General features: G+C 44.7%; 4 protein-coding genes, 1 long non-coding RNA gene, 2 other non-coding genes and 2 pseudogenes across 9 annotated transcripts; 3 read left to right on the top strand and 6 right to left on the bottom strand.

Moving 5' to 3' along the window:
- Positions 1-29,329: 29,329 nt before the first annotated feature.
- Positions 29,330-59,853, bottom strand: LOC129057685 (uncharacterized). Its single transcript, XM_054548133.1, has 3 exons — positions 59,751-59,853; positions 32,491-32,629; positions 29,330-32,120 (listed from the first exon to the last, which is right to left on the bottom strand). The coding sequence occupies exons 1-3, from the start codon at positions 59,769-59,771 to the stop codon at positions 31,942-31,944; spliced, it is 339 nt and encodes a 112-aa protein (XP_054404108.1). The 5' UTR covers positions 59,772-59,853; the 3' UTR covers positions 29,330-31,941.
- On the bottom strand, positions 36,074-36,173 carry LOC112132212 (small nucleolar RNA U13). Its single transcript, XR_002914018.1, has one exon. It is a non-coding gene; the product is annotated as a small nucleolar RNA U13 (small nucleolar RNA).
- Positions 59,854-87,194: 27,341 nt separating the features above from the next.
- On the bottom strand, positions 87,195-89,529 carry LOC112131997 (large ribosomal subunit protein uL5-like; annotated as a pseudogene).
- Positions 89,530-116,893: 27,364 nt separating this feature from the next.
- On the top strand, positions 116,894-151,520 carry SLC1A4 (solute carrier family 1 member 4). Its single transcript, XM_002811965.4, has 8 exons — positions 116,894-117,747; positions 129,032-129,074; positions 131,530-131,592; positions 138,164-138,330; positions 144,032-144,265; positions 145,662-145,856; positions 146,136-146,270; positions 148,557-151,520. Exons 1-8 carry the CDS (start codon positions 117,221-117,223, stop codon positions 148,789-148,791), a joined length of 1,599 nt encoding a protein of 532 aa, XP_002812011.1. The 5' UTR covers positions 116,894-117,220; the 3' UTR covers positions 148,792-151,520.
- LOC112132148 (U6 spliceosomal RNA) lies at positions 122,335-122,451 on the top strand (annotated as a pseudogene).
- Positions 151,521-165,149: 13,629 nt separating the features above from the next.
- LOC112132046 (uncharacterized) lies at positions 165,150-187,731 on the bottom strand. The gene is made up of 3 exons (XR_002913886.3): positions 187,437-187,731; positions 179,450-179,709; positions 165,150-165,838 (listed from the first exon to the last, which is right to left on the bottom strand). It is a non-coding gene; the product is annotated as an uncharacterized LOC112132046 (long non-coding RNA).
- A 167-nt stretch (positions 187,732-187,898) lies between these two features.
- On the top strand, positions 187,899-215,125 carry CEP68 (centrosomal protein 68). 2 transcript variants are annotated; one of them, XM_009237246.4, is made up of 7 exons: positions 187,899-188,050; positions 200,837-201,239; positions 202,892-204,400; positions 205,705-205,827; positions 209,260-209,356; positions 213,930-214,103; positions 215,044-215,125. In XM_009237246.4, the coding sequence occupies exons 2-6, from the start codon at positions 200,883-200,885 to the stop codon at positions 214,097-214,099; spliced, it is 2,256 nt and encodes a 751-aa protein (XP_009235521.2). In that variant the 5' UTR covers positions 187,899-188,050; positions 200,837-200,882; the 3' UTR covers positions 214,100-214,103; positions 215,044-215,125.
- Positions 215,126-218,257: 3,132 nt separating this feature from the next.
- RAB1A (RAB1A, member RAS oncogene family) lies at positions 218,258-261,593 on the bottom strand. Of its 2 annotated transcripts, XM_002811964.5 has the most exons (6): positions 261,086-261,593; positions 236,231-236,303; positions 229,381-229,476; positions 222,377-222,472; positions 220,328-220,459; positions 218,258-220,079 (listed from the first exon to the last, which is right to left on the bottom strand). In XM_002811964.5, exons 1-6 carry the CDS (start codon positions 261,106-261,108, stop codon positions 219,882-219,884), a joined length of 618 nt encoding a protein of 205 aa, XP_002812010.2. In that variant the 5' UTR covers positions 261,109-261,593; the 3' UTR covers positions 218,258-219,881. The 2 variants fall into 2 exon arrangements, with proteins under 2 accessions (XP_002812010.2, XP_003775962.1); XM_003775914.4 differs by lacking the exon at positions 222,377-222,472 and having other exon boundaries at positions 261,086-261,583.
- Positions 261,594-283,305: 21,712 nt separating this feature from the next.
- Positions 283,306-283,368, bottom strand: LOC112132162 (U7 small nuclear RNA). The gene has a single exon (XR_002913970.1). It is a non-coding gene; the product is annotated as a U7 small nuclear RNA (small nuclear RNA).
- Between the last annotated feature and the right edge of the window lie 4,990 nt (positions 283,369-288,358).

Below are 288,358 nucleotides of genomic sequence, written 5' to 3'. Positions count from 1 at the left end.
CAGCCGGCCATTGGTTTCTATTTTATTTTACACTTTTAAAACTTTTCTTTTTTTTTCTGAGACAGGGGTCTCTTCTGTGTTACCCAGGCTGACCTCAAACTCCTCGGCTCAAGCATCCTCCTGTCTCAGCCTCCAAAGTAGCTGAGATTGTAGGCATGGGCCACCATGACTGCTTCAGTTTTTTATTTTATTTTATTTATTTTTGAGACGGAGTCTTGCTCTGTTGCCCAGGCTGGAGTGCAGTGGCCCGATCTCGGCTCACTGCAACCTCCGCCTCCCAAGTTCAAGTGATTCTTCTGCCTCAGCCACCCAAGTAGCTGGGACTACAGGCATGCGACACTACGCCTGGCTAATTTTTACATTTTTAGTAGAGACGGGTTTTCACCATGTTGGCCAGGTTGGTCTCAAACTGATCTGTCCGCCTCGGCCTCCCAAAGTGCTGGGATTACAGGCTTGAGCCACTGCGCCTGGCCAGTTTTGTTTTGAGAGACAGAGAGTCTCGCTCTGTCACCCAGGCTGGAGTGCAGTGGCGCGATTTCGGCTCTGTGCAACCTCTGCCTCCCAGATTCAAGCCATTTTCCTGCCTCAGCCTCCCAAGTAGCTGGGACCACAGGGCGGCTAATTTTTAAAATTTTTAGTAGAGATGGGGTTTCCCCATGTTGGCCAGGCCGGTTCAGTTTTAATCTAAAAACTGGTAACTATTGAGAGGTACAACCCACATAAACAAACTGAAAGCTCTTCGAGGTCCTCAGTAACGTTTAAGAGTATAAAGGTGCCCCGAGACCAAGAAGTCTGAGCAGGGCTGCCTCACTTCCCCTCCTCCCAGAGTGAGAACGTATCCATTTGACTCTTCAAAGAGCAAACCTCAGAACGAGGCTCATGGGCAGTTGGGAAAGCAATGCGACTAAAACACAATAACTGCCCTTAAGGAACTGCTGGTTATGTAGGAGCTAGCGACAGGTCAGCAGCCACTCATAACATACCTGTCACTGCCAGGCCACCTCTGCTTCTCTCCCGCCGCAGCCCTAGGTTTCCGAAATTCCGGCCCCTGCGCACCCCCTGGTGGCCGCCCCTCGCCGGTGCAGTCTTCTTCCTCCGGAGCATCAGAATGCTCGCTAAGGACCTCAGGCCTGGACCCCATCACCGTGACGACCAGTCTAGGTCCCGGGTGGCTGAGGACCAGTCTAGGTCCCGGGTGGCCTTCTACCTGTCCCCTCTGCTCATGTTTATCCCTTGATGACTAATTCCAGCCTGCTTCTGCCTGTGTACCTGCCCTTTGAGAGTACTAGACATCCTTCCCCTGGCCAACCATATTTGTAGGTGATAGAGACAGTACATCAGTCTGGGCACATTGGCTCAGGCCTGTAATCCCAGCACTTTGGGAGGCCGAGGCGGGAGAACTGCTAGCCCAGAAGTTTGAGACCAGCCTGGGCAACATAGCAAGACCCCATCTCTTTAAAAACATTTTTTTTTTTAAAGAGAGTACATCACAGTAGAAATAGTATATGTTATAGATTGAACCTGAGTCCAGGCAGTGCCATGCCAAAGTTACACTTCTTACTGATCTGCCCTGTAGCAAATGATCTGTTATATAAAGTAACCCTGGACATTGGCAATTGATGGATATTCTACACTGGGATCAAGTTCCTTCAGAAGGGGTAAAGCGAGTCCCAACTCTCCAAATCTTGTTGGCTTAGCTAGATTCCCTGCTCTTCTGGATTGCATGTCACTGGCTGTACTTTCAGCATCCTCACATAAGGATCAATACCCCAAGACCTGCATGAGTCCTCCTAGGACTTTCTTCTGGGGATTTAGGGGCCCTACTGTTGTAAACAGGACTCTAATAGTCAACTATAAAAATCCCAGAAATCCCAGAACTCCTCAAAGTGAGTATGCAGATTAACCCTTTGTTTTGTTTGTTTTGGTTGTTCGTTTTGCTTGTTTGTTGTCTCTATTTTAATCAAACCCTAGAAATTCAGAATGAGAATATCCTCAAATTGATAATACTATTGGAAGCAGGTGAGGGAATTTCCGAGACAGTGAGGTTTATCCTATAGTTCTGACCCAGAGTCCATTAGCAGTAACCTGACTGCCCCATAAATGACCTCAACCATCTTAGCCTAGTGGTCTCCATGGTAACCATCAAAGAGTGGTCCCCCTTTCTTACCTACAGATGTTCCTCCCACCTTCACCTGCACCCAGCACTTCAGGCATAACCTAGAACTGGATTCTGTACAAATGCCATTTACAAAGGTATTGTTCCCTTCCTTCCTCCCTTCCTCTCTCCCTCCCTCTCTCCCTCCCTTCTTTCTTTCTTTTTCTTTCTTTCTTTTCTTCTTTTAAATAGAGATGGAGTCCTACTATGCTCAAGCAATCTTCCTGTTTCAACCTCCCAAGTAACTGGGATTACACGTGTGCTCAGCCTTTCTTCCCTTTGAATCCATGTTTTAAGCAAGTAGAACCATTTCTTTAATTTACACAGAAAAGCCCTTTAAATATAAATTAGGAGTATCAGGTACATGAGGGGTTATTTCATTAGTCTTTCTACCTTTGCATATGCTTAAAATATGCTTAAAAATTTTTGTTTGAAAATTATCTTGATTGTGACAAAAAATAAATAAAAATAAAAAATTCAAAGAACAAACAAAAAAGAGAAACATTAAAAATACATCCTTTCTTCAACATGTCTGAAGGAAATCTGGCCTTTGCAAAAAAAAAAAAAAAAAAAAAAAGAGAGAGAGAGAAGAGGTTATGCAGTAAATGTCATTTTCTACAAGTGGAAATTGTAGATTGTAAGCCTCAATCATTATCTGGGGTACAGGAAGGGTGGCATAGCCTAAGACTTTAATTTTGGAGTACTTGAAGAATCTAAATAAATCTTTAAAGTATAATAAAAATGTGTAGATTCGGAGGGAAATTTTAAAAATCAATCACATTGTCCTTCTTCCACAATCCCTTTCCCATCTTCTCCCCTAGCAGCCTCCTCTTCCTCGCAACCTTTCAAATGTCCACAGTGAGAAATACAGTGTTGACACCTGTTGCTTTTGTCTTGCAGCAGGGGTTGGGGTAAACTATGGTTCTTGGGAACTGTTTAATCAGACTTCCTCCACAGATTTAAAAGATGGCCCTTGAATAACATTAAAGATATGATTTTGCTGTTGTGCATTTACTTTGTAAGATAAACACATTAATCAAAAATGGAGGAATTAAAATTCAGATTTTGTATTGCTGTTTGCTAAATAATTAACATGAAGGCATATTGTCACTCTCTTTAAATTCTTAAAAAAACAAACAAATCAAAAACCCAAACCCTAAAACCCAAAACTATGGTCCTGACCTGTTTTGTTTGACCAGCAAGCTAAAAATGGTTCTATCATTATATATATTTTTTCAAATGTTTAATGTAATTTTATTTTTTTCTGCGGGGGAGTTAGCCACGGTCCTGCTGTCCATATCAACCAGCACCTTTTCTGGGATCTGATGAGTGTCATTAGGATTGTTCTTACCCAAAGGTTTTTACGTTTTTAAAGGGTTGTAAAACAAGCAAACACACAAAAAAGAATAGGTTGACAGACACCCTGTGGCTGGGTCTAACCTCGGCTGTAGGCTGGCTGGAGCCCTGGTGAAAGGTGGCTTTTCTTCCATCCAGGCAGCCACTAACAAGAGGTACAGCCTTGAAGTTGCCATGCCGACAGGGAATTCAGTTCTTAAAATAGTAGACTGTGCTCAGGCATTTTCAGGGTGGGTGGGTTTGGAGGGAGGGAGTTGGGAATAGGGGTGGGGAGAGATGATAAACTAATGAGTCACACCCAACTGGTGACAGCTGCTCCATCAACCCTCTGGCAACACGAAGTGGGGAGGAAAGGACATTTTCCATGAATGGGAACAGTTTGGTTTCCTCACAGTATTTTCCTGCCAGGCCAGAGGAAATTCCCGTCTCCACCTCCTCTCTCTCCCTCCTGCCACTCCCCAGCCTCCTCCTTGCAGAGAACAGAAGGAGGAAACGCCCATCTCACAAAGAGCCTGCCATGATTCAGAGGGACTGGGTGTTACTGAGGATTAGTCTGTGCAGGGACTGAGAGGAGCTCACTCTCACATACGCTGCCTTGGGGCTCCATGCATTGGGAGGCCTGGGAACGAGCATTACCATCATCGCAAGATCTAATGAAAGTATTTCACTAAAAATGTCTTTAATCCAGATCGGTGAATCAATCAATAATAGTTATTCTTTGAGACTCGCTTGTTGCCCCTCTACTGTTCATAAGTTGTTTTTTTTTTTTAAGAAATGGGGTCTCGATCTGTTCCCAGGCTACATGACCATAGCTCACTATAACCTCAAACTCCTGGGGTCAACCCATCCTCCTGCCTCAGCCTCGCAAGTAGCTGGGACTACACCACATCTGGCTGATCTATTTTTTTCTGTGTGATAAATATACATAACATAAAATCTACCATTTAACCATTTCCCAGTGATGCAATTCAGTGGCAGTAAGTTCATTCCCATTGTGCAACCATCATTATCTTCCGGCACTAGAATTTTTTTTTTTTTTTTTTTTTTTTTGAGGCAGAGTCTCACTCTATTGCCCAGGCTGGAGTGCAGTGGCACGATCTCGGCTCACTGCAGCTTCTGCCTCCGGGTTCAAGCGATTCTCCTGCCTCACCCTCTCGAGTAGCTGGGACTACAGGCACACGCCACCACACCTGACTAATTTTTGTATATTTAGTAGAGACAGGGCTTCACCATGTTAGCCAGGCTGGTCTCAATCTCCTGACCTCAAGCAATCTACCCACTTCAGCCTCCCAAAGTACTGGGATTACAGGCGTGAGCCATCGCACCGTGGCCAGGACTTTTTAACCATCCCACACTCTGAAACTGGGTGCATAACTCCTCGCTCTGCCTCCCATTGCCATCCCAACCCCTGGCAACCACCATTCTACTTTCTGTCTCTATGAATTTGGCTGCTTTAGGTAGCTCATGTAAGTGGAATCATCCAGTATTTGTCCTTTTGTGTCTGGCTTATTTCACTTATTATAACATGTTCAAGGTTTGTCCATGTTGTAACATATGTCAAAACACAAAATTACAACGAATCCAGTTTAAGGATCTTAACTGACTTTATTTGTGATTCTAGAATTAGGCAACACTTCATTCATAAAACAGAATACATGTTTTGGGCCGGGCGCGGTGGCTCACACCTGTAATCCCAGCACTTTGGGAGGCTGAGGCGGGTGGATCACTTCAGGTCAGAAGTTTGAGACCAGCGTGGCCAACATGATGAAACCCTGTCTCTACAAAAAATACAAAAATTAGCTGGGCCTGGTGGCATGGGCCTGTAATCCCAGCTACTCAGGAGGTGAGACACAAGAATCGCTTGAACCTGGGAGGTGGAGGTTGCAGTGAGTTGAGATAGAGCCACTGCACTCCAGCCTGGGCGACAGAGCAAGACTCTGCCTCAAAAAAAAAAAAAAAAAAAAGAATACATGTTCCGATGAGCTGAGTAGAGAGGTTGGCCTTACAGACAGAAAAGAACTAGCAGGAGTGGAAGCAAACAGCCAAGTGTATTAGTCACTTCAAAGCTACTTTCCTTGTAAGGCAGAGACAAAGAGATCGAAAAAATAGAAAAATCACTGATTAGTGAACCTCAGGTTATGCCAGGCTACCTTTTGTGTGCAAGGATTAAGGCAGAGGGAACTTCATTATCCTGTCTATTGAAGATTGAAGCTGGCCTGTTTGGGAAATTGGCTGTTATCTCTCTCTCCTGATTTCTCAGAACTACAGATAATAAGTTAATTTAGGTTTAGTGATGTGGAACTTTAGCATGGGTGACTCCATTTTGACTTTGAGTCTGGTCTTACTGGGACCTAGTGCAGGAGCTTAGCCCAAAAAAATGGCCTATCAATTTTATTTAACACATGTTTTAGAATTTCATTCCTTTCTTCCTTTTCAAGGCTGAATAATATTTCATCATATGTGTACAACACGGTTTGTTTATCCACTCCTCCGTAAATAGACGTTTGGGTTGTTTTCACCAAAAGGTGAATCAAAAGCCTTCACCAAAAGGCTACTGTAAATAGTGCTGCTGTGACTATCCATGTACAAATAGCGGTTCGAGTCCCTGCTTTCAAGTCTTGTGGTGGCTAAGTCCATTTTCAGAAAGAAAACAATTAGCAGGCTGAGAACCCAGCCCGGGTGCAGAAGATGCTATGGCAGCACGTTCTTGTTTTTTCCATCACATCCATTGAGTCTCCTCTGAAGCCAGCAAGCCCCTCACCTTTTGTCCTCCCTTGGTGCTCCAGCCCTTGGCTCTTGCTGCTCATCTCCATGGGGTCAAGGCCCTGGGGACCTGTGATCCTAGATCCGTCATTGAGAACAGTGGGGAGCTTTAAGGTTCATGGTTATCTCTTCCATATTCTTCAGAGTTGCACATCATTCAAGCAAAGCTTTCTGGTTTTAATACTAGTTGTATCTTTCAGCATGATTTCAATGTGTTTTTGTCCTGAAGAACCCATTTCCCACCAGAGGCAGAGCATGGAAGGACTCAGTGCACACATGTCACTAGGAATTTTTTTGGTTGGGAATGAGCACATGGCCTCAGCTGGCTCACTCAGGCTGACAGGAAGGAGTTTTATTTCATGGCTGGGCAGGACGTTCCCTTTTTTCCCTGAAAGTGTTTCACTTGATATTGATCAAAAGAATGCTAGCTGAACTGTGAACAAAGCTGGCACCCGGGGACGAAGGCAGGGCTGAGAGAATAGCAGGACGGGTTCCTAGAGCCTTAATCATACAATGCCTAAAGCCCACCCTATCCAGTTTACCTGTGAGGAAGCTAATAAACTGCCTATATTTTAAGTCTGCTTTGCTAGGGTTTCTGATCCTCAGGGTCAAAAATATTCTAAGAGACTCAGTCTGCATGGTGTTAGGGTTTTGATTTTCACCCCAAGAGGAGTGGAAAGTCATTAAGAGATTTCAGCAGGGCGAGTCCAGGGATGGGTGACAAGATCGGGTCTGCATTTCAAAGCATGACTCTGGCTGCAGGGTGGAAATGGGTAGTGGCTGGGATGGTTGTAGTTGGGGGGCTACTGGGCTAGCTCTGGGGAGAAGTTGTAGAGAAGGGCAGAGCGGAACAGATCTGGAAGTTTTTAAGGAAGTTAATAAGGTTGATGAGCCTTGATAATGGTTTGTGGGGATGGGGAGTAGGGTGACCGCTAGGCTTATGGCTGGCTCAACTGGATGAACAGGGGTGCTACCCACCATGACAGGAATATGGTTGAGAAGAACAGATGGAACACCAAAAATGTCAGGTTCCTGGAGGGACTGGCCTTAGATGGGAGTGGCGACAGCTAACATTAGTGCTAGCCATGAACCAACTGTGGCCCAAAGTGCTGTACATGTGTACATTTATTAAGACAATGACCTTACGCCCATTTTACTGATGAGAAAACTGAGGCACCGAGAGGTTAAGTAATTTGCCCAAGGCCACACAATTGATTAGGAAATGGGAGCTGAATCCAAGCAGTTTGTTCCCGTGAGGTTCCCAAGGAATATATGTGCTAAGAAGGCTCCCATGAGCAAATGGCATGTAATGTCTGTAACACTAGATAATAATCTGGGGCTTGGGCCCCCAACTCCAGGGCAGAGAAAACTCTGGGAAGCTAGATTTTGATTCCCAGAACAGCCTCCCTTTTCTAAGTCAGTTAGGCCTAAATGGCTTCTGACAAAGCAGCCTGGGAGGCGTGCTCGATTTCACAGCCGCCACCCCAACTTGAGTCTCCAATCTTGCCACCGTGATCTGGGCAGCCTGGCCTAATGGATCCCCAGCAGGGCCAGGGTGAGAGGCTGTGTGTTTCCTGTGTGCCGATGCTGCTGCTTCAGCCTGCTGCCAGGAGGGAGGAAGAAAGGATGTCCACACAGAAAGGGAGACAGGGATAGGCTGGCTCAGAGGGAAGTGTCTGCCTATGCCAGGGTCGCCTGGAAAGAAAAGAGAGAAGAGAGAGCCACCTGCATGGGCTTCACCTCCTTGGAAAACACCACCACTGGAAAGTGTGGCCTGGTCTCTTGCTGAAACCATCACAGGGTTAACAAAAATTACATGCCAGGTTCTGACAGAAATATAATTAAGCATTAATCAGGCTGCACTTGGCACACTTCCTTGTAGCTGCTTGCTAAATAAAAGTCACACATGACCATTTGCATTCCCATTGTTCTTATGGATAGGATCTCTGACGTTAGCATCATAAGGCTTTCGTTTAAGGATTGCTTAAGATGTTTTTCAGATCCTGAATTCCAGCGGAATGGCTGACGCCAACCAATCTGAAGGCCCCCACAGAGGAACCAAATTGGCATGAGAATGTAGTTTCATTTCCCCCATCCCGTGGCTTCACCCTGTACTCTTTGACCAACGAATGATCCCCACATCTCAGCCCCACACTCATCCAGACCCCTTAAAATCTCTAGCCCCAACTCCTCAGGGAGGCAGATTTGAAGTTCACTCTCATCTCCTCATTTGGTTGCTTTATGAGTAATCCTCTTTCTATGCTGCACCTCGGTGTCTTGGTGTCATCACTTTCCACACATCAGGCAACAAACCTGGTATGGTTACGTTGCCTGGAGCCAGATCAGCTCTCATCTGTACGTATAGAGATTTAAGTCTTCAGCATGGCTACTCTTGTCAACACAGAGTGCTAACCAACGTCCTCAACAACATCCTTCTGTTGGACACAAAGAAGAGCTTCCTAGCACACTATCCTAGAACATCCTTCTGAGTAGGTGACTCCAAGGGTCAACGCAGCACTAAGGCTACAGAAGCGAGGGGAGGGGCTGTGTCTACCACCCATCTTCCTCATCACTCTCATCAAAAGGCATTTCACACTTATACTGTAAAAAAAGTCATGTGAATGTGGTCACTTTCCCTCCCTTTCTCTCTCTCTCTCAAAATATCTTATTGTATGTAATGCTTTTGAACCTCACTTGACCACGGGTAACTGCATCCATGGAAAGTGAAACTGTGGATAAAGGGGTATCGACTCTTGCCTCGTCTCTCACTACTGGATTATCAATTCCTTGAAGGCAGGGACCATGCCATTTAGTTCAGTTATGGCCACTGCTCCCAGCACAGTGCTTGGCACTTGTGGGCACCTTGTGAAACTGACCAAAGTCCCTATTTGTTCAGAAGCTGCCTGGTCACAAGCCAGATAAATCCAAAGTGTCTTCAGGCAGAAGGAGAGGTTTAAGAGACACAGATGCATTAACAGCTCTATTGCATAGGAAAGAGTTGAAATGATTTCAAAGATTCGTTGAGCATTTCTTATACACAGCATGCAGGCTGTGGCGCTGGGGCACACAAAGATGAACTCATATCTCTCGCCCTCCAGGGCCCCACCCTTGAAGGGGAGACACATGTACTGCTGGCTACCATGCAGTGGACCAGGCGGGTATTGATGAGTATGGACAAAGGGATCCTAGAAGAAATGGGATCTGTTTTGGGGTGGGAAGATGGGTTGGGTGACAGAAGAGGCTAAGGAATGGCTTTTATAGAGGATGTGACACTTGAGTGGGCTTTAGAGTGCTATAAATATAATTATCATAACATAAAATTAGCACTTTAAAGTATATAACTGGGCCAGGCACAGTAGTTCATGCCTATAATCCCAGCACTTTGGGAGGCTGAGGTAGGAGGATGGCTTGAGCCCAGGAGCTCCAGACAAGCTTGGGAAACATGGCAAGACCCCCATCTCTTCAAATTTAAGAATAAAAAAAATTAGGCATGGTGGTGCATGCCTGTGGTCTTGGGAGGCTGAGGCAGGAGGATCACTTGAGCTTGGGAGGTTGAGGCTGCAGTGAGCCGTGATGATGCCACTGCACTCCAGCCTCGGCAACAGAGTGAGACACTGTCTTAAATTAATTAATTAATTAAAGTGTATAACTCAGTGGTTTTTAGTATATTCACAATGTTGTACAACCATTATCGCTATCTAATTCCAGAATATTTTTATTTGAGACACAAGTGGAGAGGTGTAAAAATGCCTGGCCCCTCTGAGGGTGGGAGTGAGTGGTCCACACAAGAAAGCATGCCTGGAACAGGGATGGGAGAGGCCAGGCCAGGTTGTGCAGGGCTTCTCCTGTCTTGGGAAAACAGGAATTAGGCTGTTTCCCTGTAGGTAATGGTTGGGCACCCAGGAGAATTTTAGCCTGGAGTGTGACATGAACTCTTGTGTCCATTTCTCCCTCCCTCCAAGCCTGGGCAGAGCAGTGGGCAGGCCGGGAGACGTCTTGAAGATGTTTGCTTCCCTTCTTCAGCTCTCCAGGCTGCTGACATCCTGGCTCCCTGAAGTCTAACAGGGGAGAAAAGAGTGGATTGAAAATACGAAAATGCTCATGTGAAGGAGTAAAAAGGCAGCTGGAAGTACAACATTCATTTGGAGATGGAATAAATAAATGAGATAAAATCCTAAATAAATATCTTACACGGTTCTAATTGCATTTTAAAAGCTGCCACCAGAGAACAGATAAAACGATGCTGTATTTCATTAGTGGCTCCTGTAATTCTATGGTATTTGCCAGCAAGCCCTATTAAAGTACTCTGTAATTAAAGACCAGTTCTAGGTCCTGTAATTTAGAGCATTATCAAAATATGGCAAGTGACAGGAGGTAAAGAAATGGAAACAAACCCTGCTTTCATGAGGTCCTGGTAGACCACATAGAATGTGAATTTTTAAAGCTCAGCCTTTGTATTGCCCTCACCACCAGGGCCAGTCCACATCAATGCTTTCCATTTGACAGGTGACCAGTTATGTTTTTGTTTTGTTTTGTTTTAAGATGGAGTCTCGCTCTGTTGCCAGGCTGGAGTGCAGTGGCGCGATCTCGGCTCACTGCAACCTCCGCCTCCTGGGTTCAAGTAATTATCCTGTCTCAGCCTCCCGAGTAGCTGGGACTACAGGCATGTGCCACCACGCCCAGCTAATTTTTGTATTTTTAGTAGAGATGGGGTTTCACCATGTTAGCCAGGATGGTCTCCATCTCTTGACTTCGTGATTCGCCCACCTTGGCCTCCCAAACTGTTGGGATTATAGGCGTGAGCCGCTGCACCCGGCCTCCAGTTATGTTTTTATTATCCCAAAGGAGTGTGGATGGAGAAGTACATCAGTTCTTTGATTTAAAAAAGTTGAGATATAATTATCACAACATAAAATTAGCACTTTAAAGTGTATAACTGGGCCAGGCACAGTAGTTCATGCCTGTAATCCCAGCACTTTGGGAGGCTGAGGCAGGAGGATTGCTTGAGCCCAGGAGTTCCAAACAAGCTTGGGCAACATGGCAAGACCCCCATCTCCTCAAAAATAAGGATAAAAAAAATTAGGAATGGTGGGGCATGCCTGTGGTCTTGGGAGGCTGAGGCAGGAGGATCACTTGAGCTTGGGGGGTTGAAGCTGCAGTGAGCCATGATGATGCTACTACACTCCAGCCTCGGCAACAGAGTGAGACACTGTCTTAAATTAATTAATTAATTAATTACAGTGTATAACTCAGTGGTTTTTAGTATATTCACAATGTTTTACAACCATTATCAGTATCTAATTCCAGAATATTTTTATCACCCCCAGAAGAAACTTTGTACCTATTGGCAGTGTCTTAGTCCATTCCTGCTGCTATAACAAAATACCCAACATTGGGTAATTTAGAAATAACAGATGTTTACTTCCATTTTTAATTTTTTTTTTTTTTTTTTTTTGATACAGAGTTTCGCTCTTGTTGCCCAGGCTGGAGTGCAATGGCGCGATTTTGGCTCACTGCAACCTCCGCCTCCCAGGTTCAAGCAATTCTCCTGCCTCAGCCTCCCCAGTAGCTAGGATATAGGCATAAGCCACCATGCCCGGCTAATTTTGTATTTTTAGTAGAGACGGGGGTTTCTCCATGTTGGTCAGGCTGGTCTCGAACTTCCAACCACAGGTCATCCATCCGCCTCAGCCTCCGAAAGTGCTGGGATTATAGGTGCAAGTCACTGCCACTGGCCCAGATATTTATTTTTCATAGCTCTGGAGGCTGAGAGCTCTAAGATCAAAGCCAGCAGATTTGGTGTTTGGTGAGGGCTCCATCTTTGCTTCCAAGATGGTGCTCTTGTGTGTCCTCACATGGCATAAAAGTGAAAGGGGAAAAGGGACTAAGGCCTTCCCTTTGATCTCTTTTTTATTGTTGTTGAGACAGGGTCTCACTCTGTTGCCCAGGTTGGAGTGCAGCAACACAATCACAACTCACTACAGCCTCAACCTCCTGGGTTCAGCTGATCCTCCCACCTCAACCTCCTGAGTAGCGGGGACTATAGGCATGTGCCACCACTCTCAGCTAACTTTTTTTGTTTGTTTGTTTTGTTTTGAGACAGAGCCTCCCTTTGTTGCCCAGCCTGGAGTACAATGGCATGATCTCTGCTCACTACAACCTCTGCCTCCCGGGTTCAAGCAATTCTCCTGTCTCAGCCTCCCGAGTAGCTAGGATTATAGGCATGTGCCACCACCCCTGGCTAATTTTTGTATTATTAGTGGAGACAGGGTTTCACCCTGTTGGCCAGGCTGGTCTCAAACTCCTGACCTCCAGTGATCTACCTGCCTTAGCCTCCCAAAGTGCCGGGATTACAGGCATGAGCCACCATGCCCGGCTGTCAGCTAACTTTTTGTAATTTTTGTAGAGACAGGGTTTCACCATGTTGCCCAGACTGACCTCAAACTCCTGGGCTCAAGCAATCTGCCTGCCTCGGCCTCCCAAAATGCTGGGATTACAGGTGTGAGCCACCAGGCCTGGCCTTGACCTCTTTTATAAGAACACTAGTCTCCCTTATTGGGGTGGAGTGCTTATAACTGAATCACTTCCGCAAAGGTACCACTTCTTAATACACCAGGTATTCACTTTCAACATATTCAGTTTCGACATATGAATTTTGGAGGGACACACACATTCAGATCATAGCAAGTATTCAGTCCTCATTCCCACCTACCCAGCCCTTGGCAACCACTAATCGTCTTCCTATCTCTATAGAATTGCCAATTCTGGACATCTCATATACATAGAACTATACAATACCTGGTCTTTTGTGTCTGGCTTCACTTAGAATGTTTTCAAGATTCATCCCTGGTATAGCATGCATCAGTACTTCCTTCGTTTTTATGGCTATTCTGCAGTGATTAGGTCTCTGCAAACCTGCCTCCAAAGGCCAAGGGAGTTGAGAGACCAGAGAGAGAAAGAGGCTGACAACCCAGCTTCTCAGAAGTAAACGTTTAATAGGGATATAGGAATGGAAGCCATTCCATGTTCCTGGTGGTACGAGACAGTGAATCCCCACACCATTACCCCCCAGGCCCAGGGCTTATATACCATAGGGAAAAGATATCCATGCCTCAAAAGGAATTTGCCTAAGGGCAGGATTTACAGTAAGTAGTGAAGTAGAAATCTTAGCGGCATTCCCCAAATGGGTTTATCAGAAGTCAAAATGGCAGATTAGCATCCAAGATGGAGTTAGTTGCTTTAGCCTCTACAATAGTGAAAAGATAGATTGTTGCCTGGAAACAGCACATTTGGTTTATTCATTCATCTGTTGATTCCACATTTTAGCTATCTATTACATGACTATAAACATTCATTACAAGAGTTTGCGTGAACGTAGGTTTTTTTATTCTCTCAGGTACCTAGGGGGAGAATTGCTGGGCTCATAACTCGATGTTTAACCATTTGAGGAGCTGCCAAGCTGTTTTCCACACAGCTGCACCATTTCCCATTCCCAAAAGCAATGTATGAGGGCTCCAATCTCTCTATATCCCTACCCGCAGTTGCCAATGTCCTTTTTCTTTCTTTCTTTCTTTTTAATTATAGCCATCCTAAGGGTATGAGTTACATTGTGGTGAGGTAGTAAGTAGTATCGCATTGTGGTGAAATCTGTCCTGTAACTATGAAAACGGCCATTCTTTTGCCTTTGCTGCTTGTGATAAACCATGGAGGTTCTCTGTGTTAGGCCAGCATAAGACAGTTTGTGGTTCTGCTTCTCCTTTTCTCACCACTGGGCCCTGGCCTGGAGACCTCCTCCTGACCAAGGACACTGTCAGAGGGACTCAGGTGGATTGGGTTCAATCCTGGTTCTGCCAATTGTTAGTGAGGGTGAACTTATTAAAGGGTGAGTTATTAAAGTTTCCTAAGCCTCATCTCTAAAATGGGAATAATTTAAGTGAGTGCTAATTTATTTCAAGGACTGTAAGATATACCCTTTTCACATCTTAACATCTCTGAGATAGAAATGTGTTTTAAGGTGTTTGTGGGGCTGGCAGGAGTTGCGAATGTAGTCATTCTCACCTGGACATACACATTAGAACTCACAGATGGGATGTCAGCTGCCAGAGAGAGAACCCCAGAGACAAGAGTGGAGCCTCTTTGAGGCAATGCCACCATACCAACACTCTTGCCACAAAGGACAGCACTGTGGGTAAAACTCGGATCTCAAGGACTGGGCCATGGTGATCCCAAGAGTGGGCCCTAGATCAGAGGAAGTTTGGGGAGTATCTTCACCTGTTCATTTCACTTGTATTTTCCCTATTATCTATGCACAAGAGTGGTATGCAGTAACCATCTCTGTTGAAGGAAATCTAAAAGAGCTCTTTCAGAACTGTAAAACAAAAATTCTAAGGGCTAAGAAATACTTTGTGTCAATTAATTGGCTTTATTTTCCTTTTTAACAGTATATAAAATAATGATGCATGTGACAATCAGTGATGAAATAAAGGTACCTACTTCCCACATTGGAAGGCTATTGAGAGACTTTGGCAGGGGGCGGACAGTGTGCATGGAACACTTAACATAGGGCCTGGCAGAGAGTAGTCCTGTTATAAATGTTGCTGGTTAAGAAGATTATTTACAATAACGTGCCTATTTGTAATATTGTAGCAGGACAAGCCACGACAAAACCCCTCAGACCCCGGGTTAAGGAAGGATTTGGCTTTATTTGGCCGGGAGCCTCGGCAGACTCGCGTCTCAACAGCCGGGAGCTTCAGCAGACTCATGTCTCAAGAACCAAGCTCCCCAAAGCCAGAGTTCCTGGCCCTTTTAAGGGCTTACAACTCTAAGGGGTTCCACATGAAACAGTCGTGATAGATTAAGAGCAGATGTGGTTAGAGTGGGGGGTTAACCTTTTAATCTCAGGCCTGGTCATCAGTGGCACCGGCTGGCCTTGCCACTGACTTCATTCCTGTTGTTTTTCAACTTTTTACTTCCTCCTTCTCTTCAGAGACAGGAGACAGTAAGAGAAATGGCCTCACTCCTCATTTCCCCGTTTGAGAACCTCACTCACTAGTGAGAGTTCTCACTCTCATCTTCACAACCCAGGTCTTCCTGCCAGTCGAGTTCCATCGATTCCTAGAGTTACACACTCTCCTGTTTTCCAACGGGGATCAAGTAGATCTAACGGGTTATAGCACACATCAGGTTGGTCACTTCTTGGGCTGCATACTTTGTACTGGGTGGTATTATACACACAAGTCCCTTTTAGAGTTCCAGTACATTCATAATAACTGTAAAACAGAAAGACTGTTTTAACTTTTGCCTTACTCAGTAACTTGAACAGTCCTAGGTCTGAGGAAGGTCAGTTGAAGTCCTTACTGCACAAGTCCAAAATTTAAGGAAAATGAGTCCCACGATGAATTTCCTCATGCTTCAGCCATGCGTGGACCAGTCAGCTTCCGGGTGTAATTGGGGCAGGGCTTGTAATCTTCTTCAAACTCACCTTCCATGGGTTGTCTGGGCTTGGTCTCGCCTCCCAGGTCTCAGGTGCTTTTACATGACTGTGGTGGATCCAGGCTGGGATTTCCTCAACTTTTATGGCTGTGGGAGTGGTCAAGACAATGGTCTGGAGTCCTTTCCACCATGGCCGCCACGGGGCTATGTTCCAATCCTTGATCCACACCCAATCACCTTTGCTGTCTTCTGTACCAAGTAAGCCACAAACGCCAGCCCGTTGTCCAAGCCGATTCATAAGGGCAGCCCAAACTTAGGGATGAGATCTCAGAGAAGCACATGGGTTACTTCACGAGCTTTCTCAGTCCGTGTTGGATAGGCCTCCACCCACCCAGATTATGTACACACTAGAACTAGCAAATACTTGTTACCTCCACATTTGGGCATCTCTGTGAAGTCTACTTGGAGATCTTCAAAGGGGGCTGCTCCAGAAGCTCGTATGCCGGGTTGGATGGTTGAACCTTGCCCAGCACTGCGCTGCCAGCAGGCGACACACTGCTGCACCACTGTTTCTGGCAAGGGCTGACAGATGCGAGATGTAGAAGCACTGGCCCAACAACTTTTCAAGTGATCTTGACCTAGGTGGGTGGTCTCCTGCACAGCCAGTATGACTGTGGCTCCTAGCAGTTGTGGCACGGCTATTCTTCCATCCAACAACTGGATCGATCCTTCTTCTATCACCTGCCCTCCCTCTGCCTGGAGAAAGTCCTTCTCTTCTTTAGAATAAGTAAGTACAAGGTCAGGTACCTGAGGGAGCAGGGGGACTGTGACTGATGCCCGGTAGGGGGTGGATGCTGCTTTTCGAGCCTCTGAGTTAGCTCAGGAGTTGCCCAAGGCAATCAAGGTGGAAGTTCACTGGTGTCCTTTGCAGTGCATAACTGCCACCTTTTGGAGCTTCCATACTGCCTCTAATAATTGCATGATCTCTTGCTGATATTTTATGTCTTTTCCCCCAGAGTTCAACAGGCCTTTTCCTTTATATAACGCCCCATGCACTTGGAGGGTTAAGAAGGCACACTGAGAGTCAGTATAAATATTTACAGTCTTACCTTCACTTAGCTCTAAAGCCCGAATTAAAGCAATGAGTTTGGCCTTCTGGGCTGAAGTACCCTGGGGCAATGATTTGGCTTCAATGACAGCGTCCAGGGTTACCACTGCATATCACGCACACCTCTCTCCTTGGGGGTTGACAAAGCTGCTCCTGTCCACATACAGCTCCCAGTCTACTGATGTCCAAGGATGGTCTTGGAGGTCTGGCCTGCTAGAATAAACTGTGTCCAATACCTCTACACGGCTATGTTCAACTGGGCTCTCTGGTACCGGGAGCAAGGTGGCAGTGTTGGAGGTGTTGCAAACTTCAATGGTTATGCAGGGCTTTTCACAGAGTAAGCTTTGGTACCTTGTTAGTCTAGCATTCGTGAGCCAATGATGTCCTTTGGTATTCATTATAGTCACCACAGCATGGGAGGCCTTTATGTTCAGGTTTTGCCCAAAAGTTAGTTTATCCACTTCTTGTGCTAGCAGGGCAGTTGCTGCCAAGGCCCTCAAACATGGGGGCCAACCTTTAAAAACTCCATCTAGTTGTTTGGAGAGGTAGGCTACCGGTCTTGGCCAGGGCCCCACTGTCTGGGTTAAAATTCCAACTGCCATCTTTTCTCTCTCTGACACATAGAGTATAAATGGCTTTGGTCAGGTCAGGCAGCCCCAGGGCTGGGGCTGACATGAGTTTCTCTTTTAACTCATGAAAAGCTCGTTGCTGTTGGGACTCCCATTCAAAAGGCTCTTTGTTATCCCCCTTTGTGACTTCGTACAGAGGCTTGGCCAGTACTGCAAAGTTTGGGATCCATAACCTGCAGAACCCCACAGCTCCTAAGAATTCTCTCACCTGCTTTCTGGTCTTAGGCTCTAGTAGATTGCAAATGACCTGCTTTCTTTCTGATCCCAGGCTGTACTCTCCCTGTCGGATAGTAAATCCCAAGTAACGTACCTGCTGTCAGCAGATCTGAGCTTTCTTCTTGGACACCTTATACCCACAGTCCTCCAGGTGCCGGAGCAGGGTATCCGTTCCCTCAGTGCACCCAACTGCTGTGGGGTGTCCCAGCAGGAGGTCATCGATATACTGGAGCAACACACAGCCTAGGTCTCTAGCAAGGAACTTTTGGAAGTCTCGAGCCAATGCCTCCCCGAAGATGGTGGGGGAGTTCTTGAACCCTTGGGGAAGCTGGGTCCGAGTGTACTGAGTGGTAACACCTGACCCCGGATCCTCCCACTGAAAGGCAAACAGTTTCTGGCTCTCAGGGGCTAGTCTCATGCTAAAGAAAGTGTCCTTCAGGTCCAGGCAGGTGAACCAGCTGTCCTCAGCTGGCAGTAACCCCAACAATGTGTATGGGTTAGGTACCATTGGGTGCAAAGTCACTGTAGCTTGACTGACCGAGCACAAATCCTGTACTGGCCTGTAGTCCTTGGTCCTTGGCTTGGTAACAGGCAGGAGGGGAGTGTTCCATGGAGACGGACAAGGACTATAATTCCAAAGGCCCTCAGGCACTTGAGATGGACCTGGATACCTTCAAGGGGGTATCCAGGTACTGTTTTTGCCTGACCAGCTGCGCCCCAGGCTTAAATTCTGTGAGTACGGGGGCCTGGTTGATTGCCGACCCTGAAGGGTTGTCTTCCACCCACACCCTTGGCCACCGCTTAGCCAGAGCTGGTCCTATCCCTTGGCCTGGCTCAGTTAATAAGAGTCTCCATGAGGTTCCAAGATGGCCCAATAGGAACAGCTCCAGTCTACAGCTCCCAGCATGAGCGACACAGAAGATGGGTGATTTCTGCATTTCCAACTGAGGTATCAGGTTCATCTCACTGGGGCTTGTCGGACAGTGGGTGCAGCCCACAGAGTGTGAGCCAAAGCAGGGCGAGGCATCACCTCACCCAGGAAGCACAAGAGGTCGGGGAATTCCCTTTCCTAGCCAAGGGAAGCCGTGACAGATGGCACCTGGAAAATCGGGTCACTCCCACCCTAATACTGTGCTTTTCCAATGGTCTTAGCAAACAGCACACCAGGAAATCATATCCTGTGCCTGGCTCGGAGGGTCCCACGCCCATGGACCCTCGCTCATTGCTAGCACAGCAGTCTGAGATCAAATTGCAAGGTGGCAGCGAGGCTGGGGGAGGGGCGCCCGCCATTGCTGAGGCTTGAGTAGGTAAACAAAGCGGCCAGGAAGCTCGAACTAGGTGGAGCCCACCACAGCTCAAGGAGGCCTGCCTGCCTCTGTAGACTCCACCTCTGGGGGCAGAGCATAGCTGAACAAAAGGCAGCAGAAACTTCTGCAGCCTTAAACGTCCCTGTCTGACAGCTTTGAAGAGAGTAGTCTTCAAAGACTCCCAGCACAGAGTTTGAGATCTGAGAATGGACAGACTGCTGCCTCAAGTGGGTCCCTGACCCCCAAGTAGCCTAACTGGGAGACACCTCCCAGTATGGGCCAACTGACACCTCATACGGCCAGGTGCCCCTCTGAGACGAAGTTTCCAGAGGAATAATCAGACAGCAACATTTGCCGTTCTGCAATATTTGCTGTTCTACAGCCTCCGCTGCTGATACCCAGGCAAATAAGGTCTGGAGTGGACCTCCAGCAAACTTCAACAGACCTGAAGCTGAGGGTCCTGACTGGTAGAAGGAAAACTAACAAACAGAAAGGACATCCACATGAAAACCCCATCTGTACATCACCATCAAAGACCAAAGGTAGATAAAACCACAAAGATGGGGAGAAACCAGAGCAGAAAAGCTGAAAATTCTAAAAATCAGAGCGCCTCTTCTCCTCCAAAGGAACGGAGCTCCTTGCCAGCAATGGAGCAAAGCTGGACAGAGAAGGACTTTGATGAGTTGACAGAAGGCTTCAGACTACTGGTAATAACAAACTCCTCTGAGCTAGAGAAGGATGTTGGAACCCATCACAAAGAAGCTAAAAACCTTGAAAAAAGATTAGATGAATGGCTAACTAGAATAAACAGCATAGAGAAGACCTTAAATAACATGATGGAGCTGAAAACCATGGCATGAGAACTACGTGATGCATGCACAAGTTTCAGTAGCTGATTCGATCAACTGGAAGAAAGGGTATCAGTGATTGAAGATCAAATGAATGAAATGAAGTGAGAAGTTTAGAGAAAAAAGAGTAAAAAGAAACAAACAAAGCCTCCAAGAAATATGGGACTATGTGAAAAGACCAAATCTACGTCTGATTGGTGTACCTGAAAGTGATGGGGAGAATGGAACTAAGTTGGAAAACACTCTGCAGGATATTATCCAGGAGAACTTCCCTAACCTAGCAAGGCATGCCAACATTCAAATTCAGGAAATACAGAGAATGCCACAAAGATACTCCTCAAGAAGAGCAACTCCAAGACACATAATTGTCAGATTCACCAAAGTTGAAATGAAGGAAAAAATGTTAGGGCAACCAGAGAGAAAGGTCAGGTTACCCACAAAGGGAAGCTCATCAGACTAACAGCAGATCTCTCAGCAGAAACTCTACAAGCCAGAAGAGAGTGGGGGCCAATATTCAACATTCTTAGAGAAAAGAATGTTCAACCCAGAATTTCATATCTAGCCAAACTAAGCTTCATAAGTGAAGGAAAAATAAAATCCTTTACAGACAAACAAATGCGGAGAGATTTTGTCACCACCAGGCCTGCCTTACAAGAGCTCTTGAAGGAAGCACTAAACGTGGAAAGGAACAACCAGTACCAGCCACTGCAAAAACATGCCAAATTGTAAAGACCATCGATGCTAGGAAGAAAGTGCATCAACTAACGAGCAAAATAACCAGCTAACATAATAATGACAGGAACAAATTCACACATAAAAATATTAACCTTAAGTGTAAATAAGCTAAATGCTCCAATTAAAAGACACAGACTGGCAAATTGGATAAAGAGTCAAGACTCATCAGTGTGCTGTATTCAGGAGACCCATCTCATGTGCAGAGACACACATAGGCTCAAAATAAAGGGATGCAGGAAGATCTACCAAGCAAATGGAAAACGAAAAAAAAAGCAGGGGTTGCAATCCTAGTCTCTGATAAAACAGACTTTAAACCAACAAAGATCGAAGAGACAAGGCCATTACATAATGGTAAAGGGATCAATTCAACAAGAAGAGCTAACTATCCTAAATATATGTGCACCCAATACAGGAGCACCCAGATTCATAAAGCAAGTCCTTAGAGACCTACAAAGAGACTTAGACTCCCACACAATAATGGGAGACTTTAACACCCCACTGTGAACATTAGACAGATCAATGAGACAGAAAGTTAACAAGGATATCCAGGAATTGAACTCAGCTCTGCACCAAGTGGACCTAATAGACATCTACAGAACTCTCCACCCCAAATCAACAGAATATACATTTTTCTCAGCACATTGCACTTATTCCAAAAGTGACCACATAGTTGGAAGTAAAGTACTCCTCAGCAAATGTAAAAGAACAGAAAATATAAAAAACTGTCTCTTAGACTATAGTGCAATCAAACTAGAACTCAGGATTAAGAAACGCACTCAAAACCGCCCAACTACATGGAAACTGAATAACCTGCTCCTGAATGACTACTGGGTACGTAACAAAATGAACCAGAATAAAGATGTTCTTTGAAACCAATGAGAACAAAGACACAACATACCAGAATCTCTGGGACACATTTAAAGCAGTGTGTAGAGGGAAATTTATAGCACTAAATGCCCACAAGAGAAAGCAGGAAAGATCTAAAATTGACAGCCTAACATCACAATGAAAAGAACTAGAGAAGCAAGAGCAAACACATTCAAAAGCTAGCAGAAGGCAAGAAATAACTAAGATCAGAGCAGAACTGAAGGAGATAGAGACACAAAAAACCCTTCAAAAAAAAAAAAAAAATCAATGAATCCAGGAGCTGGTTTTTTGAAAAGATCAACAAAACTGATAGACCACTAGCAAGACTAATAAGGAAGAAAAGAGAGAAGAATCAAATAGATGCAATAAAAAATGATAAAGGGGATATCACCACCAATCCCACAGAAATACAAACTACCATCAGAGAATACTATAAACACCTCTACACAAATAAACTAGAAAATCTAGAAGAAATGGAAAAATTCCTGGCACATACACCCTCCCAAGGCTAAACCAGAAAGAAGTTGAATAGACCAATAACAGGCTCTGAAATTGAGGCAATAATTAATAGCCTACCAACCAAAAAAAGTCCAGGACCAGATGGATTCACAGCTGAATTCTACCAGAGGTACAAAGAGGAGCTGGTACCATTCCTTCTGAAACTATTCCAATCAATAGAAAAAGAAGGAATCCTCCCTAACTCATTTTATGAGGCCAGCATCATCCTGATACCAATGCCTGTAAGAGACACAAAAAAAGAGAATTTTAGGCCAATATCCCTGATGAACATTGATGCAAAAATCCTCAATAAAATACTGGCAAACAGAATCCAGCAGCACATCAAAAAGCTTATCCACCATGATCAAGTGGGCTTCATCCCTGGGATGCAAGGCTGGTTCAACATATGCAAATCAATAAACGTAATCCATCATATAAACAGAACCAAAGACAAAAACCACATGATTATCTCAATAGATGCAGAAAAGGCCTTTGACAAAATTCAACAGCCCTTCATGCTAAAAACTCTCAATAAATTAGATATTGATGGGACGTATCTCAAAATAAGAGCTATTTATGACAAACTCACAGCCAACATCATACTGAATGGGCAAAAACTGGAAGCATTCCCTTTGAAAACTGGCACAAGACAGGGATGCCCTCTCTCACCACTCCTATTCAACATAGTGTTGGAAGTTCTGGCCAGGGCAATCAGGCAGGAGAAAGAAATACAGGGTATTCAATTAGGAAAAGAGGAAGTCAAATTGTCCCTGTTTGCAGATGACATGATTGTATATTTAGAAAACCCCATCATCTCAGCCCAAAATTTCCTTAAGCTGACAAGCAACTTCAGCAAAGTCTCAGGATACAAAATCAATGTGCAAAAATCACAAGCATTCCTAAACACCAATAACAGACAAACAGAGAGCCAAATCATGAGTGAACTCCCATTCACAATGGCTTCAAAGAGAATAAAATACCTAGGAATCCAACTTACAAGGGATGTGAAGAACCTCTTCAAGGAGAACTACAAACCACTGTTCAATGAAATAAAAGAGGACACAAACAAATGGAAGAACATTCCATGCTCATGGATAGGAAGAATCAATATCATGAAAATGGCCATACTGCCCAAGGTAATTTATAGATTCAATGCCATCCCCATCAAGCTACCAATGACTTTCTTCACAGATTGGAAAAAAACACTTTAAAGTTCATATGGAACCAAAAAAGAGCCCACATTGCCAAGACACTCCTACGCAAAAAGAAAAGGCTACAGTAACCAAAACAGCATGTTACTGGTACCAAAACAGAGATATAGACCAATGGAACATAACAGAGCCCTCAGAAGTAATACCACACATCTACAACCATCTGATCTTTGACAAACCTGACAAAAACAAGAAATGGGGAAAGGATTCCCTATTTAATAAATGGTGCTGGGAAAACTGGCTAGCCATATGTAGAAAGCTGAAACTGGATCCCTTCCTTACACCTTATACAAAAATTAATTCAAGATGGATTAAAGACCTAAATGTTAGACCTAAAACCATAAAAACCCTAGAAGAAAACCTAGGTAATACCATTCAGGACATAGGCATGGGCAAGGACTTCATGTCTAAAACACCAAAAGTAATGGCAACAAAAGCCAAAATTGACAAATGGGATCTAATTAAACTAAAGAGCTTCGGCACAGCAAAAGAAACTACTATCAGAGTGAACAGGAAACCTACAGAATGGGAGAAAAATTTTGCAATCTACCCATCTGACAAAGGGCTAATATCCAGAATCTACAAAGAACTCAAACAAATTTTCAAGAAAAAAATCAAACAACCCCATCAAAAAGTGGGCAAAGGATATGAACAGACACTTCTCAAAAGAAGACAAGTTCATCATCTCTGGCCATCAGAGAAATGCAAATCAAAACCACAATGAGATACCATCTCACACCAGTTGGAATGGCAATCATTAAAAAGTCAGGAAACAACAGGTGCTGGAGAGGATGTGGAGAAACAGGAATACTTTTACACTGTTGGTGGGACTGTAAACTAGTTCAACCATTGTGGTAGACAGTGTGGCGATTCCTCAAGGATCTAGAACTAGAAATACCATTTGATCCAGCCATCCCATTACTGGGTATATACCCAAAGGATTATAAATCATGCTGCTATAAAGACACATGCACATGTATGTTTATTGCAGCCCCATTCACAATAGCAAAGACTTGGAACCAACTCAAATGTCCATCAACAATAGACTGGATTAAGAAAATGTGGCACATATACACCATGGAATACTATGCAGCCATAAAAAAGGATGAGTTCATGTCCTTTGTAGGGACATGGATGAAGCTGGAAGCCATCATTCTGAGCAAACCATCAAAAGGACAGAAAACCAAACACTGCATGTTCTCACTCATAGGTGGGAATTGAACAATGAGAACACTTGGACACAGGATGGGGAACATCACACACCGGGGCCTGTTGTGGGGTGGGGGGAGGGGGGAGGGATAGCATTAGGAGATATACCTAATGTAAATGACGAGTTAATGGGTGCAGCACACCAACATGGCACATGTATACATATGTAACAAACCTGCATGTTGTACACATGTTCCCTAGAACTTAAAGTATAATAATAATAATAATAATAAAAAGAGTCTCCATTCCTCCTTCTAAGGAACCGTAAGGGCCATGATGACTCCGGTTCCAGGTAACTTTAGCTGTAAAGAGCTGTGCTTTGTAAAAGAGATGGTGGCTGTCAGTTTGCTAAGTATGTCCCTTCCTAGCAAAGGCAAGGGGCAGTCAGGCATGTACAGGAACTTGTGAATCACTTCATACCCCCACTCCGGTACAAGTCCGGGGCAAACAGAAAGCTTGCTTTGCCGAAACCCCTGTGGCTCCAATTATATCAATAGTCTTTTTGAATAAGGGTGTGACGGGGTGGCCACTACTGAATGTTCAGCACTAGTATTGACAAGGAGCTCAATGTCCTTGCCCCCGGACTGTCATCCTGACCATGGGCTCTTTGGGGGCACATGAGCCTGGTCCCCCTCCGTCCAGTAGCCCTTCTGCCAGATTGAACAAGGCTCCTTCATCCTTGTCTGAGGCCTCCTGCTCAGAGTCACCTTATTTCCCTTTCAACTGGGGGCACTTGTCCTTCCAATGTCCTTTACAGTAAGCACACTAGTTACTCTGCAAGCGTAGATGGCCAGACTGGGTATTTTTCTTGGGGCCCCCTTCTCTCGCCCTTTAGGGGGACCCCTCTAATAGCTGGGGCTGGCAGGTCGGCGTTTCACCGGGCTTGGTGTTCGCTCTCTGCGGTTCTCTCGGCAGCTTACTGCAGCTCTATTTACAAACACCTGGTTGGCTATCTCCAATAACTGTGACGTATTCATGCCTGCAAACCCAGCCTGTTTCTGCAATTTTCTTCTAATGTTTTCTGTACTTTGACTAAAGCCATGTTAATCATATGTTGATTTTCAGGGCTATTGGGATCAAAGGAAGTATACATACGATAGGCCTCACGTAGAATAGTCTCTTGTAGAATTGTGCCGGACTCTCATCTTTCCCTTGAATGACTTCAGAGACTTTGTTAACATTTGTGGCCTTCTGAGCTCCCTTCTTTAACCCTTCCAGAAGGGCTTCCCTGTACCGGTTTAGCCTTTGCATACCCTTTCATTTGGGTCCCACTGGGGGGTCTGCTCCTGGTAATTGGATCCTCACATACTCTTGGAGGTTTTGGCAATCAGCTGGAACATGTTCTTCCAGCCACTTAGTTGCTGCTTGGAGCACTCTCCTCCTTTCATCTGTGTTAAAGAGGTACATAAGCAACTGGTGGCAATCAGCTCAGGTGGGGTTGTGGGTCTGGATAATAGTTTGGAGCAAATCAATTATAGCTTGAGGCTTTTCGGTATAGGATATTGTTTTTCCAGTTGAGGAGATTGGTAGAGGTGAAGGGCTGGTACACAAAGGCACACCTTTCCACCATATGCCCGTCCTCATCTACCCTAGTATACCGTTGCTCTCTCAGAGGCATTTGTATCCCAGTTCTAGGCCTCAGACGGGCTGCCAAGGGAGGGGTTTCTCCCGAGGTCTCACATCTTTTCTTTTCTACTCTGGGTGGCCTAGGGGTATACAGGCCTTGTGGAAGCTCGAGCGCAGTGGGCTCAGGAGTGGGAGGCCCTCCTTCTTGATGAAAGGGTGGGGGGGCACTGGCACCGTTTCTTGCCATGAATCCTCTGATATTGGGTCGGACAGGACTTTAGGAGCCTACTCCCTTCAGTGGGTGGAGCGGGGTTCTTCCTTAGCTGTCTGTCCCCTTGCCACTAGTCCTCTTCACCACGGTGCGGGGGTCTAAAACCAGCTGTAACCAAGTGTCTATGTATGGAAACCGGTCTAGGTATCCTTTACCAGGTACCTTGTGCCACACCTTTGAAACAAGGGACCTGCCTAGACTTCCTTCTGATGGCCAACCCACTTCTAATGCCGGCCAGTCTATCTCACACAAAGTTTTCCTGGTGTCATAGTAACTCCATAGTCTCCACTAAATCCTTCCTTGAAATTTTTCAACATAGTTCCTAGCGGAGTGGGCTTACTTTGCGTTCCATCTATCTTCCTCCCGAGACAAAACAACACTCACACCACAAGAAAGAAAGGGTAAAGGGGTCACTCACTTGTCTTGCCCATCTTAAACTGAAGCACTCACTCACTTTCACTTTCCTTTTTGCAAACGAGTCAAGCCAAATCAAAATCAATACTGAGACCAAAATGCCGATAAGGGCACACCGTTATTATCAGGCCATGCTTCTATTCAAATGGAGTGGGCAAATTCCCAGGACCAGCCTGTTAAGCAATTCAAACCAAGTCAAGAATCAAAACCGAAACCAAAGTGCCGACAAAGGCGCGCAGTGGGTGATCATGCCACGCTTCCACTCAAATGGAGTGGGCAAGTTCCCAGGACCAGGCCTACCGTATTCCAGATGTCCAGACTCCAAGCGCCGGTTCCTTCCTGGTGTTCAGCTGCTGCATTGATCCTCTGCAGGGGCCTGCTGTGCACTGCTCTGATGAGGCCTTCCACCGGGGCAAATGCCTACCCGGGAGCGCTCTCAGGATCCGCGTCGCTCAAGCTGGCCGGACTCCCCCGTAGGAATACTTCCCAGGGCAGGCCTAAGATGTCTAAGGGGCTGCCTCGACCATCCATCAACCACCTCGCTTCCTGGTCAGGGAACCAAGAAATGTAGCAGGACGAGCCGCAGACAAAACCCCTCAGACACCCAGTTACGAAGGATTTGGCTTTACTGGGCTGTGAGCCTCGGCAGACTCGCGTCTCAACAGCGGGGAGCTTTGGCAGACTCAAGAACCGAGCTCCCGGAAGCCAGAGTTCCTGGCCCTTTTAAGGCCTTACAACTCTAAGGGGCTCCATGTGAAAGGGTCCTGATAGATTGCGAGCACATGCGGTTAGAGTGGGGGGTTAATCTTTTAACCTCAGGCCTGGTCATCAGTGGCACTGGCTGGTCTTGCCACTGACTTCATTCTTGTTGTTTTTCAACTTTTACTTCCTCCTTCTGTTCAGAGACAGGAGACAGTAAGAGAAATGACCTCTCTCCTCATTATGACGTGTAAATATTGCCCAACTTTCTACAAGGGACCCTTCTTCTGGCCCTTCACTGACTCATTAATCCTAAAGGAGGAAAACCCATAATAATTGCTTATTTATTTCATAGCACTCAGAAAAATCAAGGCCAGGCACAGAGGCTCATGCCTGTAATCCCAGCACTTTGAGAGGCCAAGGCAGGTGGATCGCTTGAGCCCAAAAGTTCAAGACCATCCTGGGCAACACAGTGAGACCCTGTCTTTATAAAAAATACAAAAATTAGCTGGGTGTGATGGTGCGTGCCTGTGTTCCCAGCTACTAAGGATGGTGAGGTGGGAGGATCGCTGGAGCACAGGAGGCGGGGATTGCAGTGAGCCAAGCTCATACCACTGTACTCCAGCCTAGGTGACAGAGTGAGACTCTATCTCAAGAAAAAAAAATTTTAATGAAAAGAAAAATAATAAATTAGTTGGCTCAATGAATACAAAATTTGTTTTGTTTTTTTCAGATGGAGTCTCACTCTGTCACCCAGGCTGGAGTGCAGTGGCACAATCTCGGCTCACTGCAACCTCTGCCTCCTGGGTTCAGGTGATTCTCCTGCCTCAGCCTCCCAAGTAGCTGGGACTATGGGCATGTGCCACCACGCCTGGCTAATTTTTGTATTTTTAGTGGAGACAAGGTTTCGCCATGTTTGCCAGGCTAGTCCTGAACCCCTGACCTCAAGTGATCTGCCCGCCTCGGCCTCCCAAAGTGCTGGGATTACAGGCATAAGTCACTGCGTCCAGCCCCCAGTGAATACAAAATTCAACAAATGTTAGTCAAAGGCGCTTATGGAAAAGGCTTATTGCAAGACTAGAGGATGACATGCTAATGTTAGTGTCCTCCTAGAAGATGCACACTTGGCACCATATAGGTCAGTTCCAACCAAAAGTTGATTTCTGGACCCCAGGGGCACTTGTGTTTAGTAGCTTTCTCTATGAAGCCCAGTAACTATGTCCACTGTTATGTAAATCTCTTCCCAACTTTGGGTTCAGTGACTTCACATTAGTAGCCTGAAACTGGCCATGCGATGAGTTATTTACACCACAGGAATTGGCAAACACTGTAAATCAGCTCATCACTGCATTGAATTCCTCGAGTTGAGGTGGTTATCTATAAGTTCAGTCTCACACCACAAGCTGAGGGGCACTCACTGGGTCAGCAGAGATATTTGAGCCTTTAAGGAGTTATAGCACCAGGGGCATTTGCCCCTGCTCTGCTGGACACACGTCCTTGCAACAGTGTCCATTTCCATGTGGCTGTCTTTGGGTATGTCTGACCTGCTAGGAGGTTCTTCTTGCTCCTGTTTCAGCAGTCAGTCCATCTTCCAGACACTGGACAATCCTCTCCATGGTTTCTCCATGGCTGGAGTTAGGCTTAGAGTTGAAGCTCACAGGGGCTGAGTCAAGGTGAGAACGAAACAGACACAAAAGCCCAACAAAAGAGGAAAACAATGCATATTTGATAACCGAAAAGGGGGCGGAGATGGGCTTTTTCTTAACTTTCGACTGAAATTATTGGCATGGTTGAATTCATAGACTTCCTCCCCACCTCCAGCTCTCCTGGCAGAATTCTATAGCCACTAGCACAGTGTCACTTCTTTTCTCTTCAACTGTCCTTATGAGGCTTAGCACACCTTGTAATAAAGACCAGGCAAGAGAAGACTGGGGAAGGGAGAACAGAAAACCAGCTTGCCTAGGAAGCGAAGAACACCATTTGAGGAGGGAGGTGGAGGTGCTAGAGCAGCTATGGGGTAGGAGAGAAGTCGATAGAGGAAGACAGGGTATTAAACGCATTATTTTATTATTCTCTGAATAGGTAATATATGCACATGGTACACAATTACAGAGGTCTCCCACCTCCCCTCATCTGTGCACCCAGCAGCCCCATTTCCTCCCTAGAAATAGCCTATGCCATCAGTTCTTCACATATCTCAGGGATTCCTGAGAATATTCCATCTCAAGGGCTCGCAGGCTTCCCTGGATGAGAATCACCTGGAGGGCCTGTGCAAGGACTGCTACCACCAGCCCCTGGGGGTTCTTTTCTGATTCAAAGGCTCTGGTGAATTTGCCTTTTCTTTTCATTTCTTTTTTCTTTTCTTTTCTTTCTTTCTGTTTCTTTCTGTTTTTCTTTTTCTTTCTTTCTCTCTTTCTTCTTTCTTTCTTTCTCTCTCTCTTTCTTTCTTCTTTCTTCGGTGGAGTTTCATTCTTGTTACCCAGGCTGGAGTACAATGGCGCGATCTCGGCTCACCGCAACCTCTGCCTCCCGGGTTCAAGTGATTCTCCAGCCTCAGCCTCCCAAGTAGCTGGGATTACAGGCATGCGCCACCACGCCTGGCTTTTTGTATTTTTAGTAGAGACAGGGTTTCTCCACGTTGGTCAGGCTGGTCGCAAACTCCCAACCTCAGGTGATCCACCCACCTCGGCCTCCCAAAGTGCTAGGGTTACAGGCGTGAGCCACTGCACCCAGCCTGGGAATCTGCATTTCTAACAAGTTCCCAGGTGACGCCAATGCTGCTGGCCCAGGGATTACGCTTTGAGAACCACAGTTGTGGAGGTACTCACAGAAACCCTTTCAATACTCTCTCTCTCTCTCTTTGAAGTAATTTGAGTATCTGTTTCTGGCAATGGAAATGCCTCTAAGACAGCATTAATACAGTGCAACTGCTGCCTGTGGGCCTTCCCTATGCTGGACTTTTCATCTGGAATACTCTCATCCCTGACCTCCACATGTCCAAGGCCCTGTTCAAAGGCCATTTCCTCCAGGAAGTCTTCCTTGGTTCTCTCCCTATACTGGAAGAAGTCTTATGCTCCTTTAAATTTCCACAGGAGTGTTTGTCCGCATTCTTCTAAGGGTACCTGTTATTTATTAGAACAATATATAAAAAATGGGGCTCTCTTTGCCTCAATTTTTATAATTTTTGTTAAAGAGATATCAGATCCCAAAATAAGTCTGAGGGAGACCATCAAATGTAGTACTTAGGTTTCAAGATTCTTGGTCCTCCCTCCCCTGGTCAGCTTGGGAACTATAGAATGGTTGAGGTAATTTTTGGATGATTTCTTGGGAGAGGGCTATGCTGTAAGCCTACAAGAGGAAAGGAGAAATTAAATGGAGGTGTCGCTTCCACACTCTGGAGCCTAGACAGCCTGGGTTTCAGTGGCCACTTGAGAGCTTGATGAGGGTTCTCTGTAGCTGGGGGAACCCGGGGACCAGTGCCCGAGAGAGCCGAAGCAGCCTGGGGCCAGGCAGAGAGAGAGGAGGAATTGCCCTCCACCAAAGGCAGAGCAAGGGGAGCGTTGTTGCTTCTTGAGGACCAGTGGAAAGTCTCCAAGACAGCCGTTGTGGGGGCATCTGAAATCCCACCCAATATAGCCGGGCTGGTAGGGGCTGTGCGGTGACCTCAGCTGAAAGGAAGTGTGAGGTGAACCTCACATTCCCGTGGCTCCACATGGCAGAGTCCTGGGAACGGTGGACAAGCCCCCAGTTTGGGAGATCTCTGAGGAACACCCAAAACACCCATGATCACAAGAGTCACCTTTTACTCACCTGCCATCCAGAGGACCTTGAGATTTAGAGACAAGGGCACCACCTTGTGATTTTACCGTTTCTCCTATGGGCAGGAAGCTCATTCGCCTGCTGGTGGGAAAAGGAGGGGTTGGGGGAGAGAGAGGGAGAGAGAAAAGCTACCCCATCTCCCTTCTCCGGTGGCTGGGGAGATGGAAGAACATGTAATGCCACATCAAGTTCAAAGCCTTGATTATGATATAACACTGGTCATTCTCCTGAAAGGAGACAGTGGTTGTAACTCAGAGGGGCAAAGAACTATAAGACTGCTGTTTCCTAAAGGTGGCAAGACAGGGCATAGCCCTGCTGAAGTTTCATCAGGGGCAGGCAAAGTCATTCCTTTTATTGTTATGCACCGTGTTTGCTTAAAGTTTCACACACACACTGCATAAGCTTTTTCTTTCCCTCGCTATGTCATGAATTCCCTGATATCCTGGTGTGTAACACCTCTGTGGCCCTTTTGGTGCCTAGCACCATACCTGGCACATACAAGTCTACAGCTGATAGTTGCCCATTTATTCATTGATCCTTGCCTTCAACATGTATTGAGAACCCATGTTGGGTGGTAGCAAGAGAGCAGGAAATGAAATACATGTGACTTGTGTTCCAGGAGCTTGCTGTCTGCAGGGGAGGTGTATGAGAAGTGTCTGCAGAGCCTCACCCCACTACAAGGGGAGCAAATTCAAGCCCATGGGCACCAGGCAGGAGCTTGCATAAGGGAGGCAGTCTCTAACTGTGACACCTTGGGCAAGTCTAAGACGATAGGCATGTTGGCAATTCTGGCAGAACAGGGCACCCACCATGCCCCTCGGAAGGTGGCAGCCGTTCTTTATTGCCTTCTGAGAATCCAAAACGACTGTTGCCAGATTGCCTGCTTCTCCAAAAAGAGTTCGAAATCTGGAGTTGCGTGTAAAATGTCGCCAAAAAAACCACATCTGTAGGTTCCTTCAGTCCAAGGGTCACGGTCCGGGGCCACTGTGCTGTTGTTGGCTCTCTCCCCTGGTGTTCCTGTTTATAAAGAGGGGACGCCAGTGATTGTGAGCCACGTGCTGCTTCTTTAGGAATTAATTAGTCAGGGATTTGGAGCAGCTTTATACAAAGAACTTAGCTGTGTGAAAACACTCCTTGGCCCAAAGAAGAAATATTTTTAAAATTCCAACCCTAAGTGCTTAATCTGCTAAAATGTACAACAAATAAAAATAACACTTGGAAAAGAGCTTGCTTCCTGTTTCAGAAGAGCCCCTGTGGCCTCTACAATCTGATTACAGGGAAGGGGCCTTTTCTGCCAGTGGTATGACAACAAGCCAGAGACTTACCAAACCAAGTCAGAATTTGAAAGGAACTAGTTGACAAGTTGCATTCACTGCAGCTTTATTACCTGGAAAATAGTTGCGTCCATTGGAGATGTAGTGACAGCTTCTAGGGCTGATCCCCCACGGTGGGGCTGTCCTTTGAGCCCCTGCTCGGACACTGCTGGGATCCAAAGGCCCAGGAGCCAGAATGGAGCTGGAGAAGTCCTAGGAGACAACACAGCAGGCAGCCCAGGACAGCTGGCTACCTGACACATGTCTCCATGTTCTGGGTCCTGTTCTGGGGACAGTCCCAGAGGTAGCAATCTATACAAATATAATGTATGACTGCCTTGAGGTACAAATAAGGCCATGTTTCTCATTTTTATCATTAACTCCCATCTACCTTTATAAGCAGGAAATCTGATCATCTAAACGTCCCTTTAAACCTCCTAAGAATCCTAAGCACTTGGTTCCAGGAAGTCAGTACTGCGTCTACAGGCCTGATGGAGAGAATGGGGAAGCTCCCCTGACGACTGTTTCAGTGGCTGCCACAAGGTGTTGTTGTTGGAGACTGTTTTTGTGCAGACCTGCACACAGCTGCCCTACACTTTGGGTGGAGGCCCTTGGGTGCAGGCAGGTCTTTGCCAGCCCACAGTAGTGCCACATGCCTGGCAGTGTGAAGAAAGTGCGGGGCTGTAAGCCAGCGCTTGTTGTAGCACAAATTGGAATGGGGAGGGGCCGAGGGTGTGTCTAACCTGATTTCTCAACTGGCCACCCTGAGATATCAGGCAGGCCACCAGAAATTCTGTTTCCATAAAGATCCCATAACTTTCTAGAAGGGCAGCAAAACTTTGAGACTGGCCTGCACAAAGAGAAGGCAGTGGGCATGGTTAAGAGCACAGATTTTGAAATCAGATCTACTTTGGTTCAAATTTTGACCCTTTAATAGCCGTGTGATTTGGGGCAAGTTGTTTAATGTTTCTGGGCATCAGCTTCGTAGTCTATAAAATAAGGATAAAAACACGTATTTTATAGGTTGGAGAGCTAAGCCATGTAAAAAGCTCAGCGTGGCGTCTGACCATGCCAGATTCACAATGAAAATGGCCACTGTTGGGGCGAAGGAAAAAACTCCACCGTTGCCCTCTGAAGGTCTGCTGAAAATGCGACTCACAAAAGACAGATTCAGTGGAGAAAGAACATACACATTTATTTTATTAGAGTTAACGTGATATGGGAGGCTTTAGGGTGAAGACCCAACCCCCCAGTGGGGTGTAGAGGCTTATATGTTCTAATTCTTTTTTTTTTTTCTAACTTGCTTCAGAGGAAGATACTCTTCTTCTCAGGGGAAAGGGAGATGGGGAAGTGTGGATGATTTTAGAGAAGTAGTAAATGATGTTTTGGGGAATTCAATGGGCTTGAAGAACATACAATGGCCTGGGGCAAAGCTTGTTGGGCCCAGAGAATGGACAATGGTTTGTGACAAAAGTCCATCAGCTGTGTGGGCAGACACTAGTCTTTTTTCCTATAATATGGATTCAGTTAATGAAAACTCAGGGAAGGGGCTAAAGGCAATTCTTTTCATCTTTGGTAGGTGCAGACTTTAGGCAGATAAGGGAGCTTCAGAGAACAGCGTCCTCCTATGCTTTGGGAGAGATGGGTGGGGAAGGGAAGGTCAGAGAGACCTTGAGGCTCCTTTTTCAGTTCAACATGTACAAATGGCCACATTTTGGGGTATTGGTTTCTGAGCCCCGATACCACTCATAGGTGTTTTATTTGGGCATTAATTGTGCCAGTTTTTTAAAAAAACAAAAGGACCTGTTATAATTTGAAAATTGCAGACAATGAATACATTTTAGCTAGAAATTTTGATAAATTGGATATATTGAATAAGGCTTTCAACCTGTTTTATATTCCTTTTTTTTTTAATTTTTTTTTTTTTTTTTTAAGAGACAGGGTCTTGTAATGTTGCCCAGGCTGGAGTACAGTAGCTATTCACAGGTGCAATCCCATTACTGATCAACACAGGAGTTTTGACCTGCTCAGTTTCTGACCTGGGCTGGTTCACTCCTCCTTAGGCAACCTGGTGGCACCCCCGCTCCCCTTAGTACAGACACCTAATGGTCACAGTGCACTACAGCCCAAAGCTTCTGGGCTCCGGCACTGTTCCCACCTCAGCCTCTCCAGTAGCTATGACTGCAGGTGTGTGCCCACTGCATCCAGCTATATTCTTACTTTTAAAGATCAAAACCATGGAACAAATGTTTACTCTGAAGTCCTATTCAGTGATGACCTTGTGTAGTACTTGACATAGAGTTAAGTTGTCACAGTGTCTGGTTTTTAGCTCTTGTGCTCTTAGACGACATAAACGCAGACAGTCATGGAAGGGCTGCCCAGCCCACGCTCCCACCTCTGAGCCCTTACATAAGCTCTGCCAGGTTTACCTTCCTGCTCCGGATTGATTTCTCCATAGAGGACCTTGCCTCCTGCTTTGCTGAAAAATCAGAAGCATGAGGCAGGAACTGCCTCAACTTCCTGCTGCCAAATCTCAAGTCTCCTGAATCCAGCTTCCCATTTTACCCTCCCCTTGTCCAGGTGGAGCAGTCCCTCAAGGCCAGCACCCCCACACCCTTTCACCTCTTTCCTCCTGCCTTCTCAGGACACTTGCATTAACCGTCACTCCAGATCACTCTGTATTTTCAACCTCACTTTTTCCTGGATTCTTCCAATTGACATCAGACTATGTTCAAAATTCATTAAAGATAAGAAAGTGAAGATCCTTTTATCCACCACTATTAATTAGGAAGCAGGTTTGACTGCTATAAAGGCCCCAAATAATCGAATCCACTTAAAAAGCTTAAACAAGATGAAAGTTTACTTATTTCTCACATAAGCTGGCAGGGCAGTACCTTAGTGGCATGGACCTCAGCTTCTTAAGGGTCCTCACTCCACCATTCCTAGTGGTGGCCTTGTCTCCACAGTTCATGATAACTCTCACTGCTGTAAGCAGCATCAGGAAAGAGGGATGGGGAGATGGAGAGCCCTTCCACATGAGGGTATGACTTCCACTCACCTCCCAACAGGCCAGAATCTAGCAACATGGCCATGCTTAGCTGCAAGAAAGGCTGGGGATCAGCCATTATTCTGGTACCCAGTTGATACCGTTTGGATATTTGTCCCTGCCCAAATCTCATGTTGAAATGTAATCCCCAATGCTGGAGGTGGGGCCTGGTGGGAGGTGTTTGCATCATGGGGGCGGATCCTTCGTGAGTGGCTTTGATCATCTCCTTGGTGATAAGTGAGCTCACACTTTAGTTCACACGAGATCTTTTCTTTATAAATTAATGAACCAATTAAACCTCTTTTCTTTATAAATTACCCAGTGTCAAATATTTCTTTATAGCAATACAAGAATGTCCTAATATACCAGTTAAACACAGAGGCTCTATTAATGTACCAGGAGGGAGAATGGGTATAGGGTACAGCAAGCAAGTCTACTCCTGCACACCTTATCCCCCCTAAGAACAGCCCAATCTCAATTTTCTCCTTCTCACCCCAAGTTTTCAAATGAGTTGTCCATACTCATCATCTCTACTTCCTCTCTGTGTTTGTTTTCCACATAGATGAGAATTTGCAAAAGTGTTTTGAAGCAAGGGAGAATTTTTTTTCTCATGTCAGATGCATAATATACTGACATATAACAATGTTTGAGGGAGGCACATCTCATTCATAAGCGTGAAAACCCAGTCATTATGCATAACTGCAAAAGGATCAGAGAGAATATTACACAAGTTCATTCCCTGAAGGTGGGACTAGGGGTGGGTTGAGCTGCTTAAGAAGACCTGGAAGGCGAGTTCCAGGGAGCTAAGTAAAGCCATGGAAGGAGCTGTTGTTGTCCAGGAATGGGCTGAGTCAAGGAGACACAACCAGGAGGCAACCCATGCTGGGGGCTGAGAGAATTGGATCTCGTGTGAAACTGAAGGAAGGAGAGGACACACGTGGTAGGAAGAGGGGATCAGACAAGGGTTGGGGAGGCAGATGGGAGGCAGTGAAGGTGCCTTTTAAATTCCTGATCTCATGCTTTGTAAATGTGGTAATGGGGGCACCTTTTCACATGGTACCAACTGTGCTTTCCCAGAATGGGGTAGCTCCTTAAAGGAGACATATACAGAGAAGGAAGAAATTCTTTTTTTTTTGAGTCAGAGTCTTGCTCTGTCACCCAGGTTGGAGTGCAATGGCACGATCTTGGCTCACTGCAGCCTCCGCCACCCGGGTTCAAGTGATTCTCCTGTCTCAGCCTCCCAATTAGCTGGGATTACAGGTGCCCGCCACTATACCCAGCTAATTTTTTTGTATTTTTAGTAGAGATGGGGTTTCACCATGTTGCCCAGGCTGGTCTTGAACTAATGACCTCAAGTGATCTGCCCGCCTCAGCCTTCCAAAGTGCTGGGATTACAGGTGTGAGCCACTGCACCTGGCCAACAAAATTCTTATGTGCATTGATTTTTCTCTACTTAGATCTGTTCATACTTACGGTGTTTATTAGGTAACCCATGCTTGGAGCATTGCAGATGAAACTTACGAAATCTTTGAAAACATAGCCTTTGATATCAATGCAAAGCACACGTTAAGATAAGTCTGGGGTCCAGGCATGGCAGCTCATGCCTATAATCCCAGTACTTTGGGAGGCCGAGGTGGGCGGATCACCTGAGGTCAGGAGATTGAGACCAGCCTGGCTAACATGGTGAAACCCCGTTTCTACTAAAAATACAAAAAAATTAGCCAGGCATGGTGGCACGTGCCTGTAATACCAACTACTCAGGAGGCTGAGGCAGGAGAATCACATGAATCCAGGAGGCGGAGATTGCAGTGAGCCAAGGTTGCACCATTACACTCCAGCTTGGGCAACAAGAGCAAAACTCCACCTCAAAAAAAAAAAAAAAAAAAAAAAGGGAGAGAGAGAGAAATCTGGATAATTTCTGAGTCACACTGCCAGGGATCAAATCCTGGCTTCTATACGATACACGAATTCGCTCTGCAGCTTTGGGCAAGTGACTTCACCCCTCTGTTCTTAATTTATAAAGTGGAGATAATAAGAATACATTTAGTTCCAGTAAGTTTGTTGAAACTAACATAAAACCCAATCCAAATGGGCTTTAACAGGAAAAGGGAAATTACAGGCTTATGTAATTCAAAAGATCTAATGGTAGCATTCAAGTGTGGTTTGATCAAGGCTCCAGTTCAGTTTCTCTGAGATTTCCTTTGACTTTGATCATAGTAGCAAATTGGGTAGGAACGCAGATTCCCCTTTGCACAGCCTGCCATCTAGGAAAGGATGTTCACACCCAGAATTCCTGTCCTTGGTTCCAAGACTCACTCTAGCTGGACTGGAATGGTGACCACCCACAGAACCTCACTGTGGGCAGGGTTAATGGGCTGAGCCTAGGGCCACACCCCACCTATGGAACCAGGCATGGAATTGGCTTCCCTGGAACCTATTGGACTCCTCTCAGAAGTCAGAGGCTGCTGGGAAGAAGGAAGGGAAAATACAAGCATGGGAAGCAAGCTAGAGGAATTGTTACCGACCACAGGCTCTTAGGCGCCCATGCAATAGCAATTGACAGGAGGCCAAACAAGTTTCCCAGACAAGACTTTATGGGGGCTTGTGCTCCAACACAAGGAAACTAGCCCAGGAGCAAGAGTTCTTGGCTGGCCCCACTGAGGGGAGTGCATTTCGGTGTCTTAAGGAGGGTGACATGCATAATTCATGAGGTAGGTGAGCCTCACTACATGTGTGGGGTGGAGTACAGGGTGTGCAGGCATGGTAAGGAATCATGCCAACACATACTATTGTGTGAGCAGAAAATAGCAGATAAGCCCTCCCCTGGGCAGTGATTTTAGTATTATAATGAGGCAAGGGGCAAAGATCATTCTTCGGATCTTATGTGCATGCAGGCTGTAGGATTAACTCCCTTGAGTAAGATTTAGGGTGGATGCTGCTTATCTTAGTTTCTTCAAGATCACAAAGTCAGTGGGGATGCGCTAGAGTGATGGTGGTGCAAAGTCTGCTAATTGACAGGTGTGGGAGTGGGGACCTCATCCTGGTGAGGGCTGAGTCCTGTCCCTATGCTGTCTCACAATCTGCTATATCCATGCACATTGTTTTGACCCAGGACTCCTCCCCCAGCAGTTATGGCCTTCTGATGTCCTAAGTTAACCTTAAAGAAGCAAACATAGAGCTAGTTTGTCATGGAAATTTTGACAGACTCATAAAGGCAAAGACATGATAGGTCACAGCAATGCCATGTCTACACTCATTTCCAAGAACCACATTGTAACCCACATGTGTACTGGTTGTGAAACTCTTAAACTCTTTCTCCAGGGCCAGAGTATGACTTTTGTGGGTCCCCATTTTTGCCTTCATGGTCCCTTTCTTCTATAAAAAGTACTAAAAACTATATTACTAAGTTGATACTGATAGAGTTCAAGACATAGTATCCACAAATATAGCATGTTGGCATTTGAGAAAACAGCAGAAGCAGGAAGGTCACTCTCACCTTCTCCACACTCTGCTCCCCTGAAGAGGGCCTTAATAGAATTATCTGACCTTCCTCCGAAGAAAACCTTCATTCCAAAGATGTCCTTCCTACACCCAAGGAAAGGAATGTCCTTTTCTCTGAAGACACAGGAACACAAAAAAGAATCTAAACAGGCCTTGCTAAGTACTTTCCAGTTTAATATCATTAGACCATACTTTTTTATCCTCCAATCATACTTCTGCATAGCTGTCTATAAAATACACAGTTTTTCCTGTTTCTTTGGGCCTTCATTTCTGAGTGTTCCCATGTTAAATAATTTTCTTTATCTTTTTTCTTTTTCTTTTTTTTTTTTTTTTTTTTTTTTGAGAGAGTCTCACTCTGTCACCCAGGCTGGAATGCAGTGACACAATTACAACTCACTGCAGCCTCAACCTCCTTGGCTCAAGTGATCCTCCAACCTCAGCCTGCAAAGTAGCTGGGACTACAGGTGTGCACCACTGCACCTGGCCAATTTTTAAAATTTTTAGTAGAGACGAGGTCTGGCTATGTTACCTGGCTGGCCTTGAACTCCTGGGCTCGAGTGATCCTCCCACCTTGGCCTCCCAAAGTGCTGGGATTGCAGGCGTGAGCCACCTTGCCCAGCCCACATAAAATTTGTATTAAATAAATTTGCGTGCTTTTGTTAATCTGTCTTTTATTATACGTGCCTCAGCCTTGACCCTTGTGATGAGTGAGAAATCTTTCTCCCCTATGGTATGTCTGTATTAACATTATATATTAAAACATTGTCTTCTAGTTTAAAAAAAAAAAAAATTGAAGCATTTTCATGAGCCACTAAAAGTATCACGAGCTCTGGGCTCTGCCCCAGCTGTGTCTGATGGATGGGTCCGCCCTGCCTTTATTCCCAATGCACCACAGGAGAAAAGTTTCAATGTGCACCTTGCCTAGAATTTCATCTTCTTTATGTTGCCCAGGGCATTTTCTGAGCAGCTTTCCTGGAGCTCTGTCTGCCGTCTTGCTTATGAAAACCCCAAGTTGTGTAACGGTTACCTGACAGAATGGGAATCCAGATCTCCTTCAGGATATAGGCAAGATGGAGGCCTGCAGAGATGGCCTGAAAATAAGTAGCTGGATCCTAAAAGAGTGGAAAGGAAAGTGTTCTGTGCAGTGTTCAGGCATTGAAGCTGTCCTGTTAGTGAATGAGGAAAGAGGAAGAACGCTAAAATGATCCCAATGGCCTGCACACCTTCCTTCCTTCTGTTAAGTTTCTATAATCATGACTAGGTTCATCCTTTCAATAAAAAGTTTCATAAGCCAGGCATGGTCGCTCACGCCTGTAATCCCAGAACTTTGGGAGGAGAAGGCGGTTGGATCCTTTGAGCCTAGGAGTTTGAGACCAGCCTGGGCAACAAAGTGAGACCCTGTCTCTTTTAAAAAAAGTTTAACCAATCTCGGCAGGTTAATGCTGTGGTAACAAACGACGCCAAAATCTCAGTGCTTAAAACCACAAAGATTTATTTTGTATCCGTTCTACATGACCTTCTTGGGGTGGCTAGGGACTGTCCTGCATGTCCTCCTTACTCAGGGAGCCTAGCGGATGGAGTGGCGCCATCTGGAACCGGGACAGCAGTAGTGGCAGGAAGAAGGAAAATGTGGCAAATTGCAAATTGGTTGGTGAGCCTGCCACTGGGAAGTGACCTGTGTCACTTTCACTCGCTTTTCTTTGGCCTCCAACACTGATTCAGAGGGCGGGGAAGTACGATTCCACCATGCTTCCAGGGAGGCAGAATAAGAATATGCAGTGGCCAGCCTCAGTGATTGCTGCAATAATTTTCATCTTTTTTTTTCTTTATCCTTTCATTCTTACAAAACTTGCACGTGGTCCAATAGCTCCATTCTAGGGTGAAGGAAAGAGCCTGAGTCTCTGCTGTGGCTGGGGACAGGAAATGCACCCAGCTGCCAAGCTGCTGGTGACACCTGGTGGCAGCCAGTAAGCCCCAGACTCCTGAGGGAGGAGCAGTGTCCCTATTCTCCAGCCTCCAGGTGAGAGTTCCCAGCACTGGCCGGCCTGCTGGGCTGAGCAGGTATCTGGGGATGAGGACTTAGGAGTATGAAGGCCAAGGGCTCCCTGGGAGGGAAGAGAAGGTTTCTCCAGAGATATTCACAGGGCGTGGGATCTCTAGGTAGTAAAAGGAATGCAACCTGGCTTCTTGCTCCCAGCAGGTGAAGCCAGACGTATTGTGATGTGGCAATCTAAATGACAAAATACTTTACGGACACGGTTGGGAAGTACAGATAATGACATTACATCATGTCCATTACATAAACGAAGTGAAAAAAGGTAGATACAAAAATTAGACTACAAATGACAGTTTGAAAAGAATGTTGTGTGTGTGTGTGTGTGTGTGTGTGTGTGTGTGTGTGTGTAACAGGTATGAATCAGTCCACAAACTATAGAGCAAGACGTATTTGATTCCTTTATTTCCTTTTAATCAACTTTGTCCTGCCTCTGAGCTCTCATTCATCCTGATAAAAATTTGTCCCCAGTTATTTTTAGGGGTCTCTCGTCCATAGCTGCAAAACACTGGCATTCTCCTGTGATTTTTGAGTCCATGGATACAGCCTTCTTCCACTCCACACAGTCCATGGAAGCCCCCCATCTGGCTGGGGTACACGAATCAATCTTGGTGGGCCCGGAGACTCGATTCCTCAGAGGCACCCTCTGCAGTGTCACCCCTGAAGTCTTGCCACCCCACCCACCCCCTATTCTCACCTCTCCTTTCTCCCTTCTTCCCTCTCTCCCACCTGCCCCTCAGAACACATACTCTTGAATGAGTTTAAGTTTTTCAAGAGGAAGAAGTACATCAGCCTTGCTGAAATAATCGAATAAGGGGATACCAGCAACATGGAAACCAGAAACCAGCCTGGACAACCTGGTGAAACCCCGTCTCTACTAAAAAAAAAAAAAATTTCAAAAATTGGCCGGGTGTGGTGATGCGTGCTCATAGTCCCAGCTACTCAGGAGGCCGAAGCACGAAAATTGCTTAAACCCGGGAGGCGGAGGTTGCAGTGAGCCGAGATCGCACCACTGCACTCCAGCCTGGGCGACAGAGCAAGTCTTTATCTCAAAGTAATAATAATAATAATAAACATTGAGTGTACCTCTTCCTCAGGGAAAAGAGGTTAAATAAAGCTGGATTTCCATCTGAAAAGGGAGACAGAGGGGAAATATGGACAATAACATATGAAGTAAGAGTCAGAAAAAAATCTGTACATATAAATAGGTGTATATGGAATCACCTCATAATGTTATGGTGATTATTTATGGAGAGTGAGGTTGCAGGTGAGTTTTATTTTCAACCCCACCTCTGGTACTCATGACCTTTGTGTGGCCGTCTCCCACACCGTAACAGGGTGAGTTTGGGTGACCTATAGAATACAGCAGAAGTGAAGGTTCGTCACTCCCCACTGAGGCTATAAAGGGCTGTAGTTTCCATCTTGGACACTGTCTCTTGCTCTTTCTCTCACATCATTTATTCTTAAGGGAAATTTTGTCCTGAGAAGCCCTATAGAGGGGCCAAGCCGTGGCCTCCTGCCAACAGCCACATGAGTGAGCTTAGAACCAGACCCTAGCAGGCCACTGATGCCATCCATGCGTAGTCCCAGCTAGTTGCGAGGCTGAGGCTAGAGGATTACTTGAGCCCAGGAGTTCAAGGCAGCAGTGAGCTATGATCACAATGCTGAAAAAGCAGCAGATCCTGCAACTTGCCAAGGCTTCACATGAGAATAGCCCTGACAACATCTGGACTGCAACCTCCTTAGAGTCCTTGAGTCAGAACTACCCAGCATATTTCAGATGAGACCATAAAAGAGGAAGAAAAGAACCACCTGGCTGAGCTGCTCTCAGTGATCATGAGATAACAGATGTTTGATATTTTAAGCTGCTGGGTTTTGGAGATAACCTGTTACACAACAACAAATAACTAACACAGTATTTTCCCTGCAATTTTCAAGTTCTATATAATGTACATATATTGCCTTACAACCAGAAAAAAATGTTTTAAAAGATCAAGTAAATCCTTCATTCCAGTGTGATACAGAACAACCTGTTCAGTTGTCTGATTACCATCACTGCTTTGCACACCTGTACCCACTGAAGTCCATGTGGTAAGACACCAGCTACACACCAGGGAGGCCTGAACAGGGGTTGGTCTTAATTTGGTTTTGCCAGAGACCTTGGTGTTGCAAAACATCCCATAAAAAGGGGTGATACTTTTCGTGTGATGCAGGTCTTGCAAATGTAGCTAAAAATCAATTAATTCCCTCAGGAAATTGGATAACATTTAAACCTGGTTAACAGCCTCAAATGTCGTATAAAGTAATAAATAGCATTTGACTATTACCAACAGCTACATTTTGTTTATAGAGGATTTTCTTTCTTTTCTTTTTCCTTTTTTTTTTTAGAGACAAGGTCTCTTCCTGTCGCCCAAGCTGGAGTGCAGTGGTGCAATCATGGCTCATTGCAGCCTCAACCTCCCAGGCTTAAATGATCCTCCCAGCTCAGCTTTTTGGGCACCTGGAACTACAGGCACATGTCACCACACCCAGCTTGGATTTCCCAAAATTGGAAATGTACCTTTTTCTTTTGAAGGTCAGTGGGCCTAGAAGAAAATGTGGCATGGTAGGCAGAATGCTGTCCTTGAACCTGAAGCCTTCCCTCTGCCAGGAACAGCTCTGTGGCTCTGCAACAAGTCACTTTGCCTCTGTGGCCAGTTTCCTCATATGTAAAACAGCAGTGTTGTACATACTATCTCTAATGACTCCAAAAATTTGTTACCCTATAGTCTTGCTTTAACCTACCATGGTATTTTGGCTCTTGAATGACAAGCCTGAGCCCCCACTCATGATGGATGTTGCACCATCCAGTATGGAGGCCGCTATGTGCATGTGGCTAAATTCAAATTAATTTCAATGAACTAAAATTAAAATGTATTTCTCTGTTGCAGTAGCCATGTTTCAGGTGCTCCATAGCACCTGCAGCCAGTGGCGATGTATGACACAGCGCAGAGTTAGAGCAATTCCACCAACACAGAAAGTTCTACTGGACAGCTGCTCTAGGGCCTCACCTCTCCAAGTGTGGTCCACGAACCAGCAGCACCACATTACCTAGGAGCCCTTAGAAATGTAGACTCTCAGGCCAGGCACAGTGGCTCACATCTGTAATTCCAGCACTTTGGGAGGCCAAGGCAGGCTGATCACCTGAGGTCAGGAGTTCAAGACCAGCTTGGTCAACATGGTGAAACCCCGTCTTTACTAAAAATACAAAAATTAGCCAGGCGTGGTGGCAGGTGCCTGTAGTCTCAGCTACTCGGAAGGCCGAGGCAAGAGAATCGCTTGAATTCAGGAGGCGGAGGTTGCAGTGAGCTGAGACTGTGCCGTTGCACTCCAGCCAGGGCAATAAGAGTGAAACTCCGTCGCAAAAAAAAAAAAAAAAAAAAAAGAAAGAAAGAAAGAAAAGAAAAGAAATGTAGACTCTTGGGCCCTACCCCAGATCAGCTGAATCAGAATCTGGATTTTAACAAGATTCTCCAGTGCTTCCTGCAGGTGTGAGTTTGAGAAGCCCTGCTATAGGGAATATTCTCCGCTGAGCAGGTGACTGGAAGGACAGAGTGGTGGTTAGATGTGTGTCCTCGGCCGGATGCAGTGGCTCATGCCTGCAATCTGAGCAGTTTGGGAGGCCAAGGCTGGAGAATCACTCGAGCCCAGGAGTTCGAGACCAACCTGGGCAACATAGGGAGACCTTGTCTTTACAAAAACATGAACAAAATTAGCCAGGCATGGTAGTGCATGCCTGTGGTCCCAGCTACTTGGAAGGCTGAGGCAGGAGGACCACTTGAGCCTGGGAGGTCAAGGATGCAGTGAGCCAAGATCATGCCACTGCACTCCAGCCCGGGCAACAGAGTGAGACCTTGTCTCAAAAAAAAAAAAAAAAAAAAATTGTCGCCTCTGTGACCACACTCAGTGGATGTGTAGCCTGGCTATTCCTTAGCTGTGTGACCTTAGGCAAATTTCTTAACCCTTCTGGGCTCCAGTTTCCTTATTCAGAAAATAGTATCCAATTCATGGGAAACTCTGAGGCCATAACAATATAAAACAATTATCACAGTGCCTCCCTAACACACAGCAAATGCTCTTTAAATGACAGTTTTGTTATTTTGGGGTTCTATGAGGTTTCAGGTTTCTGACAACCCCAGGCCTTGAGATCCAATGCAGACAACAGGCCAAGAGAGGCTCTTCTCCTTTCTGCCACAGGGTGGCGCTGTGTCACAACGTCCTTTCCTCTCCCGCAGACTTGGAGCTGGCTCCCGGGCAGGAAACCAGAATATGAGATTTCCGCGGTGTCTGTTTCCGATTACTAAGCACGACCGGGCAGCCTGGACACCGATCCAAGCATTCATCTGGCAGATAATAGGAAAACAGTCCTCAGCTTTGTATCCAGTTGGAATGCAAAAGTAAGGGTCGAAGCAAGAGTTCAATAAGGGCTGTGTGAAAGTGGTCGTGGAAGCCGGAGACTCCTGATGGAGGACTGGGGGCAGGGAAGTTTCGGATTTTCTGTATCAGCTGTGCAACGACTTGTGTTCCTTGAACCACATGTTCAAACTACAGCCCTTTGCTGGCCAAGTATATGGGTGTGTGTGTGGGCGGGGAGTCGGGGTGGGGAGCCTGTGGGAGGTGTGGGTGTGAGAAGGAGAGACGGAGAGAAGATTTTTAGTGTTTTGAAACAGGGTCTCGCTCTGTTCTCAGGCTCGAGTGCAGTGGTGCAATCACAGCTCACTGCAGCCTCGACCTCCCTGGCTCAAGCAATCCTCCCATCTCAGCCTCCTGAGTAACAGGAGCCACAGGCATGTGCCACTATGCCTGGCTAATTTTTTATTTTGGTAGAGATGGGAGTCTCCCTATGTTGCCCAGGCTGGTCTCAAACTCCTGGGCTCAAGGGATCCTCCCATCTCAGTCTCCCAAAGTGCTGGGATTACAGGTATGACCCACCGTGCCTGGCTGGGATTTTTTAAGGAGTCGATTTCTAAAGTTTCTCAAACTTGAGCCTACCTCACAGTCACCTGGCGGGGCTTGATTGCTTGGCCCTAGTCTCAGAATTTTCAATTCAGTGGGAGGTCTGGCCTGAATAATTTGCATTCCAAACAAGCTCCCAGGTGATGCTGAGGCTTCTGATCCAGGGACCGCCCTTCACTACCCTAAACTGAAAAGCTCACCTGGACCAAATTAGATACTCCTAGTTCAAGAGAAGGACATCACTCCAGAGGAAGTTCCTTTAACCCCCAACCCATGGTGACACCCTCAGCACTCTTAGGAACCTCTTAAGTCCCCCTTGGGCCATGTCAGGGGACTTGTCAGCCTGAAACCGCATGTGGACAGGAAAAGTGGCTACAGGGCCAGGAGCCAGGGTTATTCCCGAGTTATAGTCCCCTCTTCCCTCCAGGCTCTTAATTCATAACTCTTGCTCTGTCCTGAGAAGGGTGATTAAGACCTTCAAAACCCTGCTTAGTCCCACTTGTGGCACCAAACCTGCGGAGAGCACTCTTTTTGCCTGATGCAACCAGTCCAAAGCAGGGTCACTTCCCCCTAGAAATAGGAAAGAGCAGAGGTCTGGATGATTCTGATGGGGGTGTTGGACATTTCAGAGGGAGGGTGGACAACTCAGATGGGACCCCCAATGGTTGATACAGGCTGATTGGAATACTCATGACCAGAGAGAGAGTCCTAGGAACAAGCCTGGGTCCTCCTCTGAGTTCCTCAGGCACCAGGGCCTCTGCATGTATGGCACTGATCATATACCACCTGGCCATGAATCGTGAGTTTTGCCATTCTTTCAAAAAGACTATGTGGCCCACTCAGGATGTGCCAGGCTCAGCACCAGGCTTGAATGGGAGCCCACATCCTCACAATGGGAAAAACACGCAGATGTCAAAGCACATCTCACATATGTGTAGTGGGCCTATGTATGCAGCTGCCAGGCTCTGGGCCTTGAGTTCTCCTAAAGCCTAGTTTCCCAAGCAGTGTAGTGAGGCCCACTGGTGGGCCATGAGATGAGTAAGGGACGCCAGAAGCTAATGTTTTAAGTCTAAATAGTTTTAAGGAATAGCTATCTTTATAAGGTTGAGATGAAGATAAAATAAATTTGGTAAAAGTAAGGTGAGTTGATTTAGAGAACAGTAATAGGCTATAGGGTATGTGCTTATCTGAAGTTTGGGAAACACTGGCCAACAGAATTCACACATGCAAAAGTATGGGTAACGGAGACTTCACTGGAGACTTCATGGTAGCAATTGAGGAGGGGTCTTTAGGTAGCACAGCCCACATCCCACACGGCCATAGGACCCCACAGGAGTCATTTTCATTCTTCCCAAGTCCATTCATGGCCACACAGTCACTGGATCTTTTTGTGTCTTTGTTTTGTTTTGAGACAGGGTCTCACTCTGTCACCCAGGCTGGAGTGTAGTGATGCTATCTTGGCTCACTGCAACCTCGACCTCCCTGGTATCAGGTGATCCTCCCACCTCAGCCTCCCAAGTAGCTGAGAACGCAGGCATAACCATCATGCCTGGCTAATTTTTTGTATAAACGGGATTTTGCCATGTTGCCCAGGCTGGTCTCAAACTCTCAAGCTCAAGCCATCCGCCCCCGCTCAGCCTCCCAAAGTGCTGGGATTACAGATGTGAACCACTGTGCCCAGCCCACTGGGTCTTTTTTTTTTTTTTTTTTTTGAGACAGAGTCTTGCTCTGTTGCCCAGGTTGGAGTGTAGTCGCGTGATCTTGGCTCACTGCAACCTCTGCCTCCCAGGTTCAAGCAATTCTCCTGCCTCAGCCTCCCAAGCAGCTGAGACTACAGGCGCATGCCACTACAACCGCTAATTTTTTGTATTTTTAGTAGAGACGGGGTTTCACTGTGTTAGCCAGGATGGTCTTGATCTCCAGACCTCATGATCCGCCCACCTTGGCCTCCCAAAGTGCTGGGATTACAGGCGTGAGCCACCGCGCCCAGCCTGGGTCTTTTTATTGTCTGTGTTTCTGCCACTTGGGTCCAGATTCCTGGCTCCATACAGGGGCCACACCCTACATCACCAACTTCAGTTCTTTCCCTTTATTATGAAGAAGATTCAGCTGTCTCCCAAATTCCACCCCAAACTCTGGAACTGGGGAAAGCTTATGTGGTTTATATTGTAAAGGTCAATGAATACCAGTAAAGCCATTTTTTAAAAAATGCTTTATTAATGAAGATAGTAATGCAAAATGGTGCAACTACTTTGAAAACAGTTATGCAGTTTCTTAAAATGATAAACATACATGCACTGATAACCCAGCCATTCCACTCCTAGGTATTTACTGAATTCACTCAAGGTAATATATGCCCACAGAAAGACTTGTACAATAATGTTCATAACAGCTTTATAGTAATGGCTAAAAACTGAAAACAACCCAAATGTCCACCAACAAGTGAATGGATAAACAAATTGAGATGTTTCCATTCAATGAAATACTCTCAGAAATTAAAAAGGAATGAACTATTGATACATTCAACGATATGGATAAATTGCAGAACAACTACACTGAGTGAAAGAAGATAAAAGGAATACATACTATATTATTCCATTCAGATAACATTCTAGAAAATGGGCCAGATGTGGTGGCATGCATCTGTGGTCCCAGCTACTTGAGAGGCTGAAGTTGGAGAATCACTTGAGCCCAGGAGGTCAAGGCTGCAGTGAGCTATGATCATGCCACTGCACTCCAGCCTGGGTGACAGAGTGAGACTCTGTCTCTGAAAAAATACGAAATAAAAATAAAGGAAAAAGTGTAAGGGCCCTTTCCACAGACACAGCACAGCCTTGATCCTGCTCCCCAGAGCCAACTACTGTTAGCAATTTACTGAGCAACCTCTCAGGTTATTTCTTATGAATACACATGAATTTATAGAGATTTTATTTTTACAGAAACAGGATTATACCGTACATATGGTTCTGCAACTGCTTTTTTATGAAATGATGTGAGGGCCTTGGAGAAATAAAGTTTAACTCCAATGTACACTTTAACATGATTATGCTGTCCCCTTGCCACAGGGATTGGGAGAAATTAGACTAAGCCAAATCAGGTAGCCACTCTTGAGAAAAGTACACAACTAGGCTGGGCGTGGCGGCTCACACCTGTAATCCCAGCACCTTGGGAGGCCGAAGCAGGAGGATTACTTGAGCCCAGGAGTTCACGACCATCCTGGGCAACAGAGCGAGACTGCATCTCTCGCTAAAGAATTAAAATTACTAAAAATTAAAAAATTAGTTTTAATTTTTAAAATTAAAATTACTACTAAAAATTAATTTTAAAAATTTTTTTACTAAAATTAAAAATTTAAAAATTACTACTAAAAATTTGAAAATTAGCCAGGTGTGGTGGTGAGCACCTGTGGTCCCAGCTACTCAGGAGGCTGAGGTGGGAGGATCACTGAGTCCAGGAGTTCAAGCCATGTTCATGCCACTGCACTCCAACCCGGGCGACAAAGACCTTATCTCAAAAAAATAAATATAAAAAAAGAAAGAAAAATGCATAGCTAAATACTGAGTCCAGGATCACTGAGTCCAAGAGTTCAAGGCTGCACTGAGCCATATTCGTGCCACTGCACTCCAACCTGGGTGACAGAGAAAGATTGTGTCTCAAAAAATAAATTTAAAAAAAGAAAGAAAAATGCATAGCTAAGTACCCATCTCCTGTTTCATTAGATTCTCCCTAGGGATGCTAATAGATCTGCTGCAGAGAGGGAGACACAAACCTCCCCCTGGACTTGGGGGTGTGAGAATGTCTTTGAGAAAGCCATCAGCAGGGGCTGACTGTGGTCGGGGTGAGCAGAGCCGTTGCCAATTTTGCAAGGTGAGAAAGTAAGTTTTTATTAACACAGCAGAATGTTTCAAGTCTGTTCTCTGGAAACCTAAGCTGTACTTACTGTGCCTTCACATAGAGTCTAGGTCATGTTCTCGCTATCCTTGGGAGGTGGTGGTGTGGTGTGGACAGGGACCAGGCTCCGAAGTGCGGCAAAATGGGTTGGAATCCCAGCTCTCACCCTTGCCAGCTGGGTGACCTTGGGCAAGTCACATGTCCTTCCCCATTGGCTTCCACTGGCTTGTTGTGCAGGTTCATGCTGTAGCCGTATGTGCGGTGCCTGGTAATTCGTAGCCACTCAGCAGCCCCTAGGAAGCTAATTTTACTGGTCTCCTATTATTATCACTTCCTATTGAGGTCATTGACCTCAGGTTTTGCCAACAGCCTTCCCCTCCCGCAAAGGCAACTGGCGCCCCCTCTCAACTCTTTCCAGGTCAGCAGCAACAAATAGCTAAAATTTGCTGTGAAATCTTGGCTTGCAGGGCCCGTATTGATTTTGTTCTCGAAGCCTTTCAAGTAGCCGCTTCCCTGTGATCTCCCTGCAATGCCCCTTACAAAACCCAGCAGCTTCCCCAGACAGCTACTGGAGACACATATGCTTCTAGAAAGGAACCCAGACCCCTGGGCCACTAGAACCAGTCCTGTCTTTATCTCGAAGCCCCAAGGTCTCAGAGCTCAGTGTGTTTATCAGGTCATTTAGCAGCTACCCAGGTAATGGGTGAGGAGCATGGGCAGGAGGCTCCTGCCTCATCACCTTCCCCTCAACAGATATTGATCTCGTTCCGCTACGTGCAAGGGAACCACACACAATGCTCCCAGGACCCTTGACATCCCAGTGCTGCTTGTTGGCTAGGGTAGTGGTAAACAAAGGAAAGGCAACCTTAGCTGAGTCCCTGCCTCCATTCTTGCCAAAATTTAAACCAGGTCAATTTTTCCGGCCTAGTGCACCCTTTAACTTTGTTGAAGAACTGTTCGCTAGTCCTGGTGGCTCAGCGAGGACTAGGGAAGGCAGGTGGCCTGGCTGAGACCCTGCAGCTCAGTTCCTGCCACAGACTCAGCGCTAGCCAGGTGTGTGGCCTTCAGACAACTCACTCACCTCTCAGTGCTGTTTTCACACATCATTTTCTAAGTTTTGTGGAAATAAGACCACAGGCCAAAATCCCACACTAGACTAACAGAGAAACCTCTTCCAGAAGTTTCTGCAGTAGCCCACACACTAGTGGTGATGGTGAGTGGATGCTCCCTTGTAAACCAGGTACTTGTGAGGTAAGAGCTGTCTATGTCTAGAAGGGTTTTTTGTTTTTTGTATTTTTGTTTTTTTGAGACAGGGTCTCCCTCTGTTGCCCAGGCTGGAGTGCAGTGGCGCAATCTCAGCTCACTGCAACCTCTGCCTCCCAGGTTCAAACAATTCTCCCGCCTCAGCCTCCCGAGTAGCTGGGATGACAGGCATGTGCTACCACGCCCGGCCAATTTTTGTATTTTTAGTAGAGACGGAGTTTCACCATATTGGTCAGGCTGGTCTCGAACTCTCAACCTCAGGTGATCTCCCTGCCTTGGCCTCCCAAAGTGCTGGGATTACAGGTGTGAGCCACCGTGCCTGGCCTCTAGAAGGGTTGTAACACAGATAGTTGGAACAAAAAGATATTTCCGTCCTCCAAGGACCTGTCTAGACATGAAGGCCAACTGTGAGAGGAGAGATTCAGAGGAGATGGGTCACCATGGGGGTCAGACCCACAGGTGGGGATGGGGAAGAAGAGGTGATAATCCTTAGCAACCTACATACAACTGCAGAAGCCAGTGCTGGCTGAGTTAGGCAGAAAAGGAACTTAGTGAGAGGATACTGGGTGGCCACACAATGGTGGAAAGACAGAACTGTGTCTGCAAAATGGGGAAGAAGGAGGGAGGTCATGGGACCAGAGCCCACGTCACACCCCTGGAGGTAGCTTGTTCCGGTATCACTGGGTCTGGATGTGGTGACTGGATGTGGCCACTGTTAAAGTAGATCCCCACCAACCTGAAGTCTGAGGTGAGTGCCTCCAACCAGCCAAGCCCTAACCACAAGGGAAGCTTCGAGAGAGTGTGCCTTACCTCAGCAGGGGTCTTTGCCTACCACAAAGCTGACTTTGCCTCTCACGATGTTGAATGGGGTGGTCCCAAACTCAGGAAGTGGGGTCAAGGCTGGGTGGCCAAAAATTCAACAAATGTCCCAGAGTGGAAGGCCAGCTGATCAGTCTCTGAAACTGTGCTTACTGATGAGAGGTGGAAGCTATTCATGGGGCAACTGGGGGCTCCAACCGACAGTAACACGTCTCCAGGAGACAGCAACAGGGGCTCTCAGAGGAAGCCTCATCTCGTGACTCTCCACTGGGGACAGTGTTGGCAATGTCTGGGCAAGGTCTGGCTCCATCACCTATGATGGGGTGCAGTGGCACAATCTTGGCTCACAGCCTCTGCCTCCAGGGCTCAAGCCATCCTCCTACCTCAGCCTCCCAAGTGGCTTGGACCACAGGTACACACCACCACGCCCAGCTAATTTTTTTTTTTTTTTTTTTAAATAGAGACAGGGTTTTGCCATGCTGCCCAGGCTGGTCTCAAACTTGTGAGCTCAAGTGATCCACCACCTTGGACTCCCAAAGTGCTGGGATCACAGGTGTGAGCCACTGTGCCCAGCTGATTAAATCTTAAAGCTCCAAAATAATCTTCTTTGACTCCATGTCTCACATCCAGGCTGGGTTCTCACATCTTGGGGGAGGGGTGCTACTGGCATCCAGTGGGTAGAGGCCAAGAGTGCTGGTAAACATTCTGCAATGCCCAGGACAGCCACATGCCCCCAGTGAAGAATTATCCCATTAAAATGTCAACAGTGCTGAGGCTGAGAATCCCTGATTTATTCAGAGGTCCTCACAGGTCAGCTCATCAGGCATGTCTGCAGAGAGGACAACAGCCTGGATATGTGGCCTGAATTTTGGGGGAGACCCATTCTTGTAGCAGGGACAGGGGAAATGAACTGTGTTTGGAAAGGGCAAGGCAGGAACCCCATCCTAAGTGCCCCAAGCTTCTGGGCAGGTTATGATGACTGAGCCTTAGGAACAAGGACTGCATAGGTATTTGCTTACAACCTGAACTAGCATTCAAGATGCTGGAACAGGCAGATACTAGGGATGCAGCATGAAAGCCCGAGAGTCTGTGGTTGGCTGGGACCAGAGATGGAATGCTGTGGTGGTATGGTTTGGCTCTGTGTCCCCACCCAAATCTCATCTCAAATTGCAATCCCCACATGTTGCGGGTGGGGCCTGGTGGGAGTCCACCCCCATGATTCAATCACCAGTCTCAGGTAGTTCTTCATAGCAGTGTGAGAATGAACTAATACAGAAAATTGGTACTGGGAGTCAGGCACTGCTATAGAAATACCTAAAAATGAGGAAGTGACTTTGGACTTGGGTAACATGCAAAGGTTGGAACAGTTTGGAGGGTTCAGAAGAAGACAGGAAGATGTGGAAAGTTTGAAACTTCCTAGAGACTTGTTGAGTGGTTTTGACCAACATGCTGATAGTGATATGGACAACGAAGTCCAGGCTGAGGTGGTCTCAGATGGAGATGAGAAATTTACTGGGAACTGGAGTAAAGGTCACTCTTACTATGCTTTAGCAAAGAGACTGGTGGCGTTTTGCCCCTGCCCTAGAGATCTGTGGGACTTTCCGTTTGGAAGTGATGATATATGATATCTGGTGGAAGAAATTTCTAAGCAGCAAAGCATTCAAGATGTGACCTGGCTCTTTCTAAAAGTGGATGCTGTATGCATACAGAAAGAGATGGTTTGAAATTGGAACTTACATTTAAAAGTGAAGCAGAGCATAAAAGTTTGGAAAATTTGCAGCCTGACCATGCAGTAGAAAAGAAAAACCCATTTTCTGAGGAGAAATTCAAGCCAGCTACAGAAATTTGCATAAGTAAAGAGGAGCCAAATGTTAATTGCCAAGACAATGGGGAAAATATCTCCAGGGCATGTCAGAGACCTTCACAGCAGCCACTTGTATCACAAGCCCAGAGGCCTAGGAGGAAAAAATGGTTTCATGGGCCAGGCCCAGAGCCCAGCTGCTCTGTGCAGCCTTGGGACATGGCACATGGGAGCTCACCTCTTACATCAGCATGGCCTGGATGTGAGACACAGAGTCAAAGAAGATTATTTTGGAGTTTTCAGATTTAATCAGCTGGGCACAGTGGCTCACACCTGTGATCCCAGCACTTTGGGAGTCCAAAGTGGTGGATCACTTGAGCTCACAAGTTTGAGACCAGCCTGGGCAGCATGGCAAAACCCTGTCTCTATAAAAAAAAAAAAAAAAAAAATTAGCTGGGCGTGGTGGTGTGTACCTGTGGTCCAAGCTACTTGGGAGGCTGAGGTAGGAGGATGGCTTGAGCCCTGGAGGCAGAGGCTGTGAGCCAAGATTGTGCCACTGCACCCCATCATAGGTGATGGAGCCAGACCTTGCCACGGAAAAAAAAAAAAAAAGAAGATTTAATGACTGTTCTGATGGGTTTCAAAATTGCATGGGGCCTGTAGCCCCTTTGTTTTGGCCAACTTCTCCCATTTGGAATGAGTGCATTTACCCAATGCCTGTACCCCCATTTTATCTTGGAAGTAACTAACTTGCTTTTGATTTTACAGTCTCATAGGCGGATAGGACTGGCCTGGTCTCTGATGAGACTTTGGACTTGGACTTTTGAGTTAATGCTGTAATGAGTGAAGACTTTGGAAGACTCTTAGGAAGGCCTGATTGGTTTTGAAATGTGAGAAGGATATGAGACTTGGGAGGGGCCAGGGGCAGAATGATGTGGTTTAACTCTGTGTCCCCACCCAAATTTCATGTTGAATTGTAATCCCCAGTGTTGGGGGAAAGACCTGGTGGAAGGTGATTTGATCATAGGGGCAGTTTCCCCCTTGCTGTTCTTGTGATAGTAAGTGAGTTCTCACAAGATCTGATGGTTTAAAAGTGCATGGCACTACCCGCTTCATGCTCTCTCTCTCTCTCTCCTGCTCTGCCATGGTAAGATGTACCTGCTTCCCTTTCACCTTCTGCCATGATTGTAAGTCTCCTGAGGCCTCCCAGCCATGCTTCCTGTCAAACCTGTGGAACATGAGTTGATTAAACCTCTTTTCTTCATAAATTACCCAGCCTCAGGTAGTTATTTATGGCAGTGTGAGAAAGGACTAATACATGTGGCTTCAGCTCTGGGGAGGAGAGGCAAAAGGGGTGAGGAGCCAGGAACTGCTGGTTTCCAGTCAGACCTTAAGGCCAACCACAGTTTAGTCCTTGGGTCCAGCCTCCTCAGTTGGGTTGTCATCTCCTTAGACACATGATGGTGGGTGGGGCAAAGGGGACAGACAAATCAAGATCTCAAGGGAGGCAGAAATTTGTACAACTGGGAAGCAAGACAAATGTCTACTTGTTTTCATAATGCAATGGGCCAAAATTAAAGCTTTGCATAATATTCTTGGTTGGTGGTTTTTTGGTGTTGTTTTTTTTTAAATTTTCATAGAGATGAGGTCTCACTATGTTGCCCAGGCTGGTCTCGAATTCTTGGGCTCAAGCAATCCTCCTGCCTTGACCTCCCAAAATTGTGGAATTATAGGCATGAGCTACCCCAACCAGCCCAGGATATTGTTTAAAAAGTATCAAGAAACCTGGTATAAACAATATATCCAAGTTCTGTCTGATTTTCCATAGACCCCCAGATGGTGCTAATTTTCCATGTTGGTAAAATGCTTTGGCTTTTGCAAAACACTTTCAGGGCTCTTAGCATCTCAGCAACTCTGTGAGGTAGCCATTAACAATCCCATTTGACAGGCAAGGAAACTGAGGCTTGAAAAGGCCGGGCAGCTCACCCACAGCCACAGGGCTAGCTAGAGCCTCAACTCTTCCTTGCCTTTCTTCTTCTGTAGGAAACATTTATGTCAGTTCCAAGGGGCATTTGAAAACTCCACCAACTCAGAGGTTGATCCACCAACCTCAGCCTCCCAAAGTGCTGGGATTACAGGCGTGAGCCACCACGTCTGGCCTCTGTATACATTCCTTCCCCCCATTACCACCCAGAAACAGGGTCTTACTCTGTTGCCCAGGCTCTGGATACAGTGGCACAATTATAGCTCACTGCAGCCTCACACTCCTGAGCCACCACACCTGGCTATTTCTTATACTTAGTTATTTGTTATAGTTATTCCACTTGCCTGATCACCCTACTCCTTTTGGGTTTTAGGTTTTTAATTCTTTAGGGAAATCTGGTACTAATTCCTAGTAAAATGCTCCATATATCTTAGGGGATTCTGGCCCAAGATTAGGAAAGAAAATTGGTAGGTAGGGGATTGCTGCTGGAGAAAAGTCTTACTGACAGCAGCAAGAAACGACAGTTATTAGTTTGACAGTGAGAGAGGCACTGTGACCTGGGCACTTTTCTTTTTTTGCTGCTTTACATTGTGGTAAGCCTGCTCTCTTCTTCTTGGCTGCCTTCTCCCACTTGGGTTTGACACAATTTCCCCTTTGGGAAAAACAACGTCTTAGCAGCCATCTACTTATAATTTCTCTCACATGGCCAGGCACTCGTTGGAGGCTGCTGTTCTTTGGGAAATGCCCTCTTCAGCAGCCTTGATGAATGTGGGGAGAAAGCCTCAGGAATTGGCTTCCCTTTAAGGAATATGGACTGTCCTTCTCTTTTACTAAATTGGTGCTAATTGCCATTGTGAACATTTGCTTGTTTCATTTTATTATCTTTGAGATATATTTCTTTTTAGTCCTAGGCTTATATTTAAACTAATGTGTAATTATTGTTTGGAATTCTTAATAATCCACTCAACCCTGCTCAAGAGGCAAATATTTTAGCACTGGAAAATATTTATATGTGTCTTCATGGTTTCTTATTCTGGATACAACTATAAAATAATAAACTACAACAAATATCTTCCAAACAGTAATTATACATTTATTCATATCAGATCCCTTTAAGCTATTTCACTAGTTTGGTGGTATCTAAGCAATATGGTGACATGCATTTCCTATCCAAGTCAACTTGGTTCCCTTTTTGCAGCTGACATCTCTAAGAGCTGAGACTCTTAATCTGCAAAAGTCATTTTGTAATAGCTTTCTTGAAGTACAACTGGCATACAACAAACTACATATATTTGAAGTATGCAATTCAACATGTTTTGACATATTTATACACCAGTGAAACCATCACCACAATCAAGATAACGTATCTATCACCCCAGAAAGTTTTCTCAAGCCCATTTGTAATTTCTCACTCCTGCCCTTTTTCACCTTCCCCTCCTCGTTTCCCAGGCAATAACTGAACTGCCTACTGTCACCATAAATGAGTTTGCATTTTCTAGAATTTTATATAAATGAAATTAAGCCATATGTCCTATTTTTCCTGGCTTCATTCACTCAATATAATTTTGTGATTCATCCATGTTGTGTTGTATCAATACTTCATTCCTTTTTCTTATTGAGGACTATGTCCACTGTATGAGTACAATGCAATTTGTTTATCCATCCATGTCCCTGTTAAGGGACAGTTGGCTTGTTTCCAGTTTTGGGGCCATTAGAGATAATGCTGCTGTGAACATTTGTGTACAAATCTTTGTGTGGACCTATGCTTTCTTGTCTTTTGGGTAAATACCTAGGAGTGGAATAGTTGGATCTTATGGTAGATGTTTATCTAGCATATTAAGAAAGTGCCAAAAAATGAAAAAGAAACAGTAAACTGTTCTTTCAAATGTTTTCCATTCCCACTAGCAGGGTATGAGAGTTCTAGTTTCTTCACATTCTTGCCAAAATTTGGGATGATCAGTCTTTTTAACTTTAGACATTGTAACATACGCATAGTGGTACATTGTGGTTTTAATTTGCATTTCCCTTATGACTAATGATCATAAGGGATCATTAGTCAATGATGCCTTCATCATTGACTGATGACCAAAGCATCATCTTTGGTGAAATGTTGAATTAAATTTTGCAAAAGTAAAATTTTGCACAGTTCAGTGTCCTGTGTGATTTATTTGTGAAACATCACAATGCTATGACCTGCTACTTCCTGACACGCTGATTTAACCCCTCTAAGTGTGCATTCAAAATCCTAGCATCAGTAAAAGCCAACATTTATGAGGTGCTTATTACATGCCATTGCCTGTGCTTACCATTTTATGCATACTAACTCAGTTATTCCTTACAACATCTCACTTTTTGGGTGAGAAAACAGTGACCCAGAGAGATGAAGCAACTTGCCCCAAATCACACCGCTAGTTCAGTGGTAGAGCAGGGGCTCAAAGTTGTGTGGGAGAGAAGAATATAAAGAAGCATTGGTCTGAAGTTGAGAATTCATCTGCGGTTTTTCTACATCCTTTGTGCAGAAGGTGGATAGATCGTGGAATTGATCTGGAGTCCAGAATTTTGCCAAGTGCAGAGGACCACAGGGTATGATATCGACCAAGTTATTTGAAGTGACTGATTAGGTGATCTTGACTAGCTAGAGAAGGAAGACAGAAGAAAGAAAGAGCAACAATGGAGGAGTCAGAGAGCTCCAGGAGGTTGGAGGGCCATGACAGGCAAGAGAGTGCTGCAAACATGGATGATTTTGGCTAAAGTGAGATGTAGGAACTTGGGAATTCATAGGTGACAGGGCTCCTAGTACTGATGGGGTTCAGGCACAAGGAGGTTGGATACAGGAAATGGAGGGCAGTGTCACTAAATGGCTTGAGTCCCAAAGATATAGTCATTTATTTTAATTTTTTTCTAGAGAGAAACAGTTTAGATGCATTCAGACTATTTTCTGTTTTTTCATTTACATGTTATTTTTTATGGAATGAAATCCATCAATATCTTCCTTTATGCTTTGGGTGATGTTTCAGGGTGATCAATCATCCCCGTTTGCATGGAACTGTTCAGTTTTAGCACTGAAAGTCCCACATCCTGGGAAATTCCTCAGTCCTGGGCAAATCAGAACAGTTGGTCACCCTAGAAGCCATGGACTTTCATACTTCAAAAATTACCAATAGTCTCGCAACCAGTTCTCTCCTTTCATTCTCATCCCTCCTCTCTTGCTGAATTATTATCCAAAATACAAAAGAACAAACTCACAGACTGGTAGGAACCTACATCTTTAATCCTAACCCCCGTTACCTGCTTTGGATATCCAACACTCTAACCAAATGGGCTTGACTAAATATGATTCCCCAAACACCCCCCACCCCAGGTGTCTCAGTCACTCTGTGCTGTTATAAATAACTATATACTGGGTGGCTTAGAGAACAGAGATTTATTTCTCACTGTTCTAGAGGCCGGGAAGTCTGAGATCAGGGCGCCAGCATGGTCGGCTCCGGTAAGGGACCTCTTCCTGGTTTGCAGATGACCGTTTTCTCGTTGTGTCCTCACATGGCAGAGAGGATAGAAAGCAAGCTCTCTCCTGTCTTTTCATGAAGACACTAATCCCGTTCATGAGGGATTCACCCTTATGGCCTAATTACCTTCCAGAGGCCACACCACCTAATGCCATCACACTGGGGACTGGGCTTCAACAAGTCGATTAGGGGGAAGGGGGAGGCACAAGCATCCAGTCCATAGTACCAGGCTCTCATATCTCAGGCCTCTGTTCCTGGTCTTCTCCTTCCCTGAATTTTCTCTCCCTTTGCAGGGAGAGAAAATTCTTCCTTTCAGACCTTCCTTTGAAGCAACCTTGTCCAGGAAGGCTTTGCAACCTGAAGTCTTCCTCCTTAGATATTTATAGCTCTTTGAGCTCCTCTATTAATTAGAACAAGGTAGTAAGTGACAGAACATCTGACACCAGATGGCTCAAACAAACGAAAAGCACCCTACCTTTGGAAGGTAGATCCACATTCAGACATAGTCGGATTACAGGATCAGAGCAAAGCCATCCAGATTCTGTATCTCTTCCTCCATCTCTCAACTCTAGGTTACCTCTCTCCTCGGGCAGCCCCTCCCCTCACAGCTGTAAGAGCATCAGCAGCTTCTTGGGCTGCATTATTTCAGGGTATGGGAAAAGAGGAGGAGTTACTATATCAACATCCCCAGAGGCTGAAAATGCCCCTGACTGGACCACTTTATTCCATCGCTGTGGTCAGGAGGTTGTGCAGGGCCATGAGGCTGCACAGGTGGTTGTTATGCATTGCATGACACTAAGAGGTGCCATTCACATAGTCTGCAACACAGCTACCGGACCGAGCACACCCTTTCACCTCTCTGGGTCTCAGTTTCATGAGTCAGATAAGAGTGACAAATCTGAGGTCTCCTTTAGTCCTACAGATCTACCATTCCACCATTGTGTGACCTCCTCTGTTGAAATAGTATTTTAATGGTTTGGCTATCTTTCCATGAAGAGTTCTTAAACTCTCTTTTTATCTATGTTCATCCCCTTCCAGAAAAACAAGTGGGTGGTAAGCTTTTTTAAAAAGAGGAAGCAGAGAAGCCCAAAGAAATTAAGATGTAAAAATAGTACATTGTGAAAATTCTCAGTTCCGTGTTACCACTGGTCATATCTATTTGAGTGGACAAGTTATAATGTGGTCGCCATTTGCTAAGTGTTTGTTACATGCTTGCTTCTAAATGTTCCTTGTGTGTTACATCTTCTAGTTTCTTCTGGTGACCCCCCATGGACTAGATGGTACTGTACCTGTTATTCCCATTTTATAGACAAAGAAAATAAGCCCTGGAAAGTTGCTCAGGGTGCATGTTTACTGAATGGTGGCATCTGGATTTGAACATATGTTTGCTGGGCTTCACATTTCTCTCTGACCCAACACACTGTGTCACTCCTTCGTCAGAGTCTCTGCTGGAGTTCATCGAGTCTCAACTGGGGGCTCTAGCCCAAGGGAGTGATGTACTTGCTGGTTCACAGGAACATGAGTGTTTTTAAAAGGAAGATTCAATTTTAATATAATTAATAATTATAAATAATAACAATTTTATATTTGGAAATTTTTATTTTCTGACAAAAGTATAGAAAGTAAAATTCAATAAAATACTCTTGGCCGGTTGCAGTGGCTCACGCCTATAATCCCAGCCCTTTGGGAGGCCGAGGCGGGTGGATCACGAGGTTAAGAGAGGGAGATCATCCTGGCCAACATGGTGAAACCCCGTCTCTACTAAAAATACAAAAATTAGCTGGGCGTTGTGGCACATGCCTATAGTCCCAGCTACTTGAGAGGCTGAGGCAGGGGAATCACTTGAACCTGAGAGGCAGAGGTTGCAGTGAGCCGAGATCGCACCACTGCACTCCAGCCTGGCAACAGAGCAAGACTCCATCTCAAAAAAAAAAAAAAAAAAAAAAATACTCTTAGCAAGTGGGGACACACAGACAAGAGAGGTGCTTCTTCATGTATCAGAACCTTGGGTCAGGGATGACCTTTGAGATTTGTATGTCGATCTGAAGAAGAAATTGTTTTTAAAAAGCTGAAAAGCACAGATCGATACAATAATGGGCAGGTCTTATTTTAGTCAGTATCTGTTTCAATTCAGCCTCTACTTTGCTGCCCAGGGCTGTGTGTATGCCACTAACCTTTCCCAGGGAGTGCTGGTCAACCAGGAGAGCAGGCTGGATATTGTAGGGGAACCCTGCCTCTCCAGGCAGCAGCAGGTAGGTCAAGACTCAGGCAGCCTGTCTTCCAAGCCTGGCTTCCTGGATCTTTGTCCAACCCTAATGTGTGATGGGAGGTACACAATGCAAAAATAACGAGAGACCTAACTGGGTTGCTGCTGAAAACAAAGGCTTTTTCATATGAAAATGTCACATTAAGGAAAGAATACCACGCAAGCTGATAGACGACTGTTCCACAGGAAGGTGGAACCAAGGTGGTCCCTGCTTGTCCATGCATGGGGCACCATCTCTTGGTGTTGCTAGAGTAATGAATAAATGTTCTTGTATTCCAGTGAGTTTCCTAGTGGATAGTTCACTGACCTGTTTATTTGCAGGGCTAGATTCTTCTGTGTAAAAATGGAGACTTCATTTTGCCCTTGGCTTGAACTGGTGCTCAGTACCCACAAGTCCTACGTATTCTGTCTACAAACTCAGTGGCAGTTGTTGGTGTAGTCCACCAAGTGTTTTTAGTACTCCACGTGGAACATGGAAAGATTATACTTCCTCCCCCCTTGAAGTTGGGTGTGGCCACATCATTTGCATTGGTGAGTGAAGGTGAATGGAACTGCGGTGTGTTACTGCCAGACGGGAGCTAGTGCAAGATTCATTCATCTTGCTCATTCTGGCAAAGCAACCAGCAACAACGGAGGCCCGGAAGCTCCATCAGCTTGAGTGACTCTGAATGATATCTTGACATCACTCTGAGTGACTCTGACAAGCACAGCCCCCTTGTGGACTCCCAACGGACATGCAGCATGAGAAATAAATCTTTGTTCCTTTAAGCCACTATAATATTGGGATTATCTGTTACTGATACATAATCTAGTCAATGCCAACTGATACAAACTCCTGCTCCCTCCAAGAATGGTACCACCCCACACCTCAGTAATTAATAATCCACTGTTTTCCTCTAATTCATCACTATTTCATGCATTTTAGGTTTGTGGCTACAACTGAACTGTTTGAAACCAAGCCTCACATGTTATGCTTCCATATCCTTCACAATAGTAGAGTGTAATGGCTAAGTGCATTGGGTTTAGAGTCTAGCAGAACTGGGTCCAAATCCCAGACCTATTCAGTGTGACCTTGGCCAAGTGATTTAACCTAGATGAGCCTTGGTTTCCTTATTCCTAAAATGGGGATAACAAGGCAGGCATCCTAGGATTGCCAGGCGCTTGGGATTTATTAGATCCCTGGGACTTAGCAAGAAGCCTGATGCAAAGTACGAGCCTAATGGTTTAACCTCAGCAATGCTGAACGCACAGGAGGTGCTGACTTGCTGTGTGACTGCTGCCTCTTTTTGATGAGCAGAGTCTTCCAACTTTGGGCCCACAACCATAGCAACTTATAAGTCTCCCCTTAGAACTAATAAGCCCTCAGATATTTGGAGACAGCTCTCATGAGTACCATTCAGACATATTCTTGTAAAATAACATCATCAATCAAAACTGCAATGAGATACCACTTCATATCTACTAGGATGGCCACAATGAAAAAGACAGACAGTAACAGGTGTTGGCGAGGATATGGAGAAAGTTGAACCCTCATAGCCTGCTGGGAGAATGTAAAATCATGCAGAAGTTTTGACAGTCTGGCAGTTCCTTCAGCAGTTAAGCTTAGAGTTATCATATGATATAGTTTGGATGTTTGTTCCTTGCAAATCTCATGTTGAAATTTGATCCTGGTGTTGGAGGTGGGGCCTGGTGGGAAGCGTTTGGGTCACGGGGGCGGATCCCTCATGAATTGCTTGGTGCCCTCCCCATGGTAATGGGCAAGTTCTCACTCTATTAAGGCAAGATCTGATTGCTAAAAACAGCCTGGCACCTCCTCATCTCTCCTGTTCACTGTCTCGTCATGTGACATACCTGCTCCCCCTCCACCTTCTGCCATGAGTAAAAGCTTCCTAAGGCCTCACCAGAAGCTGAGCAGATGCCAGTGCTATGCTTGTATAGACTGCAGAACTGTAGGCCAAATAAACCTCTTTTCTTTATAAATTACCCAGCCTCAGGTATTTCTTTATAGCAATGCAAAACAGATTAACATACCATATAGTATAGCCCAGCACTTCCACTCCTAAGTATATACCCAAGAGAAATGAAAACATGTTTCCACACAAAAACTCACATATGAAAGTTCACGGAAGAATTATCCATAATAGCCAAACAGAAAAAAACACAATTCAAATGTCCATCAACTGATGAATGGTTAAACAAAATGTGATATATCCATGCAATGGAATATTATTTGGCCATAAAAAGAAGAATACATGCTAGAATATGGATGAATCTTGAAAACATTATGCTAAGTGAAAGAAGCCGGAAACAAATGTTCCCATGTTGCATGACTCCATTTATATGAAACGTCCAGAATAGGCAGGTCCACAGAGATAAAAGGTTGTTTGCTGGGGGCTAGTGCTGTGGGATCAGGAATTAGGGAGTAATGGCTAAAGGGTGTGGGGTTCCTTTATGGGGTAATGAAAATTTTCTGGAATTCATGGTGATAGTTACAGAACTCCATGGATATACTTTTAAAAACCCCTCTGATTCGTACATTTTTAAAAGATGGTTTTATGGTATGTGAATTATATCTCAATTAAAAAATATATATCCTCTTCAACAAAAGCACAGGTGGGTATCTGTCCGCATGGAAAATTTTTCTTAGGGCAGGACATTAAGACATTCATGCAGCATGTGTCTTTAGAAGCTTAAAACAAAAGGTGGCAATGAGTTCTGCCCTCACCTGTGACAGGTAAACATCCTTTCTCCAGAAGAGCCTGCCAGCCAGGAAGGGCAGCTTGGAGCCTCTCACAAAAAGTCTGCAAGAAGCAGCCCACTCCTGACTTCTCTGGGCACCTGGGAGTTGGATTCAGCAGTCTGTGCAAACACACACACTTGGCCACAAAGTCCTGAAGCCAGTTTCCTGTATGGGCAACAGAGGAAGGTGGGAAGAGTGCTGGAAGTGAGGGGGCTGAGGAAGGACACAGCCAAATAAGATGAGACTTAGCTACACTGAGGTTGTCCCTGTAAGTCAATGGTGACCACTCTAAGAATAAGCCAGTTAAGTCAGTGGCCAGCTTTCCAACTCTGCATATTTCTCTTACATTCCAGGTGACGTCACCTGGGGTAGCAGACAACACCAGTTGCCAGTAGTTCTCAAAGAATGGTCCCTGGTCACTGGCATCACTGGGAAACTGGTGAGGGAGGAAACTGAGAGGAGGAGCAAAATCTCAGTTTGAACAAGCCCTCCAGGTAACTCCAGTGCACGCAAAGTTTGAAAACCACTGGCCTGAGGTGGGCAGATCACTTGAGGTCAGGAGTTTGAGACCAGCCTGGCCAATACGGTGAAACCCCATCTCTACTAAAAATACCAGATAGCTGAGCATGATGGCTGTAATACCAGCTACTCATGGGCTGAGGCAGGAGAATCGCTTGAACACAGGAGGCGGAGGTTGCAGTGAGCTGAGATCGTGCCACTGCACCCCAGCCCAGGTGACAGAGCTAGGCTCCATCGCAAATAAAGAAAAAAAGAAAAACCACTGGCCTACACTCTGGCCGTGGTCACCTCTCTTCCTCATTATCAGAACCCTGGCTTTGCTTGGGAAAATGGGAATCAGGGCCACATGCTCAGGACAGAAGAGAGACCAACATAAGGACCCAGGGCCACTGAGAGCACAGAGCTGCTGCACCTGCCCTGACCCACACACCTCTAGTCTAGGCTTGTGCGGTTGGGAAAGTTAAACCCCTAATTTGCTGAAGCTGCTGTTTTCAGATTCCTGCTGTTTACAACTGAATCCATTCTGTACCAGTGAACCTGGGGACAGGGAGTTCTGAAAACACCAGGTTTGTCCTGGTTGGAGAAGTGTGGGATTTGTCTCTTGCAGGAACCAAGCACATGGGCTGTCATACAGGCGAGGGGCCAGGATTCAGAGCTAGATTTCTGGTTTCAGTTTCTCTGCAGGGCTGGGGCAGGCCAGCTGGGCCGGGCCAGGCCATGGGTGAAGTGGGCGGGCTCTGACCAGAGTGCCAGGGGTGCCATCCCAGGTGCCCATGCCCTGCCCCCTGCTTCAGCCTTGGCTGCTTTCTCCCAGGACCTGACAGTTGACAACTCTCCCATGACAAAAAGTCTGGGCCTGGGTGGCTCCAGGGTCAGTTTAGTGACTCAATAACATCATCAAGGACCCTGGCTGTTTATTTTTATTTTTGTATTTTTTTGAGACGGAGTTTCACTCTTGTTGCCCAGGCTGTAGTGCAATGGCGCAATCTCGGCTCACTGCAAACTCCACCTCCTGGATTCAAGCAATTCTCCTGCCTCAGCCTCTCGAGTAGCTAGGATTACGGGTGTGCACCACTATGCCCAGCTAATTTTGTATTTTTAGTAGAGACAGGGTTTCACCACGTTGGTCAGGCTGGTCTCAGACTCCTGACCTCAGGTGATGTGCTTGCCTTGGCCTCCGAAAGTGCTGGGATTACAGGCGTGAGCCACCACACCCAGCCCCTGGCTTTTTATTTTAATTCATTAATTAATTCAATAAAGATTTGTTGAATACCTATTAGATGCAGGTGCTGCTCTAGGTGTCGGGGAATGGACCAGGGTGCTGCTCTCTGGAAGTTCACATTTGTGCATGTGTGAGAGTGAGTGCGGGTGAGCATGTGAGTGAGAGAGTGTGAGTGTATGCATGTATCAGGGAGCGTGAGTGCATATAAGTGTGAGAGTTTGTGTGAGTGTGAGTGCATGTGAGTATGAGGAAGTGTAAGAGTGTGTGTGAGAATAAACAAGTCCTTAAAGTGTAAAGTGCTAATATGCACTCTGAAAAACAATAAGGCAGGAAAAGGGAATAGAATGATTAAGAAGGGGGTGCATTAGAAAGAGAGTGGTCAGAGAATGCCTCTCCAAGATGGTGACATTTACACAGGGAGCTGAAGCAAGTGGGTGAACAGGCCAGGTGTGGGCTGAGATCACTCCAGGCTGAGAGCATCCCAGGCGAAGCAGAACAGCCAGGGCAGAAGCCATGAGGCTGGAGTGTGCTGGAAACATTCAAGGATCAACAAGGAAGCCAGAGGTTGGCTTGGAGGGAGGGAGGGGGAGAGTAAAAGGATGAGATCAAAGAGGCAGTGGGGAGTCATATCACATGGGGCTTTATGGATTTGGAATTTTATTCATGGAGAGGGAGGGAGTCATCAGTGGGTTTTGAGGAGAGGAGCAATGAGTTCTGACTTCCGAACAGAGTCATCCTCACTACTGTGCACAGAACAGCCTGAGGGACGCCCGCCATCCTCTGCTCCGCCATCCTCAGTGTTTTGGCTTTACCTTTAGACTTCTGTCCTCCAGGTCACAGGATGGTTGCCATGTCTCCAAATGTGACATGTACACCTCACTCACGTCTAGGCTGCTGAGATCCGCAGAGAAAACCAGATCACACCATAGATTTACGTTACTGTGAATTCACTGACCCCAGCCTCACTCGGCTCCCAACATTGCCTGGAAAACTTCCTCTCTTTCCCCGGCAAGATTTTGCCCTTTCTCTGCAGCAGCTATTTCCAATTATCATCATTTTCTTCAAACCTACAATACCACTACTCTCCTCTCAGTAGATGGTCAAGCCCTTATTTCACAGAAAAAAACAGAAACCATTAGGTGGAAATCCCCTCAGCTGCCACCAAACCTATCATGAGGATCTTGTCGGCATCTGCCTCATCGCTCCTCCATTCCTCCATGAGAGGCAGCCCTCGCAGGTGTAAAGGCAGTCCGTCCTGGGCTTCCCCCATGCCGCCCCCTCCAGCACATTCTCAGGGATGCATCCTATTGCTCATCTCCTCTTTCCCTCCTGTGTTTTCAACATCTCCCTTCTCTACTGGCTTCTTCCCATCTTTTCCCCAGTCTTAAAAAGAAATAAACAAACAAATGATAAGTTAGAAACACCAAGCACAAAAGGTCACACACTGTAGGATTCCATTTATTTTTTATTTTCAATATTTATTTTTTTGAATTTTAGTAGAGATGAGGCCTCGCTTGAACGCCTGAGGTTAAGTGATCCTCCCGCCTCAACCTCCTACGTGCTGGGATTACAGGTGTGACCCACCACACCCGGCCAGGATGCCATTTATATGAAATATTCAGTACAGGTAAATCCATAAAGACAGCAGATTAGTGGTTGCCTGGGGCTGAGGGGAGGGGGATGGGAAGTGACTGCTTATTGTGTATGGAATCTTTTTTGCAGATGATGAAATGTTTTGGAACCAGAGAGAAGCAATGGCTGCACAACACTGTGAATGTACTCAATGCCACTGTATGCTTTAAAATGGCTAATTTTGACTGGGCGCAGTAGCTCGCGCCTGTAATCCCAGCACTTTGGGAGGCCGAGGTGGGCTGATCACTTGAGGTCAGGAGTCTGAGACCAGCCTGGCCAACATGGCAAAACCCCATCTTTACTATACATACAAAAATTACCCGAGTGTGGTGGCAGGCGCCTGTAATCCCAGCTACTCGGGAGGCTGAGGCAGAAGAATCGCTTAAACCTGGGAGGCAGAGATTGCAGTGAGCCGAGATCAAGAAGTGGCTGCACTCCAGCCTGGGTGACAGAGTAAGACTCTGTCAAATATAAAATAAAATAAAATAAAAGTTAATTTTATGTTATGTGAATTTCACCTCAATAATAATAAGAAACAGACTCACAATTTGATATTGTCTTCAAACACCTCAAACCTAATATGCTTAAAATTCAGCTCACCAATTGGCTCCTCACTCCCTATTTCAGTCAGTGGTGTCAGGTCCACAATGTGTGGCCATACAGGCTGTAGCCTGCACAGAGGCCTCTAGCCAGGAGGAGTGTGGGAGACAGAATCCAGCCCATGCCGCTCATAGGATGTCACTTTGGCAATAGCTACCCCTGCTCAGCAGGCCCTGTTTCTAACTCTCACAAAGGTACCTTACAGGCTGGAAGTGGACTGGAAATAGAATTGCATGGCCCACCATTGTCGTGTGAGGCAGACACCTGAGCCTCATTCTTGACTTTTCTTTGAGCACACAGAACCATCACCCACACCATCCAGTCAATTACTAAGTCTTGTCAATTCTTCTTTCTGTCCTCCTTCCTCCAATGCCCCCAACCTGACTAGGCCACCATTATCTCTCACCTGCAAAGGTGGAGAACATAGATTTCCCATCCCTGTGCTTCTAGGGCTAACACTTATGGCCAACTCACCTGGGGTGACAGGTGTCCATGCTCCTCCATTAGGTGGAGCTCAGCAATGGAAAGACCATGATAAGTGCCGGGGACTCAGCCTCTTCTTCCCCTCCTCACCCTGGCCAGAGGAAGGCAGTGATTCTCCAGAGGAGACCCAGATGGATGCCTGGGTGGCTGCCCAAGGCCTAGACTGGAGGGAACCATTGGACAAGGAGTGATTGGAAACCCATTTGGCCCTCATGACGAAGGCACATTTGCCAACTGCTTATTCAGGAATAAAGGTGAGGTTTGACTTCCACGAGGAGGCCCTGTGTCTATTTCTCAAACTGCTTTCACAGTGAGAATGAACACCAAAAATAATAATAATAATAATAAAGGGAGCCTGGATTACTAGTCTAGACTTTTTAGAAGGTTTTGGCTTCCATGTTCTACATAATAGCCAGTGATCCTTCTGACATGCAAATCCAATCATTCTGTTTCCCCTGAACAAAACCATATCCTGGCATCTCATTGCCCTCAAGATAAAATCCAACTCTTTAACAGGGCCTGAAGTACCCTTGGTGATCTGGTCCGTGTTTAGCTCTCCAGACTCAATTCTCACCACTTCCTTCTTTGCCCTCTCTGCTTGTTGGGCAGCCATGGAATTGCACCATTGAGGTCTCCGGCTGCAGGGAGCAGTCAAGTGACAGCCACAGTTCCCGCCCTTCAGGATCCCTTACGGCATCCCTCCAAAGCCACATGTCCCCTGAGCTAATTCCAGCCAAAGGCTGAGCATAGCATGGCACTAGCTTCTGCCTGATGGGGAATTCCTCTGAGGGCCAGCTTTTGACTCCCCATCTGCCTTGCCAAAACCTTCTTAGAACCACGCTGCAGTCTGAGACTTTCCTCTCCAATCATCCTTCCTGCCCTGGCTCCTTCCACGGGGTCAGACCCACATCATGATTCAGAAGCTCCAGCAGAAAGCTCTTCCTCTCGCTGCCTGCTCCTCCTGCTCTGTTAATGAACACACCTGTCATACAGAACTACCTCCCATCATGTTCTGCTCTCCTCCCCTGGCTTTGTACATGCTGCTCCCTCTGCGTGGAAGATTCTCTCTTCTCTCCCTGACCCTTTCCCTGGTCAATCTCTATGTATCCTACAGGATCTAGCTTAGTGGTCACTTCGTTCACCCGAGACAGGCATTGATGGCTCACCATGGCCCAGGCATTGTTCTGGGGGTGCACTGGGGATGCAATAAGGAATACAAAATAGGTAAAGTCCCTGCTTTCACCAAGCTTACTTTGTGGTGAGTAAATGACCAATAAACATATTTTTCAAAACAGATCCACAATCCGCTTGTAGAAAAGATCAGTACTATAAAGAGAATAAAGCAGCATGAGGGCATGGAATGGAATGATAAAGGCAGCAGGGTGGGTGGGGATTGTTTTAGACAGAAGGATTGGAGAAGGCTCCTTGTGGAGGCGACGCCTGAGCAGAGTCCTGAATAACATGAATGAGTGAGTCATGGAGCCATCTGGGGGAAGCTCTTTCCAGGCCAGGGGAAGGCATCCAGACAGCAGAGGGCAGCTGCAGGGGCCTGCCGCCCATGGCTCCGGGGTGGGTGCCCCTCCTGTGGGCTCCTGCAGCCCCTCTTGCTTCCCTAGCAGAGGGCACGTGTACTAGTTAAGGGAAACTGGTTGACTGGTCTGCCTCCCCTTCAGACAGCAACCCGGTGAGGACAGGATACTTGCTCGTCAGCCTAACTGGTTAGTACCCTATCCCCCGAGCCTTGCACAGCTCTCGACGTGCAGTAAGTTCTGATGGCTGAATGCATAATTACAATAATAGCTGTCCGTTCATGGAGCACTTACAGTGTGCCTGGCTCTGTGCTAAAAGTTTCATTCATACTTTCTCACTTAGTATTCCTAATAGCAAAGTGGGTAGCGTTATCATCCCCAGGTGTACGGCCACAATAGGCTATTCATACTTTCTCTGCCAGGCCCAAGGAAACAGGCACAGAGAATTTAAATCACACATCATGGCTCTACAGCTGAAAAGTGTATTTCAAAATGTATAAAGGCTGGGTGTGGTGGCTCACACCTGTAATCCCAGCACTTTGGGAGTCTGAGGTGGGAAGCTTACTAGAGGCCAGGAATTCAAGACCAGCCTGGGCAAGATAGTGAGACTCTGTCTTTACAAAAAAAAAAAAGAAAAAAAAATTAATTAGCTGGGCGTGGTGGTACATGCCTGTGGTCCCAGCCACTCAGGAGGCTGAGAGAGGAGGATCACTTGAGCCCAGGAGTTTGAGGCTGCAGTGAGCTTTGATCACGCTCAGAGGCAGGGGGTGCCCCCAGCATGGTATGATTTCAAAGGTGGAATTCTAACAGAAGGCTCCTAGCATTTTAGGGTCAGAAGGGACATTTGGAAGATCCCACCCCATCCGTTGCACACAGGGACACTGAGTCAGAAGGCTGAGGTGACTCTGAGGCTGCCTTACTGTTTGCTCAAGCTTAAACTTGACAACAAGGATTACAAAAGCCATTTGATCAGAGGCCTGGTACTGCTTAACTGAAATGAGAAAACATGTTGCTGTAAGGATGATTATGTAAAGAGGGGATGCAGTTCACAGACTGGCCTTGCTCGTGTCTGCTGGAGCCCTGCCACAGTGACTCCAGCATCCTGCCCACGCTGGCAAGCCCCAGCAGCCTTGGCCTGCTCTTTGCCTTAGCGTTGCCATGCGGCTTGCTGCAATGCCAATTGGCCCCATGTGCCGGCCACTCCCTGCCACTTTGGCAGTTCCTCTGGTGCTCCTGGCAGTGCCAGGCATTATGCCATGGCTCAGGCTTTCCCCACCCCTGGAGCAAAAGAAATGTGCAAAAGGCCCATGGTTCTTACCATGGGAGAGGATACATTCAGCCCCATCATCTTACAGCAGTGAAAACTGAGTCCCGGAGGGATGACGTGACTTGTCCAACGTTCCAAAGCTGGTTGGGGACAGAGCCTAAGCAAGACTCCTGTTCATGGTTTCTTCCTCCTTTGGGGCCTCTGCCTCCTCTCTGGATCTCCTCTCTAGTGATCCCCATGCTGCTTCCCTCTCCAGACCAGAAAGCCGTCTCCCTGTCCTCGCACAAGGCCCCAGCATTTGTCCCAGCCGCCATCCCTCACGCCCCATCACCTCCTCTCTCAGCCTCTGCTCTGCTCTGCTCTTGCCCCTTCAATCCATTCTCAAAAAAAAGAGGTCACATTGCTTCCCTACCAAAAGCCCCTGATCACTCCCCCTCACCCAGAGGAGGGATCCTTGGCATGGCATTCTGGTCCTCCCCAGCCCAGTCCCAACTGACCTCTGCAGGTTCATTCCTACGGCATCCCTACACACCCCTGACATTCCAGCCCCACTATTCAACTACCCCATAGGCTGCTGCAAGAATTAAATAACATCTGATAAGCCGACAGCACCTGAAGTGTAGTAAGAGCTGTCACCTGTGTGGGCTGGGCACTTCTCCACCAGACCAAATTCTAGAGCCCACCTGAGCTGGCTAGTGGGCGAGCACTGCTCTGCTCTCTGAGCCAGGACACATGTCCTTAGCTGTGACCCTGGCCAGACCCTCACCTCCCCAGGTCCAGGTTACATGCCCCAAGAAAAAAGGTACAATGAAGAACCCCTCTGCTGTCCACGATTTCTCAGGAACTTTTTCGTTTTTTGAGAAAAAAATTTGAAGTGGTTCCTATGAAATGGCCACATGGTTTATTATTAGTTCCTGGCCCTCAAGAGCAGCGGGGAGCTACTGTCCCCCTTGGGTCCCCACCATTATAGCTGCCCCCATCTCAACTCGGGGCTGGGGAAGGATACCTGGAATATTCCCCATGGGGCACAGGGGTGGAACGGGCCATAGGTGCTCTTTGTGTTCTAGCTACTCATTCACACAGGAGGCACTTGCAGCCTTACAGGCTAAGGCATAAGAGCCCAACTTCATGAATGCATCATATCACATCCAGAGGTGAGCTGTGGGCAGTGAGCGGTCCCAGTCGCAGCCTCCATGATGAAGGTAGATTCCTACCTGCTCTGAAAACCTGGCAGCTGTTGGCTCATGAGGTTACCCACCTGTCCATCTGTCCATCCATCCAATCATCCATCCATTTCTCCAGGGGACATTAACTTTGCCTCTTTCCCATGTTTATTTTCTGAACAAAACCCATTGAGAGAATAAAGAAGATCAGAAAAGCAAACCAGCTCTCCAAAACTCACTTTGATTTTTCTTTTCCCCCTCCCTCTTTCCTTTTTTCCTTTCTTATACCTGAGGTACATATGGGGTGTTGTGCAAGATAAGTTACAAATAAGGATGAATTCAATTATCTCTCCTCTGTTATAGTTAATTTAGTTTCTGAAATATTTCAAACAAATGGACAAGTATGGAGAATAACATAACAGTCATAAAAGACCCATCGTCCGCTCCAATGAACATTAACTTTTCACCATATTTGCTTTGAGGTTTTTGTTTTCTTAGGAAACAAAACGCTGTGGGTCCAGTTGAAGTTGCCTTCCTCAACATCACTCCACCTCCTTTCTCTATGAGCTCTTCCCATCCAGCGTGGCGTCTTCCAGTAGGCTTTAGGCTTTTTACTAGGCCCCTAGGTTTAGACCCAATAAACAATACATAGGATACCCCACAAACAATACAATATATTGTTTATGGGAGTTTTGGATTTTGGATTTTATGGATATGATATCATACTGTGTGTCTCCTTTTGCAACTTGCTTTCTAATTTTATTGGATTCTTTAAAGTTGCATGTGTAATACACGCTGGTTATAACAAGTTCAAGCAACACAGAGACAGAGTAAGGAAAAGTTAATCATCTCCATCTGCCTGACTCTAATCCCACTGCCCCAGGTAACCACTGCTAACAGTTTAACAAACATCTTTCTGCACCTTTTCTGCTGCTCACACAAACATACACGGAGGCTTCATCATAAAAGCTCATGAAATGCTGAAGAAAGAGCCAGAGAAATTTCAGGACAGGCCAGAGAGCATCTAGGACTGGCAACATGAAGAGACATGGCTCTCTGGTGCTACAGTAGTGAGAGGCAGCAGAGGAAGACGTGCAACTTCCCCTGCCGTTAACCCACATCCTGCTGGGTTTCCCCACTCACACCCCCCACGTGACAGGCCCAGTGGTCTCAGAGGTGTCCAGGGTCAGTGGTGAGCAGTGTCCTTTCTAATAAATGTCCTTGGACCTGGCAAATGGGGAGGGTCCAGGCCGTCACTCACCGGCTAAGTGACCGTGGCAAGCCTCTGTAGTAAAGGGGCCACAAGACCTCTGAAGTCCTTCCTGATTGATGATTGTCAATCAGATTGCTGTGGCAGAGAGATGAGCTGCTGGTGGGTCTGAGATGTGGAAGAGCCTTTGGGAAGCTAGACTGTCATAGCTCACACTCTGGCTTTAGTTGTGCCTGAGAAGGGATTCACAGATGATATGTGTTTTCTGACTGCTCCATGAACCAGGAATTAGTACACTGGATGCCAAGCAAGTTTCCAAGTGTTGGATTTTGTTTGTTTGTTTTCTTCTCTTTTTACTTTTTAAAAGTGTAATAGGACCAGACATGTTAAGCTCAGAGATGGACTGGAATTTTTTTTGCCCCTGCCAAAAGAAAAAAAAGAATCAATCATTAGAGCTTAAATTTTGTTTTGTTGTGTTTTGTTCTGTTTTTCTTAATTAGTTTCATGTCACTGCAAAGCAGTAAGAGAAACTGAATGCAAGACTTTGGTCAGCTCCATCTGGGAGGTCTGTTCACTTGTTGACCCTTGAGGCTGTAATAGCTTGGAGAGGAGCAAAAACCTTGCTGGGACTTATAAATTGAGATTTGACATGATTTCTAAAGATCTCTCCAGTTGTTAAATTCTATAATTCTTTGTGGTTTTTTTTTCACATGTATTCATTCAATAAACTTTTTTTGAGTGCCCAGTATGTGTCAATCATTGTTCTAATAGTTGGGGATATCAGTGAAAAAACAGACAAACCCCCACCCTCATGGAATGAAGAACTCCTTACACACAATCTCAAACACAAGGACTTCCACTCTTCATCAATATTCCAATAATTCAGTCACGCACCTTTCAGAGTGTATGGATCCCCATAACACCCTCATGACAATGGGTAGGACAGGTTCCTAGTCCCCTTTTCCAAATGGGCAGACCAAGAATGACTACATGTAAGAATGGAACCTCAGAATGAATGATATTGTAGTCTCGAAGGAGACACAGCAGAGGTGGAATGCCCCAGATCTCACTTCCTGGAGCCTCTGTCCAGCTCATCTCACAGAATGGGAAAATCTGTTGTGCACGTCTTCTGATTTCGTGCCAAGGAGAAGCTTAAGTTTCCAGACCTGACTCAAAAAGCCAGTGGTGAATTCTGAAAAATGATACTGGGGTAAGAGAGGCTAGGATTCCCGACTCCTTGAGCAAATAAAGCTCCCTACCCTGCTTCATTTGTCCATAATGTTTAAAACCCCATTTGGCATCCTTAAAGTTGAAAATAGCTCTCTCGTGCTTCATTTTTCCCTTTCTTTCCTTTTCCGTGGCCTGGTATTGGCCCCAACAGCAGCAGTCTACAGCCCCTGTGCAGGTCGGGGCACTGACCCCTCCTCAGGCCCCAGTAGAGGGGCAGGTGGCCATTCAATCTCGTCCATCAATGCCTTCCAATACCAGCCCAGGGATTCCCTAAATTGCCCAATGGGGCCTTTCCAGGGCACTTAATAACTTGCCCACAGCCCTGGATCCCCTAGCTCTGGGCTCCTGGCCAATATTCTCCAAACTCTTTTCATGAGCAATGAAAGGGTTCTTTAGTGTTGCAGTCAAATGCAGGGTCTTTTCTCCCTTTTTCTTGGAGGGCTGTGAACCCTTTTCAGGCTGCTGCTGTCTCCCCAGCATGGCCCATCTATCAGAGAGTTCAGATCCCGAGTGCGGGCCCGCTGGGTGAAAAGGTGGCTTCTGTGGTGACTGGGGAGTTTGGAGCTCCCAACAAACTCTCAGGCAGCCTCAAGTTGGCAGCACAGGCATAACAAATTATCTGAACCGAATCTGCTCCTAAAAATATGCTGCATGGAACATTTTAGTGTGTTCATGAAGATCATGGCAAAAAAAAAAAAAGAAAGAAAAAGAAAATTTTAGGATAACAAGTGTCTATATTTCATTAAAATAGAGAAAAGGGGTGGGGTGTGGTGGCTCACACCTAGCCCATTAAACCCAGCACTCTGGGAGGCCAAGGTGGAAGAACTGCTTGCGGACAGGAGTTTGAGACCAGCCTGGGCAACATATATTTGTATAAATTAAAATTGTAAAAAATAAAAAAAGAAAAATAAATAAAATGGAGAAAATGATAATACATTGCCAACCTATCCAAACACTCCAATCAATATCCTCTTAATCACTAAAACACTCAAAATATTTATGTAAACATCCACCAAGGAGCTCTGAACAATAGAAATCAGTGTTTCCCAGAGTATGAACCTGGACCAGCAGCATCAGCATCACTTGGGAACTTGTAAAAAAAACTCAGATTATCAAGGGTGGGTATGGTGGCTCACACTCGTAATCCCAGCACTTTGGGAGGCCAAGGCGGGGGGAATCATTTGAGCTCAGGAGTTCGAGATCAGCCTGGGCAACATGGTGAAATTTCATCTTTACAAAAGGTACAGAAAAATTAGCCAGGCATGGTGGCACATGCCTGCGGTCCCAGCTACTTGGGAGGCTGAGGTGGGAAGATGGGTGAAGCTGGAACCTGGGAGGCAGAGGTTGCAGTGAACCAAGATCTCAACACTGCACTCCAGCATGGGAAATGGAGCCAGACCTTTTCTCAAAAAAAAAAAAAAAGCAAATTCTCAGACCCCGTTCTAAAGCTACTAAAGCAGAGGTTTACTCTGAGATGGGGTCCAGCAATCTGAGTTTTAGCAAAACCTCCAAGAGATTCTGATGCTTGCTGAGGTCTAAGAACCACTGATATGAAACATTGAACAATTACCTAATTATTTAACATTGGGTGAAATCATCAGTGGGTACCTTTGTGTTCAAGACACTATCATATTGGATTGAGTTATGAGATATGAACTACATTTTACTTCTCCATCACAAAAATATAAAAATAGTGACATCACTTATTAAGAATCCACAGTGAATGCATAGAGTGCACAGAAAGAATTGCACATATACAGGACATGTGCATGCCTACATTCATATCACGTATGATTTTGCCTCTCACGATACACTTGATCACATTCAACTTTTTTCTTTTTCTTGCTTTTGTGTGTGTGTTTATGTGTGTGTGTGTGTGTGTGTGTGATGGAGTTTTGCTCTTGTTGCCCAGGCTGGAGTGCAATGGCGCAATCTCTGCTCACTACAAACTCCGCCTCCCGCTTTCAAGCGATTCTCCTGCCTCAGCCTCCTGCGTAGCTGGGATTACAGGTGCCCGCCACCATGCCCGGCTAATTTTTATATTTTTAGTAGAGACAGGGTTTTACCATGTTGGTGAGGCTGGTCTCGAACTGCTGACCTCAGGTGATCCACCCACCTTGGGTTCCCAAAGTGCTGGGATTACAGGAATGAGCCACCACGCCCAGCCTCAACTTTTCTTCTAATTTATGGGGGTTGTTTAGGCCTCTTAGGCTCAATTGCTTTATTCATAGGCTTTTCAACTTTCTTACAAGACATCTTCCCAATATGGCAGAACAACATAGACATGAGAGGCACTTCTACCATGAGGAGAGCTGAGATGTGCCTGTTGCACATCCTCCACCCTTCCACTGGGACCTGGAAGGTTGCTGGAGAGCAGATTATAATAGAGTGTTTTGATTCACATAGCACATTTTTTTCTTTTCTTTTTTAAGCTACCAATTCTTGAGCCTGCATCACATAGCAAATTTTAAGTAAAAATGTTGCTAAGTCTCTATAAAAAATGTTTGGAGAGTGAAAGTTCAGATGGTGGGTCTTACTCTTGGAGGAAGTGCTGATGAATCAACGGATGCTGGCCTCAGTTCCCAACCTGTCTAATCACAGCACGGTGATTCAGGAGTGAATTCCCAGTGCCTGAGGGCTAATAGACATTCCCAGCCTATTTGTTTACACAACTGTCCTGGGAGTTGTTTAACTTCAGCCTCATTTCAGATGCAAAATATCACAAGTGCTTTCTCTTTGCAGGTCCAGAAGGAAATGTCAGGCGAAGATTTTATCTGTTATCTTTGTGTGAGGGCTTAAATGAAGAACCAGGAACCAAAAGAGATTAATTCGCCAAATTACTATGGAGGTCTGTCATGCCAGGGTGTGAGGAGGACACAGATGATTAAGACAGGGGATGCTGACCTCTATGGGCTTACAATGTAGAGGAGTTGGAACTTGAGGTTGTAATGGAAACTGAAAATTCAAGTCTTTTATCTCCTGGGGAAGGCCGTACCCAGGGTAATACTTCTCATTTATTTATGTGTTAAATAATATATTTTATAAAATTGGCCGGCCGGGTGCGGTGGCTCACGCCTGTAATCCTAACACTTCGGGAGGCTGAGGCAGGTGGATCACATGAGGTCAAGAGTTTGAAACCAGCCTGGCCAACATGGTGAAACCCCATCTCTACTAAAAATATAAAAAAGTTAGCCGGGCGTGGTGGTATGTGCCTGTAATCCCAGCTACTTGGCAGGCTGAGGCAGGAGAATTGCTTGAACCTGGGAGGCAAAGTTTGCAGTGAGCCGAGGTTGCACCACTGCACTCCATCCTGGGTGACAGAGCGAGATTGTGTCTCAAAAAAAAAAAAGTGTTTAACAATAATGTATTGTACACTTAAAAATTTTGGGGGGTAGATCTTATGTTAAGTTTTCTTACCACAATAAATTTTTAAAAATAAAATAACTTAGTTAACATTGCATTTTTGGTCAAAAAATTCCTGTGCTCACCATTTCCCATAGGAAGCTGCATAGCAAGGGGTCTTCCCCCTGACACTGCTGCTGTTGGCATGACCTCTGGGGATGAGGCGCTGTAGTGGGGTCTTCCTGTTCCACGATGGGATCTGGGTGGATGCCTTCCTCTTCCTGTTCCATGATGGGATCTGGGTGGATGCCTTCCTCTTCTTGCTGAGGTGGGAAACTGGGAGGTGTTGCAAATCAGTGGTTGTGGCAGCTTCTGATGAAGAAGTCAGTGGTGTCTGGTTTTTCAAGGCCAACAAGGGGAATCAATAGTACCTACCTCTGTCCCCTCCCCCACTGTGCTATGTCATGTTAGTAGGAGCTTCACTTGCCTCATGGGACAATTAATAAATGTTTTTTAAAGCCCAGTCTCAAACATTGCAGAGGGATGAGGTAAGGCTAAAGATTAATGGGTGGGTATGATCTGTCCAAAGGGGAGACAGAGACTCTAGAGATAGGGGACGTAGGGGAGGAAGAGTGCCACAGAGGCAGAGACCTGCACACACCCCCTGCAGTGCCCCAAGGACCTTAAGGCCCATGGGGAGGTTCCGTGTGAGCCAGGGCAGCAGGGGCTGGGGAGGAACTGCACAGCTGGCTGTTTGCCTGCACCTAGGACTCTGGTTCCATGGAGATGGAGGCCTGCTCCAGGGATGGGGCTACACTGGGCTTCCCATCAGTTGGCAGGCAGGTGCTCACAGTTGGATGGTACAAATTTTTTTAAAAAGGAGAAATATGATGTTTCTCATACCTGAATGTTGTGAAGCGAATTTATACCTGTTAGACTTGACTCTGGATAAATGCATCCCTGCAATCTCCTGGCAAGTGAGAGGCATTGAAGGATGCATCGAGAGTAGGGGCCTCTGGAGGGTTAGAAAACAAAGCCCTGTGAGGGAGCCAAACAGATGATCTCATTGGCCAAAAACTGACAAACAGGGAGTCGCATACAACAAAGGCAAAATGGAAAGGGCTCCCTTTACTACAAGAAAGTCTTCCAGTACCTTGTGGGATCTGTGGGACCCAGAGAAAGTGGCGCAAGCAGTTGGGCTGTGGGCCGAGGCCTCATTGAGCACCTGTGGTCAAACACAGAGCATGTATTGTGCTCCCTTCAGAGCTGGAGCCCGACGGAGGACTGGGCTGGAGACAAAACACTATAGAAAGGATCCACATCTCCTGTCGCTGTGAAAATGGAGAATTTGGCCATACAGGAGGAGAGGAAGGGATCCTGACTTGTCTACTAACCATGCAATTCATATCACTGTGTATCTTTTTATGCTCATGAAATGGAAAGGAACTCTGTGCCAAGAGCTTCAGAGAAGAACATGATCTGGTTGAGTGTGATGAATATTCCCAAATATTAAGGCACTGTTTGATGTTCGTGCCCAGTCACTGCTCTCTCGGAATCCGCCATGTTTGTACCCCCAGGGAGGCCAGCTGACCCAGGACATGCCAATCAGCCTCGCTTTCCTGGGAATATACGCTTGGGAGTGAGAGGGCGTGCGTTCTTCTCAACATGGGAGTGTAACATGTTGAGTAAACCTGGAGCTATGGAGAGGAGAAGGCAGCAAGTATTTTCCACCCGGCGGGCCAGGAAGAGAGAAACTAGGCTGCAATGAGAATGAAGACGAAGTCGAATCACAGAGAAAAGCCAAGACCAGGAAGAGTCCAAGTGGCCTTCCAGTTCCTAATTCTAGTCCTTCCTGAGACCTCTTAGCTTTCCTGCCCTGGGGTTCGGTGAGATACAACCCAAGATCCTTACAATTTACCTTTTTTTGTTCAAACTAGTTCTCATTGGTTCTGTAACTTGCAACCAGTAAGTCTTAAGTAGCCCATCAGGAATAACACATCAGACAAACAAAGCAAGTGATTCACTATTTTGTGTTTGTTTATGTAGTATAATACACAGAACACTAACCATTTTTAAGTGTACGCTTCTGTGGCATTAAGTACATTCACATTAGTATGAATCATCACTAGCACGTATCTCCAGAACTTTTTTTTTTTTTTTTTTTTTTCAGAAACAGGGTCTCACTCGATTGCCCAGGCTGGAGTGCAGTGGTGCAATCATGGCTGACTGCAATCTTGACTTCCTGGGCTCAAGTAATCCTCCTGCCTCCGTCTCCCAAGTAGCTGGAACTACAGATGCATGACCAACCATGCCTGGCTAATTTTTTTTTTTTAAAGAGAATGGTCTCACTATGTTGCCCAGGCTTTCAGAACTTCTTTACCCATTTTTAAAATCAGGGTCCTTCATGATGCCAGGGTTGGCTCATTGCAGTTTATGAGCATGAGCTATGGCGGAGACATATGCCAGCACTGTGAGATGCCTTTGGGGTTTGTTGGTTTTAGTTACTGATCTTATTGTTGGGTGATTTGCTTCTTTCTGACAGTATTAGGGTTTAGGAAAAATTCATGGTTACTTCAAGGTTCCAGGCAAACCAGTGTTCATTATAAAAAATATGGCTGCTGTTTGATAAACTTTGTTGACAACCACTTTGACTTAACATTCTGTTGCTATACACCACAAAGAGCTTTACGCCTGGATCCACACATGTAAGGTTTCCATTATTACATTTGAGAAGAGGAGGAGCTGCTTTTCCAAGGCAAGTAGGGGCCTTCCCAAGGGTCGCATGGCCTCTGCATGCTAGGCAGCATGTCAGTGAAGAATATAATCAGTCAAGGGCATGCCACAGTCATTAACGTGCCCCCGCCAGCCTCATTGACTTACAATAAAGGTTCATTTTACACTCATGCTGTCTGTTCATCAAAGGTGAGCTTAGTTCTTCCCCATGTCATCTTCACTCCAGGATTCAAGATGATGGAGTAGCTTTCATTTGAATGTTGCCAACCAGATGGCAGGAGAAGCAGCACATCGTGTGTCATGTACCAGCTTTTAAAGACACAAATCACTTCCATTCACAATTCATTGACCAAAGCAAGTACATGGCCGCTCTGGACTGCAACAAAATGTATTGCAGGGGAGGGTGCCATAAGGAGATACTGCAGTATGTGGCAGATAGTAATAAAACCTTTCCATAGCTAGTTTCCACATTCAAATCAGATCATGCTACTAAAAAGGACATCATCTTCATTTCTTTAACAAGAAGTTATTGGGCATCTACTCTGTACCAGGCACTGTTCCAGCCACAGAAGATTCAGCAATGAACTAGACAAATAGCTCCCTTACCCCATGGAGCTTATATTATAGTGAGGGGCATGGGTACTAAATAAATAAACAAGTAAATACAAAGGATAATTATAAGTTGTAATTGATAAAGATTAAACTCATACGTTATGAAAGGGAGTATGAAGTTGTGATTAAGAGTACAGGCTCTGAAGTCACACTGCCTGGGTTCTTAACTAGGATTACCAGATGAAATACAAGACATCCAGTTAAATGCAAATTTCAGATAAACAACGAATAATGTTTTTGCATAAGTACGTTCCAAATATTGCATGGAACATATTTATACTAAAAAACTGTTTATCGGGCTGGGCACAGTGGTTCATGCCTGTAATCCCAGCACTTTGGGAGGCCCAGGCGGGCGGATCATGAGGTCAAGCGATGGAAACCATCCTGGCTAACATGGTGAAACCCTGTCTCAACTGAAAAAAAAATACAAAAATTAGCTGGGCGTGGTGGCACGTTCCTGTAGTCCCAGCTACTCAGAAAGCTGAGGCAGGAGAATTGCTTGAACCCAGGAGGCGGAGGTTGCAGTGAGCCGAGATCACCCCACTGCACTCCAGCCTGGCAACAGAGCGAGACTCCGTCTCAAAAAAAAAAACCTGTTTATCGAAAATATAAAATTAACTGAACATCTTGTAATTTCTATTTGCTAAGTCTGCCAACTCTATTCCTAACCCAGTTCTGCCACTTTCCAGCTGTGTGATCTGGAACAAGTTATAGTTACTTAATCTCTCTGTGCCTCAGTCTCCTTATCTATGATATAGGACAGTAATACTACTTACCTCCCAGGATTATGTTAAAGATTAAAGTTAGTATACATAAGGTACATAAATTAGTATCTGGTACTTAGTAAACATTCAATAAATGACAGTTGGTGTTTATTATCTAATAATAAACCTAATATTATCCAATAGAAGGGTGAGCAATTATATGGAAATTAGAAAAAAAAATTCAGTATTGCCATCTGATGAAAGAATCTTACAGGGAATGAGAGAAAAAAAATCAAGTTTTGCTTCTTTTTCTACCTTTTTAATTAATAAATATTTATTGAGTACCTTCTATTGATAGAAGTTGTATCCTAAGTCCTGAGCAGGCATCAAGAATAAAAGATATATAGGATTATAGCAGACATGATTTACCATCTATTCAAAATCTATCTCACTTGTCTCTTCCTTAATAGAATCTTAAGTTTGTTCGAAGCAGTAATATGGCCAAATAAATACTTGCTTACCCAGCCTCCCTTGCAGCTAGGGGTGGCCATGTGACATGGTTCTAGCCAATGAGATACAAGCATAATGTGGTGAGGTTTCTGGGAAAGTGTTTGCTTTCCCGATAGAATGGAACTGCAGCACTTTCTTCTTCTTTCCTTGAATGTGGATGCAGCCATCATCTTGGAACCATGGGGGAAAGGCAAAGAGAATCACAGTGGTGTCAGTCCCAACACCACTTAGCTTCTGAACCAATACAAGCAGCCACTTACCTCCAGCCTTCTCATAAGGTGAGAAAATTATGTCCTTATTTGTTCAGGCCACTGTTAGGTATACAGTTGTTTGCCGCCAATCTCATTCCTGTTATAAAGACATAACACCTTTCCTCAAGGAGTTTATAGGCAGTCCCTTAATTATCTGCTCCTTAAAACTACATTGAAGTATAAAAAAATTGTGTATTTCCAAGGATTTCAAAATAATATACAAAAGGGGTATATTCCCAGAGATTTTAAAAGTATAATATTGCTTGCCTTTGGAACATCATTTTGAAGCTCTATTTCCACCATATGTGGTGGTTAATTTGTGTGTCAACTTGGCTGGGCCATAGTGCCCAGATATGTATGTGATGGAAGACTTTCTGCATATTTCTGTGAGGGTGTTTTGGATAAGATTAACATTTAGTAGTTGGACTTTTTTTTTTTTTTTAAATGAACTCTCACTCTGTCACCCAGGCTGGAGTGCAGTGGTGCAATCTCGGCTCACTGCAACCTCCGCCTCCTGGGTTCAAGTGATTCTCATGCCCCAGCCTCCTGAGTAGCTGGGATTATAGGCATGCACCACCACACCTGGCTAATTTTTGTATTTTCACTAGAAACAGCATTTCACCATGTTGGCCAGGCTGCTCTCAAACTCCTGACCTCAAATGATCCACCTGCCTTGGCTTCCCAAAATGCTGGGATTACAGGCTTGAGCCATCATGCCCGGCCAAGTCGGTGGACTTTGAGGAAAACAGATTGCCCTGAGTGATGTGGGTGAGCCTCATCCAATCAGCTGAGGCCTGAGTAAAACAAATCACTGACCTCCTCTGAGTTAGAAGGAATTCTGTCAATAGGTGGCCTTTAGATTTGAACTGCGACACTGGTTCTTTCCTAGGTCTCCAGCCTTCAGACTGGACTGAAGATTTTGGACTTGCTGGCTCTCACAATCACATGAGCTAATTCCTTAAAATAAGTCTCTGCTGCTCTCTCAGGATACATATCTTGTTGGCTCTGATTCTCTGGAGAACCCTGACTATACATTATGTTCTATATATTTTGTTCACTTTATTCTTCCTTGTTATGGTTAAACACAAAAGTCACCCCTTATAAATAAAACAAACACCCAAATCGAGGTTCCATCCCTAACATTCAGCATGCCTAATGATCTCCATCTTTGCCTCAACTGCATCAAGTTTTATGAGGTCTTCATTTTTTTTTGTCACCAGGATGAAAATTTTCATTTTTCCACTTTACTTTTTTTAATAAAGCAATCACTGCAAATTTAATAAAGTATTTAAATAATTGTCCCCAAACTGCCATGCCAACAAAAGTGATGAAACCGTAGAACACAGCAGCTGGCTGGTAAGCAACTCTGCTGTGGGATAGCTGGGAATGTTCGTTTTTGCCAGCTGATGCATGACAGCCTGAATTTGACATGTAACACTCAGTTTAGAAGCGTCAGTGTAGACTGTGAAAAGGGTGCTTAGATCGTTTTAAAGCACAATCATTAAAGTTGAGGACTACCTATGCAATGCAGTAGTGACCTATGAGAAGTCCACAAATAACTTTACAGCCAGATTTGACAAGTGACTGAAAAGGAGATAATGAAAGGCAGAGAGAGGCTGGAGCAAAGACAAAGAATTTACATCCTTTTTTCCACCCCCCTGAGTTTTCAGCTATTCTGAGATAGACACAGGAGCTTGGCAGATGGAAATTACAGTATCACTTTTAGTATCTCTGAAGTTGTTAAAATAACAAGGCTAAGGTGTACAGCCAACTGGGCTTATACAGGCTTAACTTATGAATTAGGCAGTCCCCAGTCTCAGGCCCAGCTGGGTGAATGCTTTGTACCGTACAGCAGAGATGTCAACCAGAGCATAGGCCATCTCAAAAGAAGGGAGGAAGGGGTGGGGTCAGCATACCCAGATCGTTCTCTCAGACTCACCTACCAGATGTCACTTCTGAGAAGAAGATTGAGGGAGGTGGGGAGAAAGGCCAGTAGTAGGGTTCTAGGTAAAAGTTTCCACAGGAAACGTAAGAAGTGGGGAACAAGGGTCCCCATAACAGCCTCCAGCTGTTTGTTCTCCCAATGCATTGGAGTCCTCTATCAAGTGTGCCACCAGCCAAGGATGTGGCAGCCCCCCTCAGGAAAGAAGAAATGGCAAACGACCTAGGAGGTGTTGCTCCCACCTTCTGACACTGAATGGCCTTGGAGTATCCTCCTGGGACTGCTGGCAGGCAGCGTCCACTTTACCCCAAGAGGGCTCTTGGGGTCAGGTGACCATAAAAATGAATGTGTTAGATGAAAACATTAGTTAAATGGGGCTGGGCCTGGTGGCTCATGCCTGTCACTCCAGCACTTTGGGAAGCTGAGGCAGGTGGATCTCTTGAGCCCAGGAGTTTGAGACCAGCTTGGGTAACATAGCAAGACCTCATCTCTACAAAAGAAGTTTTTAAAATTAGCCAGGCATGGTGGCACGTGCCTGTAGTTCCAGCTTCTCAGGAGGCTGAGGTGGGAGAGTTGCTTGAGCCCAAGGGATCAAAGCTGCAGTGAAATGTGATTGCACCACTGCACTCTGGGTGACAGAGCGGGATCCTGTCTTAAAACAAAAATTAAATGGGCTGTGTTCCAGTTGTCTATTGCTGTATAATAAACTACACCAAATTTAGTGTCAGAAAAAAAATCTATGATTATTGTGTCTCACAGCTGTGGGGCTGACTGGGCTCGGCAGGCATTTCTCACTTAGGGTCTCTCTGTCAGCGGCCAGAGCTGCAGTCAGTGTGATGCCTTCCTCACTCGCATGCCTGGCACGTGAACCAGGAAGACTTGCACAGCGGGGCTCCTTGGGCAGCTCTCTCTATCGCTATGTAACCATCCCACATGGTCTCTCCTGCAGGGTGGCTTCAGCTTAGCTCACGGCTCCAAAGGTCCATGTTGAAATGAAGAGAGAACCAGGCAGGAGCCACGTCGTCTTTCATGACTGGGTCTCAGAATCCACACAGCATCACTGCTGCTGTCCTCTATTAGGAAGAGAGACTCTTACTCCTAATGGGAAAATGGCAAGGTTTTGGAAGAGCATGTGGGACTGGAAATATTGCTGTGGCTATTGTTTTCCTTTTTAAAATTGTGGTGAAATCTTCATGAAAGTTGCCATTTTAACTATTTTTAGATGCACACTGCAGTAGCATTTAGTACATTTGCATTGCTGTGTACCATCACCTCTCTCTCTCTCTCTCTCCAGAATTTCACCTTCCCAAGTTGAACTCTGTACCCATGCAGCAGTAATTCCCTATTCCCCCCAGCTGCAGCCCCTGGCAACCCCACTCTACTTTTTGTCTCTAGGAGTTTTGCTATTCTAGGTACCTCATAAAAGTGAAATCATACAGTGCTTGTCCTTTTGTGTCTGGCTTATTTCACCAAAGGCCAATTTCATAAAATACAATTTGCCACATGCTCTAAGGTCAAGTTGTACCAAAGCTTATTCTGTTTTTCATCTAAAATTACATCCAGCCGCACTATCTAATGCTGCCCATCATTGGTTCTGCAATGAATTAAATGACAACAAAAAGATGCTCCAATAATAAAATTCTAACAAATAGAGAGGGCCCAACTTTGAAATAAACATCCCTGCTGCTATCAAATGCCCAAGGAAAATTAAAGTCCTAAAAATTAACTTTTTAAATTCAGTCCAATGAACCCAAAGTCCAAAATTTTTAAGTTAATGTTTAATGGGAACTAGAGTCCAAAATAAAATTATCGGCCAGGCATGGTGGCTCATGCCTATAATCTCAGCACTTTGGGAGACCGAGGCGGGTGGATCACTTGAGCCCAGGAGTTCAAGAGCAGCCTGGGTAACATGGCAAAACCCCATCTCTACAAAAAATACAAAAAAAATTAGCCAGGCTTGGTGGTGTGCCCCTGTAGTCCCAGCTACTCAGGAGGCTGAGGTGGAAGTATCACTTGAGCCCAGGAGGCTGAGGTTGCAGTGAGCCAAAATTGCATCACTGCACTCCAGCCTGGGTGAGAGTGAGACCCTGCCTGAAAATTATATATATATATATACACACACACACACACACATATGTATATCTTGCCCTGTGAATTACAATTTATGTTTCTTTTCCTTTCCCCCCGCTTCTGCACTGAAAACTTTGTATTGGCCTTTTGGGTAGAAATGGGAACTTTTTTACCAGGAAGAATAATCCTGTCACACTTCCGCTGGAACCAGCACATGGCCTCCTCTTTGCTGACTCTGTTTGTCCCCAGTGCAGTCTGTCCCACACTTCTTGTCTGTGATGCTAAAACCTCACCTATCCAGCACCACATTGAAGTCCAGGTCATAGATACCAGTGCTTGAGTCATATTTGATACCTATATCAGTGTGTTTCTGGATCCCAAAACCAAAGTTTCTAGTATCTGAGGTGTTATTTTTTTCTTTTCTTAATTCATATTCCTGCACCTTTAGACCTTTCTCCAGGATTGTTTCTGCCTTGGCCCCTCAGAGTGTGCAGTGGATGGCAATCTCTTCATTTTTCCTGATGCTGAAGGATCTGATGCTGTACTTGGCTTTGGAAAACACGGGGGTCTGGCCTGTGAGCTGCTCAGGTCAGTCTGTCTCTACCCTCCCCACACAGATATTGAAGCGAGTTTGTGGATGTGAAGTTCCCGAGTGGGGATCTTCTTTTCACCTTGATCCTGCACCACCATGGAGAATAGGAAGAGCCAAATTTCTTAAATAAAATTAAAATTTAAAGAAATCACTCCTGAATGTTAAATTCTGCTCAGAGTCATTCAGAGAGGTCATCGATACCTGGATAAAGTTGGGGTTTCTTCAGTAACTTCAAGATCAGACGTCTCTCCTAAGAATAAGTGTGGTTCTTTCAGGACCTCGGAAATTAATAGGACACAGGAGATTATTACACCACCACCTATTAACACTTGGGGCTTTAAAAAATGTTCCCAGGCAAAACAATCTTCTCAGTACCCTGTATTTATAGAATTTACACTCAACTATTTTGTCAAAGCCTACAGGAGAAACAAGGTGTTCTGAGGGAAGGAGGATAAACAAGGTGAAGGCCATCTTGGATCAGCCTTGCCAGAGGACACTCAGTTTGTGCTGGGTGTCTGGAGCCTGCTCTCTGTGAATTTAAACTCAACTGGGAGAATTCTCTCACTGAAAGGTCAATTATGGCACTTAAAAAAAAAAAAAAATCCAGTACTCAGAGTAGTTCCAGAGGAGCAGAATCTTAGGATGATTTCTTTGAATTGGTTCTGGCTTATATAGAATTGATTTTCTGATCTGATTAGATTTACAGGCATTAATGAGCCTATTTCCAGAGGTAAAGAGGGCACTGATACTTTATGGCCTGCAATGACAAGACAGTAATGTAAAATTATTACCTTTAGATACCCGTAATCAAGTTTTTTAGAAAGCTAGGCTCTAGGTTACTAAGCATTTGATGCTGTAGTTCCTTTTAATGAAAATAAGGAGGACATGCTTCTCATTGGGCTGGAGAACACAAGGAAAGAAAATGATGAGCTCGGGACTTCAAATTTGCAGCTCAAGGCTCACATTAAGAATCTGGAAGCTCCAATGACTACTTAAAGAAACCCTAATCTCCTGTAGCCACAGGGAAACTAAATCCAAAGTCTAATTTTATGGGTGGCTGAATTACAAGGCAAATTGAATTTGCAGCCATGTAGTACCTCTTTTGTTAAAGTAAGGGTACTGATTGGGAAGGAGAGGGGCCCTGAGAACTGGAAGGGGATATATGGGGAGATTCCAGTGAAGCTGGGAACTTGAACCCCAAGTTCTGCTGAATCTTTTTTGCTAGCAGAAGCAACCCTTCCATCATCTGAGAAGACTGGTTCCCCCTTGTCTAAAGATCCTGTAATAATCCTCTGCAGAACCCATCCCCACCACCTTTCTCTTTCCTAGATTTGTAACTAGACTCAAGTCCCCGAAAGCCTCAGAAGGTAAGGTACAAATTATGGATCATGAGGAAGTGTGTTAGTCAGGGTTCTCTAGACGGACAGAACTAATGGGATATATCTAGATATAAAAAGGAGTTTGTTGGGCCAGGTGCAATGGCTCACACCTGTAATCCCAGCACTTCGGAAGGCTGAGGCGGGTGGATCACGAGGTCAGGAGTTCAAGAGCAGCCTGGCCAACATGGTGAAACCCCATCTCTACTAAAAATAGAAAAATTAGCCGGGTGTGGTGGCAGGCACCTGTAATCCCAGCTACTCAGGAGGCTGAGGCAGGAGAATTGCTTGAAACCAGAAGGCAGAGGTTGCAGTGAGCCAAGATCGTGCCACTGCACTCCAGCCTGGGCAACAAGAGTGAAACTCCATCTCAAAAAAAAAAAAAAAAAAAACAAAGAAAAGGAGTTTGTTAAGGAGAATTTACTCACATGATCACAAAGTGAAGTCCCACAATAGGCCATCTGTAAGCTGAGGAGCAAGGAAGCCAGCAGTGGCTCAGTCTGAGTCCCAAAACCTCAAAAGTTGGGAAGGTGACGGTGCAGACTTCAGTCTGTGGCCTAAGACCTGAGAGCCCCTGGCAAACCATTGGTTTAAGTCCAAGAGTCCAAAAGCCAAAAATCGTGGAGTCTGATGTTCGAGGGCAGGAAGCACCCAGCATGAGAAAAGATGAAGGCTGGAAGACTCAGCAGGTTAGCTCCTTCCACCTTCTGCTGCCTGCTTTTTCTTTTCTTTTTTTTTTTTTTGATATATTTGTAATATATTTACAAATATAAAATTTTGACATCACCAGACATAGTACTGAGTGTCATTTTCTTGAAAGCTTGCCAGTTTTTGTACATTTTTGCACAAATGTACACGATTGTACATTTAGGCATCATAAGTAGTATCAACACCATAAAAGCATATATGAAATTTAAGATTAATATGCTTTCTGCCTGCTTTTTCTAGCCATGCTGAAAGCCTATTGGATGATACCACCCACACTGAGCGTGAGTCTTCTTCTCCCTGTCCACTGACTCAAATGTTAATCTCCTCTGGCAACACTCAGAAACACTCAGCTACACCTAGAAACAATACTTTACATCCTTCAATCCAATCAAGTTGACACTTAATATTAACCATCATGAGTCCATCCTTTGTCAACTTGAACCCATAAACACTCCTGAAATCATACTTATCCTCCAAATAAAGACAATAATAAGGTCATAATTATGTCTAACATAATACAGCTATTCTTTTACAACTGGAAACACACTAATCCTTAAATGCTATTACATAAAGTTAACAACACTTAAATGCAGATGTAAAGTCAATAAATTTCATGTCACATAATAAAGGAAAAAGAAAGGAAATAAAATGAAAATATTTTCTTAGTACAAGTGTATACTTGCACAAACACGTTCTTAACAAAATAAGGAGGAAATACTCATGACAATTACAGTTCTCGTTTCTGCAACTGGTCACGTGGTCGTAGCTGGTATTGATAACTACCTCCTTCTACTACCCACTCTGTATTCCCTTTGCCTTCAGCAAGCACCTCAGTGGGTTGTGGATTTTTACCTTGTGGACTGACCCAAACTTTCATTCCTGAAGGGTCTGGGCCATTTGTAGTCCTGTTTGGATTGGATTGTTATAGTTTCCCATTGACCTTAATTACAGACATTCCTGGGAGGAAGAGCTGCTGACTCAAGGGGTAAGGGCCTGGCAGTAGAAAGGGCATGCGTGCAGCTACCCCATCCGTTTTACTCTGCCCTAGTGACACCCAGGTCCCCGCCTCTCAGAAAGCCTGGTCTTGTGACCTAGGGGACTTTGCTGGAGGTAAGGCGACTTGCTAAGTCACTAGCTCCTGGACTGACACACTACAGCTCAGTTCCCGGCAATTATTAACAGTTGAGTCCCCAAGATGCAGGTGGTGATCAGCAGGCCCTAGGCAGCAGCCACTAGCCAGGGAAGCAGACTCAGAGCAGAAGAGGGAACAGGAGCAGAGGGAGACACAATTCTGTCTGGCTCTAGGAGCCTCCACTAGATGGTGGTAGGAACGGATTTGCCCCATCCACTTTAGTTTGCAGGTGTTCATAAGCTCCCAGATAAGTTCTGCACATTAGCAGGAGTGGTTAAGAGTTTGTATCTGGAGTCAGAAGGGCTAGATTTAAATCCTGGCTCTGACATCTACTAGCTTTGTGATTTTCACAAGCTAATGATTCTCTCCAAGATTCGCTTTTCTTTTCACATATAGAGTGATCTTAAAGGTGTCTATCCCATAAAATTGCTGGGGAAATTAAGCCGTATAAAATGTGGTGCCTCGCACATGGTAGGCACCAGTGTAAGGCCCCAGTGTAAGGTAGTCATTATTATTACTAGCTTTGATATGTGGGACATATTTTAAAAGTGGCTAAGGGTTTGCTGTCAACATGCAGTAAGGAATGTGATAAGATAATTAAGTAACAAAAAATAGGTTAAGATGAACCTTTATCCAAATCATCTTATATTATTACTGATAATAAGTGGATAATAGTTGAAACAATTTAAAAGATGGTTTCTTTGAGATTCCTCAGAGGAGCTAAGAACCAAAACATCAACAATGGAATATAGAAACCTATTAGCTAGGCCGGGTGTGGTGGCTCACACCTGTAATCCCAGCACTTTGGGAGGCTGAGGCAGGCAGATCACTCGAGGTCAGAAGTTCAAGACCAGCCTGGCCAACATGGTGACACCCCATCTCTACCAAAGAATACAAAAATTAGCCAGGCATGGTGGCATGTGCCTGTAGTTCCAGCTATTCAGGGAGGCTGAGGTGGGAGGATTGCTTGAACCTGGGAGCCGAGGTTGCAGTGAACCAAGATCTCGCCACTGCACTCCAGCCTGGGTGACAGGGTGAGATCCTGTCACAAACAAACAAACAAACATACCTATCAGCTAAAAATCTCATGGACATTTACAACTGCTAAGTAAAGAAATATAAGGCCTGGTCACCATAACACTCTGCTTGGAATTACATCCCATTACTAGAAAAGCCTGAATTACTAATGGTAACACATTAGATGACAGGAACAAAATATGAGGCTTTCTCTCTCTTCCTGCACTGAGTTCCCCACCACTGGACAGACTCCATTGACCTGGGCCAGGCAGCCACACAAGTGTCTGGAAGGCCCACAGAGCACAGAACACAGGGACGGAAGCCAGAACTTGACTAAGCCTCAACCCCAAACTAGACTGAACCCACTGATGTGTAGGATCACAAGCCCAACCCTAGCAATCCTCCTTTGTCTCTTACTTGGAGGGGGGATGTGATGTGAGATGTAATTTGGAAAACTGAGGTTTACTCCTTTCAAAGCCCTAAAGCTTAAAAATAAACTTAAATCATTTTGGGAATGTCTTGCCTATTCTCTTGCCATCTTAAGTATACCATAAGAAACCCAGCACTTTGAGGGGCTGAGGCGGGCAGATCACCTGAGATCAGGAGTTCGAGACCACCCTGGCCAACATGGTGAAACCCCATCTCTACTAAAAATACCAAAAATTAGCCGGGCGTAGTGCTGAGTGCCTGTAATCCCAGCTACTCAGGAGACTGAGACAGAAGAATTGCTTGAACCCAGGAGGCAGAGGTTGCAGTGAGCCGAGATTGCGCCACTGCACTCCAGCCTGGGCAACAAGAGCAAAATTCCATCTCAAAAAAAAAGAAAAGAAAAGAAACCCATTCAGCTCCTTTTTGATGTGGATGCATCATCACCTTGAATGTCCATGCCATAAATACAGCAGGCAAGAATATAAGCCTATTTTCCCTGAAACTAAATGACTCCAAAATACCATTTGTTCAGACATTCTTTCCTTTGTTTTTGCATACCGTTTTACTGTTTCCTCCTTTGCTGATATGCACCAGTTAATATTTTCTGCTTCTTTTAAGCAAACTGGCCAATATCCCTGGCTTTTACCCCATCGTGTGGCCATATTTCAATAAAATCATGACATCCTATTTATGCCTTTTCATTGTAGATGTATTTTCAGGACCACAACAGACCCTGCATCCTGATGCAGAAGGGAGTTTTGATTCCAATCCCACCCCCATAATCACAGCAGTGTGACAAGTGTTTCAGCTGTTCAGTATTTACCTTTTTGTTTGGCAAGGTTTGACACAAAAGGGTATTTAGGTTCTTAAATGTCATTTTTGCCTGAGTTGAAATTACATTCTTTCCCTACATTCATTTTCTATTGCTGCTGTAAAAAACTAACACTAAACTTACAGGCTTAAAACAACACAAATTTATTATCTTACAGTTTTAGAGGTCAGAAGTCCAAAACAGGTCTCACTGAGCTAAAATCAAGGTGTAGGCAGGGCTGTGTTCCCTCTGGAGGCTCTAGAAAAGAATCCATCTGCTTATCTTTTGCACCTCCTGGAGGTGCCCACACTTCTTGGCCTGTGGCCCCTTTCCAGCTTCAAAGCCAGCAATGACCAGTCAAGTCTTCCTCCTGTCACATCGCTCCGACACTCACTCTTCTGCCCCCTTCTTCCTCATTTAAAGCCCTTGCGATTGCACTGACCTCACCTGGATGACCCAGGCTATGCTCCCCCTTTTAAGGTGAGCTGTCTAGCAACCTAGTTTCATCCACAGCCTTCATTCCCATTTGTCATATGAGCTAACATATTCACAGGTTCTTGGGATTAGGACTCAAACATATTTGGGGGACTACTATGCAGCCTACCATAGTCCCCTTTTTATGATAAGCATCTTAAAGTGTATTAATAAAAAACAACTAGAAAATACTGTAAAGCAGGCCAGGCACGATGGGTCATGCCTGTAACTCCAGGACTCTGGGAGGCCAGGGCAGGAGTATCACTTGAACCCAGCGGTTCAAGACCATCCTGGGCAACATAGGGAGACCTTGTCTCTACAAAGAACTTTTTTTTTAAGAAAAGGAAAATACAGTGAAGCAAAGTGGAAGGAAACAGTAATTCAACCTGCATCAGAGCCTAGCTGCACTCATTCTTTTAGGGGTCTGTGAAATCGTTTTGATTTCCATGAGGTGTATTTGCTGGCCATCTTTCAGAATGAACTTTTAAACAATGAGATACCTGTAAACCATTATACAGTAATTTGCTATTTGTATCGGAATGGTGCAAGTTAGGAAACCAGATCATTTATTTTGGACTTGTATCAAAAATTCGCATAACAAATATTTACATGATGCTCATCAAGTGTCAGGAACTGTCCTAAGAGCTTTTGTGTATCATTCCAATCCTCTCAGAACTTTCAGAGTATAGGTTTGCTAAGCTCCTTTTACAGATAAGGAAACCGAGACTTGGACAGCTGCTGCTGCTAATTAGCGTGGATTTCCTTTAGAGAGTCAACAATCAAGGCAAAAAAACAAAAAACCCTCCTAGTTATCCCATTTAAATGAAGACCATAAGCCATAATATAACTGAAACATGACTTGAGAGAGTTTGCAATTATATAACCCAGTAAAGTTTGGGGAGCGGTCCCTTTGGCAAAAACTATTGGTTGCTTACCCAACAGCCCCATCCTCACTCTCTCCTGGCACTTCCCTCCCAGCCACTTGGTTTTGTTCCCCTCCTCCCAGGCGCCATGTTCTGATGTTCCTTAAGGGAGGCAGAGGGTGGTTCTTGATTGGCTTGAGCCTATCACAGCTGTCTCATTCCTGGATTTCTGAGTGATGGTTTGGACAAACACTTGGATGTGAGTGGAGCAAATGAGATATGAGGGAAGTCTGCAAGAGGATTTGGGGGGAGAGTTTCCTCACTTTCAAAAGGGAACAGATGATAGGCACAGTTCTTTTTTCTGTGTTGGGATGCCATTCTATGAGTATGTGATGCTGCAGCCGTCTTATAACCAAGAGCCAATCACTGAACATGGCAGAGCAGAAAGATCAGGAGAACCAAGGTCCTTGATAGTATCACTGAACTTCTGAGCTAAGCCCAGGACTGTCTTTACCCCCAGACTTCTTGTAATGAGAGGCAGTAAAAATTCTTATCTTAAGCCAACCTGCAATGGGTTTTCTATATCTTATGATAAAAATGATCCTGATACATTATTCAACTTGCCAAAACAAAGTTTTCTCTCAAGGGTAATTCTGAAAATTTTCTGACACAGAACAAAATGTTCTAAAACCAATAATTACCCAGAAAATTGGTGTGTTCTGATACCTGATGCTTCAAAATTAGGGAAGACCTAGATCCCAGCAAATTTATTTCAGGTTTAAAAGACTGAAAACATTTGTTTGGAGTGAGATGCAGGATTGGATACCCTGTATCCAGTGTGGCATCCTTAAATTCTTCCTTCAAACCCAAAGTCCCTGAGGATAGGACAAATGAAAGAGAAAGTGATGGCCGGACTAAGGTGGAGGGAAGGCACAGAACAGCTCTGCCAAGGGAGGCTGAGGAGGACACTGCATGTTAAAACACGAGACAGAGCCTCTGAGGGCTTTGTTTATTTTATGTATTCTTCTGCCTACTCAGAGATCACTTTATTATAAAATATTGAATACAAAGAGAAAAAAGAGTTGAGATCTGAGTGCTTATACTAACTCTTCTTTTAAAACCAACAGGGAACAATATTGCTAACAAAAAGAATAGTTTAGTTTAATTTAAAAGTGTATCAATGAGGCTGGGCACGGTGGCTCACGTCTGTAATCCCAGCACTTTGGGAGGCCGAGGTGGGTGAATCACCTGAGGTCAAGAGTTGGAGACCAGCCTGACCAATATAATGAAACCCCGTCTCTACTAAAAATACAAAAATTAGCTGGACGTGGTGGTGGGTGCCTGTAGTCCCAGCTACTCATGAGGCTGAGACAGGAGAATTGCTTGAACCTGGGAGGTGGAGGTTGCAGTGAGCCGAGATCACACCACTGCACTCCAGGCTGGGCAACAGAGTGAGACTCCATCTCAAAAAAAAAGTACGTTAGTGAAATTAAAAGGCGACAGCGTGCTGGCAGTCCTCACAGCCCTCGCTCGCTCTCGGCGCCTCCTCTGCCTGGGCGGCACTTGAGGAGCCCTTCAGCCCACCGTTGCACTGTGGGAGCCCCTTTCTGGGCTGGCCAAGGCCGGAGCCCACTCCCTCAGCTTGCAGGGAGGTGTGGAGGGAGAGGCGCGAGTGGGAACCGGGGCTGCATGCAGCGCTTGCGGGCCAGCTGGAGTTCCGGGTGGGCGTGGGCTTGGCGGGCCCGGCACTCGGAGCAGCCGGCCGGCCCTGCCGGCCCCGGGCAATGAGGGGCTTAGCATCTGGGCCAGCGGTTGCAGAGGGTGTACTGGGTCCCCCAGCAGTGCCAGCCCACCGGCGCTGCACTCAATTTCTCACTGGGCCTTAGCTGCCTTCCCGCGGGGCAGGGCTCGGGACCTGCAGCTCGCCATGCCTGAGCCTCCCACCCCCTCCATAGGCTCCCGTGCGGCCCGAGCCTCCCCGATGAGCGCCGCCCCCTGCTCCACGGTGCCCAGTCCCATCGACCACCCAAGGGCTGAGGAGTGCGGGCGCACGACCTGGGACTGGCAGGCAGCTCCACCGGCAGCTCCACCTGCAGCCCCCGTGCAGGATCCACTGGGTGAAGCCAGCTGGGCTCCTGAGTCTGGTGGGGCCTTGGAGAACGTTTATGTCTAGCTCAGGGATTGTAAATACACCAATGGGCACTCTGTCTCTAGCTCAAGGTTTGTAAACACACCAATCAGCACCCTGTGTCTAGCTCAGGGTTTGTGAGTGCACCAATGGACACTCTGTATCTAGCTACTCTGGTGGAGCCTTGGAGAACATTTATGGCTAGCTCAGGGTTTGTGAATGCACCAATCCACACTCTGTATCTAGCTACTCTGGTGGGGCCTTGGAGAACCTTTATGTCTAGCTCAGGGATTGTAAATACACCAATCGGCACTCTGTATCTAGCTCAAGTTTTGTAAATACACCAATCAGCACCCTGTGTCTAGCTGAGGGTTTGTGAATGCACCAATCCACACTCTGTATCTAGCTACTCTGGTGGGGCCTTGGAGAACCTTTGTGTGGACGCTCTGTATCTAGCTAATCTGGTGGGGATGTGGAGAACCTTTGTGTCTAGCTCAGGGATTGTAAACGCACCAATTAGCACCCTGTCAAAACAGACCACTCGGCTCTACCAATCAGCAGGATGTGGGTGGGGCCAGATAAGAACAAATGCAGGCTGCCCGAGCCAGCAGTGACAACCTGCTCGGGTCCCCTTCCACACTGTGGAAGCTTTGTTCTTTCGCTCTTTGCAATAAATCTTGCTACTGATCGCTCTTTGGGTCCACACTGCTTTTATGAGCTGTAACACTCACCGTGAAGGTCTGCAGCTTCACTCCTGAAGCCAGCAAGACCACGAGCCCACAGGGAGGAACAAAGAACTCCAGAGGCGCCGCCTTAAGAGCTGTAACACTCACCGCAAAGGTCTGCAGCTTCACTCCTGAGCCAGCGAGACTAGGAACCCACCAGAAGGAAGAAACTCCGAACACATCCGAACATCAGAAGGAACAAACTCCAGACAGGCCACCTTAAGAGCTGTAACACTCACCGCGAGGGTCCGCGGCTTCATTCTTGAAGTAAGTGAGACCAAGAACCCACCAATTCCGCACACAAAATGATCCATCCAAAGGAATTCTATAAAGCCCCAAAGTAACAATATGGGTCTTTATATATTAATATGGAAAGACATGCTAGATACATGTGAAATAAAAGTTGCAGAAGTATCTGTAATGTAGGGGCAACAAATAGTCCAGGTTTTCTAGGGACTAACGGGGTTCCTGGGATATGGGACTCTCAGTTTTGAGACCTAAAAAGCCCCATGCAAACAGGGAGAAACTGATCAACCTAGACAATGACATTTCACTTCTATAATGGTGACAAATATACTCTATCGATTAAGATTTTTTCAGGTGCAAAACACAGAAAACCGTGGCTTATTTGACTTAAACAATGAGGATGTTTGCCATCATGCCCTTAAAGAAGTCCATATTCAACACGTCAGCTTGGTTCTCTGGCTCACTCCCTCATAGACACAGGTGGCTGTCATGGTTCTAAGTGTCCAGTTCAAATAAGGTGACATCCAGCAGAGGAAGAGAGGCCAGAATTGCATTGTGGGCCCTCTCTTAAGCCAGCCTTTGGCACAGGAATTAGCTTGGATTTCCTGAACAAGATGGGGTTGTTTAGAAAAGAACAAACGTAGATGTTATATAGACAGCCAACAATGTCTTTTATGTATACATTTTTCTATATCACATATATATGCATTGAAAAATTCCGCAAGAATATAAATAATGTTAATAATTATTATGAGAAGGAACTTGTGCTAGTTGAGACATAAATGTTTGTGATTTTTTTTTATAATAAGCTTGTATTATTTCGGTAAGTAACAGGCATTATTTTTTACATTTAAAAATGAAGTCAGCTGGGCATGGTGGCTCATGCCTATAATCCCAACACTTTGGGAGGCCGAGGCAGGAGGATTGCATGAGGCCAGGAGTTCAAGACCAGCCTGGGCAATATAGCAAGACCCCCGTCTTAAAAAAAACATTTTTTTTTAATTAGCCAGGCATGGTGATGCTTGCCTGTAGCCCTAGCAACTTGGGAGGCTGAAGTTGGGGGAGAGATTGCTTGAGCCTAGGTTCAAAGCTGCAGTGAGTTATGATCTCATCACTGCACTCCAGCCTGGCCTGTGCACAGTGAAATACTTTCTCTTAAAAAAAAAATCATTTAGGATTGAGTGCAGGAAAGAGGATTAATTTCACTCCAGATGTGGATGAGTATAGACAGATAGAATAAAAACTGATGGTGGCAGGAAGAGGCCTTCATCTGTAAACGTAAGTCAGTACTGAGGTAAAGAAATACATTCCAAGATGCCATTTTTGTTCTCAGGTCAAATCACACACTGTTGAAACCATATGAGAATGCCAAAACAGTGAAGCAGATACTAAAAAGATTCAGGTGAACAAATTATCATTTTTGTTTTCAGAAGAGTTACCCAGAAAATGTACAATTTGTTACTTCTTATCCATTTGGAATTTGGAAATGAAAATTAGTGGCCCTAAGTAGGATACAACAGGTTTGGTAATGAGATATATAAATAGGTTTTTCTTTTTTTTTTTTTTTTTTTGAGATGGAGACTCGCTCTGTCACCCAGGCTGGAGTGCGGTGACGCAATCTCGGCTCACTGCAACCTCCGCCTCCTGGGATCAAGTGATTCTCCTGCCTCAGCCTCCTGAGTAGCTGGGTCTACAGGCGCACACCACACCACCACGCCCAGCTAATTTTTGTATTTTTAGTAGGGAGGAGGTTTCAACATGTTGGCCAGGCATCTCAAACTCCTCACCTCAAGTGACCCACCTGCCTCAGCCTCCCAAGTTCTGGGATTACAGGCGTTGAGCCACTGCATACGGCCTATAAATAGATTTTAAAATTTAAAGTTAAATTAGATTTTTAAATTTAAGAGATTATTTAAAGAAATCTTTAATTAAGTTTTGGCTGAAGTGCAGTGGCGTGATCTCAGCTCACTGCAAGCTCCGCCTCCTGGGTTCACACCATTCTCCTGCCTCAGCCTCCCGAGTAGCTGGAACTACAGGTGCCCACCACCACGCCCAGCTAATTTTTTTTTTTTTTTTGTATTTTTAGTAGAGACGGGGTTTCACTGTGTTAGCCAGGATGGTCTCAACCTCCTGACCTCGTAATCCGCCCGCCTCAGCCTCCCAAAGTGCTGGGATTACAGGCGTGAGCCACTACACCCAGCCAGTTTTGGGTTTTCTTAATATAAAATACAGCTGTCATTTGGAATAGGTTATTTCTATGACTTAGGCTGGAGTTTCCTGATCTGTACTCTGAAGAAATTTAATACATGTTCCATGAAAATAACAGATGCCAACTCTATTTTTTCCTACCAAAATTTATTCTAGAAAAGCACATATGTGAAAAATATTGTTATTTTAATTACGTAATAGTCTGCCTTTACCAGAAAGAGCTGGAACAATCCCCGCAGGACGTTTGCTCTGTACTCCAAGGACGGAGCAGTGTTTACCAAATGCCTTGTAAGCTGATGGCAGCAGGTCCTGAGAGGCATCTACACAGCATTCACTCTCTCTGCCTTCCTTTACAATAGAACCATGATTTTGTTCAAGGTGCCCATGGGACCAGCTACAGGACTTGCTTTTTCTCAGTTCCTTTGCAGCTAGTAGTGGTCACGTAACAGCATTTAGGTCAGTGAGATGTAAGGGGTTGTCTACTAAGTTGGCTTTCAGAGAAATGTTTTTCTGTTGGATGAGAAAGGCACATTTTGCCTCTTATCCTTGTCCTCTTTCCTCCTGCTTGAGATGCAGACTTGACACCTGGATGTGCAGTAGACAACTGGTGACCATGAGAACAAAAGCCACATGCTAAGAATAGTCACCCAGGGATCCAGATGAAGCTGGGGTCATTGATGACATCATAGAGTTACTGCATCCACCCTGGATTGCTCACCTCCAAATTGTTTATCATAGGAAAACAAACACCCTTATTTAGTTAAGCCATTGGTGTCAGATCCCTGTTACATGCAGCCAAATGCAATTCTAATGTATATGTACCTTGTCACATAATTTTAGCATCTGTTTTAGTATCTGTGATACTGAGCAATGCATATTGAGCACTAAACAAATATATGGCACTGACTTGTTCTCCTTAGATCTATGGCTAAAATAAGAAAGCTTTAAATGAAAAGAAGGGTCTTCACTTGCTAGATGATATCTGAACCAAATGCAAATATAGAATACTTTAGAGATGAGCAATTGAGCTTGAACTTTCTAAAAGGAAAAAAATTCTAGTTGTAAATTGCCCAAAATGAAACAATGAACAGCATTTGAAGTAGCCTAATTTAAGAGGGCACAAATATCACACAGCATGCAGCTCTCATCCTTGGTCCCTCGGCTGCAGCGTATCTGGGCAAAGTGGACTTTTCCCAACACACTGCACTGAAAGCGTAGATCCAAAGCTGTGCCTCGTACACCTCTTAGCCACAATGATGCTGTTTCCAACATGGAGATAAGTGATTTCTAAAAGATAGAAGATATTTAAGAAATATATAAAAGACACAAAATAGATTTAAAAACTCATTTTAAAAGTTTTATAAGAACATGTGAGTTAAAAGATGTTTTGACTGAATTTTTTTCCTTAAGGAAATTCATCTAGGTGGCCCTTTTCCTGGCCTTCTTTAATACAAGTTTGCATTAGAGCATATGCATATCTGCTGTTGTTCTGTCAATATTGTATTATTTTTAATGTATTCTGTGGTCAAGGTTAAGTAAGTTTGGGAAACATCATTCTCAACTGACAGAACTCTAGTCTAGACCTAAAAAGAAATTTAAAAACCATAGTCCAAGAATAGGTAGCAGTGTGTCCAAGGAAATCTGCTAATTTTTTTTTATTTTAATTTTTGGGGGCCCTGTGCTTCCCTCCCCTCCCCTCCATTCCCTTTACTTTTCCTTTCCTTCCCTTTCCTTCTGACACGGTCTCACTCTGTCACCCAGGCTGTAGTGCAGTGGCTTGATCGTGGCTCACTGCAGCCTCAGACTCCTGGGCTCAAGCCATCTTCCTCCCTCCTCAGCCTACTGAGTAGCTGGGATTATAGACATGTGCCACCATGCCTGGCTAATTTTTTATTTCTGTAGAGATGAGGTCTCCCTAAGTTGCCCAGGCTGGTCCAAACTCCTGGGGTCAAGCAATCCTCCCACCTCAGCCTCCTAAAGTGCTGGGATTACAGGTGTGAGCTATCACACCCAATCCACGTTAACATTTATAAGGAGAATCTGCTCTTTCTCACTTGTATTTAGCTTTATGTTGTACTTTTTTTTCATAAAAAATCAGATTTTGAAAGTAGGTCATGTCCATGGGAGAAAAATTCAAATCTTATAGAAGTATCGAAAGCCCTTCCCTGCTGGACTCTAAACGCTGTGAGGGCAAGCGTGTGCCTTTCATTCTCCTCAATCTCTCCAGCCCCTAACCCTGCACACAGTAGGGGCTCAAAGTGGCAGCTCCCCACCCCCTTTCCACTTCCTGGAGACAACCTGGGTTAACAGGCTAAGGTGTATTGCAGACGACCTGTCTTATGCAAAGTTTTAAAAATAAACATTTTAATTTTAGAATCGTCTTAGACTTACATAAAAATTATGGCAGTAATACAAAGAGCTCTCATATTCCCACACCCACTTTTCCCTATTATTAACATCTTATGTTAGTATGGTACATTTATCACAATTAATGAACCAATACATTATTATTATTAACTAAAGTCCACACTTTATTCAGACTCCCTTAGTTTTTGCCTAATGTCCTTTTCTGTTCTAGGATCCCCTCCAGGAAGCCACGCTACAACCCTCATCATGTCCCCTTAGGCCCCCCCTTGGCTGTGACAGTTTCTCAGACATCTCTTGCTTTTGATGGCCCTGAGAGTTTTAAGGAGTGCCAGTCATGTATTTTGTAGGGTGTCCCTCTATTGGGATTTGTCTGCTGTTTTTCTCATGAATAGACAGGGTGATGGGTTTTGAGGAGAAAAACCGCAGAAGTGCCATTCTTATCACATCATTATCATGGTACATATTATCAACATGGCATCACTGTTGATGCTGATCTTGCCTCCTATGCATATTTAACAATTCCTCATTCCTGCTAAATGAAGTCCTTTGCCTTTCATGTCAAGGTGCGGATCTTGTTACAGTTCTGACAGTCAGTCTCCCTAGTTAGCTTGGACACAGGCAGCCTAAACACGGGGATGACTCAAAAGAAAGACATGTGACCTTCACACTGGCCCTGGGCATGGGAGGAGGGTGTGGGGTGAAGAGGAGTCAGGATGACCTGCCCACTTCCGCCACTTGCCAAACTCACAATGGATGCTTGCCAAGGGCCAAGATTGGCTGCCAAGCAGGGACGAATGCCCATTCCTTTTCCTGTTAACTAGTGATGACCTTTCATAGTGCCACTTGGATTTTTTAACTCCATTTCATCTACACGTGCCTTCTTGCAGATGGTGACTTACTCCCCAGCACTCAACAACAGCAGCAAGAATCCAGGAAAGCTGCGCCAGAGTACAAGAGAAAGAAAAAAGAAAACAAGAATTTGATCTGAAAAATTCACCAGAAAATGCGTAACCTTCTCCCATGACACAGCAAGGTTTTGCTTGGATTCTTCCTTGCATTATTCAAACATATAGTGAACAAGAATTCAAATTCTTTTTCCTTAGATGGAAGTAGAACTTGGAGTGTGTTTTTTCTTTATTCTGACACATTAACTAGTTAAAGTAACTGAACTAAACCACACACACCAATAACAAATTTTGTTACATAATTATTGTTTCAGTTAATGTTCATGAAGCATTTTATAATGTATCAGGAACCGTGCTAATTATTTTGTGCACATCATTCATTTGATTCTCAGCAACAGTATGATGTTGTTACCCCCATTTTATAGAATATAAAGTGAGGCACAGAAAGATTAAGTAACTTGCCCAAGATCGCAAGGCTCCTAAGTGACAAAAAAGAGATATACACATGTCAGACTTCCCACTTCATACTGCAGAGCCATTCGAAAAACTGCCATACCATACTGCTACACCATTCAATAAACCTGTACATCAGACTGATGCACCATTCAACAAACCACTACTCCATTCTGCTGCACCATTCAACAAACTATGCCATACCACTAAGCCACTCAAAAAACCCCTATATCATACTGCTGTACCATTCATTCAGCAAACCTCTGCACCATACTGCTACATCATTCAACAAAACACTAAACCATACTGCTCTGCCAATCACACTACTACATACTGCTGTCTCATTCAGCAAACCACTACTCTATACTGCTACACCATTCAAAAAACAACTGCACCACTGCTACACTGTTCAACAAACTTCTGTATCATACAGCAGTGTCTACAATGCTCCCAGCAACTTGCAAGGTGCTGAGGATAGCAGGGTAAATGAAATAGGGTCCGGGCAAAAAGGATCTCACTGTTGGTTCAGTTATTCCCCAGAAGGGCCAGGGATCCGGAAGTTCCCACACAACCATGAGCACACTCAGGGGTGTGGGAGAGTTGGCTGTCTAGAGGAGTCCTCAAGTCAGGATAAAGAACTTCAGCATATGCTGACTTTGAGACCAAAGGAAATGGCACAGAACATGATGACAATCCAAACTAACCAGTGATATTTAAAGTGTCTAGTAATTAGTTTGGTTCTAGCCCATCAGAAAAGACATCCATCCACCAGGATGAAGAACCAGACAATCTTTCAGTGACAGCTGTGGACAACTGGGAGGGGCTGAACATTAGTCCTGAGGCAGCCCCCGGAGATGGAGCAGTAAGTGCCTGAGGGGCCTGTATCACCACAGGGTTACCTAGGTGCCTTCCCCATCCCATCATAAGGAGGATGGTTGGGTGGGTTTTCAGCATCCATGGAGTGCTATTGTGTATGGAGAATGCTAGATGTTACTAATGTTTTCATTAATATCAAATTAGCTTATAAACCTATAAACCTCATCCCTCCCTCCCTCCCTTCCTTCCTTCCTTTCTTCCTTCCTTCCTTTCTTTACCCCTCCCTTCCCCTCCTCTCCTCACCTCCCCTCCCTTCTCCTACACCCTCCCCTCCTCTCCCCTCCCCTTCCCTCTCCTTCTGACATGGTCTCACTCTGCCACCCAGACTGTAGTGCAGTGGCTTGATCGTGGCTCACTGCAGCCTCAAACTCCTGGGCTTAAGCCATTTTCCCACTGCACTCTAGCCTGGGTGACAGAGCGAAACTCTATCTCAAAAATAAATAAATAAATAAATAAAATAAAATAAATAAAACAACCCAAAAACAAAGAGCTCTTGTTCCTTTTAGTAGAAAATAGAGATTGAAATCTAACTGCTATTGAGATCCATATCAGATTCTGCCCTATGAGTACAGGTAGAGGCAACATCACTACTGCACCACTTTGTTGACAAAGAAATGTGTATTTTTAAGAGGTTTCATTGGTCAGTGTCCAGTCAGGAAAACGGAAACCACACTAGGAATTTCCAACAGAAGAGATATAATATAGGTAATTGATTACAATGGTGTTAGGTATCTGGGGAAAAAAGCAAAAAGAGAATGCTGAGGCAAACCAGAGATTAATAACCAAAGGGAGAAGCTACCGCCTCTAGGACTGGGGAGCGAAAGGGAAGAGGTGGTGTTACTAGAAACCAGGACTTCAGAGGACAGGCTCCACAGGGCTGATGCTCAGACACCTCCCCACACATCTGGTGCTCAGTCTTCCAACGAAGGGTGAAGCTCGGTGTGACCTTGGGCTGCTGAGGAAGGAGTGTGTATAGATTGTTCTGTTTATCCATTCATCAGTCAGCAGACACCTGGGTTGCCTCTACTTTTTGGCTATTGTGGCTAATGCTGTTATGAACATGTGTGTACATTTCTCTTCTCTTTTATAATCTTTATATAGCTTTTTGACGCCCATTCTACAGGAGTAGTTCTACGCCATGGGAGACCTAGCACCTTCTTTCATCCTAAAATGAAGTACTTAAGTAAAACAGCCTACCAACTACATAATTTCAAGAAAATCAATATAATAAAATTTGTTTCATCATCAGTGCCCAGGAATGATCATGCAGGGCAATTTAACAAGAGCCAGGCCAGGAGCGGTGGCTCACGCTTGTAATCCCATCACTTTGGGAGGCTGAGGCAGGTGGATCACCTGAGGTCAGGAGTTCAAGACCAGCCTGACCAACATGGCGAAGCCCCATCTCTACTAAAAAAATACAAAAAGTAGCCAGGCGTGGTGGTGAGTGCCTGTAATCCCAGCTACTTGGGAGGCTGAGGCAGGAGAATTGCTTGAACCAGGGAGGCAGAGGTTGCAGTGAGCCAAGATTGTGCCACTGCACTCCAGCCTGAGCAAGACTCTGTCTCAAAAAACAAACAAACAAATAAACAAAAAAGAGCCAGATGCTCCACATTGCACGTGGTGGCCACAGTCACAAATGCAGACTGTCCAGGCAGCACTGCATTGGTGACTCATACACCACAAGTAGTGATACTTACTGGCATGATTTCCTAAAATAGGTAACCAACACTTAATAAAGTTTCAAGCAAAGCACTCTTTTTTCAATATGCACAGCAATTGCAATCTTAGAAATTCAGTGCATATTCATATTAAGCAAGAAATATTTGATGTTTCTGTATAAAACAGAATCAGATTATTGGCTCAGATAATTTTCAACAGATTATTTTCCTTGTGGATTTCATACAGGATATTGGAAACCCATGAAGGACAGATTTGCTGTGCAGGATGGTCCAGTGCATTGCAGGACATCTAACATCCCTGGCCTTCAAACATTATGACAGCTAAGAGACTCCCCCAGACACTTCGAAAATGTCCTTTAGGAGACAGTACTGCTCATATTAAGAAAATTCTACAGTAAGTAGTCTCTTCCTGTATCAGTTGTCTTCCCATAATAATGCAGTGCAACTGTGGCAGCCATGAGAGAGACCTTGCAGACTAATTAGTCTAATTCACCAATTGGTGTGCTCTGAAATCCACTGCCATGTTTGTGTCAAGGCCATGCCTCCCACAGGCTGCTCCCAGCCAATGGCTGAATGCGGTGGGGATTCTGCTGTTCCTAGGAGGCTCAAGACTCCTCTGACAGCTGGCTTTCACTTGAGGTTCCCCAATAGCTTTGCTACACCTTCCTGAGATTGCAGGACAGTATAGGACAGTTCCATTCAACCTTCCTTCCCTCTTTCCTTCACCCGGGATCAGACTTGCATTGCCTTCTGACAGCATTCCTAGCTCACAGCTCCCTCTCTATTTTCTCTTACATAAGAAAGTCCCTAATAAAATCCCTTGTACATTTTATTCTATCTTCTTTTTTTTTTTTTTTTTTTTTTTTTGTAGAGATAAGGTCTCCCTGTGTTGTCCAGGCTGATCTCGAACTCCTGAGCTCAAGCGATCCTCCAGCCTCAGCCTATCAAAGTGCTGAAATTATAGGCAGGCATGAACCACTGCACCCAGCTGGCATCTGCTTCTTGGAGAACTTGGACCAATACAGTTAAAAAAAAAAAAATGAAACCTTTGGGGCATTCAACAATAAGTGTTTCTTTCTCATGTTTCAGGAGGTGGGGTGAGGGGCAGGAACTAGACAGTTCTCCTGATCTTGGCTGGGCTTGCTGCCATATCCGCAGGCTGACTGGTTGGTCGTTGGTCTGGAATGACCTCTACTATGATAGCTGGAGGACTCAGTCATGCCCCAGGTGACTCTCATCCTCCATCAGGCTAGTCCAGGCATGGTCTTATGGCAATGGCACAGGCACAAGAGAAAAGTTCAACATGTAAGCCCATTTCAAATCTCTGCTTGTCTCAGGTCAGCCATATCCACTGGTCAAAGGGAAGCACATGATTGAGCCCAGATTCAGAATTGGAGGGCCCTGAAAAGCAACATGACAAAGGGTCAGGACACAGGGAGAGGTTAAAAATGGGACTATTTTCATAATCTATCACAATATCCATGCATTTGTCTTACAAGTGAAGCACTCTTTTTTCTCAATTTTTAAAAAAATTGTAACTGTCCTTACAACTTTCTGTAATCACATCATTGTAGAGTCACTTGATAGAGAGGAAGTCTAAAACACTGTGTATTTACCAAACGACTCAGAATTATTCACATGAGGCTCTCTAAGCAGGAAAAGACTTCCTCTATATTCGCTAGAGGGTTAGTCATTTTCTCTTCCATGCAATGACCTAGGGCCATGACTGCTCATGACAAAGATTAGATCAGTTACAGATAGCAAAGGATCTAAATTTTCTTTGTACATTCAAATGATTTATTGAATTTCCAAACTCCTTCCACACAAATGTACAGAAGTTAAGACATTATTATTTTTTAATTGAATTTGAGTGAATTCAAAGTTATCCCTATGATAACATCCTTTACTTGCAGGCCAACATTCTTCCTTAAGTGGAAAGAAAATCTGTTGTGTTACAGGCCGGTAGCCAGGAATTACCTCTAAACCTAGGTCCACCTGTGGCTGTAGGCACTGTGTGTAAACATCATTTGTCATGTGTGCCCTTGGAGAAAACGAATGGCGAACCACAGTTCTGGGCCCCTGTGACCTCTCACTGCTCCGAGCTTCTATGATACTTACCTTTCTACTAAAACTGCACAACTCTGCTGTGGAACAAAATCAAATGTGGAGTCTTTTGCTCTATCATTATTCTTTCCTGTAAAAACAATGTTTTATAATTTTGAAAATTTTGGGCCGGGAGCAGTGGCTCATGCCTGTAATCCCAGCAGCACTTTGGGAGGCTGAGACGGGTGGATCACCTGAGTTCAGGAGTTCGAAACCAGCCTGACCAACATGGTGAAATCCTGTCTCTACTAAAAATACAAGAATGAGCCAGGTGTGGTGGTACGTGCCTGTAGTCCCAGCTACTCCAGAGGCTGAGGCAGGAGAATAGCTTGAACCCAGGAAGTGGAGGTTGTGGTGAGCTGAGATCGCACCGCTGCACTCTAGCCTGGGTGACAGAGTGAGACTCCATCTCAAAGAATAATAATAAATAGTAATAATAATAATAATAATTTTGAAAACGTTTAAATCTACTTAAAAGTTTCAAGAACAAAACAACACCCATATATCCTCATCTAGTTTTACCAGGTATTAACATCTTACATCCCCCACTGCATCATTCTCTTTATATTTGTATACATTTCCTGTTTGCCAAGCCACCCAAAAATTGTGTGCAGGCGCCATGACACTTCATCCCTAAATATTCCTTCATGGTCTGTCAAGAACGAGGCTATTGTCTTAATATCTAGAACACCACTGTCACCCCTTAAAAGAACTCAACATGAAGTTCAACATATAGTCCACACAAGATTTTCCTTAATTGCCTCAATATTGTACTTTTCTTTTAATCTAGATTCCATTGCATTTGGTTGTTATATCTCATTAATTTATTAACTGGAAGAATAAAATATATAGAGATGTTTGGGTCCTATCCCAGAGCTACAGAAACAAAATTTCCAGGGTAGAGCCCTGGAATTTGGCCTTTTCAAATTCTTTCTAGGTGACTCTGATGAAAGTTAACCCTGAGCTCTGAGCTCTACTTGTAAGATGAGTTATCTTTTCAGGAGTCCATATCTTTTTCCCCAAATAGACTTTAGTCCACTCCAGTGAATTCTTACACCAAGCACAATAAATTCTTGTGAAAACTATAACTCATACTAATTGATACCCATTTCTTCTCCACCCTACCCAATCCCCCCTCCTCTAATTCCACCAGCTTCTCACCTTTTAGCATTGCACTTAGTTGGAAGGACTTGATTGGCAGGCTTTAAAGGCCTAACTCTAGATCTTATTTTGTTCTTTAATGCTGAACTCTGTTAATTCAATGCCCTTATAAATTATTCTTGATTGAATAATACGGTGGGGGAGGGATTGGCTTGTTGAAATGCAGGTTCCAAGGCCCTGCTCCAGGCTCAGGAATATGCATTTTATCAGCTGCTCTAGTAATTCTTATTCCCCAGTTTTGTATTCATTCTATGAGCCTTGCAGAGTGATTTATTCTTAGTGGGAAACTACATAAACATCTCATTGTGTTGTTGAATTAAATCCCTAGCCTTAGAACTGCCACCCACAAAACTCAGACACCAACCTAACTGGTGTTCCCATCTTCTAACTTGTCTTCTTCGGTGCTCTTATTTCACCAGAACCTTCTACAAAGAAAATGTCAGTTATTGTATCTTTAGCTAGTCTCTAAAACCATGGAGACAGACACCTTACTTCAGTTTCATTCTGACTTTTACTCCCATTCTGATCAAATTCCTTTTTTAGTATTGACTCAAATTGTTTATCTGAGTCTGCGCCTGACCTTTTGGTTCTAGGGGCATTTCTATGGCCCCTTTTTTCTCTCTTTTTTTCTTTTTGGTTTGTAGGGATGATACTGAGGGGAGACTAGAAAAAGGATTACTGATTACAAAGTCATCAGTACTTTGATGCCAGTATGCCACTGTACACTAAGTTATTCACCACAGGAGAAAAAGAATTCATTTATTACTTTATATTTTGTCTTTGCTTGCTCTGTTTGCTAAGTACTCAGATCTATTTGTAGAGCAAATATTCTTTTAAAAAAAAATCACATCGTACTTCCTACAAAGTTGTGTTTTGCTGATATGGAAAGAACTAAACTGGCATTTAACCTTTTTAATATAATTGTTATTTAAACTATCTGGTATCTCTTAGGAAAAGTAAAAAGTACTCCAAAATCCAAATTTGCCTGTGATGAAGGATAAAATCTTCTTTTTTCAGTCCACTCATGGCAGAAAAATAACTCCTGCTCCATGATTTTGGTGATGTTCCTGGTGAATCTAGTGAAATAATGTGAAAAATATGTAAAGATCATCAGATGTGAAGATAGAGCTGAGACAACCTCTTTGCTAGCAGAAGCCGGCGTGTGAGTACAATACACTATTCATGCGTACATAAGTATATTAGGAGTGGCAGTCACTTTGACAAGAAAGGAATAAAACTATTGTTATCACTCTGTAAGTAAAAAATCTATAGCCATTCTTTAATGAGGGAAACTGAGTCTCCTTCATGATGGATGATGCAGTCCTGGTTTTAAGAACATGACTAAATCATGACAAAATAACTTTCTTTTATTTTATAAAAAATTGTATGTATTTATGGTGTAAAACATGATGTTTTGATATATGTATACATTGTGGAATGGCTAAACTATTTAACATACACATTTCTGCAAAGACTTATTTTTTTGTGGTAAGAACTCTTTAAAACTACTCTCTTAGCAACTTTCAAGTATACAATATACTGTTATTATCTACAGTCACCATCATGTACAATAGAGCTCTTGAACTTATTCCTCCTATCTAATTGAAATTTTGTTTCCTTTGACCAACATATCTCCAATCCCCCCAATCACCAGCCTCTAGTAACTACCTTTCTACTTTCTGTATCAGTGAGTTCTACTTTTGTATAATAAATTCCACATATAAATGAGATCATATGGTTTGTCTTTCTGTGCCTACCTTAACAAAATATCCTTCAGATTGATCCATGTGGTTGCAAATGACAGGATTTCCTTCTTTTTAAAGGCTGAATAGTATTCCATTGTGTTTATGTACCACATTTTCTTTATCCATTCATCCTTTGATAGACAGTTAGGTTGTTTCCATATCTCAGCTACTGTGAATAGTGCAGCAATGAACATGGGAGTGCAGATATGTCTTCAACATACTGATTTCATATCCTTTGGATATACATCCAGGGATTGCTGTTTTCATTTCTAATTTTTTGAGGAACTTCCATACGTTGTCCATAATGGCTATACTAATTTACATTCCCACCAACAGTGTGCAAGTGTTCTCCTTTCTCCACATCCTCTACAACATTTGTTATCTTCCTTCTTTTTGTTAATGACCACTCTGATACGTGTCAGGTGATATCTCATTGCGGTTTTAATTTGCATTTCCCTGATAATTAGTGATGTTGAACATTTTTTATATACTTATTGGCCATTTGTATGCCTTCTTTTGAGATATGTCTATTCAAGTCCTTTGCCCATTTTTTAATCGGGTTATTTGTTTTCTTTCTGTTGAATTGTTTGAGTTCCTTATATATTTTGGATATTAACCGCTTATCAGATGTCTGGTTTGCAAATATACTCTCCCACTCTGTAGGTTGTCTCTTCCTTCTGTTGATTGTTTCCTTTGCTCTGCAGAGCTTTTTAGTGTAACATAATCCCATTTGTCTGTTTCTCCTTTTGTTGCCTGTGCTTTGGGGTCATATTTTTAAAATATCTTTTCCCATACCAATGCCATGATGCTTTTCTCATATTTCTCATATTTTCTTCTAGTAGTTTAACGTTTCAGGTCTTAAATTTAAGTTTTTAATCCATTTTCAGTTGATTTTTGTATATGGTGTGAGATGAGGGTTTAATTGCATTCTTCTGCATATGGATATCCAGTTTTCCCAGCACCATTTATTGAGAGACTGTCCGAAGCAAATTTCTAGTAGAGTTGTCTAAAGAAACACCAGAGCTACGGCAAGTAGTGACTTATGTGTGCTGCTCTGGCCCACAAAACACGAGTATTTAAACAGGAATATTACTGTGGATTGAAGATGGCTGCAAATTCTTGGTTATTCCCACCATGGAGTGATGGGATCTAATTCTCCTCCTTTGAATTTGGGCTCACCTTAATGATTTGCTTGACTGACAGAATGAGAAAGAAGTAATGTTCTGGGACTTCTGAGGTTAGGTCAGAAGAAGTCTTGCAGCTTCTACCTACATTTCTTAAGACACTCACTTTGGGGGAAGTCAATCACTACATAAGAGATTTGACTTCACCAAGATTGCCATACTGTGAGGAAACCCAAGCTACCCACACTGAGAGAGCAACAGATGCCCAGCTAGCCCCAGCAGATCCAAACCCACTAGCCAAGGTGCCAGTCGTGTGAATGAAAGAGGCATCTTGGACATTCCAGACTCAATAGATGCAACGTGGGAAAGGACTGAGGATCCTAATAGATAGCCAGAACCTAGGCCTCAGGCAGAGGACCCCAAGTGAGCTGTCCTAGCCATCTCTAGCCATTAAGCCACCCCAGCTTGGGGTTTCAGTCATTGTGAAACAGAAATGAGACCTCCTGTTATGCCCTGTCTGAATTTCTGGCCTATAAAATCATGAGCATAAAAAAATTGGTGGTTGTTTTATGCCACTCCTTTTTGAGATGGTTGTTGTTTTATGCCAGCGTGGTTTAGGCTGGTTTGTTATGCAGCAATAGATAACTGGAACAGATGCTGAAGTGAGCATTTGTATTACTCAGTTATTGCTACAATAATGCAGTATAACACATGACTCCGGAACTCAGTGGGTTTCAATAAGCATTTATTTTTCTCACGCATGGGTCTGTGGGTTGACTGGGGTGTTCTTCTTTAGGCTATGAGGCAGCTGGGTTTGATCAGGGCTGCAGGCTAAATTCAGGCACACTCCTGTCTTTGTTCTGGTGCCAGGCTGAAGGGGCAGCATCTACCCAAGGCATGCTGGGTCACACGTATGCAGGAGTCCACATGCGATTGTGTGAAAACATTTCGATGCCTCCGCTTGCATCACATCCACTTAGTCCACTAGCCAAGGAGCTAAATGGTAAAGCTCAAAGGCAATGGGGAAGGTAAACTCCTATCTAAGTGGAAGAAACAAGGGAATAAATTTTGGCTGAACAATACTTTAGCCTATCATGGGATCAGATGACAGTAGTGGTAATGCTGTCAGGCCGGATCACTTGTAAGGCGTTGCTATAATTCAGTACTTATGTATCTAGAAACCAGGGAAAACACATATAAGTACTGTGGGGGAAGGTGTCTAACACAGGAATCAACTTTTTTTTTTTGCACAAAATAACTACAAACAGGAGGCATGTAAAATTATCAAAAGACCAAAAAATGCAAAAGGAGAGGAAGAAAGAGGGAAAAAGGTGGCAGAAAGTGAACCCTTTCATAGAGAGATATAGTAATACAACCAAATGTTGCTGAGGCCAGAAGAGGACACCGATTTCTTGGTTTGCCTCACAAGTAGGCAGAGTGGCTACAGAGCAGCCCTCTGGAGATAAAAGGCCCCAGGAGACCCTTTTGCTAATTCAATGACAGATATATGTGGCATAGTATAAGGCAACTCCAAACAGTGCTCTCACACTCAGCATCACACAATGTCTAGTAGTTCAGGGAGTTCCCCACTCCCAATTGAGGGTTGACTGTCTATTATTGCAGCTTTGGAGTGCACAGGTACAGCATAAAAAGCTGCAGGCAGCAAGCAGAGTTGGTGCAAAGAGGATTCAGAAAGGCTATGGGAGGAATGTGGTATCTGAACTGGGACTGGATGGAGAGGCAAAACAATGTGGAAGGAGCACACAGTGCCATTTTTGCAGGAGGCATAGAGGGCACAAGGCTAGAGAGCAGGCTGAGGCCAGATCACGGTAGGCCTCGAATGCCAGGATGAGGAACACATTCTTAATTCACTGGGAGCCACTGAAAGCTTTTGAACAAGAAGTGGTATGAAGGAGTTGTCCTCCAATATCATTTTTCTGTGTTTCCTTAGTAACAGAAACTCCAGTTTTTTAACTGGGTGGATGCCTGTGTAAAATAAAAATTACATTCCCTAACTTTTCTTGCAGCAAGGTATGGTCATTTGACTAAATTCTTATCGATGAAATATAAGAGAAATAATGTGTATGACTTTTAGGAAGTGTTTTTAAAGAGAGAAGGCATGCCCTCATTGCTCCTTCTTTTCTGCTGGGTGAAAGCTGAACTTTATCCTAACATGTATATTACTCATTAGGAAGATTAGCCTGGGGCAAGACAAAATACAGGATGGTTGGAACAAGAGGAGCATTGGAGGTGGGAAGACTAATTAGAACATTTCAATAGCCCAGATAAGAAGTGAGGAAATAAGAACTGAGTCAGTGTGGTAGCAGTGGGAATAGATGGGATGGGCAGATGTGATAAATATTGTGAAAGGAATCTCTGTGGGACTTGGAAATTGATTAGATGAGAGAAGGCACCACAGAAGGAAGAATCAAAGTTCACTTTGAAGTTTCACACAGAGGTGACTGGGTCATCAATTATGTTTTAACAGAAAGGATGAGCAGGTCTGAGGAAGGCAACCATGAGTTTGGTTTTGAACATTTCCAGTTGGGATGCCTGCGGATATTCAGATGGAGATGTAAAACAGGCAGCTGGAGACTCATTTCTGGAGCATGATTTGAGAGTCTTTTGCATATACGTGGTAGTCAAAACAAAGGGAAGGGCTGATTGGCAAAACACGGTGTGTGTCTGTAGGAATTACTCTTTCTTCAGTGCACATAGAGAAATGAACTGCATTCTGGAAAGCCAGATACAAATATGTGCAGCTCTTCATCTGACACTACCTCCCACCCCCGACCCCCCGCCCCCCCTCCACACACACACACACACACACACACACACACACACACACATACAGTCCTTACAAGTTCTAGCCAGTAGCTGGCTGGCTCCAAGGAATAAAATACTCACTGTCTCAAAATTTGGACAGCTCCTTAAAGTTCCTTATGAAGGCATTTTGATTTGCACAAATATGTCATGACATGTTTTAAGATGACTCCTTTTTAGCAAGAAATCTATAGTAAATTGCCTTCCTCCTTAATTGAGGTTAGCCACAATTAAGTCTTCCCTTGCCTGGCACAGTGGGTGGTGCCAGCTACCAAGGAGGATCCCATAAGCCCAGGAACTGGGAGACCAGCCTGGGCAACATAGCGAGACCTTGTCCCAGAAAGAGAGGAAAGGAAAGAAAGGGAAAGAAGGAAAGAAGGAAGGAAGGAAGGAAGGAAAGAAGGAAAGAAAGAAAAAGAAAAAACAAAAGACCACTCACGGAAGTCTTTAAGGAACAATTCACAAGCAGAATAAGAAAATATAAAAATATAATAACTGTGACATAGTAAAAAGACTCAGCAGAAGTTTCCCCTGTAACTCGCGTGGCCAAAGCAGATATCAAATAAAAGATGAAATAAACAGGAAATCCATAGAATGTGAACAATAAGGAACCGTTCAGGATGGCCAAACCAACGTCTGCGCTGTTTTCTCGCCAGGGCTCAGGCCTGGAAACGGAAGAGGTTAAAATCCAGTGGCTTGTGTTTCAGCTTTGGTTACGTGGCAGAAACCAACTGGAAGTGGTGGCGTGAGAGCTCTGTTTCTTCTAGAAGAGTTTTGCGTCTTAAACGCCCATACCGCAGACAGCTGCCTGGCGGGCGACCCAGCCCCATCCTGATGGCCCCAGGACACAAGCCCAGGAGCGCCCCGGTGCGCGCGGTGGCGCGGCCCAGGGGCGCCGGGTTTGGTGGCACAGCGAGCCCCCTTTCTCTCGCGGTATGGCTGCGTTACAGCCCTAATGAGCGCGTGCGAAGGCTCCCCTCATTCATCCATCCTCCGGTCAGTCCTTTGTCTCAAGGCCGGGGCCTTGCTGGGCACCATGGCGTGCTTTACCGCACAAGCCCCTGAGGACCCCTAGAAGAAGGGATTTTCCGCAGGAGGGGACGCGGCGGCAGGACCGCCCCGGGCCCCCTCACCGCGCCCGGCCCCCTGGCGGGAGAGGCCGGCGAGCTCTGGAGAGGAGCGCGGGCTGCGCGGGGGCGAAAGCACCACCCGGGAGAGAGGGACCCTCCCCTCCCCTCCCCTCTTCTCCCCTCCCCTCTTCTTCCCTCCCCTCTTCTCCCCTCTCCTCCCCTCCCCTCCCCTCCTCCTCAGGAGGAGGAACGCCGCTGCGTTCTAAGTTCTCCCGGGCCCTCTGGCCCCGAGGACTCAGATCCCGGCCGCGGGAGAGGGCCCGGCAGGTGCCAACGAGCCCGGGCGGTCCTTCAGCCCGCACTTCCCCGCGGTCGCCCGGAGCCGGCCTCCGTTAGCCGGGCGGGTAGGCGGCTATTGGCGCCAGGATTGGCCGGCGCCGCCCGCGCCCCCGCGGCCTCGGGTGGAGCCTCCCGCCCGGCCGCCCCCTGCGGCACCCGCGACACGGGTAGGGACCAGAGGCTCCCGGCGGCGGCTCCCGGGCTGTGATTGGCCAGCGCCTCAGGGGGCGGGACGGCGGGCGTGAAGTGGGCGGGCTGGGGCCGCTCGCGCTCCCTCCTACTTCCCCGTCTGCGTCCGCGCTCGCGGCTCCCGTTTGCATCATCTCCAGCCGGCGGCTGCTCCAGGGAGGCTGGGCGCGATCCTCTCCGCCCGCGGCTCCAACCCGCACTCTGCGCCTCTCCTCGCCTTTCTCGCACCTGCTCCTGCGCCAGGCCGGGAGACCCCCGGGGCGGCTTCCCAGAACCTGCGGAGCACAACTGGCCGACCGATCCATTCATTGGGAACCCCGTCTTTTGCCAGAGCCCACGTCCCCTGCCACCTCTAGCTCGGAGCGGCGTGTAGCGCCATGGAGAAGAGCAACGAGACCAACGGCTACCTTGACAGCGCTCAGGCGGGGCCTGCGGCCGGGCCCGGAGCTCCGGGGACCGCGGCGAGACGCGCGCGGCGTTGCGCGGGCTTCCTGCGGCGCCAAGCGCTGGTGCTGCTCACCGTGTCCGGGGTGCTGGCAGGCGCGGGCCTGGGCGCGGCGTTGCGCGGGCTCAGCCTGAGCCGCACGCAGGTCACCTACCTGGCCTTCCCCGGCGAGATGCTGCTCCGCATGCTGCGCATGATCATCCTGCCGCTGGTGGTCTGCAGCCTGGTGTCGGGCGCCGCCTCCCTCGATGCCAGCTGCCTCGGGCGTCTGGGCGGCATCGCTGTCGCCTACTTTGGCCTCACCACGCTGAGTGCCTCGGCGCTCGCCGTGGCCTTGGCGTTCATCATCAAGCCAGGATCCGGTGCGCAGACCCTTCAGTCCAGCGACCTGGGGCTGGAGGACTCAGGGCCTCCTCCTGTCCCCAAAGAGACGGTGGACTCTTTCCTCGACCTGGCCAGGTAACACTCTCCACCTCTCCCAGGGCCCAGTGGGAGACGCCAGCTCTCGGATGCCCTCCAGTTCGCACACCCATATGCTCATATACTCCTAAGAGTTAATTCTTAGCTGGCTGCTGGTGGCGTTTAACGTTTTAAAAATATCAAAATGACGTCTGGAGTCTTTGCGTGCTGACCACACCTTTGCAAACAGCTGGGTCGCACCGCACAATCGAAAGAGCAGGGCCGCATCTTTGAGCAAGAACCGGTCCCCACCGTTAGGTGGGCGTTTGTTAGGGAAGAGCCAGCCGCCCCACCTGTTCTTTACTCCTTATACTCTCGCGCTGCTCTCCCCGGTAAAAATGTTCGGACCACGCCCCAATGGCTTCGCCTCATTTTTTCCCACATGGTGCCTAAAAGCTTCTGGGAGCATTGGTTAAGTTTTGCCTGTTGGGCCATCCGGCTTGCGATCTGTGGCCTTCTCTGTTACAGTCCTTTGCTGCGAAGGAAGCTGGCAATTTTCTGCAGTTATCAGTGGACCCACGGATAATAGGGCTGGGGTTAGTTGAGTGAGGCATATTGCCCAGAAATCTGCCTCTCCTGAGAGCTTGGGGCTTGGGACAGGTTGCTATCCACCCCAGTAAAGACCACTGCAGAGTGCTGTGTTTCAAAGGCCTTTCTTTGTGCGAAAGTGTGAGTTCTAGAGGGGAGGGAGAGAAGCATCTTCACTTAATTTTGCCTGCTTTTTGTAATTCTTAGAAGTTGCATTTCATCCTTTGAGATGATGTAGTATCCTTTCTGTGACTTATCCAAAACCTTGGTCTCTCCTGGTTTCTCCATTAGCCCAAAGTTCACAAATGGGGAAACTGCAGCCCGGAGGCATTTACTGATCTAACCAGGTTCAGTTGAGTGAGGAGTCCAGCTGGCTCCTTCTCCAGATTTCTGATGATTTTGGATTCTGAGCCTTGGAGTTATTAATATATTTTGTCTTGAGTTATTGAGGCAAAGCTCCTCATTGCTGAGGTTGTGAAAAACAGCAAACCCTGGGCAAAGTGACTTGCCTTTCCAACTGTTTCCATTTCTCCTTCTGGAAAATATGATGGCTGTCTGCACTTAAGAGGGAGATTGTTCACTTAAAACAACAACAAAAATCTAGGACATCTGTATTTAAAAAAAAAAAAAAAAAGAAAAAACAACAACAAAACAACACTCATGAGGGAGACCAAAAGTTCTTGCCAAAAGGGCAGATAGTGGTGGCCTATTAGGACTTTTAAGGGGATCACAGCTTTTTTTTTTTTTTTAAGAGTCTGGGTCTTGCTCTTTTGCCCAGACTGGAGTGCAGTGTTGGGATCCTAGCTAACTGCATCCCCGAACTCCTAGGCTTCAGCGATCCTCCTGCCTCAGTCTCCAGAGTAGCTGAGATTACAGGTGCATACCACCACACCCAGCTAACTTTTTGTTTGTTTGTTTTGTTTTGTTTTTTGAGACGGAGTCTCGCTCTGTCACCCAGGCTGGAGTGCAGTGGCGCGATCTCGGCTCACTGCAAGCTCTGCCTCCTGGGTTCACGCCATTCTCCTGCCTCAGCCTCCCAAGTAGCTGGGATTACAGGCACGTGCCACCACGCCTGGCTAATTTTTTGTATTTTTTAGCAGAGACGGGGTTTCACCATGTTAGCCAGGATGGTCTCGATCTCCTGACCTCGTGATCCACCCGCCTCAGCCTCCCAAAGTGCTGGGATTACAGGCGTGAGCCACCCCGCCCAGCCCCAGCTAACTTTTTCAATTTTTTTAGAGATGGGGTTTCACTATGCTGCCCAGGCTGGTCTAGATCACAGCCTTTGTTCTGTGACTGGCAGCTTGATATCTGGAGTCCAGACACTTTTTAAGTTTGGAAACTAACTTTTAGGTGAGTGCTGAAAAGAAGTCTCCTGAGGTTGAGAGCACCTTTAGCCTATTACCTGTAGGATGTCGGTCAGCTCTCTCAGGGAGGAAAGGCAATAATGGGGTTAAAGGATTATTCTTTGCAGGGATCTGTGGCCCAGGGAGGGAAAATGGATGTTCAGCTCTGTCCTGCTATGGTCCCGCACCGGGAGCCTCAATAGGATCTTTTAACTCCAGAAGAGGGGGCAGTGGTTGTAGGGGGTACCTCATTACCTCCAGCTCCAGAAGGGACTTCTTGTTTCCTGATCATGGTTTTCTAGTTTTAGACCCAAGCCCCTTCACCTCCTGCTTCTGACATGGATGGTGACCCAGCATCATAGCTTAGTAGTGTGGGTGCAACTTTTCAATGACTTGGGCTGCACCTGCATGGAGGGCTAAGAGAGGCTTTGTTGTGGCTTGTTGGGGATAGGTAGTGCTTCACAATTCTTCCAACAGCCAACTTCATCTAATCCAGCAGCTCACGGATAAAGGCAGGGCAGGTGGTATATCCTATTTTACGACTGAGGAAACTGAGACAGAGATTAAGCGATTTGCTCAAGGTCATGGAGTGGCTTATAAAGAAGAGATTAGAAGGACTGTGGGTCTCCTACCCCACAGTGCAGGGTTCTCTCTATTTCTCCTAATCCCTCTTCCTCCAAGTCAACATGCCTTAGTAATGTCACCTGCCTAGTCTAGTGTGGCTATCTCAGAAATGCTTTCTCTGGGCCCAGAGAGGAACCAGGTAGGCATATGACTGGGTAAAGACAAATGCCCCTTTCCTCCAGGCAGCGTGAAGGCTGAGCTCCTCAAGTGAAGGAAAGTATGTGTGCTTCACTGAGGTTTGGTCTTAGGCTGAGCAGCTTGTGAAAAGAAACTAAGTCCCGAGCCACCCAGAAACGCTTCCTGAGTCTGGAGAGTCTCTGACATCAAAATTTAAAAATTGCTTCCTTCAAGGAAACTTCATGGATGTGGATTTCATGTGACTCTGGGCATCTTCTTTGGAAATGCAGTGCCCCATTCCTTTCTTCCTAGGGGCACATGAATGAAATGAGACTGCCAGTAAACGCCTCAGTTATCCAGCAGGCCCTCTCGAGGTAACTGCTCAGAACTTAAACACCTGGAAGAGTGGGAAAGGCCTCTGATGAGTCAGCATAGCTGCTGCTGAGGCTTTGTGCTAAAGTCCATGCCCTTTCCTGATGGTAAAGTGCCCCCAAATCCCCCAGGGTCTCTCTGTCATGATTTCTAATTTGTTTTTTAAAGCTGGAACTACAAGTCAGAAAGAGATGAAGCTAGTAGGTATTCATTACATGTGTATATGTTTTTTTAAAATTCAGAATGTCATTGCTGAGTGGTTTGATTTCCTAGCACACAATGGATTAGAAGTAACAATGTAGAATAGAGAATTGGGATGAGAAGGCTGGCGCTAGAAGCACTGAGAAGGGATGGCCAATAGTAGCTGGCAGGTGGAAGAATCATAGTCTCTTCCTGAGCAGCCTGGAGTTCTGTGCCTGGGAATCCAGAACAGTATAGGACTTTCAGAACCATGTGTGACCTAAGTGGTTGACTTGTGGCTTTTCATCCAAAATGAAATGGTTGGGCACCAAAGAGACAGAAACAGGTTATCAGGAAACTAGTCATTGTGGAACTTCTTGGTCCCTAACAATGCTTACTGGTTGTGGGACATGTCCATAACTTTTCCATTCCTTGGTTTCCTCATCTTTATCATGGGAATCATGATGGTACCCACCTTGCAGGATTGTTCTGAGGGTTAGCTGGGTTGTGTCTAAGAGCTCGAAAGCTCTTCTGGGTTCTAAAGATGTTAGAACAGTGCTGGCCCAATACACCTGTGCTCTTGTTATAAATAGAGTGATTGGGTTTTCCAGTTCACCTGAGCTAATGGGGATGGCCCTTTTTCCATAACCTGAAATAAATGAGGGTAGATGGGAAGAAAAGGAATGTTTAGGGGAACTCAAGATGACTTGAAGCTAATGTATTCTTTAGGTGTATTGGGAACCACGTGGCATCTGGAGGAGAAGTGAACAGTAACTGACTGTTTCAGACTACTAATTAATAGAGTCACGCTATGGAAAATCTGGAAAGGGAGAGAAGTCAAAACTAAACACAGAAGAGCCTTCCATTCTGAAATGGGACAGAAGTCCCCACAGATCCTCACTGACATTCCGGTTTCTTTTTCCCCTGCCTTACATGCTTATGATCTCCAGTTGACCTCTGCTGTAAACTGAAGGGATTGAGGCAACTGGTTTCTAACATTCCTTTGGTCTCTAAAGTTTGTAGTTTTCAAATGGAGAACCAGGGTGTAACTGCCAAGGAGGCAGGTAGGGACAGAGCCTAGGCCCAGGGCTGTGGTCTGTGCTGGCAGCCAGAAGAATGGCTGAGGGCCACCATCTTGCAGTAGCATAGTAGGGTGTGGCCATGTATATGGTAAATACAATTAGGATTTTGTCTGTTGCCCAGCTTTCTAGGGTTTTTTTCACTGCTCGTGCTAATTTTCTTAATAGCAAACCATGCTCTGAGCCTTTCCCTTCACAGAGGGAGGTGTGCTGGACTTACCTCCTTCTCAAGGACTGGTGTGAATATGTATGATGCTTCTCAAGCTGCAAAGAACACATTACTTGAATAGGTGCAAAAAAAAAAAAAAACTATCAGAGACGAGATTTAATATTAGCCCCCTGTGCTTGCCTTGGCAGCACATATACTAAAACTGAAACAATACAGAGGAGACGAACATGGCCTCCGTGCAAGGATGACACATAACGTGATGTTCCAATGTGAAGCGTTCCATATTTTTTTAATTAAAATAAACAGTAATATTAGCCACCAGATGGCAAAGTTGAGGAGTGAGTTGTGAACAATTTCTTTACATTATTGACTGTGATGGGTTGTTGTAACTATGCCCATGTCTCTCTCTTCTATAGGCAAGATGAAGATAGCACATCTAAAAGGATCCAAATTAATGCCATTGTCTCAGCCTAACTAGTGATGAAAGGAAAATAATAGCAGCTTGTAATTTTTTTTTAAAGAAGGTTTTCACTCTTGACCATTTCTTTTACCACCCAGGAGGACACCTGAATAGTTTAGAGACAGAAAAAAGCATCAACCTAGGGAGGTGGGTAGTGATGAAGCGCAAACACTAAAGCCAACCACCTGGGTTTGAAGCCCAGCTCTATGACGTACTTGCTGTACGTACACAAGTCGTTTGTCCTCTCTGTGCCTGAGTGTCCTTATCTGTAAAATGAGACTAATGAGACCTACAACCTAGAATGGTTGTGAGGATTAAATGAGTTAATATATGAGTGCTTTGCTAATATTCTAGTGTGTCCCAGCCTCTCAGGGACAGCTGAGGGCTATTTGATATGAAGCATGAGTGCTGCTCTTAACCTAATTTCCCCCAAAAGATCCCCACTCCAGGGGTTCAGCCTTACCCTTTCCAGCTGGAATCTAAAACTGGATGGAGGCCTTAAAGAGAGGATGGATTCACACCCCCATCATCAGAGTGCAAGTCCACCAGCCCCAGCCCTTCCTCAGCTCAGCCTTGTAGGGGGTACCAAGATCTGAAGGGTCACATCCCTGTTAACTGGCTCTGTTACAATAAATACTAGGGATAATAAATATTTATCAGGTGTACATACCATGCCATATCCTGTTCTGAAGAGTCTTTGAAATTTTAATAGATTTGGTAAAGAATTTTTGAACTTAAATAAAAGGAAATAATTCTGGAACAAAATATGCCCAAGCAAAAGTAAATTGTTTTACATTCTTTTCATATAGAACAGAGAAATGCATACCACCCTTGACAATAGGATCAGAAGAACAAACAGTATCAGATGTTACAGAAAGAACGTTTTTGAAGTTTTCACTGTGTGAGCTGCATGGGTCTGCACAACAGCTCCCACAGTGGTTCTGCATTGGCCAGTTCAACCTCATTTCATACCAGTTTTTCTGTTTAAGTAATGTATTCAAAGAGTCTTATAGTGCTGGAAAAGCTTGTTCATTCATTATCTCCTGGCTTGGACTGACTTGGGCCTCTAGATTTAGTAGTGTATCTTAGAGGTTTCACACATGTTTTTAATTTTGACCTACCATAAAAAGTACATTTTACATTATGGCATCCACACTATACCCGCCCCCCAACTCCCACATACTCAAACCAAAACACAGGTTCCACCAAACAATATTTTAAGTGTGATACATGCTGATATTTTTGTCTAATGTATTTCATCTTTTATAAAATACTGGTTAAAGCCAATACATTGATTTAATGGTCTATGATATTTGAGAAACTTTGGCCTAATACATATGTAATTCAAGTAGATCTCTCAGGATCAAACAACAGAAAAAGGAAACATTTGCAAACTTGAATAAGATGAGGAGCTCAGTGCTTAGAAGCATCCTAACCCCCAGTGAAAGCGGATGATGTGCAGAGGCGAACACAGGATGACCATTTGGTCCTCCTGGCTTCTGGACTCTGGATTTCAGTACTCTACATCTGGGCTGTCCAATACAATAGACACTAGCCACATGTAGCTATTTAAAATTACTTCAAATGTAAACAAAACTTAAAAATCAGTTCCTTGGTGGCACTAGCCACATTTCAAGTGCTCTGTAGTCCAACATGGCAGCACAAATGCAGGCATTTCAGTTGGACAGTGCTGGCCTAGATGGAGCAGAAATGGGAGATGCTCAGTGACTGGGCATTGGTGTCTCTATGTGCTAAATGAGGGGATAGAACTGGATCACCTCTAAAATCCCTTCCAGCTCAATGTCTCTGATTTCAAAAGCCCATGAAGCTACTGTGTGAACATGAGGAGTTGGGAAAAATGCCTGAAGACAGAGCTCTGAGAAGCAAAACTGTTTGCCGGAGAGGCAGCTGATCCCGGATTAGAAGAGAGCTCAGGAGTAAGAACCAGAGTTTACCGCAGCATCTGTGTCTGAAAGCCAAAGGACAGAGGGAAAGTAGAGGACAGAGAAACATGTTGCTTTATTCTGGCAGCCTTGTCTCCTTGCCCTTGGTGACAGCAGGAGGGCACTGCTCCTGCTCCTGGTCTGTGGCAAGCAGAGGATGAAAGCGAAGGAGGATGCTTTCTATGGTGCTTCAGCGCACTGCCACCAGGAGAGCCCTTCCCAGAGATTGTTATCTGAGAAATGAGCTGTATAATCTAAAAAAAAGTTCAGCCCTCCCATTGAATGTACGTATTTTTTAGTTGGAAAATCTCTATCAGTTATTACCATACTTTTTTATATAAGTTTTTAAACAATTTCAAGGTATGATTTATATACAATAAATGCACCCACGTTAAAGGTACAGTTCAATGAGTTCTGACAAATGGATAACTCGTGACCACCACCACAATCAAGATACTGAACTTTTCCATCACCTATGACTCTTCTCAGCAATCCCCATTCTCCACCCCTGGCCTCAGGCAGCTGACCTGCTTTTTATCACTATAAATTAGTTTGGCTTTTTCTAGAGTTTCATATCAACGGAATCATTCAGTATGCACTCTCCTTTGTCAGTCTTGTTTTGCTCAGCACAGTGTTGCTGACATTATCCATGTTGTTGCATATATCACTTGGCTCCTTTTTATTGCCAAGTGGTATCCGTTGTATGGAGTTTTCATTATCTTTGTATCCCTTCATCTGTTGATGGACATTTGGGTTTTGGACTATTATGAATAACGCTGTTATGCATACAGTTCCTTTTTGCAGGCATATATTTTTATATTTCTTGGGTAAATATCTAGGAGTGGGCCGGGCGTGATGGCTCACGCCTGTAATCCTAGCACTTTGGGAGGCCAAGGTGGGCAGATCACTTGAGGTCAGGAGTTTGAGACCAGCCTGGCCAACATGGTGAAACCCTGTCTGCATTAAAAATACAAAAATGGGCCGGGCACGGTGGCTCACGCCTGTAATCCCAGCACTTTGGGAGGCTGAGGGGGGCGGATCATGAGGTCAGGAGATCGAGATCATCCTGGCTAACATGATGAAACCCCGTCTCTACTAAAAATACAAAAACAAAATTAGCCAGGCGTGGTGGCAGACGCCTGTAGTCCCAGCTACTCGGGAGACTGAGGCAGGAGAATGGTGTGAACCCGGGAGGCAGAGCTTGCAGTGAGCCGAGATCACGCCACTGCACTCCAGCCTGGGAGACAGAGTGAGACTCCGTCTCAGAAAAATAAATAAATAAATAAATTAGCCGGGTGTGGTGGCACATACCTGTAGTCCCAACTGTTCGGGAAGCTGAGGCAGGAGAATCTTTTGAACCCAGGAAGCGGAGGCTGCGGTGAGCCAAGATCCGCCACTGTACTCCAGCCTGGGCAACAAAGCGAGACTCTGTCTCCAAAAAAAAAAAAAAAATCTAGAAATGGAATTGGTGAGTCCTATGGTAAGTGTATGTTTAACTTTATCAGAAACTGTCAAAACACATCACATTTTTCTTAGGAACTTGATTTTTGGGGGGCAGAAGTTGCTCTTTTGCTTCTGGACCCCTCTGTTCCCATTGGATTTTGTAGACTAGATATTGTAGACAGTCTGAAAACAGGTCGGTGTGCCAGTGGCTGTTAGGTGTAGGAGTTCTGGGTTAAGGACAGGGCCTGTTCTGGGTGAGATGTTACTGGGTTATTGCTTATATGAAGAGATTGGGCAGGACAGATAGACAGAATTAAACAAATAGTGTTGTGCTCTTTAGAAGAGAATGCATTTCAAGGCTGTGGGAAAGGCTGTGCTTGCACCAATTGAGGAAACAGCTAATCCCTGAAGGATGTGAGGTATTTGCCGGGGGAAATTGTTTCCCATGAGGAAAGTGGAGGTCTTCTAACCCAACTCTTTTCTGAACTTCCCAGTCCTCATAGAGAGAGAAACTTAGAGCAGCTCAGTCTGTCAACAACTGAGAATTGTTGTGTGGTGGATACAGAACAGAGAGACTTTGGCACAGGGTCCCTTGCTGCTTCTGACTAGGGCAGAAAATGGAAATGAAATGCCAAAGGTAGCCCCCAAGACTGAAATATGTAAGAAAGTTGCTTTGTAATGGAAAAATAACAAATGTAAGTTGTTATTCATCTATACTCTGAAAACTAGCCAATATAAGTAGCTAGTCTGTTTCTACTTTTTAAAAAGTAAATATAGCTGTGATAAGAATCAAACTTCTGGTCACAGTTTTGCAACAATTTAATTCAGCTAAAGATTAATTTTTCCTGCTTAAATGCAGACATGTACTCTGGTATTCTCTAAATATGCTAAAAGCAATTCAAGTTCTATGGACAAGTTTGGGAAATGCTGTGTTGCAGGCTGTGTATGCTGGCTGTCCTGTGAGAGCACCCTAAGTGTTCTAATGCAGTAATTTTTGCATCTTATTAACTTTGTTGGCTGGTATATTGCTGCATAACAAACTACTACACATTTAACAGCTTAAACAGCTTAAAATCTCATATATTTACTATCCGACAGTCTCTGGGGTCAGGAATCTTGGCACAGTTTAGTTGGGTCCTCTGCTTCAGAGTCTCTTACAAGGCTGCAATCGAGGTGTTGGTCAGGGCTAGGTTCTTACCCGCAGGTCCACCTGGGGAGAGATTCACCTCTGAGGTCATGTTGTTGTTGGCAGAATTCAGTTCCTTGAAGTTTGGACTGGGAGCCTCAGTTGGCTCTTGGCTGGAGACCACCTGCAGTTTCTAGTCTCGTAGGCCTTTCTAACATAGCAGCTTGCTTCATCAAAGCATGCAAGCAGAAGACAATAAGAAAAGTCAGCTAGCACAATGGAAGCTACAACCTTATGTAACCAAATCGTGGATGTGACATCCCATCACCTTTGCTGCATTTGTTCATTAGAAGCAAGTCATAGGTCCACCCAGACTAAAGGGATCACCCAAAGGTGTGAATACCAGGAGGCCATCTTAGACTCTGCCTGGCACAGCTGGGTTGCAGCCAGACCTGCCTACCTCTGAAACCCAATGCACTGCAAATAGTTGCCTGGAGATCCTGGTGAGCAACCCAGCTTCTTACAGAAGTAAGAATTAGTTGATAAGTTTGACACAAATTGTTAAGAATGATTCAGAGTCTTTTGCTCTTCTAGACTTACTCTTCTTGCAGGAAGTGAGAACAAATGGACTGTCAGCTGGAATAGAATTTCTTGTATATCAAGACCAGCATCCTACACAGAGCCCTCAGTAAAACTATTTGCATGAACAGATTTTGGGCTCCATCAGCTCGATTGCCCTCCTTTTATAACAAAATGTTTATAATATCCTTAATTCTAAGATGAAATTCATAAATAAAATGTCCCTGCCCACATAATTTCAAAATATCAATATGATATAACTGTAATATACAAAACAAAAGGAAAATAATTATAATAAAAACAATGTGTTTCAATATATACATGCTCTAAAATAAAGTGGTTGAATGCTTACCCCTGAACTCAGAATCACTGCTAATGAGATAGTTATAAATGCAGACTGTTACTTGACACTGGGTGTGGAATTAAGGACTCAGATTCTATAATTTGCACTGGTGGTGTGATTTTCCAGGAAGACAAATAATATTTGGAAACATTCTGAACAAAACAAAACAAAAACCACCCCATAATTTACAAATAGTTACACTTCTGGAAAATTCAGTGTATGTTCAAATTGTGAAAAACAGAACCTTGTTTTGGAATTAGTTTAGTCTTGAGTAATTATAGATAAGGTTTTTATCTACAGGTATGTCATGCAAGACATTGGAGGGCCTTGAGATAATTCATTATACAGGACTCTACTGCATTTAACAGGACAAATGTGTGGGACCTGGCATTTCTCCCTACACACTCCCCCCAGTTGAGGAATGCCTCAATTTTGCAACAACAAAAACGCCCTTGGATTTCACTAGTGAGCAGCGACACTTGACATTGCAAACCACTGCAATGGTGCCTAACCTCTAGGTGAGAGGAAAGCAATGCAGTTATAGACTTGGTTGGACACCGTTAAGCTCCGATATCAAGGAGTACCATGAGAGAGATGGAAATGAAAATCAGTGGCTTCAAAGTATCTACCGTGGCCCAGCAGCACAGGCACAGTTAGGGTGCTTAAATCAAGCAAAAGATGCAGTGTCAGCTGGGGGTGGAGAGAGAACACTGTGTTAGGGTTTTAGAAGTGGACATCTCAAAGCAGATACTTTGCACACCGAATTTTAAGAATACTGATGAAGCCAGGTACCATGGCTCACGCCTGTAGTCCCAACACTTTGGGAGGCTGAGGCAGGAGGATCACTTGAGCCCAAAAGTTCAAGGCTGCAGTGAGCTGCAATCACACCACTGCACTCCAGCCTGGGCAACAGGGACCTCATCTCTAAAAAATTGTTTTAAAAGAATACTGACAGAATGCTTTCTTTTCCAACAGAAACCTGTTTCCCTCAAACCTTGTGGTTGCAGCTTTCCGTACGGTAAGGCTTGATACTTTGCTAAAAATATGAAACTTTGAGGGAAGAAATGTATCAATTACTGCTATAGAGTTAGGTAAGGTAGAACAGGGAGAGATGGTGGTGTTAACAAAACTTGGTAAGATTGGCCTAAACTTTTATAAATGGGTACCTAGAGTTAAAAAACAACAACAACAAAATAAATAAAGACTGAACAAACAAAACTTTCCAAAATGTCCCACTGGTTCCAAAATTTGTTTACATTACCTAAGAAATACCCTCAAATCACATTTTGGGGATGTCTTAAATATTGTAGACTTTTTTAAAAAAAATACACTTTTATCTTTTTTTCTGACTATAAAGATAATATGTGCTCACTGCAAAAATAAAAATAAAAATACAAAGAAGTGTCAGAAAACAAAAATCATCCATAGTCACTGTCTAGAGCTACCCATTATTTTGGTATACCTCTTTCAGATATGTTTTTTCTATGCGTGTATACACATACATTTTAAAAATAAGCATACAGGCTGGGCGCAGTGGCTCATGCCTGTAATCCCAGCACTTTGGGAGGCCAAGGCGGGTGGATCACTTGAAGTCAGGAGTTCGAGACCAGCCTGGCCAACACTGTGAAACCCCGTCTCCATTAAAGATACAAAAATTAGCCAGGTGTGGTGGCGTGCACCTGTAATCCCAGCCACCCAAGAAGCTGAGGCTGGAGAATTGCTCGAACCTGGGAGTTGGAGGTTACAGAGAGCCGAGATCACACCACTGTACTCCAGCCTGGGCAGCAGAGTGAGACTCCATCTCAAAATAAATAAATAAATAAATAATAAAATAAAGATAAGCATACATAGTATGTACACACACTACACGTGTTGCTTCATAGCCTGCTGTTTTTTTTTTAAGGCAGTATATTGTTAATATTTTCTCATGTCGGTAGCTACCCTTCTGCATAATGCCATGGCTGTAGAGTATTCCATTGTAAGAGCATAACATAATTCTCCTCTACTAGTCCCCTACCGATGGATGTTCAGGTTGTTTCTGGTTTTCCCCTATTTTTTGGCAATGCTGCAAGTAACAGTCCTGTGACCTTTTTTTTTTTTTTTTTTTTTTTTTGAGACAGAGTCTCGCTCTGTTGCCCAGGCTGGAGTGCAGTGGTGCGATCTTGGCTTACTGCCAGCTCCGCCTCCGGGGTTCACGCCATTCTCCTGCCTCAGCCTTCCAAGTAGCTGGGACTACAGGCGCCTGCCACCACGCCCGGCTAATTTTTTGTATTTTTTAGTAGAGACGGGGTTTCACCGTGTTAGCCAGGATGGTCTCGATCTCCTGACCTTGTGATCCGCCCTCCTCGGCCTCCCAAAGTGCTGGGATTACAGGCATGAGCCACTGCGCCTGGCCTCCTATGACCATTCTTTACACAGAGAAGGAATATAAAGGCCTAGATTATATGGCCTAATCTGATTGCTTTTTACAAGGAAAGACTTTTCTGTTTCTACTTAAACCTCTCATTTTTGTTTTGTTTTGTTTTTTGATCTGCATATAAGCACAGGAGTGACTTGTATATATAATGTGAGGTAGGAAAAATATATAGGTATATGGGGCTTTTTTTAGTGCCTGTCACAGAGGAGGCGGGTGGGTTTGTTTGAACACCTCTGCCTTTCTGTAACACTGATAAAGCTGAGAGAAACCAGAGCCCAGCAAGGGCAGGCAGGAAGCAGGCCTTCAAGTCTATACTTCCTAATTGCCTCCTCCTGACAGTTCAAGGACCAGGTGCCCTTCGAAGGGGCCAGGAAGGACTGTACTAACAGATTCCACTTGTTAGTACATACTGCCACAGGCAGACACCTATGTGCACCATGCAGAAGCATGTGAAATCAACCAGGGGACCAAAGCTAGAGAGACGTCTCACTTCTGATAACTGAGTCCCCCTGAAGACTCAGTTAGATGACGCCATCTTGCTTCACATCCCTGGCTTTCAAGAGTGGAGGCTCAAGCCAGATTAGAAAGAGACGGTAGAAGCAGTCATGCTCAAATAAGTTCTAGAACAAAGTGGGGCATAAATAAATGAATGAAAATAAAATGATACAATGAAAAATGAACTTTGGCATTATGGAGTTAATGCCAAGGTTATTCAAATAATATGACATATAAGGCTGAGGAAATATCAAACTATCAGCATAAAATTGTGCAGCCCTCCTTCTCCAAACCATTGCCCAAAGAACATAAGGAAATTCTCCCTGTTTCCTTGGGACACTAAGCAACCCAGAGACCTCTTGAAGTATCTGCTGACTTGGTCCTAATGTAGCTTTTGTACAGTTCTCAGAGGCTCTTGTCAGGCCAGCCAAGTGAGGAATGCCCAGGACACTCAGTGTGAACAGTGACAGAAGTAGCGAGAGCGCAGCAGTGCCCTTGGTTCCTCTAGGTCGGTCTTCACCTGTGCACTAACAGTGGGTTTTTTTTTTCCTCTTGATCACAGTATGCCACCGATTATAAAGTCATGACCCACAACAGCAGCTCTGGAAATGTAACCCATGAAAAGGTAAAGCTTTTTATAAGGTCACTTGTAAAAATATGTCTAAAGCAAATCTTATTTCTTCTTTGAAGGAGCATACAGGACGTGGGATGAAAACTTTGGGGTTTGAATGTGCTATTGGAGTGAACAGGTTAGGATTGCTCCTTTGGTTATTTACCAACATGGCCAAATACCATGTTGCTCTCAAAGCACTACAATCCTCAGAGGATCCGTAAAACATTTTGTTTGTTGATTTATTTGTTGTTTGTTTGTTTGTTTGAAACAGGGTCTCGCTCTGTTGCCCAGGCTGGAGTGCAGTGGTGTGATCATGGCTCACTGCACTGAACTCTTGGCCTCAAGTGATTCTCCTGCCTCAGTCTCCTGAGTAGCTGGGACTACAGCCGTGTGCCACCATGCTCGGCTAATTTTTTTTTTTTTTTTTTTTTTATGTTTGGTAGAGACAGAGTTTCACCATGTTGTCAAGGCTGGCCTTGAACTCCTGGCTTCACATAATCCTCCCACCTTTGCCTCCCAAAGTGCTGGGATTGTAAGTGTGAGCCTGTCCCTGGCCCCAGAAAACATTTTATAAAACCTTTTCTACCATCTAGAAATGTAATTAATAAGTGATTTAAACTACCCCTACACCTATTACATTTTTAAAAAATCAATATAAGGGAGAAATAAAAATAATTTCTAATAAAATAATCCATATTTTACCATGTAAATATACAACTATACTAGAAGACATAATGAAGTTTACAGATACTTGCATTTACTTAGAATAAATAAATTGAGATTTAAAAGCAGTGAGATAGAAGTCAACTAAATATTGTAGGCACATTTTTTGCTATTTTTCTGCATATTTTGAAATACATGCTAAATAAATATTTTTGTATATGTATACAGAATTACCCCAAACGCAACAGCTACAAGTGCAGACCAACATTATGTCTCATAGTAGTGACTTGGATATTATTCTAAAATGGCAAATAACACTTGTTGAAGTTCGGAACAAAATAAAGTCTTCCTTCAGTTTACATCCACTTGATATTCTTGGAAAATCCAGTGAATACTAAAACTATGCAGAAAAAATATTTATGGGTAAAATGGAGTTAATCCTAGCTCAGTGCATTTTAAACAGCTTTTTCTCCCTGTATGACTGTCTGATAGGATGCTCTGAGGCCTGGGGGATGTAGGAAAGTCTGCATTTGGTTGCCTGAACATTTCAGAACGGTTGGCATTCTTAGTACCCTGCCTACTATTTCCCAGTAAGACACCACAATCATTATGACAACCAAAGTGCCCACACACATTCCAAAAGTCCCCTAGTGAATGATATCCCCCCTGTTCATAAATGAATCCAGTCAGTGGCTCTTGATTTTAAAAAATGGAGGTCACTTCCCTCTGTCTGGCCAGAGGACGTGGCTGGACGTCCAACTGGGCCCCTTCTGACAGGCCCTGGATTCCACAGCTGGGCTCATTGGGATGTGGGTGTCAGCTAGGCCTGCTTTCCAGGTAAGTGGCTCACTTCTGCATGCCACCCTCTTGGCACAGACACTTTCCGACGTTATTTCATTTGAGCCTTAGGACAACCTGATCAGGTAGGATTTAGTACCCCCACTACAAATTACTTGAAATGATGGTCTTCCAAGGTTGATCAAGGCCATTTTGACCAGTTTAAAAAAAACTAATTGTTGCCCAGGTGCAGTGGCTTACGCCTATAATCCAAGCACTTCGGGAGGCCAAGAAGGGAGGACTGCTTGAGCCAAGGAGTTCATGACCAGCCTGGGCAACATAGCCAGACCCCATCGCTACAAAAAATAAAAAATAAAAATTAGCCAGGCATGGTGGCACATGTCCATAGTCTCAGCTACTTGGGAGACCAAGGTAGGAGGATTGCTTGACCCTGGGAGGTCAATGCTGCAGTGAGTCATGATCGTGCCACTGCACTCCAGCCTGGGCAACAGAGCAAAACTATGTCTAAATAAATAAATAGAAAGAAACCAAGAGTGATGAGTAAATGCTAGAACACTAATTGTCTCTGCAATAACTTTAAGTTTTGGCAAATATGGCTGCTGTGACTTCTCCACTGGAAATACTGGTTACCTGTGAGCATCCACCTCAGCTGACATACACTTGCCTTCGCTGTAAATTTCACCCAGGCATTTAAGCAGTCAAGCTTTAAGAAAGAGGCTAGGTGCAGTGGTTCACGCCTATAATCCCAGCACTTTGGGAGGCCAAGGCTGGCAGATCACCTGAAGTCAGGAGTTCCAGACCAGCCTGGCCAACATGGTGAAACCCCGTCTCTACTAAGAATATAAAAATTAGCCAGGCACGGTGGTGGGCACCTGTAATCCCAGCTACTTGGGAGGCTGAGGCAGGAGAATCACTTGAACACAGGAGGTGGAGGTTGCAGTGAGCCGAGATTCTGCCACTGCACTCCAGCCTGGGCAACAGAGCGAAACTCCGTCTCAAAAAAATAAATAAAAGAAAAAAAGAAAGAAAGAGGAGCAGTGTGTCCTCGCTGGTTCCAGGCTTTCCTAAACCCTGTGGCGAGAAGACTGTGTAAAGGCATAGCAGGTGTGGGCCTTGTCCCCAAGGTTGGGATACTGGTGACAGAATGAAAAGTCAAGGACCTAGCCAGGCATGGTGACTCACGCTTGTAATCTCAATGACTCAGAAGGCTATGGTGGGATGATTGCTTGAAGCTAGAAATTTGAGACCAGCCTGGGCAACATAGATACGTATCTAAAAAAAAAATTTTTTTCTATACTAGCCAAGTATGGTGGCGTGTGCCTGTAGTACCAGCTACTTGGGAGGCTGAAGTAGGAGGATCTCTTGAGCCAAGGAGTTTAAGATTACTGTACTCTAGACAGCAACAGAGGGAGACTTTGTCTCTAAAAAGAATTAAATCAATCAAGGACCCAGAGGCTCAAGGACACTTGGAAGGGTGCCTCTGACCCGTGGCTCTATCTTCCATGGCCACTTTGATCTCATGTAATAACTTGCCACAGACACACTCCTCCTAGGCTTTAGTTGAATCATTAATTCATTAAACAGTGATTTATTTGGCAACAGCCAGGCGCCCTTCCCAGGTGCTGGACTCCAGTAGTGCTCAATACAGTCAAAGCCCTGCTCTTACAAAGCTCATGTTCTAGTGGAGGGAATCATGTAATAAATAAGTATATGTCAGCCAGTGATAGGCACCAAGAAGAACACTAAAGCAGGGCAAATACACAGGAAGAGTGTGTTTGTGTTTGTGTGTGTGTGTCTGGTGATGGGTACTATTTTAGCAGGGTGGTCAGGGAGGTCTTCTGATCAGGTGAGGGAGGAGCTATGGGGAGATGTGGGGGAAAAGTGATGTAAGCAGCAGGAACAGAATCTGCAAAATCCCAGCGAGACTGCCCGGGATGCAACTCTGGTTGTTTGTAGTCCCCTGGCCCCACTCAATGCTAAGTTTGCCCAGGTGTGTTACAGCCAGCATACCTTGCTCCAAACCCACCTGCCACCAGCCTCCTCTACAGAAAGGGAGTCATTTCACTGGAAAAATTATTGTAATTGCCCTCAAATCTCAGAGTTCATTCGAAAGCTGGAACTGCCTGACCTCAAACGCCACACCTTAGAATTGCAGACCTGCTAAAACCAGCTCTCTTAATTGTTAAAACAATTTTCTTACTGATGTAAGAAATTACATAATAAATGTGCATAGTTTGGGGGTATATGTGATAATGTAATACATTCATATAATTTGTAAAGATCAAATCAGCATACTTGCGATGTCCATCACCTTAAACATTTGTCTTTTCTTTGTGATAGAAATATTATAATTATTCTAGCTATTTTGAAATGTACAGTAAATTATTGTAAGATATAGTCACCCTACTGAACTATCAAACACTAAGTGTATTTCTTCTATCAACCTGTACACTTGTAACCATTAATCAACTTCTCTTTGTTCCCTCTCCCCCCTACCCCTACTGGCCTCTAGTAACCACCAATCTACTCTTTGTCTTCATGAGATCCACTTTTTTAGCTCCCACATATGAGAACATGTGATATTAAAACCAACTTTCAAATAATAATTGAATTTTCTGGTTTCATTGAATCTTGACCCTTAATTCCAGTTAGGACTTGGGACATTATGAAAAAGCGTGAGTTGACAGCCCCAAGGTCAACACCAGGTGTTAGCCATCCAGCTCATAGAATCCTAGTAGGCCAGTAGCAGAGCCAGCAATAAATCCCCCAAATCATCTCTCTCCCCCAGCTTTCAGCTGTACCCACTGCACCCAGCTTCAATAAGTCAAGTCCCGGGAGAGAGTAGTGATATTCAGAAGTCTTGGCCAGGTGCAGTGGCTCACACCTGTAATGATAACACTTTGAGAGCCTCAGTTGGGAGAATCACTTAAGCCCAGGAGTTTGAGATTGGTTTGGGCAATTTAGGGAGATCCCATCTCTACAAAATAAATAAATAAACCTAGCCTGGCATGGTGGCACATGCTTGTGGTCCCAGCTACTCAGGAGGCTGAGGTAAGAGGATTGCTTAGAACCTGGAGATCAAGGCTGCAGTGAGCCGTGTTCATGCCACTGCACTGCAGCCTGGATGACAGGGTATAACCCTGTCTCCAAAAAAACAAATAAATAAAAACAGTCGTCTTATTGTCTGTGGAATTAAAATAACATTTTAAGAGGAAGACACTCCAGACAGAGTGAGCCTAGAATGATCTCCAAGATATTCCATTAATATAATAATAGTTCTTGTTGGTTTTCATTTGCCAGACACAGTCTAAGTACTTTACATATATTAACATATTTAATCTTCATAGCAACTTTACATATTAGCTATTGTGACTATCTCCATTTTATAAATGGGGAACTGAGTCAGAAAGAGGTTAAGTAACTTACCTAGACTCCCACAACTAGGAAGTAGTGAAAGTCAGGCTCCAAAGCCAATGCTCCTTAATTACTATTACTGCTGCTCCTCTATAAGTGTTACCTATCAACATAAACAAAAGCGCCCTATACGGTGATCATTGTCCTCACAATGAAAAGTTGGAAGAAAGGCCAGGCGTGGTGGCTCACGCCTGTAAACCCAGCACTTTGGAAGTGCTGAGGCGGGCAGATCACCTGAGGTCGGGAGTTCCAGACCAGCCTGACCAACATGGAGAAACCCACATGGAGAAACCCCTTCTCTACTAAAAATACAAAATTAGCTGGACGTGGTGGCGCATGCCTGTAATTCCAGGTACTTGGGAGGCTGAGGCAGGAGAATCACTTGAACGCAGGAGGTGGAGGTTGTGGTGAGCTGAGATCGCCCCATTGCACTCCAGCCTGGGCAACGAGAGCGAAACTCTGTCTCAAAAAACAAAACAAAACAAAAAAAAAAAAAAAAAAGAAAGAAAGAAAAGAAAAAGAAAAGTTGGAAGAAAATGAAAAGCTACTCCATCATAATTTTTATGATATATATGAATCCATGGCTTTTGGTACATTTCATGTGAATCACACCAGCCACCTAGGTGTCTCCAGTTAATTTGGAAATTAGAAAAGTATTTAGAAAGAAATTTGTGATGATTTTGAGTACCTATCATTTGCCAGACACTTGGGTTAGGGCCCAGCCTTTGCGCTCAAGCTGCAAGGGCTAGGGAACACCAATGATTATTTCATAACATGTTGGTGGGATAAAATGTTTGTCTAATATATGCTTGCAGTAATGAGATTCAGCATTGCTGGAAAAAATTAAGAATACAGTATGTCTATGCATTTTAAATCAGTGATTTGGGAAAGAGTATCCTGAAAAAGTCCATGTTGATCATGAAAATCTTCTGTGAAGTTTGTCGGCTAGGAGGTCACTGTAAGAGCCTCACAACAAAACTCTGTGGACATTTAGGAGTCAAAGTTACAGTCACTGATTTGTTATCTGAAAGAAATTTTTTTTTTTTTTTTTTTTTTTTTTTGAGCCGGAGTCTTGCTCTGTCGCCCAGGCTGGAGTGCAATGGCATGATCTCAGCTCACTGCAACCTCTGCCTCCCGGATTCAAGTGATTCTCCTGCCTTAGCCTCCCAAGTAGCTGGGATTACAGGCACCTGCCACCATGCCCAGCTAATTTTTGTGTTTTTAGTATAGACAGGGTTTCACCATGTTGGTCAGGCTGGTCTCAAACTCCTGACTTCAGGTGATCCACTCGCCTTGGCCTCCCAAAGTGCTGGGATTACAGGTGTGAGCCACCGCACCCAGCCTGAAGGAACTTTTGACTAACCAGCTCTTCTTTTAAAAGCAGCCCTTTGAGGTGGCTGTCCAACCCCTATTTGAATATATCGCCACGACAGGGAGCCCACTACCTTCCACTTTAACCTATGCCATTTTGGGCAGCTTTCAGAGTTAACTAGAAGAAATTTTTGCTTGTTGGCTTTCTGTATCCTCGGACTACATCTTCCCTTAAGTTTCCTACCCCTTTATTTGCAGAATTGCTAATTGTTAAAGAAAACATGAGCCTTTTCTCATTCTGGGTACAGTATTTCAGTCTGGTGGGGACGCCAAGCAAATACATCTTTAATTCTCACTCATCTGTTGTAAACTTGTTCTATCCTCTCTGATCCTGCAGATCCCCATAGGCACTGAGATAGAAGGGATGAACATTTTAGGATTGGTCCTGTTTGCTTTGGTGTTAGGAGTGGCCTTAAAGAAACTAGGCTCCGAAGGAGAAGACCTCATCCGTTTCTTCAATTCCCTCAATGAGGCAACGATGGTGCTGGTGTCCTGGATTATGTGGTGAGTGCTGCCCTGCCGCCTACTCTCTGTCTCCTTCTTCCTGCCATCCAGAAAAGAGTCCACCTTGCTGTTCTAGGTACCTGTGTGGGGCCACCTGGCACAATGCTGTGTATGTGGTTGATGCACCATGGGCCAGGCTTGGTACAGGGGATGATGGAAGTGGAAACAGTTTCTCCTCTTGTCCAGGACCTCAGAGAGCCAGGCATGCACCACAGTTACCAGTCACTTCCTCAGTGTCCACACTGACCCCTTGGTGTTTCCATCACCAGGATCTGTTTATGGGTTCCTACCACCAGCCAGTTCATGTGGGTTGCCCATGTCATCTTGTGGGGCAGTGAATTCCATTAGTTTGCTATCTGTTGCATGAAATAAGGTTCATTTATCTGAAAATGATAGACTTGAAGCTTCAAAGGGACCCTTTACTATAGTAGTTCACAGCATAGAGGACAAGGACAAGTCCATTTTCACCCCATGCATATATAAAGTTGGAATGCTCTTCTTTTATGTAGGCTTTTTTTTTGAAACAGAGTTTTGCTCTTGTTGCCCAGGATGGAGTACAGTGGTGCGATCTCAGCTCCCTGCAACCTCCACCTTCCGGGTTCAAGCGATTCTCCTGCCTCAGCTTCCCGAGAAGCTGGGATTACAGGCGTCCGCCACCATACCCAGCTAATTTTTTTTATTTTTAGTAGAGAGGGGTTTCACCACGTTGGCCAAGCTGGTCTCAAACTCCTGACCTCAGGTGATCCACCCGCCTCGGCCTCCCAAAGTGCTGGAATTACAGGTGTGAGCCACTGCGCCTAGTCCTTTTATGTAGGCTTTTAATTTGTAAATGTTTCTTTGTGTCATATCAATGAAAGCATGATTGTTAAGTAACAATTCTTAGATTGGTTATTTGCTAAAAGGTAAAAATTTGACCAGCTCCCTCACTCCGAAATCATACCAATTCCAGTATCAATCTCTCATAAGTTTTATCCTGCTGTTTTACCCAAACCAGACCTCTCTGGCTTCTACTTAATTTTTTTTTTTTTTTTTTTTTTTTTTTTGAGACGGAGCCTCTCTCTCTTGCCCAGGCTGGAGTGCAGTCATGTGATCTCGGTTCACTACGACCTCCACCTCCTGGGTTCAAGTAATTCTCCTGCCTCAGCCTCCCGAGTAGCTGGGATTACAGGCACCCGCCACCACGGCTGGCTAATTTTTGTATTTTTAGTAGAGACAGGGTTTCACCATGTTGGCCAGCTGGTCTCTAACTCCTGACCTCAGACAATCCGCCTGCCTCAGCCTCCCAAAGTGCTGGGATTACAGGCATGAGCCACTGCACCCAGCCACTTCTACTTGTTTTTTTGTTTTGTTTTTGTGTTTTTTTGTTTTTTGAGACGGCGTCTCGCTCTGTCGCCCAGGCTGGAGTGCAGTGGTGCGATCTCGGCTCACTGCAAGCTCCGCCTCCCGGGTTCAAGCCATTCTCCTACTTCAGCCTCCCGAGTAGCTGGGATTACAGATGCCCCGCCACCAAACCCAGCTAATTTTTTGTATTTTTAGTAGAGACGGGGTTTCACCGTGTTAACCACAATGGTCTCGATCTCCTGACCTCATGATCCGCCCACCTCGGCCTCCCAAAGTGCTGGGATTACAGGCATGAGCCACTGCGCCCAGCCTACTTAATTGTTAAGAACTAGTTTCTCCTTCCATGCACAAAGCATTTTCCTTATTTTCAACCCGTAAAGATCCCAGAACTTCTCTCTCTCAGATAGTGCTGGATGACAGCTGGACTGATTTTAGGAGAAGTTTGAAATTGAATGGGAGGCTAAGTTTAGACCCCCTACCAGTGATGTTTCTCTTGTTCAATCTGAAAATTCCAGAGCCTGACTCTATCACTGCCAATGCCATTTCATGTGATTGTTGTTCTAGGGAGAGAACTGATATTTTCAGAAAAGAAAAGGTACTTAGATGTCAAGTTCTTTTCTTGGCTTTTTTTAAGTCTAAAATATTAATATTTTCCAAAGTTTAGACTAAAAAAAAAGAAACTGGGGCAGGTGCAGCGGCTCATGCCTGTAATCTCAGCACTTTGGGAGGCCAAGGCTGGAGTATTGCTTGAGCTCAGGAGTTCAAGACCAGCCTGGGCAACAAAGTGAAGCCCTATCTCTACAAAATATAGACAATTAAATTAAATTTAAAAGTAGAAAAAGAAACTGATTGTATTAGTCCGTTCTCACACTGCTATAAAGAAATAGGGTAATTTATAATGAAGAGAGGTTTAATTGGCTCACAGTTCTACAGGCTATACAGGAAGCATGGCTGGGAAGGCCTCAGGAAACTTACAAGCATGGCAGAAGGCAAAGGGGAAGCAGACATGTCTTCACATGGCCAGAGCAGGAGGAAGACAGACGGGGAAGGTGGGGGATTACAATTCAATATGCGATTTGGGTGAGGACATAAATCCAAACCATATCACTGATACTCCCATGTTAGGACATTTGCATTTTGTTTTGTTTTGTTTGTTTTTGAGACGGAGTTTCACTCTTGTTGCCCAGGCTGCAGTGCAATGGCACAATTTCAGCTCACCACAACCTCCGCCTCCCAGATTCAAGCGATTCTCCTGCCTCAGCCTCCCAAGAAGCTGGGATTACAGGCATGCGCCACCACGTCCAGCGTATTTTGTATTTTTAGTAGAGACACGGTTTTTCCATGTTGGTCAGGCTGGTCTCAAACTCCCGACCTCAGGTGATCCGCCCCACCTTGGCCTCCCAAAGTGCTAGGATTACAGGCATGAGCCACTGCGCCTGGCCGGACATTTGCTTTTAATCTGGAAACCAATTTAGTCATTCCTTCAATTTGATGTACCAGTAACATAAGCAGGTATTCAGTAAGGCAGATCCTGCTGAATGTCTAACTGCAGCAAGAAAGCGAGAGACCTGTTGCTCAGAAATGTATATTACACAGAATTGAAGTTTAAAATGCCTTAACTAGTTAAGGGATCTCAACCAAGTATGGGAGGCATTGTCAGTATTACCGCTTTCTGCAATCTTTCCTTTACTAACTACCCACTCCAAAACCCTAGTACCTGCCTACCCTACACTATTCACAGAAATAACTTTCAGATGTATTAAACCCAGAGTCAGCCAACTTTGCAAGCCACATGCTCTCTATTGCAACTACCCAACTCTGCCACTGTAGGAGAAAAGTACCTATTCACAATTTGTAAATGAAAGAGCATGACCATGTTCCAACAAAACTTTATTTACAAAAACTCACGCTGCTAACTCCTGGATTAAACTAACTAGGGAGGAAGGAAGAAAAGAAGGAAAGAAAGAGAGGAGTCTTCTAAAAATATTAGAAGAAAATATAGAGGCAGGGAAAGTCTTCCTAAACAAGACATAAAAAGCAAAAGCCATAAAAAGCTGCTAAACTTAACCACATCAAAATATAAAAAGTCTGCATGCAAAAGATACTTTGAACAAAGTTAAAAGTCAAGACATTCATTTCTAAAAATTGATATATATATTTGCATACTGTATATATAGAAAAAAAGAGTTCTGCTTACTGAAAAAGAAAAATCACTGAACAAACTATCAGAAAATAGACAACGTATGTGAAACCTGAATGACCAGTAAACATTTTAAGGGATGCTCAACCTCATTAGAAATAAGGGAAATGAAAATTTGGTTTTACCAGGCATTGATAATGGTGAGGGTGGGGTTTCTCAACCATGACACTATTGACATTTTGGGCTGATCAGTCTTTGTGGGAGGCTGTCTCATGACTGTAGGATGTTTAGCACCATCCTGGCCGCCACCTGCATGATGTCACTAGCACCATGTCCCAAAAGTTGTGACAACCAAACTGTCTTCCAGACAAAATCATCCCTGGATAAGAACCACTGTTGCAGAGGGAAGATTATTCTCCTGGACTGCTGGTGGGAATGTGATAAGGAATAACCACTGTGAAGAACAATAGGGCAGTATCTACTGAAATTTAAAATGTGCACATCCTATAACTTAGCAGTTCACTTCTTGGCATCTCTACCTAGAGAACAAAGGCATGTGGTTACCATGAAGCATGTTTGCAGTGTCGTTTGTAATGATAAACCTGGGAACAACTTAAACATCCACCAACAGGATGATGACAAAATAACCTATGGTATTTCCATTCTGAAGATAATATTTAAAGACAATGAGGTAAAGGTGGAAACAACCCAAATGTCCATCACTGGGTAAATGGATAAACAAAATGAAATAGAGACACACAGCAGAATATTATTCAGCCTTAGAAAGGGGTACAATTCTAGCTCATGCTCCAATGTGGATGAAGCCCAAAGACATCGTGAGTGGAATAACCCAGACACAAAAGGACAAATACTGTATGATTCCACCTTTGTGTACCTAGAATAGTCAAATTCAGAGAGACAGGAAGTACAACAGTGATTCTCAGGAACTGTGAGCAGGGGAAAATAGGCTGTTACGTTTAATGATTTCAAAGTTTGGGATGATGGAAAAGTTCTGGATTTGGATAGTGATGATAGTTGCACAAGAATGTGAATGAACTTCATGCCACTGAACTCTACACTTAAAAATGGTTAAGATGGTAAATTTTATGTATATTTTACCACATTAAAAAATGAATGGGGTAGATTTCTATGTATTGATATGAAAAGATTTCAAAGATGTAATATAGGGTGAAAAAGAAATAAACACACAGATTTAAATACATACCTATCTATCTAATTGCATAGGAGGTAGGAGTGGTTATTTGAGGAAGATCCTGGCTTGACGATGGTACTTAAAGAGGATTTTGGTGTCATCTACATTTTAATTTTTTGAAAGGAGAATGTATTCATGTATTACTATTGGGTTTTTAATTAATAATTACTGCTTAGAATATCTCTAGAAAGAAAACTCAAGAAACTAGTGACATTGTCTCCAGGGAGGGGAAATCTGGGTGCTTGGGATACAGATGAGAGGGAGACTTCACTCTATTCACTCTTTTGTACCCCTTGAAATTTGAACTATGTGACATTATTACCTACGCAATTAAAATTTACAAGTAAAGTCAGCAGTTAGAAAATTCTTCCTGAATTTATATTAATTCAAAACAACTGACTTTTGTTCTTTGTAGCTCCCACAGTCCATTCCTTCCCATCCTGCCTTTAAAAAACTCTCACGCTCCAGGCGTGTTCCCAGAGTGTCATTGTTAATGACTTTTTCCCACGGAATCATGTTGTCTAAGCCACAAAGAATTTAAAACTTCACAAAAGTCCTAGCTTTGGCTCAATTTTCTATCACAGCCACTCTGTGAAATAGGTGTTAGTCTTTTGTGTTTCTAAGTTCTCAGAACAAGCCTGAGCAAAGCCAAAAGTCAGGCTCACAATCCTGGAGGCTTTGATCTCGATTTCCTTGCCTTTCCTCCTGGGAATCCTTGTGACTGGTAGCATCCTTCTGTTAAGGACATACTGTATCCAAGGGGAAAGATGTCTGGGTTCTGGTCCTGACTCTGTTGCCCTTGGTGAGTGGTCATCCTCATTTTACCCAGTCTCACGGCCTGTAAAATGGGGATGGTATAACCCTGACCATTTCGGTTCCTCGGGGTTATCCTAGGGAGAGATGAAAACGGCCTGGTTGAAAGTCCCTGCATTCTGCCTCAGGAAGGACCTGCATCTCTCACCCCAGCCTTATCCCCTACTGATGAGTAACCTGTGCTTGTGCCCTAGGTACGTACCTGTGGGCATCATGTTCCTTGTTGGAAGCAAGATTGTGGAAATGAAAGACATCATCGTGCTGGTGACCAGCCTGGGGAAATACATCTTCGCATCTATATTGGGCCATGTTATTCATGGAGGAATTGTTCTGCCACTTATTTATTTTGTTTTCACACGAAAAAACCCATTCAGGTTCCTCCTGGGCCTCCTCGCCCCATTTGCGACAGCATTTGCTACCTGCTCCAGGTAAGTGGGTTTTGGGTCTCTTCACTGCTCTGAGCCATATTAACATGGAACCAGGTGAGCCCAGTGGTAGATGCACAACCAGTGTCTTGACATACTTTAATTCCTGGAAAACTCTAAATCGGTCTTCTGTTATTTTTTTATTTTTTCTTTTTTAAGAGACAGGATCTTCCCGTGATTGCCCAGGCTGGTCTCGAACTCCTGGGCTCAAGTGATCCTCCCACCTCGGCCTTCCGAATAGCTGGGATTACAGGCATGCACAGCCACACTGAGCCTCACATGATTTCTTAAAATGACCAGCCCAAAAGCTTTTCTGTATTCCCCTGGGGTGGGTTTCTGTTTCATTTACTATTCTACTGAAGTTACCTCATTCTCTTCTCCCTCTTGCTCCTTAGAGGTTAGCAGATCATTAGTTAGCCCAGCTGCGGGTCCCTCACCCTAATTAGGAAGACCTTTCCCTGAGTAAAAGAAGGCAGCCCACCTAACTCAAAATGCATTGCAGGGAAGTTTCTAGAATGGTTCCTGCCCAATTCTCCCTTTCTGGATATGTGAATTAGAAAACGAGTCTGAGGTACCATGGTGAGGGATGCATGCTTAGCCCTCTAGGAGTCCACAATAGTGTGGGATTGTCTAATTTGGCACAAGAGATGCATCCTGTCATTCACTGGAAAACCTTCAAAAAAAACAAAAACAAAAACACTGGGTTTTCCAAATATGTTAAAACTTTCAAAGGATGGCAGCACGTTGTTTCATTCACACATTTAGTTTTGCCTCTACTGCTCACTTCCTCCCAATCTGGATGGCTATTTATATAACACAGAGGTGGGGGTAAAAAAAAAAAAATTAGGGAAGGAAGTTCCTCTGGCCTAGACAAAAACCTGTTTCTCAGCTGCACCAACTAACCTCTGCAGAGCCTGCAGAGCCAGCTAGAGGGAGCAGGTACTGTTCTTATGGTTATCTACTTAGTTATTCTTTCCAAGCTCACAGAGCCATTTCCGGGTTTTGGCCTAAAAGAAAAAAAAAGATCATAGTTGACCATTTACTTTTGGGAGGGGAGCACTCAAGAGAGGAGATGCACATGTAGAGTAATTAGTTGTTTGTTCTCTTGGGAATGTTTTGCACCGGGAGGCAATGTGCAGTTCTTAACTTGGAACACGTGAATCCAAGTAAATAATAGAATAGGTAAATGAAGGCAGTCATATTTTAAGTATCTTGGGAGTTGCCAAAGCCTCGTGTTGTGACAGAAGTTTTAAAGTGATTCTGTTTTTTCCCTTATTTCAAGAGAAGAAAGCCAGAAATGAAGATGGTGCTAATTGCTCTGTTCTGGGGTCTGAGACAAGACACGTTAGCCTGCCTGGGACTGTTGTCATGTCTGGCGGTTTGTTTTTCCCATTTCTAGCTCAGCGACCCTTCCCTCTATGATGAAGTGCATTGAAGAGAACAATGGTGTGGACAAGAGGATCAGCAGGTTTATTCTCCCCATCGGGGCCACCGTGAACATGGACGGAGCAGCCATCTTCCAGTGTGTGGCCGCGGTGTTCATTGCACAACTCAACAACGTAGAGCTCAACGCAGGACAGATTTTCACCATTCTGTAAGTTCCTCATTCTTTCCCTGGCTCAAAATTGAAGGCTTTTCTTGTGATTTCCTTTGAAAAACCAATCTCACCACAACTTGGTGTCTCGCTCATAAAATGAGGACAGTGGGGATTCGTTACTTGAAGAGTGTGTGTTGACTCTCAAGGGCGTAGCCAGCAGAGCCTATGGCGGGGTGGTTTTTAGTTTCCAGCCACATTGCAGCTGCATGGTCTGCATTTCTCTGTGTCCACTCCATGCTCTATGTTAATGGCTGGCCCTGCTCTGCCATCCCTTAGAGTGACTGCCACAGCATCCAGTGTTGGAGCAGCAGGCGTGCCAGCTGGAGGGGTCCTCACCATTGCCATTATCTTGGAGGCCATTGGGCTGCCTACTCACGACCTGCCTCTGATCCTGGCTGTGGACTGGATTGTGTAAGTAACAAGTCCTGAGAACACCAAAAAGAGTCTGCACTGAGTTCCCTAGGAGCTTAACACTGCTGGGCCTGGGCCATGCAGAGAAACTTCAGACACACTCCAGCCTTGTGAAGGAGGCTACAGTGGAGCTAAAAGGGCAAAATTTAGAGCTAGGAAAAATTAAACAATATGAGAGTCACATGCCCCCAAACATCCAGGAATGACCATAAGATGTCATTACCAAGAACTTGCTTATAGCATCCAGTAAAGTAGGGGTCCACAGCTGAGGCCCTCAGAGCAGGCCCAAGGGACACAAGGGTCTGTGGAGTTGCTGACTGCATAGGAGTAATAAGTCGATGGAGCAGTAATCCTTTGGGAATGATTGTCCCTGGCCTGGAAAATTCCAAGGAGTGATTTCTGTGAGGGGAGAGAGGATGAACCATGCCGATGTGAGTGACTTGGGCTTGGGCTCAGCAGAGGAGGAAGTAGGGAAGAAGGTGTGATCCAGACCACATCTCTGGGGCTGCTGTGAAGACACAAAACAGTTTCTGTGCATGGATTCCTTGAGTCACATGATACCTTTTGCAGGCATGAATAATATCTATTTTATATGGAAGGCTGGCTGAGGTACTAAAGTTGAGACAGTATATACTTACCTGGCAGGGGAGATACCATGATCACTAAAGTTGAGACAGTAGAGCCTGTGGGTAAGAAAATGAGCCCTGGAGCCCAGATGCCTGGATTGAAATCCCAGATTTGCCATCTAGTAGTTGTGTAATGTGCACTGTGTGTGCTTTGGTCTGCTCATCTGTAAAATGGGAATGATCATAGCACGCACACCAGGGTTGTGGGGAAGACTGAGCAAGTTAGCACGGGAACAGCACACAGAATAATGAGCATGTGGTAAAACATTCAATTCATGTCAGCAAAGAAAGACACTCCAGACCAGGTTAGTCACAGGCAGGGCCTGGCACTGGGCTCGTGGACTGGCCTGCTGCAGGTGGGAATGGTGGTTTTTCCAACTTGAAGGGGCTTCTCAGAGCAATGAGGGTAAAATCTGCAAAAGAGACCTGTATTGCGCAGACACCTCATCAGAGGGAACTCTGTCCCTGAGCTGGCCAGCTGGACAGGACCAGAGCTGACAGAGGCCCCCTCTCCTTCCTCACCCAGCCACCTCCTGTGCATGGAGAAGAGGCATCAAAGAGGTGCTTGGCCAGGAACAGGGAAACAGGGCACCAAGCCGGCTGCCCAGTGGAGACCTGAAGTCACACAGGCCTGCCAGCCACCCCATCCCCTCTGATTCTGCAGACAGCAGGACCGCACTCTGCAGGGAGTCAGCTCCCCAGTGCCCTCAGGGAAGACCACATTTTTCCCTCTCTTCAAAATGTGCACAATATTTCCTCTGAGCTCCAGGGACAGGGGAATGGTATTGGCTAATCTATAACACAACAAGCTAGCTTCTGGAAAGGATAGTGATATTTTCTTTGAGATGGTATTTATATTTGCCGATGGCAATGAAACACATATGAAGATTAACATCCGCAGTAAAGTAGCATTGAAATGAGAAACAGAAGGGAAACTCCCACAGTGTATTATTCAGTGGAAGAAAAGCTAGACACAAAACCGTATCCACACTATTATCCCAATATGTTTGTTTATTTGTTTACTCATTAGAGTCAGGATCTTACTCTGTGGTCCAGGCTGGAGTGCAATGGCATCATCATAGCTCACTGAAGCTTTGAACTCCTGGACTCAAGCAATCCCCCAACCTCAGCCTCCTGAGTAGCTAGGATTACAGGCACACACTACCATGCCCAGCTAATTTGTTTATTTTTTGTAGAGATAGGATCTCACTATGTTGCCCAGGCTGGTCTCAAACTCCTGGCCTTAAACAGTCCTCCCACCTCAGCCTCCCAAATTGCTGGGATTACAGGCATGAGCCACTGTGCCTGGCATAATTATGTGTGATTTTTAATTATGGTGTCTAATACATATAAAATATGTGTATAGAAAGGTGACTGGAAGGAAATAGATTAAAATGTACATACAGATTCACTCAGTTGTGGACTAGGGGTGAGTGGCTTGTTTGCTTCTTTATGCTCTTTTTTATTCTTTCTATAAAAATAAAAAGTGTTTAAAGAAAATCAATTTAGAATAAGGTAAAGCCTGTGCCTTAGAAGCATGCTCTCCAGGAAGCAACAGGGCCCCTCACAATCATGACTTTCCCTCGGCATCCAGGCTGCCTGTGACAGGACCCGATTGCCCAGCAGTAGATGTAATAGCTGCCTCTTCTTTTCCCACCAGGGACCGGACCACCACGGTGGTGAATGTGGAAGGGGACGCCCTGGGTGCGGGCATTCTCCACCACCTGAATCAGAAGGCAACAAAGAAAGGCGAGCAGGAACTTGCTGAGGTGAAAGTGGAAGCCATCCCCAACTGCAAGTCTGAGGAGGAGACATCGCCCCTGGTGACACACCAGAACCCCGCTGGCCCCGTGGCCAGTGTCCCAGAACTGGAATCCAAGGAGTCGGTTCTGTGATGGGGCTGGGCTTTGGGCTTGCCTGCCAGCAGTGATGTCCCACCCTGTTCACCCAGCCGCCAGTCATGGACATAGGGCACTGCCCTTGCCAACTTTTACCCTCCCAAGCAATGCTTTGGCCCAGTCGCTGGCCTGAGGCTTACCTCTCGGCACTGGCATCAGGCTCCCCAGCTGGAACTGGTTACCAAGGACAAGGACGTTCTGACATTCGGCTTGATCCATGTCCAGGTGCAACTGTGTGTACACCAGGGATCTGTTTGGAAACAACCCCTTGGGCTGCCAGGCTTAAGAAATCATGGACTCACAGGGTCCTGTGTGGTTACACCTTGGAAAAAATGCAGATGTATTTCACTCTCCCCAGTCAGCTCTGCATCAGGTGTTTTCTGAGCAAACCAAGGGGGTTTATAGTCATCTGTCGCATTGCCTTGAGTTGCAGTAATTGAAAAAATGCTCAAATTCTTAGCCATGGCTGGACTTTGCTGAGCTGGGACTCAGGTGTTTAAAGAGTTTGTGCTATAGCTAGGTGTGGATAGCTTCTGATCCCTGGGTTCTGGGAGACTGCAGGTGCCATACATTGTCAAGTTAGAAATACTCCAGGTGGGTGTTAGCACTGTGGGGGTCTCTGGTCCACAGCCTTAGGTAAACAACTTAGATTCTGAGGTCAAAGAAAAAAGGAGAGGGAATGCAGCCCTGTGGGGGCGAAGCGGGGCAGAGGGTTCTCTAATCTAATCAGGACAGGACAGGTTTCACACACAGTTGTCCCAGTTCTCATCCCAGCCCTGGGGCACTTTTCTGCTTCCTTCCAGAGGCCTGGGCCTCTGACAACACTTTAGCTTTTTCTCCATTCACGCTGATTTGGCAACAGCCCAGAGAGGGGCCTCCTTCCCTGGAGAGGTGTGATGTAGTCATCACATTCAGGACCCTTGTTGATTTATCATCTATTATTTGAATTCAACTGGACACTCTGTAAAATGCTGCACTGCAGCAAAAACAAAACCACCACCACCCCAGAGAAAACCATGTACTAATTGGAGTGGGGTACTCCCATTCACAGGTTCCCAGGTCCCCTGGCTTTGGCTGATTTCAAAATATAGATCTCTTTCTTGCCAGTACATCCAAGTTTAAAATTATCAGCGAAATGGTCCATGTTTTTCCAATTACCTGCTGACACGGTTCTAAGCTAAGTGAGGGGGAAGATCTGAGAGCGTGCTGTTTGTGGCTGTTGATGCATATTCGTGATGTAACAGGTCCTGGGGCCTCACTTTACCCCATTTGTAAAATGGGGCTAATGTCACCTGCCTCTTACCTACCTCAGAGGGATTTGGTGAGGCAAACTGTTAATCTTTGAAAACGACCATTTCACTTCTTGGATATCAAGTGCTAACCCAGTATGCTCTTTTTCTATGTAAGGGACAGCTTTCTCCACAGAGTCCTTCTGCTGGTGAGGACAGTGTTTCTGAGCAGGGCTTTGTTGTCTATGTGCATTAGGACTTTTATCATGCCCTTGTTCTGTGTGTAGTTACTTGACAGCATCAAACGCAGCCTCTTCCTAATGTCCTTCAAGTTTTCATGACTAGCAACCCCACCTTCCACCATGGTTCTGGGCACCTGATTTTGCTGTGACTCCCAGACCCAGGCAGTTTCTGCCACCCTATAACAGGCCATTAAAGCTCCCCAGTGTTCAGCCTCCTTCATTCCCTTGTTTTCCCTGTTGCTATGTGTCACCTGGGCCCTACAGACAGGGGCACACGCTTATGGATGTGTGTACCATTGAGATGAGAATGGGTAGATGGAACGGAGACCATCAAGCCACACCCCCTTCTTAAAATTGGGGACATGAGCCTGAGCAGAAAGGGTGAAGAAGAGCCGTGGGACACAGAGTTGACCCAGCCAGGGGGAAAGCCCAGCTCTCTTTAAACCAGCTAAGCCATTCCAGTCTCCTGTGAAGCCAGAAGGGACCAGGAACCGTGCAGAGGAAACTGGAAACTTTTCCCCGCTGGGTAGAGCATGTTGCTGATACTCTTCTGTTTTCAAGGGAAACAATCACATTGTTTGATTCCAAATGGCAAATGAACACTCACTATTTTTCAGGCTTCAGTAAATATTTTTTTCTTCCTTCATATACATATACACAACACACACACACACACACACATATGTATATCTATACACACATGTGTGTTGTGTGTGTGTGTGTTGTGTATGTGTGTGTGTGTGTGTATAGTTTTAGCTCCAAGCCAAGCAAGTTTGTGTTTGGATAGAGGTGAACTTAACTATTAACTACAAGTTGTATGTCTGTGGTATCTCCATTTTCCCATTTCTAAAGATGAATTTCACAAAGCCATAAAGCGTGAAATTAGAGCTGGACTTAAGACTCATTGGCCGACCATCCTGTGTCCTGGCCTGGCCCTGCAGTAAGAAGTGTGTCTCGGTCTGGAGAAGGGTGTTTCCAAGAGTGTGCCGGCGGCCCTTCCCCTTGGAGGCGAGAAGAGAGAATGTGTTGTGTATCTTCCTGGTTTTCAGTCCACAGAGTCAGTAGACCAGGGGTATTACCTGACTGGGGAAAATCTCATTATCTCTTTGTCTGAAAACGTTTCCCCTGCTGTTCTCTTTCTAACATGTTGTGGTAAATCTGTTCAGATACTGTTCATCTGACTGTTTTGTACGTGTGATAATTGCCTTAAAACATAGCACAGTCCTCAGAAATGAATACAGTGTTTCCACTGGAATCTGCAGTTCCTTTATTCCCTTCTCATGTGTTGAAGCGGCACTTGCTGATGGAGGAGCTGTTGCTCTTCTAGCAGATGGGCTTTGGGTGACTAAAGGGATTTGTTTTCCTTGCTCCTTTCATCAGGCATGAGCCCCTAAGGCAGGGCAGGCATGCTCAGGGGGCAGTGCTACTGCCGGAGCTGCTGTCACTGATCCTTTTGTGGCCACCAGCTTGCAACCGGGAAGTGTCAAGCTGCTCAGGGGCTTCCCACTCCACACCAGCAGGGCTCTTGTAAAAAGTGTGTGGTTCTGCCACATACCTCCATAAAGTTATATCTTGTCAGAACAACTAGGTCAACAGGCCCTAACTGAGCATCTACTGTAAGGAAGCATCAAGTAGGAACAACGGGAAGAAAGCCCCACACCCTAGAATTCTGGGAAAGTCCCTGAAAGTGAGCAGTTGCCCATGCCTCTACTATGGCACCACCACACCTCGACCATGCTTTTATATAATCTTGTTTTCAATGACACCACATTCCAGCAACATTAGGGAATCTAGACACCTCTTATAATAGGATTATCCTGCAAACAGAGTGGAAGCCTCTGAAGAAACAGATCCCCTCTCTGACCTGAACATTTCCAGCTCTTCATATAATACAGGAACCGGTTTTCATTTCTGAGCAATCCCCAAAGGATGAGGAGAGAGTTCACACCGATCAGGGGCCTGATGGGGCCTGCTAGGAGTAACGATTTGGATTCTTACCCTGGAGTGTGGTTGCCTTGATTCTCTGTTGTGGAGAGTGTTTGGAGGTTGGGATTAGTACTTGATGAGTCAGTTTTCTGATGTAACCAAACCAAGAGGAGCAAATCTACACTCTCAAACCATCTCTTCCCTGGGGATCAGAAGGAGCGCTGATCTGATGAGCCACTTGAGCCTGCTCACAGGAACTGTAAATCGTGTCTGGATAGCACAGACGGTGTAGCAGGGAGGACCATGGGCTGTCTGGGTTCCACTCCCAGCTCTGCTGCTTGCTTGCTGCACGACCCTGGGCATGATAACCTCTCCATGGCTTAGTCTCATATTTAAAATTGGGAGACCGAGTGCAGTGGCTCACACCGTCATCCCAGCACTTTGGGAGGCCAAGGCAGGAGGATTGCTTGAGGCCAAGAGTTTGAGACCAGCCTGGGCAGCAAAACAAGACCCTGTCACTATAAAAAAATTTAAAAATTAGCTGTGCATAAAAAATTAGCTGCACACCTGTAGTCCCAACTACTCCAGAGGTTGGGGTAGGAGGATCACTTGAACCTGGGAGGTCAAAGCTGCACAGAGCCATGATCATGCCATTGCAGTCTAGACTGGGTGACAGAGTGAGAGTCTGTTTCAAAAAATATTTTTTTTAAAAAAGAAGTTTTTTAAAAAAAAGAAAAGCCTTGGATGGGCGCAGTGGCTCACACCTATAATCCCAGCACTTTGGGAGGCCGGGGTGGGCGGATCACTTGAGGTCAAAAGTTCAAGACCAGCCCGGCCAACATGGTGAAACCCCATCTCTACTAAAAATACAAAAATTTAGGCAGGTGGGGTGGCATGTGCCTGTAATCCCAACTACTTGGGAGGCTGAGGCAGGAGAATCACTGGAACCCGGAAGGCAGAGGTCTCAAAAAAAAAAAAAAAAAAAGCCTTTTACCCAAACATGTATAACTGATGAAGTTCAACATTGTAAGTTAAAGTGTGGTCTGAATCTAGGCAACTGATTCTGTTTACATTAGTGGGGCTGCCTCAGCATGCAGTTCCGCAGGGCACCATTCATGTATTCTGTGTGAATGGAGCTTGCAGGAGTTGTGCGGTACATAGCCTTCATGGCTATAACATGGCAGCCCTGAACTGTGGGGTGAGTTGCAGTTAAAAGCTTTGACTCTCAACTCAAACGTAAAGCATGTTGAATCTGTCTTCCCTATAAATTGTTTCCCTTTTAATAGTTATGGGCCAATCAGTTTCAAAGCAATAGGGTTGCAGTCTAGAGGAACTTCCTTAATCAGCTTCACTAGACATGATTTTTCCATTTGTGGTGTTCCTCTAACAAAGCATCTGTGTTTGTGGCTATGCACTCTGTGGTATCAATGAACCTTTTCTCTCTCTAGTCCTCAGAGCACCCTGGGCTGGCTAGCTGGATTGCTCACAGGCCTTCCTCACCTCCAAGCCCCTCTAAGAGAACCAATCTCATGACAAAAGCATGGCCCTGAGATCTTGTGAGTGGTAGCCCACTCCATTCAGTCCTTCCAGAAACACAGTACAACAATGGTCAGGCCTGAAAGAGCCCCAATGCCAAAGAGCACAGTGTTATAAACCCAACAAACTGATCTACAGGGGAGAAGTCAGTTTTGTAGTTTCCTTCAGGTGCAGGGAGAGCAGCCTGCAGAAGTGCTGGGAATGCTCCATTTCTTAATCTGGATGGGTGTTTGCTTTGTGATAATTCATTAAGCTATACACTTATGTGGTTTGTTTGCTTTTGGGGGATGGAGTCTCGCTCTCTCACCCAGGCTGGAGTACAGAGGTGCCATCTCGGTTCACTGCAACCTCCGCCTCCTGGGCTCAAGTAATTCTCCCGCCTCAGCCTCCTGAGGAGCTGGGATTACAGGCTTGCTCCACCACACTCGGCTAATTTTTGTATTTTTTTAGTATAGATGGGGTTTCACCATGTTGGCCAGGGCTGGTCTTGAACTCCTAACCTCAAGTGATCTGCCCACCTTGGCCTCCCAAAGTGCTGGGATTACAAGCCATTTATGTTTAATAAGTGTACGCTTTTACTTTTCACAAAGTGAGAAGAAAAAACCAGAGGTGTAGGAGCAGGGTGGTAATTAGGGCCCAATGGAAGACTCTCTGTAGCGGTTACCAGTCACTTTGGATGACGATGTCTTTTCTTGGCTGTCCTGTAAGCCATCAGAAATTCTCTCAGCTAATTGCATCTGGGTCATCTAGAGCAACGGTCAGCAAACTATGGCTCACAGGCCAAAGCCAGCCTACTGCCTGTTTCTGTATGGCCCGTGGGTAGTGCTCCAGCACATTAGCAGCATGAGCCACAGAGGACAAGCTTGGGTGTTTCCCTCCACCCGTCAGGGCTGACTTGCCCATGAGGCACAGGACTCGCAGGGCCTGAGGCCCACAATGCTTTTAAGGGCCCACAAAATTTTCTTTATTATTATTATTTTTTTGAAACAAGGTGTCGTTCTGTCGCCCAGGCTGGAGTACGGTAGCGTAATCACAGCTCACTGCAGCCTCCACCTTCTGGGCTTAAGCGATTGTCCCACCTCAGCCTCCCAAAGTGCTGGGATTACAGGCATGAGCCGCTGCTCCAGCCCTACAAAAATATTTTCATTTACTTTTAAATCAGAAAAATGTCCCCAGGACATTGGGATGACGTGAACAGGTGGCTTGACACTCATAGCAGGGACGCATGGATGATTTTCCTATGATCAGTTTTTGGTCTGCAACGAAATGAGGTACTGAAATTCTGGCAAGTCTTTGCCGAGCCCTAGGATGACTTGGGCTTGTAGGGCTCCCCAGGGGAGCAGCCCCTGTTAGCAGAACCTCCCCCCACCCCCCACACCCCTACACACAGAGAAAGCGGGCATAGGCATAGCAGGGCCTCTTCCTCAATAAAGTGCTAGCTGAGGAGTCACTTGTCCAGGAATCCCTGATCTCACCCATTTCCACTTCACTAAAGCACACTGAAAAGCATTAGACTGATACATACAAGATACCTGATGTATACATATCCATGGAGATTTAAGAAAGAAAGCAACCATCAACTGCTAAAATACTTCCCTGGAAGCTCAGCTCTTCCATCAAAACCCAAATCCAATCTGTACCTAAGAGTGAGAGTCAAGGACAAGAGCACACCCATTTTTAGTAAATCCATGGCCTGCTGGGAACATGAGTCATTGCCCCTGGGTACCCAGCACCACTTTATAAATATAGAAGATAGTATGAAGTGACAAATGGATGAAGAAGTTTAAAAATCTTTAGAGAACTGAATCGTTGTTATCATTCCTTATTTCTAATGTTTTACTGTAGCGTTTTCCTTCAGATGAAATTCCCTGTGTTCCCCAGTAGGCTGCATGATGGGAGCAGGACCACGAGAGAGCGAGCCAGCCACGCTCTGGCGCTGACTCGGTAGTAGCCGTGTGTCCTTTGGCTGGCCACTTCCCCTTCCTGGCCTCGTTTTCCTCATCTGTGAACTGCGGGGTTGGACTAGATGGTCCCTGAGTTCTAAGTCTCTTCTGCTCCACTGCTGATAGAATGTGAAGGAAAATTGGAAAGGAAGACTTTCCAAGAGGGACAGCAGAACAGGAATAAGAGTCCACAGTGGCACTTTTCTTGCCTGTGGTTCCCAATCTGGATGCATATATTACACTACTCTGGGAACCCTGAAAAATCCCATGCCCAGGCCATACCCGAAAGCAAATAATCAAAATTTCTGGGGGTGGGAACCAAGCACCAGTATTTTCAAAGCTGCCCAGGGGTTTCAGCCAAGGCTGAGAACTGCCGGGTCAGCAGCACTGTGGGCAGCCTAGGAATTCTGCATTTAACAAGCTCCTGGCAAATACTTGGGCATGTGAGTGTTTGAGAATCACAGACCTAGTACCCTCAGCATCTGTGGTCACCCTGGTTCATGGTCTTTTCTGGAAATCTCCATTCTAGGTAATTTCCCAAAAGCCTCTAACTACAGTGGCCATGGATGACCTCATTTGAGGGGAAATCTGCTCTTGTTTACACTCTGTTGGCCAAGGAGATGATCTTTCCCCAGACAAAACTGAAATGCAGGCCAGGCATAGTGGCTCACGCCTGTAATCCCAGCACTTTGGGAGGCTGAGGCAGGTGGATCACCTGAGGTCAGGAACTCAAGGCCAGCCTGACCAACATGGTGAAACCCCATCTCTACAAAAATTAGCCAGGTGTGGTGACGCACACTGTAGTCCCAGCTACTCAGGAGGCTGAGACAGGAGAATTGCTTGAACCCAGGAGGCGGAGGTTGCAGTGAGCTGAGATCACACCATTGCACTCCAGCCTGGGCAATAGAGCGAGACTCTGTAAGTGCCTCTATTGGTGTCTTGCAATACAATGTCTCAAAAACAAAAAACAAACAAAATAACTGCAATGCAGTTCATACTCTGGTTGTTGTAACATGGACAATTACAGAATCATCATTTCCATTTTTCATCTTGCTGACTACCTATGGTTCCATTAAGAATCAAGAATCCTTTTTTTTTTTTTTTTTTTTTTTGAGATGGAGTCTCACTCTGTTGCCCAGGCTGGAGTGGAATGGCTTGATCTCAGCTCACTGCAACCTCTGGCTCCTAGGTTCAAGCAATTCTTTTGCCTCAGCCTCCTGAGTAGCTGTAACAACAGGCGTGCGCCACCACACCCAGCTAATTTTTCTATTTTTAGTAGAGAAGAGGTTTCACCATATTGGCCAGGCTGGTTTCTAACTCCGGACCTCGTGATATGCCTGCCTTGGACTCCCAAAGTGCTGGGATTACAGGTGTGAGCCACCAAGCCTGGCCAAGAATCAAGAATTCTTTAAGAAGAGACAGTCTTTGAATGGGAAGCTGGCCTCCAGCCACAAATGCTACTTACTACAAAAACCCACGAGGTTACTTATTTGAAAGCCTCAGACAATGCCTGTGGAAAGAGGAAGAAAAGCCACATTCACAAGGATAAATAGGGCAGAGTAGAAACCCTATCCACTGGTTCTCAATGTTGAAAGCTCATTAGATTCATCCACACTAAAAAAAAAAAAAAAACCACCAGCACTCCACCCACAAAGATTCTGATTAAACTGGTTTGGGTTTGTGCCTGAATACTGGGATTTTCTTTTCTTTTTAAATTTTTATAAAGGGGAAAGTGGTCTGGTATGGTGCCTCACTCCTGTAACCCCAGCACTTTGGGAGGCCAAGGCAGTAGAATCACTTGAGCCCACGTGTTCGAGACTAGCCTGGGTAACATAGTGAGACTCTGTCTCTACAAAAAATTTTAAAGATTAGCCAGGTGTGGTAGCACGTGCCTGTGGTCTCAGCTACTCGGGAGGCTGAGGTGGGATGATCATTTGAACCCAGGAGGTTAAGGCTGCAGTGATCCATGTTCATGCTGCTGCACTTCAGCCTAGGAAACAGAGTGAGACCTTGTCTTAAAAAAAAAAAAGCCAATACACCACTAGGGTCAGTAAGCTAGGTGGAATCCTGGGGTCCTCCAAACTTCCCTGGCCTTCTCCCCACTTTCCTCTTTATTTTTGTTTTGTTTTTTTGCCATATATTGGCATTTTTAAAAAGAGCCCAGGCCGTGTGCAGTGGCTCACGCCTGTAATCCCAGCACTTTGAGAGGCTGAGGCAGGCAGATCACCTGAGATCAGGAGTTCAAGACCAGCCTGGCCAACATGGTGAAGCCCCATCTCTACTAAAGATAAAAAAAAAATTAGCCAGGCATGGTGGCACTCGCCTGTAATCCCAGCTACTCAGGAGGCTGAGGCAGGAGAATCGCTTGAACCCTGGGGGCGGAGGTTGCAGTGAGCCGAGATTGCGCCACTGCACTCCAGCCTGGGCAAGAGACTCCGTCTCTAAATAAATAAATAAATAAATATTTTTTAAAAGAGCCCAGGCGATTCTATAGTAACACACAAACAAGGCTGCAAACCCTGGACTGGCCGCTTCACGTCCCTTTCTTAGCACAGGTGCCTTCTCTTCCTAGTTAGTGCTATTTACATGAAGCATCTCCAAGTGACTTTCAACTTCCGTATATTCAAACGTCCTGCCATCTGCTCTTTTGCATAATAAAAGTATATATACCACACTGAGTATTGTTCTATGTAAAGCTGGTGGTGCTGTTCACATCAGAAATTGCAGCACTGAAGAAAAGAGTTCATGCAGATTTTTACAACATGCATCAGCTACAGTGAGTATTCTTGCATGCTTTTGGCCAATGCAAGCTCTCATGGCACACTGCACTGTAAGCTCCGGGTCAGTGTGCACTTCTGTTTTGTTCCAGCATTTCAAGCCATGCGAATTGACATGTTTTCTTCCCCATGGCGTTTGTTTGTTGATGGTACCAGCTGTCAAAAACCAAGCAAGTGGCAGTGCTAGAGGTGCCACAAAAGTGTGAAGGAAGTGTCAGGCTGGATGTCAAAATGAACACCTTGGAGAACTGGATGATAGAACAGACGGTAAAAATCAGCTAAACATCAGAGAAAATGGAGGAAGAGGTCAAAACTGTGAACAGAAACTAGAAGAAAGTGTAGCAGAAAAAGACTTGTCACAAACTTCGAGAGATTTGGAGAAAATGATGTCAAAACACATCTTCCTCAAGCCCATGCTGAGTATCTCTGATTTGGTTAATTTCTTGGTAAGTGTTCCAAGTACAGACAACAAAGCAGAAAAGCACTGATTACAGGGAAGAATTAAGGAATGCACAGAATTTCTGGGAGGGATAGGGAAACAGGTGGGTGGCTAACAGCCAGGAACAATGTACTTAAGAGTTCTGAGTTTCTGCAGCAGGTGCTTGCCCACACCTGTGACATTAGGAACCGGGCAGTGGAGCCTCCCTCAGAGCTGCCCCAATCAGATCTCCCAGCAAGCTCTACCCCATACGGCCCATGCCCACCTTCCCAGCTGCAGCTTCTGAGTTTCACACAGGTGCTCTGCTTGGCAGACCTGCAAGGAAGTCTGAAAAAGCAGTTTGTGGTTTTCCGTCTGTGCAGCTCAGGAAGGTACACCTGATGGGAGTTAGCTGGGCTTTGGCTAGCCAACCCGCAGGGTCTGGAACTGCTTCTGTTTGCGGGACGCATCCCCCTATTCCAGACAAGCTCTGGATTCCCCTAAGTGCCTACTACATGACAAAGGCAGGCTTTGTGAATGAATGAATACGTCAAACCCTCTCATGGTGCTGCTGCCTACCAGCCAGTGGGTCTGTTTCTGTGCTGCCAACTTTGTTGAGCAATATTTGTCTTACAGCTATTTTGAGTATCTTATTGCACCGCCTTTGTTCTTTTATTCCACCCCTCCTTCTCCTCTCTCTCTAAGTGAAAGAAGTGAAGTAACGATATTTGTGATAAGAAGTGTAGGTCTCATACATTTTATGAAACTGAAACAATTAAAATTACCAGTAGTATCCAAAGCAGCCTATCTATATCCTCAATGAGACCTCAGTGGGAAAAAAGATCTACTGCTTCTTCACCTGTAAATAACATGTGAAACTGCTAAGACTGTGTTATTGAAGAATGTGGCTAGGGGGCAAAGTGCCATTTGGAATTTTATAGTCGTCATTATCTTTCTGCGATTGGAACCTCCCTTATAACGTGAAAGGCTATTTTCAACTTTTGCACGTTTTTACTTGGATGCCTCTTCCAGTCTCTGTTAACGTTTGGAATTGGGTTTCACTCTACAGAGAAAGAGAAGCAGGAGGACAGGTGCAGAGGGGAGGAGAGGGAGGACTGTGGTAGCAGATCGGGCCGATTCCCCTGCACTCACCACTTTGTCTGTCACTGCCAGCCCGCTCCCCCCTTTTCAGATACCAACATCAGGCCAGGGGTGACAGCCCAGGAAGGTGGCATCGGCAGCCCTCAGCCCTCTGTCCTTGTCATTTACTCCTACCAGTCCTCAGCCCTCTTATCTGTCTGGGAGTGAGACGAAGGGCAGCTGGAAGCGGGAGGAAAGGTCCTCTCCTCTCCATCACAGTGACAACAGGTTTGGAGGAGCTTCCGGGTGAGGCTTAGGGGGTGTCCCTCCTGTGCAGAGCGGCATGGGCTACAAAAGAGTGGATGTTTGTCCTGTGTGTGGGTCCTTCCTGGGGGCTAAAATGAAATCTCCTTTCATTTTCTGATATCATGCCATCTCCGACTTACAAACCTACTTTCCTGTGCCATTTCTATCTAAGACAACAGTCACTTCTAACAGAGCCAGAGTCCTACATTACTGAGGAAACCACCACCATATCCCATGCATGAAAGGGCTGGCCTGTTGTGAATAACAAACTAGTGGCCTTAGAGCTACATTTAAAGACAGAAAGGGGTGGGGGGGGAGAGAGAAAGAGAGAGAGAGAGAGAGGCCGGGCACGGTAGCTCACACCTGTAATCTCAACACTTTGGGAGGCTGAAGGGGGCAGATCACTTGAGGTCAGGAGTTCAAAACCAGCCTGGCCAACATGGCAAACCCCATCTCTACTAAAAATACCAAAAAAAAAAAAAAAAAAAAAAAATTTGCCCAGGCATGGTGGCGCATGCCTGTAATCCCAGCTACTTGGGAGGCTGAGGCACGAGAATCGCTTGAACCCGGGAGGAGGAGGTTGCAGTGAGGCTGAGATCGCACCACTGCACTCCAGCCTGAGCAACAGAGTGAGACTCTGTCTCAAACAAACAAACAAGCAAAAAAAAAGAGAGAGAGAGAGAGAAATGGCTTGGAAGTTCTCCAAATAACAAAAGGTATTTTAATGGGGTGGGAGTGGGGGCTATGGAGTAATTATTGGAGCTAGGGGGCCACCCTGTGGCTAAGTATCAAAAAATGAAGTCCAGAATTTTTTCCCCCAAACGCATCTGCAATTAATCTGGGCAGAAAGGAATACCAGGCCAAAATCTGTCAAATTTCTCCTCAGAATGGCCAGTTGGCCTAGAATCATTAAGCCAAAGTGTATGCCTGACCAGCGTCACCTAGAAACCTGTCAGAAATGTACATTTTTCTGGAGGTAACGCCCAGCCATCTGAGTTTTAACAAGCCCTGCAGATGATTCTGATATCAGGTAAAGTCTGAGAACCACGGGTTTACACCAGTTGGTAAAAGAGCATCTCTCTGGGCAGGGCTAGCATATAGCTGGTACTAACTGTAATTGATTATAATTATCATAAAATTCATTCATTCATTTAGCAACCATTGTATTCCATTCATACAAGAAATATTTAATTTTTTTTTTTTTTTTTTTGAGACAGAGTTTCACTCTTGTTGCCCAGGCTGGAGTGCAATGGTGCGATCTTGGCTCACTGCAACCTCTGCCTCCCGGGTTCAAGCAATTCTCCTGCCTCAGCCTCCTGAGTAACTGGGATTACAGGCACCAGCCACCAGGCCCAGCTAATTTTTGTATTTTTAATAGAGACAGGGTTTCACCACGTTGGCCAGGCTGGTCTCGAACTCCTGACCTCAGGTGATCCACCTGCCTCAGCCTCCCAAAATGCTGGGATTACAGGCATGAGCCACCAGACCCGGCCAAGAAATATTTCTTGTGTGTTTAAAGAGCAGAAAGAAGGCTTATGTGACGAGTAGAGTGGCTGAGGGGAGCATGCAGGAATAAGTCCTGAGAGGTAGGAAGGGCCAGAGGGCATGATGAGGACTTGTGTATCACAAGAGCCACTGGAAGATAGCGAGCAGGAAGAGATGTGATGAGACTGTCTTCCTATAAACAGTTGCTCCAGCTACTGGATACAGAACAGACAGTGATGGAAGCAGGAGATCAGCTAAGAGGCTAATAAAAAGAGAGTAGTGACTTGGATCGGGGTGTAGCAGTGGAAGTATTGAGATGGCTGGATTCTGGATAGATTTTGAAGGTAGAGCTAACAGGATTTACAGACGGATAGGATGTGAGATGAGGCCCAGAGGAACCTAGGATGACTCCAAGGTTTTGTGCCTGAGCAAAACTCTGTTTAGTGAGAAATAATTAACTGCCCACTAAGGATGCACTTAAGATGTATCTCATAGTTCAACTTCAGTAGTTTTTGTAACATAGTTAAAATGTGTCAATAGGAAAGGCCAATAAAATTAAGATTATGGGTCAATTTTGCTTCCACCCAATTTACCTGTTTCTATGTTTTAAATATGTCACCTTCTTTTATAAAAATGTGCTTGTATTTCAGCAAGTAGCTTTGAATTTCATAAACAATCCTTTTTTTTTTTTTTTTTTTGAGATGGAGTCTCACTCTGTCACCCAGGCTAGAGTGCAGTGGCATAATCTCGGCTCACTGCAATCTCTGCCTTCCAGATTCAAGCAATTCTCCTGCCTCAGCCTCCCAAGTAGCTGAGTTTACAGGCATGCACCACCATGCCTGGCTATTTTTTGTATTTTTAGTAGAGACGGGGTTTGCCATTGTTGGCCAGACTGCTCTCAAACGCCTGACATCAGGTGATCCACTCACACTCCTCACCTCAGCCTCCCAAAGTGCTAGGATTACAGGCGTGAGCCACTGTGCCTGGCCTCAACAATACTTTTATATCCTGGTATACTACAGTGAAGGTAGGGGTTGTACTTAAGGTAATCAAGGGCTATTGTCTTTTAAATTGATATGTAATAGTTGTACATGTATGGGGGGTACATAGTCTTCATTATAGAAGTAGAAATAGATCTTCTTTATCAATTTGCTACTTTTATTCTTCCTGTGGTACAAATTAGCAGCAATTATGTGTGCCTGCAAAGACATATTTTCATGTATAATAGAGCCATACACCCCGCTTAATTCAGCAGCCCAGATCCCTGACAACCTCAACCATTTGGAACTCAGGTATGAATTCCCAAACTATACTCAGGAGCTTAAGGGATGTGTCTAAAATTAAGGTTAATGAGTTAACAAGCTTAATTATTTTGTTTCCTCTGGCAAACTTCCAGTCTTCCTGGGTTTAATCCAATAGAAGAAATGGTTATTGAGTGCCTACTTGTACAGGGCACCCTGTTAGGCTGTGAGAGGGGTACAGGGAGAGCTGAGAACAGATCATAATTCCATGGGAAGGGAGGAAGCAGACATGCTGACCACAGCAAGATGGAAGGAAACAGAATGATCGCCAGCTAGAAAAGAATAAAAGCCTCTGAGCTCTCGAATTAGCACTAATAACACCAGAAAATTAAATAGCCCCCAAGGCTGGAGTACAGCCACGACAGTGCCTGAGGTTTCATAACAATGACTGAGTCGTAAAATTAAAAGAATAGAAAAAGTTAAGATGTTACTAACTCAATTTCCTATGGCACAGAATGATATCAGACATTTTAGAAAAAAGTCTAATCAAAACAATTAGCATTTAATTTCAAGGGGTCATTTTAAATTGCCTGAATAATTAATTACATCCAGACTATCTTTTTTTTTCTTTTTGAGACAAAGTCTCGCTCTTGTCCCCCAGTCTGGAATGCAATGGCACGATCTCAGCTCACTGCAACCTCTGCCTCCCGGGTTCAAGTGATTCTCCTGCCTCAGCCTCCCAAGTAGCTGGGATTACAGGTGTGTACCACCACGCCCAGCAAATTTTTTGTATTTTAAGTAGAAATGAGGTTTCACCATGTTGGCCAGGCTGGTCTCGAACTCCTGACGTCAGGTGATCCGCCTGCCTCAGCCTGCCAAAGTGCTGGGATTACAGGCGTGAGCCACTGCGCCCAGCCCAGATAATCTCATCTTATAGGAATTAATAGGATAGGCCAGGTGCAGTGGTTCATGCCTGTAATCCCAGCACTTTGGGAGGCCAAGGCAGGCAGATCACAAGGTCAGGAGATCGAGACCATCTTGGCCAACATGGTGAAACCCCATTTCTACTTAAAATACAAAAAATTAGTTGGGTGTGGTGGCGCATGCCTGTAATCCCAGCTACTTGGGAGGCGAGCTGAGATCGCGCCACTGCACTCCAGCCTGGTGACACAGCAAGACACCGTCTCAAAAAAAAAAAAAAAAAAAAGGAATTAATAGGGTTACTATAAAGGAAGAATTTGAAAATGGAATCTTGATGGGCCAAATAGACTGCTAGTCTTTGGATATTTTTACATTAATGGGCTACCTTAGAGATGAGGGTTTGGGAATAGAAGGAATAATCGCTAACTTTAATTTTATTTTCTTTGATTTGCTCCCTAGAATTTTTTTCTTCATTTTTTTAAAAACCTTTATTAAATTTAAAAATATAAAAGTAAGCAAATAGCATAAAGAACGTTTCATGCAGTATTCATCACCCACTAATGAATCCCACTTCATCTAAACCCATCCACATCCTCCTGCATTATTCTGAAGCAAATCCTAGATATCATATAATTTTATCCATAAATATTTCACTGTGTATCTCTTAACAGTCAAGGGGTCTTTCTTTAAAATCCTCAAAATTCCATTATCCTAACCAAAAACATCAATGGTGATTATTTAACATAATCAAATATCTACTCCAAGTTCAAATTCCCAATTGCTTTATAAAATAATTTTTTTTTAAGAGACAAGGTCTGGCTATGTTGCCCAGGTTGGTCTCCATCTCTTGGGTTCAAGGGATACTCCTGTCTCAGCCTCCCAAGTAGCCTCCCAAGTAGCTCCCAAGTACAGATGCACACCACCACACTCAGCTAAAGTAATAACTTTTAAAGAGTTTATTTGAATTAGGATCTGCAACTGATTGATATGTCTCTTAGTATGTATGTTCCCCCAACCCCATTCAAAATGTTTTCATTGAAATTAATTTTTTGAGTCCAGCAGGACATTTGGCCTGGAGAGTTTCCCACAATCTGGTTTTGGCTGATTACAACTCTGTGGGGGCATCATCGAATGTGTTCCTCTGTCCTCTCCTTTGAGTTCCTACAAATTGGTTGTTGGAAAGAGAGGCTCATTTAGATTCAGGTTCCATGTTTTTGCAAGACTACTTCACGGGCAGTGATGTGCTCCAGCAGAAGGCTCCTCATGTCCGTTTGTCTCTTTTTGTTTTTTTTTTTGTGATGACAACAATTCATGCTTGATAGCTAGAGCCTTTACTACATTAAGGATAGTCAAACGATGAGAGACTAATTCCACAGTTCCTTATATAGCAAGTTTCCTATACTTAAAGAGAAAACACCCTTCATCTTCTATTTTGTTCCCCAGTGGTACAGTTCATACAGAAGAACACGATAAATGCTTGAATTTTTTATTTACGAGTATTCAAAATAATGAGTTGCTTTCCTAGCATCCTCCAACAGAAACAACACATTTCTTTTTAGCAATATTATTAACTCATAGCTTTAAATATATTTGATGTGTTTTAATCCCTTGCAGTTTTTATCCATGTTGATGTTGAAATCACCCCATCTTTGGCCAATCAAGTCAGCTCCCGAATCCTTTTAGCGTGACCTCAATTTTCATTGAAAGCTTCAGAGTGCTTTGGTATAACAAGTTCTTCCAGGTTCATCTCAGATGTTTCCTGCCCAAGACCTGGACCCAGTGATTTCTCCAAATAGTCCTGGTTCCTTTTAGTGGGAAATGGTCTTGTGAGACATAGTCTAGAGGCTAGGGGTGCTCATTACTGTAGGACTGGTCACTGTTTCTAGGTCTTTTCCATAGAGAAAGCCAGGAAATACATTCTGAATTCATACTGATGGTTCCTATTCAAAATCGGGACAATTTCAGTTTTGTTACAGGTGTAAAGAAAAAAGTTAATAATAATAATAAAATCAGGATAACAGCATTTTTACTTAACCCCTTCTGTCTTACATTTACATGCCCTTTCTCCCACACTGAGAATTCTGGTATTCATTGACTCTGAGAATGACAGAATTATAAAGTCACACATTGTACTGCTTTATCATACCACAATAAATACTCAACAATCACAGAGTAACAATTCTGCTGGCAAAAATATGATTGCTGTAAACAGCTTGATATATCATTATTTAATGTTTTAAAATATGTATGTGTGTTTCTTTCTTTTAAAAATATAGTTGCATATTCTATATACTTTTTTCTACCTTGTTTTTTGGTTTTTTTTTTTGAGACAAGATCTCACTCTGTTGCCCAGGCTGGAGTACAATGGCGTGATCACGGCTCACTGCAGCTTCAACCTCCTAAGCTCAAGGGATCCTCCCACCTTAGCCTCCCAAGTAGCTGGGACCACAGGTGCCTGCCACCATGCCTGGCTAATTTTTTGATTTTTTTAGAGATGGGGGTCTCACTTTGTTTCCAGGCTGGTCTCAAACTCCTGGGCTCAAGCAATCTTCGCCTCAGCCTCCTGAAGTGCTGGGATTACAGGGGTGAACAACTGCAACTGGCCCTACCTTGCTTTTTTCACTTCACACTGTATCTTGAAGATCACTCCTTGGTAGTATTTAGAGATATTTTTCATGCTTGGTTTACCATGTGCCATGTACTGTGCTAAGTGGTTGTATTAGGCCATTCTTGCATTCCTATAAATACCCGAGAGACTGGGTAATTTATAAAGAAAAGAGGTTTAGGCTGGGTGCAGTGGCTCACACCTGTAATCCCAGCACTTTGGGAGTTCGAGGCAGGCGGATCACGAGGTCAGGAGATCGAGACCATCCTGGCCAACATGGCGAAACCCCATCTCTACAAAAATTAGCTGGGCATGGTGCTGTGTGTCTGTAATCCCAGTTACTTGGGAGGCTGAGGCAGGAGAATCGCTTGAACCAGGGCAGTGAGCCAAGATCATGACACAGCACTCCAGCCTGGCAACAGAGCAAGACTCCATCTCAAAAAAAAAAAAAGAGGTTAAATTGGCTTACAGTGCTGCAGCCTGTATGGGAAGCAGGGCCCCAGTATCTGCTCTGGAGAGGCCTCAGGAAGGTTTTACTCATAGCGGAAGGTGAAGCTGGAACAGGCACTTCACATGACGAAAGCAGGAGCAAGGTGGGTGGAGTGGGGAGAGGTGCCACACACTTTTAAATGACCAGATCTTGCAAGGACTCACTATCATGAAGACAGCACCAAGCCATGAGGGATCCGCCCCCATGATCCAAACACCTCTCACCAGGCCCCACCTCCACCACTGGGGATTACATTTCAACATGAGATTTGAGTGAAGACAAATAACCAAGCTATATCAGTAGTTTATACAGATTATCCCATTTAATCCTCAGAATGATGCAGTGAGGTTGGCACTGTTATAATTGCCATTTTATAAATGAAATTTGAGTTTCACTTCAAACTCAACATGCAACTCAATTTCATTTGAAACATGAGAAATTGTAAGTTAAGTAATTTGTCCAAGGTCATCAAGCTGAGAAGCAGTGAATAGTGAATAATCTTTTTTTTTTTTTTTTTTTTTTTTTTGCGATGGAGTCTCACTCTGTTGCCCAGGCTAGAGTGCAGTGCTGCAATCTCGGCTCACTGCAACCTCTGCCTCCCAGGTTCAAGTGATTCTCCTACCTCAGCCTCCAGAGTAGCTGGGATTATAGGCACTCACCACCACACCCAGCTAATTTTTTGTATTTTTAGTAGAGACAGGGTTTCACCATGTTGGCCGGGCTGGTCTCAAACTCCTGACTTTAAGTGATCTGCCCGCCTCAGCCACCCAAAGTGCTGGGATTACAGGCATGAGCCACCGTGCCCAGCCCAGTGAATAATCTTTTAAGATAGAGGGAGAAAACTGATAAATTTTATATATTCATTATTCATATATATCTATATCTCTAGTTAGCATAGAGGCAGAGAAATAATTTATACCAGTAAATGAGTAGACATCAGTATATCAGAATACTCACAGCCCTGTCTGGTTCATAAACAAGGGTTTGCGGAGAAGTTTCCAACAGAGGGCTTATCAAGTAGGCAAAAAACTTAAATACACACAAAGTAACTTGAAAATCTTTTTGTTTTTTTTTTGAGACAGAGTCTCTCTCTGTCACCCAGGCTGGAGTGCAGTGGTGCAATCTCTGCTCACTCTAACCTCCTGGGTTCAAGCAATTCTCCTGCTTCAGCCTCCCGAGTAGCTGGGATTACACGCACGTGCCACCACGCCCGGCTAATTTTTCTATTTTTAGTAGAGGTGGGGTTTCACCATGTTGGCCAGGCTGGTCTCGAACTCCTAACCTCAAATGATCCGCCCGCCTCAGCCTCTCAAAATGCTGGGATTACAGGCAAGAGCCACAGTACCCGGCCTTGAAAACCATTTTTAAAAGCTGTTTAATATGTGGGGGGAGAAAACTGTGTAGATTAACAATATAAATGATAACTTGGAATAAATGAGAAATCAAAGCAGACATATCACGAAACTCATTTTGGGGTTGTAAATTCTTTGGGCACAGAACCATAATCCGTCTTTGTCCATTTGTTGCTGTTCTTTCCTTTATGTGTATGGTGTTTTATAGCAGAATCTCTTTCTGCCTGCCATCTACTGCGGCTGGTCCCTACCCTGGGGTGCGTGGAACAGGTTCTAGAGAAAGGGAAATGACTGGGGGGCTGGGATGGCACCCCAGAAGGCATCTTCCCCAGGCCTTATAATTCTTTGGATTCTAGTTATTCACATGCTTCTTTTCTCCATTCTTGTAGGCTGCTAGCAAGTTTAGGCAGGCCCTAGCACACCCATCCCTGTGTGCTCCCCCAACCTCAGCCTAGCTAATGAACCAGATAAGCGTCTGACTCAAAGGAAGCCAATTAAACTCCTGTTGGAACTTGCCATTTAGACCCAGAGATGCTGGGTGGCCTCTGGCCGCTGACCTCCTGATTGCCATCCCTCCCCCATCACCACAACTCAATAATCAAACCAGCAACTGAGGAGTTACTCTACACTCTTCTTTACCTCCCAACCACCCCGTTCCAGCTGCTAGTTATCATGCTGATTCTACCTGTAAAATACAGCTCGATTTGTTTGGTTTTCTCCATCTCCACAACTGGCACCCTCTCTACGTCTCTGCCATATGTCACCTAGACAACACAGCATCTTCCAAATGAGTGCCCCTATTTCCAGGGTGATCTTAAAACAGAAATCAGATTTTCACCCCTGCTGAATATCCTTCAGGGTCTCCTCTCTGCACCCAGCTGGAATCCAAACACTGGTCCAGGAAGCCCCGCCTGCCTCTCCTGCCTCATCCAGATGGCTCTACCCTTTGCCCACCTCGCTTCAGCCACAGTGGCCTCATCTATGTGCCTCCACATTTGGTATCTATTCATTCTCTAGTCAGTGCACTTCAGAATGCCTGGAATTCAGCCAGGCACGGTGGCCCATTCCTGTAATTCCAGCACTTTGTGAGGCCAAGATGGGTGGATCACTTGAGGTCAGGAGTTCGAGACCAGCCTGGCCAACATGGTGAACCCCCTTCTCTACCAAAAATAAAAAAATTAGCTGGGCATAGTGGTGCGTGCCTGTAATCCCAGCCACTCTGGAGGCCGAGGTAGGAGAATTGCTTGAACCTGGAGGCGGAGGTTGCAGTGAGCCAAGATTGTGCCACTGCACTCCAGCCTGGGTGACACAGCAAGATTCTGTCTCAAACAAACAAACAAACAAACAAATAAAAAGAATGCCTGGAATTCCTGTCCCTTCCCATCACTTGTCTCTTTCTCATCTTTCCAGCCTCAGCTTAAATGTCACCTCCTCAGGGGAGCCTTACCTGGTCAAATGATCTTTAATAGGTCATCCATGTTTTTCTTCCCTCAGCACCTCATTTGTTTCCTTCCTAGTACTTAACGTAATAGATCATTATTCTTTGTGTATTTAATTGTCTCCCCACGGTGGGTGCAGTGGCTCATGCCTGTATTTCCAGTACTTTGGGAGGCTGAAGCAGGAGGATCACTTGTGTCCAGGAGTTTGAGACCAGCCTGGGCAACATAGTGAGACCCCGTCTCTATAAAAAAATTAAAAATTAGCCAAGTGTGGTGGTGCAGACCTGCAGTCCCAGCTACTCGGGAGGCTAAGGCGGGAGGATCACTTGAGCCTGGGAGGTCGAGGCTAAAGTGAGCTGAGATGGTGCCACTGAACTCCAGCTTGGGTGTCAGAGTGAGACCCTAAAAAAGAAAAAGTTAAATTAAATAATTGTTTCCCCAACTACACTATAATCTCCATCTTGGGAACTACACCGTCTTATTGGCCATCATGTTGTATCCTCTTGGGGGAATAAGGACAAGCTTCAAAGAAAGAGACGGCACTTGGGAAGAAGGTGCTGAATTTTCTCCTTCTTCCATTTAGCACTGCTGCATCTTGAGTCTGTTCTGGGGAAACCACCCTTTGCCTATTTCAGTCATGGGGTTTGGCTTGAAATGACCCACCCTTGGCACCAAGAAAGTCTCTTATTAGTTTAGGCAGATTACAACTGAGGCCAAAAATAATCAAGATGTTTGCTGGGGCCAGGCACAGTGGCTCACGCCTGTAATCCCTGCATTTCGGGAGGCTGAGATGGGCAGATCACTTGAGGTCAGGAGTTCAAAACCAGCCTGGCCAACATGGTGAAACCCTGTCTCTACTAATAATAGAAAAAATCAGCTGGGCGTGGTGGTGTGCACCTGTAATCCCAGCTACTCAGGAGACTGAGGCAGGAAAATGGCTTGAACCCGGAGGGGGAGGTTGCAGAGAGCTGAGATCACACCACTGCACTCCAGCCTGGACAACAGAGCGAGGCTCCGTCTCAAAAAAAAAAATAAAATAAAAAAGAATTTAAAAGATGTTTGCTGGGCAAGAAGCGTACTCTCTCTCTTTCCTGTTAAAATAGCCAAAAGAGAACCTCTTTCTCCCGCCTTTCTCCCGCTGAGCAGTGTAGTGTGAAGATGTGTGATTAGGGACTGCTATATCAGTCAAGGTCCCAGCAGGAAGCAGATGGCACACTCAAACTGGACAATTTGAGGAGCAATTAGTAAGTGGACTGTTGGCGGTGCACACCTCTAATCCCAGCAACTTAGGAGGCTGAGGCGGGAGGATCTCTTGAACCCAGGAGTTCGAGGCCACAGTGAACTATGATCTCCAGCCTGGGTGACAGAGTGAGACCCTATCTCTATTAAAAAAAAAAAAAAAAACATGGACAGTTTGCAAAAGTGTGAGCATGTGCAGGGAAAACTTAAGGAATAATGAAAAGTATCTTGGGGCCATTACCACTCTAGGCCTACAGAGGGTGGTTGCTGGAATGCAGAGATAGACATATGGAGACTGTCACCTCATAGATGAGGGATGAAGGCAGCCTGTGCTGTGCACCATGGAAGACAGAGATTTAATTAATAGCCCAGCCATCCGTGGAGCCCATGCTGGTGCTCCTCACTGGCCAAACCCAAGTGGAAGACAGAAGGCAAGGAAGCCCACAAATCTAAGCCAGGTCATCCTCCAAGGGCACTGAGCAGGGAGGAGAAGGATAGAGACGTGAAGAGGCAGAAGGAAGATACGGAGCACACCTACCTGCTAGGGGAGGACTGAAAGAGCCACTGGGGGTTCTGAACGCAAGCCGACACGGCAAAAGGCAAAAGACAAAAATGGAGTAAAACCAAGTCACCTGTGGTGCTGTCCAAGCTGCTGAACAGATGTCACCTGAAGCTAACTAGATACCTCGGTATTTCTCAGTATAGGAGCCAATATTATTGTCCGGGTGTTACTTGAAACATAAAGAGCCCTCACAGATGTAACGAGTTCTTCGAGTATTACTGAGGTTTCAATAAGCAGAAACGGAGAAATCACTTTCCAGAAACGGAACAGAACAAGCAAAGGCCAAGGTGAAAATGAGGGGCATGTTTGGTGATCCATGAGCAGGCAGTTGACTGGAGCCTATGGGCCAAGTAGAAAAGTATTAGGAGAAGATTCCAGAAAGGTAAGTGGGGTCTCATAGACTGCAAGTCCTAGAACTGGAAGTCAAGGAGTTGGGAGCTCATGCAACTGGCAATGGAGAACCACCTAAAGGTGAACTGTTGTGCTTGTAATTATTTTCTTCATGGTTTCTTTGGGGTCCTGGGAGTGTGTGGTGGCTGGTATGTGTAACTGTGATTAACTTTACATCGTGAAAAGTCAGTCACCAAAAGGCAAGAGAAGAGGCTACATGGGACTCGCCTGCAGAACTGGACAGAGGGCTCTGTGACTGCCACCCAATCTGCTCCAGGATCCTGCCGAGTCTCCTCCCACCCAGGGTAAACCATTTCCACTTACTACGGACTCCACCTTGTGGTCATGCTTGAGAACTGCACCACTGCCTCCGCAGTCCTTACCCACAAGGGCAACAGGATCACCACCCTCTCTTTCCTTGTCCCTCTCATACTTTTAGGTCTTTTAAAAAAAATGAAAGCAGCAGTGTACAGAAAGAAGTATAAAGGAAAAATTATTTCAAAGTTAAAATTTAAAAAATAAAAGCATACCAAGATAAAGTCCATTTCATGCATCTTAAACAAATGGATCTCAAACCAAATATATATTCTTTAACCCTCTTGTACATCCTCTTCTATTAGTATTATCTGTTTTCACTAATTTCTTCAAAGCCCCAATGGGCCAGGCGGTTAAAGACATTTTCACACTTATGGCTGGGCACTGTGGGAGGCCAAGAGGGGAGGATCGCTTGACAAGGCCAGGAGTTCAAGACCAGCATGGCCAACATGGTGAAACCCCGTCTCTACTAAAAATTCAGAAATCATCTGGGCGTGGTAGTGCGTTCCTGTAGTGCCAGCTACTTGAGAGGCTGAGGCAGGGGAATTGCTTGAATCTGGGAGGTGGAGGCTGCAGTGAGCCGAGATCATGCTACTGCACTCCAGCCTGGGCGACAGAGCGAGACTCTGTCTCAAAAAAAAAAAAAAAAAAATTCACATTTAATCCTTACAGTTGTTTGGTAGGCATAAACGCTACTATCCTCATTTCACAAATAAGGAAATCTAGGCATATGGGCTCAAAGAGTTTTAACAACCTGCCCAAGGCCACGCAGCTAATTAGTTGGGACAGCTGGAATTTGAACTTGGTCAGTTAGATCCAAAACACAGGCATTTCCCACCAAGCCACATTGCCTCTTAGCTGACAAGATTTTCATCTACTCGATTTTCAACTGGAAATTAGTAAGGGGATCTTGATTGTTGCCTCCCCTTCACTTCTTCACCCATATGCAGAGATGGGTTATTGATAGCACCTCCTGAATAATACGGGATTTTGTCCCTTTCTCTCTCCCCATGGCCATAATCTCAGCCTGGCCCTTCCTCGCATTTCATATGAAATATTGCAATTGCTTCCTACAAGGTTTCCAGTGTTTTCCCCATCCCACCCCACTGAAGAGAGGGTTCTAGTTTTAAAATCCAAATCTGAAAAGACTCAATCAGTTTAGGCCATACATGTGGCATTTAAGCCACATGTATCAAGATGCTTAAAAATGTCTATACTCTTTCAATCAGTAATTCTACTTCTGTGAATCTATCTTTTAAAAAAAATTCCTGTATATAAAAAAGTTATATATACAAAGATGGTCAGGCAGTATTATTGATGTAGTATAGCTATTCCTTACAAAATTTTTAAATTTCCATTATAAGGCTGGGAATGGTAGCTCTCATCTGTAATCCCAGGGCTGTGGGAGGCCAAGGAGGGAGGACTGCTTGAGGCCAGAAGTCTAAGATCCGCCTGGGCAACACAGTAAGACCCCATCTCTACAAAAAAAAAAAATTAAATTAAATTAAATTATAATAGCCAGGCATGGTGGCATACACCTGTAGTCCTAAGCTAAGGCAGAAGGATTGCTTGAGCCCAGGAGTTTGAAGCTGCAGTGAGTTATCATCATGCCACTGCACTCCAGCCTGGGATGGAGCAAGACCCCCTCTCTAAACAAAACAAATAATAAGGCCGGGCGTAGTGGCTCACGCTTGTAATCCCAGCACTTTGGGAGGCCGAGGCAGGTGGATCACAAGGTCAGGAATTTGAGACCAGCCTGACCAACATGGTGAAACCCCGTCTCTACTGAAAATACAAAAATTAGCCAGGTGTGGTGGCGCACACCTGTAATTCCAGCTACTCAGGAGGCTGATGCAGGAGAATTGCTTGAACCCAGGCGGCAGAGGCTGCAGTGAGCAGAGATCGCACCACTGCACTCCAGCCTGGGCAAGAGACCGAGACTCTGCCTCAAAAAAAAAAAAAAAAAAGAAAAAAGAAAAACAAATAATAATAATAATAAATTTAAACCAACTTAATTTCTACTCCAAACCCAACAGGATTTTCTACTTTAGGCCATCCTTCAAGGTCCTAGGAAGACCCTGCAGTTATATATCATTACTGGTCACTGTCAAGGCCACCAGGGCCCAATTTACCTGGTTCCCTCAGTTCTAACAGCCCACTAGCTTTCACGCCACCCTTGGGACATATGGATATTTGGTGAGGCTGGGAGCCCTGTAACTGTTCCTCTCTGAGATCTGGCCACTCCCCTGGGGTGTTGTCAGAGGGCAGGGCACAGGTCCCAGCTATTGCAGGACCCTGGACCCCTCCCCTGGCTTGGAGCAATCTTTTACCCTGGGGGAAATCCACCACTGCCTGCTACGGTTTCCATCAGAGCCACTTCCTGTTTCCTCTCCCTCCAGTACACTGTACACTCAGACACTTCAGGGGACTTAGGCTTTTGAAAACAAAGCCAGGAAAAGAAGTGTTTTGCAGGCAATTTCTGCCTTCAGCCTGCCAGCTCCTGAGGAAAGTAAAACGAAGCCTGCCTGAGGAGGAAGAGCGGGGAAATACAAGAGGAAATTCCACATTTGTAGCTCAAAAAGTTATCCTACCTCAAGATGCTTAACAATGAGACAATGTCATAAGATGTGAATGTTGGACATGAAGTCTGTGGGTTGCACATAGATGTTGATGCAGCCTGAACCATACAGTTGGCAAATCTAATTCACTTCACCTACTCATTCCAGATGCAGATTTCCAAAGTTCTGGTGAAAATGGTTGAAGGAATAGTGTTACAGCAACTGCCCTTGGCTTTTCCAGCTTTACACTTCCATGCCTATGGAAGTCTCTTCCCTGTCTGTAGCTTTAAGCATTACATCTATATGACTGACCATCCCATCTTCATCTCCATCCCTGACTTCCTAACTTGAGCTCCATGTCTCCAACAAGACAAAAGGCAGGGCTGGGCGCGGTGCTCATGCCTGTAATCCCAGCACTTTGGGAGGCCGAGGCTGGCGGATCACGAGGTCAGGAGATCGAGACCATCCTGGCTAACACAGTGAAACCCAGCCTCTACTAAAAATACAAAAAATTAGCTGGGTGTAGTGGTGCTCACCTGTAGTCTCAACTACTCAGGAGGCTGAGGCAGGAGAATCACTTGAACTCTGTAGGTGGAGATTGCAGTGAACTGAGATTGTGCCACTGCTCTCCAGCCTCAGTGACAGAGCAAGACTCCGTCTCAAAAAATAAAAATTAAAAAAAGACAAAAGGCAGCACCACCTGGGAATCTCACTTTCACTTTCATGCCCCAAATCAACTCATTGTCTTTACCCCAAGTCAGTTTCCTCTGCAGACGTCTCATTCCATCAATGAGGCAGGAGGGTAAGGTCCCAGCCAAGTTCTTTCCTCTACACTGCTGTTAGAAATGCTTGTTCCCCAGTGCCATGAAGAAACAGCACTCAAACATAAATTTAATTTTCTCAGCAAGGCAATTTTTACTTCTATAGAAGGGTGTAACTCGCAAATGGAGTAATGGTGACAGCACATCTGGACAGGGAAGGGGAAGGAGTTCTTATTCCTGAGGCAGGTAGCCCCTACTGCTGTGTTGTTCCCCTGTTGGCTAGGGTTGGACCACATAGTCTAAGCTAATTCCAATCAGCTATTTTAAAGAGAGCAGGGGTATGAGCCAGAGTGGCAGGGTGAGTAGTGTGGCAGGAAGGATGGTTAGGAACAGGTAACTAAAGGTGACTTAAGTCACAGCAGGTGACCAGGGGTGACTCAGGTCAAACCAGGTGACCAGGATGAGTCAGGATGGAGCAGGTGACCAAGGGAACAGATGTGAACTACTGATTAGGACTGGCGGGAAAGTTGTTTACTGAAACTAGAAGCAAAGGGGTGAAGAGAACCAGGAAGTTAAACTTTAAAATGGAGAATCAAAGAATAAGAGAGCTGAACATACTGACATACAGATTCTTTGAAGAGAAACTTGGGGTTTACTATATTTAACAATCCCCCTTCTTGAATTTTTATAGTTCTTTCTCTTCAAACTTCCTTAACATGTCTTGGCTTAGTTGTTCTGCTTGATTCTCTAAAAGAAAAAGCTTCTCTGAATAAGGTGGAGGAGAATTAAGGGAGGTTTTAGTAAGTGCTGCCTGTATGAGTTTGTACACCAGCCCACGGATGCATGGTATGACACAACACCCAACAAGAATGAGTACACCTACTACGGCTGCAAGAGAAGTAAGAATTGAGGCTATGATTCCTTTCCATTTACCAAACCATTTTTCTAGCCACCTTGTAAAGGGATCATTTACCCCTGGGTTTTTGGCTAACTCACTGGACAGAGCAGTTAGACCTTGCAATGCCTTTGTTATACTTCCATCGGGGCAGTGGTGTTTGGGATGAACGTACAACCTTGAGTTTTAATCATGATGTAAACTCCTCCTTTTTCTGCTAATATCATGTCTAAGGCTCTTCCATTTTCCCAAGCCATCTGACTAGTAGCCCCTAATTGCTCACCTATTCCTTTAACAGCATCTCTAATGTAGTTAATAAACCGCTGTTGGTTGTAATAAATGTAATTTATCTAATCTATGTTCTTATTAATTGTCACCCATCAAAATATTGACTTAAATTCTGCAGCTATTTGATCTCGGGCTTTAAATTCATCTGGTACTCCTCGTGGAAGTCTAATAGCATTTATATAAACATGGGAGTCAAAGGACCCATGTGAGGCACTTCTTTTTTTTACGCTTTTCTCTCTCTCTTTTTTTTTTTTCATGTTGACGGAATGCTAGGGTAAAAGGGATGGCCAGCTGGACTAGGGCACAAGTGCTGCTCTAATTACTTGGCAGAGCAGAGTTCCCAGCAATAGTTCCATGCAATACCACCACACATCTGCTTGAAGATGAACAAGGGCAGACTGATTGGTAAGCTCTTGAAAAGGCTTGGTTTCACTGCACCCTGTTGTCTTCAAGGAATGCTAACTCCCCCCACCACAGAGAAAGGCACGAGGTGAAGTTAACATCAGGGGCTGGGGGCAGCATGGCCCTCGGGGGCTGACCCACAGGGCCTTAACCTCAGGGAACCGCAGTCAAAGAGTCTTGCATGACTCATCGCCCCAGGCTGTGGGGTTCTGGAAGAGAGCTACCATACAGCTCATGCCCAGTCCATGAGAGGACCACTCAACTGGAAAGGGGACAATCTGGGTCTCTGGCCTGCCTGTCGCACAAGCGTTAACAGTCGCTTTTGTTTAGCATGCAAACAGAATATTTAATCCATTCCAGCCAAGCCTTTGCGTCCTGATACTCTGTTTCAATTGCTATAGTTTGTTTTAAATCTTTAACCTCTACAACAACTACTTTGGTTTCATCATTGGGTAGATAACAAGAGGTTTGGTTAGCGGAGAAGTTAGGAGAGGGAGAAGGGGCTGCAGGAGGTGACAAGGCAATTAAGTGCATTTCAAAGGATCCTGAGACTTCTGCTCCTATGCCATAGAAGAACTCTGGGGAGCAGGGATGGTCATCTGTACTCAATTACATTGGTCTAGCTGACAATGGGGAGGGGTAACTCCTTTAGTAAAATGAATATATGGTTTTAGGAAACTGCGAGTACTAGTTGGGGCAGCCGATCTTTGCTCTTTAATATTTTATAGAGCATTGGACCAACTTTGGCAGAGAAGCTCTGCTCTAGGAGGACAAGATTTCCAGTTTATACTGGAATCTTCATCAAACTCTTCTCAAACTAATTTATCCCGGTTAACAGATTTTTAGTCTGAAGAGAGCTAGGAAGGATAAAGATACTTTCCTGAAGTGGAGAGTTGCCTCTGACTTGGCAAGTCTCCACAGGGTATAACAAGGCAAGCATCAAATGTAATAGTTTGAGGCGAAATTGACTTGGTTACATTAATAACTAGATGGTCAGCAATACAGCGAGGAAAGAAGAAGGCGTAATCAAATGGATGAAAGAGAGTTAAATTTTTCTTAGCTTTAGTTTGGTAGAGTTTTTCCCTGGGACCATGGCCCATGACTGTGGAGGGGGTGGCACTTTCCTGACTCCAGTGTGATGAGTCCATCCCTTTTCTGCTGTCCAGACTGCAGTTTCAGTAGTTAGGATCACTAGGTAAGGTCCTTCCCAGGCCAGTTGGAGCTTTTACTTCTCTCCAACTCGAGAGCTGTTTCTTTGCAGCACTGGGGAACAAGCATTTCTAACACTGCCCCCTTACAAAAGCCTCAAAATGCCTGTACAAGTCCATGACTTAGAGGTCTTTGGGGCTCCTTTGTGGAAGTTTCTCTGTTATCACCCTGCAGGCAAATAAACAGATTGGACGGAGCCTGGTCCCAAGGGCCTCCAAGCTATTGGCCAATCCAGACCTTCTGAAGTAGCCTAGAGTGAAAATCCAGACCAACAAGAACACCCTCTATTAAACAGTGACCAGCCAAACCATCGGATCATCTCTCTTGGGGCTTTAAAGAGACACAGACAGAGGGGGTTGTTATTGGCAGGAGGGTAAAAACAGAGACAGGAAGAGTCAGTAGCTGAGCTACCCTAATGAGTCTCCAGGCATGTAAACTAGGTCATCAGGAACTCTGCTGATCTGATTCTCTCCTAAGCAGGGGAGCTTTCTGGGCAGTTGGGAGTACAGGAGTAGAACAAAGTATAGCAGATGTTTCTCTTCTTTTCACTTTCTCCTCCCTCTTTTTTCCTTCTTTTTCTTTTCTTATCCAGCCCCCAACCTTTTTTTTTTTTTTTTTTTTTTTTTCATCTACTCAGTGTCTGAATACCTCCCTATTTGAGAGACAGGGCCACAATTCTCACTATGGAAGCTGAGAGGGTCAGGTACTTTCTGGCCTCACACCTTGGAAGCTGGACCTTGGGCACATGATCCTGCTAGTGAACCAGAGACTCAGAATCATTTGAGAAATAATTTACTGCTGCAGCATCGAATGTTAGCATGACAGCATGCAGTATGCAGTGGCCATGGTGCCAACAGCAGTGTGGTCACCTGTCAGCACGTAAAACTGCAAATCTACAGACAAGTTGAAAGATTACAATGGATACACCCTTTACTTAGTGAATTAGTTATCTATTGCCGCAAAACAAGTTATCTAAAACATAGCTTCATGGGAAAAAACATTTATCATGCCGGTTTCTATGGGTCAGGAGTGCAGGCACTGCTTACCTGACTCTTCTGGCTTGGGGTCTGTCACAAGGCTACAAATCAAAGTGTCAGGTGGGCTGCAGTCTCACATGAAGGCTTCACTGGGGAAGGACCTGCTTCCAAGCTCATTCTTATGGTTGTCAGCAGGATTCAGTTCCTCACAGGCTATTGGACTGAGGGTCTTAGTTCTTCACTGGCTGTTTTCTGGAGGCCACTCTCAGTTCCTCACATGTGAGCCTCTTCCCCATGGGGCAGCTCACAACATGGCAGCCCATTTCCATCTGAGCAATTGAAGGAGAGAGAATTCAATTACGGAAGGAACCTCCCACATGCTATTTGCTGGAAGCCAGTCTCTAAACCCAGCCCTTACTCAAGGGAAAGGGATTACACAAGGTGTGAAATCCAGGAGGGAAGGTCAGAATTCACTGAGTGCCAACTTAGAGACTGCCAACCACAGATTCATCAATTACTAACATTTTATCACATTTGCACATGCTCCCCCTTAGATAGATAGCTACAAATACGGATATACAGTTTTGTTTGTTAAACAACCAAAATTAAGTTAAAGATTGATATGGTTTGGCTGTGTCCCCACCCAAATCTCATCTTGAATTCCCACATGTTGTGGGAAGAACCTGTGGGAGGTAATTGAATCATGGGGGCAGGTTTTTCCCATGCTGTTCTTGTGGTAGTGAATACGTCTCACAAGATCTGATGGTTTTAAAGAGGGGAGTTTCCCTGCACAAGTTCTCTCCTCTTGTCTGCTGCCATGTGAGACATGCCTTTTACCTTCCACCATGATTGTGAGGCCTCCCCAGCCACGTGGAACTGTAAGTCCATTAAACTTCTTTCTTTTGTAAATTACCCAGTCTCAGGTATGTCTTTATCAGCAGCGTGAAAACAGACTAATACAAAGATAGTATAACATTTCACCTCTAATTACTTCAGCAAGTATCTCCTAAGAATAAAAATATTTTTCTACATAACCACAATGCCATCACCTCCCCTCAAATTTAACAATTGTGCTATAATATCATCTAATATCAGCCCAAATTTAACTCTCTCCAGTTATCCCCCAAATACCTTTTATAGCTCTTTTTTTTCCTGCTCCAGTATCCACTCAAGTTTCCTGTATTGTTTTTGGTTATTATCTATTTAGTCTCTTTTAATCTAGAACCATTCCTTCCAATACCATTTATTACTGGGTATTTTTTTCCATACTGTTGACATTTTTGAAGAGTTCTGGCCAATTGTTTTGTATAACTGTTGCCCACACAACAGGTGGGCTAGGTCACTTGGTAAGTGACAACCCAATGGCCACAACCAAGGAGGATTTAACAAGAGAATTTTATTACTTACAACTAGTAAAAAGAACACTGGGTATAGATAGCTCCCAAAGCAATGCCTCCCTGAGCTCCAGGCTGTGTCAGGTTTTATAAGCATAGGGTAATGAGGCATGATCTGACTGGATCTTGCAATGAGGTAATGCCAGGAGGCATGATCTCACTGGATCCTGCTAATGAGTGATGCCAGAGCTCAATCTGATTGCATCGTAGATCCAGCCATGCAGTGTCAACTTCCTAATTCAGTCCCTGCTCCTCTGAGAACTTAGGTTCCCCCTGTGGCTACACACTTGGTTCATCTGGGCCTGCTCAGGTTACATGACCTGAGGCTCCATTAGCAACTGAAAAACAACTCATAACTTTTGTTACATAAAAGTTGAACCAAACTGGTCTGGTGCAGCTACATAATATCCCATATTCTGGAGATGATTACTTCCTAATGGTGATCATCTTATACCAGTATCTACTGTATTTCCTGTAAGCAGGAAGTTAGGTTAAATATTTTTGGAAAGAATTCTACTTAGGAGGCACATGTCTGGTAGTCCCATTATTGGTGATGTTTGACCACTTGGTTATGGTGGTAACTGCTTGATCTTTCCATTATAAATGCATAATTTCCCTTTTGTAATTAGTAAATAATCAGTGGGGCAATACTTGGGAGACTGTGTGAATACCTTGTTCCCAGAAACTTTTTTCCAATAGTTTTAGTATTCATTAGTAATCCTTATCTTGGTTAATTGGTTAATTATTACATTTGAGTTTCCAAAAGGGTAATTGTCCAATCTAACATTCCTCTTACAGTTATCAATCTGTAAAGATGAGCTTTTCTTTTTCTCTCTTTGTTTTCTTATGTTTTGTTTGAGATTGACTATGGACCATGATTTTCAAAAAATTATTATATTATAATCAATTATAATTATAGATTACAAATATTTATTTTACATTAACATTTAATACATTTATTATATATTTATATATTATGTTAAACATATTTATTATGTAGTACTATATATTAATATACTTGTTAATATATTTAATATATAAACATATTTTAAATATAATCATATATTAAGCATATATACTTAACTATATACCTAATTATATTGAAGTTAATTATACATTTAAGTATATAATTATCTCAAATATACTTAAATACAATTATACTTAAAATGTAATTAAATAGTAATTAACATTATTTTTTATTTGCAGATTGTCCCAAATCTGGCCAATGAAAAAGTCCTTCAAGGCTGGGTGTGGTAGCTCATGCCTGTAATCCCAGCATTTTGGGAGGCTGAGGCAGATGGATCACTGGAGGTCAAGAGTTTGAGAACAGCCTGGCCAACACGGTGAAACCCTGTCTCTACTGGAAAAAAGAAAAAATACAAAAATTAGCCAGGTGTGGTGGCAAGCACCTGTAACTCAGCAGGCTGAGGCAGGAGAATCACTTGAACCTGGGAGGCAGAGGTTGCAGTCAGCTGAGATCATGCCACTGCACTCCAGCCTGGGAGAAAGAGCAAGACTCTGTTTCAAAAAAAAAAAAAAAGAAAAGAAAAGAAAAAAAAAAGAAAAAGTCCTTCAAGTTGACTTCTATATCTTTAAAAAAAAAAACAACAGCTTTATTGAGATCTAATTTCCCTACCATACAGTTCACTCATTTACAGTACACAGTTCTATGGTTTTAGTTTATTCACAGAGTTGTGCAAGCATCATCACAGTCAATTTTAGAACAATCAAATTTAGTTCATTACCCCTAAAACAAACTGTTACCCATAAGTGGTCACTTCCTATTCCCCTCAACTCTTGCAGCCCTAGGTAACTGCTAATCCACTGTCTCCATAGATTTGCCTATTCTGGATGTGTCACACGAATGGAATCATCTATGTGGTCTTCTGTGACTGGCTTCTTTCACTTGGCATGTTTTCATGGTTCACCCACATTGTATAAAAATGTCCGTCTACATTCTGTAGCATTGATTTTACTGCCATTTTAACATTCCATATTATGGATATACTGTATTTTACTTACCCATTCATCAGTTGATGGGTATTTGGGTTGTTTACACTTTTTGGCTCTTGTGAATAATGCTGCAATAACCAATCATGTACAAGTTTTTGTATGAACATACGTTTTAATTTATCTTGCATATATATATATATATGAATGGAATTGCTGGGTCATATGGTAACTTTATGCTTAATCTTTTGAGAAACTTCCAGACTGCTTTCCAAAGGGGCTGTATATTTGACATGCTTTTTTTTTTTTCCTTTCTTTTGAGACAAGGTCTTGCCCTGTTGCTCAGGCTGGAGTACAGTGGTATGATCACAGCTCACTGCAACCTTGACCTGCTGGGCCCTAGCGATCCTACCATGTTAGCCTCCCAAAGAGTTGGAATTACAGGTGTGAGCCACTGTGCCCAGCCTCCATTTGACATTCTTACCAGCCATGTATGAGAGCTCCAATTTCTCCACATCTTCATCAACACGTTACCTTTTTTATTATAGCCATCCTAGTGGCTATAATTGTGGTTTTGATTTGCATTTCACTGAGGCTAATGATACTGAGTTTTTCTCAAGGTACCTTTGGTCCCAAAAATTCATGTTTTATTTTACATCCAGAAAACTATCTTCAGTTATAGCTTTGTTTCATTGTTACGTTTCTTTTCTTTGGAGACTTCAATGATGCATATGTTAACTTCTGTCTATCTTCTATATCTCTCACTTTTTTTCTAATATTTTTCCTTCTTTTCCAAATTTGTTTTGGGTTCTCTTGGCTGTTTTAAATTTATTTTCAATGTTCCTTCTTGACTTTTAAGGCTAACCTATTTTCCCGTGGACACAATGTAATTTAGTTTCCATATCTCAAGATAATTTTGGCTTTTTCTTCTACTTCTTTCCTGAATTTTGTCAGTTCTCATTTTATAGTTTTCTGCTTTGTGTCCATTTCTATTTTGAGTTTTTTAATGTCTGATTTTTGGTATTCTTTATAGCTGCAGCTGCTTACTAAATGATATTTAATTCATATGAAGAGTACTATGTTAGTTTTCCTCTGCTTTTTGGCTGTTGGATGGAATTGTGGTTGGTGGGAAGAATTTTCATTAGTTAAAATGGTTTTTTATCTTTTTCTTGTAGTTACTTTATATGGATGTTGGTTGCTGTTCTGTTTAGTTCAAAATACCTTGGATCTGACTAGGTGTGGTGGCTCACACCTGTAATCCCAGCAATTTGGGAGACCAAGGCAGGTGGATCAACTGAGGTCAGGAGTTCAAGACCAGCCTTACCAACATGATGAAACCGTCTCTTCTAAAAATACAAAAATTAGCCAGGCATGGTATGGTGGTGGGTGACTGTAATCCCAGCTACCTGGGAGGCTGAAGCAGGAGAATCCCTTGAACCTGGGAGGTGGAGGTTGCAGTGGGCCAAGATCGCGCTACTGCACTCCAGCCCCAGCTGGGTGACAGAGCGAGACACTGTCTCAAAACAAAAACAAAAACAAAACAACCTGTCAGTATCACTGGGGAAAGAGTCTGTCAAACTTCAAGGCAATTTTCAGTGAGAATGACACTAAGTTTCAGATTTCAGGGCAATAGGAATGATGTCAGACTTCAATTACATTCCCCATGAAGAACCAGACAGCTAGAGTGTCGCTATGTATTTTTAAAAGATGACTGAGGATGGAGACAAGTGAGTTGGCAGACAGTGGCAACCTCCGGAAGACGGAATCTTCTCTGCTGGTTCCCAGGCGGCTGCTCCGAAAGTCCCAAAACACGCACCTGGCCTCTCCTGCATTCCCACTGGATGCGCCTTGCTCCTGCCCAGAATGAAATCTGGCTCCCGGCCACTAAGCAAGAAGCCACCAGCTGGGCCAAAATTTTTAATTAAAAAAAAAAAATTAGTTCAAGTGCCCACTGGGAGACAAAACTCTGAACCAATGACCAATAGTTTCTTCCACAGCAGAATATCATTGCTGGTAACAATGGGTATGGCATTTCTCAAATCATACCTAATGATTCTTCTCAAAATTTATACCTTGCTTTTCCTCAAACCAGCTGGTTTAGATATTTTAGTACAATGCTTTCACCAGAACCTACAACAATGGTTCCTATTAACTGGGAACTGAAATTGATGTGGTCTCCTCATGCCACAGGTCACATGTTGTTTGGTGACTGATCTTGACTCTCAGGAGGAAGTGGGGTTGCTGTTATGCCACGGAGGCAAGAGGAGCAGTAATAGAACACAGGAGGTCTCCTGAGGCACCTCATCACTCTCATGCCAGGGCACAAGTTGATGGCAATGTACTGTACCACCTACAGACAAACTACAGACAACCTACCTACAGGCAACCTCCTCAAGAACAAAAGCTTGCTTAACCCAACCAGGCAAAGAATCCTGGCCAGCTGAGGGGTTGCGTGAAGGAAAGAGGGACCTGGAATGGGTAGCGGAGAAGGAAAATTGTAAATGACAATAAAGCTTCATTACCAGTTACAAAAATGAGGATTGTAACCTCTAACAGTATTTCTCTTCTTGCTGTATTATATATAAATGGAGTTTTTAGCTATTGTCCTTTTCTTTCCCTTTCTCTTCACAATTGTATCTAAAGTCTATCAGTGATGCTTAACTTTACAATTTAGTTACACATTATAAAGATGGGATGGGATGATGATGAAACTGAAAGGAAGAATGGAATATCACCTACAAAAGTTGGACTTGGGCCAAATACAGTAAATGAGGAGATTTTGAGATGCCCTGCTTTGGGGAAGGGATAAGTAAATTTTGTTATAGGAGAGATGCTCGCATTTTGTTGGATGGCGGCATTTTCATTTACCTTTGAAAGCACTTCTGTGAATGTTGGGCAGCCTAAGAGACGGACTATAGTGAAGCAACTTTTGGCAACCCAGCGTCTCATTCTTCTTATTTGAGGGGAGGCTCCCACACACCGAGTCTTGGTATGAGGCTAGGCCTCCCAGACTAGAAGCCATAGTAGAAACCAGAACTCTCTTTGCCTATTGGCAATTAGAACACAGGCACATAACCTAGACTAGGCCAAGTAAATGGTCCTTCCCAAAACTTGAATCTTGAGTGAGAAGAGTTGAAAAATAATTCACGTCACCACCAAAGGAGCTGGTACGCACCCTAATCAGAGTACCAAAGCAGGATGGCTTAGCTGGTTCCTAACATTTCCAGGCCTGGTTCTCCAGCATTGCTGGTGCAAGGAGTATAACTACAGACAGCTCTAGGCCTACTTTTCCCACGCTCAGAAACACCAAAGGGAAGAGCCTCTTTCTCCCAGCCTCATTCTCTAAAATCCCCGACAAGGGCTCAGATCATCTCAGGTTTGGTCATGTGCGCATCCCTGGGGAAATCTGAAAACAAGAGGAGGGAGACTATAGTTGGCCAGGCCTGGGTTCCACACCTCCCCTTCTCCACACCCATCCTGCCTTGGGAGACCAGAGAAGTGTGGTGCTAAAGAACCATCTGACCCAGGGGACTGCAGACAATTCCCCAAAGGAAAGTTTTCCCATCAGGCAAAAACAAAAGCTGCTCACAACACAAAATTACAGAACATCAGAACCAAAAGGAACCTTGGGACTCCTTCATCCTATCCCCTCTCTTTATAGATGAGGAAACCATACAGGATATGTACGCCTGTTTGGACTTTGTACAGTTCTCTGTCCAGCAGGGGTGACTTGGCTGTAGGATTAGGTGACTCCACTGGAGGTCTTCTGTGTATAGAAAAGATCAAGGGTCACAAACACAAATGCCTTCAAGCAGGCAGCAAATGAGTGAAGGCTCGCTGTTACTTAATGGACCAGTAAGTAGTGTTGGTGGGATTCAAATTCTTATTAAAAAACAAAAGCAAACAAACAAAGATAACCTATGCGATGCCCAAATAAAACCATCTGTGGGCTAGCTGCTGCTGTTGTCAAAAGTTTGTGGCCCCTGGGTTAGACAAAAACCTCTGAGCTGTCCTGACAGGTCTGGGAAAACCAAACAAGTCTTTGTCTCCTAAACTACCTGGGACTCAAGAGCTCTGTAGGAAAAAATTTGTACCCTGCACCCAGCTGGGGTTGACATTTACAGACGCCTGTTTTATGAACTGGGGAGATATTCAGTGGAAGCCAGATTGCTGAAAGTGCTGCTGAGAGAAAATCATCAGAAGGGAGGGCCCCTTCCCCACACCAGCCTGGTGGTAGTTCCTCTATGCCTCCGGATTCTGCTAAGCAGTAAAAGCTAAAGGGCAGTGTCATTAAGCTCCTAGGGGATGGGATGCAGTGGCTCAGGCCTGTAATTCCAGCACTTTGGGAGGCCGAGGCAGGAGGATCGTCTGAGTCCAGGAGTTCAAGCCCAGCCTGGGCAACACAGCAAGACCCCACCTTTGCAAAATAGATAGATAGATAGAGATGTATGAAAGTTACTAGGTCTCATGCTGGCAGGGGAGAGAGTGAGCACCCTGGCCTCCCACAAACTGCCTCCCACTTCCCTCCGACTCCATCACCGATTTCCCATCAGAGCAGGCTGCTCAGAGTCGCTAAGCAGCTCCCAGTTCATTTTCCACACCCTTCCCATTCTCTACGAGCCAGAGCTCCACCTCCCCCCCAGAAGCTGTCTTCAACCACCCGGCCTGGGGAGCTCCCCTCAGCACTGCCTCCCCGCCCCGCCTCGCAGCACCTGTTCGGGCCTCGGTCGCGCCGCCGGGTCTTGCAGACGCGAATGTAAACAGAAACACAGTGAAAGGCGTACGGACAGCCTCGTGGCGGCGGCGCGGCGGCGCGCCGGGAACATCAGTGCGTCCAGAGCAAAATCAACGAATGTACGCATGACTCCTGGAGCGACCTTCACGCGGGAAAGCGCGCCCCCCGGCACTCACCCCTAAGCGCCCCAAAATGACCCGCCCTTACACAACCCAGCTCGCAGGCGAAGCTGAGGTCGAAGCTCCGAAAGCGAGGGAGGACAGCCGCTGAAGAAGTCCCGGCTTCCCATAGGCCAAGACGAAGTAGGGGGCGGGCTCATCTTGCAGGAGCGTCCACATATTGGTGAAGCCCCGGACTTACGACTGAGATTGGCTGCGCGAAACTGCCGAAAGCCCTCCCGCGGAGGGAGAAGGGGCGGGAAGAAGGGCGTGGTCAGCGCGGCCGAAGGGCGTGGTTGGCGCTCAGTCCTGCCCTGCGCGTTTTGGGCTGCGGTTGGAGGGCCGCAGCTGCAGTCAGGGTCCGCCAGCTCGGGGCCACCGCATGGGGCTTCTGAGACCGCTCCGGACGTGCGAAGCGTTCGCGGTGCGGTAGGTAGGCAGCGTCCCGCGTGCGGGTGCTGGTGTCGGGGGTGCCCGCGGCCCTGGGGGCGGTGGCCGGGGCTAGATCTGCGCGCGCGGCCCGGCCCCCTCCACCCCCTGTCTTCGGTGCCTGCGGGGCCCTTGCGGTGCGGGCCGTCTGGCCTCGCATCCCCGCCGGCAAGGGCACAAAGGCTCCCTGGGGGCGGGGGCGCCTCGTGCCTTCGCCTCCATCTTGCAGGCGGAACGGCGTGTGCTGTGGCGGCCGAGGGGTCGGGGCCGAGGCGGGCGGCTGGGCTTGGGAATGCCCGGGCGCGGCGAGGGAGCGCGCGAGTCCGCGCATCTGGCGGCCGAGCAGCTGCGCCGCTGGTCGGCCTGGGCCCCGGGGGAGGTCACTTTCTCTCAGGCCTCTCCCGAGCGTGGGCTGTTTACCCAGCTCCCCAGTCGGGGCTAATGCAGCTCGGGCCTTTCCCCCTGGAAAGATGGAGACCGGTGATTTCTTATCGCCGTGGATGCAGCAGCGCCCAGATGCGGAGAGAAAAAATCAAGATGTCTCATTTTTTTGCCTCGGGGGGCTACCCTTTCTAACTGTCATCACTAGAACAGTTCTCAGCAGCCTGGGGACGAATGTCCAAAACCTGTTCCAGGTCCTTGATGATTAGTAGGTTGGGTTTAGTGTATGTAACAAAAATGAGCGGAAACCTGCCAGGGCAGATTGGACCTCACTGGGAGTTCATCAGGACCACGAAGGGAGGTGGCGTTTGTAAATCTAACAGTTCTCAGATCTAGGGTATGAAAAGTGTGTGTTAAAGTGTGTGACAAAGGGTGTTGGGTCAGTTTGCCTTGGGTTTAGTTGAAAGATCTAGAAGTCACCACTTTTTACTTTGTTCCCTCCATTCCCCTTTCCCACCCTCTGTTGAGTCAATTCTGGCCCACTTAGAAAACAGAACAACAACAAAAAACCCAAGGAATTCAGTTTAACCTCTTTTGCAAAGCTTTTTAAAACATTTCCCCACCCTGCGACTGATAACTCTTCCCTTTTTTGGGCTACCTTCTGCAGCCTCTATTTTTACTCATCACACTGTATTGTGGTTTCCCCAGCCCCTAGCACAATGCTTGGAACATAAAAGGCACTCAATGATGGAAGGAAGCCAAAAGGAAACAAAATCAGCGTGGTAGTCCAAAGGTGACACAACAGAAACATTTATTTAACTTCTTGAGCGAGTTATTCTTACAGGTTAGGAAGGCAGCTAAGCTCAAGCTCTCTAAGTCAAACAGACTTTAGCTCTGCCATGTTACTAACTGATTGATTTTTTTTTTAATGGTGATGGGGGTCTTGCCATGTTGTCCAGGCTGGTCTTGAACTCCTGGGCTCAAGCAGTCCTCCTGCCTGTGCCTCCCAGAGTGCTGGGATTACAGGCGTGTCATTAAGTTATTTAACTTCTCTGTGCCTTGGTTTCCTCATCCTTAAAATGGGAATAATAATAGTATCTATGTGGTGGGTTATTAGGATTAAATAAGATATTGATGTAAAGTGCCTACTGTAGTTCCTGGCACAAAGAAAATGATCAGTAGCTGTTAGCTGTTAGCAGTTGTTAGGAGGAAAATAAATGGATACTTGAATACACTCACCAATATGAAATATCTGTATAGTACTTGACCCTTCAGGATCTCTCTGCTTTTTGGTCCTTATCCGATCCCTTTTTTTGAGACAGGGTCTCACTGCATCACCCAGGCTGGAGTACAGTGGCATGATCTCAACTCACTGTGGCCTCAACCTCCTGGGGTCGAGTCCCTCTCACCTCAGCCTCCCAAATAGCTGGGATCACAGGTGCACATCACCAGGCCCAGCTAATTTTCTATTTTGTTGTAGAGATGACGTCTCTTTATATTGCCCAGGCTGGTCTTGAACTCCTGGGCTCAAGCGATTACAGGCATGAGCCACAGTGCCTGGCACCTTATCCGATGGCTGATTTTTTTCTTTTTCTTTTTTTTTTTTTTTTTTTGAGAGGGAGTTTCACTCTTGTTGGCCAGGCTGGAGTGCAATGGCACAATCTCAGCTCACTGCAACCTCTTCCTCCCGGGTTCAAGCAATTCTCCTACCTCAGCTTCCTGAGTAGCTAGGATTACAGGCACCCACCACCGTGTTCCGCTAATTTTTGTATTTTTGGTAGAGACAGGGTTTCGCCATGTTGTCCAGCCTGGTCTTGAACTCCTGACCTCAGGTGATCCGCCCACCTCAGCCTCCCAAAGTGCTGGGATTACAGGCGTGAGCCACTGCGCCCAGCCTGATGTCTGATTTTTAAACATCCCTTTAGCCTTTCCTGATTCTCTTGCCACAGTGAAAGTATTCCATAGAAGATTATCTGTTTGTGTCTGGAGTCTCACCACCAACTAAAGATTGATTTGGTGCCAAATAGCAATTTGGCCAAGAGTTACAGTAGTACTTGATACATTATTAATGGGGTCTGTTATCTGAAATGGTCATGTAAAATCAGAGGAGCTAAATAGATGGGGGCCTCATGTGGCTGACAAAAAATGTTTACCTGGTTGATCCATCCAAAAAGAAGCAGAGCTTATGGAGGTGGACTGTCCTTATAACTTAAATCTGTTCTCATGAAGAAACTGTCTACTGTCTTTAATGTTGTTCACCAACATCGTGAAAAGCCCAAGAAATGTTCCTGTTGGCTTTAGACCTGTCTGCCAGCTAGAAGTGTCAGATAGAACTCCTGGGGGACACTGCGTCACTTCCAGGTTTTCCTGCACCGCTTTCTGGTTACAGGAAACAGGTTAAGTTGCACATTTCCTTGTAGCTGTAAGCTCCCTTGGCATACTGGTTTCTCTTAAATTATTTCCAGTTTCCAAAACAAATACCTTTCCCCTCCTCACTTGTAACTGATAAAGGAGAAATTCAGGTCTGTGATTCTGTTTTTAATATAGCCATCATGAATCTCAAATTCTTTCTAGGGAATACTATTATTTCTGGGGACTCCCTTTCAGCTGTGATATTCTATAATTAGCCATTAAAAACCTGCCACAAGGTGTAAGCCTTTTCTAATGTCCTGTTGCAAAGGCCTTGAAGACAAGGGCCATAAATTTTCTTCTTGTGTGTGGCTGGCATATAGGCACCCAAGGAATGGTTGTAAAGCTATTTTAGTTGTTCCTTCTCAGGCTGCTGAAACAGCCTTACTTACCAACCCAGTGCTTCTGAAACATTGTGCTTACCAAGTCATCTGGAGATATTGCTAAAATGCAGGTTCTCATTCCAAGGTTCTGGGGCAGGACCTGAGAATCTGCATTCCCAACAAGCTCTGAGGTGATGCAGATGCTGCTGGTGCTGGATCACACTTTGATAGTGAAGTGCTAACCCTAGTATCTACGTTTGCTTTTTAGAAGTATTGGGTAAATGGGTTTTATTTTCTTACGGTATTGGAATAAAATCTTGGGTTTAGGAGCTTTTTTCTATTTTTTGTTTTAACAATTTCTCTATCTTGTTAAAAAAAAAACTATTTGAGGAATTGTTCCAACATACTTTGATGTAACAAGATTTTTAATAAAAGCAATTGAGGCACATGGAGTGAAAAAAAAAATAGGAGAAAGTCAAGGAAGAGATTAGCACAAAAAGGCAAGTACCTCTCTGTCCTATGCATTTTACTCAGGTGAGATTGTGTATTTGGCCCTGAGCTTTGTAGCAGCCAAAGCAAAGAGGGAAATTTTTTTTTTATCAGTTTTGCCAGTACTTAATAAAGTGAAAATGTCTGCTGAGTGGAGACAGCTGTTTCTGTTATTGAGGCCAGAGAATTCTCCCATGGGTTCTCCAAAGAGAATGGTATGGTACAGTGAGTGGCATTCTTACTAGTATCTCTTGAGAGCGGTAAGATTCTTCTCAGTCTTCATATGTGTAGCCTGATGACCTCACAAAAAAGTGTCAGGGCCGGGCACAGTGGCCCATGCCTGTAATCCCAGCACTTTGGGAGGCCAAGGAGGGAGGATTGCTTGAGTTCAGGAGTTTGAGACCAGCCCGGGCAACGTAGCGAGGCCTTGTCTCTTAAAAAAAGTAAATAAATGAATAAAAATAAAAACTGTCAGTATAGTAAAAGCAGTGGTCTGTGGAAATGCACCCATGTGGTCCAGGTACAGCCTCTTCTGACAGTGATTTTTGTTATAAGGAAGGTGTTTTTCTGCTTTGCTCTTTGGTGGGAAAAAAGGTGCAGTTGATTGACATATTCAGCCCTTAGCATCCTTGTACGTTGAGCTTTGTTACACATGGACACTCTGCTGACTGCTGAGGAGGCCAGAGAGCTTGGAGTTGAGGGGAGGAGTAGCTGGGACTCAGTCAAGCTCCTTGTAGATGTGACTTACATCTCTTTAAAGGCTATCTAGGTTGGGCGCAGTGGCTCACGCCTGTAATCCCAGCACTTTGGGGAGGCCGAGGCAGGAGGATCACATGAGGTCAGGAGTTCCAGACCAGCCTGGCCAACATGGTGAAACCCTGTCTCTACTAAAAATATAAAAATTAGCCAGGCGTGGTGGTGGGTGCCTGTAATCTCAACTACTCAGGAGACTGAGGCAGGAGAATTGCTTGAACCTGGGAGGTGGAGGTTGCAGTGAGATAGCGCCACTGCACTCCAACCTGGGCAACAGAGCAAGACTCCATCTCAAATTTAAAAAAAAAAAAAAAAAAAAAAAGGCTACCTAAAGACCTTGCCCTATAAATGAGAAGACTGGCCTTGCTGGGAGGCTGTCTGGTGGCCCTGGTCAGCCAGCCAACAGGTAAGTGAGTGAGAAGGCGAGGGAACAGACAGCCAAGCAGCCTAGACCACAGCCCTCCCTACCGCAGTGATCTACAGGGACCCACTGGCTCCTCCTAGGGCCCTGGGAGATTCCTTCTGTTCTTTTGACTCTAAGCAAAACTTCCAGAAGCAGCCCTGGGGAGAAAAGAAGGGGCTCCCGGTGCCCAAGGATCCTGGGGATGGCCTCGGCCCATGGCCAAGCCACAGCAGACACAGTCTACCCTCCGTAGCTTTGAGTCTTTTCATTTTCAGTTTACTTTGATTTTACCTGCAGAGAAGGGGGACAAAGTGCTCAGAGTGACCTACCCCACAGTGAAAGACAGGGCTGGTGTGGGGGACTGCGGGGCTCCAGGGGGACTTGCCGGCAGGGCGGGAGCAGGTGGAGCAGCAGTTGCTCTTTGCTGCTGGCCTCCCAGTCTCAGGCCTCCAGCCACAGTCTTCCTGGCACCCACCCCACCCTGAAGCAGGCCTCAGTCACCTCTTATGACTGGCCCCTTTGTTGGCTTCCCCTACGTGTCTTTACCTCCTTTCATGTGGCCTCCTACGCCTGCTTGGCCTCTGCCTTTAAGCTCCTTTATTCCATAAATCTACTTCCCCCAGAGTTCTTCCAGCAACCTCTGCTGGGTCCTGCCTTCTGTTTCCTTGTGGACAGTTTCATGTCATTGGAGAAAGAGCAGCATGGAAAGCCTCTTTGTCTGGTTCTCTGGGCAGGTTCTGCCACTGTGTGTTCATGGCAATTATCACTTATTTCTGTGGCCTCCTGTGAAAACAAGTTTGGAGGTTTTGGCCCTGAACTCGTAGGGCTTGCTCAGTCTAGCAACACCTGGCCTCTGTGGCTGGCACAGGTGACTGTGCGCTCAGGTAAGAGACAAGCCCTTGCCAGAACAGAGCTCCGTGGGCAAAGCTGGTAGAAATGAGATTGTTTCAAAGGGAGCTCACGACTTAAAGAGTCCTGGCCAGGCGTGGTGACTCCCGCCTGTAAGCCCAACACTTTGGGAGGCCGAGGCAGGCAGGTCACTTGAGGCCAGGAGTTCGAGAGCAGCCTGGCCAACATGGTGAAACCCCGTATCTACTAAAAATAGAAAAATTAGCGGGGGATGGTGGCATGCGCCTGTAGTCCCAGCTGCTTGGGAGGCTAAGCTAGGAGAATTGCTTGAACCCAGGAGGCAGAGGTTGCAATGAGCCAGGATCTCACTGCTGTACTCCAACCTGGACGACAGAGTGAGACTCCATCTCAAAAAAAAAAAAAAAGAGTCGGGGCGTGGTGGCTCATATCTGTAAACCCAGCACTTTGGGAGGCCTAGGCAGGTGGATTGCCTGAGCTCAGGAGTTCGAGACCAGCCCTGGCAACATATCGAAACCCTGTCCCTACTAAAAATACAAAAAATGAGCCACGCATGGTGGTGCATGCCTGTAATCCCAGCCATTCGGGAGGCTGAGGCACAAGAATCCCTTGAACCCGGGAGGCAGAGGTTTGTAGTGAGCCAAGATCGTGCCACTGCACTCCAGCCTGGGCGACAGAGCGAGACTCTGTCTCAAAAAAAGAGTCCTGCGGGAGGTCCTTTTTTGTTGAAAGGAGGATTGCTCTCTAGTTGGTCATTCATCTGTTTGAGGGGTTTAGTCAAGAGCAAGAGCAGAGCCTCACCCCTCCCAAAGTTCCCAGTCCTCCTCTCTCCATCCTGCACAGAAGTGAGTGGGAGGAAGCCCAGCAGCTGTGACAGGAGTGTCCTAGGGTGATGCAGCATATACGAAGAAGGGTCAGATGTCCAGGCTTAGAGTTTGTGTCACCACATGCATGATTTGTGGGCGTATTTTTACTGTAGGGCAAGAGTAAGCCAAGCCTACATCACTCCTAATTATATCTGGTGGATCATACAGCCTCTTCAGGTTCTGGAAACTAACAGAATTTTAATAGCAAAGTCCAGATGGTCCCTGGAATATCCTGAACCTTATGTGGCTTGTTTCTTGGTTTGACAAAGGACAAGGCAGTTCTGGTGTGTACAGACCTTTCTCAGAGGGTAAGGTTGACTTCACTGTCTGTGCTCTGATGTCTCCTGTCATTCAGCCCAACCTCCTGGCATTTCCTTCATTTGGGAGGAGACGGGGGCCTGTGCCCCATCGTGGAGCTGCTAGCCTCCAGGAACACCGTAAAATGTGTGATCCAAGAACGGGAGGCCCCACATTAGGAAATTGTTTAAGGCTGATGACCTGGGAGACAGTGTGGGTCCAAGACAACAAGTGCTGTTCACCAGTCTGAGAAGGATAAGCTGTCTCTTATTAGAAGGTGCAACCCAAATGTGTCGCCCCCACCCTTACCCCAGAGGGTTAGAAGGAATGATATGTAAAATCTCGGATCTATGGAAATGAAGACCAGACCTTCATGCAGTGTTACGGATGGCCACCTGACAGATGCAGACAGGGTTGAGTCCTAGGAATCCAAAACTTGTGCGTTTATCATAGCGTGGGCCAGTGTTTTCTTCGGCATGATTGCTGTTTTAAAAGAGGTTTGTCTTCAGTCATTACTTCAGGAAGTTTTCCCCGATTATTTTTATCCCAACTGATTTCTCCCTTTCATTGCATTTTGGTAACATTTCATAGATAGTTTTGAATGCATTATAGATTGGTTTTTATTTTCTTTCACATGTGTCTGTCTAGGTTCTCATAATACACTTGTATAGTACAGGGAGAAAAGCATGATTTGTCAGGCAGATTAATAAGATTATGAAGGGACTGTTTATCCAGTCTAAGAAAGTAACTACCTTCATTCCGTCTTTACAGACGTACAATTTCCTTGAAAATCATTGAATTTCAGACCTTCTTACCTGGTTGCTGAAGGGACTTTGGCCACACTACTAACCTAGTTTAGGTTTGTGTGTATCCTTGTAAATTACTTAGGGATGTCAACTGAATAGTTTGTAATAGCTCAGCACTCCCCATCTCTCCAGGATAAATAGATACCTTCTTTTTTGAATAATGAGGTCCAGACAAAATGAATAAAAAATACATGATCAAAACAAAGGGATAATTTGTTTGCACTCCTCCCTTGCCCCATCATCATCTTATTCCAGCACCCTGTCTCAAGATCGCACCCTTTAGTGAGGGGTGTGGGGGATCTCTAGCCATTGAGAGAGTTTTTAGAAATGGAGCAAGAGGCCGGGCGCAGTGGCTCACGCCTGTAATCCCAGCACTTTGGGAGGCCGAGGCGGGCAGATCACGAGGTCAGGAGATCGAGACCATCCTGGCTAACATGGTGAAACCCCGTCTCTACTAAAAATACAAAAAATTAGCTGGGTGCGGTGGTGGGCGCCTGTAGTCCCAGCTACTCGGGAGGCTGAGGCAGGAGAATGGCGTGAACCCGGGAGGCGGAGCTTGCAGTGAGCCGAGATAGCGCCACTGCAGTCCAGCCTGGGCGAGAGAGTGAGACTCCATCTCAAAAAAAAAAAAAAAAAGAAAAGAAATGGAGCAAGAAGTAGCAATTGGGAATTATGGGCTATACCCAGCCTTCACCCTGGTTTTTCTAGCTCACGGGCGCAGCATGTTCCCCTAGTTGTGAAAACACAACTTGCCTGTAAACGTCTTCATGTGCAGTTTCTTAATGAGCCACAAGGTGAGGATGTGGCTCCAGAAGATCTCTGTCTCAGCAAGACTCGTCACTCTTCTCTTTGTCCCTCCACCAGTCTTCTCTCTCTTCTGCTTTGTGGCTTAACTGTTTGATCACTTATTCCCCAGTTGGCTCATAAACAGCTTGGGCTCTGGAGTTGGGCAGTCCTGGACTTGTCTCACTCAGAGCCTTCGTTTCCCCATCTGTGACATGAGGATTAAAGACCCTGGCTCCCATGGTAACTTGCCCTCACATGTGCTGGTGGAGTGTAGAGTGATACCACTCAGCAGAGGGCCACTTGGCAGTGTGTGCCAAAAGCACCCTTCGCCTCAGCAGCTCTACTTCTGCAATTTATGCTGAGGATGTGCCAGCACAAATGTGTGTGCATAGTGACTCATCATAGCATTGTTTGGACTAGCAAAAAAGACTAGAAATAACCCAAATGTCCACTAATAAGGGACTGGTGAAATAAACTAGTGCGTCCTTACACCAGAATACAGTACTGGTCAGTAATGAAAAAAAAAGAGGAAGCTGTCTTTGTACAGTAAGTCCTCACTTGATGTCGTGAGTAGGTTCTTGGAAACCGTGACTCTGCCACTTGAAAGGACATATAACAAAACCAATTTTACCATAGTCTAATAGATATAAATAAGAATTAAGCTCCTATGGCATATTTCTGGTCATGAACGCATCACCAAACTTCTAAATAAAGACTAAAACACTTCTAAATTAAATATTGAAATAAATGGGAGCTGTGCATACATTTATGAAAGATGAATAAAAACAAGTAAGATGAGCCAGGCGTGGTGGCTCATGCCTGTAATCCCAGCGCTTTGGGAGGCCAACTAGGGCGGATCATTTGAGGTCAGGAGTTCCAGATCAGCCTGGCCAACATGGTGAAACCCCGTCTCTACTAAAAATACAAAAATTAGTCAGGCATGGTGGTGAGTGTCTGTAGTCCCAGCTACTCAGAAGGCTGAGGCAGGAGAATTGCTTGAAGCCAGGGGCCAGAGGTTGCAGTGAGCCAAGATCACGCCACTGCACTCCAGCCTAGGTGACAAACTGAGACTTTATCTTAAAAAACAAAACAAAACAAAAAAAAACCACAAGATTATGATTTACCTGCTTACTCAAATGGGTTCAAGGTCGCAGGTAGCTGGAGCCTGTCCCAGCAGCTGAGGGTGTAAGGAGGGAACCAATCATGGGCAGGACGTCATCCCATGGCAGGGCACGCTCACTCATATACCCACACTCAGACCAGGACCATGTAGTCAGCCCCATTCACCTAAGTATATATTTTCAGGATGTGAGAGGAAACCTGAGTATCCAGATGAACTGGATATCATCCAGGCAGACATGGGGAGAATGTGCACACTCCATACAGACAGTGACCTCAGTCAGGAATCAGGTTTTCTTATCAATGATATAATGAAAAGACATTGGACCGGCTGGGCGGTGTGGCTCACGCCTGTAATCCTAGCACTTTGGGAGGCTGAGGCAGGTGGATCACGAGGTCAGAAGTTCAAGACCATCCTGGCCAATCTCTACTAAAAATAGAAAAATTAGCCAGGTGTGGTGGCGGGCGCCTGTAATCTCAGCTACTCAGGAGGCTGAGGCAGAGAATTGCTTGAACCCAGGAGGCAGAGGTTGCAGTGAGCCGAGATCGCATCACTGCACACCAGCCTGGAAGACAGAGTAAGACTCTGTCTCAAAAAAAAAAAAAAAAAAAAGTGTGTGTATGTATATATATATATATATATATATATATATATATATACATACACACACACAAAAAAAAAAATTAGCTGGGCATGGTGGCACATGCCTGTAATCCCAGCTGCTTGGGAGGCTGAGGCAGGAGAATTGCTTGAACTGGGGAGGCGGAGGTTGCAGTGAATTGAGATCGCACCAGTGCACTCCAGCCTGGGCAACAGAGTGAGACTCTGTCTCAAAAAAAAAGACATCGTACCAAGTGATGTTACTGAAGGACCTGCTGTATTGCTTAGGAATGAGCCCCTAGATATTTTTTGTAGAGAAAAGAAAAGCAAGGTTCTGAATAGTATGACCTATACAGTTTGCTACTTTTATGTTAAAAAAAAAAAAAGGGAGGGAAGGATAAGCCTGGTACAGTGGCTCACGCCTGTAATCCCAGCACTTTGGGAGGTGGGTGGATTGCCTGAGGTCGGGAGTGCGAGACCAGCCTGGCTAACATGGTGAAACTCCGTCTCTATTAAAAATACAAAAAAATTAGCCAGGCATGGTGGCACACACCTGTAGTCCCAGCTACCCGGGAGGCTGAGGTAGGAGAATTGCTTGAACCCAGGAGGTGGAGATTGCAGTGAGCTGAGATCACACCACTGAACTCTAGCTTGGGTGACAGAGCAAGACTCGGTTTCCGGGGGAAAAAAAGGAGGGGGAAGGATGAAAATAGATATTTGCATCAGGAAACAAGGGTCATACACAAAACTAGTAAGGCTGGTTCCCTGTTTTTGTGGGAGTATCTAGTAGTAAATATTTTGTTTGATTTATATTTAAAAATGGGCTGCTTTTTCTCCCGTTTGGCTCCTTTGTCCTTCCTTGTAAGGTGACCTGTTACACTGATTCTGTCGACGCCTCCCCATGACACTAATGACAACAGCCAACACTTAGTGTCCATACCATGCCAGGCACTGTCATAGATGCTCTGCCTGACCTGGCTCATTTTAGCAAAGGAATGGGGGACAATGGCGGAGAGAGACTTACATCTGTTGTGCATTTTACATTTGAGCTGTATATTACCTGTCAAAAATAATTTTCTGATTGGTTCCTGGCCCACCTGGTGGTTGTGGGAATTAGACGAGAGTCCATGCAAAGGGCATGCTCTTCTCCAGGGTCACTTCTGAATCAGGCTGGAGCCTGGCATGCCCCATCAGGCAGGGTAGGGAAGGGCCCTCTTGGATTCCAGTGCAAGGCGGCCTCAGTGTGTGCGGTGCCCATCTAGGTGGTACTTCCCAGTGTGTGAGCTGAGTAGGATGAGCCCGCAGCCATTCCCCCTTTGCAGGCTCTCCACCAGCATCTCCTCTTACCATCTCTTTGCCTCCTGACTGAGGAAACAAGGCCATTTCTGCCCACGTTTAAGCTTTGAGGTTGGCCCAGTGCACTCCAGGTGGCTGCCGACATCCTGGGCATTCACGGTTCCGTTACCTCCCCTTCCGTGTCCTCCCAGCATTAGTCGTCCTCCTGTTGGTTTTTTGGCCCCCTGCCCCATTCCACCAGGGCTCCCAGCACAACTCTTGCTGGCATGCTTAGGCTGAGGGTGATGTCCCTCTGCTGTTCCTGAACCTCTTTGTGTTGGAATGGTCCTGTTTGCAGATTCAGCTCCCAAATCATCATCCTTCCCTGAGTGCTCGGCCTGTGCTCTCTCGCCTGCCTGCCTGCCACCTGGCTCTCACTCTCATGTGCACACATGCTGTGTTACACTTACCCTACCACTGTTACCCACCAGCTTTCCACAGCTTCCCTCCATCACCAGGTGCAGCATAACCCAGGCCAGCCTGAGGAGAGTTGCTGATCTCTTTCTCTTTGGTCACTGGCCATCCTTGGAACAAGTAGCCCTCACCTGTTCCACAGCCTGGATGTGGTTTCTGTGCTTTGAGAGGGTCCCAGCCTGGGCAACATGGTGAAACCCCGTCTGTACAAAAAATGCAAAAATTAGCCAGGCGTGGTGGCATGTGCCTGTAGTCCCAGCTACTCAGGAGGCTGAGGTGGGAGGATCACCTGAGCCTAGGGAGGTTGAGGCTGCAGTGAGCTGAGATCACGCCACTGCACTCCAGCCTGAGTGACAGAGTAAGACCCTGTCGCAGAAAAAAGAAAAAAAAGAAAAGAGAGGGTCCTGCCTCCTCTGCCAGGCAGAGCCAAGCATCTTGGGGGGCATTCTTCCAGTGCCCAGCTGAGGCCTGGGCATGCCCTGACTTGCTGTTCTCTAGGATAGAACAGTCAGAGCCAGGCCTGAGTTGCTTGCTGAGGAGACCGTTACGACAACAGAACCACTATGGGCCTGTGCACAGGAAGGGTCCCACCAGGCCTCTTAACCCAGTGGGGTTGGGCTAAAAGGGCAAGAAGGTGACTTAGGCAGGACCCCAGCCTTGATTGGACTTTGGACCTGTGTTGACCCTCCTGGGTTTCTGCTGGTGGGGATGGCACCATCCACCATGAAAGCAGAGGGGAAATGGTGTGCTTCTGCGTCCCCTTTGGAAAGGTCTGGGGCCAGGGAAAAGCCAGAACTCGGTGCTCCTCTGAGGAAGTAGTCACCATTTGTTTCCTTTTTTCTTTGGCCAAAAATATGTTTGCCTTAATTGTTAAAGAGCAAGACTTCCTGAACACAGATGTAGAAGATTTATATTTTTCTCTCCCCTCCCCTGTTTTGTAGGAAGCTGAAGTCTTCAGCAGAACCCTGACCTAGGCAGGGAGTCTCAATGGCCCTGGGTGAAGAAAAGGCAGAAGCGGAAGCATCTGAAGACACAAAGGCCCAGTCCTATGGGAGAGGGAGCTGCGGGGAGCGGGAGCTGGACACCCCAGGGCCCATGAGTGGGGAGCAGCCCCCACGCCTGGAAGCTGAGGGAGGACTCATCTCCCCTGTATGGGGGGCAGAAGGGATACCTGCCCCTACTTGCTGGATCGGGACTGACCCTGGCGGCCCCTCTAGAGCCCACCAGCCACAGGCCGGTGACGCCAGCAGAGAGCCCGTAGCTGAGAGGTCTGAGCCTGCACTCAGTGGCCTGCCTCCTGCCACCATGGGGTCTGGAGACCTTCTGCTCTCCAGGGAAAGCCAGGTAGGTACTAAAGCAAGACTGTAGATGGACCCATTGCTGTCCTTTGGGAGTTTGTTCCAGGATTTCATCACCATCTTGCATCCTTTCCTGGCTACTGTGCAGGGTGAGGAATTGGAGGGGCCTGAGTATGATGATTTCTGTTTTGTGGGTTCAACTGGAGAGCTGGGCCTCAGGACCGGCCGGGGGGGACTCTCCACAGTATCTCCTGTTCCTCAAGAGTGAATGGTGACTTTTTAAGGACCAGGGATTATAGGCCAAGAGGCTGCTGCCCAGAGGTCTAGGCCAGGGGAATTCTGGCAAGGAGAACCCTGTCGTGTTTCTGACTTGGTGATCTAAAGGCTTTAGGGGTACCCTGAAGAGACTTGGGAAAGGAGTGTCCTGGGCTTTGGGCTCCTGGGGGCTCTGAAACTAAATCCTCTTCGGACCCAAGGGACATGTCAGAACCTTGGAGCCCTGTAGTAGGCAGCACTGTCCCTGGTTAAGGAGAATTCCTTGGGCTTCTCTGATCCTTGGGCTTCTCTGACTGCCAGGCAGCTTCTCCTAGTGGGAGTCACATGGGGCAGGGAATCCTACCAGGTTCTGTGACTGCAGGCAAATCACCAGATCTTTCAGGCCCTCAGTATCATTGGGAGGTGACCGGAATGATCTGTTCTGCCCAGCTCTTGCATTCTTTTCTGTTCTGCTTGCCCTTTCCTGGGAATGGCTTTGATCTTCTCGGTGTCATTGTAGCCTTGGCTGCTGCAGGGTCCCCTTGTGGAGCTGCATCCTGTGAGGAGGCTCTGAGCGGGACTGGGAGAGAACCGAGGCTGGGCCCCACCTGCCTGGGAGCAAGGGGCATTGGGAGGCTCTGGCACCTGTGAGTCAGAGATTCGGTGAGGCAGGAAGCAAATAATAAACAGACACAGAAATGGCCTTTCACGAGGATGAGTCTGGTGCTTATTATTAGAATTCCTGTTGTTCGTTAAGCTCTTACCATGTGCTTTGCACTCATGGGCGTATTTAATCCTTACTTTCTGAGGAGCTGGTGCTATGAGGGGAGGAAAGTGAGGCTCGAAGTCATACATCTGGAAGGTGGCAAAGTTAGGGGCTGGCCTCAGGTTTGTCTGGTGCCAAAACCCATGTCCTTGAATACTGTGCTGTCCTGCTTCCCTCGGGAGTGAGTTCTTCATCAAGCAGATAAAAAATTCAGTGAAGAAGCTGAGATGAACCAGTCATTCTGCTAGTGTTCAGTTACCACTGGCGTGTGAACTGAGCAGGATGGGGTCTGGGGCTACCTCCTGGGTTTGGACGTGTCCTGTTAGCGACAGTGATTGAGGGTGTCTGCCAGGAGATGCTTCTCAGGGACTGTATTCCCGCTTCAGCATGACAGAGCTGTCCGAGTTCTGCTTGCTCACACCCTGTATACCTGTGGAGGAAGGAAGAACCTTGGAGAGGACTGGAGATGGGAGTCACCTTGCTTCCCAGACAGGCAGGGTCTCAATGCTGCTGCTGGCAGTGCACACTGCCTGGTTCTTGCCTCAGGCAGCAGACTTCATTTTAAGGTCTTTCCTAAATACTGTCTAGACCCACAAGGAAACTCCTGGGTTGTCATCTAAGAAAGAAAGTGGGTTTGATTTTCACCCGAGTGCTTTTTGTCCCTTTGATCATTGCAGGTGGAGAAGACCAAGCTTTCTGCCTCCGAGGAGCTCCCTCAGACTCCGAGCCTTCCCAGAACAACAACTATTTGCTCAGGACATGATGCTGATACCGAAGATGATCCATCCCTAGCGGATTTGCCCCAGGCGCCCAGCTCAGGTCTCTCTTGCCTGTCACAGTGGAAGTCCATGCCGAGCCCAGGTTCCGCAGCTCCTCAGCCTTCCAGCTGCAGCGTCTCTGCTTCCTCCACAGGCAGCAGTCTCCAGGGTCACCAAGAGAGGACGGAGCCTCGTGGTGGTTCTCTGGCCAAGGTCTCCTCCTCCCTGGAGCTGGTCGTCCCCCAGGAACCCTCCTCTGTGGTGGGGCTAGGACCTCGGCCCCAGTGGTCACCACAGCCTGTGTTCTCTGGGGGTGATGCTTCTGGACTAGGCAGGAGACGCCTCTCCTTCCAGGCTGAGTACTGGGCCTGTGTGCTGCCAGATTCCCTGCCTCCATCACCCGACCGCCACTCCCCTCTCTGGAACCCAAATAAAGAGTATGAAGATCTGCTTGACTATACTTACCCACTGAGGCCCGGGCCTCAGCTCCCAAAGCACCTTGATAGCCGTGTGCCGGCTGACCCTGTCCTTCAGGACTCCGGGGTAGACTTGGATAGCTTCTCTGTCTCTCCAGCAAGCACCCTCAAATCACCTACTAATGTCTTCCCCAACTGCCCACCAGCAGAGGCCACTGCCCTGCCATTTTCTGGGCCCAGAGAGCCAAGCCTTAAGCAGTGGCCCTCTGGAGTACCCCAGAAACAGGGTGGCATGGGCTTGGCATCTTGGAGCCAACTTACATCTACCCCCAGAGCCCCAGGCAGTAGGGATGCTCGTTGGGAGTGCAGAGAGCCAGCCCTGAGGGGCGCGAAGGACTGGCTGCCTATAGGCAAGCCCCTTGTTATGGGCTCTCCCCAGCTAAGGACACGGGACAGAGGGTGGCCCTCGCCCAGGCCAGAGAGGGAGAAGAGGACCAGCCAGAGCGCCCGGCGCCCTACCTGCACAGAGTCTAGGTGGAAATCAGAAGAGGAAGTGGAAAGTGACGACGAATATCTTGCCCTGCCCGCTCGGCTGACGCAGGTTTCTAGCCTGGTTTCGTATATAGGATCCATTTCTACCTTGGTTACCCTGCCCACTGGGGATATCAAAGGGCAGAGCCCCCTGGAAGTGTCAGACACGGATGGGCCAGCTTCCCTCCCTTCAAGCTCCAGCCAAAGCCAGCTTCCCCCTGGAGCTGCCCTCCGAGGATCTGGGGATCCCGAGGGCCAGAACCCCTGTTTCCTGCGCTCCTTCGTCCGTGCCCAGGATTCCGCAGGGGAAGGCAGTCTGGGGAGCAGCCAGGCCCTCGGGGTCTCCTCTGGACTGCTGAAAACACGCCCCTCCTTGCCAGCTAGGTTGGACCGGTGGCCATTCTCAGACCCAGATGCTGAAGGGCAGCTTCCCAGGAAAGGAGGAGAACAGGGAAAAGAATCACTGGTGCAATGTGTGAAGGTAACGACACTCAACATTAGGAGGCTTTGTGTACAGGTGTCTTGTCTCTTCCCCCAATCCACTAACATCATAATAAAACATGTTCATGTTGACCAGGCACTTTTTATGTGCCAGGCATTGTGCTATACCTTATCTTATTCAGTCCTCACAACTTTTACCAGGTAAGCACTGTTCTCATTTTACTTTTTGGAGAAAAGAGCAGAGACAGGTTAGGTAACGTGCCCACTTATAATTAGCAAGGGCTTGAGCCAGGAATCAGACCCAGGTAGACTATTTGCAGAGGCTGAGCTCTTAGCCGCTACCCTTGGCTGCTTCCTAACTCAGAGGTATTCTGAACAAAAAAGGTTTTGTGCACAGATGCCTTTAGGAAACACCGGGCTAGACAAAGGTAAGTGGCTTTCTTGACTGCAGGACTTCTCAGAGCTTCATTTGCCAAAGTGGTTTAAGTGCAAAGTTAGGGGCATTGGATGTACTGTTTCCTAGACTTTGTGGCCACCGGACCGTCTTGTGGACCAAATGTCTTAATATCTGGGGGTATAAAGAACACTGCGTGGGGTGGGGTTATCGGTGTCAGGCATCTGAATTTGAAACATGGCACTGCTGTCTTTGGAATGTTGGCTCAGCCTCTTGAGTTTGCTCGTTTGTAAAATGTGGAGCCCTGCCTTCTTGGGATGTTGTGTGCATTCAATAATTCATGTTGAGGGCTTCGGTGCATTCCCAGACACATGTTGAAGGTTCAGGAATGTGCCTGTCCAGGAACATGGCCTAGTGCTCGCGGAGGGGTTTCACCTTCCCGGGAGGTGACGTGGTTATTTTGTCTTGTGAGGTAGGTAGGACACGTTATCATCAACCCTTCTTTACTGATAAAAGATTGAGATGCCATGAGGTAAAGTTGTTCTTGGCTACAGCTTCAGGTTAGTCATGATTTTAGTCATTTATTTTACATTCACTTTTCCAGAGAAGCATGGACGTATCTGGCTCCAAGATGCCGATTCTAGTTAGTAATGGTGCTGATCCAAGAATTGGTTTCCATGTCAGGCATGCCTCTTCTGGGCTGCTCCATTCCCACCTGCAAGGCTGGGTTTTCTCAGCCTGTCATTTTTGATGTCACACCAGGCTGTGGTTTTCATTGCTCTGGCAGAGGGAGGTCTAGAGTCATGGAGTGGGGACAGGTGAGCAAGGAGGAGAGAGGAGACTAAAGGTGCACAGTCTGTCTCCAAGTCCTCCTGATATTTTTAGCCTTTTGATAACATAAATAATTTTTCGATCAGTAACACCATGTGTCCTTTTATTTGTCTCTGCAGACATTTTGCTGTCAGCTGGAAGAGCTGATCTGCTGGCTGTATAATGTTGCAGATGTTACTGACCACGGGACTGCAGCCAGGTCCAATCTTACAAGTCTCAAGTCTTCTCTGCAGCTTTACCGGGTAATATGCGATCCTGGCTCTGGCTTGTTCCCTCACAAGAGTGGTAGCTAAATTACTCGATTACAAAGTAAAATCTCAAATAACCAATGTCTGGTATGTTATAGTTCAGTTGACTGTTATACCTGAAATCTAATTAGAGCTTCACATTCTTAAAGCGGAACGCTTTGTAAAATGCATGAATTATTTCCCAGGCCAAATAGAGCTTGAAGATACAATATATTTATCTCAAATCAAAAATACTTTAGGTTTTGGGCTGGCAGGTGCAGTGGGACAAGTCTTATCCCAGTTACTGTGGAAGCTGAGGCAGGAAGATTGCTTGAGCCCAGGAGTTCGAGTACAGCCTGAGCAACATAGCAAGACCCCCCTCTCAAATAAAAGTTTTTTCTTAATTAAAAATAAAAACAAAAATACTTTAGGGTGATTTGCAGTATAATTTTCCAAATGTCTCAGGGATTATAAAGACAGACTTGCACTATTATGACGCCTCTAATTATGTATGGCTATTGAAGTAAAATTAAAGACTCAGATTTTTTTATTTGCACTGGCCACATTCTGCGTGTTCAACCATCACATTTGTCTAGTGGCTACCACGTTGAACAGTGCAGATGTAGAACACTTCCATCACCACATAAAGTCCTATTGGACTGCACCTCTATTTAAAGATCTGAGCTGAAATTGTACTGACTCCAGAATCTACAATAGGGCATTTTGATGGTATTTAAATAGAAATCTAGGCCAGGCACCTTGGCTCACACTATTAATCCCAGCACTTTGGGATGCTGAGGGTGGAGGATTGCTTGAGCCCAGGAGTTCCAGACCAGCCTGGGCAATATAGCGAGACCTCGTCTCTACAAAAAAAAAAAAACAAAAAAACATACAAAATTAGCTGAGTGTGGTGGCATGCATTAGCAGGAGGATCACTGGAACCCAGCAGGCAGAGGCTACAGTGAGCCAAAATCACACCACTGCACTCCAGCCTGGGCCACAGACTGAGACCGTCTCAAAAAACAAACAAAAACTGACGTCAGTTTGTGTGCGTGTGCATGTATTTGGGTTTGGTTTTAGTTTTCTTGTTTCTTTTTCATTAAGATTTTGTTATTTTGAAAATACTAATGTGGATTTTTGTTAACTTGGTCCTAGATTTAGGATGACTGTGTCCCAGTTTGTGCCTGTTGTTCTGGCATAATAATAGGTCCCCTTTCAGTCTCAGAAGTGTCCTGAATTGGAGGATAAATTATATAGTTGTCATCCCTAAGTCTAACATTAACCTTGGCTGAACTCCTGCCTTCTAGCATATCTGGTTGGCTGCACCTTTCTAATCTCTTCATGAAGAAGCAGAGGGATATCCATGGTCTGAGCCTGAGGCTAGTCTGGAAGGAGTTTTCTAAAACAATTCTGTGAATTCCTACAACCTTATAACCTGACCATATCTTCAGCAGCAGAGGACACAATTTACATGTGCTTGGGCCAGGGCTGAGCTGACTGAGTGCCTTCCTGGGACCATACTCCAGCTAGAGGGAGGGAGGGGCTTTGTTTTCCACCTTGGAGCCAACTAAAGTGTAGGGAGGAGCCTTGCTTGACCTGGACAGGCTGGGCCAGCTGCTCCACCAACCTCGGTGGAGAGAGATTGCTTTGAGTTCCTCACTTTGAGGAACTCCACAATGAGTTCCTCTCCACACTGCAGGAAACAGCATTCCCACTAGGGTGGAGTGAACTTGAGGAAGGAGAGAAAGGCTGACTCCAAGGGTCCTGTATGCAGACTCCACGTGCATGCACACAGCTGTGCAGGGCCCAGGACCAGTACCACTACAGGGAGAGGAAGCTGCCCTGGTTGACCTAGCTTAGTGGCCTTTCCTGGCTTGTCAGAGCAGGTGCAAACAGAATAATTCCATCCCTCCGTCTTATCCCTCCTGCCAGCCTTCTGTACCTCAACTTCCAGGCTAGACAGAAACAACCAGCTTGCTTTGTAGGTAGAGCTGAGATTTGAGCTGGGAGTCACTCGTGCAGGTCAGTGAGGCATAGGCCTCTTGTGTCACCCATACAGCTGTCACAAAGTGGGACTGTACTGCTAGCCCCTTCCCAGCACAGAATTGTGCATGGCTCATGCGTATGTATGTGCTATCTTGACTCCTGCTTGGATTAAGACCTAGTATAAGCGAGCGTGTGTGTATGTTCACATATCTTAACTGTGACTCATTTTCTTATATACTTGTATTTTGTCTTAACACAGGGGGGTTGCAGCAGCACATAAACCACACTACAGTACCAGAGAATAAAATAATAAGTATAGGTATCAGGGTAAAGGAAAACTGAAGACAGGAAAATAGTAAATCCAAGGGTAAAACTATCACTTCAAAATGGTAAAACACCAAGTTCTGGCTGGGCACGGTGACTCATACCTGTAATCCCAGTATTTTGGGAGGCTGAGGCAGGTGGATCGCTTGAGTTCAGGGGTTTGAGACCAGCCTGGGCAAAATAGTGAGACCCTGTCTCTATTTCTGTTAAAAATTAAAAAATTTATAAAACTCAGTCACCAAGTTCTACACCCTGGATTTGACTTTACCTTTTTTTTTTTTTGAGACGGAGTCTCTCTCTTACTGCCCAGGCTGGAGTGCAATGGCGTGATCTCGGCTCACTGCAACCTCTGCCTCCCAGGTTCAAGCCATTCTCCTGCCTCAGCCTCCCGAGTAGCTGGGATTACAGGCATGCGCCACCACACCCGGCTAATTTTTTTGTATTTTTAGTAGAGGCGGGGTTTCTCCATGTTGGTCAGGCTGGTCTCAAACTCCTTACCTCAGGTGATCCACCCGCCTTGGCCTCCCAGAGTGCTGGGATTACAGGTGTGAGCCACCATGCCTGGCTGACTTTACACTTCTTAACTGCTAAAGGAACATCAAGAACACCAGCTCGGTAGCCAAGAGGGGAAAACAAATGAGTTGCTTGGGAAACTCACAGCTTCCCAGATGTTGAGGTAGTTACCCTTGTGGTCTGCACAGAGCAAAGACATGGAGGGAGGAGCAGAGGTAGAGACAGTGGCTCTCTGCGGTCAGTTTAATGGCAGATCTCCTGTGGTCCATTAGAATGGAATAAATTCTGAGACTCCCATAGCCCTGAATTAAAAGAGAACCCCATGAGGTGAGGGCGCTAGAAGGAGACCCTAACTCCAAGCTGTTTGTGAGCCAGCCTCTGTCAGGGAAGATGCTTCTGATGTCAAACTAAACAGGAAAAACTACTGACTCTATTTACCTTGGGTTCAAAGAAGCTGAAGTTAAACCGTTGCACTGTTTACTTGGGGAATTCTGCAGACCTGATGGGGTGAATCTTCCACATTAGAGGGGAATAAGGCTACCCTGCATGCTGTGCTTTTCAAATAACGTTTACAAAACAATAGTAATGAAGCTTCTTCCTTTTCTTTTTCTGATACACCTTAAGCAATTTAAGAAAGATATAGATGAACATCAGTCTCTGACGGAGAGTGTCTTACAGAAGGGGGAGATTCTTCTTCAGTGCCTGTTGGAGAACACCCCAGGTGAGATGCTTAAGGTTTTGGATTTAGCCAGAGCTTAATCCCTGTCAGCAGCAGGCCCAGGGACTGCACTATCCCTGGTAAGGAGCCGGTACCACAAGAGCCCCTGCCCACACCCACTGCCCAAGATGCCCCATGCCCGTCTGCCAGCTGCACGCGTCGCTGCCCATAACTGCCCCTACACACCTGCTTAGAGGCAGTCATGGTTATAAAACCAAGCCCATTAGAAATTAGGCATTGAGCCTGCAAGAATGACTCTGTCTTTTGCTTCTGCTTTTGTATTTTTCTGGTGGTAGTCTGGGTAGGAATCCTAGTTTTAATCCACCAGCCTTAGTTTGTGGCTAGGGTATTTAGTGGGTATCCCTTTGGTTCCCCACCTTACCTAGCCCAGGTTGAATTCCTCTCTGAAATCTGCCTTGTTGTCCTGCTTTGGGGAAATATTTGTTTCAGAAAAGGATTGTATTGCTCAAAAGTATCTGAGGACAGTCAGTCTGTCCTCAGGGAACAGACTGAATAAAGAACTGATGAGAGGTGACAGGGTGGCAGTAGTGTGCAAACCAAGCTCAAGCCCCTTTTTGTTTTGTTTGGCTTTTGAGATGGAGTTTCGCTCTTGTTGCCAAGGCTGGAGTGCAGTGGTTCCATCTTGGCTTATCGCAACCTCTGCCTCCCGGGTTCAAGTGATTCTTCTGCCTCAGCCTCCTGAGTAGCTGGGATTACAGGCATGCGCCACCATGCCCGGCTAGTTTTTTTGTATTTTTAGTAGCGATGGGGTTTCTCCATGTTGGTCAGGACTGTCTTGAACTCCCGATCTCAGGTGATTCGCCTGCCTCAGCCTCCCAAAGTGCTGGGATTACAGGCGTGAGCCACCGCACCCGGCCACTTGAGCCCATTTTGTAGGATGGGTTCCCCATTTAGGAAAGTGAAAATCACAGACCTCAGGCATGTATCTAAACATGCTGGGTGCCAAGGATTTACAGTTATCATTGTCTTTACAGGACGAGGGCATGGGGGATGAGGATATGATAGGGAGGATGAGCTAAGAGAATGGCAGGATAAAGCCTTGAACTGATGGCAGTCCCTAATTTCCTGCAAGACTGTAAATCAAGTGCTGACAGAGCCTGCCTATATTATGCCTCATTTTACATTTTTGAGTGAGATGGGATTTATACTGGAATCCAACCGCAGAAGCAAAGCTGGGCAGGTCCCACAGGCTTGAGAGGCAGTGAGGAGGCACTTTCCTGACCAGCATGGTGAGCAGGTGCATACCGTGAAGGGTGTACAGCAGGATTTCTCAGCCTTGGCGCTTTTGCCATATTGGCCGCATGATTTTGTGGGGAGTTGTCCTATGTATTGCAAGATGTTTAGCAGCACCCCTGGCCCCAGTAAATCCCTGCTTCCCCCACAGTTGTGACAACCCAAAATATTTCTACACATTGCTAAGTGTACCCTGGGAAGAAAAATCTCTAGGGTTGAGAGGCATCAGTGGACAGGGACCACTGAACGGTTTTCAGCAGGTAAGTGATTCTCTAGTGTGAATTATGTGAGCTCTTTGCAATCCCCTGCCCTTTTAAGCCCTTTGTTTTGGCTCTTCTGGCATTTTCACTAGGGTTCTTAGATTTTTTATTGGGGCAGAAATTCCATGTGCCAGGCTCCTTTGCTACATGTAATTTACACCAGCATTTTACTGAAGCCGTTGGCACATCAGTGTTCTCCATTTAATCACAGCCCTGTGAGATGGATAGTTGTGGATTTGCCACAGGCCACAGGAGAAGTGGCAGCCTGGCAGAGCCCCTGGGCACTGGCTTTCTGCAGCTTCCCAGTGTCTGGAGGTGCAGAGGCCTGAGCAGCTTCTCTCTTCACAGAGGCCACGTGTAAAAGTAGGCCTCTAGTCCGGACACGGTGGTTCACGCCTGTAATCCCAGCACTTTGGGAGGCCAAGGCGGGCAGATCACCTGAGATCAGGAGTTCGAGACCAGCCTGACCAACATGGCGAAACCCTGTCTCTACTAAAAATACAAAATTAGCCGGGTGTGGTGGGGAGCACCTGTAATCCCAGCCACTCTGGAGGCTGAGGCAGGTGAATCGCTTGAACCCAGGAGGTGGAGGCTGCAGTGAGCCAAGATTGCGCCATTGCACTCCAGCCTGGGCAACAAGAGCGAAATTCCTTCTCAAAAAAAAAAAAAAAAAAGTAGGCCTCTTAAAAGCTTCAGGTTTTTTGACCTTCATTTTAAAATCAATTTAATAATACTTTTATTTGCTTAGTCCCACTTTGCTCTATCAAGAGGTTTTTTACTGGCTTCGGGGTTTTCTTTGGTTTTCAGATATGTATCCAGGCTCTTTCAGATTGACACACAGCCCTTCCCCATCCATCTGCTTGAAATAATCAGGAATGTGGCTGTTTCCCCCTTGAGACGTCAGTGTCTCTCGCCAGTGGGTGCAAAACTTAACTTTTCTTCCGCCAGGAGCACGCTGTCAAAGTCCATAGAGCCAGCCTACCAACATGTTTATTCCAGTCCTTCCCAACTTCTTTTATTTGGCCCCAACCAAACATTCTAACAGTCTAAATAAAAGTTCAAAAGCATCCGTGCGCGGTGGTTCACGCCTGTAATCTCAACACTTTGGGAGGCCAAGGCGGGCAGATCACCCGAGGGCAGGAGTTCAAGACCAGCCTGGCCAACATGGCGAAACCCCATCTCTACTAAAAGTACAAAAATTAGCTGGGCATGGTGGCAGGCGCCTGTAATCCCAGCTACTCAGGAGGCTGAGGCAGGAGAGTCGCTTGAACCAGGAGGTGGAGGTTGCAGTGAGCCGAGATCACGCCACTGTACTCCAGCCTGGGCAACAAGAGTAAGACTCCGTCTCTAAATAAATAAATAAATAAAAGTTCAAAAACATAAAGGTCCCTGAACCAATAAAGGTTTCTGTGACATAGCACAAGAAGACTGGGCAAAGGTCTAATGAAACTGGAGGGGTTAGCCAGCTGTGGTGGCTCATGCCTGTAATCCCAGCACTTTGGGAGGCCAAGGCGGGTGGATCACCTGAGGTCAGGAGTTCGAGACCAGCCTGGCCAACATGACGAAACCCTATCTCTACTAAAAATACAAAAATTAGCCAGGCGTGGTGGTGGGTGCCGGTAATTCCAACTACTGGGGAGGATGAGGCAGGAGAATCGCTTGAAACTGGGAGGCAGAGGTTGTAGTGAGCCGAGATTTGCGCCACTGCACTCCAGCCTGGGTGACAGAGTGAGACTACATCTCAAAAAAAAAAAAAAAAAAAAAGAAACTGGAGGGTAGAACCCAGCCCAGCCATCCTTACAGCCAAGCTTTACCGTGCGCTCTGACTGCAATCCTCTGCCACACTCTGCCAGCTCTTTGTGGACAGCACTTTGCCCTGATGACACCACACTGATGTGGCTTCCATAGGAGATCTCAATACAGCCAGCCTGTGTTCCTTCTCCTTCCACCCATCCAGTCAGCATTGTCTGCAGATAGGCAGCTTCCCCTTTCCCTTCCTCTACTGACAGATGTTACAGCTGTGGCAGGAAACTAGGGAGAGTATAAGCACAGCTGATAAAGGCGCAGGAAACTAAGACAGCCTTTGTGCTTAACAAAAATAAATTTTTGGAAAGAGAAAAAAGCCTGCTGTGTGATGCACTCTGACCCTAGCCCATCCCTTCCTCATATGAACAATTCTGACACTGTGAGAGTGAATCTTGCCTTAGCCTGCTTTCAGGTTATTTTTTTGTTTTGTTTTGTTTTTGAGACAGAGTTGCACTCTTGTTGCCCAGGCTGGAGTGCAATGGCACAATCTTGGCTCACCGCAACCTCTGCCTCCCAGGTTCAAGCGATTCTGCCTCAGCCTCCCGAGTAGCTGGGATTATAGGCATGTGCCACCACACCCGGCTAATTTTTTTTGTATTTTTAGTAGAGACGGGGTTTCTCCATGTTGTTCAGGCTGGTCTCCAACTCCTGACCTCAGACAATCCACCCGCCTTGGCCTCCCAAAGTGTTGGGATTACAGGCGTGAGCCACTGCGCCTGGCCAGATCATTTTCTTTTTCAGTCTGTTCACTGAGGCCCACAAAAAAAAGGGTCTCAAGCACTCCCAAATCTATTACCAGACCACCCATGTGAAATAACATTCTTCCCAGCCAATAGAAACTGATAGACCTGGTAGCAGGGGTAAGCATCTGAACCTTGGCATGCCGTTTTATTTAAGCCTTGTGCCCAACAGGATCTGGATGTGCCCTTATAGAGATACCTGTCTTACCTGTAAAGTCAGGTAATACCAGCCATCAGAAAATCATGTCTCTGTGCCCTTCTGTGAATTATGTAATTTTGAAGTGGAGTCGGTGAATTCTTTTCTCAGCTTTTATCAGAAGTTAACAACATAGGTTCTCCAGTGCAACAGAAGTCCCTGGAGAATCACTGTTAAAAAAGGGCAGACATTCAGAAACTACTGCCAGGTCCTACTTTGTGCAAAATACTATACCCTTGTATGTTCTTTTGAAAATGCTTACTGGACAACACTTGCATGGGTTTTATTTCTGGTTTAATTTCTTTGAACCTCATTGTTAGTTTTAGAGGATGTCCTTGGGAGGATTGCGAAGCAGTCTGGTGAGCTGGAGAGCCACGCAGATCGCCTGTATGACTCTATCTTGGCCTCTCTGGACATGCTGGCTGGCTGCACCCTTATCCCTGACAAAAAGCCCATGGCGGCAATGGAGCGCCCACGTGAAGGGGTTTAACCTGGTAAGTAGAGGAACTCAAAAAGAAAATTTGCCCACCAACCCTGCTGTAACAGTTGGCCACTACTTAGAAGCTTGTTGAGCCAAGAACTATTATTGAAACAAATGAGATACTGGAAGAAGACAGCCAATGGTACTAAAAAAGGAGTTGCTGGTCTTCTTATGATGATGAAGGCTCACTGTGGTGCTTTCCATTACTGTTCACCCCTGCTGCCTGCTGAGGATGAGGGTGCCTCTGTGCTGCCATTTATATGGCACTTCCTTCACCACCATCCCTGCCATCCCAAGACAAGAGCAGCACAACTTATCTGTACACCTACTTTATTTCTGCACAGGTACACTTTTCCAGTATGGGGCCATGACCTGGCCGCCCCTGTTCTGCAGGATCTTCTCCCCAGCTCATTTGGTACTCCATCTCCAAGCATCTCTGACAGCACCAAGTGCTTAGAGAAACCCAGAGTTACTGATAACTTTGCATCACCACCCCTGCCCTGCACAAAGGGTCTCCACATTATCTCCCACACCACTCCCTTCCAAAAAGGCCAGGGGGATGGAGGGGTTAAAGACACCTTGGAGACTTAACAGGTAGTACAACTTTCTTTTGCTCCCTTGAGAAAGTCAAACAGAATGACAGAAAAGGAGCTAGGAGAGCAAGGGTGGGTGTGTCCCCCACAGAGCTGCTACTGCCAATGCTTTTCATAATTCCGCAATTGGACTGTCCTTTCTCTGAAACGTCCTCTCCTACAACAAAATGTTTGTAGTGCTTAACTCGTAGATTTTCTAGGTGAGCACTATAGGTAGGTTAAGAGCAGGGAGTCCCTGTATTTTTATCAGAGCAACTGTGAGACGTCATCTTGGTTCTAAAATGAATGCAGGGGACTGCTGTTGTCGTTTCTTCCTCTACAACATTATGCCTGTAACAAATGCTGCCTTTTCTCTTTCAGGCATCTTCTCAGGCAGAGATGCAACCCGTCGGCCAAACACTGGCTGGTGAAAAAAAAAAACCTTCAAGAAGTCCTTGCAAGAGCCATTCAGCACTGAAGTCAAAGGGGAAACCTTCAATATACTAGCTTTAAAATGCCTTTCTCCTCCCTGAATGGAGGGCTGAGTTACTATTTTTATTTACAATGAATCTTTCCAAACTAAGGTTTTCCTTTTGGTGCTTCTCCACAAAGAGCGTGTAGCTTTGCAATTTTTGATAAAATAAGACGTGTTGCCTTCCCCTCTATCCCATTAAAAAAGAGCAGATAAAGCTCAAACGATTCCACCTGGTAGGGTCATTTACCAAGGGCTGGTAGGAGATTCCGAATACTCAATATTCTCAGGCATGCAAGAGGACCTAAGAGACTGAAAAAAGTAAATTGTTGGCCAGAAACCTTGGGTCTTTTCATAAAAGGAAATTTGGACTTGTCAATCCCTCTTTGAAGATATAGGTAGAAAGAAGAGATTTTTAACCCTTTGTCTGCAAAAGAAAAAGGGTTAAATGAAGCACCTCTACAGATGACTTTGGGAGATCATGACACCTTTTGCCATCTTCAGGGCTTACGTCTTTCTTGGCTAACAAGTTTCTTAGAAGAAAATGTGTCAGGGACTTGGGGATCTACAGTCATGCTTTAGCATGGCTGTGGAGCTAATTATCAAGCTTAAAGGGTAACTGGGAGGACTCCTTCGTTCACTCCTAGTCTCCCTTGGAAGAGCAGTCCAGACTCAGGGAAGGGAACGGATAGGATGACACAGTAAGTACAGAAACTGAAGCTGTCAATAGTGAAGGAAAAAGGGAATTCTTTGTTGCTTTGGCATTGACACATAAGTACTTTGATTAAAAAAAAAAAAAAAAAAACTGTGGATCAGCCATTCAGAGCATCAATTCTATAGCTTTTTGCAGCAAGATGATCAGTTATTGCTAGTAACTAACTGCAGATTCTACAGAAAAGCACTTTTAAAGTTCTGTTGGGCCATGAATGAACCTGGAAGGAGGAAAGCACAGTAACAATGGAAACTAAAGTCCTATTATTAATGTGACTTTTCTGCTTCAGAATTTCTGAGACTTTATAGTCACTGGAAAATAGCCATTAAATTCTTTAAAGATTAGCTCTTCAACAGTAGCTACACATAAAATGCAGTATTTCAAGTGCCTGATGCTGCTGTGGTATGCTTTATCATAATGCTTAAGGGCATGATCAAAATTAAAATGGCTTATGAGTTTGCCATATTAATCTTAGTTCCATACACACTGAGACTTTAAAAGAGAAAAACCATTCTAGCAAATAATTGTCAATTATAAACCTGTATGTAAAACATTCTTGAAAACCTAGAGTTGGTTAAAAAGGTAGAGATGTCTGACGGCCTCTTCTTAAATTGATATATTTTACCTTCTCTTAGATGTATATTTATAAGTAGGAACATGTCCTTCCACTTGAGTATGTTACTGAATAGCCCTTAGGAAATTAAACCCATTTATTTACTAATATTTGACAGGCATAGAAGTGTATTAATTAGCATAAAAGTTGGAGATGAAAACCCTATAGAAACAAATTGGCCAGTATTATACTAATTGAATGCAGCATGTGGCATTCTATTCCCATTCAACTAATAATCAGCTTCAACTGACAGGAATTTGAACAGAATGTTACACAATACCCTGTTTCCCAAGAAAGTACTACCTTACCTAGAGATGATCTAAGATATTTTTGTTCATCCTCTGAATAAGGTGTGACTAAAGGGTGCTAACTCCCTGGACCTGGCTGTGAATGCTACTGAAGAGTATCAACACAACTGTTAATTATACCGCCGTGCTTTAAGACTCCCCTTAAAACTGAAGCTGAAGGCCGGGCACAGTGGCTCACGCCTGTAATCCCAGCACTTTGGGAGGCCGAGGTGGGTGGATCACGAGGTCAGGAGATTGAGACCATCCTGGCTAACACGGTGAAACCCCATCTCTACTAAAAATACAAAAAGAAAGAAATTAGCCGGGTGTGGTGGTGGGCGCCTGTAGTCCCAGCTACTTGGGAGGCTGAGGCATGAGAATGGCATGAACCCGGGAGGCGGAGCTTGCAGTGAGCTGAGATGGCACCACTGCACTCCAGCCTGGGCAACAGAGTGAGACTCTTGTCTCAAAAAAAAAAAATCAAGCTGAAATTGTTTCAGCCTAGTAAGATGCTGCCAGCAGCATTTCTGTGAGCAAACATGGCCAAATTAGAGTCAAGTAGCTGAGCTTGCTAACTGCACTGTGATGCCACACTGGAATAACCTAGTAGTCCCTTAAAATTAATGGAAGTTAAATCCACAGGGAAGTGATGATACGCAAAGCTGGATCAGCAGTTTCAAGATCTGGGTTCTTGGAGATCCATGGGTAAGCTCAGCAAATGGAAGACGATGTCAACACAGGGCTATTTTGAAGCTTAGGTGGGAATGGAACACAAAGAAGGTTTGAGGTAAGATATGCTGGAAAGGCAAGATACAGGCTAAGGGAAATTCAATCCAAGGTCAAAGAATAGGAAATTACTGCTTGGACCACAATGACTATCATTCTGAAAGGATTTCACAGAGTGTGCAGCTGTTTAGATTTAAGAACACTCTTCACTATGTAAACTAATTTATGGCAGCACCTTTTATATTTAGAACAAGTGGTAATTCCCTTTACTAAGTGAACAGATTATTAAAGCCCATAGTAGCCTTGAACTGTTTGTACTTGAAAATGGGGGTATGAAGGGGAATATATTTTTTCCAGAAACACATTTATTGGCATATACATAGAAGCAGATCTTGAGGCATGCTGAAATTTGTTGTAAATCCCAATCTTTACTGCCATGGGGAAAGGAACACTGGAATTTTCCAAACTTAAGTCTGTAAATATGCTCATCTTAAGTTCATGTAATGTTTCCGCTAACTCACTAAGAATAAGCTGACAATTTAAACAACTTTTACTGTGTAAAAATGAAGTGCACGGCATGGCATCACAGTATCTTGACATTTGTTTTTTGTCATTTAGCTACTTTAGAAAAGAGTTTCTGAACTCTTTCCCCCTTTATACTGTATTAAGGCAAAAACAAAACTTTTGAAGCATTAAAGATCTTCACCAAAATAACTATTGGTAACTTCAGGAATTTGTCAGTTGCCTTATGTGAGGATGAATAGATCCACCAAGCACGCCTATAATACAAAGTAAACTATGATTTTTATTGTGAAATTTTCATAGATGGAAAATTGAATATTCTGTCCATTTCATTTTACAATTATCTTACCACTTATTTTTGTACCATGTATTTCAATTGCCTGTTTAGTGAAAAATAAAAATTTAAAAACCTATTCATGTTTGGCTTGTGTTTAGCTTAAATTTTATCATTATATTAAGAAGCCCACAACAAAATGTGTTGCCAGCAGCCATATCCCAAGCCCCTGCGTGAAGAATGTTTTGGCTGCTATTTCAACCTAAGGAAACAACGTTTGACCTCAGTCACCTTAAAATGCCAGTGTGGGCAGATTTTTTATTCCTCACAATTAAAAAACAAACAAAACCCCCTAGGATCTTGAAGGTTCTATTTCAGAAAATCTTCACATATGCAAAATGTCACCAAAATAAATACATTTCCCTCAATTATCATTACCACCCAGTATTCATGTTTTAATTTTTAGGGCTATAATTTCTAAAATTAGAGCAATCAAATTTCCTGCTTCCTATCTTAATGCTTAAACCCTCCTCCAACACCAAGTTAAGCAACTGTGGAGGAAAAAATAGTTGAATCTGACTGAAAGCATGGAAGAAAAACATTAGCACACATTAGTCTGATCATTTGCCAATTAGGAAAGGTGCTGCTTTCTACCTCTACCACAGATGCATTTATGAAATGTTGATCAATGAAGCTATTTCAAATAGTTTTAGAGAAGGATCAGAGATAATGGGCTAGATAGCATACATTCTAAGCTTGTTTTACATATAGTTTGAGCTCCCTGAACCACTGAAGTTGATTAAATCCCTACACAGCACAGAAGCCTCTCTAGGTCATGTTATTGGGCATATTATCTAGAAAGCAAATACTGGATGCTGCTCTAAGATAGGTCTAGAATACCCTAGTTTGCACAAATGGCTGTGTTGAATATAATGCAAGGCTCTATTTCCCTTTAACCATAAGAATTAAAACAATACTTATCACCGTACAGTTTGATATTACTTCCAATAAGTACAATATTTATTAAACATATCTTCAGTTGTTTTGTTACATAGTGTGCAACAAATTACAATATTCTGCAGCCACAAATTATATGCAGAGTATGAAGAAACTATTAATCAGATAGTGTAATCTTTCCATTTATAACTCTACAAGGAAGAACTAGCAAATCAGATCTTACATATAACATCTCACTAAACTTTATGCATGGAAAGTGACAGACACTGCTTGTGCTGTTTGATACAAAATGGCTGAACTTCATCTTCAGAAGACTAAACCTGACATCTAAACATGCCAATATAAACATCAAAACAAAATATATTCTAACCAACCACGGGAAACAGTCTGGTATCAGGAAAGCAACAAGGATTACACACATTATTTTATAAACCAGCACACAAAGGTTTAAAACAGTTCTGAAAATGAAGTTAGCTGTCTTGAGTCAAGGGAATAAAAAAAAAGTCAGTATTGACCATTTACAATCTCTGACCTTTGTGGAGACGGTAAGAATCTGTTGTAGTGCAGCTACATACAGTACAATTCAGGCAATTTTGTTTTTTCACTTGGGTTCAGATTGCAAATTCATTGCTGTGAGAAAAGGATGGAGGCAAATTTTAGCAGCAACCTCCACCTGACTGCTTGACCGGAGTGCTCTGAATTTTAACATTGGACTTCTCAGCACCACCCGCTGTTGCTCCGGGACCCATTCGCTTTTTAATCTCAGCTGCCATCGTCATGAAAGACTGTTCTACATTTGTTGCATTCTTAGCACTGGTTTCCAAAAACGGAATTCCAAGGGAATCAGCAAATTCCTAAGAGAATAATGAGGCACAATTAACACTGAAAAATCTTTTTCACTAATTCTTAGTGCATTTCTACCATCCATAATGGAGCATGAGGAACTAAGTTCATTGGATCCAAACAGATGCTACACGAATTGTCACTGTCACAGTATTCTAGTGCACATATTTTTAAAAGGCTGTGGCCTTACTGTTACTGCAGAACCCATACAAAATTCAACACCTTCAAATTCAGTATGAAAATTAAACTTTAAACATACCTTTGCTGTTGTGTAGTCTACTACTTTCTTTGTGGTCAGATCACATTTGTTCCCTACCAACAATTTGTTGACATTTTCACTGGCATAACGATCTATTTCCTGCAGCCACTGTTTAACATTATTGAAGGACTCCTAAAAAGACATTTGAAAGTTTGATAATATAGTTCTGGAATAAACAGAAACATCCTTCCTAACAGACAAATAACAAAGAGCTAGTGAGACAATTCTAGCTACAAAATAACCACTGCTAAGGGGTGAAGAGTTTTTTTTTTTTTTTTTTTTTTTTTTTTGAGACAGGGTCTTGCTCTGTCACCTAGGCCGGAGTGCAGTGGCACAATCACAGCTCACTGCACCCTCGACCTCCCAAGCTCAAGCCATCCTCCTGCCTCCACCTCCAGGATAGCTGGGACTACAGGCACATGCCACCACACCTGTCTTTTTTTTTTTTTTTTTTGGATTTTTTGTATAGATGGAGTTTCACTATGTTGCCCAGGCTGGTCTCAAACTCCTGAGCTCAATCAGCCCACCTTGGCCTCAAAAAGTGCTGAGTTTACAGGTGTTAGCCACTGCAGCTGGCCGTAAACAGATATATTAAAATGACTATAAATATCTAAACGATGACAAACTAGAATTTACAGGCTTAACGATGAAAATACCTTATTTGAAAGGGAAATACAGCTTAATATTAAACTGCAACACAGGCAAACCCAACTGCTTTGGAATATGCAATTTAAATGTACTACAAAACCTGGCTTTGAAATTTGATTAATTTTTTTTTTTTTTTTTCCTGAGACACAGTCTTGTTCTGTCATCCAGGCTGGAGTGCAATGGCGCGATCTCGGCTCACTGCAACTTCTGCCTGCTGGGTTCAAGTGATTCTCCTGTCTCAGCCTCCCAAGTGGCTAGGATTACAGGCACGGGCCCCCACACCTGGATAATTTTTGTATTTTTAGTAGAGATGGGGTTTTGCCATGTTGGTGAGGCTAGTCTCTAACTCCTGACCTCAGGTGATCTGCCCGCCTCGGCCTCCCAAAGTGCTGGGATTACAGGCGTGAGCCACTGCACCCAGCCTGATATTTGGTAAAATTTTGGTTTATGAATAAGATGACCTACTGTTACTACTAGAGATGTCAAAAGATGTTATTAAATATACTCATTTTCTTTTCCACAGTCATAGAGGACGAAAGTTTTCATTTAAAAATATTTCACGGTAATACTAGAGATTTTTTAAACTAGCATCATTTTTTTCTCCTGCAGATATCACCCACCCAGCACTTCTAATGGCACTGAATCTAAATGCTTACATGTAAGTTATCTCCTAATTAGCTATGATTTCTCATTAGAGGTGAGATTTAACATTTGCCAAAAGAAAAATAAATTCCAATTTTGAACATTTATCTTTTGTCCTTTTCTTTGATAGAAAGGACACTGAAATCTAAGTTTCTGATTAAAAAAAAGTAGTAACAAAAAAAGTTATGGCCCCTGGATCACATGCTTCACACTGTCCCACATTGTTCCCTCCATCGTCCTGCCCTCTCTCACAGCTAATCTTCAGATACTCATTCTCATACTAAGATCCTCCTACAGCTTATCCTATTCAAATCCTTTCTTTCTGAACCACATCCTCCATAGGCAGAGACCCCCGAATCCCACTTTTGGCAATTCTGATGGACAAGTTCTAATTACCAGGCCATATTCCTGTTAACACTTAACACCAAGAACACAGTATAAGCCAAGCAACTCACGATTCCCTACAAACTCTTGCCTATATGTTAGAGTCTTGGCTATTTGATCAAAGTTATTTAGTTGACAATAAATACAACCAGAATCCCTTTGAAAGCAAACGTAAAACTAATTACTCATGTTATATTTATTACAGGAAAACAAATGTGTTTTAAGTGATTCACATTTATATTTGAGAGTGGACAAAGTTTTCTGCCATAAAATTAATACTGATGGCTTATATGTGAAGTAGTAAATGAATCTGACATTAATCAAATAATGGCTTCCTACTTGGTCACTGTAACACAATCTCCTCTTGGAACTTACCTGATCTGTCACATCATACACAACTATGATGCCATGGGCTCCTCTGTAATAACTGGAGGTGATTGTTCGAAATCTTTCCTGGCCTGCTGTGTCCCACTATTACAAAACAATCAAGAAATCCAAACAATTCCATTAAAATAAAGTTGGGGAAAAGTGTAGGAGGGAGGGGAAATAGTTTAGTTTTCATAACTGTGGAGATTATCAGGATGTGATATAGAAACATTAATCCTCCACTCATACCACTAAATTGCACGGTAATAAGTACCTGAAAGTCCAGAAAAGTAGTAGTACCTACAATTGAGCTTACGATAATAATACTAAAATTACAAGCTGTTGAGAGCAGGAACTATGTCATACTTTTCACATTCCCTGCCGCCTTTAACGCCGTGTTTAGGAATGCCACTGGCCGAAAGCCCTTGAACACAGAACTCTTCCATGTAAGACAAACTCACTTGCTAGCACATTCTACCATGATTAAAAGCACTGGAGGGACTTAATTCAAATAACTACCAGTCAAGGCAGAACTTTAATCATCCCAAGCAGGTGTCTTTTTTTCCCCCCTCAAGCAGGGTCTCATTCTGTCATCCAGGCTGAGTGCAGTGGCATGATCATGGCTCGCTGCAGCCTCAACCTCCCCACCTCAAGCAATCCTTCCACCTGAGCCTCCTGAGTAGCTGGGACTACAGGCACATGCCACCACACCCAGCTAATTTTTTCTTTTTTGTAGAGACGGAGTCTCGCTTTATTGCCCAGGCTGGTCTCAAATTCCTGGACTCAAGCAATTATCCTGACTCATTCTCCCAAAGTGCTGGCATTACTGGCATGAGCCACCATGGCTGGCTAGGTGTTGTCTTCATCCTAGAGAAAACAATGTAAGGAAGATGACTCCAAATACTTTCATAAAATGTGTTTTAAGAACAATTTACTGCACTTCAACCATTTCGGCTCAAACTCCAAAAACAAATGCTAACATTATTGAATTATAGTTCTGGGTTTTAAAAAAACTGTTGGGACTGGGCGCGGTGGCTCACACTTGTAATCCCAGCACTTTGTGGGGCCGAGACGGGCGGATTACGAGCTCAGGAGTTTGAGACCAGCCTGACCAACATGGTGAAACCCCGTCTCTACTAAAAATCCAAAAATTAGCCAGGTATGCTGGCGTGCACCTGTGGTCCCAGCTACTCGAGAGGCTGAGGCAGGAGAATCGCTTGAGCCCAGGAGGCAGACGTTGCAGTGAGCTGAGATCACGCCACTGTACTCTGGGCAAGAGAGCCAGATCTTGTCTCAAAAAAAGAAAAAAAAAAAAAGAGGCTCAAAGTCTTTCAGTGTATCCTTGGAGGAAGCATGAACTCTAGAATCAAGCCACCCTGACTTCAAAACATCAAATCCAGGTTCCTGGTTATTTAATATTAGGGAGAGTCACCTAACAGTTTCTTCATCTGTAAATGCTAGATAGCATTCACCTTGTACAACAGCTAAAGGGGTTTAAATGAACTAATGTTTGTAAAATGTGCCTGACTATAGAAGCTGCTCAATGAAATAAGTTTCCTTTTCTTCCTTGCTCACCAACCTCTTTCACAAAGATAGAAGGAAAAATTGTTTTTTGACTGAAAGTCAACAAGAAGTTATAGCTGACTAAAGTAAGCAATGGCATCCAAAAAGTAAAATTTCCTTTTTTTCCAAAATGGAGGTATTGCTATGTTGCCCAGGCAGATCTTGAACTCCTGGGCTCAAGTGTTCCTCCTGCCTCAGCCTCCAAGTAACTGGGACTACAGGCACTGATATGGTTTGGCTCTGTGTCCCCACCCAAATCTCATCTCAAGTTGTAATCACTCAGGGAAGTGATTGGATTATGGAGAAGTGATTGGATTGTGACGATGGTTTCCCCCATTCAAGTGACAGTGAATGAATTCTCACAAGATCTGATGGTCTCACTCATAAGGGGCTCTTCCCCCTTCGCTTCCTTCACACTCTCTCGCCTCCTGCCATGTAAGACTTGTCTGCTTCCCTTTCTGCCACGGAAAGTTTCCTGAGGCCTCCTCAGCCATGCAGAACTATGAGTCAATTAAACCTTTTTTTAAATAAATCACCCAGTTTTGGTCAGTTCCTTGTGGCAGTGTGAGAACAGAATAATACATGCAACATGCCTGGCAGAAAGAGTAAAATTTCTGATGTTTCCTTGCTACTCTGAAAACTTTCCTGACACTAAATCCTAACAGTACTAACAATACTTTCCTTCATATGTAATTCTCGTTACCCCTCATAATCAGAGTAACTTTTCCCCATGTTTGTCTCTCCCATTGTCTGCCTCCTAATGGGCTATGTTTTATTCATCTCTGTAACCTCCAAGTGCCTGGTGTAATGCAGACATTTTCATAAAGCTTCATGAATGAACAATCAAAGAAAGAGGCCTTCCATGGTGTACAACTGGACTCAGTACCTGCCCTACCTTGTTGAATGTTTTATAATCTAACAAAACTCAGATAAAGACCCAGATGTCACACCTGAACAGGAAAAGCTGAAAGGAAAAGATAATTAAAATATAAATCAACAGAATCAAGATTTTGAAAAGACCTAGAAAATTTGAAGGATTACTGAAGCCAAGCAAGAGGAAATGATAGGATTAAAAGTAAAATCTTGTGTTTAGATTTTTTTTTTTTTCCAGATGGAGTCTCCTCGCTCTGTCGCCAGGCTGGAGTGCAATGGGGCGATCTTGGCTCACTGCAATCTCCGCCTCCCGGGCTCAAGCGATTCCCCTGCCTCAGCCTCCCGAGTAGCTGGGATTACAGGCACAAACCACCACGCCCAGCTAATTTTTTTGTATTTTTAGTAAAGACGGGCTTCACCATGCTGGCCAGCCTGGTCACGAACTCCTGACCTTGTGATCTGCGTGCCTCTGCCTCCCAAAGTGCTGGGATTACAGGCGTGAGCCACCGTGCCCGGCCTGTGTTTAGATTTTTAAAACACCAGTCATAGAAGTGTAAAGCAAGACCCTCTTCTTTTTTTTTTTTTTTTTTTTGAAACAGGGTCTTGCTCTGTTGCCCAGGCTAGAGTGCAAATGGCACGATCTTGGCTCATTGCAACCTCCATCTCCAGGCTCAAGCAATCCTCCCACCTCAGCCTCCTCAGTACCTTGAACTACAGGGACACACTACCATGCCTGGCTGAATTTTGTGTTTTTGGTAGAGACAGGGTTTCGCCATGTTGCCCATACTGGTCTTGAACTTCTGAACTCAAGTGATCTGCCTGCCTGAGCCTCCCAAAGTACTGGGATTACAGGGGTGAGCAACTGCACCTGGCCAAGGCCCCTATTTTAATTAAAAACAAGCAAATCAGCCGGGCGCAGTGGCTCACGCCTGTAATCTCAGCACTTTGGGAGGCCAAGGCAGGCGGATCACCTGAGGTCGGGAGTTGGAGACCAGCCTGACCAACATGGAGAAATCCCATCTCTACTAAAAATACAAAATTAGCCGGGCATGGTGGCACATGCCTGTAATCCCTGCTACTAGGGAGGCTGAGGCAGAAGAATCCCTTGAACCTGGGAGGCGGAGGTTGCAGTGAGCCGAGATCACGCCATTGCACTCCAGCCTGGGCAACAAAAAGCGAAACTCCGTCTCAAAAAAAAAAAAAAAAAAGAAAAAGGAAAAAACAAGGAAATCAAAAACCTTAAGTCCCAAACTAGAAATAATATGGCTACTGAAACAACAAATGGTTGTCTTTGATTAATAGTAAGAAAGGGCCATGAGCCCTTGAAGTTCAAGAGAGAAATTCATTTAGGCTCCAAATCAAGACAGGATTTACCTCATGTGTTATATCTCATACTTAATTTAAGAAATCAAATTTAATAACAGGCATTTATAAAATATAAGAATAACCCAAATTGCACAAGGTTCTGAAAATATCATTACAGGAAAGAATGAGGAACTTCGGAGGTAGAAGAAAGGTTGTGATAAGATCAATCTAAAGGGCAGGCTTGCCAATAAAAGAGGAATTAATCTGATTCAGGCAGCTCTACAAGGCGGAGGAATAAGAAGAGACAGAAGTAAAAGGAAACAGGCTTCAGCTCAATATAAAGAATTAACATGTCTCTAAAAGATCATGCAGTGAGCTGAGATAGTGCCATTGCACTCTAGCGTGGGAGACAAAGTGAGATTTTTGTCTCAGAAAAAAGAAAAAAAAAGGAATCACTAGGAATAAATTTAAAAAATAACTGGCAACTAGAGGTTTTTGTGGTTTTTTTGTTTTTTTTCTGTATATTTTGCAAAGATTAGGTTTCGCCATGTTGCTCAGGCTGGTCTTAGACCTCCTGAGCTCAGGCAATCTGCCCACCTTGGCCTCCCAGAGTGCTAGGACTATAAGCGTGAACCACAACACCCGGAGAGCCACTGAGCCCAGCCTTATTTTGTTTTTGAGACAGGGTCTCTCACTCTGTCCCCAAAGCTGGGGTGCAATGGTGCAATCTTGCCTCACTGCAGCCTTGAAGTCCTGGGCTCAAACATTCCTCCCACCTCAGTCTCCTGGGGAGCTAGGACTACAGGCATGGACCACCACACCTGGTTAATTTTTTTTTTTTTGTTGTTGTTGTTGTTGTTGATAGAGATGGAGTCTCTATGTTGACCAGGCTGGTCACAGGAGCTATGCTGACTCCTGGCCTCAAGTGACTCTCTGACCTCGGCCTCCCAAAGTGCTGGGATTACAGGCATGAGGCAACATGCCTGGCCGAAGTTATGTATAAAATGGAACTAGCTATTTCGAAAAAATGGTAAGCTTCTTAAAAATGTTCAAAAACCCAGGCGTGGTGGCTCACGCCTGTAATCCCAGCACTTTGGGAGGCCAAGACGGGTGGATCACTTGAGGTAAGGAGTTTGAGACCAGCCTGGCCAACATGGTGAAATCCCATCTCTACGAAAAATACAAAAATTATTGGAAGGCTGGGCGCAGTGGCTCATGCCTATAATCACAGCACTTTGGGAAGCCAAGGCGGGCGGATCACAAGGTCAGGAGTTCGAGAACAGCCTAACCAACATGGTGAAACTCTGTCTCTACTAAAAATACAAAAAATTAGCAGGGTGTGGTGGCGCACACCTGTAATCCCAGCTACTCAGGAGGCTGAGGCAAGAGAATCGCTTGAACCTGGGAGGCGGAGGTTGCAGCGAGCCGAGATTGCACCACTGCACTCCAGCCTGGGCAACAAAGCAAGGCTCCATCTCAAAAAAAAAAATTGTCCGGGCATGGTGGTACACACATGTAGTCCCAGCTATTAGGGAGGCTGAGGCAGGAGAATCACTTGAACCCAGGAGGCAGAGGTTGCAGTGAGCTGAAATCCTGCCACTGCACTTCAGCCTGGGAGACAGAGCAATACTGTATCTCAAAAAATAAAAAAACAAACAAACAAAATGTTCAAAATGAGGCCTTCAGGCATGGAAAAGAAATTCCTATTAAAGATGAAAGACAGACAAAGAGTGTCGTATAAGATCTCTTCCAGCCACAGGAAAGTAATAAAATATGAATGTTTCACACACAAATACACACCCAAATCTTACGAACACCAATGATCACACATAATACAATTATTTCATACCAATACTTTAAAGTACAGTTTTGGCTAGATCTTTATGTACTCTTTATTGGTGCCAAATAAAAGGTTGGCACTGTACTTATATCGTGGGAAAAATATGGAGGGTAATTTGTTCACTGATGGAAAGTATTTCAAGCTATTTCTGAAAACTAAATCCTTGCAAGTCGTAATTTGACACATCAAGTGTGTTTACTTATATCAATATCCACATCCACCTATCTTTTGTAACGTACCTTCTTTTCCTTATTAGAATCATGTAAGGAAAGGGAGCAACTTAACCTGTCAAACACCCATTTATCTGGGCATGTCATACCGTAAGTAGTATCTATATGCTGCCCAAAAGTTTACAAAGGGCTTTCACATGTATCGTCACATACACAAAGCTATTAGAGTTGGTTCTCACAACTACCTTATAAATTAGTAAATCAGGTGTCATCACACACATTTTAGAAAGGAAACTGGGTCTCAGGGTTACTTTGGCCTTTTCCCCATAGACACAAACCCATGATTCTCTAATAAGTAAATACTAGAACCAAGACAACAGATCTAAGTCTTCTGACTCCTAATGCAGGACTCCTTCCAATTCCATGTGTCATCAGTTCCATGAAAAGGGGCAGTCACTGGTTTCCTGTGTTTATAGCCTACTTCTTGCTAATAGCCTACTCTGAAAAATACTGAGAGATTTATTTTTTAAACGACCACAGATATGCCCACACTGACAGGACTCAGACCCATACTGAAGAGGCACAACTGAACTATTATAATTGCCTATATTTAATTGGGGGCTGGGGGTGTAAAGATGGATAAGGGGGATAGGATGGCACAGAGACACAAAATATTGAAGACAGAGCTTCAGTCACTTGGTTCTACCAGTAGGCAAGTCATTAAATCAACATTCATTTTTTTGAGCAGTGAAAGGAACATGTTACAAAAACTAAGTTCCTTTTTCCAACAAAATTCTGTGTTTCTACAGATTTGGTGCACACTATCTAATAAAAATACTTAAAACAGAATTATGTAAGTACTTCTCTTCAACTGAGCCACATATGAAGAATCTCTTCCTAGGGTTCCTTTAATGTTCCATGCACTTAGCACAGTAAAAGACAAACAAAAATGGTCTATAACATTTGCACTGTAGGACACGGTAAACTTGAACTTAGATTTCCACTGATAAAAGAAAAAGATGACGACCAAGTTTGACTTAAAACATGAGTTTCTTTGCTTCATGAACAGAAAATTCAATGAGGCTTAAGTAATCTTGAAAACATTATTTTTAATCTAAATAATTCTTATTCTACCATTCTATCTTAAGTACATGATTCTTAAGACATTTTACATTCAATTTTGTTAGCATATTAAATATATACAAAATAACGTTACAAATTTACCAAAATAAATTCCAAAAAAATTACTCCAAGTCACTTACTATTTGAAGCTTGATTGTTTTCCCGTCTAACTCTATAGTTCTTATTTTGAAATCCACACCAATTGTGCTGATGTAGCTTTCTGTATATGTATCATCCTGAAGGGAGAAATAATTAACAATTAAATGTATTGTTTAGTGGAGCAGATGCAAGTCTAAGTGAAAAAAAAAGAAACTGTTGTTCAAGAATAAATTAAAAAAATGTTTACTTTTATCTACAGTCCAAATTTATGAATGAAATGTATAAAGTATAACATGCTGACAACAGCCACTCCATCCTCTTTCAGTACTTACTTCATATTCTGATTACAAAGCACTACTTAACTGTAGTTTCTTCTTTCCTTAAGATCTCTACAATAGCCATTCTTTATTTTTTCCAAACATCATCTCTTGCCAAATTCTTTACATACATCATATAGAAAAATATTTTATATTTTCAATGATTATGAATAATTTTTCTAATCACTAATCAGCAAAACTCTTGCGACCCACCCACCCAATTTATTCACCACAAAACAACAATCATTTCACTCCGCTTTTTCTTAGAAGTCAATCTTGCTTCCTAATTATGATTTTTTTTTTTTTTAGATATAATGCACATAACATAAAAGTCACCCCTTTGAAATGGACAATTCAGTGGTCCTTATACATTCACAAGGTTGCGAACTACAACCACGAATTCCAGGACATTTTCTTCACTCCAGAAAGAACCCGTCTTCACTCCCTGGCAACCACTAATCTACTTTCTCTTTAGATTTGCCAGTTTTGGACATTTCATATAAATGGAATCATAAAATATGTGGCCCTCTGTGTCTGCCTTCCTTCATTTAGCAGAATGTTTTCAAGGTTCATCCATGTTGTACCATGTAACAGTACTTCATTACTTCATTCTTTTTTTTTTTTTTTTTTTTTTGAGGCAGGGTGTTGCCCTGTTGCCCATGCTGGAGTGTAGTGTCATGATCTCGGCTCACTGCAACCTCTGTCTCCCGGGGTTCAGGCAATCCTCATGACTCAGCCACCTGAGTAGTTGGGACTACAGGCGTGCATCACCACACCTGCCTAATTTTTGTATGTTTAGTAGAGACGGGGTTTCGTGATGATGGTCAGGCTGGTCTCAAACTCCTGGCCTCTAGTGATCCCCCTGCCTAAGCCTCTCAAAGTGCTGGGATTACAGGTGTGAGCCACCATGCCTGGCCCATTTTATTGGCTGAATAATATTACATGTACAAATATACAACATTTTACCCATTCATAAATTGATTTGGGTTGTTTCCACTTTTTGACTATTATGAATAATGCTGCTATGAACATTTGTGCACAAGTTTTCCTATGAATATGTTTCCTGTCCATTTTTTAACCCAATGTTAAACTTTTAAAATTATAACTGCTTCTCGCAAGTACCTGCCATGAAATTTTATTCACAATGGAATAAAAATATTTCTTGTGAAAAGATATATGAATGAACAGACCAGGCTATCATCATATGAACCACAAAACACCACCTAAGAAGTACTCTATCAACAAAGATAGACCTTAATCGAATCAGGTCGAATGAGAACGGCACTGCCAAACAGAATTTTCTGTGACAATGGAAAGGTTCTATAAGCTGTGCTAGCCAATATGGTAGCCATTAGCCCTATGCAGCTTGTGAAACAAGAAACTAAGTTTTTGATTTTTTCAATTATTTTTCCCCCTTAAAGGGACAGGGTCTTCATGTCTCCCAAGCTAGAGCACAATCGCAGCTCACTGAAGCCTTGAACTCCTGCACTCAAGCAATCCTCCCACCTTGGCCTCCCAAAGTGCTGGGATTACAGGTGTGAGCCACCAAACTTTTTCAATTTTAATTAATTTAAATTTAAATAGCTACATAGAGCTAGTAGCTACTCTAAGGATAGTGCAGTTCTAGGTCTTCTAATTACAGAAAGAGGGATAAACAAATAAGCACAAGGGCATCACAAGGAAGCAAAATGACAAATCTAGAATATTGGACAATCTACAGGACAAGTGCTCCAGTTTCTGCAAAAAGTCAATGACATAAAAAATATATAAATAAAAAAGGTAAGGTATAAAACTCTAGATTAAAAGACTAAGCAAGAAAACCACCAAATGGAAAATGTATTTTGTAGGTTGATAATGGCAATGTCATTTTATAAGAAAATGTTTTTAGAAATATGGGCCAGGCATGGTGGCTCAAGCCTGTAACACCAGCACTTTGGGAGGCCAAGGTGAGTGGATCACAAGGTCAGGAGTTCGAGATCAGCCTGGCCAAGATGGTGAAACCCCATCTCTATTAAAAATACAAAAAATTAGCTGGGCGTGGTGGCAGGCACCTGTAATCCCAGCTACTCGGGAGGCTGAGGAAGGAGAATCACTTGAACCCGGGAGGTGGAGGTTGCAGTGAGCCAAGATTGTGCCACTGCACTCCAGCCCGGGCGACAAGGCATGACTCTCTCTCTCAAAAAAAAAAAAAAAAAAAAAAAAAATTATGTTGTAATTGAGTGCCTATTAAGTATCAGGTACTATAGAAGTATGTAGAGGCCAGGCGCAGTGGCTCACATATATAATCCCAGCACCTTGGGAGGCCAAGGTGGGAGGATCACTTTAGATCAGGAGTTCAAGACCAGCCTGGCCAACATGGTGAAACCCTGTCTCTACTAAAAATACAAAAAATTAGTGGGTGTGATGGCACACGCCTGTAAACCTAGCTAGTCAGGAGACCAAGATGGAGAATCGCTTGAACCCAAGAGGTAGAGGCTGCAGTGAGCCGAGATTGCACCACTGCACTCCAGCCTGGGTGACAGAGCGAGACTCCATCTCAAATCAAAAAAAAAAAAAAAAAAAAAAATGCAGAGAACAAAATGAATGCAATAAATATTCATGTAGCACATCTATCCCCCAGGTACTTGGATAGAAATACTGAATTCTTGGCCGGGTACAGTGGCTCACACCTGTAATCCCAGCACTTTGGGGGGCAGAGGTGCACAGATCACTTGAGCTCAGGAGTTAGAGACCAGCCTGACCAACATGGTGAAACACCATCTCTACTAAAAATACAAAAATCAGCCAGGCACAGTGGTACATGCCTGTAATCCCAGCTACTCAGGAGGCTGAGGCATGAGAATCACTTGAACCCGGGAGGTGGGAGTTACAGTGAGCTGAGATCATGCCACTGTACTCCAGCCTGGATGACAGAGCTAAACTCCATCTCAAAAAAAAAAGAAAAAGAAAAAGAAAGAAATGCTGAATTCTTGTAAATCTCTAAATGATCTTTACTCCCATGCCTGAGCCGTTACTATTCCTTCTGCCCAAAAGCCTCAGTTATCTCTCTCTGCATAACCCTACTTATTCCCCAGCCCCAAGGTCATGTGGCATTTATTTATCTTTCAGTTTTGAGCTCAGGCAATACTGAGTGTCCAAACAATTTCTTCAACTCCTCAGCCAATAGATTCTTCCCTCTGTGCCCCCAGAGCTTATTGTACATTTCTTTATTATAGTCCTCACCACAATTGTCTCTATTAATATTTTGAGGGTATGGGGATCAGCATTTTAAAAATACTTTCCAGGTATGACTGGAAAACCTTTGACTTCAAGCAATGGACATCCCAGAGAGGGTTTTCCTTGAGGCACAAACACCTGAGGCTACAGCTAGATTCTTCCCACCTACCGAGAGTTGCTTAAGAATTATGCTTAATTTTAATATTTGCCAATTTAATAAAAATTAAATGATACCTAAGTTTAACTTAAAGGCCTTTAATTACAAATAAAGTTGAGCTTTTTTTTTTCATATTTATTGGCAATTTGTATTACTTCTTTTTTTTTTTGAGACGGAGTTTCGCTCTTGTTGCCCAGGCTGGAGTGCAATGGTGCGATCTCGGCTCACCACAACCTCCGCCTCCTAGGTTCAAGCGATTCTCCTGCCTCAGCCTCCCGATTAGCTGGGATTACAGGCATGCGCCACCACATCCGGCTAATTTTGTATTTTTAGTAGAGACAGGGTTTCTCCATGTTGGTCAGGCTGGTCTCGAACCCCTGACCTCAGATGATCCGCCAGCCTCAGCCTCTAAATGCTGGGATTACAGGCGTGAGCCACCACACCCAGCCGGCAATTTGTATTACTTCTTTTTTCAATTGACTGCTCATGTATTTGCCACTATTTCCATTAGGAGAAATATTCTTTCCTTGTTGATGTGCAAATGTGCTTTATATATTGAGAATACCAATCCTTATATATATATATTTGCTAGTGCCATTAGTTTTCTAACATTTTTGTGCCTGTGATAAATTAATTTTAATACAGTCAAATTCAGCAGTGATTTCTCGCTTTTTTCTTATTTTAAAAAATACCTTCACACACCAAGATTAAAGAGCCACCTATGTTTTATTCTAGTACTTCATGATTTTATTTTTAACTGTTATATAAAAAGAATTATAAATTATTTAATATTTTTTAAATAACCTTCATTAATATCGGCACTCATCAGAAAAGTCATAAGTATTTAGGATACTGTCAAGTGGTAAATTTTAAGTTTTTTCAAATTCTAATTTTCCATTGTAAACTTAAATTTTATTTCAGCCAACAAATGCTTGCAGCTACTTCCCTTGAAATGACTATCACAGTTCATCTGAGAAAATCTGTCAAATAGCCAATTCTGTTCTAATCTAATTTGTCTGTTAGCTTTCTTTCAAGTTAAAAAAAAAAAAAAAAAAAAAAAAAAATCCGGGAGCGGTGGTTCACGCCTGTAATCCCAGCACTTTGGGAGGCTGAGACAGGTGGATCACGAAGTCAGGAGTTCAAGACCAGCCTGGCCAACATGGTGAAACCCCGTCTCTACTAAAAATACAAAAACTAGCTGGGCTTGGTGGCAGGTACCTATAATCCCAGCTACTTGGGAGGCTAAGGCAGAAGAATTGCTTGAACCTGAGAGGCGGAGGTTGCAGTGAGCCGAGATTGCGCCACTGCACTCCAGCCTGGGCAACAAAGCAATATTCCATCTCAAAAAAAAAAAAAGAGATGGTGTTCCACAGAAAAAAATAAAGCAGTTAGCTCAGCTTACAACTCAAAAAACTACAAATGCTTTTCTTTTCTCCAAAATAACCAACACACTAGCCAGTATGCAGTAAGAAGTGCTTTCTCCAGCACTTTGGGAGGCTGAGGCACGTGCATCGCTTGAGCTCAGGAGTTTGAGACCAGCCTGTGCAACAAAGTGAGACCCTGTCGCTACAAAAAAATACAAAAATTAGCCAGGCAAGATGGTGCATCCACTTGGGAGGTCCCAGCCACTTGGGAGACTGAGGTGGGAGAAGGGCGGGAGGCTGAGTGAGGTGGGAGAATGGCTTGAGCCTGGGAGCCAGAGACCACACCACTGCACTCTGGCCTCGGCAACAGAGCCAGACTCTGTCTCAAAAAAAAAAAAAAAAAAAAAAAAACATTGTTTTATGTGAACTTCCCATTTCTTCACAAATATTTTTAAAGGAATACTCATGGATCAACATTTTTCAAAAATTAATCATTTTAACTGTTTTGTCAAGGACATTCTTCAATAAAAATGGCAGGGCTTGTTTTTGTTCCTGTGAGTGCACAGAGGTAAAGAATGCCATCACAATGAGTACAATTTGGAGCTTAGCACTGCCTTGATGTGTACCAAGTCAGCAGCAATTCTACCCACATTGCTTTTGTACCAGAGCCAATGTCATCACTGAAAAACGCAAACATCTTTTATACTAGTATTATTACAGAGTAAATATTTCCTTACAAATACTAACGTCTTAGTATTATTAGGATATTTTGACCTCATGGGCTACCTGAGAGGGTCTTGGTAATCCCCAGGAGTCTTTGGTCCATGCTCTGAGAAACAATGATCTAGACAGTAAGAAGGGAAACATGCTAATGTTTTATTTTTTTTCTTTTTTTTTTGAGACAGTCTTGCTCTGTTGCCAGGCTGGAGTGCAGTGGCGCCATCTCAGCTCACTGCAACCTCTGCCTCCTGGGTTCAAGTGATTCTCCTGCCTCAGCCTCCTGAGTAGCTGGGACTATAGGCATGTGGCACCACATCCAGCTAATTTTTTGTATTTTTAGTAGAGACGGGGTTTCACCGTGTTAGCCAGGATGGTCTCGATCTCTTGAACTTGTGATTCACCCATCTCAGCCTCCCAAAGTGCTGGGATTACAGGCATGAGCCACCGCACCTGGCCAGGAAACATGCTAAATTTAAAGGAAGTTGATAAAGACTATGAAGGACAGTGTGGATTCTGTTAAGTCAAAAGTCCTTTATCTGTCAGCTTCAGCATTTAGAACTATACCATTGGCCAACGAAGTTTGTCCAAGACCCTACTTTTTCTTTTATTAACTTTTTTTTTTTTTTTTTCAGAGACAGAGTCGTGCTATGTTGCCCAGGTTGTTCTCAAACTCCTAGACTCAAGTGATCCTTCCACCCTCAGCATCCTGAGTAGCTGAGACTGCAGGCATGATCCACTGCATCACCTGGCTCTGCTTTTTCTTTTTATTCTACTGAAGTTTAAGATTTATTTTCATCAAGTCACTTTCAACACAGGCCACCAACTACCCCTTCAACTTGCTGCCTATACTGGAACTGTTGTTTGACTCTGACCAAAAGTATTAGACATTCTGACTTTATAACCATACTTCACTGAATTTCTTTTAAGAGCAACAATATTTTTCTATTTAACAGTCCAAGATACCACTGGGGATGTATATTTGGAGTCTTTAAATATATAAATTCTGGAAGAATTAACTTATTCTGAATAAAACTGTTAAATTTTTTTAATCTACCTAGAAAACATACATAGCATTAATTGTACCATTAATTGTAAAGACATTTCAATTTCAACTTACTGCAAACCTAAGAAGAAGGCAAGACTTTCCAACCCCTGAGTCGCCAATCAGAAGTAACTTGAATAAATAATCACTGCAAAAAGAAAAAGAAAATGATGTTAATAAAAAGCACACTGCATTATTGTAAGCTATACAACAACAAAAACACAGCTACAAATAACAACTCACTGTGAAGACTGCATCTCCTATAAAGCCCATGCATGGCTTAAGCCAAAACTGCAAACAGCCACAGCCCTTCTGATAGATCACTAAACATGACAAAATTATGTAAAAAGTAGGCAATGCCACCTATGATCTCTAACATCAGTGAACTTCCACTTAAAAAGAAAGAAGGAAAAGAAAAATAAGTGATATGCACTCTTGGACTGCCCAAGATACTTAAAACATTCTAAATAAATCCCACTCCTCTACAGTATTAGAATACAGAAAGGTAACTTTTCATTGTTTTTGCCCATGAAATATTAGTCTCTCCTTCAAATTCTAAGATCAGGCCAGGCGCAGTGGCTCACACCTGTAATCCCAACACTTTGGGAGGCTGAAGCAGGCAGTTCACTTGAGGTCAGGAGTTCAAGACCAGCCTGACCAACATGGTGAAACCCCGTCTCCATTAAAAATACAAAAATTAGCTGGGCATAGTGGCACATGCCTGTAATCCCAGCTACTTGGGAGGCTGAGGCAGAAGAATTGCTTGAACCCAGGAGGCAGAGGTTGCAGTGAGCCGAGATCGTGCCACTGCACTCCAGCTCCAGCCTGGGCAATAAGAACGAAACTCTGTCTCAAAAAAAAAAAAAAAAATTCCAAGATCAAATAATTTCATAGCACTCCTCCAATGAAGGTGTTTTCACGATCCTTCTCTAGCATCCAGCTTGAATTCTCCCCTCAAAACAATGTTCATTTAACTTCTGAAAGCCCATATTATAAACTAGAAATGTGGTAAATTCACAGGCTGTTTATCCAAGTGCAAAACTTAACTAACACTCTACACTTGTATTAAAGCATTTTTCAGAACCACTGAAAACTAAGCTTTTTTTTTTTTTTTTTTTTTTTTGAGACGGAGTCTTGCACTGTCACCAGGCTGGAGTGCAGTGGCGCGATCTTGGTTCACTGCAACCTCCAACTCCCTGGTTCAAGTGATTCTCCTGCCTCAGCCTCTCGAGTAGCTGGGATTACAGACATGCGCCACCACGCCCAGCTAATTTTTGTATTTTTAGTAGACACGGGGTTTCACCGTGTTGGCCAGGACGGTCTCGATCTCCTGACCTCATGATCTGCCCGCCTCAGCCTCCCAAAGTGCTGGAGTTACAGGTGTGAGCCACCGCACTCAGTGATAAAACGAGGCTCTCTTTGTGTATCTCTAACATTGCCAGGCCTAACTCAAAAACTATCCTCAGAGATTCCTTCATGGAACTAAGACAACATTATTATTCACCCATGGTCTCCAAGGAAATCCCTCATAGATCCTTCCCAACTCAGACACCAGTTCTATGCATTCTTTTAAGCAATTTCAAAAGGACAAAAACTTTAGAATTTATATATCGTTTTTGTAGAAGATATATGTGATTTTGTATTTTGTTTTGATTTACTTTCAAAAAAATGCTAAAGTGAAAACCACGTCACAATTTAAAATTATTTACATGTAAACAAGACATAAAACGTATTTTTTTCGTTTTAATTCCACTGCCAAAGAAGAGAGGATATAAAACTTCTATAAGCGATTATCTTTGTGAATATTCAACTATTACGTAGGTTTACATAATGATATGCATTACTTAAAACATTGTTTGGGTTTTAGCAAATTACCATATTATACTTATTGTTATACTTATTGTCTTTAATTATATATGAGGAAAATAATTTTTTAAAAATCCCAAGTGCCAGTCAGCAGCAAAACAGAAGTCAGAGAAGGAAACAAAAATCTTTTAAACAAGTAAATCAGAAGAGGGGACTGAAGCACAGAATGAACTAGACATCCTTTCCAGTTTGAGATTTTAAAATTTTTAAAAAGATTGCTATTATAGAATATTATCCTTAATAAATGATTGATACCTAATACCAACAATTTGTATTTGGCAGTTCAGCTGGCTGACTTTACTACTATTGATAAGGTTCCTTCTTAATTAAACCAAATATTATTCTTTCTTTTTTGAGACAGAGTCTTGCTCTGTTGCTCAGGCTAATTTTTGTACTTGTAGTAGAGACAGGGTTTAGCCATGTTGGTCAGGCTGGTCTCCAACTCCTGATCTCAAGTGATCCACCCGCCTTGGCCTCCCAAAGTGCTGGGACTACAGGTGTGAGCCACCAAGGCTGGCCCCAAATATTCTTTTTTTGTTTGTTTTGAGACAAGAGTCTTGCTCTGTTGCCCAGGCTGGAGTGCAGTGAAGCAATCTCAGGTCACTGCAGCCTCCACCTCCCAGGTTCAAGCAATTCTCCTGCCTCAGCCTCTGAAGTAGCTGGGATTACAGACACGTGCCACAACGCCCAACTAATTTTTGTATTTCTAGTAAAGACGGGAGTTTCACCATGTTGGCCAGGCTGTTCCCAAGCTCCTGACCTCAGGTAATCTGCCCGCCTCAGCCTCCCAAAGTGCTGGGATTACAGGCGTGAGCCACCGTGCCCGGCCCCAAATACTCTTAAGAATACTGAACACTGAACATTAACAATGAGTATATGTTAAGATATTTACCTGTATGAAGAAAGCAAGACTATCACAGCATTGATACTACCACAGTAGGTTGGTTTCTTGGGGGGTGGTGGTGTTGTTGTTGTTAGAGAGTCTCACTCTGTCGCCCAGGCTGGGGTGCAGTGGCTCGATCTCAACTCACTGCAGCCTCTGCCTCCAGGGTTCAAGTGATTCTCAGGCCTCAGCCTCCTGAGTAGCTGGGACTTAGTAGGGAGTTTTTTAAACAGAAGTTTCAACACAACAACTGGACTCAATGTACCAATCTCCCTGAACTCCATGCCAGGCATCCAGTAAACACTCAAAAACATTCCCTGAATTCGCTGTACTGGACCCAGTTGAAGTAAAGGACTGTACTGGGCCTCAGATGTTGCCTGAAGTATCACCTTAAAGATCAACAACTCAGGCCAGGCGTAGTGGCTCACACCTGAGGTCAGAAGTTCCAGACCAGCCTGGCCAATATGGTGAAACCCCGTCTGTACTAAAAATATTAAAATTAGCCAGGCATGGTGGTGGGCAGCTTTAATCTCAGCTACTTGGGAGGCTGACCCATGAGAATTGCTTGAACTCAGGAGGTGGAGGTTGCAGTAAGCTCAGATCACACCACTGCACTCCAGCACGGGCAAAAGAGGAGTCTCAAAAAAAAAAAAAAAAAATCAACAACTCTATTTCAGAGCAACCATAAAGCTTTAAAAAACATGAACGGGGCCAGGTGCAGTGGATCACCTGAGGTCAGGAATTTGAGACCAGCCAGGCCAACACGATGAAACCCCGCCTCTACTAAAAATACAAAAATTAGCTGGGTGTGGTGCCGGGTGCCTGTAATCCCAGCTACTCGGGAGGCTGAGGCAGGAGACTCGCTTGAACCCAGGAGGCAGAGGTTGCAGTGCACTGAGATCACACACTCCAGCCTAGGCAACAAGAACAAAACTCCATCTCAAAAAAAAAAAAAAAAAAAGAAAGAAAGAAAGAAAGAAACATGAAGGCTTCCTAATTGCATTACAAGTTACATTATGGTTTCAAGAAATTAATAGTAAATTTTTTTTTTAATTACCTTTTTCAACCACTACATTTTTTTTAAGTTTTACAAATATAACACTCTTATTTTAACACATTATGGCTGGGCACAGTGGCTCAGTGAGCCTGTAATCCCAGCACTTTGGGAGGCTGAAGCAGGTGGATCACCTGAGGTTAGGAGTTCGAGACCAGCCTGGCCAACATGGTACAACCCCATCTTTATCAAAAATACAAAATTAGCCGGGCATGGTAGTGCATGCCTATAATCCCAGCTACTCGGGAGGCAGAGGCAGGAGAATCGCTTGAACCCAAGAGGTGGAGGTTGCGGTGAGCCAAGATCACATCATTGTACTCCAGCCTGGACAATAAGGGCAAAACTCCATCTCAAAAAAACAAATTAAAAAAATTATTTATGAGTTTCTAATAATTTAAGGCTTAAAGGCATTATAAATAATATGAAGAGTTGAGTGCTCTGTATAAGACAATCTTTGCAAAAGACTACTGGTTCTCTCGCAAACCATTTGTTTACTAACATGACAACAGTCACATGAGAAAGGCAAATAAAATCAAACCCACAAACTTCCCCACCTCCCCTTATCAAAGACACATACCTGAATAGCGTGATCAGTGACACGTTAACTTGCATTGGGACATTTTAAATTACCTATTACAGAAGTAGTTTATTTCTCAACTGTAAATATACTGAATATTCGTGAGAATTCATTGTTCTGAGTTTGCTTTAAAACATTTCTATAATTTACCACACAGTAAAAATGTTGATAGAAAATATACAAATATAAAATTAGAGAGCACAAGGACAGAATTTTGGTACAAAGAGCGAAGACTAATTTAGCAAATGGTAAGACTTTAAATGTATTTATTCTTCATTCCTCATGAATTTGGATCACTAAGTTTTTATCCTGCAATAATGTAATTTTGACTTAAGTGAAAAAAACTAAATTATGCTAGTTTAGAAACCTATAAAGATTTGGCTGGGCGCGGTGGCTCACATCTGTAATCCCAGCACTTTGGGAGGCCAAGGTGGGTGGATTACCTGAGGTCGGAGTTCAAGACCAGCCTGACCAACATGGTGAAACCCCGTCTCTACTAAAAAAAAAAAATACAAAAATTAGCTCAGCATAGTGGCAGATGCCTGTAATCCCAGCTACTTGGGTGGCTAAGGCAGGAGAATCACTTGGACCCAGGAGGCGGAGGTTGCAGTGAGCAGAGATTGTGCCATTGCACTCCAGCCTGGGCAACAGAGCAAGACTCCGTCTCAAAAAAGAAAAAGGAAAAAAAGAAACCTATGAAGATTTACAATTGTCACCCTCGTAAATTATTCTAGTAAATCCTATCCACTGTTTCCAATTCAGAACTTCCTCTAGCTTTTTGTATTTCTAATCTACTGTAACTTCATATTTTCTACCCTCGAGAGGGTAGAGGGGTCTGTGTTTCTCCACCCTTACGTTTGACATAGCTATCTGTGGGTGTGGAAGGTAAGCTGACTTACTCATCTATGCATACAAGGATCTAGCATTGTGCCTTTTACAAAGCATGTGCTAAGAGATCAGAGAACATTTTAGTGTTACATTTTTAATCAGGCCTCTTTCATTGTGAGATACAGCTACAGAAAATTTGTGCCATCCTTGATTAACATTTTTGGCCAAAATATTAGGGGGAAAAAATGATGAGGGCACGGCATGTTAAAAGGATACAGGAGCCGGCCGGGCTTGGTGGCTCACGCCTGTAATCCCAGCACTTTTGGAGGCTGAGGCGGGCAGATCACGAGGTCAGGAGATCGAGACCATCCTGGCTAACATGGTGAAACCCCGTCTCTACTAAAAATAGAAAAAATTAGCCAGGCGTGGTGGCACACGCCTGTAGTCCCAGCTACTCGGGAGGCTGAGGCAGGAGAATCGCTTCAACCCAGGAGGTGGAGGTTGCAGTGAGAAGAGATGGCGCTACTGCATTCCAGCCTGGGCAGCAGAGCGAGACTGTCTCAAAAAAAAAAAAAAAAAATGGCCAAGCCAGAACAATTTGAGGCACAAAATAAATTAAGTACGTATTAGATTATAACTCACAAAATAAATACTCACAAATTCATAGCAGTATAAATGATTATAAACGAGAGAGAAGAAACAAGTCAATAACACATGCTGAAGAAATGAGAAAAACAGAAAATGACCAGTAGCACTACATTAATAATCACTGCAATGCTGGGTGTGATGGCTCACACCTGTAATTCCCACCTACTTGTAAGGCTGAGGTAGAAGGATCACATGAGGCCAGAAGTTCAAGACCAGCCTGAGCAACACAGCAAAACCCCCATCTCTAAAAATATTTTTTTTAATTAGCTGGGTGTGGTGGTCTATGCCTGTAGTCCCAGCTACTTGAGAGGCTGAGGCAGAAGGATCACTTGAGCCCAGGAGTTTGAGGCTGCAGTGAGCTATGAACTCACTACTGCGTTCCAAATTGGGCAACAGAGTGAAATCCCATCTCTTAAAAAAAAAAAAAAAAAAAATTTAAGGAAAAAAGAAAAAGAAAAAATAATTGCTGCATGGAAGATTTACTGGATAAATGCTAAATTAATGGATAAAACTAAGGAGAAACAGGGTATCTGCATGACCTCACCAAAGTATATCCGTCAAAATATTGGCCGGGCATGGTGGCTCACGCCTGTAATCCTAGCACTTTGGGAGGCCAACGCGGGTGGATTGCCTGAGTTCAGGAGTACAAGACCAGCCTGGGCAACACGGTGAAACTGCTTCTCTACTAAAATACAAAAAATTAGCCAGGCGTGGTGGCACATGCCTGTAGTTTCAGTTACTTGGGAGACTGAGGCAGGAGAGTCACTTGAACCCGGGAGGTGGAGGTTGCACTGAGCCAAGATCATGCCATTGCACTCCAGCCTAGGCAACAGAGCGAGACGCCATCTCAAAAAAAAAAAAAAAAAAAAAACATCAGACAAATACAAACTGACAGACAACTGACGGACATTCTATAAAATACCTATCAGCACTCTTCAAACTTGTCAAGATCACGAAAAAGAAGGAAAGACTGAGAAACTGTCACAGATTGAAGGTGGCTAACATGGCCTACAACTAAATACAATATTGTATACTGAATTAGATCCTAGAACAGAAAAAGAACATTAGTGAAAAAATTAGAGAAACCAGATTAAGTCTACAGTTTAGTTAACACTGTACCAATGTTTATTTCTTAATTTGGACAAATGTACCATGTATGTAAGATGTTACTATTAGAAGAAGCGGAGAGAAGGGTATATAAGAACTCCACATTGATTTCACAATTTCAGTTCAAAATAAAAAGGGTTTTAGTTTAAAATAAAATCTAAATTTAGTTCAAAATAAAAAGGGTTTTAGAAAAGGTTTTAAAAGGTTTTTATAAAGGTTAAAATATTATGAGCAGGCCAGGCGAGGCTCAGGCCTATAATCCCAGCACTTTGGGAGGCCCAGGCAGGTGGATCACCTGAGGTCAGGAGTTTGAGACCAGCCTGGCCAACATGGTGAAACCCTGCCTCTACTAAAAATACAAAATTAGCCGGGAGTGGTGGCACACACTTGTAGTCTCAGCTACTCAGGAGGCTGAGGCAGGAGAATCGCTTGAACCTGGGAGGCGGAGGTTGCAGTAAGCTGATATCGCACCACTGCACTTTAGCCTGGGCAACAGAACGAGACTCCATCTCAAAAAACAAAACAAAACGAAAAATGACAAACAATCACTTCAAAAAGCTAGCTCATGGCTTTTTTGTTGTTGTTGTTTTTTTTTTTGAGACAGAGTCTTGCTCTGTTGCCTAGGCTGGAGTGCAATGGCGTTATCTCAGCTCACTACAGCCTCCACCTCCCAGGTTCAAGCGATTCACCTGCCTCAGCTTCCCGAGTAGCTGGGATTACAGGTGTGTGCCACCATGCCCAGCTAATTTTTGTATTTTAGTAGAGACGGGGTTTCACCATGTTGGCCTGGCTGGTCTCAAACTCCTGACCTCAAGTGATCCACCTGCCTCAGCCTCCAAAGTGCTGGGATTATAGGCATGAGCCACCACGCCCAGCCACTTATGATATTTTTAAACAATATGAGAGACATTTCATGTTTTCTCAAGTTAAATCTAATCACAAATTGGGCTGGGTTTGTAAAATAAAGCTGCTTTTGAGGTACAAGTATTTCTATTAGTGAAAATTCTGTTGAACTGCTTGAATTTTATAATACTACGAGCAGATATTTTATTTTAATTTAAAAAGTTCACTCTATGAGAAAGCTAAAAAACAGTTAAGGTAAGAATGGCATAGAATAAGCCTGGACAGAAAGGAGTAGGCTGAGAGAAATTAATAGTAGGCTTTAACAACTGGATGGTGGGCATCAAACACAGCAACAAGAGAAAAATTATTTTTGCTATCAGTTTTTCCTATAAGTCAACTTTTGGTCTACTTTCGCAATATTGGAGGTTCCAACAATAAAACAAAAGCAATAAGGTACAGTAAGGACGAGTTTTATTCTACTCAGTTTGCATTAAGTTAAATGACTGATGACAGGGCCAGGCACGGTAGCTTGTGCCTATTAATTCCAGCACTTTGGGAGGCTGAGGCTGGAGGATCATTTGAGCCCAAGAGTTTGAGACCAGCCTGGGCAACATAGAGAGACGTCCCATCTCTTAAAAAAAATTAAGGAAAAAATGATCAATGACAGGATGTGTGGGTTTTTGCTAACATTAGAATTGTCTTTTGCTTAACAGATGGGGAAAAATTGAACTATACATTCAATTACAAATCAGTAATTGATTGTAATCAGTAATACCCCCAGAACCCTTGTTTCAAATTTCAGTTTAGAGTTCTATTTCCATTATTTGTTTGCGTGCAAAAATGGCATCGGTACATATATGTACATTTATGATCTGAACATAGTCTTGATGTCCGCTGATGTACGTACCTACGCCATTTTTGTATGCAAGCACTACCACTTTCTATACCTTTAAAAAAAGCCTGGTGCAGTGGTGCACACCTGTAGTCCCAGCTACTTAGAAGGCTGAGGCAGGAGGGTAACTTGAGCCCAGGAGTTCGAGGTTGCAGTGAGCTAGGATAGAACCACTGCACTCACTCTAGCCTAGGCAACAGAGTGAGACCCCCATCTCTAAATAAATAAAATAAAAAATATAAAAATTAAAAGTCACTACTGTGAAAGCATGGAACAATATTCTTTAAATAAAAAGTCAGAAAAACAGATTTTCAGTTCAAAATTCTATTTAGGTAAAATCCTTTTCTTGCCTCAAGTACAAAGTAGAGGATGAATCAGCTTGTTTCTGAATCTAAAATGCTACTGGAAATTCTAAAACCTCCAAAATAACACTGTTATGTGAAAGGAATATAGAATTTTTTTTAAGTATAACCTCATTTTTGTTTTTTAAAAAATCTTTTGAGGGGCTGGGCATGGCTAGCTCATCTCAGCCCTCTGAGAGGCTGGGGCAGGAAGTCTAAATTGTAGGATTATAATGGATTGATGGTTTTTTCTTTATACCTTTTGAACAACCTGCAGTAAGCTTGTATGACTTTTATAACCAGGAATAAAAAATGTTATTTGAAAGGAGGAGAAAAGTGTTTTATTCAATGACTTAACACCCTTACAAATATGTTCAGCATATGTCAGCACAGCACACCTATCATAACACAAATTACTTCTAAGTAGGTAGAGTAGGTCAGGTTGTAAACAGACAGCAATGGCATACTCCCAATACAGCCACAAGTATATGAAGTTAAATTTTGGGTTAAATGAGAATATATTGTTTTCTTCTTTCATGAAATAAAATTTAGATTCTCAGACAAGGTTCACATGTCAATGAACACTTTACAAAAGAAAGCTGATTGACATTAACCCAACTTTCAACATTCCACCCTTTAGAAACATGCTAAGGAAGAAAAAAAGTCTAACAGCAGAGAACTATAGTGTATAATTGTATTTGTACAAACAGAAATACAAATACAAACTTATAAAAACAGAAATATAAATTTTATAATATCAGCTGTAAGTACCTTAGAAAAGGCCTATTTATAAAGTTCAGTAGAAACTAAATTCATTCTCTTTCATCTAGAATGGATTCATTTGCATGACAGGAATTCTTATGGTTTAAATGTATTCTCCAAAGTTCCTGTGTTAGATACTTAACCCCCAATACAACAGTTTAAGGATGCAGAGCCTAATGAGAGGTGATTAGGTCACAAGGGCTCTGCCTTCATGAATGGATTAATGCATTCTCTCAAAAGTGGGTTAGCTATCTCCGGAGTCACTCTATTACAAAAGTGAGTTCAAGCCCCTTCTTGCTCTCTGTCTTGACATACCCACTTGCCTTTCCACCTTCCACCATATGATAACACAGCACAAAGGGCAGAACCATGCTCTTGAAGTTCCCAGCCTCCAGAACCACAGGCCAAATAAACTTCTACTGTTTATAAATTACCCAGTAATTGTTATAGCAGCAGAAAACAGACTAAGACAGGAATGTTATTTTATCTTCTTCTAAATGTCTTATTTGAAAATAGCATAAAACTAAGCTCACATATCAAATTTAAAGCAAAATCCTGATACACTGGCCAAATAAAGCTTAAGGGAAAATTATCAAGACTACTAAACTACATACTATTTTAATAACCTTTAGGGTGTGAAACAATAAAAACTTCAGCTGCAATGATCATGACTGACATAAATTTTTCTTCTTCACTCACTTTAAGTACGCTCCACAGAACACAATTCAAAACCGACCTTCAGGTTGAAACACTTACTCCTTGCTGGAGACAAGAGGTAAGAACTTTTAGTTAGTTCATATGCTTCTGTACTGTGAATTTTACAGTGAGCACATATTACTTTTATAATTTAAAAAAAATTAAACAAACCTTCAGCTGTGGACAAAGCAGCCTGTCAGTCAATATAAATGATCAATATGACCAATTACCAGGAATCTGAGAGGGCAATGGTCTTTTCTCCAAATTTAAAGAAATAGTCAAGCAATTAAAAAAAAAAAATGCTTCCATTCAGATGAACCATCTTTAAAAAAATTGTTCCCATAATCAACCACTAAAATTACATGTTTTTCTTTGGTATTTAGTGACAATAGATTAATTTTCCAGGTTCCAATATAGTTCTGTTTAGAACAGTATTCTAAAAATTCAAAGCTGGCCAGGGGCAGTGGTTCATGCCTGTAATCCCAGCATTTTGGGAGGCCGAGGTGGGTGGATCACTTGAGGCCAAGAGTTCAAAACCAGCCTGGCCAACAAGGTAAAACCCCATCTCTACTAAAAATACAAAAATTAGTTGGGCGTGATGGTGGGCGCCTCTAGTCCCAGCTACTAAGGAGGCTGAGGCAGGAAGAATTGCTTGAACCTGTGAGGCGGAGGTTGCAGTGAGCCAATATCACGCCACTGCACTCCAGCCTGGGCAACAGAGTGAGACTCCATCTCAAAAAAATAAATAAATAAAATAAAATAAAAATAAAAATTCAAAGCTGAAATGCTGAAAGAAATTTTGGTAGTGCCAAAGGAAGCAGCAAGTGACACAAGATGACAAAAGGGTAGACAGTCTTTAATCTGCATACAAGTATTTGCTGAAAAACACACCAAGAAGGGGGTATCAATGTTCTCTACCTCCTTACCTCTCAAAGCCTGCATGGGTTTGGACCTGGAAGACCTGTACTTGAATTCAAGCTCTATTGCATACCAGCCATAGGATCTTGGTGCAAGTTATTCACTTACCACCATGAGCCTCAATTTCCTCATCTATAAGGTTCAATTAGCACCCACTACCACCCAATTAGGCTTCCTGTCAGGATTATAAATCACGTTTCTGAAACATCTAGCACATACTGTCTGGCACATACAGAAGCACAGTAAGTGGCCATTGTTATTTCTCCTTCCTCCCAGCAAAACCATGAGGTAACAATACAAATTTCAGAGGTTCAGACAAAAACTTTGAAGCTATTTATCCAAGGCTTCTGTTCAGATTACTAGTGACAAAGGAACACAGGAGTTTACATATATAATCTAAAGTTAAAGTTTAAAAATTGCCAACTAATAGTTGTAAGTACTATGATCATACAAGTCACACACAACTCCCAAAGCCTAGCAATGCATAAAACAGTAACATGCTCTGCAGCAAGTGTGCCCTCTACAGCAAGAGAAGGCAGCTCTCTGCTTCATTTGCTTTTCATAGAAAGACATCCATGACTTCTAAGGCTCTAAGTTTAAATATATAACAAGACAGAAACACTGAGAATGGATACAATTAATTTCAACCCAAGATGTGAAGGGTAAAGTTATAAGCCCATTTATAAATAATACATACCTCACAAACCCTTCTTAAATCCTTCCCCCACCCCCACCACCACCACCACAGAGACAGAGTCTTGCTATGTCACCCAGGCTGAAGTGCAGTGGTGCAATCACAGTTCACGGCAGCCTCCAACTTCTGGGCTCAAGCGACCCTCTTGCCTCAGCCTCTTGAGTAGCTGGGACCACAAGCACACCAACCACACCCGGCTATATTTCAGTTTTTTAGTTTTTTTGAGACAGGGTCTTCATATGCTGCCCAGGTCTCAAACTCCTGGCCTCAGGCCATCCTCCCACCTCAGCCTCCGGAGTGGTTGGGACTACAGATGCACACTACCATGCCCAGCTAATTTTTTAATTTTTTGTAGAGAGGGGATCTTACTAGGTTGCTCAGGCTGATTTGAACTCCTGGCCTTAAGCAATCCTCCTGCCTCAGCCTCCCAAAGTGCTGGGATTACAGGCATGAGCCACCACACCAGGCCTCCAATCATGAATTCTTAAAGTAACTGACCACAAAATGTTAGTGCCTAATTACTTGACTAAAATTTTTAATTCTTTATTTATTTTTTTTTGTGTGTGAGATAGGCTCTCACTCTGTCACCTAGGCTAGAGTGCAGTGATGCAATATGGGCTCACTGCAACCTCCACCTCCCAGGCTCAAACAATCCTCCCACTTCAGCCTCCCGAGTAGCTGGGACCATAGGCGCGTGCCACCACGTCCAGCTAATTTTTTTTTTTTTTTGGTAGAGACGAGGTTTTACCATGTTGCCCAGGTTGGTCTCAAACTTCTGAGCTCAAGCGATTTACCCACCTCAGCCTCCGAAAAGTGCTGAGATTACAGGAGTGAGCCACCACAACCAGTCTAAAATGTTAAATTCTTAGAAGTAACCACATGTAGTAAAGCAGAAACAGCCTACTTGTACTGGGACATCCAAGCCTTTGAGTTAAAATTCCAATTCAGTTGCTTACTTTGAATGCCCTTGGGCAAGTCATTTAACTCTTCTCTGCCTCTGTTTCCTTGTTTGTAAAACTAGGGCATTTTCTTCACAGGATTATTGTGACAGTTAAGGGAAATAATGTACACACACAAACTTTCTGGCTGGTGGGAACTCAGTGCTGCTGACCCCACTCAGACAAGCATCAAGTGTTCTGGAGTCCTTCTGGGAGCTCTGTTCCTCTCCAGTTGAATCAACATAACTAAAACTTTCTGTTAACAGAAATTATAGGCCCCTTCCCCAAATCTTTTGCACTATTTTGCCATGCTATTCCGTAAACATATTACAATATTTAACTTGTATTAACTGTTACATTGATTATGCTTGTTTGAACATGAGTCATTTTCTTAATTTGTAAGCAGAGTCCATGTTTTGTAATTTAAAATAAACAACAAAAATTTTAAAAAACAAAAAAAACTCAACTCTTAATATACTCTGATGATAGAGAAGGGCTATTTTCCTTTTGTGTTTGGTTTTTTTTTTTTTTTGAGACAGAGTTTTGCTCTGTCGCCCAGGCTGAAGTGCAGTAGCACAATCTCGGCTCACTGCAACCTCTGCCTCCTGGGTTCAAGCAATTCTCCTGCCTCAGCCTCCCAAGTAGCTGGGACTACAGGCACATGCTGCCACACCCAGCTGATTTTTTGTATTTTAGTAGAGACGTGGTTTCACTGTCTTGCCCAGGCTGGTCTCGAACTCCTGAGCTCAGGCAATCTGCCCACCTCAGCCTCCCAAAGTGCTAGGACTACAGGCGTCAGCCCCTGCGCCCGGCCGAAAGGGCTATTTTCTTTACCAAGCCTTCCTCCAAGGTAAAATTCTCCTGGTGTGTACCTATGTATGTATGTATATACAACCTCAAGGAAGATTTGGGTTTTTTAATAAAAAGTTTTTAATGTAGAAAAGGCCAGGTACAGTGGCTCATGCCTGTAATCCCAGCACATTGGGAGGTCAAAGAGGGAGGATCGCTTGAGCTCAGGAGTTCAAAACCAGCCTGATCAACACGTGAAACCCAGTGTCTACAAAAAAAAAAAGAAAAAAGAAAAAAAATACAAAAACTGCCAGGCATGGGTGTGTGTCTATATTCCTAATTACTCCAGAGGCTGAGATGGGAGGATCACCAGAGCCTGAGAAGTCCAGGCTGCATGCAGTAAGCCATGATCTCACCACTGTACTCCAGCCTGGGTGACAGAGTGAGACCCTGTCTCAAAAATAAAAAGTTCTTGAGGCCTGGTGTGGTGGCTCACACCTGTAATCCCAGCACTTTGGGAGGCCGAGGTAGGCAGATCACCTGAGGTCAGGACTTCGAGACCAGCGTGGTCAACATGGTGAAACCAGTCTCTACTAAAAATACACAAAATTAGCCGGGCATGGTGGTGGGCGCTTGTAATCCCAGCTACTCAGGAGGCTGAGGCAGCAGAATCGCTTGAACCTGGGAGGCAGAGGTTGCAATGACCCGAAATCAAGCCACCACACTCCAGCCTGGGTGGGAGGCAGAGGTTGCAATGACCCGAAATCGAGCCACCGCACTCCAGCCTGGGCGACAGAGCTAGACTCTGTCTCAAAAAAAAAAAAAAAAACTCTATCAGAATGAATCAAATCATATATAAACTAGCACCCAGAACCTGACCAATACAAAGAAAAGTGTGATTCACTGCTTAAATTAAATTAGAACACTTGTGTTAGTAGAGAATAAGCTCAGCCTGGCACAGTGGCTCACAGCTGTAATCCCAGCACTTTGGGAGGCTAAGGTAGGAGGACTGCTTGAGCCAAGGAGCCCAAGACAAGCCTGGGTAACATGGGGAGAGCCTGTCTCTACAAAAAAAAAAAAAAAAAATTAATTAATTAATTAAAAAATAAAAATAAAAAAGAGAATCAGTTAGCTCAGCTCAAAAAAGCCTGGTGAAGATGCCTAATTTGGAGTTCAGATTTCACTAGCTTTAGTAAGTAATGAATCCAACTGCTCTTCATCAGGCAGATGCTAACCACCAATCTACACATACATAATTATCCACGTTATATATTTCACAAAATTGTTTCAAATGGCCTTTTATAAATTTAGCTATTTGACTATTTTTATAAATTTCATCTAACCCACTTTAAGACTAACATCTTAAACTCCACATTTTAAAACTCAAATTAGGCCGGGAACAGTGGCTCACGCCTGTAATCCCAGCACTTTGGGAGGCCGAGGAGGGAGGATCACGAGGTCAGGAGTTTGAGACCAGCCTGGCCAACAAGGTAAAACTCCGCCTTTACTATAAATACAAAACTTAGCTGGGCATGGTGGCGCAGCCTGCAATCCCAGCTATTTCGGAGGCTGAGGCAGGAGAATCACTTGAACCTGGGAGGTGGAGGTTGCAGTGAGCCAAGATTGTGCCACTACACTCCAGCCTGGGGGACAAAGCGAGACCTTGTCTCAAAAAACAAAACAAAAAAAAAAAAACCTCAAATTAGTTTGGGATACCAGATTTAAAGCTAAGCTTTGTCACTCTCAGATTTTCACATTTTAATATTGATAATGATAGTTAACATTCTCTTTTCTGTTTTCAATCTCCTAAATCAAGTATTCTTAATCTGAGGTTCATGAACAGACTTGGTGTGAACCGCCTATAACTTTATGCAAAATGTTATGAGTACATAGACACAAAGGGAGCAGATGCATTAAATGTAACATGAGTATGGCTACACGACCATAAATGGGTTAAATGTAACGGTCCCAAATCAAGATACTAGAAAATATCTATAAGCAGAGTAGAAAGGACGAAGAGTAATTCCACTTAAGTACTATTGTTATACAAAGGAAATACGGAGAAATTAAATCCATCATTGTTCCTGGAAAACATCAATTACATAATTCACTGAGTTTCACTGTTGAAGATCACTAGTTTGAGGTGCAGACTGTACAAAATGCCCTATGTAAAGACCATAGATGGCCGAGTGAGGTGGGTCACACCTGTAATCCCAACACTTTGAGAGGCTCAGGTGGGAGGATCACTTAAGCCCAGGTGTTCGAGACCAGCATAGGAAACATAGCGACATCTCATCTCTTAAAAAAAAATTAGCCAGGCATGGTGCCAGCTACTCAGGAGGCTGAGACAGGAGGATCACTAGAGTACAGGAGGTTGAGACTGCAGTGAGCCATGACTGTGCTACCACCACTCCAGCCTAGGAGACAGAGCTAGACCATGTCTCCGAAAAAAAAAACAAAAAACCATAGCCATGTGGCTGGCACCGAGAGTAAGTGCTAAATAGCACCTAGTATCATTAAAAAGTGATGTTTCCAAAAGAATAGTCCCTCTTGTGAATAAAGGCATGCATATTTAACACTACTTGTCCTAATTAGGAAATCTACAAGCATAGAACACAGTAAACTTAACTGGAACCTATCACAACCTTGGATTTAATAAAGCAGTGTACGGTGTTCCAGCCAACTGAGCCAACCTGTCACAGAAGTACCAAGGAAAACTTTATTTCCTACTTCTTCTGTACCCTATTTCTCATGTTTCAGTCAGCCAACAAACTAACACTTAGTTCTCTGGCTCCTCAGGACCATTTTTCCCCCGAACATCATTCCACCATTACCCTATTAATAATCTGCAACACTCCCAGGGTGGTTCCAAAGAAAGGCCAAGACCTACATTTTCTTCCCTAAATTACATTCCAGATATCAAAGCAGTAATCTCAGCCCCACCTTCTATAGGGAAACAAAGGAATCGTCTAATTGCTCCCCTCTCCCTCTAAAGGGGGGGCCAGGGGGGAGTCTGGGCATTTTGCCTGATTCTCAAAGGAAAATTCCAAAATGTAGTGGCGACAAAGTGGTAAAAAGCTGATAAGCAGCCAAACGTAGTGGCTCATGCCTGTAATCCTAGCACTTCGGGAGACCAAGGCAGGCGGATCACCTGAGGTCAGGAGTTGGAGACCACCCTGGCCAACATGGTGAAACCCCATCTCTACTAATATAAAAATTAGCTGGCCGTGGTGGTGGACGCCTGTAGTCCCGGTTACTCAGGAGGCTGAGGCAGAAGAAATGCTTGAACCCGGGAGACAGAGGTTGCAGTAAGCCAAGATCGTGCCACTGCACTCCAGCCTAGGTGACAGAGCGAGACTCTGTCTCCAAAAAAAAAAAAAAAGCTGGTAAGCTACACATTTAAAATACCTCATGCACTGGCACACTACACCCATTTTCAGTTTTTCTTCATCTTAAGACACTCAGCCAAGCATAGGGCTCATGCCTATGCACTTTGGGAAGCTGAAGCAGGTAGATCTCTTGAGACCAGGAATTTGAGACTAGCCTGGGGCAACATATTGAAATCCCGTCCCTACAAAAATACAAAAAAAAAAAAAAAATTAGCCAAGTGTGGTGGCACGTGCTTGTATTCTCAGCTACTCAGGAGGCTGAGGTGGGAGGATCACTGAAACCCGGCTAGGAGTTGGAGGCTATAGTAAGCTATGATTGCATCACTGCACTGTAGCCTGAGTGACAGAGTAAGACCCTGTATCTCAAAAAACAGACACTCAAAGTTGATTAGCAAATTTTTTTTAATCTCAAAACCTTAAAAAGCATTTTATTTTACCCTAAACATGTTCATATATTAGGAAAGTATATAGCTTGCCACAAAAGAAAGCTATTCTGGCCGGACGTGGTGACTCACGCCTGTAATCTCAGCACTTTGAGAGGCCAAGGCAGGTGGATCACAAGGTCAAGAGATCATCCTGGCTAACATGGTGAAACCCCATCTTTACTAAAAAATACAAAAATTTAGCTGGGCCTGGCAGCGGGCACCTGTAGTCCCAGCTAATCGGGAGGCTGAGGCAGGAAAATGGTGTGAACCCGGGAGGCAGAGCTTGCAGTGAGCCCAGATCGCACCACTGCACTCCAGCCTGGGCGACACAACAAGACTCCGTCTCAGGAAAAAAAAAGAAAGCTCTTCTTTACTATCCAAAATAAAACTTAACTATTGAAACTACAAACAGTGAAACCATCACATAGGTATAGTCAAAACTACCCAGGAGAGAAAACACACACACATACACAACACACAGCCAACAGATTGCTATGGAAGGTGAATATAGCAGGATGTTAGCACATACGTAAATTTTTTTTTTTTTTGAGACGGAGCCTCGCTCTGTCGCCCAGGCTGGAGTGCAGTGGCGCAATCTCGGCCCACTGCAAGCTCCGTCTCCCGGGTTCAAGTGATTCTCCTGCCTCAGCCTCCCAAGTAGTTGGGACTACAGGTGCTCGCCACCACGCCCAGGTAATTTTTTGTATTTTTAGTAGAGATGGGGTTTCACCGTGTTAGCCAGGATGGTCTCAATCTCCTGACCTCGTGATTCGCCCACCTCGGCCTCCCAAAGTGCTGGGATTACAGGGCACATACATAAATTATTAAGATTGCTTCCAGAATTAAAAAGACCAAGATATCTGAGAAATAAAATTACTCAGAAAGCAAAATTCCCTTTAAAAGCCAAGTAGAAGCCAGGCACGTGGCTCATGCCAATAATCCCAGCACTCTGGCTGAGGTGGGCGGATCATGAGGTCAGGAGTTTGAGACCAGCCTGGCCAACATAGTGAAACCCTGTCTCTACTAAAACTACAAAAATTAGCCAGGTGTGGTGGCACACACCTGTACTCCCAGCTACTTGAGGCTGAGGCGGAAGAATCACTTAAACCTGGAAGGCAGAGGTTGCAGTGAGCCGAGATCGCGCCAACACACTCCAGTGACAAAGCGAGACTCTGTCTCAAAAAGAAAAAAAAAAGAAGCCAAGTAGAGAACTGGCAAGGGAAGATTTGATTTTGAAGCACTTCCATCTTTAAGACAACGTTAAAAAAAAAACAAAACTAAAATATTTGATGGTTAAAAACTGTCTGACATCTCTCATTTTAACTTAATTTGATTAAAGGGGGAAATTTTTATTTTTATTTTTTTTGAGACAGAATCTCACTCTGTCACCCAGGCTGGAGTACAGTGGCCAATCTTGGCTCACGGCAACCTCTTTTTCCCGGATTCAAGCGATTCTCTTGTCTCAGCCTCCTGAGTAGCTTGGGACTACAAGCGCACACCACCACACCTAACTAATTTGGTGTTTTTAGTAGAGGCAGGGTTTCGTCACATTGGCCAGGCTGGTCTAGAACTGACCTCAAGTGATCTGCCTGCCTCGGCCTCCCAAAGTGCTACTACAGGCGTGAGTCACCTCACCCAGCCAAAAGGGGGAAATTTTTTAATGCAAAATTTCAGGCTGGACATGATGGCCCACCCAGTGCTTTGGAAGGATCGCTTGAGGCCAGGAGTTTGAGACCAGCCTGCACAACATAGGAGGCACAGTCGCTATAAAAAAATTTTTAATGTGAAATTTCAGTTGTTATCTTCATTTTATTTTATTTTATTTTGAGACAGAGTCTCGCTCTGTCGCCCAGGCTGGAGTGCAGTGGCGCATCTCAGCTCACTGCAACGTCCGCCTCCAGGGTTCAAGAGATTCCCCTGCCTCAGCTTCCCAAGGAGCTGGGACTACACAGCAGGCACGACCACACCCAGTTAACTTTTCTATGCTTAGTAGAGACAGGGTTTTGCCATGTTGTCCAGGCTGGTCTCAAACTCCTGACCTCAGGTGATCCACCGCATGGGCCTCCCAAAGTGCTGTGATTATAGGCATGAGCCACTGTGCCAGGCCTCAGTTCTTATCTTTAAATGATCCTACAAGATCATCTCATCATCTCATTCACATAAAATTCTCAATATATATTTTTTAAAGGTTTTATACAACTACTGAATACTTAAATTACCAGAAGAATTACAGATGGTGATATTCTATAGACATTTAAAAAAATCATATTCTGGACAATGAGAGTACTAGTTATCTTTCTTCTTTAAACTTTTCTGAGTTTTTCAAACCACCACCAAAAGTCACAAAGACAACCTGCTTTCACTTTCAAACACTTAAGTTTTGTTAAAAATTATTTGAAACACAATGCAAGCAATAAAAAAAAAGGTCAAATGTTTCTTGAGTATAACATGAAAGAAGAGCAAAGTGTGAAAGACTGATAATATTTTCAGAGATTCTGGAGCCATGATATACTTAAGGGGATGGGGGCTAAAAATAAGGTAATTACTTTAAACTTCTTCTGCATTAAAAATTATAGTTGATCTAAGTAGACTACTATATTTCTTCCTACTATAGTTAGCTGGTATACTGAAGACAGGTACACATGCTTTATTCTTAACACATTCCTTAAAGATGAACCAATCGAAATTATTTTCTTGACACTAAAAAAATCCACTAGAAGCCAGTGGATTATGAAAAATGTTATGAGAATAATCATCAGAATAATGTTAAGTATCACTTTCTTTTTTTTTTTTTTTTTTTTTGAGAAGACGTCTCACTGTCCCCCAGGCTGGAGTGCAGTGGCATGATCATCTCAACTCACTGCAGCCTCCGCCTCCCAGGTTCAAGTGATTCTCCTGCCTCAGGTTCCTGAGCAGCTGGAATTACAGGCGTGCACCACCACACCCGGCTAATTTTTGTATTTTTAGGAGAGGCAGTGTCTCACCAGGTTGGCCAGGCTGGTCATGACCTCAAATGATCCGCCCACCTCGGCCTCCCAAAGTGCTGAGATTACAGGTGTGAGCCACTGCACCTGGCCATGTTAAGCATTTCTTAATGTGCTGAAATAATCACTGCCTGCTTCAAAACGTAGCTCAAAAAAATCCATATTTTTCTTCAGATCCTCAAAAAAAGCTTTAACCCTTTCTATCTACTTTTTTTAACTGTTCAGATTACACTTTGAATTGCCTTTTTTTTTTTTTTTTTGAGACAAGTCTTGCTCTGTTGCCCAGGCTGGAGTGCAATGCTGTGATCTCGGCTCACTGCAACCTCCACCTCCGAGGTTCAAGAGATTGTCTTGCCTCAGCCTCCCAAGTAGCTGGGATTACAGGCGCCAGCCACCACACCCAGATAATTTTCTGTATTTTTAGTAGAGATAGGGTTTTGCCATGTTGGCCAGGCTGGTCTTGGAACTCCTGACCTCAGGTGATCCACCTGCTTCAGCCTGATCAACATTAGAGATGGCTGGGTACTCTATACAAAAATTAGCTGGTTATGGTGGCAAATGCCTGTAATCCCAGTTACTCGGGAGACCAAGGCAGGAGAATCGCTTGAACCCAGGAGGCAGAGATTGCAGCGAGCCAAGATCGTGCCACTGCACTCCAGCCTGGGTGACAGAGTGAGACTCCATCTCAAAAAAAAAGAAAAAGAAAAGAAAACAAAAACAAAAACAAAAAAAACACAAATGGCCAGGCGCAGTGGCTCACGCCTGTAATCCCAACACTTTGGGAGGCCAAGGCCTGGGCGACAGAGCAAGACTCCGTCTCAAAAAAAGAACAAAACAAACAAAAAAAAGTAATACAGCTACCAACTCTTATGTAAACCAATATAAATCTAAAAATTCTGTTGCTTCAGAATCTTTTTTGTCAAGATTCCATTTTCACTACCAAATTTAGCAGAACCCATAACACAGATTATAAATTTCTAAAAGAAACAATATAACTTAGTAATGATAAACCAAAGTAACTTAAGGAACATCTGGAGTACATTTGTAAACATTAGCTAATATACCATTGTTAGTTATTAAGATAACATACTGGAAGCAGGAAAAGCATCCACCCATTAAAGTTTTAATTGAAGAGAAAGCAAAAGACTTTGGAGTTTGGAACAAGATGTTAAAAACGAATGAGCTTGTATTTGCGTGACAAAACACTAAAGAACTTTTCTTTCTTTCCTTTATTTTCCAAATTTTCTCTAATTACTTTTACAAAGATAACAAGCTTCATTAAAACAAAAAGAAACTGCTTAAGTCAGATTGCTAAAAATCTGTTGCTCACTGCCCTTGTGACCTCCCCTAATAAAATATCCCTCACTTCCTCTCACCCTAAGTAATTTTCACTAACACTTTTGCAAAGGTTTTCCCAAATTCCTGTATTATTTTACTAAACAGTCTAGAATACAAATATAGTAGGCCAGATACCCATGTATTTGATTCCAGAAAAAATATAAAAACTGTTTCTGGGTTTGATCCCTTTGAGGTTACTAGTCTTCAAAAGAAAGGATGATTTGACACCGTATTTACTTATTAATTACTGTCCTTGTCATTTATGAGCCATTCCTCCTTCTTCTCCCCCTTGAAAATTCCTCCTCACTCCCTCTGTTCCTCCAAATCTAATTGCTGATATTTCCCTTTCAGGTCTCTCTTCTATAAAGTCTTCCAAAACCCAGATAGCCAATCACAATCCACCATCCCCCTGAAATCCTGTTGCTCTCATCCATGCCATACATCTGGAATTTGCTGTATCTACTGGTATTTGACATGTATAAAATCTATTTCTGCCGGGCGCACTGGCTCACGCCTGTAATCCCAACACTTTGGGAAGCTGAGGCGGGCGGATCACCTCGGGAGTTTGAGATCAGCCTGACCAACATGGAGAAACCCCGTCTCTACTAAAAATACAAAATTAGCCGGGAGTGGTGGCACATGCCTGTAATCCCTGCTACTCGGGAATCTGAGGCAGAAGAATCACTTGAACCCAGGAGGCGGAGGTGGCGGTGAGACGAGATTTGCGCCATTGCACTCCAGCCTGGGCAACAAGATTGAAACTCCGTCTCAAAACAATGAATAATTTTTTTTTTTTTTTTTTTTTTTTTTTTTGAGACGGAGTCTTGCTCTGTCGCCCAGGCTGGAGTGCAGTGGCCCGATCTTGGTTCACTGCAAGCTCCACCTCCCGGGTTCACGCCATTCTCCTGCCTCAGCCTCTCGAGTAGCTGGGACTACAGGCGCCCACCACGACGCCCGGCTAATTTTTTTGCATTTTTAGTAGAGACGGGGTTTCACCGTGTTACCGAGGATGGTCTCCATCTCCTGACCTCGGGATCCACCCACCGCGGCCTCCCAAAGTGCTGGGATTACTGAGGTGAGCCACCGCGCCTGGCCTATATCTAAACTTCTTAAGCGCAAGGATTATATTCCTAAATCCTAGTACTAATAGAATGCCTTTCATGAAAATGATGCACACCACCTGAAGAATGCTCATACAGTTTTCCAAATTCTTTTATATACATTTAAATTTCACCACTACCCTGACAGGAATAATGACTCCAATTATCCTATTTACAAAAGGGGAAAAAAATTCAGAGGCTGAGTAACTTGTCAAAGTTCTCAACTAATCTTGAAGATTTATTTACGCTAATAAACATATATATAGCAAATTCAGAAAATTTCCTGAACAGTAGAGGTCTATAAACCTCGATAAAGCAGTAAATCCATGTTCTTTATTGTTACCAAGAAAACTACTAAATTAAGAACCTCAAGTTCACCTCCGTTCAACTGTGCAAAACCAACTTTGTCCTTGGAGCCTTTGAAAAAAAAAATTTTTTTAACTGTCAACACAGCAAATGTCACAAGAACACTATCCTCAACTTCTAAAGCATGAAATTCTAATAAAATACTATGGTTTCTGTTTAGTGCAAAAGATTTCAGCTTCAAGCCACACTATTACAAAACTTGAAGAAAGCATTTTGCAAGAGCCATGTGACACACATATGACAGTCAGCTAAACTAGTGGGTGGACCTTTTAGGGGAAAATGTTTAGCAGTAATTGACCAAACCAGCAAATAAACTCAACTTTTACAACGAATACTGATTTTCCCCCATCCCTCAAAGGTCTTTGACACTGAAAAGGAATACCAATTCGGTCTCTTCCAATTATTCATTACTTTACATACATGTAAACTGTAGAGGAAATTTTTAAAGGGCCACTGAGGAGAGCCCAACAAACTCTACCCAAGGGAAGTGAACACCAGTTCCCAGGAAAGGTGCCAGGTGTGTCACATCTGCTGCGGTGACTTCTTGAGTAAGCAAGAAAAAGAAATGTATTAACTTTTCATGACACGTCATGGAACCTCATTCCCTATCTGCAAGCATCCAAGCAAGTAATCCAAAACCTACATACAGATCTATCATAGGTCCCGTTCGTTTCTCTTTCAACTTGACAGCAAGCTTCCTTTAATCTGCGAGCATCAAAAAGACATTTCTTGGCTTTAGTGTTTTTTTTCCCTTGACCTACAGAAGACAAAATGACTTAGGTGTCCTCTTTAAAAAAAAAAAAAAAAAAAAAAAAATTCTCACAAATGCCCAGGTTTTTATAGGAGGGCAATGGACCCGGCGAGCTCTTAAAGAACTCCTCCAAGACACAACTCAAAAAGAGAACTAATAAATGTTCAGTTGCTTCTCACCATCTATTCATTCCCCTCAATCCCACGCAGTCCCGAAAAGCATCCATATTACCTGAAACCTGGCGGGGAGGATGGAAGGAGAGAGAGCCAAGAAGCTCAGGATTTACAAGTAAAGCTGGTTTCCACCCCGAGGATCCTGACAGCTCCGCAGAGTGCGGGCGCAGGGTCTGACAGTGCCCTCTAGAAGGGCTCTCCCACCCCATCCCCTCCCCTTAGAAACAAGTCCTCCTTCAAAAGTCACTGCCTCCGAGAGAAGCTACCCTTTCACACCGCCCCAGGCTCCTCGGCAGACTTCCTCAGCACCCGCCCCGCAGTCAGGCCCTCTAACCTGACCCGGTCCAGGCCCGGGCGGCTCACCCCTCCGGCCCGACCCCTCCCCCGCGCGGCCGCCCCTCCGCGTCAGACAATGGGGCCCGACTCCCGGCCGTCAGCCTCTCCTGACCCATCACCCTCGCCTCACCCCAGCCGATGCCCCGACTTCTGCCCCAACCCTCCTCGACCCCTTTAAGATCCCCCCAAGCTGGCCCACGGACCCAGCCGACCGGTGCTCTCCTGAACTCACTATTCGGGATTCATGCTGGACATGTCACTGCAGCTGCCGCCGCCGCCACCGCCGCCCTTGCTGCCGCAGCCGCCGCCTTGACTCTCCGCGCCACGGGTAATCGAAAGAAAGGAATGAGATAGGCTGTTCCGGGAGAGCAAACGTCTTCCCCTACTCCGTCCCCTACAACACAATCAGCAGCCGCCGCCACTCAGCTATCGCTTCCACCCAAAATGGCCGCCGGCGAACCAGGAAATAGGGAAGCCTTAGACCGAGGGGCCTTTACACAGCCCAGAGGGCGGCCGCACCGCCTAGCATGCCGGGAAAGGGAGTCGCGAACGCGGCTACGCGAGATGAGGACAGACAATGCGACGCAAGGCCAGGACTCAGCTTCCCGCCAAGCGCCGCGCCTCTGGGGCATGCGTACTTGAAGGGTTGTCGCCCGCCCCATTCCCCACTCCCTCACCTCCCCACCCTCGGTCCCTCTTTGCTCCCCTCCCCTCTGACTCGCTGGCTAGGACTTCGCTCGGACTCCCCCTGGCGGATTGGCTAAGGCCGAGCGGCCCTGGTGATGTCATCAGTGAGACGTGGCAGCCGGGCGAGTCAGCGCCCCACGGGGGAGGGGGCGGAGAGAGGCGGAGGGCGGTGCCGGCGGCCGACGGAGGCTGGGGGTCGGGAGAGGCAAGGGACCGGAGGGAGTGGTCAAACCGGAGGGACTGCCGGGGTGCGGGGGCGGGGAGGGGGCCGGGGGACTCGCGTGTCGGCTCCTGCCTTTCGTGCGGCTTTTGCTGACCTGACCAGCTTGAGGCTTGCGCCACCCTGGTGGCGCTGGTTGGGGCTGGTCGGAGGACGTCCGCTCAAAGAACAGAAGGGAAGTCAAGGGGCTCCCTGGACAGCACGGAGCGGTTCTTTCACTTCTCGTCACTCACCCATCCCCACCTGGGTTCGGTCATCGTCCATTGTTGGCCCCGCGCACTACCATTTTCTTCTTAGATTTCTTCCCATTCTTACTGTGCCCCGCTCTTAACTCGTCAGCCTGGCATTGCAGTAGTCTCCAAATGGACTCTACCTCTCTCTCTCTTCTCCGCCCCAGCCCATTTGCACACACAGTCGGATGTATCTTTCTGAGACAGCACCTGCATCGTGACCCGACAACCTTCAATGGCTCCACATCCCATGGATGGGAGGGACACAGCCCAGAGCCAGCGTAAAATCCAAGTCCTAAGTTCGTCCCAGCCTTCAGGTTGAATTGTAATGTATTATCTTTTAGTTGCTACTAATCCTGAGCCATTCTGCAAGACTGGAAAATAATAAGCAATAAAAACATGTAATTCATCACTATATGGTGCCTACAATTTCTGGGAGTAATATTAACTCATTTTTAAAAAACCTATGGTCTTAACAGCTCTCTTTAATCAGCTCAGGAATTTAAATCTCCGCTAAACTTTAACACATTATCTTGAGTTATTTAATTACAAAGGGCATAGTGTAAATACATTGTCCAAAGTTTATCTTCCAACTTCTAAGAACTAAGAAAATTGTCTCCTGAGACTTACTGCAGAATCACTTTAAATTCCTACAACGCCAAAATATAGAAAGAAGGCACTTATTTCTACCCATACACTAATTACACCCCTTAGCCTTCCAGTTCTGCCATGGACCTTAGTTGATGAACTTACCAAAAGTTACCCGAGTTTCTTCACATGTTGGTTTCTGAAATGAACACGGTCACCACCCCAGGAATACCCTGAATGGTTCGGTAATAGGCACCAAAAAGTGTTCGTTACCCTGGACTCTAAAGCCCATTAAAAAAAAAAAAAAAAAAAAAAAAAAAAAAAAAGCTTATTTTGATTTCAAATAAAAACCCAGAAAACTGGCCAGGCCCGGTGGCTCATGCCTGTAATCTCAGGAATTTGGGAGGCCAAGACGAACAGATCACGAGGTCAGGAATTCAAGACCAGCCTGGCCAACATGGTGAAACACTGTCTCTACTAAAAATACAAAAATTAGCCAGGCATGGTGGTGCGTGCCTGTAATCCCAGCTACTCGGGAGGCTGAGGCAGGAAAATTGCTTGAACCCAGGAGGCGGAGGTTACAGTGGGCCGAGAGGCCACTGCACTCCAGCCTGGGCGACAGAGCAAGATTCTATCTTGGAGGGAGAAAAAAAATCTCAGAAAACTGTGACCTGAGTCACTGTAAAGGCACAAGCGCACACACACACACCCAAAAAACCCTCAGAAAACTGTCCAGAACTCGTCCTCAGCCAAAAATACAATCTGTCCTCCCCTGGGAAGTATACTCCCAAACTTCCTTTAATTAACTATTTTCTTTCCCAGCAAAGAATTACCTCCTGCCGGGCGCAGTGGCTCACGCCTGCAATCCCAGCACTTTGGGAGGCTAAGGCGGGCAGATTACGAGGTCAGGAGATCGAGACCATCCTGGCCGACATGGTGAAACCCCGTCTCTGCTAAAAATACAAAAATTAGCTGGGCGTGGTGGCGCGTAAGATTACAGAATCTCTGCTACTCGGGAGGCTGAGGCAGGAGAATGGCTTGAACCAGGGAGTCGGAGGTTGCAGTGAGCCGAGATCGTGCCACTGCACTCCAGCCTGGCAACAGAGCGAGATTCAGTCTCAACAACAACAACAACAACCAAAAAAAAAAAAAAAAAATGACCTCCTAGTAACTTTTAACCTAAGTGACAGGATAGTTGTAAGCATTGAATAAACAGAATGTAAAGCATATAGTACAATGGCTTTGGGACCCTTGGTAAATGTTAATTACTTTTCTCTGGAGGAGAGCAAAAAAATGACTCCCCTCCACCCTGCTAGGTTCCTTGGCTGGTTTATGAACTAAATTGACCTAAGACAGATTAACAGGAGAAAATCATATTTGATTAAGTACATATGCATGGGAGTTCCTCAAAATAAGAGACTCCAAGAAGGGTCTGATGATTGAAGCATCCTGAGCTACAGAAAAGAATACGGCTTGGTGGCCGGGTGCAGTAGCTCACGCCTCTAATCCCAGCACTTTGGGAGGCCAAGGCGGGTGGATCACGAGGTCAGGAGATCAAGATCATCCTGGCTAACACAGTGAAACCCAGTCTCTACTAAAAATACAAAAACAAAATTACCTGGGCATGGTGGCGGGTGCCTGTAGCCCCAGCTACTCCGGAGGCTGAGGCAGAAGAATGGCGTGAACCCAGGAGGCGGAGCTTGCAGTGAGCTGAGATGTCACCACTGCACTCCAGCCTGGGCTACAGAGCGAGAGTCCATCTCAAAAAAAAAAAAAGAATAGGGCTTGATAGGGCTTGGTGCCAGGCACGGTGGCTTACGGCTTACGGCTGTGATCCCAGCTCTTTGAGAGGCCGAGGTGGGCGGATCACTAGAGGTCAAGAGTTTGAGACCAGCCTGGCCAACCTGGCGAAACCCTGTCTCTACTAAAAACACAAAAAATTGGGCGGGCACAGTGGCTCACGCCTGTAATCCCAGCACTTTGGGAGGCCAAGGCGGGTGGATCATTTGAGGAGTTCAAGACCAGCCTGACCAATATGGTGAAAACCCGTCTCTACTAAAAATACAAAAACCAGCTGGGCGTGATGGCACACATCTGTGATCCCAGCTGCTCGGGAGGCTGAGGCAGGAGAATTGCTTGAACCTGGGAGGCGGAGATTGCAGTGAGCCGAGATTGTGCCACTGCACTCCAGCCTGGGCAACAGAGCGAGACTCAATATCAAAAAAAAAAAAAATTGAAAAAGTTAGCCGGGCATGGTGGCGGGTACCTGTAATCCCAGCTACTCAGGTAGCTGAGGCGGGAGAATATCTTCAACCCGGGAGGCAGAGGTTGCAGTAAACAGACATCACACCACTGTACTCCAGCCTAGGTAATAGAGCAAGACTCCATCTCAAAAAAAAAAAAAAAAAAAACTGGGGCTTGGGGCCTTGGGAGAGGTAATGATAAGCTACAGGAGGGCAAGAGGGGAAATGCGTGGTAAAGAAAGATTGTCCTGCCATGCAGATAAAAAGTCTCTCAGGTAATAAAAGTTATCTTGAGGCAGCCCTCTCTCTCATACGTTACTAATGTAGATTTCCTTTATAGACATAAACTTACTTTACAAAAGGACAGCTTTTCAGAGCTACTCCTGTGTCTGCAGTTTCTCAGAATAACCAGCTCAAAATATGCCACCAAAGAAGAATATTTTAGGAGAGCATATTCTGATCCCCTAGAGTGATATTTGAGGTGGTATGTCCTGGGCCCCAACATCTACTTCTCTCAGCTTCTCTGAAAGTCTTAAGTGTACCTGCTGCGTACCAAGGACAGAAAGCCTCATAGCTTAGCTACCGTGTTGTAGAATATTATGCGAAGAGATCAGAGGCAGCTTAGCCTGGGAATGGTAGGTGGGTGTTTTCTACCCCCACTGAAATTTATGTGCAATTACATTAAGACTTCCTTTCCAAATTTAAAGTGGCTAAAAATTAAACTTTTTAAAAGTTTTGCTGACTCAAACTTTAATATATATATTTTTGTGTGTGTTTTTTGTTGTTGTTGTTTTGAGACGGAGTCTCACTCTGTCTCCCAGGCTGGAGTGCAGTGGCACAATCTCAGCTCACTGCAACCTCCCCTCTCCCGGGTTCAAGCTATTCCCCGGCTTCAACCTCCCAAGTGGCTAGGATTACAGGTGCGCACCACCACATCCAGCTAATTTATTGTATTTTTAGTAGAGACCAGACGGGCTTTCACCATGTTGGCCAGGCTGGTCTCGAACACCTGACCTCAGGTGGTCAGCCCGTCTCAGCCTCCCAAAGTGCTGGGATTACAGGCGTGAGCTCCTGCACCCAGCTCAAATTTTAATATATATTTTATGTTTAGGTTTTTAGAAGTAGTTACATTTCTAGCTCAAGTGAATAACTCAGAATCTAATTCATTAAACTAGTGTGAGCCTTGTTGGCTGCCCTATTGTTGAATCAGAATTATCCTAGGGCTGTTTGTCCGTTTGTTCATTAGCTTGCTTTTTTCTTTCTTTTTAAAAGTTGTTTCTTCCTTCCTTTTCCTTTTCCTCCCTCCTGCTTTTATCAAATGTTTATGACCTGACACATAGTAAATGTGTTTTGTACTTGTGTTTGGAACACAAGTGAGGAATACAAAGATAAATTATTACAGCTTTCTGTCTTCAACGAAATCAAGATCCAGCAGAAGAAAGATGAGAACACAGACAAGGCCTATAGGAAAAATGCAAAAATAGATTAAAATAATACAAACTGTATAGGAACAGAAATCAGACCAATGATTGCCAGAAACTAGGAATGGGAGGAGGAAATTTTCTACAAAGAGACACAAGGGAACATTTTTGTTTTTGTTTTTGTTTTCTGAGACAGGGTCTCGCTCTGTCACCCAGGCTGGAGTGCAGTGGCGTGGTCACAGATCGCTGCAGCCTCAACCTCCTGGGCTCCAGTGATCCACCTCAGCTTCTCAAGTAGCTGGGACTATAGGCATGTGCCATTATGCCCAGTTAATTTTAAAATTTTTTAAAGAGATGGGGTCTCACTATGTTTCCCAGGCTAGGAACTTTTTGATTTGGTGGAAATATCCTATATCTTCATTGTGGTGATGATTAGTAACTCAAATGCATATGCTTGTCAAAACTCTTAGAACTATGTGCTGAGGCCAGGCGTAGTGGCTCACTCCTGTAATCCCAGCACTTTGGGAGGCTGAGGCAGGTGGATCACCTGAGGCCAGGAGTTTAAGACCAACCTGATCATTATGGTGAAACCCTGTCTCTACTAAAAATGCAAAAATTTGCCGGGCATGGTGGCATGTGCCTGTAGTCCCAGCTACTGGGGAGGCTGAGACAGGAGAATTGCTTGAACCTGGGTGGTAGAGGTTGCAGTGAGCTGAGATAGTGCCACTGCACTCCAGCCTGGGTGACAGAGCAAGACTCCATCTCAAAAACAACAACAACAACAACAACTGTGTACCAAAAAGGGGTAACCTAACTGTACATAAATTATACCTCATTTGGCTGGGCGCAGTGGCTCACCCCTGTAATCCCAGCACTTTGGGAGGCTAAGGCCTGTGGATCACAAGGTCAGGAGTTCGAACCCCGTCTCTACTAAAAATACAAAAATTAGCCAGGCGCAGTGGCGGGCGCCTGTAATCCCAGCTACTCAGAAGGCTGAGGCCTAAGAATCGCTTGAACCCAGGAGGCAGAGGTTGCAGTGAGCCAAGATCGTGCCACTGCACTCCAGCCTGGGAGACAGAGCGAGAGTCCATCTCAAAAAAAAAAAAAAAAAAAAAAGATACAAAGTGGGCTGGGCATGGTGGCTCATGCCTGTAATCCCAGCACTTTGGTAGGCTGAGGTGGGTGGATCACTTGAACTCGGGAGTTTGAGACCAGCCTAGGCAACATGGTGAAATCCCATGTCTACCAAAAATATAATACAAAAATTAGCCAGGCGTGGTGACACACATCTGTGTTCCCAGCTACCTGGGAGGCTGAGGCAGGAGGGTCACTTGAGCTCAGGAGGCAGAGGTTGCAGTGAGCTGAGATTGCATCACCGCACTCTAGCCTGGGCGACAGTGAGACTCCATCTAAAAAAAAAAAAATGAAAAGTGGAAGTACAGAGGAAAGAAACAATTCCAACTCAAACAACTGGGAACAGTTTCCTGAAGGAGGTATTATTTGAGTTAGGTCTTAAAAAGGGATAAAATTTTGATCATTGGCAGAAATGGGAGTGAGGAGGACATTTATCTCAGAATGACAAGAGGATGTAAGCAGAATCACAAATGTGTGAAAATGCACATGTGTTTAAGGAATAGTGATCGCAGGTTCCATGGGAGATGAAGTGGGAGAAGTTTAGGCTAAGGTCAGATCATGGGGAGCCCTGATGCCTGCTAAGGGATTTAGACTCTATTCAGTAGGCAGTGGAGAGCCAAGAAGAGTAATGAGAAGAAAGGGATGTGAGCTCATCAGTTCAGTGTTTATTTTATTTTATTTTATTTTATTTTATTTTATTTTTTGAGACAGAGTCTCGCTCTGTCACCTAGGCTGGAGTCCAGTGGCACGATTTCAGCTCACTGCAACCTCTGCCTCCTGGGTTCAAGCAATTATCCTGCCTCAGCCTCCCTAGTAGCTGGGATTACAGATGCCTGCCACCACAACTGGCTAATTTTTGCATTTTTAGTAGAGAAAGCATTTCAGTATGTTGGCCAGACTGGTCTCGAACTCCTGACCTTGTGATCCGCCTCCCTCTGCCTCCCAGAGTGCTGGGATTACAGGCGTGAGCCACCATGCCCAGCCCAGTTCAGTGTTTTAGAAGGAACTCTTGGGAGCTCTGTGGAAACTGGAGGTAGGAAGATTAGTTAAAAGGTCATTAAAGCTGGGCATGGTGTCTCAGCCTTGTAATCCCAGCACTTTAGGAGGCAGAGATGGGAGGATTGCTTGAGGCCAGAAGTTCCATGAGACCAGTCTGGTCAACATAGGTAGACTCCCATCTCTATAAAAAATAAATAAATAAATAAGAAAAAAAAGGTCATTAGATTCATTCAGGCAAGAGATGTTGTATCCTGACCTAGGGCAGTTGCATCAAGAAGGGAAAGAAGGGGAGATGCCAGAGAGGAGGAGATAGACTCTAAAGGCATGAAGGGAGGAGCTAAAGATAACCCAGAGATATCCAGCTTACCTTCCCACAAGGGAACCAAGGCCCCAAGTGAGCAAACAGACAAGGAGGGGCTTAGAGTGGGATGGAGGAGGAAGGTAGGCAGTGCTGTGTGGCTTGAGGTCAGACTTAGAGCTGCCCTGGTGTGAAAGTGCTAGAAATACTGGACACTGTTCCCCTTCTGAATCAGCACAAAAAATAGAACTATCAAAGGTAAACAAAGCCAGGCACTAGTTAAAATAAAGATAGACTTTATTCAGAAATAACTATTGCAATAAGGAAGAGTGCCCAGTGTAAGCCGAACTCAACATCGTGGAAGCAAAAGGCAGGAGACTTTTTAAAGGCTGTGATGTGCTAAGGGAAAGGCATTGAGGGGTGTTAAGGGGGCTAGTCCATATGATTAGGCCACCTGGGATTGTTCACTGGCACTTATCTGGAGGAGAAATAAACTTTTTGCATCTTTATGACAGGAGGCAGTGGTGCAAGTTACAGCAAGGTGCCCACTGGGCTGGGAGTAAGGGCAAGAGTTACCTCCTTGAATGTTGGCCTTTCAAAGAGAGGCTTTCAGGTCCTCGAAGAACCATTTTGGCTGGTAGATTTACATCTCAAAGGGCAGAAAAGGGATTTATAATTGCAAACTTTCATATATGTGTATATTTAGTAGAGATGAGGTGGCTGGGCGCGGTGGCTCACGCCTGTAATCCCAACACTTTGGGAGGCTGAGGCGGGCACATCACCTGAGGTCAGGAGTTTGAGACCAGCCTGACCAAGGAGAAGCCCCGTCTCTACTAAAAATACAATACTAGCCGGGCATGGTGGCATATGCCTGTAATCCCAGCTACTCGGGAGGCTGAGGCAGGAGAATCGCTTGAACCTGGGAGGCAGAGGTTGCGGTGGGCCGAGATCGCACCACTACACTCCAGTCTGGGCAACAAGAGCCAAACTCCGTCTCAAAAAAAAAGAGAGAGAGAGAGATGAGGTGTCCCTGTGTTGCCCATGCTCGTTTTGAACTCCTGGGCTCTAGTGATCCTCCCACCTTTGCCTCCCAAGGTGCTGAGATTATAGGCATGAGCCACCACACTTGGCCATATAATTGCAAACTTCTAAAATAAGTGCTAAAAATAAGTTCTAAAATAAGAGGGGGTTCAGGGCTTATCTCCTTATCCTCAAGTTTTGACTGGAACAAACAATAAATTCTCAAGCGGTGTTGAGTTTTGTTTTTGTTTTTGTTTTCGTCGTCTTTTTTTTTTCTTTTGAGACAGGGTCTCACTCTGTCACCCAGGCTGGAGTGCAGTGGCCTGATCATGGCCCACTGCCATCTCCACATCCCAGGCTCAAGCGATCTTCCCTCCTCAGCCTCCCAAGCAGCTGGAACCATAGGTGCACACCACCATGCCCAGCTAATGTTTTTATTTTTTGTGGAGATGGGGTTTCACCATGTTGCCCATGGTGGTCTGGAACTTCTGGGCTCAAGAGATCTGCCTCCCTCAGCCTCCCAAAGTATTGCAGGTGTGAGCCACTGCACCCAGCCTCCAATTATCTTTTTAACACCATAGATGAAATGAAAGCCAGAAGAGGACTCAACTCTGTTCCATATTTACTCTCTGGTTTCCTCAACAGTTCTCTGAAAATTCCCAGAAGCTAATATTACTTTCTACTTATTCTCCTATCAGAATCCTACATGTCTTTAAGGTCCCAACTCTAGTCGGGACCCCTTCCTGGAAACCTTACCTGTCCACATCAACCTGAAATGGATGACCTTATTTTTTGTGATCTACCTTGGTTCTTCTTTTTAGTGCGCATGGAACGTCTCATACTAAGCTGTCCAATGAAGAAGCCATTAAAAAAAAAAAAAAGGCCGGGCGCGGTGGCTTACGCCTGTAATCCCAGCACTTTAGGAGGCTGGGCGGATCACCTGAGGTCGGGAGTTCAAGACCAGCCTAACCTACATGGAGAAACCCCATCTCTACTAAAAATACAAAATTAGCTGGGCTTGGTGGCGCATGCCTATAATCCCAGCTACTTGGGAAGGCTGAGGCAGGAGAATCGCTTGAACCTGCAAGGTGGAGGTTGCGGTGAGCCGAGATCGCACCATTGCACTCCAGCCTGGGCAACTAGAGCAAAACTCTGTCTAAAAAAAAATAATAATAAAAGAAGCCATGAGACACATATGGCTATTTAATGTGTTTAAAATTAAGTTAAATTTCAATTATTCAGCTCCTCAGTTGTGCTATCCATATTTCAAGTGCTCAGCAGCTACATGTGGCTAGTGGCTACCATATTAGGGCAGATAGAGACTATTTCCATCACTGCAGAAAGTTCCATTGGATAGCAATTAGTATACAATTAGTTATAATTTTACATGTGTATGTTTTCTACATGTGTATGTTTTGTTTTTCCAGCTAGACTATAAGCTCCTTGAGTGCAGGAAGCTGTCTTTACCCTTCTGTACTCTTTCCCACCAGCATTTAGCACAGTGCTTTATACCTAATAGATGTTGGACGTATTCGTTGATGGGCTCCTCAGGAAAAACTGTCATTTTTTTTTTTTCTTTTTGAGATGGAGTTTCACTCTTGTCGCCCAAGCTGGAGTGCAATGGTGTGATCTTGGCTCACTACAACCTCCACCTCCTGGGATCAAGCGATTCTCCTGCCTCAGCCTCCCGAGTAGCTGGGATTACAGGTGTGTGCCATCACGCCTGGCTAATTTTTGTACTATTAGTAGAGACAGGGTTTCACCATGTTGGCCAGGCTGGTCTTGAACTCCTGTCCTCAGGTGATCCACCTGCCTCGGCCTCCCAGAGTGCTGGGATTACAGGCATGAGCCACTGAGCCTGGCCAGAACTGTCATATTAATAAGCTTTAGGATGACATAAATCTTTTTACTTTTTCCTCAGCCAAAAATAAATCAGCCCATCTTCCAGGAAAAGGAGTAATACATTGATGCCTAACAGATCAGAAATTTCAGGCAGGGCATGGTGGCTCACGCCTATAATCCCAGAACTTTGGGAGGCTAAGGTGAGGGAATCACCTGAGGTCAGAAGTTTGAGACTAGCATGGCCAACGTGGTGAAACCCTGTCTCCACTAAAAATACAAAAAATTATTGGGGCATGGTGGCAGATGCCTATAATCCGAGCTACTTGGGAGGCTGAGGCAGGAGAATTGCTTGAACCTGGGAGGCAAAGGTTGCAGTGAGCTTAGATTGTGCCACTGCACTCCAGACCTTGGGAGACAGAGCGAGATTCCATCTCAAAAAAAAAAAAAAAAAAAAAATTCTGTCCATCCAGGCATGGTCAGTGGGAAGAAAGGGCAAAAGAAGGGATCTACTGTAGATACCAGAGTCCAGGCCTTTGATCCTCTGAAAGGAACATCTACCTGAACACCTAGTTCCCTGACTCCCAGCTCCCATGGTGAAATATTCCATATGAGGCCAGAGTACTGCCAAGGCCACTATCGTGTGGCCTTCGGCAATAGGTAGGGCAGGCCACAACTGTGTTGGATAAAGTCAAATTGAAATTCTCTAAATAGGGCTCGGAACCATTCCAGATACCCTGGGCTCAGGGTGACACAAGGCTCAGTTAATCAACCTGGATGACCTGTTTCAGAGCATACCTCCAACCTTACCCACCGCTCACCCACCTACCTGATCTTAGTCAATCAGGATAGCTTTAGGACTTAGTTCCTGGAACCTAAGAAATCCACCAGCAAGCCGGGCGTGGTGGCTCACTCCTATAATTCTAGCACTTTGGGAGGCCAAGGCAGACAGATCACTTGGGGTCAGGAGTTTGAGACCAGCCTGGCCAACACGGGGAAACCCCATCTTTACTGAAAATACACAAATTAGCCAGGCATGGTGGCATGTGCCTGTACTCCTAGCTACTCAGGAGGCTGAGGCAGGAGAATCGCTTGAACCCAGGAGGCAGAGATTGCAGTGAGCCAAGATCATGCCACTGCATTCCAGACGGGGCGACAGAGTGAGACTCTGTCTCAAAAAAAAAAAAAGAAATTCACCAGCAAAGAAGAGCTGAGCCACACCTGATTATATTCAGTTCAGTGTTTTCTAACTTAACATCTATTGTTGTCTCATTGTTATAAGTGTCATATTTGTACCCTTGAGGGCAGGGCCCTCATTTACCATCACTGTCCTACACATTCTTTGAGATGATTAAATGAAGCTGATGTTTGTGGAAGTGCCTTCCATAGAGGATGCCTCAAAAACGTAAACTCCCTCTGCTTTTGTCTCCTTTCCCAAAATCTAGACCTGAAGCATGCCTCCTTTCTCTATTTCTTCAAGTCTTGCTCATTCTAAAGATGCAGTTTAAAGTCCACTTTCTGGCCAGGCGTGGTGGCTCACCTCTGTAATCCCAGCACTTTGGGAGGCCAAGGCGGGCGGCGAGACTAGCCTGGCCAACATGGTGAAACCCCGTCTCTACTAAAAATACAAAAATTAGCCAAGTAAGGCGGCGAGCGCCTATAATCCAGCTACTCAGGAGGCTGAAGCAGGAAAATCGCTTGAACCCAGGAGGCGGAGGTTGCAGTGAGCCAAGATAGCGCCATTGCACTCCACCTGGGCAACAAGAGCGAAACTCCGTCTCAAAAATAAATAAATAAAAATACAAAAATACAAAAATTAGCGAGGCATGCAATGTGCCTGTAGTCCCAGTTACTTGGGAGGCTGAGACAGGAGAATCACTTGAACCCAAGAGGTGGAGGTTGCAGTGAGCCGAGATCGTGCCACTGCACTCCAGCCTGGGTGACAGAGCCAGACTGTCCATCTCACACACACAAAAAATCATTATATCACTGGGCACCGTAGTATGTGTCTCTGGTTCCAGCTACTTGAGAGGCTAAGGTAGGAAGATTGCTTGAGCCCAGGAGTTTGGGGGATGTCGTGTGCCACTGCATTCCAGCGTGTGTAACATAGCAAGATCCCATCTCTAAAAAATAAAAACATTATATATCTCAAAGCACCTTACACAGTGTCTAAGATGTTTTAAGCACTGAAGAAATGTTTAATATGTGAAGTTTCTAGATAAACTCAATAAAAAAGCAAGTCATAATCCTCTGGTCACTTGTATTCTAATATGTATGTAACAATGAGAGGCTTGTATCAACCAAACCATTGTTTGATAAATCTCAGTAATGGCTCTCTTATGACAGATTGCTGCTGCTGTGGCACCACCTATGGGTGTGGCACCATAGCCTTCCTCACTGGTTACTCAATGTGGGCTGACACTCTTCTGTCAGCCAAGCCATAACAACATGCTGTGTTCCCCAAAGGAACCCATCTTCGCTCCCTTGTCATTGACAACCCTGTGGACAACTTCTATTTTATCTAATGGTGATACCATATAACTAGGCTGGGCAAATCAGAATCCTGAACGAGCAGATAAGCAGCTACATGACAATATGAGTTCACATCAGCTCCATGTAAAATGTTATATATTGAGCAATATTCTCTGGAATTGGGTTAGAGTGGAAGGGTGACAAAGTGCAGTTATCGTTTCCTACTCACTTTGCCACAAGAGGGTCAGCCAGGAAGTCTTATCAGTAAGAGTTGCCTTTGCATACTCCATGAAATTCATTCTGTGTTGACCTTTCAACTATTCGTTAATCCACTCATTCATTCAATTATGTATTAATTACCTATTCTGTTGTGATATGGAGATATACTAGTGATCAAAACTCACCAAGTCTAGACCCTCATGGATAATGTAAATTCTCATGAGAGGCTGGGCGTGGTGGCTCATGCCTGTAATCCTAGCACTTTGGGAGGCTGAGGCAGGTGGATCACTTGAGGTCAGGAGTTCAAGACCAGCCTGGCCAATATGGTGAAATCTTATTTCTACTAAAATACAAAAATTACCTGGGCGTGGTGGCATGCACCTATAATCCCAGCTACTTGGGAGGCTGAGGCAGAAGAATCACTTGAACCCAGGAAGCAGAGGTTGCAGTGAGCCAAAATCGTGCCATTGCACTCCAGCCTGAGCAATAGACTGAGACTCTGTCTCAAAAAAAAAAAAATTTCATGAGAGAGATCTATTGATCAATTACTGTATTTCCTCAAATCTGAGGCACCATTGATTGCCACAGTGGGTTTCATAACAGCTTTTCAGGAAAGAAAAAAAAGTGCTACCACATTAAATATACACATTGATTAGATGTTAGTATCAAAAATGTCTTCCCCAAAATATCACCAAAGCAACATCACTAAGACAAAATTTAGTTTATTGCTTATTCTGGTAAGGCAGAGCACTTTCTAGACAGTCTGTTTGTAGCATCTCAGAGGAAAGTAAGGGCAAGATTGGGCTATTTATTGAGCTGTAAAAATTTGGTTTAAGGAGAATCTTTTAATGAGGGAAAAGGGAAGTCTTGGCTGGCCCTGGGTAAGAGTCATGATACAACAATTTAGGATTGGTAGTCACAGCAATTTGAGGCAAGGGGTTCAAAGAATTTTGGGATACAATTCGTCATTTGATGCCTTATTTTAAATAATTGACGGGTCTTTCTGGAAGTCCTGAAATCAACAATAAAATTATTTTCAACTTTTTTTTTGAGACAGAGTCTCGCTCTGTTGCCCAGGCTGGAGTGCAATGGCGCAATCCTGGCTCACTGCAACCTCCACCTCCTGTGTTCAAGTGATTCTCCTGCTTCAGCCTCCTGAGTAGCTGGGATTACAGGCGCCTGCCACCATGCCCAGCTAAATTTTTTGTATTTTTAATAGAGACAGGGTTTCACCAGTTTACCCAGGCTGTTCTCGAACCCCTGACCTCAGGTGATCCACCCGCCTTGGCCTCCCAAAGTGCTGGGATTACAGGCGTGAGCCACCATGCCCAGGCTATTTTCAACTTTTATCTTCATTGATAAGCATTTCCTGGAATAGTAAAATTATGTTGAGGATGGCAGTACAATAGTAAGCCATGTTAATGTTTAAGGTAAGCTATGTCATAAACATGTCAAAAATATGCACCTTAGGAGAAATAAAGTAATTACACAATTAAGGATATGTAGTTACAGTTATGAAACATGCTGTGGAGGAATATAGGGTGCAATAGGAACATATAACTGGGGCACCTTACCAATTCTGCAGAGGTCAGAAAAAGCATCTTTGAGAAACTCATCTTTGAGCTAATGCAAAATGTTGAGTTTGGCTTGAGGAAGTGGAGAGGTGGATGTGGCAGGCTGAGATAGCATGTGCAAAGGTCCTGCGGCAGGAAGGAACATGATGTATTTAAGGACTTGCAAAATCAGCGAGGCTGGAGCACAGGAAGTGAGAGGGTAGAGGCATACTATGAAGGCTGATGGAGGGGGTGGAGAACATTCTGTTGTAGAGGCCAAGGGAAACTTCCCCTTTGCCCTCTGAAGAGTTGCTGAAAAAATCAACTCACTGGCCAGGCACGGTGGCTCACACCTGTAATCCCAGCACTTTGGGAGGCTGAGGCAGGCGGATCTTGAGGTAAGGAGATTGAGATCATCCTGGTGGCTAACACGGTGAAACCCTATCTCTACTAAAAATACAAAAAATTAGCCAGGCATAGTGGCACGCATCTGTAGTCCCAGCTACTCGGGAGGCTGAGGCAGGAGAATCGCTTGAACCTGGGAGGCGGAGGTTGCAGTGAGCTGAGATCGCGCCATTGCACTCCAGCCTGGGCGACAGAGCAAGACTCCATCTCAAAAAAAAAAAAAAAAAAAAAAAAATCAACTCACCAAAGGCAGATGAATAGGGGAAAAGGCATACAAATTTTATGAACTTGTACATGGGAAGAACCACAGGGTGATTACCTATATACCTGAGGGAGTTCAGAAGCTTATATACCATCCTGGCAAAACAGGCTACAGGAGTTGTAAGAGGATTTCTGTTGAAGGGATTACTAGGGACAAAGAATGGATCAGAGTGACTGGACGCGGTGGCTCACGCCCAGCACTTTGGGAGGCCGAGGCAGGCGGATCACGAGGTCAGGAGATCGAGACCATCCTGGCTAACACGGTGAAGCCCTGTCTCTACTAAAAATACAAAAAATTAGCCGGGCGTGGTGGCGGGCGCCTGTAGTCCCAGCTACTCAGGAGGCTGAGGCAGGAGAATGGCGTGAATCAGGGAGATGCAGCTTGCAGTGAGCCAAGATTGCGCCACTGCACTCCAGCCTGGGAGACAGCAAAACTCCGTCTCAAAAAAAAAAAAAAAAATGGATCAGAAAAAAGAGATTAATTTGTACTTGTGAAAGGGTCTGTTCAGGTGTGGTTACATTCTTTTTTTTTTTTTTTTTTGAGATGGAGTCTCGCTCTGTCACCCAGGCTGGAGTCCAGTGGGGCGATCTCAGCTCATCGTAACCTCTGCCTCCCAGGTTCAAGCGATTCTCCTGCCGCAGCCTCCTGAGTAGCTGGGATTGCAGGCACGTGCCACCATGCCCGGCTAATTTTTATATTTTTAGTAGAGGCAGTGTTTTACCATGTTGGTCAGGCTGGTCTCGAACTCCTGACCTCGTGATTCGCCCACCTTGGCTTCCCAAAGTGTTGGGATTACAGGCGTGAGCCATCGCGCCCAGCCCAGGTATGGTTACATTCTTGGTCCTACAGGGAGGGGGAGGAAAAACCATTATTCCTTTTGGTGGTTCCAGATCTTAGGCTGATAAAGAACTTTATTGTGCTTTGGGAGAGATGGTGGGTGGGGGTCAGGGAGAAGATTAGAGAGGCCTGGAGGCTGCTGGTTCAGTTAAGCATGTCAAAGCACCATATTTGAGGGTATTGGCTTCTGAACCCCAGCACTGTCCACTGCTATGTTTCCCAATGACTATTTTTTGAGACAAAAACACTTTATGGTATCTGAAGATTGTATTCCCAGAATTATGATCAACATTCTCAAGCCCTTCAAAACGGTGATGAATGAGCCTCCATGCTGAGCTATCACAATAACATCAGATTCAAATTGTTGCCCAACCATACAGAACCAGTTTCAGAATATCTTCCTACATGAGCCCAGAATTGTGGTCAAACAGGTTGTCTGGATTCTGGTCTGGAGATCTGGCCATGCCCAAGAGAAAGCAAAAAGAAACCAGATAAATTCAAATTAAGGAAGAAGAGCTATTTCTAAGTGCTTGGTTTGAAAGCAAACAACTTTTTTATTTTTTCTTTGAGATGGATTTTTGCTTTGTCTCCCAGGCTGGAGTGCAATGGCGTGATCTCGGCTCACTGCAACCTCCACCTCCTGGGTTCAAGCAATTCTCCTGCCTCAGCCTCCTGAGTACCTGGGATTTTTTATTGACATGTGCCACCGTGCCCAGCTAATTTTGTATTTTTGGTAGAGACAGGGTTTCACCATGTTGGCCAGGTACGTCTTGAACTCCTGACCTCAGGTGATCCACCCTCCTTGGCCTCCCAAAGTGCTTGGATTACAGGCATGAGCCACCGTGCTCCGCCAACTGCAGTAAGCTGTGATTGTGCCATTATACTCCAGCCTGGGTGACAGAGGAAGACTGTCTCTTTAATAATAATAAATAAAAAAAAAAAAAAAAAAAAAAAAAGGGCCAGGAGCAGTGGCTGGTGCCTGTAATCCTAGCACTTTGGGAGGCCAAGGCGGGTGAATCATGAGGTCAGGAGTTCGAGAGGAGCCTGACCAACATGGAGAAATCCTGTCTCTACTAAAAATACAAAAATTAGCCAGGCATGGTGGCATGTGCCTGTAATACCAGCTACTCAGGAGACTGATGCAGGAGAATCGCTTGAACCCGGGAGGCGGAGGTTGCAGTGAGCCGAGATCGTGCCACTGCATTCCAGCATGGGCGACAGAACAAGACTCTGTCTCAAAAAAAAAAAAAAGGTTTTGGGTTGAAGATATATCATTTATAGTGATTTTAGTTTTGTAGACATTTATTAATTTATAAAAATGCTTAAATAATGTCTACTAAGTACAAGCTGACATGCTAGATCATGAGTAAAACCTGCTTCCCGCCTTTAAGGATATAAGAATGGGTTTGCCGAACGCGGTGGCTCATGCCTGTAATCCCAGCACTTTGGGAGGCCGAGGTGGGCAGATCACGAGGTCAGGAGTTCGAGACCAGCCTGGCCAATATGGTGAAACCCCATCTCTACCATAAATACAAAAATTAGCCGGGCGTGGTGGCACGTGCCTGTAGTCTCAGCTACTCAGGAGGCTGAGGCAGGATAATCGCTTGAACCCAGGAGGCAGAGGTTGCAGTAAGCCGAGATCGCGCCACTGCACTCTAGCCAGGGCAACACAGTGAGATGCTGTCTCAAAAAAAAAAAAAAAAAGAATAGGATATAAGGGTGGGTTTAAAACTACGTGCTCAAGTGAAATTCTTTATTCAGGGGCCTCTTTGTTCCGGTTATCTATGGCTGTGCAACAAGCTACTCCAAAACAATGTTGCTTAAAGTAACACTTTGTTATGTTTTTTTGGGTTGGCTGCGTTTAGTTTAGCAGTTCTTGCTCGGTGTCTTTCTTGCAGTTGCAGTCATATGCCAGCTGGAACTGTAGTCATCTGAAGGCTCAACTAGATTAGACATCTAAGATGCCTCTTTCACCTGTCTGGTAGGTGATGCTGACTGTTGGTTAAGAGCACAGCTAAGGCTGCCACCCAGGGCACCCACCTACTTGTGGCTTCCCCATGTGGCCTGGGCTTCTCACAACATGAAGGTTGAATTCTCAGAGGAAGCAGCCCAGAAGCAAGAGTTCCAAGAGGCAGGAGCAAAAGCTGCCAGGCCAGTTAAGGACTATGCCTGAACTTCCCCAGTGTTACTTCTGCCACATTCTATTTGTCAGAGCAATCAGAAGGCCTTTCCAGATTCAAGGGGATAAAAAAATAGACTCCACCTCTTGGAAAGGGAGTGACATGGTTGCATTGCACAAAAGTGTGTGGAGTGGGAAATATCCTTGCTGCCATCTTGGGAAAGCATAATCCACCTTATTGGCATAGTGATTATACTTGGACAGAAGCTTATAGGAAGTATGAGGGGAATGCAAAATAATAAAATATGTGACCCTGCTTTTGGGGTGGTTGTGGCCATGCCAAGCTTATGCCTGAGAAGATGAGTTAAGGTACTTGCAGAACAATATACCAGTAAGTATGAACAAATACACAGGTTTCTCCCACTCAATAGCAGAGAAGCTCTTTTGAAAAGCAGAAGCTTTTCTGCTTGGTGTGAAAACTCACATGGGGAGGCTGTTTTGTATTATTTTTTTTTTCTTTTTTTTGTTTTTTTTTTTTTGAGACAGAGTCTCGCTCTGTTGCCCAGGCTGGAGTGCAGTGGCATGATCTTGGCTCACTGCAACCTCCGCCTCCCAGGTTCAAGCAATTCTCCTGCCTCAGCCTCCCGAGTAGCTGGGACTACAGGCATGCGCCACCATGCCCGACTTTTTTTGGTATTTTTAGTAAAGACGGGGTTTCACCATGTTGGCCAGGCTGGTCTCAAATTCCTGACCTCAGGAGATCTGCCCGCCTCAGTATTTTGTAACATTTAAAGAGGAAAACGTGTAATCAGTTACACGTTAACCCAAAACTTTCTGTCATAAATAAAACACCGTAGAGTACCTATATATAAGTGACAACTAATTATATCAAGGTGTAAAATGCTTAAAATATTTCCTTCCAGATCACCAAATAATTAATGTGATTTTTTTTTTTTTTTTTGAGACAGAGTCTTGCTCTGTCACCCAGGCTGGGGTGCAGTGGCTCCATCACAGCTCACTGCAGCCTCAAGTTCTCAGGCTCAAGCAATACTCCCACCTCAGCCTCCTGAGTACCTGGGACCATAAGTGTGCACCACCATGCTTGGCTAATAATTTTTGTATTTTTTTAATAGACATGGGGTCTCCCTATGTTGCCAAGGCTGGTCTCAAACTCCTGGGCTCAAGGGATCCTCTGCCTAGGCCTCCCAAAGTGTTGGAATTACAGGTATGAGTCACTGTGCCCAGTCCCCATGAATGTTAATAAATAGCTGCTTCGTGTCAATAACTGTGAAGGGCTTGAGATTTTATTCTACTTGCAAATAGCTAGTAGCTGCAAATAGCTGCAAATAGTCTGCCAATTTTGTGGATAGTGACCAAGGCAAATCTGTGTCAAAGGACAGTTTATTACTCACAGAGAGTCGTAGCCAAAGAATCGTCATTTTCTTGCATTAGTTCCTCAACTCCAATTCCTCCTATAGGTGATACAATGAGGTCCAGGTGATGCCTGCACACCTGGTGGGTTGCATTATAGGAAAGAAACTCCTAGTTTAGAAAACCCTAGTTTTGTATAGGGGGCTGCAAGCAAACACATTGCCCAACCTTCACCCAAGAGGAAAACACTCTTAATTATACTGGACTGCAAGCAAACCTATATTCTGCTTTGGTGGAAGGTGATATCTCCATCTTCCGAGGTGGTCTTATTGTTGAAAAGGTAGTACAAGGCCAGGTGCAGTGGCTCACGCCAGTAATCCCAGCACTTTGGGTGGCCGAGTTGGGCGGATCACCTGAGGTCAGGAGTTCAAGACCAGCCCGGTCAACATGGTGAAACCTTGTTTCTAAAAGAATACAAAAATTAGCTAGGTGTGGTGGCACACACCTGTAGTCCCAGCTACTCAGGAGGCTGAGGCAGGAGAATCGCTTGAACCTGGGAGGTGGAGGTTGCAGTGAGCCAAGATTGTGCCATTGCACTCCAGCCTGGGTGACAGAGCAAGACTCCACCTCAAAAAAAAAAAAAAAAAAGAGAGAGAGAAGGAAGGAAGGAGGGAAGGAAAGGAAGGAAGGAAAGAAGGAAGGAAGGAAAGAAAAAGACTGTCAGTGCCTCTGGTTAGGATACATGCAAAAACATGAGAGACCCATGGAGAATTGTTTCCCATGCTACTGTAAAGTAGTGTGTGTGGACGAAAAGAGTCAAACTCCATAAAATATTTGAAGAGATTTATTCTGAGCCAAATATGAGTGGCCATGGTCTGTGACACAGCCCCAGGAGATCCTGAGAACATGTGCCCGAGGTGATAGTGTTCCAGGAAAGGGGTTCCAATCCAGACCCCAAGAGAGGGTTCTTGGATCTTGCACAAGAAAGAATTCAGCATGAGTCCACAGTGCAAAGTAAAAGCAAGTTTATTTATTTATTTATTTTTGTATTTTTAGTAGAGACGGGGTTTCACCACGTTGGTCAGGCTGGTCTCGAACTCCTAACCTCGTGATCCGCCCGCCTTGGCCTCCCAAAGTGCTGGGATTACAAGCGTGAGCCACCGCACCCGGTCAAAGCAAGTTTATTAAGAAAGTAAAGGGGTGAAAGAACAGCTACTCCACCAAGAGAGTAGGACGTTCCCGAAAGTAAGAGGAGGGATGCGTCCACCCTGGGTACAATGCTTGTATATATGGGGAGATGTGCTCTGCTACAATGGTTTGTGATAAAGGATTAATTTTCTTAATTACTGTATTTTGCAAGAATTGATATTATTATCTTTAAAGCAAAATTAGGAATGCCTTTGTTCTCCAGATATCGGGATATCTGGACACTTCCAACTCTGGGTCTGTTTTAGTAAACATCATTAATTTGTTCCCTTAACCATAAACATCTAGAGGCTAGGAATACCTAACTTTCTGGGACTGCAGCCCAGCAAGTGTCAGCCTCATTTTCCTAGCCCTCACTCAAAATAGAGTCACTCTTGTTTGAACACCTCTGACAGTAGGGCTACAGCTTGGTTTTATACATTTTAGGGAGACATAAGACATTCATCAATACATGTAAGATGCACATTGCTTCAGTCTGGAGAGGTGGGACAACTCAAAGTAGTGGGCAGAGTGGCTTCCAGGTCATAGGTGGATTCAAAGATTTTTTTGATTGGCACTTGGTAGAAAGAGTTTATCTTAAAAGACCTGGAATCCATAAAAGTGGAGTAAGTATCCATAAAGTAGATAAGGTGTTGTGGAGGCCAAGGTTCTTATTATGCAGATGAAGCTTCCAGGTAGCAGGCTCAGAGAGAATAGAATTGTAAATCTTTCTTAGACTTAAAAAGATGTCAGACTCTTAGATAATTATTTCCTGGATCAGGAAACACCTAGAAAGGGAAGAGGATTCTCTACAGAATGGAGATTTTCCCCACAAGGGACAGTTTTGCAGGGCCATTTCAAAGTATGTCGAATAAATGTATTTTGGGGTAAAACACTTCCATTTCTTTTTGGGTCTCCTTTCTGTCATGTTGGTATCTTATTGCTACAAAGAGTGTTTTGTCAGTCTTAAGGTCTCCTTTTTTTTTTTTTTCTGAGATGGAGTCTTGCTCTGTCACCCAGACTGGAGTACAGTGGCACAATCTCAGTTCACTGCAACCTCCGCCTCCCGGGTTCAAGCAATTCTCCTGCCTTAGCCTCCCGAGGAGCTGAGATTACAGGCGACAGCCACCACACCTGGCTAATTTTTGTATTTTTAGTAGAGATGGGAATTCACCATGTTGGCAGGCTGGTCTCCTGACCTCAGGTGATCCTCCCGCCTTGGCCTCCCAAAGTGCTGGGATTACAGGTGTGAGCCACCGTGCCAGGCCAAGGTCTCTGTTTTAATGGAGTTTTTTGTTGTTGTTGTTGTTGTTTTTTCTTTTCTTTTCTTTTGGTGGTGATGGTGGTGGGGGGTGCTTTCCAGAAAAAAACAGGAAAGCCTGCTAGACAAATTCTAAAAGAGCTGTAACACTTTGTGGGTTGCCCAGGCTGGCCTCCAAGTCCTGACCTCAAGTAATCCTCTGCCTCAGTCTCCCAAAGTGCTGGGGTTACAGGCGTGAGCCACCATCACACCCTGGCCACTGTTTTAATGGGTTTTTGTTGTTGTTGTTGTTGTTGTTGTTTGAGACAGTCTTGCTCTGTTGCCCAGGCTGGAGTGCAGTGGCTCTATCTTGGCTCACTGCAACCTCCACCTCCTGGATTCAAGCAATTCTCCCGCCTCAGCCTCCTGAGTAGCTGGGATTACAGGTGTGCACCACCATGCCCAGTTAATTTTTATATTTTTAGTAGAGACGGGGTTTCACCATGTTGGCCAGGCTGGTCTCGAACTCCTGACCTCAAGTGGTCCACCTGCCTCGGCCTCCCAAAGTGCTAGGATTACAGGCATAAGCCACAATGCCCGGCTGTATTCTGGTATTCAAACACTTGTATTTGGAATGTAACAGGAGACTTTCCCTGAATATCATTTTGTTATTCAGTCAGAAAGAGAAAGAAATAATATATTTCCAAGAGAAAGAATTGGAAATATAGTTACTAAAATTCATCAGTATGCTGGTAAAAACGGAAACCATGGAAGGTGCTATGGTTTGGATATTTGTCACCTTCAAAACTCATTGAAATTGAATCCCAATGTGGTAGTATTAACAGGTAGAGCCTTTAACAGGTGATTGGGTAATGAATTGGGGGGCTATCATGGGAGTGGGACTGGTGGCTTTATAAGAAGAGGAAGAGAGGCCTGAGCTAGCACACTCACACTCCTTGCCATGTGATGTCCTGTGCTGCATTGGGGCTCTCAAGAGAGAAGACTCTCAACAGATGCACCCCCTCAGCCTTGGACTTCCCAGCCTCCAGAACTGTAAGATATAAATTTTGTTTCTTATAAGTTATCCTGTTTCAGGTATTCTTTTTTTTTTTTTTTTTTTTGAGATGGAGTCTTGCTTTGTCACCCAGGCTGGAGTGCAGTGGCGCGATCTTGGCTCACTGCAGTCTCTGCCTCCTGGGTTCAAGCAATTCTCCTGTATCAGCCTCCTCAGTAGCTGGGATTACAGGCGCCCACCACTATGCCTTGGCTAATTTTTTTTTGTATTTTTAGTAGAGATGGGGTTTCACCATGTTGACCAGGCTGGTCTCGAACTCCTGACCTCAAGTGATCCACCCGCCTCGGCCCCCCAAGGTGTGGGATTATAGGTGTGAGCCTCCACGCCCGGCCCAGTCTCAGGTATTCTCTTATAAACAACAGAAAATGGACTAATCTATGTTAAAAGAAAAACTTCACCCTCATTAAATGTAAAAGAGTTTAATTGAGCAATGAACGATTCGTGAATCAAGCAGCCTCCAGAGCCAGAGTAAGCTCTGAGACTCCAGCGCAGCCACGTGGTAGAAGAAGATTTATGGACAGAAAAAAAGGAAAGTGATGTACAGAAAATGGAAGTGAGGTATGGAAGCAGCCAGATTGGTTACAGCTTGGCATTTGCCTTGTTTGAACATGGTTCCAATAGTTGGCTACATTTGATTGGCCAAAACTTGGTGATTGGCACAAGTGTAGGCTATGGTCTATTTACACCTCCGTTTGTTGTAATTCACAATGTACAGAGAAACCTTTAGGCCAAACTTAAAACATGTAAGGAGGCAGCTTTCGTCTAAACTTGATTTAACAGACAGAGGAATGATGAGATCACCATCTGTTTATTCCTCCATTCATGTACTCACTCATTCAGTCATTCATTTATTCAACAAATATTTATTTAGGCTATGAGGATTATAGAAGTGAAAAGGACAGACATAATCCCTGCTGTCATGCAGCTTACAGTCTAGTGAAAAAGACAGAAATTAAATGACTAATTATACCATGCATTGTTTATTGGAATTGTGGTAAGTGTTCTGAAAGAGGGAAACCCCATTTTACCTGGGGAGTTAGGGAAGGGTTATTGGATTTAAGCAGTCTGAAGAATGAGTAGTAGTTAATTAGGCAATTATGGGGGCAGAGTGAGAGAAGTGAAAAGAGAAAAGAACCTAAAACAGTTCTTGAAGAACACCATTATTTAAGGAAGGGGAGAGAAGAAGCTCACACAGAATATTGAAAGGAGGAGCTGGGAGTTCGAAGGAAAATTAATATTAAGAAAAATTCTCAGCCAGCCACAGTGGCTCACGCCTGTAATCCCAACACTTAGGGAGGCCAGGGCGGACAGATCATGAGGTCAGGAGTTTGAGACCAGCCTGGCCAACATGATGAAACCCCATCTCTACTAAAAACACAAAAATTAGCCGGGCGTGTTGGCGTATGCCTGTAATCCCAGCTACTTGGGAGGCTGAGACAGGAAGAATCGCTTGAGCCAGGGAGGTAGAGGTTGCAGTGAGCTGAGATCACACCACTGCACTCCAGCCTGGGCAATGGAGCAAGACTCTGTCTCAAAAAAAAAAAAAAAAAAAAAAGAAAAGAAAAATTATCTTTCTATTAAGAACAATTATCTAGGCTGGACATGATGGCTCATGCCTGTAATACCACACTTTGGGAAGTCAAGGCGGGCAGATCATCTGAGGTCAGAGTTCGAGACCAGCCTGGCCAACATGGCAAATCCCCTTCTCTATTAAAAATACAAAAATTAGCCAGGCATGGTGGCACATGCCTCTCATTCCAGCTACTCAGGAGGCTGAGGCATGAGAATCGCTTGAACCAGGAGGCAGAGGTTGCTGTGAGTGGAGATCACGCCACTGCACTTCAGCCTCAGTGATAGAGTGAAACCCTGTCTCTAAAAATGATTTTTTAAAAAAGAAAAAGTATTCAAAATTTGGAAATGAGGCCAAGAAGATGATTTTATATTTGTTCAATGTCATACTAAGGCATCGTTTAACAAGCTAACCCAAGGATTCAATTTTCAAGGACAATATAACATTGTTTGACTTTGCTCTTTATTATTAATTAAGGGATGTGATCCATAAAATTACTTGCTAACATGTTAGATTGTGTTTAGTAGATATTTGAATAATTTCATTTTAGTAGAAATGGTAACATCAGTTGATGTGCCAGTAAACTGGCTGGGAGAAGGAGGTCTGGCTGGCAAAATTCCTGAATATTTAAAAATCAGTTCTCAAGAGCTGCTGTGAGCTGGCTCCAGTATACCACTGGGTAACCTTAAAAGTTATTTATGGCTTATTGCCCTGAAGGACATTAACCATTTTGTATTTAACCTAGCAATTTTATTGTAACCTTTTAAAAGAATTTCATAAACTCTGGTTTCTCAAAACACTCTTTGTACCTGATTTACCATATTACTGGTTTCATTGTTAATTAATGAGTTGAGTAAAATCTTTGACACCTTTTACACGTGGGTTAAGTGTCATCTTTTTAAACTTTTTTGAAAATTATACTTTGTTCCTATGAGTACAGTCTTATAGATACCACAGGACCCATTTATATTCAAGAAGAATGGTGTGGCCAGGCGTGGTGGCTCACGCCTGTAATCCCAGCACTTTGGGAGGCCGAGGCGGGCAGATCACGAGGTCAGGAGATCGAGACCATCCTGGCTAACACGGTGAAACCCCGTCTCTACTAAAAATACAAAAAAATTAGCCGGACGTGGTGGTGGTTGCCTGTGGTCCCAGCTACTCGGGAGGCTGAGGCAGGAGAATGGTGTGAACCTGGGAGGCAGAGCTTGCAGTGAGCCAAGATTGCGCCACTGCACTCCAGCCTGGGTGACAGAGCAAGACTCCATCTCAAAAAAAAAAAAAAAGAAAATAAGAATGGTGTATTACAATGAGATACCACTTCATGTCCACTAGGATGGCTGAGTCAAAAAGTCAAATAACAAAGGTTGGTGAGTGTATTAGTCCGTTTTCACACTGCTATAAAGATACAACCCGAGGCTAGGCACAGTGGCTCATGCCTGTAATCCCAGCACTTTGAGAGGCTGAGGTGGACAGATCACTTGAGGTCAGGAGTTCGAGACCAGCCTGGCCAACGTGGTGAAACCCCCATCTCTACTAAAAATACAAAAATTAGCTGGGCATGGTGGTGCTCACCTTTAGTCTCAGCTATTTGGGAGGCTGAGGCAGGAGAATTGCTTGAACCCAGGAGGCAGAGGTTGCAGTGAGCCAAGATCACCCCACTGCACTCCAGCCTGGGTGACAGAGTGAGACTCTGTCTCAAAAAAACAAACAAACAAACAAAAAAAAACAAAAAAAAACTACCTGAGACTGGATAATTTATAAAGGAAAGAGGTTGTTTAATTGACTCACAGTTCCACATGGCTGGGGAGCCCTCAGGAAACTTACAATCATGGCAGAAGGAGAAGCAAGCATCTTCTTCACGAGGTGGCAGGAGAGAGAGAGTGTGCAGGGGAAACCACCACTTTTAAAACCATCAGATCTGGTGAGAACTCACTCCCTAACATGAGAACAGCATGGGGGAACCATCCCTATGGTCCAGTCACCTCCCACTAGGTCCCTCTCTCGACATGTGGGGATTATAATTTGAGATGAGATTTGGGTGGGGACACAGAGCCAAGCCATATCATTGAGGATGTGGAAAAATAGGAAACTTCTTGTACTGCTGATGAGAATGTAAACAGGGGTGCAGCTGCTTTGGAAAACAATCGGATGGTTCCTCAAATGATTAAACATAAAGTTACCATATGGCTCAGCTACTCAACTCCTAAGCAGATACCCAAGAGAAAAGACATAAGTCCACATAAAAACTTGTACACAAATTTTTTTTTTTTTTTTGAGATGGAGTTTCACCTCACCCAGTTGGAGTACAGTGGCACAATCTTGGCTCACTACAACCTCCGCCTCCCGGGGTCAAGCCATTCTCCTGCCTTAGCCTCCCAAGTAGCTGGGATTACAGGCATGCACCACCAGACCCAGCTAATTTTTGTATTTTTAGTAGAGACGGGGTTTCACCATGTTGGTCAGGCTGGTCTGGAACTCCTGACCTCGTGATCCGCCCGACTTGGCCTCCCAAAGTGCT

This window comes from Pongo abelii, chromosome 12, assembly GCF_028885655.2.
Source record: "Pongo abelii isolate AG06213 chromosome 12, NHGRI_mPonAbe1-v2.0_pri, whole genome shotgun sequence".
NCBI classification, from domain to species: domain Eukaryota; kingdom Metazoa; phylum Chordata; class Mammalia; order Primates; family Hominidae; genus Pongo; species Pongo abelii.
Note: the sequence above shows the minus strand (reverse complement) of the source record. Positions and strands in the feature narration are given on the sequence as shown.

What these genes read in the sequence shown, in the direction of transcription:
- RAB1A (XM_002811964.5), bottom strand. Translation starts at nt 261,108, where the DNA reads ATGTCCAGCATGAATCCCGAATA. An exon ending in TGTATGATGTGACAGATCAG is followed by an intron (nt 220,460 to 222,376) that starts GTAAGTTCCAAG and finishes ATGTCTTTTTAG; the next exon opens with GAGTCCTTCAATAATGTTAA. An exon ending in TAGACTACACAACAGCAAAG is followed by an intron (nt 220,080 to 220,327) that starts GTATGTTTAAAG and finishes TTATTCTCTTAG; the next exon opens with GAATTTGCTGATTCCCTTGG.
- LOC129057685 (XM_054548133.1), bottom strand. Translation starts at nt 59,771, where the DNA reads ATGTGGATCTACCTTCCAAAG. An exon ending in TGTGGATCTACCTTCCAAAG is followed by an intron (nt 32,630 to 59,750) that starts GTAGGGTGCTTT and finishes GTTGTCTCCTAG; the next exon opens with GACTTCTCCAGCTCCATTCT. An exon ending in TGGACGCAACTATTTTCCAG is followed by an intron (nt 32,121 to 32,490) that starts GTAATAAAGCTG and finishes CTTTATAAACAG; the next exon opens with GAACACCAGGGGAGAGAGCC.
- CEP68 (XM_009237246.4), top strand. Translation starts at nt 200,883, where the DNA reads ATGGCCCTGGGTGAAGAAAAGGCAGAAGCGGAAGCATCTGAAGACACA. An exon ending in CTTCTCTGCAGCTTTACCGG is followed by an intron (nt 205,828 to 209,259) that starts GTAATATGCGAT and finishes ATACACCTTAAG; the next exon opens with CAATTTAAGAAAGATATAGA. An exon ending in CCTGTTGGAGAACACCCCAG is followed by an intron (nt 209,357 to 213,929) that starts GTGAGATGCTTA and finishes CCTCATTGTTAG; the next exon opens with TTTTAGAGGATGTCCTTGGG.
- SLC1A4 (XM_002811965.4), top strand. Translation starts at nt 117,221, where the DNA reads ATGGAGAAGAGCAACGAGACCAACGGCTACCTTGACAGCGCTCAGGCG. An exon ending in GAAATGTAACCCATGAAAAG is followed by an intron (nt 131,593 to 138,163) that starts GTAAAGCTTTTT and finishes CTGATCCTGCAG; the next exon opens with ATCCCCATAGGCACTGAGAT. An exon ending in CTGGTGTCCTGGATTATGTG is followed by an intron (nt 138,331 to 144,031) that starts GTGAGTGCTGCC and finishes CTTGTGCCCTAG; the next exon opens with GTACGTACCTGTGGGCATCA.